The 288358-nt window shown below is 45.3% G+C and overlaps 1 protein-coding gene and 1 long non-coding RNA gene across 2 annotated transcripts; both read right to left on the reverse strand.

Annotated features, from left to right (window-relative positions):
* Positions 1-5659: 5659 nt before the first annotated feature.
* On the reverse strand, positions 5660-42733 carry SLC30A5 (solute carrier family 30 member 5). Its single transcript, XM_073680198.1, has 16 exons — positions 42417-42733; positions 39106-39228; positions 34991-35057; positions 27931-28016; positions 27373-27460; positions 26044-26131; positions 23047-23123; positions 19892-20062; positions 17869-18157; positions 15317-15525; positions 14099-14256; positions 13693-13822; positions 9858-10101; positions 9541-9767; positions 7572-7700; positions 5660-6575 (listed from the first exon to the last, which is right to left on the reverse strand). Exons 1-16 carry the CDS (start codon positions 42485-42487, stop codon positions 6405-6407), a joined length of 2328 nt encoding a protein of 775 aa, XP_073536299.1. The 5' UTR covers positions 42488-42733; the 3' UTR covers positions 5660-6404.
* A 2654-nt stretch (positions 42734-45387) lies between these two features.
* LOC141168365 (uncharacterized) lies at positions 45388-217971 on the reverse strand. Its single transcript, XR_012252107.1, has 3 exons — positions 217831-217971; positions 112922-113036; positions 45388-45471 (listed from the first exon to the last, which is right to left on the reverse strand). It is a non-coding gene; the product is annotated as an uncharacterized lncRNA (long non-coding RNA).
* Between the last annotated feature and the right edge of the window lie 70387 nt (positions 217972-288358).

Genomic DNA, 288358 nt, shown 5'->3' on the forward strand with positions numbered 1-288358 from the left:
TAGGGGCTGGGACTGGCAGTAGGATGCCTTGCGGTGGACAGCCGAGCTCGATCCTTATAAAAGCTTTTTAACTGCAGCAGCTTTAGTGGACGCTACTGGAGCTGGAATTACGCGGCTGCTGGCATGAGACTTGCCCTCCAATAGATCCTTGTAAATGGATTTAAAGTGTATTCATTCAAATTAGAGAGACAATTTAAATTAAAAAGCTTAGAGCTGCCTCCACCACAGGGGGGCTCGCTCGACCCACCAGCGGACAGGCACCAGTATTGGGAGAGGGGGGCTGGCCGTCAGGGTTCACCGCGGCTCTGGCACAAACCCGGCGACACGGAGGTGGCACGGGCAGGAGCGGACTGAACGTGTCGGCTTCTCACTTTTTGGATTTTAGAAGGGCATGACATGCCTATATTTGTGTCTCCCCCTCCTTTTACTCCTCCACCTCTTTTCTTTTCGCATGACTATATGTACTTGTCACTTTTCCATGTGTTAGTTGTGTCTTCTGAGCAGTTTGTCAGCTTTTGGACACCTTTGAAGGTGTTTTCTATGTGTTTCTATGTGTTTTTGTTTGCCTGCCATTGGTTTTAACGGTGTTCGAAGGTGTTCGACGAACCGAACCGAACTCGAACACTACGGGGGTGGCTCAACACTACTCATCAGGTGAGCCTCGCTGCACTTTTAATAATCTCATCTCAGTTGGATAAGACCCTATTACGAAGGGTAAAACAATCACTGTCCAATTGGTAAGAGCTGATTATTGGTAACTATGCTGAGAATTTGCTGTAGTGATCGACATGAGCACAATAGATACAGTGGGTACGGAAAGTATTCAGACTTCTTAAAATTTTTCACTCTTTGTTTCATTGCAGCCATTTGGTAAATTCTAAAAAGTTCATTTTTTTTCTCATTAAAGTACACTCTGCACCCCATCTTGACTGAAAAAAAACAGAAATGTAGAAATTTTTGCAAATTTATTAAAAAAGAAAAACTGAAATATCACATGGTCATAAGTATTCAGACCCTTTGCTCAGTATTGAGTAGAAGCACCCTTTTGAGCTAGTACAGCCATGAGTCTTCTTGGGAATGATGCAACAAGTTTTTCACACATGGATTTGGGGATCCCCTGCCGTTCTTCCTTGCAGATCCTCTCCAGTTCCGTCAGGTTGGATGGCGAACGTTGGTGGACAGTCATTTTCAGGTCTCTCCAGAGATGCTCAATTGGGTTTAGGTCAGGGCTCTGGCTGGGCCAGTCAAGAATGGTCACAGAGTTGTTCTGAAGCCTCTCCTTTGTTATTTTATCTGTGTGCTTAGAGTCATTGTCTTGTTGGAAAGTGAACCTTCGGCCAAGTCTGAGGTCCAGAGCACTTTGGAAGAGGTTTTCATCCAGGATCTCTCTGTACTTGGCCGCATTCAGGTTTCCTTCAATTGCAACCAGTCGTCAGGTCCCTGCAGCTGAAAAACACTGCCCATAGCATGATGCTGCCACCACGTTTCACTGTTGGGATTGAATTGGGCAGGTGATGACCAGTGCCTGGTTTTCGTCACACATACCGCTTAGAATTATCACCAAAAGGTCTATCTTCGTCTCATCAGACCAGAGAATCTTATTTCTCATAGTCTGGGAGTCCTTCATGTGTTTTTGAGCAAACTCTATGCGGGCTTTCATATGTCTTGCACTGAGGAGAGGCTTCTGTCGGGCCACTCTGCCATAAAGGCCTGACTGATGGAGGGCGGAAGTGATAGTTGACTTTGTGGAACTTTCTTCCATCTCCCTACTGCATCTCTGGAGCTCAGCCACAGTGATCTTGGCGTTCTTTACCTCTCTCACCAAGGCTCTTCTCCCACGATTGCTCAGTTTGGCTGGACGGCCAGGTCTAGGAAGACTTCTGGTGGTCCCAAACTTCTTCCATTTAAGGATTATGGAGGCTACTGTGCTTTTAGGAACCTTGAGTAATGCAGAAATTATTTTGTAACTTTGGCCAGATCTGAGCCTTGCCACAATTCTGTCTCTGAGCTCCTTGGGCAGTTCCTTTGAGCTCATGATTCTCATTTGGTCTGACATGCACTGTGAGCTGTGAGGTCTTATACAGCCAGGTGTGTGCCTTTCCAAATCAAGTCCTATCAGTTTAATTAAACACAGCTGGACTCCAATGAAGGAGTAAAACCATCTCAAGGAGGATCACAAGAAAATGGACAGCATGTGACTTAAATATGAGTGTCTGAGCAAAGGGTCTGAATTCTTATGACCATGTGATAATTTAGTTTTTCTTTTTTAATAAATTTGCAAAAATTTCTACATTTCTGGTTTTTTTAGTGAAGATGGGGTGCAGAGTGTACTTTAATGAGAAAAAAATTAACTTTTTAGAATTTACCAAATGGCGGCAATGAAACAAAGAGTGAAAAATGTAAAGGGGTCTGAATACTTTCCGTACCCACTGTAAGTATTTTACACAATGTCAAGGCGGTGTTACCACAGCATTACAAGTGTAGGATAGAAAAGGTTAATATTAGTCTGGTTTAAATATTAGATATAACCGATTTAACATCAGATAGGTGCGGTCTGACACCCAGCACCTCCACAGACCAGCTGCCGGATGTAAAACAGTGAGCTGAACCGCAAAGCGCAGCTTCATTCAATCAGCGGCGGCCGCTGCCGGGTTCTGCATGGTGGAAATTTCTTTGAAGAAGAGCTGTTGTGCAGGACCTGGTAGCTGCCGCCACACTATGAATGGCGTGGCGCTTTAAACGTCTGTTCAAAGTGTTTACATACGGCAGCTTCCAGAGGAAATAACAGGTGATCGGTGGTGGCACCGCGATTGTCGCCACCAATCCTATGAATAGGTCATCAATGTCGTAATTGGACAACCCCTTTAAATATTTTATAAATGTTCAACTCAATGCAATGGGTTACCACGGCAGCTGGAGGCCTGCTGAAGGGTTCCCATTGCTACGATCTGCGTATTTCCGTGAACCTCAGCTACTGGCTGATCTTTATAGGAGACCGAAATTTTCTATATACACAGCAATATTGTGGTTTAAGTCCCTTAAGTCACATATGTACAACTCTGGCCCGCTAGTCAAATCTGGCCCACAGGGTGAGTATATTTTGCCCGTGACAACAGGCAGGTCCTCAGCCCCCACGCCCGGCATTGCACGTTCAACTGTATTGTTATCTTGGAAGCAGTTTAATACATTTGAAGTCTTACTACTTTTTCAAGTTGAACACCACGATTTTCAATAGCTGCAGCGTATTGTTCTCATTGTGTCTCATTAGGAGGTTTTCTAGTAGTGCTGGATTTCCCCCTTTTTTATATACTGTATGGAGCACTATGTGGGGCCATCATACTGTATGGAGGACTATGTGGGGCCATTATTCTGTATGGAGGACTATGCGGGGCCCATTATTCTGTATGGAGGACTATGTGGGGCCCATTATTCTGTATGGAGGACTATGTGGGGCCATTATTCTGTATGGAGCACTATGTGGGGCCATTATTCTGAATGGAGGACTATGTGGGGCCATTATTCTGTATGGAGGACTATGTGGGGCCATTATTCTGTATGGAGGACTATGTGGGGCCATCATACTGTATGGAGGACTATGCGGGGCCCATTATTCTGTATGGAGGACTATGCGGGGCCCATTATTCTGTATGGAGGACTATGCGGGGCCCATTATTCTGTATGGAGGACTATGTGGGGCCATTATTCTGTATGGAGCACTATGTGGGGCCATTATTCTGAATGGAGGACTATGTGGGGCCCATTATTCTGTATGGAGGACTATGTGGGGCCATTATTCTATATGGAGCACTATGTGGGGCCATTATTCTGTATGGAGCACTATGTGGGGCCCATTACACTGTATGGAGCACTATGTGGGGCCCATTACACTGTATGAAGGACTATGTGGGGCCATTATTCTGTATGGAGCACTATGTGGGGCCATTATTCTGTATGGAGGACTATGTGGGGCCATTATTCTGTATGGAGGACTATGTGGGGCCATTATTCTGTATGGAGGACTATGTGGGGCCATTATTCTGTATGGAGGACTATGTGGGGCCATTATTCTGTATGGAGGACTATGTGGGGCCATTATTCTGTATGGAGGACTATGTGGGGCCATTATTCTGTATGGAGGACTATGTGGGGCCCATTATTCTGTTTGGAGGACTATGTGGGCCCATACTGTTTGGAGCACTATGCGGGGCCATTATACTGTATGGAGCACTATCTGGGGCCATTATACTGTATGGGGCCCTATGTGGGGTCCATTATTCTGTATGGGACCATATGTGGGGTCCATTGTTCTGTATGGGACCATATGTGGGTCCCATTATTCTGTATGGAACACTATGCGGGTCCATTATTCTGTATGTAGGACTATGTGGGGCCCATTATATTGCATGGAGGACTATGTGGTGCCCATAATACCATATTAAGCACTATGAGGGGCCCATAATACCCGCGAGCATGACAGCTTCATATATTTCTATGAGGCTATCATGCGCAGGTGACGCAAGGCCAGTCCGCGCGTTGTGATCAGAGATCAGACCGATGATCACGGATTTCTGAGAGCCCTTAAGGACATCAATGTGGCTGCCAGGATAAATCTGAATAAGGCCCCATTCAGACATCAATTTTTCACATCCAAATTTTATCGCTTTAGAAGTATAAATTTTACTTATTATAGTTTATGGGGCTGTTCATGTATCCACATATTTTTTGTGGACTGATTGGTCTGCACCAAAACATGGAGACATGTCTGATTTTGAGAAGAGTCACAGATGAAATTAGTCTGTGAGTCCTTGAAAATATCGGACATCACTCAGATGGCGTCCAGGTGTTGTCCGACTTATTGTTTTATTAGAAAAGCTTGAAAAAAAACAAAACACTTCTTATTGGACACAAAAATAACTGATACAACTGATGGCAAAAATGATGCAAAGACCAGAACACTGATAAAAATCTGATGCAAAATATTGAAGAAAAAAAAAAAAATACGTATGAGAAAAAGAAATCACTGTCGTTTTTTTTTTTTTTTTTTCTTTTACAGAAAATCAGATCGATGTTCATCCATCTTTGGTCCGTGTGTCCATGAGTGTGACGGTTTTTTTTTTGTGCATATAAGAAAAAGTTTCCAAACTTCTCCTACCCATTACATAATAATACTAATAAAAAAAATATATGGCCAGGATTTGGATGACATCTATGTGCTGTCCTTTGATTTCATGATCCCATTGACTTGACAGGGTCATTTTGAACTGCACAAATTGGAACAAAATCAGAAGTGTCTGGTTGTTTTTTTTTGTTTTTAAAGGACAATTGGTCCGCAGAGAAAAATCATCTTGGGTGTAGCATGAAATGTAAAACTAACAGGCTGAAGGACTGGTTGCTTTGTGTAAACCGTGTACATGCTTACAGTATAAGGCTCAATCAGACAGCTGGAACTGGCCGCAATTCACAAGACCTGCTGTGAGTTCGGGTCCTAGGTGAGGCCAGGACCTGCGGCCGTGATAAACCATATAAAATAAGGCAGCGACAGGAGTCCTGATCACAAATTGCGGACAAAACTTTTTTCCTTTTTAAGAGAAAACCCTTAAATACAGATATCAAATTGGCATCTTCAGTATAGAAGAATGAGGTTTCCTGGGAGAACGTCTTATAGTCTGGAGGTTTTATTGAACAATTATAGAAAAATAAAGCCTAATTATAAATATTCATCTCTTAAAGTCTCACATGCCTGTATAAAAGGAGCACTTTAGAATGAAGACATTGGTCCTTCCAACCTCCGGGAACATGAGCGCCGTGCATGGCTACATTGCTGACTGTCTGCAGACACCGACCACGTCATCCTGATTATTCTTGTCAATCTATATCCCCCTCCAAGTTCATTCAGGTGGAAACCTGGCCCAGACCTCGTACGCTGATAAAGTTATCTGGGCAGGCCACAAAATGTACATTTTACTGAAAAGGCACAATACAAAGGAAGGGAAAAAAGGGCAAAAGTAAAATATATTATATCCCATATGATAAACACGTAAACGTTCCATTTTTGTAGTTCTGTGCAATACAGAGGTAAATCCATTGTCTGGGTGGATGAATAAAAGTAAAAAAAAAGGAATGGTATATTGGTGGTCGCTTTTCCGCGGTGACGTCTTTCTGGTTTGACAGGTGCACAATCCACTCCAGGGTAAAGCCCCTCTTGTCCGAGATTAAGTAGTACATGGTAAATTCAGCTTTATATCATTGTATAAAAACATCCCGATTTACTCTACACAAAGACAAGAAAAAACTGATGTATAAAATCCGGGTCTATACAAGATATGATTCCTGTACACTTGGGCTCAAGACTGTGGTTCCCTTGTGGTACCAGGTAGAATACTGAGTGGGGGGCTGCCGAGCTGTCACATAATGTAGGTCCCATCCTTGTAATACTTGATGGTGTCCATCTGCTGGGTCATGACCAGGACTTCTTGAAAGCCGGTGCTGAGGCCAGACATGTGCTGGAAATAGGCCTCCTTCTCCACCTGGATCGTGAGGTTATTGACGCCAACGTCTTTCAGAACTGAAGTTACCTATAGGAATAGAAAGGTACGGGGATCATTTAAAATGCGTGAACAGATTGAAAAAAGACACAGGTCTATCGAGAGCAGCATCTCTCCATCACTTCTACATTGTCTATCACTAGATTATTGATAACCCACAATACCAATTGTGAGAAAAGCATCCATCACTTTCCTAAATGCTGTAATAGGATCTGCCATTACTACCTCTTGTGGTAGGACATTTCACAGTCTGACTGCTCTAACTGTAAAGAACCCTTTCCTATTTAGCCTTTCTTCCACGAGTAATGTCTCCTGTAGGGAAGGCGATTATAGCAGCTAAATTGGAAAGGTTTCTTTACAGAGTAGTCTCAGACTGTGGAACGCTTGACCGCAAGAGGTGATAATGGCAGATACTATGTCAGCATTTATGGCCATCCTTACAATCACGGACAGGTCAGATCCACCAGAGTGACAGTCGCTGTTTGTAGTATCTCTTTGCTGTAGCAAGCAAGGCATAAAATAAAAGCTGTAAATCCTCTACCATTGCCCATATGAGAATCTGACCTCTAGCTCCTGAGATTAGTTCAGAGAAGAGCTATCAGGATGGTGAGCAGACTGCAAACTATGTCCTACGAGGAACGGTTAAAGGATCTGGAAATGTTTAGCTTGCAAAATAGAAGGCTAAGAGGAGACTTAATAGCTGTCTACAAATATCTGAAGGGCTGTCACAGCATAGAGGAATCATCCTTATTCTCCTTTGCACATGGAAACACGAGAAGCAATGGAATCAAACTGAAAGGGAGAAGATACAGATTAGATATTAGAAAAAACTCTTTGACAGTGAGGGTGATCAATGAGTGGAACAGGCTACCACGAGAGGTGGTGAGTTCTCCTTCAATGAAAGTCTTCAAACATCTGTCTTGAGATGGTTTTGTGAATCCTGCATTGAGCAGGGGGTTGGACACGATGGCCCCAGAGGTCCCTTCCAACTTTAACATTCTACGATTCTATTAATCTGTATTATACCTGTTGAATGATCCGCTGTTCCACCACATCTGACATCACTTGCACGTGTATAGTCCCTGCAACGATAGAGGCAGAGTGGCGCCAAAAATGTGGATCCCGATAAGAGATCAGACCATCGATGTTTGAGATCTGTAGGAAGAACATGCTATTTCACTGGCAGCTCATGAATCTAGTATAGAATCATGAAGTTATGAATCGGGTCCATAAAACGTAAGGCGCAGACAAAATACTGTACTGAATATATGTAGCCAAGGAGGAGTAGATCATAGCAGTGCTTCAGTTTATTAATGCATCAGTGTATGTGATATTCAGAACTTTCTATTTATGCTGGGAAGCATTGCCATAACTTATACTAAGGCCTCCATGAATGAATGGCAGATCATACAGTACCTCCCTGAATAATAGATATAGCACACCCACACTGAATGATTATCTGGGGGTAAGGCTACATTCACACATCCTTTTTCCACGTTTCGAGCACAGACCGCGATGCACGGAGCAGCTGTGGGACTCCAGAGCTGAACTCACTGTCACTCTGCGCATCACAGTCCGTGCTTGAATCGTGGCACAAGGATGTGTGAATCTAGCCTTACCCCTAGATAATCATTTTATGTGGGCTGCCTATGGCAGAGCTGACTGACTCACATGACTGAGATAATCAAGAAAAAAATGTAATGTGATATCTGCAATTTAGGGTAATAGGAATAAGAAATATTCTACAATTTCTACCATTGTTTCTTCAATACAAGATTGCAGTAAGAATAATCAAACTTTCATTGATTTGAACTGTACACTACAAACAAAATTCAACCTATTCAAAGTGGATATGTCACCAGAGGAAGTTGGTGTACTTACTTCAAAAATATATCCCAAAATGACTGTAAAAATATTTTTTTAAAGGTTTTCCCCCCATATGATATTTAAATGAGAATCTCTCAGTCTCTAGCTGGACTCAAAACAGGCTCAATTTAATATTAGGAAAGAGAACTTTGGAAAAAATATAAATAAAAACCAGTCTGATAGATTTTGAAAGTAAGTACACCATTAGGTCTATTAGGTTTATTAGAACGAAAGGAGTTTTCTCAGCTTTTTAGGCATAATCGCACCATTCTCCTGCCTCCCTGCTTGCCAAGCTTGTGCTTGATTGACCGTTCGGACCAGAGGCATCATATGTGCTCTTTGATGCTTGGAGCAGAGGGAGGCATTGGAAATATGCAGGGGCGCTGAAGCTGACCAGCTGAAGAGCAGAATTAACAAGCTCTAGTGTAAGGTGATTTTAAGAGCTGTGCTCCTTGCTTCGAGATCGACTACCGTTAATCTACTGCAGAGGTGGTCGGTAACCTAGCCAACAAGTGGTAAACAATAAAATTAAAACTCCCTTTGGTCTTGGGAATGGAGAGGGATTTTATTAAGAAGCAAAATGATAAGTTGCTTGCTCTTATAAGCACTTTACAATTTTAATAATTTCCGAAGAGGAGCATAAATCTTTAATAAATTTATGCATTTTGCATTGTGAAATCCGGTGTCAGATCTGAATTAACACCCATTAGGCCTCGTCTGTGTGTAGACGTATATGAAAAAATAGCAGCGGTGTCATTGGTGTTTGGCTCGTGTGTCTGTTTTTACCATCAGTATTTTTTTTTTTCACAGATGGATTAATAAATTCCAAACTTTGCAATGTTAAATACAGACACACTGATGGATCCAAGCATTGTACGTGTTTTTCACAGACCCATAGACTTGTATTGGCCATAAACGGACATAAACATAACCGGTCTAACATAAACAGTCTGTGAGTGTTGCACAGACACACGAAAAAAACATGGACATGTGAATAGCACCATAGGTATAATAGGTACGTGTTGTATCCGTGAAAAGAACTGATAGACCACGGACGTCAGAATGAGGACTTGCATGTAGTAAATGAATAGCACAGAAAACCTGATAAGAAACAAATAAGTGAATTCACCTTCTCAAGCGCCACATTTATTCCCTTCTCAATTTCAGGAGGAATTCTCAGGAGGATCACTTGGCAAGCATCTTTCAGGAGAGGGAGGACGCTCCCAAATATCAGGACAGAAATGAACAGTGAGCACAGAGGATCTGCTATCAGCCAGCCAAACTGCCGAATCAATATGGTGGATACTATGACGCCCACGCTGCCAAGAGTGTCAGCCAGCACGTGTAGAAACACACCTGTAGAGAGAGAAGAGGTGTCACAGCAAACTACAACCCAACCTCTGACGCCACATCGTTTCAGAAATACGCCATGAAAGCTGTACTCACCACGCATGTTTGCATTCATTCCTCCTCCAGCTGATCCATGAGAATGACCATGGTTGTGCGCATGTCCGTGATCACTATGTGAATGACCATGACCGTGTCCGTGACTGTGTCCATGTCCATGGTGCGAGTGGCCATGATCGTGGGAAGAACACCCTCCTCCTCCGCGGGAGCCACCGTGGGAATGGGCATGACTAAAGGCACAAATACCAACGAGGTTGACAAGAAGGCCCCCGACTGACACTGGCTGTTGTGAGACAGAAGAGACAGTTTAGTATTTCGACTTATATTATCTGCAGACCCATTCACTTGCACAGGAGCCCAGAAGTTAAGGAAGTAGCCATTACTAAGCAGCCACCAGCTTTCTAGTATCCTACTTGATGGCATGTAATCTTCAGACTAGTGACTACTAGAAACCTCTGGCTGCCGCTTATCTCCTTGGAACAGAAGAATCAGGTATTTTGAAATTTAGCAGCCCCATACGTCTCTCCCCATCTGCCATTGTGAAGAGTCCGGTGACCCAGCACATTTAAAGGTTGACACGGATGAGCGAATAAATTTGTAGGACCTTGGTCCAGTAGCCACATCAGTATTCCATTGCCACCGTAAGGGTAGCTGTCTGAAATGCCTCCAAACTGCTTGAATACCCTGTGCCGCTTTGGATTCGTAAGCTCGGAGCAATGTCATTGTTGCATTGTGATACACAGATGACATCACATCAGCCTTGATAATCAGAAAAGGTAATATTGACTTTTAGGATTGCTACCTCCAATAAGTGGTGCTAGAGTTCCTGTCCTCTTCCTCTCTGAAGAGGCTATTTGCATATTTGAAGGAGCTGTCCACTACTCAGACAACCCCTTCTGAATCATGGTGTTTGCCTCCAATAAAATAATAACACCTATACTCACCTCTGGTGCCAGCACTGTTCCAGCAGTGTCAGCACTGACTCTCCCAGGGACTGCGTGACACTGTTATATCACGCAATCCCTGCGACCAATTAGCGCTGGCTTCACTACTACAGATGTAATTGACATCTGGAGGAAGTGGGAGCCGTGGCTGCTCTCTCGCTTCCTCATTTTTTTCCGGAGAAGGATACATTAAGTGAATACAGCTCTGATTGGCCGCAGTACTTGTGTGTCACGTGATCTCCGGGAGCGTCAGCACTGGCAACAGAGCCGAGTATAAGCGCTGTTATTTTACTGGGGGGAAACCTAGTGATTCAAAAGGGTAGTGGACAACCCATTTAAACTGCCAGCGGAGCATTGCATGGCCTAGGAGTCTATTTACGTCGACATGGAGCTCTCCACAAGGAGAAACATTCTTCCTTATATACACATCCTACATGATTCTGCAATGCATACATATTGAGGCATAGGTAATAACCTACATATGTGACACAGGAACTAGGATAATATAAAATATAACATTTATTGATGGATGAAGATAAAAAACATATATATACTAATAGGTGTACAGGAAAGAGTAACACAACAGAAAGGTCACAGGAGGGTAGTAGCTATTACATTATTTTCATACAGAAATCAATTAATCATAAGCCAGAACAGGACATAAATGTGCAACAGGGTCCCTAAATAAATTACAGAATAAAGTGCATAGTGCTGATTGTAAAGTCTATAGAGATAAAGACATAGTTACACAGTCATTGAAGAGGTGATTATAGCAAATAAATGTATGAAGCGAGTAATAAGATAGCCTATACTGACCCAGGTGACCAAATCCAACGCACGTTTCACCAGAGGCTTTGACGAGGATATGATGTCAGAGAGTGAACAAAGGATATTTAACAAGAATCAGGCCAATCACGGATGTGTATAATAAATACCTGATGGATCTCATGTGTTTGAGCATGGCGCCATGTCAAATGAGCCGAACGCTGCCGCCTCCCCATGGTGAGCTGCGGCTCCAGAGAGCGCAGGACATCCGGAGAGGGCAGGTGTTGGCGTGCGTGTCACCGTGGAACGCTGGAAGTGGAAATGATGCGGGTAGCGTCATTGAAGTGGATGGAGTTAGTATGTGCTCCACAGTTGGAACTCATATAGATAGAGAGAAAGAAAAGACGGTGTAGTGTGAATCAGTGAGTGTAAATGAAGGTAGAGGAGATGGTGAGAGATGACTAACAAAGGAATGGATGAAAATAGAAAGAAATATGTGAACAATAGTACATTCTTAAAGTGATAATGTGCAATTTGTATAACAAAAAGAAAATAGATCAACGAGAATGGTATGTTCAGTCATTTGTGCCAAAAGTATACATACATGTCAATAATGAATATAATGCCATAACTTCTGGTCTTCAGTTCTTTCGCCTGACGATTTATTCTTTGTCCATCCATCCTAGGAGTAGGCCATCCTCTTTCATGTGTTTCGTCATGTAATCTTGTCATATGTCTATTTATTGTTCCTATTTTTCACATATTCCATATATCCATTTTATATCCATTTTAAAATGGATATATGGAATATCTGAAAAATAGGAAAAATTTAGGAAAAATTATTGAGGCGCCTGCGAAGAAAAGTGCAGATAACTATACTCCCGCCATAAAGTGACAGGTGCTGTGAATGAAAGTGCATGGCGCTGTATTTGAGGTAAAAATAACATATAGACCTTAGTCTTGGTAGTGTCTGTGTAATGAGATCAAAATGATAATAATGATGCAGAAACAATAAATAGACATATGACAAGATTACATGATGAAACACATGAAAGAGGATGGCCTACTCCTAGGATGGATGGACAAAGAATAAATCGTCAGGCGAAAGAACTGAAGACCAGAAGTTATGGCACTATATTCCTTATTGACATATATGTATACTTTTGGCACAAATGACTGAACATACCATTCTCGTTGATCTATTTTCTTTTTGTTATACAAATTGCACATTATCACTTTAAGAATGTACTATTGTTCACATATTTCTTTCTATTTTCATCCATTCCTTTGTTAGTCATCTCTCACCATCTCCTCTACCTTCATTTACACTCACTGATTCACACTACACCGTCTTTTCTTTCTCTCTATCTATATGAATTCCAACTGTGGAGCACATACTAACTCCATCCACTTCAATGACGCTACCCGCATCATTTCCACTTCCAGCGTTCCACGGTGACACGCACGCCGACACCTGCCCTCTCCGGATGTCCTGCGCTCTCTGGAGCCGCAGCTCACCATGGGGAGGCGGCAGCGTTCGGCTCATTTGACATGGCGCCATGCTCAAACACATGAGATCCATCAGGTATTTATTATACACATCCGTGATTGGCCTGATTCTTGTTAAATATCCTTTGTTCACTCTCTGACATCATATCCTCGTCAAAGCCTCTGGTGAAACGTGCGTTGGATTTGGTCACCTGGGTCAGTATAGGCTATCTTATTACTCGCTTCATACATTTATTTGCTATAATCACCTCTTCAATGACTGTGTAACTATGTCTTTATCTCTATAGACTTTACAATCAGCACTATGCACTCTATTGTGTAATTTATTTAGGGACCCTGTTGCACATTTATGTCCTGTTCTGGCTTATGATTAATTGATTTCGGTATGAAAATAATGTAATAGCTACTACCCTCCTGTGACCTGTTGTGTTACTCTTTCCCGTACACATTTTAGTATATATATGTTTTTTATCTTCATCCATCAATAAATGTTATATTTTATATTATCCAAGTTCCTGTGTCACATATGTAGGTTATTATAGTTGCAGACACATGAACGTCTGATTATAGCCCTATATAGATTTTGAGTAATTATATTGAGACATAGGGTTAGCCCAATATATCTGGAGAAGACCTCTAATGATAAATGCACTTACTGTTAACATATCGGTATTGATGTCAGGTGGATCAAAGATCCGGCCCACAGCCTCAATAAACACAAAGAAGGAGATCACCACCAGGAAGAGGCCATTAATAAACCCGGACAGTATTTCCACTCGGCCGTACCTGAAATAATCACCAACAAATATGTAATATATAATGTTAGATATCCTATATAAAAGTAACATGGATATACAGTGCATTGTGAAAGTATTTGGCCCCCTTGAACTTTTCTACCTTTTGCTGCATTTCTGGCTTCAAACATAAAGATATAAAATTCTGATTTTTTTGGGAAGAATCAACAACAAGTGGGACACAATCGTGAAGTGGAACGAAATTTACTGGATATTTTAAACTTATAGTACGGGGACACGTCACCATACGACATCTATAGGTTCTTACCCATAAGAGAATATCCGTGTTGCTTTCCATCGGGTCATTAGTGCAGCGATAAGTCCCATGACGAGAGCAGAGCAGTCAAACAACATGTGGAAACCATCAGATAGCAATCCAAGACTATTGGTCCACACTCCATAGAAAATCTCCACAAAGGTGAACGCCTAAAATCAGATTAGCATGATGAATCCAACAGCAGAGGACAGAATATGGACCATGGCATTGGCTGTGCTCCCAAAAAACACACAGCCTGTTAAGACACACCTTACTCAATACTTAGATATTCCGCAATTAAAATTGCAAAACTAGAAGAAAAAGGTGTGGAGTTATGGAAATCACAGGATGTTACTGGTATGCAAAATGATGAAAAAATGGAAGCGTTTTCAAAAACATCTAGATTTATTCAGTATTGAGTATGAATGCCAAGTGCAGAAATCCCCGCACTTACACACCTTGGCTGGTTGTCTGAGAAATGTTCTGCCACGCAAATCATCAAGATCCGCTACTGGCAATTCCCTTTGTAATTGCCGACCAATGACATCCCAAATGTGCTCAATGGAAGACAACTTCAGAGATGCTTCAGGTCATAGTAGCACATTTAGACCTTACAGTAGCATGAGCAACATGTAACTTGGAGTTGTCATGCTGAAAAATGGCTCTTGGGACACTTTGGAGAAATGGCCGTACCACTGGCCCCTCATCCAATCAATGTACCGCCGAACTGTTAGCCTATTTGGCATTAAGACTTGAGGGGTGCATGGCCTAAATATGCTACCATGGCCTGCATTGTCTCCAGACATGACCCCCATCGAGCACATCTGGAATATCATTGGTCAGCGATTGCAAAGGGAGCTGCCAGCCCCGGATCTTGATGATTTGTCAAAGTGTATTCAGCATGGCAGAACATTCCTCAGCCATTAATGACCTCATTGACAGCAGCCAAGCAAGTAAGTGTAGGTACTCCTGTGTGTGCCACTAATACGTATTACTGATATGCAAATGATGAAAAAAAACGGAAACAAAATTTTCTAAATATTTTGATTTATTCAGTAACATTAACCCTGCGAGTTCCATAATGTTATAACTTTTCCTTCTTAGTGTTGCAATGTTGGGGAGTATATACACACTAAGCTGGGAAAGTCTTGATCTTTTAGCACAAAGGTCCACAGAGGTTGCTGTGTCTCAGTGACTGACATAAGGTTGCCCATCAGAAGCAGTACCCACCAGATTTAGACACAGGAAATAGAAGATCTGTCTGGAGTCATACTCTTCCAGAATCTGTTTTAGTGAATCCTTTATAAACCTCGGCATGGACGGGGATGTGCTGTGCAGGGCATCTCCCATGAAGGTATAGAGGGGTGTTCCCTCAGGCGAGTAGCCTACAAGGGTGCCTTTCTGCCCCTTCCTGGAGGCCGATGCCAGGATGTTTGCAGCTGTAGGATAAAATTACAACAAAACATTAAGTACATTGATATCCCGTATGTGTAGCAGAAAAACAAAAAGCACAAATAAAACAGCTGGTTATTCCCTGGATAGCAATGTGGTATATATCATGACTCTAGGTCGCATTGCACACAGCACGTCCTATAGTGTGAACTCCTACAGTCTCATTGTGCTTCTGTACAATATGTACCCCGGGTGCCATATATACAAAGCTTTTGGCATGGAACAAGCCATGTTTTTTTTCTCCTCTTAAGACTCTGTATAAACCTTCAAATAAAGTCAGAGGCGAGGTAAGAATTCATAAGTGTATAACCACTTCAATCTAAGTTTAGTGTAGTATGTAGTGAACAGTGGCAATACCCCTGGCAAAGCAAGACCAAGATCAGGAGACATTTTACCCCTGTAACCAGGGCTTTCATGGATGTTCTAGTTACAGTAGAAAATGATAAAATAAAAAAATAAATCGAAAGAGGCAGAGGGTATGAACAGATTGTGTTAACATAAATGAATTGGAATTCAGGCAGCAGTCACATTGTAGAACCCGTCGGGGGCTTCAGTTTGCATAGAGAGGTCAAATGGAGTCAAAAGATTAATAGCATATACACGGTTTGCCAAAAATTAAAAATGTAGCAGGCAACTCCTGTATATATTATTTAGAATAACTCTAAAAGATAATAGATATAGGGTTAATCTGTAGGTTAACAGCGTATGAAAGTGAGGCACCTGGGAGAAAATGAACTTTATTTCTCCAGGGAGCCACCAGCTTTCAGTCATAGAGGTGTGTCGGTGCGGTAACCATGTCACGACACGTGGACTGACAGCTCACTCTGCACAGATACACTCCAGCGACAGTTGGCAGATAAAGTGCACTCTCGGCCAGGGTCTGGGCAGGCAGTAGTGGCTGAGCTCCATGGAAACCAGCTGTACTCTGTAAAAGTTCCTACAGCAGGAGAATGACAGCAGATAGAAAGAACAACTCAATTGCAAACTTGCTTACTTTCATGCTGACTATATAACGAAAGCAAAATTAAAAAACATAACAATACCCCTTGAAAGGGACTGTCAGCACAGAATGACTGTTCAAACCAAGCGCAGGCGCTCAGTGCTTCACGACGGGGCCAATCATTTGAATACACTTTCCCACCTGCTAGTTTTCAATTTATCTGTGCCCTTCTCTGGCTCAATGAAGCCAGAGCTGTCAATCAAATACGGGGCCAGGGTGGAGATAGAGGGAAAAAAAAGCAGATGGGAAGGTGTACTGAAATGGTTGGCCCTGCAGTAAAACACCGAGCGGCGGGACATAATTTGAACAGTCATTCTGTGGTGACAGAGTTCCTTTAACTGGGTTGTCTGACACTTGAATAGATTTTTTTTCTAGGCATGGATGGTTTTAAAATACCACGCATGATTTAAAACAATAAACTAAGGATTACTCTCCTTCAACAACCCCCATGGATCCAGCACAGGCCGCTCTAGAGGTTTGCACTAGATCCTAAAGCAAAGTCTGCTCCATTCAAAAGTCATGAAGACTGCAGTCTATGATTGGCTGCAGTGGACAGGTGACTAGAAAAGCACGTCATTGAAGGTTTCTTTTTAGCTCCTTTCCAGTTACCGGACCGCTGCAGGTAATCACAGTTGCAGTGGTCCTGATGACTTCTCAATAAAGCAGACATCACTTCCAGAGCTGGTGCAGACCTCCTTTCGGAGAGGGGTTTACATCGGGGCTGAAAGGAGAGTATGCCACCATTCATGCCTAAAAAAAAAAATAAAAATGATTTCAGATGTTGGACAACTCCTTTGAATAGATACTCTTGACAAAGAAGTTAGTTTTCCATGAAAAATGTATTGTGACAACTATTATATCTGATACAGAATTATGCTGATACCAGAATGCAATCAACAGCTAGCTTGTCTATGGGCTGAAACATGTCATAGCGCCACTTAGTGGTCCGACGTTAGAACTGCAAACATTTTCAAGTTAGAGCTTATTCAGATGAAAATAAAGTAAGTTTGTATGCGGTCCATCTATGCCACAGACCACGCATGGCAGATTTGGACTGATGGTTTGTGTGGAAAAAAATAACAGCATGCACTACTTTGGCAAGTTTTACAGACCATAATAATGGATGGCCTTAGCAGTAAAGTTTACATACCACCATGTACATATAAATCCATTGCAATCAGATAGCAATTACCACTCATTATTGCAGAACACACACAAGGTAAAACCTGCACATATTCTGCAAGCCTCAGTATTACACATTACTGGAGAGCATGGGCTTGGATCACTACAGAAGAGAAGATGTGGACCCGTCCTTACCACTACTACTTACATAACAAGAAGAACATGGCGCTGACGACCACCCCTCCGGACAGCACGTGTTCAGTACTCGGCTGGTGCGCTGGTTTATTCATCGCTCGCAGCTGGTCAGTTATAGGATGAGTCCAGAAATTCCCCAGCAGCAACGCGCTCAGAGCAATGACGAAGAACCCGTAACGGGCACATTTTGATATTTCCATTTTAACAGCGCAAACAGACTCCACGTAGAAATCCAGAATCATGACTGAGAAAATGACGGTGACGAATGGCATTACTAGGGACCACCAAGACTCCACTTTGCTCTGAAATGAGGGAAAACACAACATTAGGACTTAGGAGCAGCAGATATATAGTTTATAAACTACCAGATAAAGACCTGAAAGTGTCCTGTTTACAAGGAACCTGTCATGTCCCTGAAGGCTACTAAGCTGCAGATATACGGGGTGATCTGCAGATTAACAGCGTTTTAAAGCTGCCCGGCCGCCGCACTGAAGACCGGCTACTGGGAGGAAATTAACTTTATTCCATCCGGAGCAGACAACTTTCAGTCATAGAGGCGCAGCCGGCGAGGATTACAGTCACCACTCAGTAGATAGTAAGTGGCGGTGGTAACCATGCCCTGGCCCTTGATTACCAGCTTGCTCTGCACCATGAAGTGCTTACAGTCGCCACTCACTATGTACTGAGCGGTGGACTTTACAACGGTGTTAACATGCAGATTAACCCAATATATTCATATAGCATTTGGGGATATGTCAGTTTCCCTTTAAGAGAACCTTTTACTACATTTTTCATGTTGAAGTGGGCATACGATGCAATAGTGACTACAGAGCAGAATAAAAACTTTTTTTTTTTTTAATTTTTATTTCACCTCTTTGTTGTGGAGATATTAGCAATGAAATTATTTGTCCCTTAACCCCTAATGAGTTAACTCTCCGCAACAGGGACTGCTCTGCAGCCACTATTGCATCATGTACTCAGTTCAACATGAAAACTTTGGTGAAAGGTCCTCTTTAGAAAAAGAAGTGTAAATTAAAAAATAACCAAAAGGTATCCTTTGTCATGTGATAAGTAATGTATGAACAACGACAATTAAGCGCTTCCATTGCCCTTGTTACAAGGGACTGTCCCTAACTGATCAAAGTGCTCCTCATTCACGATAATATCCAGGTATCATTTAGTTCATATATTTCCTGGAGGAACAACTGAGGCACAACAGAGTTTAATAAATGATGCAGGTATTCTAAATAGAAATGGAAGTATATACTAAAAGGGATCAGTCAAGAGGGTCGACACGTCCTCTGTAATGTTTATTATGGCAATGACAGGCGTACACCGTAGTGTTAGACTTTATGACTGGCTAAGTATTTGGACACTTTTTTCTTTTTTACTTAATGAACGTATTTTGGATTAAACACAGTTTTTGCAACTGGGTTTCATTAACACTTTAGCATCATTTTCCCTGTATAGACTCTGATTTGGACTGTCTATTGCTGGCTGCCGTATGAGCGAACAGAATCTGTCAGCGAGCTTGCTATGATGGGGAGTTTGTAACTCTTGTTTTTTTCTGAGCCTGTGTCAGCTGATTTATGACAAAATTAAATTTGAGCTACCTTTGTGACTATAAATCTGCTGAGAAGCTCAGAAAAACAGATAAAGGAGCTACATATTCTCCAGTCAGAACAAGCTCACTAATGGATCCTGAGTTAACTCATTCTGCAACCAACAACATGCAAGAAAAAAAAAGAAAAAAAGCCTGCACATGCAAATGGTGCAAATGTTTTAATGAAACCAGTTGCTGAAATTATGTTTAGTCCAAAAGTACATGCCTTTAAATAAGAAACTAGTCCCCAAAGATGTGGAGATCGTTTTAGTCATTTATTCCAAGCCATAAGGACAAATCAGTCTGAGAGTGAACTCACTGACATCTGGTTTCTCTCTTCTTTTATCTAAATGTAATATGTAAAAAGCAGATGTCGTCTGGACAGTCGTATAACACATGAAGTAAGGAGTCTACAGATGGGCATGGCGATTACCTCGGTAGTTGCAGTGAGTACGATGACCCATGGGCACAGCAATATGACCGAGACAAGGTGAGACAATGCCTGCAGACGCTTGGCTCCACCAATATCTAGAGAAAGCTTTCTGGAGGCAGCGTGGAAACCAACATTGAAACATAAAGCCAACACAAGCAACAGCACTCCGCCCTGAAAACAACAAGAAAACAGAGGCACGGCCATTAATACATCATTGTAATACAGAAGAGAGTCATAAAGAGACTGTACAGATCCAGACAAAGTGGAGAAGTAATGGAAGAAATGTGAGAAATGATCACATGCAACACAGCTTCATTAAGGAGGTATATCTGCACACGAGAGTAAGCAAAATCATCTGTTTTTGTCCAGAAAAAAATAAAAATTACCTTTTTGCTCTGTATTGGGTACTGCATTTCCGTTTTTAATATCCATACTGCATCTGGGTGTCCGTTTTATACATCCGTATGGCATATAGTTTTTACATGAACAATAAATAGAGGTCAAATGCACTTTCCTTAATCTTAATAATTGTGATAGATGTAGAAAAACATGACGTACAGATGGTAACTAGGGTTGAGCGAGTATGTTCTGTCCAAGTATGCTCGGGCCGAGCTCCGAGTATTTACAGCTGCTCGGTGATATGGTTGAATCGCTCCCGTGTGCATGATTTGCGACTGTTAGACATTCCTCACATGTATTAAAACTGTCAAACAGTCGCAAATCATGCACACGGGAGCGATTCAACCATATCACCGAGAAGCTATAAATACTCGGAGCTCGGCCCGAGCATACTCGGCGTAAGGGTTAATGGAACATACTCGCTCAACACTAATGGTAACCCATATTTTTCTGCACCCACTGACTTATGATGGGTGAGTCTGATCCGGAACACGGATGATTAATTTATTGCTTGGTGCGATTTCTTTTTACATTGAGAGCATTGGTCCATGTGTAAAAATATTTATGTGAGATACCACATTAGCATTGCATTGTGCTGTCTGCATACAGAATTACACGGACCGACTATACTAGGTCTGAAAGAGCCCTAAATGTGTAATAAATGCAGGTCTCATCTCTATGATCTGCATCTATCAACCTTGTCCAGCCTGATGGCCGCAGAAAGTTATTGGACAGGCGATGGGAGTATGGAGTCAGCCCAGCTCACTGTGCTACTCTGCTTCTATAACCCCCATACATGCGATTAAGACTTACTGAACTGGTTTAACCAAAGGAGATTCACAGTGGACAGGTCATGAGTGGCAAATACAGGAATACCCTTTAATGTTATGTGCCCATGTTGCGGAAATGAAGCAGAAAATTTCTGCTTCATTTCCGCATGTCCTCTCCCGGAAAAACGCATGCGGAATTGCCTTGCGTTTTTTATTGCATTGTATAAGGCAATTCCGCTTGCGGAAACGCAAAATTAATGAACATGCTGCGGATTTTTGAACGCAGCATAAACGCTGCGGAAAAATCCACAGCATGGGCATAGAACTTGCGGATTCTCATTGGGGACCATGGGATGCGGATTAACAAGCGTTTTACAAGCGTTTCTGCTGCGGAAAATCCGCAGCAAAAACGCTTGTAATCCGCAACGTGGGCACGCAGCCTTAAGGTGAACAGAGTGGAGTTGCAATTCTCAGCACAGCAAGTGACCTGGAGTGACTCTGCACAGGAAAAAGGCCAAAAGGACATTAATATAATTATTACCAAAAATGAAGGAGGATTAAAGTCCCAAACTATCATCTCATATATCGTATAGCACCATTGATGGCACAATCCAAGCAGAGAAAAGGAACTATAAAACTTGATAACTGCTTGAAAAACTACAGTGAAATCATTAGTGGACAATAATAAATTGTATTCCTTAATCAAGACACCAAGTCAGCTCAGCTGAGCGGTGTACTGCAGACCGAAACTGGAGCAGAGAGAGGCACAGAGCCGGGGCAATGGGAGCAAGGTGGGCATCTGGTGTTGTTTTTTTTTTGTTTGTTTTTTATGGCCATGGGGGTCTCCGGCTGGACATGGGGAGGTTGTGTGGAGGCTCTTAAGGTATGTATGGGGCAGTGTGTCTGCGCTCAAACGGTATATAGGGAGAAGTCTGCATACTTAATATTGAGCAGAATTAAGTGATACAATTAATATTAATATAAAGTAATTATAGTTAAAATTAATATTAATATTGAGCGGAGTTAATTTCAGCCTATTGGTTCGGCCCTCCACAACAGTCACGGTCTCTCATGTGGCCCCTCAGGAAAATTAATTGTCCACCCCTGGTATATAGCATACCTAAATTCATGCTGCGGGCACCATGTGCAGAAGTAACCCACACTCCAACGTGCGTTTCACACGTTCGCTTCCTCAGGGAGTGAACGCGTGAAAAGCGCGTTGGAGTGTGAAACAGAATGCCCTTTTCATGGTTTAGTTACCTTATGAATTCAATCTTATTTGACACCTCAATATTTATTACCTAGTTGCAAGGCACTTTATATTTGCCATGCTGCGTACACCGTGTTGCTTATTATTTTAAATTCTCCTTGTTCTTTTTTTTGCATATTATTTATTCTATCTTTGGTGTCTTGATTAATGAATACAATTTATTATTGTTCACTAATGATTTGACTGTAGTTTTTCGAGCAATTTTTAGGTTCAAAAGGACATTAATCCCTTTATTTCTGCAGATGGTAGTGGTTAGATCCCCACATCCATGTTACATCTATCCAGGCAGCCAAACTCAGGAACATCAAGTACACCATGACTCCGTCCCTACATAAGCAGGCTGATTCAAGAGCATGGCTATCTGTGGTAGCAACAAAGGCAGCCATATTGGTTGTCATCCAGCTTTCTCAGACACATATAAACATAATTCGTCTCGGACTACCCTAACTTAGGAAGACAGACTTGTCCCTTTGCTTTGGGAGTGCTGATGACGTCTGTGTCCATTTGAGAATACGGAGAGTGTTCCCAAAAAACACACAGGACAGTGCGAGACTTTTACAATCATTTCATACATCATTTTGTTCCATATGAGCAAAGATGGCAGCAAAAACCGGACAAACTGTGACTACAGGATACAGACAGATGGCAGCAGAAAGACATATTTACTGTAGGTTCAGAGTCATAGAGGATGGGAAATAGCAGCAGACTCTTCTTACCTTGTGGTCAGCAACTCCTAAGAGGGAGAAGGCAGTGTACAAGAAGTGTGTAAGTGCACTGTCATGATGTCCTTCAGCTGCATGAGTAACGTTAAGGGTTAAATGATCGGCTCTTAAGAAAGTGGTCATCAACTGGGCATGCTCTGGCCATAGAGGTCACTGCAGATTGCATGTACTGCTGATGCCAGCCTGACCATCCTGTCTATACCCACAGAGGAGCAGCAGCCTCCTCATGCCAAGCCGTTGTGTCTCCTAAATTATTTCCAAGGTGGCACCTTCATCCGGAAGGCGGCATACACAAATATATGTTTCTGATGTAAACACATTGCATGAACTCTTCTGCCTATCCAGTGCCCCACAATATTATAACAGTAAAGTTCTCGCTTTTTATTTAAAGGAACGAGTCTCCAACCAAACGACAGGACTTTCAGATTAAAGCACCACTACAGTGTTTTTTGAGTGCCGCTTCTATTCTAAAGGTCCCTGCCCATAGTTCACGCATTACTAAAAAATGTCGCATGCACATTCACTTAGAAAGAGGGAGGGGGACTGTACATTTCCAGTGTAGAGAGAAAGAAAGCAATCTAAAAACAACAGAAAAGAAAGAAAGCACATGAAGTGGAAATAAATATACAATCGGAACAGTGCTGATACATAAACCAGTGAAGACAGCAGCGCCCTGTATACACAAAGAACTACATCCAGCCTGTATTACTGACAAGGAAATTCCCACAACAGAAAAATTTAAAATGTTGTTTAAGCTGCAAATTGCATATTTGGGGACCTGAACATGGCTGAATGAAGGAATAAAGATTGTAAACTGAACCTCAGAGCATTTTTTTTTTAAAGGCAACCATTAACATATGTTAGGTCAAATATGCTTTAAACAGGCAAGGAAGTGTTTTACTTCACAGAAAGCAGCAGCTGCAATCCCGTGCTGTCCTGTCTGTTTACTTTTTTTTTTTTCCTCCCCTGCCCAGGAGATGTGGTTTGATCAGACCATGTTCCTGCACGGTCAGACACAGCCATTACACAGTACACAGCAGGGACACATTTATAAGATTATCTCAGCACAGGAACATTTGTTTTAACACATCTAATTGTCTAAATTATTTTTAAATCAAAGGAATAAAATCAATCTTGGAATAAAGTGTACTGTGCTCATGGGTCAGCCCCTTGAATAGTTATAGATTTAGGTTAATTCTCTTTAGACGATAAATACAGTTATATGAAAAAGTTTGGGCACCCCTATTAATCTTAAGCTTAATGTTTTATAAAAATTGGTGTTTTTGCAACAGCTATTTCAGTTTGATATATGTAATAACTGTTGGACACAGTAATGTTTCTGCCTTGAAATGAGGTTTATTGTACTAACAGAAAATGTGCAATCTGCATTCAAACAAAATTTGACAGGTGCATAAGTATGGGCACCTCACCAGAAAAGTGACATTAATATTTAGTAGATCCTCCTTTTGCAAAAATAACAGCCTCTAGTCGCTTCCTGTAGCTTTTAATGAGTTCCTGGATCCTGGATGAAGGTATTTTTGACCATTCCTCTTTACAAAACAATTCCAGTTCAGTAAAGTTTGATGGTCGCCGAGCATGGACAGCCCTCTTCAAATGATCCCACAGATGTTCAATGATATTCAGGTCTGGGGACTGGGATGGCCATTCCAGAACATTGTAATTGTTCCTCTGCATGAATGCCTGAGTAGATTTGGAGCGGTGTTTTGGATCATTGTCTTGCTGAAAGATCCATCCCCTGCGTAACTTCAACTTTGTCACTGATTCTTGAACATTATTGTCAAGAATCTGCTGATACTGAGTGGAATCCATGTGTCCCTCAACTTTAGCACACAGCCCCAAAGCATGATGGAACCTCCACCAAATTTTACTATGGGTAGCAAGTGTTTTTCTTGGAACGCTGTGTTTTTTTGCCGCCATGCATAACGCCTTTTAGTATGACCAAACAACTCAATCTTGGTTTCATCAGTCCACAGGACCTTCTTCCAAAAAGATATTGGCTTCTCCAAATGTGCTTTTGCATACCTCAGCCAACTGTTTGTGGCGTGCTTGCAGAACCGGCTTCTTTCGCATCACTCTCCCATACAGCTTCTCCTTGTGCAAAGTGCGTTGTATAGTTGACCGATGCACAGTGACACCATCTGCAGCAAGTTGATGCTGCAGCTCTCTGGAGGTGGTCTGAGGATTGTCCTTGACTGATCTCACCATTCTTCTTCTCTGCCTTTCTGATGTTTTTCTTGGCCTGCCACTTCTGGTCTTAACAAGAACTGTCCCTGTGTTCTTCCATTTCCTTACTATGTTCCTCACAGTGGAAACTGACAGGTTAAATCTCTGAGACAGCTTTTTGTATCCTTCCCCTGAACAACTATGTTGAATAATCTTAGTTTTCAGATCATTTGACAGTTGTTTTGAGGAGCCCATGATCCAACTCTTCAGAGGAGATTCAAACAGGAGAAAAACTTGCAAGTGGCCACTTTAAGTAGCTTTTCTCATGATTGCATACACCTGGCTATGAAATTCAAAGCTCAATGAGGTTACAAAACCAAAAAAAGTGCTTTAGTAAGTCAGTAAAAAGTAGGTAGGAGTATTTAAAACAAGAAAATGATAAGGGTGCCCATACTTATGCACCTGTCAAATGTTGTTTGAATGCAGATTGCAAATTTTCTGTTAGTACAATAAACCTCATTTCAAGGCAGAAACATTACTGTGTCCAACAGTTATTACATATATCAAACTGAAATAGCTGTTGCAAAAACGCCAATTTTTTAAAAATATTAAGCTTAAGATTAATAGGGGTGCCCAAACTTTTTCATATAACTGTATAGTTATCACAATGCACCTACTGACTACGCCTCAAGTATACTAATAAACTGTCCTCAAGAGGTGAAGGCGCTAATGACGAGCTCACACAGATCACACTGCTACATGGGTACCATTAGATTCCAGAAATCTGGAGGCATCACAAAAGGATACGGTGCTCTGCAATTTTAGCCATCAGATCATCATTGTCGAAGAGTAATAAACATATAACAGCAATGATGAAAAACGCAGCACCCCGAGTCTGAGGAAATAGAAACACAAGTCAATAAATGCTAATATCACCAGCAGAAGACGCGGCAAACTATAGTCAGTCCAGATAAAAGTGCTGTAAACAAAGCTTATAGTGCTACATACAGCGGGAAATTCATGTCAATAGCACCTTTAGAAATACATTTACTGAGAAAATTGGTGAGGTGTTCAATACTCATTTCACCCGCTGTACCTACCATTTAGATTTTACATTTTTTTTCTTCTTCTACACAGAAGTAGCCATAACGTTTTTTTTACTAACATGGTTGTATGAGGCTTTTTTTTTATGCGGGAGAAATTTTTAACTTTATTCATGCCATTTTTTATATAATAGCATGAATAAAGTATAAAATGTCGAAGAGGAGAGGCGAGCGAGTCAGGAGGCAGACGAAGAGGAGAGGCGAGCGAGTCAGGAGGCAGACGAAGAGGAGAGGCGAGCGAGTCAGGAGGCAGACGAAGAGGAGAGGCGAGCGAGTCAGGAGGCAGACGAAGAGGAGAGGCGAGCGAGTCAGGAGGCAGACGAAGAGGAGAGGCGAGCGAGTCAGGAGGCAGACGAAGAGGAGAGGCGAGCGAGTCAGGAGGCAGACGAAGAGGAGAGGCGAGCGAGTCAGGAGGCAGACGAAGAGGAGAGGCGAGCGAGTCAGGAGGCAGACGAAGAGGAGAGGCGAGCGAGTCAGGAGGCAGACGAAGAGGAGAGACGAGCGAGTCAGGAGGCAGACGAAGAGGAGGAGAGGCGAGCGAGTCAGGAGGCAGACGAAGAGGAGGAGAGGCGAGCGAGTCAGGAGGCAGACGAAGAGGAGGAGAGGCGAGCGAGTCAGGAGGCAGACGAAGAGGAGGAGAGGCGAGGGAGTCAGGAGGCAGACGAAGAGGAGGAGAGGCGAGGGAGTCAGGAGGCAGACGAAGAGGAGGAGAGGCGAGGGAGTCAGGAGGCAGACGAAGAGGAGGAGAGGCGAGGGAGTCAGGAGGCAGACGAAGAGGAGGAGAGGCGAGGGAGTCAGGAGGCAGACGAAGAGGAGGAGAGGCGAGGGAGTCAGGAGGCAGACGAAGAGGAGAGGCGAGCGAGTCATGAGGCAGATGAAGAGGAGAGGCGAGGGAGTCAGGCAGACAAAGAGGAGAGGCGAGGGAGAGAACTAGACTAGACAATTTCAGGAGACAAGTAGTCAATAATCCACATTTACTCTGTAATATATAAAACACTATGGAAAGGAGACAAAAGGATGTCAAACACAATACCTTGGACGGTACTCCGCTGGAACCAGTGAAGAGCACGGTCAGCAACGTTACAACTACAATATCACTATGTTCAAAGAGCAGCAAAGTCCTAGAAAATAAAGACTATACATCATAAAAGAGTAACTAACACTTATGCACATCACCAAATAAGATACAAGAATATAAAAGATATATAAACGCCATCACTTTGCTGAGAAACGCAACTTGAAAACTACCTTGTTGGAGTTTTACAGTGATGACGGTACATGGACAATTCGCGATAACGAGGCGGCAGCAGAGGTTTTGAGTTTCCCCCCTCAATGTTCTGCGGCTGTTTGGCAGCAGCTCTAGATGACTGACGTCACTATTGACGGCCCAGTTACCAGTTTTATATGTAAACCAATTGCAAAATGCTTATTTTATCATGTGAATGTCACATTTACCAGCATGAGGCCTCAGAGCAGTTCATTGCTGTCTTTATGATACAATTCCTCTAATTCTAGTGATTCTGAAGACTTCACATCAATGGAAGACACCCCAGTGAGGAAGAAAGTTTTTTTTTTCCAGAAAACAAAGTACCTTAAAGGCCCACAAAGTGTAAGGCCAAAGAACCACAGGAGTGAGATAATGCAGCCAACGAAAGCATGTTTCACAATACTGATCCACTAGAGAAAGGAGACAATAAGCAAGGGTTAATACAGTCATGCACAAATCCCCTACAGCTACTTATACTGTAATGTCGTGTACCACTATGATCCTATATAGTGAAAGCTTTAACAGCTGCAAGGGTTTGGGCACCTACCACCTTTTTCATGAAGTAAAAGAACACCAAAATATAGAACTTCTATCAAATTTACATACTCAGGGAAACAAATTACTTTTAGTGATAAAAGCTCGGGCCCCTTAAAGGGCACCTGTCACCACATTTGAGCCATTAATATGGGAAAACAGATTATCGTAACTGAAACTAGTCATTCCTGTATGCCTCATGGATGATGCCTTGTTCCGTAAAAATCATCTTTATCCCTTTATGTAAATGACCTCTTTCCAGGCTATGGGGCGTACGCTGCCCGGAACATCACGCTGCCCTCTCACTTCATTTTCTTAAAAAGTTCCTATATTTCTCCTCCCCTCCCTTCACTGTGCCCCTGTGACATCTAGTGCACAGACCTATAAAAATTGTTCTTTTTATTTGCAGCTTGCTTAGTTGTGCATAAAAACAACTTTATTTATATATGCTAATGAGTGGATGTGGTACACCCTTGGCATGCTGGCGCTGCTCAGCTGTGGCACCCGAATTTGCATCTGTGAATTAAGTTAAAGTGTTGGCCACAATCTTTAAATTACAGAAGTGTTGATGACATATACTTTTGTGTACACTTATTATATGAGTATTACAGTCTTCTCCTGTACTTGCTAGTGCAGTTTTCCCCAGATCCTGCCCAGCTCTCCTGTCCATACAATGGCTGCTGGTGGAGGATCCTGTGATCAGACCTGTCCATCAGCCTTATCCAACTGAAAAACACCTCACATGGGAAAAACAGCTTTTCAATTGGAGAAGGCGAATGGACCAACAGTCACATTATGAACAGGATAGCTGTGCAGTCGGTGAGGAAAACTGCACTAGTAAGTGTTGGAGAAGAACATGTCATACTTATATACTACTAACTGTACAAAAAAAAAATCATGTTCCCACAACATCTGTTAAAATAAAGATAAAGCAGTCAACCCATTTAACATAGTTTTTAAGGTCAATTGAGCAAGCTGCAAGTAAACTAAAGAAATGGGTTTTAAATACCCCGACAAAGTACATTGCACGAAACGCGCGTCGGGTGGAGAGGACATCTACGTCTCTTTGTTTCCAACCTATTGGTATATATTTTGCCTTTGATCACTCCGATGGCCTATTTGTGTGGTTCAATGGTTATATTTATATTACTTGTATTTATTTACTGGGTGCTTCAGTTCTTTTGATTATATAATTGTACTTTGGATTGATTCATTTCCACAATCAAGCCTACCAGGACTGTATACTCCTGGGCTATGTTCACGTTGTGGTTTAGTGTACTTTCAGTGGCTCCATTGGAAAATGGGATTCGGACATTTGCACTGATGGGGCCAGTGACTTTAACCCCTTTCCAACCCATGACGTCTTAGTACGCACATTTGCGTACCCCCCGTTCAGTGAGGGCTGCTGCGCTGAGCCCTCACTGAACCGAGCACATGTCAGCTGATTCTTACAGCTGACATGTGCCCGCAACAGCCGTGGGTAGAATCGAGATCCACCCGCGGCTGTTAACATGTTAAATGCCGCTGTCAATCTCCGACAGCGGCATTTAACGCGCGCTTTCGGGTTGCGCATCATAAGCCCCGCCCATCGGCGACCCCGTCACGTGATCGCGGGTCACCGATGGGTGGGCATGACAACCCAGGGTCTGCAGCAGACGCCTGTGGTTGTCATGATCTGGTCGCTATGAGCGCCACCTAGTGGTCGGCGCTCATAGCACAAGACCAATTCTGCTATATGCAGGGGATCTGCTGATCACCTGTATGTAGCAGAGCCGATCAGACAACTGCTGCTTCTAGTCTCCTATGGAGACTATTGAAGCATGCAGTAAGTGGAAAAAAGAGTAGTTACTTACCGGTAACGAAATTTCTCGGAACCCATGACGGCACCACGGAGAGAGGGGATCCGCCCTTCAAGGACAGGAAACCTACAGATAAAAAGGGAGGCACCTCTCTCCCGCATCAGTTGGTTTACAGAGCACCGAGAGGACCGCCAGGTTAGTAACACCAAATATGGCATTTTTATTATATATACTATATATGTATATATTTTTTTTTTTTTTTTTTAGACACACCCTGTGACTAAACAACAGGTAGTAACGATTGTGCACACCCATGTGTAAGAAAAAAGGGGAGGGAATGTATGGGTGCCGTCATGGGTTCCGAGAAATTTCGTTACCGGTAAGTAACTACTCTTTCTCTTTCCCCATGACGGCACCACGGAGAGATTGCAGAGCAGTGAAGATTAGGGAGGGACCACCGCTTCCAGAACCCTTCTGCCAAAGGTAAGATCTGAAGATGATGTTAGATCCAGCCGGTAGTGTTTAAAGAACGTGGAGGGAGAAGACCAGGTCGCCGCTGTACATATCTGTTCGATTGAAGCTCCGGCCTTCTCCGCCCAGGAGGCTGCCACTGCCCTTGTCGGGTGCGCCCTTAAGCCCACCGGCGCTGTTTCCCCGCTTGAGGAATAAGCCAGGGAAATGGCTTCCCTTATCCACCTTGCCAGGGTTCCTTTGGAAGCTTTCTGTCCCTTCCGAGATCCCTGGAAGCACACAAAAAGAGCCCTGTCCTTCCTACACTCCCGTGTGGCCTCTAAATATTGCATAATGCACCTCCTGACGTCCAAGGTGTGAAGGGCCTCTTCCCCCTTGTTTTTTGGGGCTGCGCAGAAGGAAGGGAGGGTAACCTCCTGTGACCTGTGAAAAAGGGATCCCACCTTAGGAAGGTACGCAGGGTCACTCCTAAGCGTCACTCTGTCGTCTAGTATTTGTGTAAAAGGGGGTCCTGCGGATAGTGCTTGGATATCACTAATGCGGCAAGCCGAGGTGAGGGCTACCAGAAGGGACGTCTTAAGGGACAAGATTTTAAGGGACGCTTCCCCTAGAGGTTCAAAGGGGCCTCTGGTCAGGGCTGAAAGAACAAGATTTAAATCCCACGGAGGAGCCTTCCGGGAGGGGATGGGCCTTGATCTATGAGATGCTCTGATGAACCTGGAGACCCATCTATCCCTTGCCAGGTTGCAGTTATTACAGGGCTCCCAGAGCTGCCACCTGAACCTTCAGCGTGCTCGTGGCCAACCCCAGTTCCAACCCCTTCTGAAGGAACTCCAGGATGGTAACCACGGGGGCCTCCCCTACTATATCCGTACCTGCAAAGGAAAGGAATTTCTTCCAAGTTTTCCCGTAGAGCCTAGTAGTTACAGGTTTCCTACTCTGCAGCAAGGTAGAGATTAGATTGGGGGAAAACCCTTTATCCCTCAAGAGTGACCTCTCAAATTCCAAGCGGTCAAGTGCAGGTTTGTTACCTGCGGGTGTAGTACTGGACCCTGAGACAGCAGGTCCGGAACTTCCGGAAGGACCCAGGGGTCGGAGACGGACATGATCCTCAGCCAGGAAAACCAAGGCCTTCTTGGCCAGAAAGGGGCGATCAGGATCGCATTCGCCTCGTCTTCCCTGATCTTCCTCAGAACTGCCGGAATGAGAGCAATCGGAGGAAAGGCATATACTAGCTGGTGGCCCCATGGAATCAAAAAAGCGTCTAGTGCTACTGGGTTCCCCCTGGGGTCGATCGAGCAAAACGTGTCCACCTTTTTGTTTTTCCAGTGGGCGAATAGGTCTATACATGGGATTCCCCAAGCCCTCGTGATTTTTTTGAACACTAGCTGGTTCAACTCCCATTCGCCCTGTCTCAACTGGGTACGGCTTAGGAAGTCCGCCGTGACGTTCATTGACCCTTTTATGTGCAGAGCTGATAAGGACTCTAGATTCCTCTCTGCTACGTGGAGGATGGAGCTTGACGCCTGAAGAAGGGAGATGGACCGGGTACCCCCCTGGTGATTTAGATATGCGACCACTACTCGGTTGTCCGAGAACACTCTCACGTGGTAACCCTTTAACACGTTTAGAAATTCCAAGAGGCCATACTTCACCGCCAGAAGTTCTTTCATGTTGGAGGAAGAACCTTCCACCCCCTTTCCCCAGACTCCCTGAGCCACTCGGTCGTCTAGATGAGCCCCCCACCCCCTGGGGCTTGCATCTGTCGTCAGAATCTGGGGTGACTGTATTGTCCATGGGACGCCCCTGCCTAGATTTTCTTTCTTTGTCCACCATGTTAGGGAAAGTAAAGTTTTTGAGGATAAGGTCAGTCGCCCCTCTAAGAGCCCTCTTAGAGATTTTTCCGCCCTCAAAATCTCCCACGTTTCATTGGGCGGGCTTCTTGCTGTCACTAAGGGGCCTGTTGAACATAAACCCCTTGGCTTTCTTCTGTCTCCTATCTTCCCACCTGTCCTGATCTTTGGGGGGCCTCTTTCGCATGAATTTTTTGCTCCGAAAACCCTTCCTGAATGATGAACCGGAGAGGACCGGGAATCGTTTTTTGTCATCCCCGGCTTTATCCAGGATGTCATCCAGGGTAGGTCCGAACAAAAATTCCCCTTCACACGGGATGGAGCACAGTTTGGATTTCGTTTGGAGGTCGCCTGGCCAGCATTTGAGCCATAGGGCCCGTCTAGCTGCATTTGAAAAACTCCCTGCTCTGGCTGCCAGTCTGACGGAGTCGGCTGAGGCGTATGCCAGAAAAGCCGCTGCGCCTTTCATCACAGGGATGGTCCCTATAATATCCTCCCTTGAAGCCTTGTCTTTTAGCTGAGATTCCAGCTGGTCCAGCCAAACTATCAAGGATCTGGCTGTGCAAGTGGCTGCCACTGCCGGTTTTAACCCCCCCTGGTCACTCATACTGCTGATTTTCACGTATGCCAGGAAGCATTTTCCCTTTGCTTCCCTGGCAATTTAAGCTATGCAGGTGACCGCCCCCTCCCCCTCCAACACCGCTGTGGGGAGCGCCCCCCTCTGGCCAGGACACCGCTGTGTCCTCCATGTTAGGCCTTTCCCGTGCGCGCGTTTGAATTCGCCGCTCCTGCGGCCGCGTCACTTCCGGCGCACGCGCGAGGGGGAGCGTCGGTGAGCGCGCGCACCCGCCCAAACGCCGAATCGCTATCCGGCAAGCATGCGGGGCGCGCGCTGCACAAGGCCCAGACCCTGACCCAGGGCTCAGGCCAACCCGAGCCCTGAGCCTTCTATACTTACCGCCTGGGCCCGACGCCACAGGAGACCGCGGCTTGCTTCGCGTCTCCCTGCCACCCTAGAGGCCCGCTGACCCCAGCTGTGGCGCTTCAGGACACCGCACCAGCCGAGGCAGGGAACCCCCGCTGCCTGAGCCGGACTGGTCGGGCCTGGTAAGTAAAATCTTCTTTCTTCAGGATTTCATCCGTAGGTCCCTGTCAAGGACAGGAAACCAACTGATGCGGGAGAGAGGTGCCGCCCTTTTTATCTGTAGGTTTCCTGTCCTTGAAGGGCGGATCCCCTCTCTCCGTGGTGCCGTCATGGGGAAAGAGAAAAAAAGTTTTTAAAAATATAGAAAAAATAAAAAAAAATATAAAAGTTTAAATCACCCCCCCTTTCGCCCCATTCAAAATAAAATATAAAAAAAAAAACCCTACATAGACATATTTGGTATCGCCGCGTTCAGAATCGCCCCACCTATCAATATAAAAAAATAATTAATCCGATCGGTAAATGGTGTAACGAGAAAAAAATTCTCAACGCCAGAATTACGTTTTTTGGTTGCCGCAAAATTGCAATAACGGGCGATCAAAACATCGGATCTACCCCAAAATGTTATCAATAAAAACGTCAGCCCAGCGCTCAAAAAATAAGCCCTCACCCAGCCCCAGATCACGAAAAATGGAGACGCTACAGGTCTCGGAAAATGGCGCTTTTTTTTTTTTTACTAAATTTTGGAATTTTTTTTCCACAACTTAAATATAAAATAACCTATACATGTTTGGTGTCTACGAACTCGTAATGACATGAAGAATAAGAATGGCAGGTCAGTTTTAGCATTCAGTGAATGTGGTAAAAAAAAAAAAAAAAAAAAAAAACACACAACTGTGGTATTGCACTTTTTTTGCAATTTTACCGCACTTGGAATTTTTTTCCCCGTTTTCCCGTACACGATATGGTAAAACTAGTAATGGAATTGAAAAGTACAACTTGTACCGCAAAAAATAAGCCCCCACACGGCCATATTGTCCAAAAAAATAAAAACGCTATGGCTCTGGGAACAAGGGGAGCAAAAAACGAAAAAGCAAAAACGACAAAACCCAAGGTTGCGAAAGGGTTAATGATGTAGAAGTAGTCACATTGTGGCATCTGTCAGCAGCATGCACCTGTTTTAAGAGTGCAAAAAAAGTGCAGCCGACCACGTGCAACACTTCTAATAGGTGGACACTGCTGAAAATATCTGACAGAGCACAATGTGACTTTCTGCATCGTTTGCCCCATCAGCATAAATGTGATTTTACGCTGCACTTTTCCTGCCAAGAGACACGTTTTTGGTGAAGAAATATCTGCAGCAAGTACTTAAACATATACACATACCCAAAGAGCATACAGTCCTGGCAGGCTTGATTGTGGAAAGGTATCAACTGTGTAGTGGCCGCGGTTGGGTACTGCAGATCCAGTGCCAATCATTCAGATAGCAGTACCTGGCTGTGGCCACTACACAGATGACAGCGCTGTACTGTTCAGCTCTGCAACTGCTAACACCCGGCCGGCGGCACCAGCACAGCTGATCAGAGGGGGTATCCTGTGTACAGGTGACAAATTGTTTCCTTTGGCTACGTCATCAGTATAAAAGGAGGAATCCTTTAATAAAATGTAGTTTGTGTTTTGAAATCTGTTGACTATTCACATTATGTGGAAATCATGGTCTTTCTTCCTTAGTGAAGCCATGTTGGTCGCTGTCACTTTTCTGAACTGTTACAAATTCTACTGGGTTAACATGGATAACTCACTTGGCGTCTTGTAACCGTCTTCCCAGAAGAAAATGGTTTTTGAAACAAAACCATAAAAATTGCACACCTGCAGAGAGTAAAGACCAAAATGAGAGCAAAATACTAAAGTATATGGCTATAGGATAGAACAAGAAAACTACTCAGTCCAACAGTAAGAGCAGATACATTTTATATTAGATATTTCTTTTCCCAGAGAAGATTATCCAAAAAACAAACAACCTCAGCCATGAGATCACCCTGGAATCAGATCAGGCAAAACAGGTTATTCAGTGACTGCATACCTTACCCATTACATGAAAGTGTTAAACCCTTGAAAGGGAATCTGTCAGTAGGATTAACCCTCCGAAGCCGTCTATATGGGAATGTAGGTCATTGGAAGCGGAATACAATGATACCTTGATATCTGCGATCCGATGTCTTATTCCAGCTCTGCAAAGAGAGCAGACTGTCAGTCATTACATGTCTCACACTCGTAACTTCACCTTTCATTTAAAATAATCTCTGGAGACAGATTCTCAGGGAGATCTATGTCCGGCCCATAGATCTTAACAGCTCATTTACATATTAAGAAAAACATGGATTTCTTTGGAATAAAACATCAGATTGCAGATATCAAGTTATCATTTTTATTCAGCTTCCTATGACCTACATGCCCATACAGACGGCTTAGGAGGGTTGATCTTACGGTCAGACTCCCTTTTAAGGACCCAGGGATTTTTTTTTTATTTATTTTGTGCATTTGTTCCTTCCCGTTCTCAGGTACTACAGCTCAAATCACATTCACTTCAATGAAACGTGAGCTGCAGTACCCCAAAGCAGGACTTGGCTGATCCAGTTTCTTACACTGTGTACTTCCATCTGTCACAAGTCCTGGTAACATCTGATGGGCGCTGGACGTTCACCAATCTGATATTGATAATCCATCCTACGGAGTCTAAGTTCTTGACAACCATTTTAACTGTAGTATAAAAATGGCAGCAAACGGTATTTGCGTTGAGGTTGAGTTCACATGACTGTATGAAAAGTGCGAATTTCATCCAGAAAACTGACTTTTTTCTCACTTGTCATCCATGTGCAATCGGTTTTTATAAAGCAGCAGTTATTTAAAAATTACAAGATGAAGTACAGTTTTCTATGTTAAAGAATTTGAGTGTGTCCATAAAACTCGGATGCTAAACTGGGCTTCATATGGAACGATTTTTTTTTTTTACATGCATTGTAGCAGAGCCAGGTAGGACAGGGTTAAGTCCTAGCTCTGCAGGATTTTATTAGATGCACCTGCCTAGTTGTTTTTTTTTTTTTTTAACTAAGAATCAGGACCAGTGTTCACTATGTGTGTGAGTCTGCTGAATGAAGCAGAGTGGAGTGTGCTGAAGCAGGCGAGTGTCCAGCCAAAATGTGAGCTGTAGCTGAGAGACATGCCGGGGTCTCTCTCTGAATGAATGGAGACTGCATGGGTCAGCTAGGAAAGCAGAGCAGTCTGTAAGTTGGAGTTGCAGAGAACAGTGTGGAAGCTGCAGCCTGTTCAGTGTGAACTGTGCCTGGAGTTGAATACTTCTGTTTGGCACTGGAAGCTGTTGGAGCTTGGGTGAAAGGTGATATAGAGACTGGTGGGATTGGGCCTCTTTTATGTATGACGTTTGCTCCGGGAGAAAGGACTATAATCTGTTCAGGTGAGCCCGCACTGACATATGTGTCCTGCTAAATGGCCTGTTTATTTGCTGTGATACCTTTGTGTCTTGAAGAGCCTGTTTTTTTAGTTTTGAATCCCTTGGGAGTTTTATGAAAGCAATAAAACTGCACCTGTTTGGACCAAACGGCACTGCCTGTGTGAACGCTACCTAATGCCTACTTGAGAGAAATGGTTCCCTATAGCATCCATAGACTTGAATGGCTGAATCTCATCCGACACATGGAAGAAACTAGTATATTCTACAATTTTTTTTTCACGTGTAGATCATTATCAGTACTGCCCCACTGAACAACATTGGTACGAGAGCTGTCGGTTTTTTCATGGAACAGCACTTGGACCAAAATACGGTCGTGTGAACGTGGCCTTAGAAAAAAAAAACAAAAAAACCTGCTGAATATAAGACTGAAGTTACATAAAGAGTTTTACTTTGGATTCCTCCTACTAGACCTGAGAGGCTGCACACTGACAACGACAAGTATCACTCAAGCATGTATCCTGCTGCACAAGTAAATCTAGGAGCAGGACACTGACGGCTACGCACTGGCATGCAAAAATCAGAGTTAAACAGTAACTAAACTGATCTTTTTTTCCCCATAAATCTAAAGTACAAGAAACTGTGTACTATATTTTATCCGAAAAATATTCTTCTTTCCTCACTTGTCAGTCCCTTATTCTATCCTGTACTAATCAATTGCCCTCAAAAGCGGAGAGATAAACTTTTATAGGCAGCCGGTATAATTTTATGGAGAAGGGAGGGGAAGGAAACCGAAGCAAAAGACAAAAACGCTAGTGTAGCCATTTGTGACTAAAGCCAGCAAAGGAGAAAGTGGAGTGTTAGGCCTCATTCAGATGTACTTTTTTTCTCATGTATGAGAAAAACGGACCGATGAGTGTGGTCGTACGTGGAGAAAAAAAGCAAGTTTATCCACATTCTCCTATGAGACAGGCTGTGAGAATCGGACCACACTGAAATGGCATCCGAGTGCGGTGCAATATTTTCACTGAAGCTTTGACTTGCATTGCTGATTTTGATCAAACGCTGGGATCAATATAAGACATTACTCCAAGATTTTCTGCGGACTACAAAAAAAAAAATCTCGGACATGTGAATGGCCCCATTAGCACAGGTACAAGTGCCATACATGAAAACCACAGATAGCACTCTACATGAAAAACGAATGAGGCCTAACGCCTCATGTACACGCAATAACTTAGGCTACGGCATCACTATCAGTATTCATTCAGTATTTTTTCTCAGCAGTGAGAGCCAAAACCAGGTGAGGAACAATCAGAGAAAAGGTATAATAGAAAGAAATCACCGATTCTGCATTCGTCAGCCACTCCTGGTTTTGGCTCTCACTCCTGAGAAAAAATACTGACCAAATACAGATAGTGGGGCTGTGGCCTTACTCCGAAAAGTCACCTGAAAGGACAGGAACAAAGACCCTGGTGCCTTCAGTGTGTGATATCCCCAGTGTGCACTCCCCTTCTCCTCCGCACTGACGACGAGCTCACACAGGAGGATACGCTGCAGGGGTTCAGTCTAGATTTACACTCCTACCATGTTTCATATGCACATTGAAAAATGATAATCAGAAGCGAAAGTGTCCCCGCAGTTTAGATTTTAAATCTGCAGCATGCAAATTACAGTCAAGCACAGTGCGCCTGTCACTCCATCCAAATCATCCTCATACTGACATGCCAGACCTGGCATGTCACTCTCCATAAGGTGAAAACGCTTACTCCTTAGATCTCAGTCTAAGGCTGTGTGCCCACGTAGCGTTTTTCAAGCGTTTTTGATGCGGAATTTCCGCAGCGGAAACGCTTGGTAATCCGCACCCCATGGTCCCCAATGGGATTCCGCAAGTTCTATGCACATGCTGCGGATTTTTCCGCAGCGTTTATGCTGCGTTCAAAAATCCGCAGCATGTCATTTAATTTTGCGTTTCCGCAAGCAGAATTGCCTTTGTCCAATGCTTAAAAAACGCAAGGCAATTCCGCATGTGGAAAACGTGTGATAAACGCGCGAAAAATGCGCGATAAACGCGTGCGGAATTCCGCATGCGTTTTTCCGGGAGAGGACTTGCAGAAATGAAGCAGAAATTTTCTGCTTCATAAATGCAACGTGGGCACATAGCCTTAGCCTCTCACCTAGCCAAAACAGACGAAGGGCAATACCATGAAACACCGTGTCTGCAAATTGAGATTCTGATTAGGCTTTTATCCTAAGTCATATTGCAAGGCTCGTTACAGGGTCGATATTGACTTGTAGGATTGCAGCTTCCAATAGGTGGCGCTAGAGTTTAAGTTCTCTTCCTCTCTGAAGACACAATTTCTATCCAAATAGGAGACACAAGACCACCTTCATAGTTACACTATAGGGTAGGAGGAGGCATGAATACATAGCAATACGGCTACTTACCCCAATTTTAATATAAAGATAAACTGTACAATATGGACTACTTTTAGTAGATCGTAGGACTCAAAAATACCAAGAGCCTTCAGGAACTTTATAAAGCAGAGAAGGACGATGTATCTGGTCAGTCTGCAAAACAGAAATACGTCATGTAAGAAGATGATCAAGTGATAACCAGACATATAATGGCACCTGACCAAGTGTTACAGTGATATGAGGCTGTGACCACACAACATTCTTATCTCACACATGTCGTCTATCTATTAGGCACTTATACCTACCTGGAGCCCTCACCTAGCAGAAACTGAGGCCTTTACGGGTATTAAAGGCCTGAAGACAAAGCTGTGTGGTTGGGATGTCCGTGTCAATAGCAGAGGGACTGGGTTATACATCAATATTTATACCCAATTTACTTAAATTATTAAACGAATATTCCCATCTCCAAGATCCTATCCTAATATGTAGTAGGTGTAATAGGAGGTATTTGTTAATATTATAACCATTAGAAATGTAGCATAGTTCTTCTGATAAGCTATGGCACTTACCTGCCATGTGCAGGGCATTGCAGTAGCTTAGGTATCCATGGTTATGACCACTAACAAATAACTCACTATATGAGTGGTTGAAACCATGGATAGCCAAGCTACTGCAATGTCCTGCACACGGGGTAAGCGCCATAGCTTATCAGAAGGACTATACTACATTTTTAATTGGAGGTATTTGCTAATATTATTACTATTATACCTAATACATATTGGGATAGGATCTCGGAGATGGGGAATACCCCTTTAAGTGTCCCGATTTTGAAGTATCAGGGCGGTTCTGCAGCTCCACACCCCATGTGAGTGACGGGGAGAGGCTGACGGGCTAATTTCAATAACCAAGTCAGAGAAGGGCGTCTGCTTTAGCTTATGAAATGAGCCAGTTCCCTTCACACACACATTGGAGGGAACCTGGGACTGTACTGGAGATTGGGGGCAGCTTTGATAATTAATATGAGTATAATTGTCAGTTTTGTATATATATTTGGTGTCTGTATAGATAGGAGTCCAGTGGGTGGTCCTAATAGTGATTGACAGTTATCTCTGCATGCACTCAAACAGGGAAGACTGTCAATTACTAAATAGGACCATCTAATGAATAAAATTAACGATTTACAATTTTTTTTTTTTTTTTTTACAAAAAAGTATATTAATCTGATCAGCTCCTCCTGCAGATATGATATGATGCCCCAAAGAAGACGATCCTTGCTAATGTCATGTACATTACTCACATGATCGTTACTGCCAATAACTGGACTCAGTTATGTGCCATACAAACAAGCAACACTGCTCTCGCCAGTGAATGGCTGTACTGATCATGGGGGCTACAGTGTTAGAACGGCAGGAGATTTAAAGGGACTCAGCACAAAATGACAAAAAAAAAAAAAAAGTACCGTCGCTCCGTGCATCATCTCGTGGCTAAACAATTAAATACACCTTCCCACCTGCTTGTTGTCCATCCATCTTTACCCCCTCCTCTTCTTTGATTGACAGCTTTGGCTTCATAGAGCCAGAGAAGGGCATATAGATGGAAAAGTGGCAGGTGGGAAGGTGTATTTAAATGATTGGCCCCACCATGATGAACCGAGCGCCTGCACTTGGTTTGAACAGTCATTCTGTGCTGACAGACTCCCTTTAAAAGGAAACCGGTCACCTCCAGAAAAGCTGTTTACTTACAGATATAATGGTAAGCCGCAGGTAAACAGCTTTACATCATGCCTGGTTGGCTACAGGGAGGAAAGCAACTTATAATCATCCTACAGAAGGGAGGGGTCAGTCATCGTTCACTATACAGTGAGTGCAGTTATCACTCTCTGACACTTTGATTGACATCCTGCCCTGCACGCACAAGAGTGGAGTGAGTACACCGCGTCACTGTGCAGTGAGTGGTGACTGTAAAGTGACGCACACACATTAGATTAATGCTGTCTGCACTTGCCAATATAAACGAGTTCAGATGAACATCAAATGTGTCAGGGACCCCCAACAGACACCTGTTGTGATAGTTAAGGATCTGGTATGTCTGATTGCAGACTGTTGATCCTTTTGCTCCCTAGAAGTAAGCCAACCCCAGGAGCTCTCTAATAGAGCACATAAGGACAGCCCTGCTGTGCATGGTGGAGCCAGGCGAGATAGCTGCTGGTCTAATGAATTACCTAAACATTATTTGTCTGACAGCAGATTACCATTATGGCAGCAGGCAGCGCTTCTGGAGAGGACATGTTCCCTTTAATGGTAATTAAAAGTTATTTCTTACTCTTTGGCCACTTGCTTAAAACACCAGAAAATCCAATTAAAGGGGTATTCCAGGACAGAATATTTGATATATTTTAGATGGTTGGGGTCCGACCCCCATTGATCACTAGAACAGGGCACTTTTATCCCCGGGAGAATGGAGCAGCAGTACACATCCCCAACCCGTGCTCTGCTACATTTATTCTCTATGGGGACTTCCAAGAGCTGCATTCAGTTTTTTCTGGCAACCCCATAGAGAATGAGTGGAGCAGCGGTCAGGCGTGTGCACTGCTACTCTATTCTAAAAGATAAAGTCCTAACTGTTGGTGCAGTACCTGCTGTCGGACCACTATAAAGTCTATAAGTTATCACCTGTCCTGTGGATGGCTGGTAACCTCTACCTACCAGATTACCACTGACAGTGCTGGTCCTCAATGACCGAATGCTGCAGGTGGAGGCTGTCAGGAGGGTCAGTTTGAAGCATTTCTCCACACAAAACAACCCGGCTGCACCTGCCCCTATGTGACATATACAGGATCAATGGAGGATTACCACTCCTGCTCCTATTGGGGCCTTGGTAGTGTGGCCTCCCCTATCGCACAGGCAGTGCAATTCCAAAGTAATGGTGGCACAATAAGTCCCAGCATGCTGACAGCTCCTGCTGGGGGAGACACTAGAAGTCCCAGCATGCTGACAGCTCCTGCTGGGGGAGACACTAGAAGTCCCAGCATGCTGACAGCTCCTGCTGGGGGAGACACTAGAAGTCCCAGCATGCTGACAGCTCCTGCTGGGGGAGACACTAGAAGTCCCAGCATGCTGACAGCTCCTGCTGGGGGAGACACTAGAAGTCCCAGCATGCTGACAGCTCCTGCTGGGGGAGACACTAGAAGTCCCAGCATGCTGACAGCTCCTGCTGGGGGAGACACTAGAAGTCCCAGCATGCTGACAGCTCCTGCTGGGGGAGACACTAGAAGTCCCAGCATGCTGACAGCTCCTGCTGGAGGAGAGCACACACACGCACTGCTCTGGACACCTCCTCACCTGGACTCCGGGGCATCCACAGGCCCCAGCCTGCCGCTGCTCATCACATTGCTGCTGTACTTCTCGTCCATGCCGGCGGCTCCCTATAACCTCATGTAGCTGCTGCTGGAATCAGCCCTCTCCCGTCTACAGACCGGGACACCCGCGGAGGGCCCTGCGGGACGGCGAGTACATGAAAGGAACCGAGTGACAGCCGCAGCCCGGACACATATTCCGGATACACAGCCTCCAGCACTGCCAGCTCGCCGGCCTGCGCTGCTGATGGACAGGGAGCGTCACCGGTCACATGATAGCTACAGTACGGAAGGCGACTGGGAAAATCTTCCTCCCATACGTGTAAGAAGCGTTTTCCTGGGAAGTACAGGGAAACGGTGGGGACAAACTTCATGGCACTCTGTTTTCTGGTCTTTGAAACAGAAAGAGGTTCCAATAATCGCATCTCACGTGATACGTCATCCACGTTGAAGACTCTTCGGTGAACATTACCTCTGAGCCAAACTTCTCCCAGTGTAATGCTACAAGCACACAATGCTCCATTCACCTGATATTCAGCTGTACACTGTGTGTGAGCACAAAATATACAGTTATAATAATAATAATGTATATGGTCTTTAACCCCTTCACCACCTTGGGATTCTCACCATGTGCCGGAAAAGATGCGGGCTGAGCGCCGAAGCCCACATCAAAGGGAAGGAGGCGACCTATGACATAGGTACGTCCTAGGTCGTAAAGGGGTTAATCCCTTAGAGGGTTATTCCCATCTTCATAAATGGGTAGTGTCTGATAGAATTTGTAAAAACAATCTTGCAATTTACTAATTATTAAAATGTTAAGCCATTCTTGAAATAACACTTTTGTTTACAGTTTGTTGCCTTGGAGACCGACTACCAATTCTAGACAGCATGACATGCACAGTGCTTACAAGATCTTTTCTGTTGAGCTTGTATGTTTTGAAGCTTACAGGATCGCTGGAGCTCGCTGTTAGGGTCCGTGCCCATGATGCGTTTTTCAAGCGTTTTTGCTGCGGAATTTTTGCAGCGTAAACGCTTGGGAAACGCTTGGTAATCTGTCTCCCATGGTCCCCAATGTAAATCCGCAATTTCAATGCCCATGCTGCGGAATTTTTGCAGCGGAAATTTTCTGCTTCATTTCTGCATCGTGTGCACATAGCCTTACTTCCTAATCCCAGCTAGTTTTAGAGCAGCGTTTACAAGCTACAAACCAGCAGGAGGCGATCACCTACGTAACGAGCAGCCAAAAGAAAGGAGAACTGTTAATATTTCAGGAACAGCTACAATTTCTAATAAGTAGTAAATTGCAAAGGTTCTTGTCTTTACATTTCTCCCCTTACAGTGTCCGACTGCAGAACACAGGGCCCATTGGAGAACATCATTCTTGGGGCCCATCATCCATGTACTATAGAAATAAGAAAGGCCAAAGTCTTCAACAAAAAGTAGGACATCGCTTGTGTACATCAAGATGAATCTAAACGTCAGAGATTTCTTTCTTTTTTTTTATCACTATATGGACTAGATTGGATTTGATGGACTACGTTGGACCAACATGGGATCAAATGGGATGGTGTAGGGCAGTGGTTTTTTTTTGTTTTTTTTAATAAAGTATTTTTGTTTATTGTAATACTTTCTTATAAGCTAGACAGATTGCATCCAGAATAGCAGAACCCAAACACCCAGAGAAAGGTGTGACTCCAGCGACTCGGCAGAAAGAGAAACCGACCACAGAACACAAGCTCAAGAGATCGAATACAGGGGCATGACACTGGGTAGGTTTTCAGAAACCGCTGAACCACTAAGTTGAGCACATGGGCCAGTCAGGGTTAGACTGGGGTGTCTGGGGTCCACAGGAGGAATTGACCCTAGGGGCCCACTCTACAGCTATATACAAATATCTATCAGCCTTTATCCCTGTTACAGTGGAGCTTTGACTGTAAAACACAGAAGGCTCCTTCACATCTACTGTGCCCTTACTATAACTTTGATGTACAATTACGATAGTTTACATTAAAGGTGTTCTTTGGTGGAAACAAGTTATCACAGGTTAGGTAGATGATAACTTATTAATCGTGGAATCCGACCATTGGAAACCGCACTGATCGGAAGAACTGGGAACTTTTATTCCTGACAGGCCACTTTTATCCCCATTTTAAAATGCAGCGGCAGGTAAGATGTCTGACCCAGCTCCATTCATCCTATTTGGGACTTCCAGAGAAAACTAAGCGCAGCGTATGCAGCAACTGAGGGAATGAATAGATCAGTGGTCGAGTCGTACATGTCGCTCCATTCTAATAGAGATAAAAGTTCCGCATTCAATACCACATACAATAGAGAAATACCGCCACACCATGACCAGACCTCATATTACTACCACATAGTGACCAAATAATACCACATATTAGGGACAAATACGGCCACACCATGACTAGACCACATATTACCACAACATGGTAACTAAATAATACCACATACAAGGAGAAATACCACCACAGCATGACCAGATTACATATTACCACCACATAGTGACTGAATGATACTACAATAATGATCATGAATAAAAACCACAATGCTAATAACACCAACCACTGGTGCCATTATACACAGGAGCTCTCTATATAGTATTAGTGTACAGGTGATACAGTGATCATCGGTGATATGCACAGGAGCTCTGTATCTATTGTCAGTGTACAGGTAATACAGGGCTCACTAGTGACATTATACATGTGAGCTCTGTATATAGAATAGAGTGTACATGTAAATACAGTGATCACCGGTAACATACACATGAGCTTTGTATATAGTGTACAGGTCATACAAGGATCATCAGTGACATACACATGAGTTCTGTATATAATGTCAATGTACAGGTAATAGAGGGATCACCAGTGACATCTTATACAGAATCTCTATATAGTGTGAGTGTATAGTGTGCATGTACATCTAATACACAGACTCACCAGTGATATCTCTAGTTGTAGTCCTTAATCTTCACTTTTCTTCTTCATCTGGCGCAGATTACTTCTTCCAGCCGGGATTCATCTCTGCAGAAAATAACACACAGTTATCTATAACTAATTGCTTCTAGAGCACATTCCTCACTTTTTCTCCGATTTCTGCTCTACATCAGATGAAGAAAAAAGCGACATAGTGCTGCCCTTTACGGTAACAGGACCTCCCTTGTGTTCCCCCATGGAAGACAGCATCCTGAAAAGTAAATTATATTACAGCAGTGATGTCCCCTAATACACTCCCTGACAGAAGTTATGTCGCTTATCCATGTTATGTAAATAAAAGCTTATAACCTGACGTTAAATTCATCCATTGGTTTTATAAATTACTCTTTTGAAAGCTGAAACCCTCCCAAATTTGGTTTATGTTAAGAATATAAATTGGCATCAATGCTGAAATATTGATCATTTAATGAACACAGAATGGTCAGATTTTGGCAAGACAAAAGTTTTGTCGCCTGGTGATATAATGCACCCAATTCCTTGTTTACATTCTCACCAGTGCTCAGTAAATGATCGGTTAATTAGTGGGTGTGTATAAAAAGAAACCCAGCACCCCAGACCTTCACTTTAACTGCAACTTGAGCTCTGACAACATGCCAAAAATCCACATTGTGACCAAAGCCTTGATTATCAAGAGGCTGAAGACCAGATCCACTGCAGAGGTGGCTGGCACCTTTAATGTTTCTTAGCTTCAAGTACAAAGAATTAAAAAAAGATTTGAAGAGACTGGAGATGTGTTTGACAAGCCCAGGTCCAGCAGACCCGGCAAGACAACTGCTCAGGAGGAACATTTGTTGGTTAGAAAATCCAAAGCAAGCCCCTCTTCTACTGCAGCAGAGCTCCAACAGGCCTGATCACCTCAAGTCCCTGTGTCAACTAGAACAGTTTGTAGGATTCTGTCTCGAAATGGCCTCCATGGTCGAATCAGTGCCCAGAAGCCAACACTAAACAAAAGGCAAATAAAAAGCATTTGCAAAGTCCCACAGCCTGCTAAACAGATGGACGCTGGAAAAGTGGCAGAAGGTGGATTTCTCTGATGAATCTTCAGTAGAATTACACCACAGCCGCTGCAAATACTGCAGGAGACCTACTGGAGCCCGTATGGATCCAAAATACACCCAGAAAACAGTTACATTTGGTGGTGGAAAGATCATGGTCTGGTGTTACATTCAGTATGAGGGTTGCAAAACATTTGCAAGGTGGAAGGCAATATCAATAGCCTAAAATATCAAGAAGTATTAGCTACCTCTTACATTCTAAATCATAAAAGGGGTCAAATTTTGCAGCAGGATGGTGCTCCAGCTCATACATCCATCTCTTCAACAAAGTTCCTCCAGGCAAAAAAGATCAAGGTGCTCAAGGACTGGCCAGCCCAGTCACCAGAAGTGAACATCATTGAGCATGTTTGGGGTAGGATGAAAGAGGAAGCTTGGAAGACAAAACCAAAGAATCTAGATGGGAGGCATGTAAGACTGCATTTTTTGCTATTCCTGATGACTTCATTAATAAATTGTATGAATCATTGTTGAACCGCATGGATGCAGTCCTTCAAGCTCATGGAAGTCACACAAAATATTAAATATGACTCTAATAACAGCACAACTTCATTCACCAATGTTATGCAACATATATTTGTATTTTAAGATAATTATTTGTTTGAATATCACATTACTTTCTGTGGGCGACAAAACTTTTGTCTTGCCAAAATCTGACCATTCCGTGTTCATGAAATGATCAATATTTCAGCATTGATGCCAATTTATTTTCTTAACCCAAACCAAATTTGGGAGGGTTTCAGCTTTCAAAAGAGTCATTTATAAAACCAATGGATAAATTTAACATCAGGTTATAAGCTTTTATTTACATAACATGGATAAGCGACATAACTTCTGTCAGGGACTGTAGGCCCCTACAGTAATTATGTCCCACTTGCCACTATAAACTAATTATGTACATTCCTCACTCTGGCCCCCATACAATAATTGTCACCCATCCTGGGCCCCTTTATTTAATAATGTGTCTTATCCTAGGCCCCTATGTCGCCCCATCCTGGGCCCCTATGTATATCCATCATCCTGGGCCCCCATGGCCCCCATGTATCTCCCCCCATCATGGGCCCTTATGTATCTTCTCCCCATCCTGGGCCTCTATGTATCTACTCCATCCTGGGCCCTTATGTACCCCTCCATCCTGGGCCCCAATGTATCCACCCCTTCCTGGGCCCCTATGTATCCCCCCAATCATGGGCCCCTATATACCCACTACCCTGCCCATTCAGAGGAAAAAACAATCTCCCCTTCCTGTGGCTTCATATCCAGCATGGTCATTAACATGGCCGTCGACCTATCAGAGCAGTGACATTTAAAGGCTCATGGCCATTTACCATCCCTGCTATGCAGCGCACTGACGTCAGCACCCAGCGCATAGCAGTGACGTTCAATCATAGTCACTGATAGCCTCTGATATGCCCATGGTCGCTCCCACTATATCTGTCACGGGGCCCACTGGAGGATCGTCCGGTGTACCGGCGGGCCAGTCTGCTGCTGGCGCCAGACATGATACATGTGCAAGATTGCCATGTATTGGAGCAGTGGGGCCATCATTCTATATATATGGAACATTGGGGCCATTATACTATATATGTGAAGCAGTGGGGCCATCAAACTATATATAGGGGGTTGGGGCCATAGTACTATACAGTCATGGCCGAAAGTGATGGCATCCTTGAAATTATTCCAGAAAATAAAGTATTTCTCACAGAAAATTATTGCAATTACATGTTTTGTTATACACATGTTTATTTCCTTTGTGTGTATTGGAGCAACACAAAAAAAACATAGAAAAAAAAGGCCAATTTGACATAATTTCACACAAAACCCCAAAAATGGACTGGACAAAATTGTTGGCACATTTCCAAAATTGTGGGTAAACAACTTTGTTTCAAGCATGTGATGCTCGTTCAAACTCATTGAAGGCAAGTAACAGGTGTGGGCAATATAAACATCACACCTGAAACTCAATCTTTGCATTGTGTGTCTGTGTGTGCCACACTAAGCGTGGAGAAGAGAAAGAGGAGAAGAGTTGAGAACCAAAATTGTTGAACAATATCAACAATCTCAAGGTTAAAGTCCATCTTCAGAGATCTTGATGTTCCTTTGTCAAAGGTGAGCAACATAATCAAGGGGTTTACAACCCATGGCACTGTAGCTAATCTCTCTGGACGTGGAGGGAAGAGAACAATTGAGGAAAGGTTGCAATGCAGGATAGTCTGGATGGTGGATAAGCAGCCCCAATTAAGTTCTAAAGAAATTCAAGCTGTCCTGCAGGTTCAGGGTGCATCAGTGTCAGCTCAAACTATCCGTCAACATTTGAATTAAATGAAATGCTAAGTCAGGAGACCCAGGAGGACTCCATTGCTGACACAGAGACATAAAAAAGCTAGACTGCAGTTTGCCAAAATGTACCTGGGTAACCCAAAATCCTTCTGGGAAAGCGTCTTGTGGACAGTCGAGACCAAGATAGAGCTTTTTGGTAAAGCGCATCATTCTACTGTTTACTGAGAACATGATGAGTGAGCACTAAAATGCTCGAGTGCTTGGTACTCAAATCTAGCAGGTCGGACGCTCGGACACGCTGGACTTGAGTAACGAGTATAATGGAAGTCAATGGGAAACTCAAGCATATTTCTGGGAGACCCTAACAGGAGGGCTGGGGGGGCGGGGGCAGGAAAATCACTGAAATGGATAGAAACAGCGTTCAAATGGAATAGGAAAAGCATGGGGAAGACGTCTGGACGCATCTCTGACACCCAGGTCGTTGCTGGGAACGAAATAAATAATTTTAAAAATGATGTGGGGTCTACCTATTTTTGATAATGAGCCAAAGGTAAAGCAGAAAGCTGGGGGCTGATATTATCAGGCTGGGAAGGTCCATGGCTATTTTTCCCTTCCCAGCCTAAAAATACTAGCTCACAACCGCCCCAGAATTGGTGCATCACATTAGGGTTTGCCCGGCTCTTCCTGATTGACTGATAATGGAGAGGTGTCTATCAGACATGTCCATTACTAACCCGGTAATAAAAAATTAAAAAAACACACACAGAAAAAAATACTTTATTTCAATAAAGACTCCGTCACACTATCCCTTGTTCACCATTTTATTATCAAAAATGCCCCCATAAAGCTCCTCCAATGTAGTCCATGTTCCCTGAGTAAACTACTGCCATTCACCAATGCCAGGTGCTGAAAACAACTATCATCAGAGCTGCAGGCTCTCGCTTACTGCAGCGTTGAGCCAGCGGCTCTGATGAGAGTTGTTGTCACTACATGGCGCCTATACTTTACTGCTATTCACAGACACCAGAGCCGGATGTGAAGATGCACCAATTGTGGGGTGGCTGTGGGCTGGTATAGCCATGGACCTTCTCAGCCTGATATCAGCCCCTGGTTGTCTGCTTTATCTTGGCTGGTTATCAAAAGTAAGAAGACCCCACAACATTTTAAAAAAAAAAAAATTATTTATTTAATAGCTTTAAAAAAGGTTAAAAACACCCTTTAGTGCCACATGAAAGGCACTAAAGAGTGCAACTTTATAATATTTTTGGGGGGGAGGTACATTAATTTAAGCTCTCACTCCTATAACAACTCTCCCTGAACTGCTTCCAGCAAGGAAAGAAACAGAGGTGCTCCTATGTGTGAATCAGCCCAGACTGGCTCAGTACTGAAAAGGCTCATCTTGAATCGTACAATCTCAGGCACAACTCTGATGTTAGCAGACTGCGACCCTCATCATCAGCCCCCAGCAGACGGTGAAGATACAGCGAACTGCTTTCTTCATCAGGTACAAATAAAAACATCCATTCAAATTAACCAACATTCTTATATAACCCCTTAACCAGCTGTGGGTATTCAAATTCTTGAATCATTTAACCCCATCACCACTGTTCTATAGCTCCCCAGCAAACTTGCCACATTGTCAATGTGTCATGTTAACCTGTAATCTGCCAGTGTGTATTAGCCTGTCTGCTCTATGCATTCATTTAGTCCTTCCAGGGCTAACGTAGATAATTTAAAAATCCAATAACTTTATCAGCCTTTGATATCTATCCATGAAACTGACCGATATTTGTTCTATATTGGTAAGCTCTAACTTAGTAGGATTTTTTTCATGTACATGGAAAAAATGCCTTGACAGGCTATGATCCATAACTCCATTTTTAATTTTAGACCTGTGCTTATTCATCCTAAGATGTATTGGCATAGTGGTCCGTCCCTGCGATTTGCACTGACATTGTAGGACATAAATCACATGAACTTTGACAGTTTAAAAAACTTTTTATCAGAAAACCCTCCCCTGTGACTGTGGATGTAAATTGTTTTTTGCCTGACTGTATCCATTTGCAACTCTTACATTTTTGATTGCCACATTTGAAAGTTCTATATTAGTCAATAAATTGCCTCCATTGCTACAATCCCCTCCCCGTTAATTAATTTTCTTCCTAATCTGACTAGGCGCCATCATATTTTTCAGATTCCCACACCTGGTTAAGGGGTTTTAGAAGAATGTTTTTATTTGTACCTGATGAAGAAAGTAGTTCGCTCTAGCAACGCATTGTTATAATAAAAACATTGATTTTTTAAATATAGATTGGAGTGACATTGGATCGTCATTATTTTAAATATTTTTTATTTTGGATCTGAGCTGCTTCCAGAGGACAGTGTGGTGAGCATTGCATCACCGGGTCTTCTATAAACTCGATGATACGATGCGACTGGCCAATCACAATAATGCCAATAGCCGACATGGGTATGGCATTACCGTGTATGGTAGGCAATCCCCGCATGTTTATTGGCTAACAGCATAACGAGAGTGCCTGAGCACTCTAATGCTCTATCGAGTATTGAGCAGTGGCGAGCACACTCGCTCATCACTACTGAAAATGGAATGAAGCCTACAAAGTATAGAGCACAGTACCTACAGTCAAATATGGTGGAGGTTCAAAGATGTTTTGGGGTTGTTTTGCTGCCTCTGGTACTGGGTGTCTTGACTGTGTGCAAGGCATTATGAAATCTGAAGATTACCAAAGGATTTTGGGTCGCAATGTAGTTCCCAGTTTCAGAAAGCTGGGTTTGTGTCCTAGGTCATGGGTTTTCCAGCAGGACAATGAGCTCAAACATACTTTAAGAAGCACCCAGAAATGGTTGGAAAGAAAGCGCTGGAGCGTTCTGAAGTGGCCAGCAATGAATCTGGATCTAAATCCCATTGAACACCTGTGGAGAGATCGTAAAATTGCTATTGGGAGAAAGCGCCTTCAAATATGAAAGATCCGGAGAAGTTTACACAACAAGAGTGGTCCAAAATTCCAGGTGAGAGGTGTAAGAAACTTGTTGATGGTTATAAGAAGCGATTGATTGCAGTTATTTATTCTAAAGGGTGAGCAACCAAATATTAAGCTGAGGGTGCCAACAATTTTGTGTAAAATTACTGTATGTCCAATTTGCCTTTTTTCTCTGTTTTTTTTGTTGTTCTAATGCACACAAAGGAAATAAATATGTGTATAAAAAATGTGTAATTGCAATAATTTTCTGGGAGAAATACTTCATTTTTGGAACAATATCAAGGGTGCCAATGCTTTGTGCCATGACTATATGTAGCTTTTCTTTTTTACAATATAAGCACACATGCGTTATAGCTGTGGAAACCTCCAAATGGTACATATTTCGCCACAAAAATGCTGAATTGCAAAATGTGAACATTGCTGCATTATAGGGTTATTCCTATCTTTATAAATGGGTATTGTCAGGTAGTGCTAGAAAAAAAGCAAAATAAATATTGTAGCAGTTTTTGAGATATTAACACTTTTTTTTTGTTTACCGCTTATTGCCTTGGAGACCGGCCACCACTGCTAGACAGAAGAACATGCTTAGTGTGTATGAGATCTTTTTTATTTATGCAATCTTTGGAGTACACTGTTACCTCCTAATCCCAGCCATTTTTAGTGTAGTGTTTATGAGCTAGACGGCAGCAGTGGTCAGTCTCATAAGCAACAAGCTCTAAACATAAGGAAAGTGTTAATATCTCAAGATTGGCTGCAAATTTTAAGAAGCTATAAATTGCAAAAATGTTTGTTTGTACCATCATACGATCCCACAATATGATCCATCTATGAAGATAGGAATAAACTTTTAATTGAAAATTGGCCAATGTCAAATGCACAGCGCTGCTCAATTTCTGTTTGCGGATTTTTCGCTGAAGTGTGTGTCAAGTTTTGTAAACTCTCATCCACAATGCTGGTCCTGTAAATTCGCTACACATAAAGGGTTAAAAACAGCTGCATTCAACAACCCATCAAGCAAAACCCTCACCTTAGTAGAGTGCAGATGTGCTGCATGCTGCTTCTATAGTCTTTTCGGATAGGATGTGTGAACAACTCTCTAGGATAAGATCTGTGAGCTCACAACCTATTCAGAGGACTCATGTACTTGTCAGAAGAACGCTGAGCGCCATATAACACCCCGCTATACTGTGAATGCGCCGATTCAATACACAGTTTTCAGAATGTTTATGAAGACTGGTGTGCAAAACGTCAATCTTGACTAATTGTAGACTGAATTTCTACTGTAAAAGGTATTTTACTGATGTCCAAATCTAATTATTTGATGAGACAGCAGCACTTACAGAGACCCTTCTTGGCTCTGACCTAATTTTCCAGACAATCAATGTCAGAAGGTCGTTAACCCTAAAGACTAGCAGATGCTCTGCAGTGAAAGGACAGCAAACTATACTATTAACCTGTCATTAGAAAAAGCAACACAGTGTCTAGCACAAATGCATGTAGTTCATAGTGGTGTAGTCTTAGTTTAGTCGAGTGGTTGAGTTTTAGCTTAGTACATAGACATGGTACCAGAACCAAGATTAGGTCATCGGTCTGGAGACAGATTTAAGCTAAGGGCAAAGAAATGCACATACATAAAACCTACTACATGATTAAAGAGGACCTATCACCATAAAAATGCTGTTGAAGTTACCCACAGCACATTTCTAGAGCAAGAGGAGCTCCGCACATTGATATATAGTTCTATGGGAATTTATTTAATACAAATGTCATGTCTGACATTTATGTCTAAATACGGATCACAATGACTGGCCACGGGTCTCCTGACCCAAACTTAACATGCCGATAAGCATATATGAGGTTGTTGAGTTCGGAGACACTTGGCCCATTCAAACATTGTGGTTGACTGTAAATGTGAAACTGGCCTAACTTGCAACTTATTGATTGATATATCTGTTCTGTTTGGGCTAGGGAATCAAGTAGGCAGTTACACTCAAGGATCGTCAGCCTTTTAATTAATTTTTTTGTACTTTTAAAACCTTGTTTTATTTCTAAGTTTATTTTTTAGTTCCCTTGGGGGACTTGAACCTGCAATCCTCTGAACGTTAATACTATATATGACAATTCCACATTATAATTATTGCAGAATTAATGACTAGAGATGAGCGAACCCGAATTTAAAAGTTTGACATTCATACCAGACAGTTAGTGCCTGATGCCGAACGCCCAACACGGACTTCTCCCGGAAGTCCATTGCAATGTTCGGAGTTCCGGTGGAATTGGGAGAGAGAGAGAACTTTCCTGCTTGAAAGTCCAGGTCCCCATTGTTTTCAATGGGGTTCTGGTTCAAGTTCATGTACAGTTCTGGTACCCGAACCGAACTTTGGAATAAAGTTCTGGTCGGGTACAGAACCCGAACTTCCATGGGTCTGTTCATAAATTACAAATCACAGTCTCCTATTAAGAGCAGCCTGTGGTTGAGGAGAGGTAAAATGTCAGTTTACTCCTCCCAACATACATACAGATGTAATAATCTTTAACTTGTCAGATGGCTCAGTACTTTATTAACATAGCCATGTAGCACATCCATCATTATGGATTGGTAGATTTGTTTAGGATCAGAACCAATAACAGTACAGAGTTACAAAACCAGAACCAACATCAGTACATAAATATAGAACCAGAGCCAACATCAATACATGAATACATCACAAAAACCATCATCATTACTGAAATACTACACTAGAACTATCATCAGTACTGGAATACAGCACCGGAATCTCCATCAGTATATTAATAAAGCACCAGAACCACAATCAGTACATGAATACAGCACCAAAGCCATTAGAGCAATTATCAGAACATTTTACAGTACCAAAACCATCATTAGTACATGAATGCATTATCAGAATCACCATCAGTACATGAATACATCAGTAGAGCCCCAATCAGTACAATAATACTGCACCAGAATCATCATCAGTACATGTATGCATCATCAAGCTTAGTACAGCGATCAAATACAATGTTAGTTCATCCTCCACCATATACACTTTATCGCATGAACCTACAGCTCCTAATATGTTCTTAACAATAGTAAGGAAATACTAGGAGTTGTTATCAGCCATTATCAGACCAAACAGGAACCACAGTACTGATTAGATGAAGTCAGCATCACAAATAAACATTTATACCCAGGTACCCTTGCAGGTGAGGTTTTCTCTGTTTGGAGTCATTCTTGTCCCTTTTGTCTGCACCTGATCCAGATGCTATAATGACTCCTTTACATTCACATCACATCCTGTCAAGGTGCATTTAAAAATAATCTAATTAAAATACCCTTTTCTAAAAATATCTGCCTAACCTGCCACACCACCCCTCCTTATGAAACTGCCACACCACCCGTCCTTATGAACTACAACCACCACACTGTCTGCCTGTATGAGTTATAACCACCAAACTGCCGGTCCGTATGAGTATAACCACCACACTATCCTCCCTTGCAAACTATGAACTGCCACAGAGTCCCCCCTTATGAACTATGGTCTCCACACCATCCCCATGGCCCCTCTTCTATAGTTTCCCCTCATGTTGTCCCCATCTCCACATTGCCCCCTTACACTGTATCCTCTCTCTTCACACTGTACTCTCACAATCTATCCCCCCATGCAGCCACCTCTTCATATTATCTCCCCAAACTGTACTCAATCCAAATTGCCCCCCTCTTCACACTGTCCAACCTCATGCTGTTCCTTTCTCCACAAAGTTCCCCCTACATTACCCACTTTCCATACCCTTTCCATACTGTGCCCTTACACTGTCTCGCTCTCACTTTCCCCCCTCTGCATACTGTCCCCCCATACTGTGCCATTGCACTGCCCCCTCTCACACTGTCCAACCTCATGCTGTTCCTTTCTCCACAAAGTTCCCCCTAAATAACCCACTTTCCATACCCTTTCCATACTGTGCCCTTACACTGTCTAGCTCTCACTTTCCACCCTCTGTATACTGTCTCCCCATACTGTGCCATCGCACTGCCCCCTCTCACACTGTCCAACCTCATGCTGTTCCTTTCTCCACAAAGTTCCCCCTACATAACCCACTTTCCATACCCTTTCCATACTGTGCCCTTATACTTTCTCACTCTCACTTTCCACCCTCTGTATACTGTCCCCCTATACTGTGCCATTGCACTGCCCCCTCTCACACTGTCCAACCTCATGCTTTTCCTTTCTCCACAAAGTTCCCCCTACATAACCCACTTTCCATACCCTTTCCATACTGTGCCCTTACACTGTCTCGCTCTCACTTTCCACCCTCTGTATACTGTCCCCCCATACTGTGCCATTGCACTGCCCCCTCTCACACTGTCCAACCTCATGCTGTTCCTTTCTCCACAAAGTTCCCCCTACATAACCCACTTTCCATACCCTTTCCATACTGTGCCCTTACACTGTCTCGCTCTCACTTTCCACCCTCTGTATACTGTCCCCCCATACTGTGCCATCGCACTGCCCCTTCTCACACTGTCCCTATTTCCCCACTGCCCCATCTTCAGTGTCCCCTCTTGTGACCCACTATACTGTGACCCTCTCACACTCTTCCTCTCTCTGTATATTGTCCTCATGCTGTGCTCTCACATTAACCCAACCCTTTTACATCAACTACAAAAAAAGCCTTCTGCATCTTTGGCTCCATGGATCACTTACTTTCCTGTTTTCATCAGCTTCTCTGTTGTGAAGCACTGATGCCAGCAGGCTGATGAGATAATGTCATCACACCACTGCATTTCACCTCTGCACCCCTACAGCTCTGGTGCTCATTTTTTGAATTGTATTATAAATACAAGGGAATGCAGACATCGGGGAACCTGTCTATTCCCACTCGCAGGGGGCAGCAAAGTGCTGCCACCTATGAGACACTTCAGACAGCCGCCGGGGGCGAGATGCTCATCTTGCCTCACGGCATAAGTGGCCCTGCACACTGAGTTATGCCACTATACTCAATCGGAGGAATAATCTCAGGGCACACCAAGTATTCATGTGCAGTGCAGTCAATGATTGCTGTGTTCTGCATGTTAATCTATGTAGGTAGGCTGCAGGGCATGAGGACTGAGATGATAAGAAATGTGGGTAGGGAGGTGTTTTGGGTTGGAAGCCAACATTCTGTTTGTCTATTGCATTTAGAAGAACAGATTAATGGAATTCATGTGCAAAATAATCAGCTGAACTAAAGTTGCGATTGAAAGCAGAGGAGCCCCAAATTGTTATGGGTCCATCTAGATTCCATTTGGTGTCAGTTTTTAAAACAGGATAAAAAAGTTCTACATTCAGTCACAAACAAAACCCAGAAGGGCCCATGATATGAAAAATGCTACCCCCTCCCCCCATTTACGCTTATGTTCCATAATTTTTTCCCTCTGCTTGGTCTGAAGAAAAATGCCCTTACTGAGTACCACATTTTTTATCTTGATTTCTTTTAGTGTTCCTTAAAGCCCTAAAGTTGCCATTTGAAATGACTTTAGTTTTGTGCCATGTCTGTGATCTGCTTTTTTTTCAACAACATTAAACAACTGAATGAACATCCTCCGAGCCCAGTGATTCCATCATTTTTGCCAGGGGTTGTATGTGAAGAACCAAAGTCCAACTAACCAGTGATTCGTGAATCCAGTCCTGTCCGGAGCACTGATAGTGTTACTGCCAAAACACTCAAAACTGGAAGCAAAGAGGAGCGATCCACCTCCACAGACATAAAAATCTTCTTTATTAGTACAAGTCAAATAACGTCCGTATCTGCTTAGAACAATGAAATTGCTCTAAGCTGTTATGGATCCTATTTGGAATTTTAACATGTACCAATAAATAAGATTTTTAGGTCCGTGGAGCTGGATCTCTCCTCTTTGCTTCCAGTACACATCTATGTATGGAGATGTATGGAAATACCATATCAGTGGTATTTAACTCTTTATCATTTATGTATGAAACTACTTTATTATATGACTTATTGGCAGTATTTAACTCTTTACCACCCGGCTGTTGTTATCTTTGCACATCTGCATATAAACATCCAGCATAATGTAATGTCAGTGGTAATTAACTCTTCATCATCCAGCTGCTGTCACCCATATACTCCTAGGCATGAAGATGCAGTAACGTTATAACATGCCATCGTTATTTATAGGCCATGTTTCCGTGTATACATGTCATCTCTCCTATTTTATATCAATATTATTGCTTCTTATAATTTGCGTATCCATTTGGGCAAATATTTTTATTTGATAACACAATGTAGCAATTATTTTCTGGCTGCTGTTTCGATGACAGTCAGGATGATGGCGGTGACAGGTTTCCTTATTGCGATGATTTGTTATATTTTGAAGGACGTTTTTTCCTAATCCTGGTCATGGCAGTGAAAGATACCTGGTAACTGGTGATAAGAGCGAGAGCAGAATGAGCAGCAGCCAATAGTAAAAGTGGCATATGACATCATGATGTGGCCTTCCCATTGGCTCACGGTGTTAACACTGAGCTTCATTCAGCCAGCAACAGTCTTATGAATTCACCACGCAACATCTGAGCCTGGCGAGATCTGTCCCAGGGTGGCATTGCTAGAGGTGACTGTTCTGCTTCTTGGAGGCTAGCAACAGAGGGATAAAAAGACCTGCATGCATTGGAAATCACGTGCTCCCTGTATCCACTTATTGGGCTTTCTGATCACTATGCAGATTCTTGTATATGGAGCTATGCATTTTATTAATCTATATTTCTTATCTAGTCTTTTCTTATAATCAGCTTAGGACAGTTTAGGAAAACTCTGATTAAATGATGGTTAACGTTGCATATGGCTTAGCTTGTAACTTCATTTTTTTCGTTCCCGCTGCCAAATTTTATATATCTTTAAAGAGATATTCAAAAGATAGCAAGTTATCCCCTATATATATATAGAGTAAGGGATAACTTACTGATCGCTGGGGGTCCGACCTCTATGACAATCGAGAACACGGCTCTGGAATCCAGGAAAGCCGAGCACAGCGTTCCGCTATTTCTGGCAGTCCCATGTCAATGAATGGAGAAGAAGTCAAGCATGTGCACCTCCACTTCATTCAAGACAGGGCTCTGCAGAGGTCAGTTCTGAGTCCCAGAAGTCAGCGCTTCCTATAGAGAATTTACTATCTTGGGAATAAACCTTTACTTCTGATATAAATCTGTTGCATTTGTCAAATAATATTTGAGCATTTTATCCACAATGAACCAGACATTTTATCTTTTGGCCAAAGTAGAAATTAAATGGTCATAATCTAAATCTGCATTTTTCACAGGGGTGGTATAATTCTTATATAGAATAAATAGCTGATTGTTTGTCCTCTCTTAAGTCCGAGTTCAGACTGCTGCACAAAAAATTGGAATAGTTACGTCCACAAATGGCGCGTGTGATTTATTCTGTGCGCTCGTAAGCCTGTGGACAGGTGCAGGTGCTGACTCTTATTGCTTGCTGTGATTTTTTTTTCTCACATGGACCATAGATTCATATGGAAAATCATTTGTCATTTAAACAATTATTCGTCACTGTGCTGTCCGTCTGAATGAAGCCCAAGATATTGCAGTCTAAAAGAGGCTTCATGGAAATCTTTTTGTCTGTTCTTATTCTGTATGTTGCAATCATAGATAATTTTACGTATAGAAGAACAAAGGGTCTCACTTTCCAATGTGTCTTTTGTTCTGTCATTTACTCAGTTTCAGTCCCCTGTTCTACCACTAGATGGCAGTGCTTCCCATCAGAAGAACACTTTTCTACAAGTGTGGTATATACGTATATATGTTGAGTATTGAGGAGCAATATATCTTCCTTTGTGTGTAACATTGTATTACTGAAAAGGGTTGCCTCCTTTGTCATATAAAACTCTAATGACCTCTATATGTGCAATCACGATATATGTGCTAAAAATGAAATCACTAAATACTGCACAGGTGATAGCTGTGTTTACTATAGGATAAGAGTACGGGCCTCTGTATGTGCTTCTGAGACTGAACCGAGTACATTTACATTCATAGGTTTAGTGTGTAAGGTGACTGCATTCACAGGAGTTTATTTCCAGTGCTTATATGATATTTATATATTTTACTTAATAATTTACACAGCGCTTTACAGACATCATCATCGCTGTCCCCATTGGGGCTCACAATCTAGATTCCGTATCAGTATGTCTTTGGAGTGTGGGACAAAATCGGAGAACCCAGAGGAAACCCACACCAACACGGAGAGAACATACAAACTCCTTGCAGATGTCCTTGGTGGGATCTGAACCATATCTTTATATAATGTATCTAGATGTTTAGTTTATCTGCATAGCATGAGGTTGTGTGATAAGGTATACTCAAACCCACTTGAGTATTTAAAAGGTTATTAGGGGCAGGGAATAAAACTAATCATACACCTAAAATTGCTACCATCTCTGTGATGTAGATGTGGATATGACCTGGTTGCAAGATTGGACTGGCACACCAGAGAACCTGAGAATCCTTGGGTGGGATTTGGCCTCTCCTTCAGGGGCATCCATAGCGTAAGACCTCGTGGCCACTATGGGGTCCCGAAATAACAGACAACCCGGTGCTGAATATCGACCCGGTGCAGCAGATTTCCAGAGGATGCAGATACTGTTGAACACAATGAAGGTGGAGAGATCCAATGGCTCCCTTCTCTGCAATTCAGCCTGTGTGTTTGAGACTGGATGCAGCAGCCATGATAATGTCACTAGATCGCGCCTGCCACATTAAACCACAGACCACAAGCAGGGTGAAAGCCTGGAAGGTAATTATTTGTTTTCTATTATTTCATCAGTCACTACTTGTTGGAACTTTATATTCTATATAGGGCAGCTGTGGGGCCCCATACTGTATATAAGGAAGCTACAGGGGACATCATACTGTGCATAGGGGCTGTGAGGCCACCATACTGTATATAGGGGAGCTATGCAGCACCTATACTGCCTAGCGGGGAACTGTGGGGAACATCATACTGTATATACAGTGGTGGCCAAAAGTATTGGCACCCCTGCAATTCTGTCTGATAATACTCAGTTTCTTCCTGAAAATGATTGCAATCACAAATTCTTTGGTCTTATTATCTTCATTTAATTTTCTTGCAAGGAAAAAACACAAAAGAGAATGAAGCAAAAATCAACTCATTGATCATTTCACACAAAACTCCAAAAATGGGCCAGACAAAAGTATTGGCACCCTCAGCCTAATACTTGGTTGCACAACCTTTAGCCAAAATAACTGCGAACAACCGCTTCCGGTAACCATCAATGAGTTTCTTACAATGCTCTGCTGGAATTGTAGACCATTCTTCTTTGGCAAACTGCTCCAGGTCCCTGATATTTGAAGGGTGCCTTCTCCAAACTGCCATTTTGAGATCTCTCCACAGGTGTTCTATGGGATTCAGGTCTGGACTCATTGCTGGCCACCTTAGAAGTCTCCAGTGCTTTCTCTCAAACCATTTTATAGTGCTTTTGGAAGTGTGTTTTGGGTCATTGTCCTGCTGGAAGACCCATGACCTCTGAGGGAGACCCAGCTTTCTCACACTGGGCCCTACATTATGCTGCAAAATTTGTTGGTAGTCTTCAGACTTCATAATGCCATGCACACGGTCAAGCAGTCCAGTGCCAGAGGCAGCAAAGCAACCCCAAAACATCAGGGAACCTCCGCCATGTTTGACTGTAGGGACCGTGTTCTTTTCTTTGAATGCCTCTTTTTTTTTCCTGTACACTCTATGTTGATGCTTTTTCCCAAAAAGCTCTACTTTTGTCTCATCTGACCAGAGAACATTCTTCCAAAACGTTTTAGGCTTTCTCAGGTAAGTTTTGGCAAACTCCAGCCTGGCTTTTTTATGTCTCGGGGTAAGAAGTGGGGTCTTCCTGGGTATCCTACCATACAGTCCCTTTTCATTCAGACGCCGACGGATAGTACGGGTTGACACTGTTGCACCCTCGGACTGCAGGGCAGCTTAAACTTGTTTGGATGTTAGTCGAGGTTCTCTATCCACTATCCGCACAATCTTGCGTTGAAATCTCTCATCAATTTTTCTTTTCCGTCCACATCTAGGGAGGTTAGCCACAGTGCCATGGGCTTTAAACTTCTTGATGACACTGCGCACGGAAGACACAGGAACATTCAGGTCTTTGGAGATGGACTTGTAGCCTTGAGATTGCTCATGCTTCCTCATAATTTGGTTTCTCAAGTCCTCAGACAGTTCTTTGGTCTTCTTTCTTTTCTCCATGCTCAATGTGGTACACACAAGGACACAGGACAGAAGTTGAGTCAACTTTAATCCATGTTAACTGGCTGCAAGTGTGATTTAGTTATTGCCAACACCTGTTAGGTGCCACAGGTAAGTTACAGGTGCTGTTAATTACACGAATTAGAGAAGCATCACATGATTTTTAAAACAGTGCCAATACTTTTGTCCACCCCCTTTTTTAGGTTTGGTGTGGAATTGTATCCAATTTGGCTTTAGGACAATTCTTTTTGTGTTTTTTCATTGAAGACAAATTAAATGAAGATAATAATACTAAAGAATTTGTGATTGCAATCATTTTCAGGAAGAAACTGAGTATTATCTGACAGAATTGCAGGGGTGCCAATACTTTTGGCCACCACTGTAGAGGGCTGTGGGGCCCTCATATTGTATATAAGAAATACAGTACAGTATATAGATGTTATAGATGAAAGGTGGGCTCTCAGAATCAAGTCTTCTGGTGAGCCCAATGTTCCACAGTCCGACACTGCCTGTGTGAGCTGTATACTTGTCTAAAGACATGTTCACATTATGTTTTCTAATGTCTGCCTGGCATGTACAGAGAAAAAACTCCTGACATGTAACAAATAAGCTACATTAGCCAAACGGAGCCCCCCCCTAATTTTTTTTTGACCCCCATCATGCCAAGTATCTGCAAAAGATAAAGTACTGAATGGCGCCATAGAAGATGCCGGTAGCTATAGAGAACTAGGATTAGTGGGAATGTACGGCATTGGGTGCACAGAATCTGCTGAAGATTCTGATCCTTATTCTTGAGAAGGGAGGGCAATCATAGGGTCAGGAATGTTTCTGTCAAGGCTATTTCATGTGCACCAGACATCCACTGTGCATTCTTATACAGTCTGCTGTCACAACCCTTGCGGCCTTGTTTCTCAGCTAAGAAATAGCAGACAGCAGATGTCCAGGGCTTGTGTGTTTGCTATGTCAGACTCTCCATGAAGATCAGATCCCTCTTTAGTAGAAATGTTCTGGGCCTCAAAGTTACATAGCTGCATCATTCCAAGGCCTGCCTTAGTCAGGTTTGGATGTTTAATGCAGTGGAAGACAACATTCACCAGTCAGCTAGAGCTAATTTGGCCATGTGGGAAAAAAATGCTCCCGGCCCCACACAGCAGTGTGAAAGTTTCCCAGGATCAATTGGCCATGTTTTATAGCTGCACCAATCAGGGATGGCATCATCAGCTTGCAATGCCTGGATCTACTGCTGCTCTTTCCTGTGCATTTTCTGTCCCGCATAGCTTCGCCACTACTAATGACACTACTGTGCTCTTATGTCCTGTTTTGTAGCTGTTGGGGGAGCAGACCTCCCAGTGTTCAGGAGAAATCTCTACGTATTAATTTATTACTAAGAATTGATTTGCTTGTGAGACTCAAACAGAGGACCTGCTGTTGGGGGGCAGAACCACTAATAGTGATCCATTGGCTGCACAGCTGGGCTAGAAGAAGCCGGGGTCACACAATCGTAGATTCTCTCATGCGAGAGAATCGGATCGATTATGCTAATCACACCCGGCTCAAACTCTGATTACTGTGATCCGATTCTCTCACATGCGAGTATTGGAGCACAGGTGTGGAGAAGATGGAGAACTTCATTTTTCCATCTTCTCCATTGCCTGAGTCCACAGAAGTCGGACTGCACTTGGAAGACATCCTGGTGCAGTCCTATGTTTTCCAAGCACACATAGACTTGAATGAGTGCACGTGATTGGATTTGCAGAACCACTCACAATCTGCCCCATAGAGTATAATTGGTCCTAGTGCTATTCAATAAAACATCACTGGTACCACTTATCTAATATATATGCTCGTGTGAGCGAACCCTTACTCAAATCCTCAATTACTTATGACCATGCATGCCATTACTATAGAATGAAATGTTTTACTGCAGTAGTGAGATTGGACAGAGGCTAAAATGGGAAAGGCTTTCCTTCTTCGCTCTGAATGGATCTGAAACAGTTTTTTGGACAAAAAATGCAGCCTTCACACAGTCATTTGGCTATTGTAGCAAATATGGCAACCTACTCTTACAGGTGAATCCAGAAGTTTACATACACTATATAAAAAGACACATATGTATGTTTTTCTCAATATCTGACATGAAATCAGAATTAACCTTTCCCGTTTTAGGTCCATTAGGATTACCATAATTACTGACCAAGGGCGTAAGCCAGAAATGCATTGAGATTGCATCTCCACTATCATGGACTTTTATGTATTTTAATATTTTGCACAAATAAAGTGAGAATTATTTTTTATTGGAGACTTTTCCCACTTTCTCTTTATGTAGGATTGCCATAATTTGTAATATTTGCCAAATGCCAGAATAATGAGAGAGAGAGAGAATGTTTTAAGGCATTTTTATTACTTACTGCAAAGTCAAAAGTTTACATACATTTCATTAGTATTTGGTACCATTGCCCTTACACTGAATGACTTGGTCAAACATTTGGGATATCCCTCCACAAGCTTCTCACAATAGTTGGTAGGAATTTGGGCCCATTCCTCCTGACAAAACTGGTGTAACTGATCCAGGTTTGTAGGTCGCCTTGGTGGCACCTGCCTTTTCAGCTTTGCCCATACATTTTCAATAGGATTGAGATCAGGGCTTTGTTATGGCCACTCCAAAACATTGACTTTGTTATCCTTAAGCCACTTTGTTACCATTTTGGCAGTATGCTTCGGGTCATTGTCCATTTGGAAGACCCATATCCGCCCAAGCTTTAACTTCCTGGCTGATATCTTGAGATGTTGCTTCAGTATTGCCACATAATCTTCTTTTCTTATGATGCCATCTATTTTGTGAAGTGCACCAGTCCCTCCTGCAGCAAAACAACCCCACAACATGATGCTGCCACCCCTGTCAGATATTGAGAAAAACATGCATACGTGTCTTTTCATATAGTGTATGTAAACTTCTGGTTTCAACTATATATATATATATATATATATATATATATATATATATATATAATGTATGTGTGTGTATATATATATATATATATATATATATATATATATATACAGTGCTGGCCAAAAGTATTGGCACCCCTGCAATTCTGTCAGATAATACTCAGTTTCTTCCTGAAAATGATGGCAGTCACAAATTCTTTGGTATTATTCTCTTCATTTAATTTGTCTTCAATGAAAAAAACACAAAAAGAATTGTCCTAAAGCCAAATTGGATATAATTCCACACCAAACCTAAAAAAGGGGGTGGACAAAAGTATTGGCACCCTTTGAAAAATCATGTGATGCTTCTCTAATTCGTGTAATTAACAGCACCTGCAACTTACTTGTGGCACCTAACAGGTGTTGGCAATAACTAAATCACACTTGCAGCCAGTTAACATGGATTAAAGTTGACTCAACCTCTGTCCTGTGTCCTTGTGTGTACCACATTGAGCATGGAGAAAAGAAAGAAGACCAAAGAACTGTCTGAGGACTTGAGAAACCAAATTGTGAGGAAGCATGAGCAATCTCAAGGCTACAAGTCCATCTCCAAAGACTTGAATGTTCCTGTGTCTTCCGTGCGCAGTGTCATCAAGAAGTTTAAAGCCCATGGCACTGTGGCTAACCTCCCTAGATGTGGACGGAAAAGAAAAATTGATGAGAGATTTCAACGCAAGATTGTGCGGATGGTGGATAAAGAACCTCGACTAACATCCAAACAAGTTCAAGCTGCCCTGCAGTCCGAGGGTACAACAGTGTCAACCCATACTATCCGTCGGCGTCTGAATGAAAAGGGACTGTATGGTAGGATACCCAGGAAGACCCCACTTCTTACCCCGAGACATAAAAAAGCCAGGCTGTAGTTTGCCAAAACTTACCTGAGAAAGCCTAAAACGTTTTGGAAGAATTTTTCTGGTCACATGAGACAAAAGTAGAGCTTTTTGGGAAAAAGCATCAACATAGAGTGTACAGGAAAAAAAAAGAGGCATTCAAAGAAAAGAACACGGTCCCTACAGTCAAACATGGCGGAGGATCCCTGATGTTTTGGGGTTGCTTTGCTGCCTCTGGCACTGGACTGCTTGACCGTGTGCATGGCATTATGAAGTCTGAAGACTACCAACAAATTTTGCAGCATAATGTAGGGCCCAGTGTGAGAAAGCTGGGTCTCCCTCAGAGGTCATGGGTCTTCCAGCAGGACAATGACCCAAAACACACTTCCAAAAGCACTATAAAATGGTTTTAGAGAAAGCACTGGAGGCTTCTAGGGTGGCCAGCAATGAGTCCAGACCTGAATCCCATAGAACACCTGTGGAGAGATCTCAAAATGGCAGTTTGGAGAAGGCACCCTACAAATATCAGGGACCTGGAGCAGTTTGCCAAAGAAGAATGGTCTACAATTCCAGCAGAGCATTGTAAGAAACTCATTGATGGTTACCGGAAGCGGTTGTTAGCAGTTATTTTGGCTAAAGGTTGTGCAACCAAGTATTAGGCTGAGGGTGCCAATACTTTTGTCCGGCCCTTTTTTGGAGTTTTGTGTGAAATGATCAATGATTTGATTTTTGCTTCATTCTCTTTTGTGGTTTTTCCTTGCAAGCAAATTAAATGAAGAGAATAATACCAAAGAATTTGTGATTGCAATCATTTTCAGGAAGAAACTGAGTATTATCTGACAGAATTGCAGGGGTGCCAATACTTTTGGCCAGCACTGTATATATATACGTGATATAGGTAAATATCCCCTCTATAGAGCAAAGTGAGCTGAACACACCAATTTTGACAGGACTGGCTGATTATATTATGTGCATACAGTACAGACCAAAAGTTTGGACACACCTTCTCATTTAAAGATTTTTCTGTATTTTCTTGACTATGAAAATTGTACATTCACACTGAAGGCATCAAAACTATGAATTAACACATGTGGAATTATATACTTAACAAAAAAGTGTGAAACAACTGAAAATATGTCTTATATTCTAGGTTCTTCAAAGTAGCCACCTTTTGCATATTTTCAGTTGTTTCACACTTTTTTGTTAAGTATATTATTCCACATGTATTAATTCATAGTTCTGATGTCTTCAGTGTGAATGTACAATTTTCATAGTCATGAAAATACAGAAAAATCTTGGGAATTTGGGAGGAATAGCAGTCAGCCAAGTGTTCTTGCTCTTTATGTTGGTAATTTTAACATGATTTGTTCCAAATGCTTTTACAATGTAGATAGAAACAGAATGAGTCAAATAAACCTCATGACATAATGCTAATATGTGAATAAATCAGCTCATTGCACTATAAAAGGCCGTAATGAGTTAGTGAGTGGGCGCAACACAACAAAACCAAAAAAACAGGGGGCGTAACACAACAAAATAAAAAAACAAAAAATCTCACACATGGTAATGGCCAGTCCTTACAGCAAGAACTGCTCAGTGCATTTTCTCACCTAAAAGGGCTCTGGAATTAAACAGTATAGTACTATGGACCGGACAGGTGATAAATGTATGATAACTAGTGTTGAGCATTCCGATACTGTAATATCGGGTATCGGCCGATATTCGCGGTATCGGAATTCCGATACTTAATTCCGATACTTTTACAATATCGAATACCGGAATCGGAAATTCCCATAATGCCTGCGCTCTGCAGTGTCTGTGAAGGATGACAAGTTGGATGGCAGCGCGATCCAGCCTGTTATCAGAATGCCATCCCAGCATGGGAGAATTCTCCTGATTGTTTAAAAGCCGGCGCGCGGTAAAAAGCCGCCGGCTTTTAAACAATCACACAGCCCCATACTGCTTCCCCGCAGCCTCCCACCCCGATCCTCCGCTCCCCTCGCCACCTCCCATCCCGATCGTAAGTTAGGACCGGGCGGGGAGTGCAGCACCAAGGAGCGAAGGACCCGGGCGGGGAAGCCGGCAGTGAAAAGACTTCACCGCCGGCTTTCCCGTTCTGTGCTGCGCTTTCTCGCCGGTTATTTCAAATGAACAGCTGAGGTATCAGGTGATGCCGATCAGCTGTTCATTTGAAGTAGCCGCGGTGCCCTCAGAGGGTTCATGTGAGTTCATGCTTGACTGCATGAACTCACATGAACTTTCCCACGGCCGCACAGGTCAGCCTCACCTCCCAGACCATCAGACCCGTCATGATTAGTGTGTGTGCGGGGTGTGTGCGCGGGGTGTCTGTGCGATGTTTGTGCGGGTGTGCGCGGTGTCTGTGCGTGCAGGCAGACATAGGCCGATGTGACACTACTACTCCCATCGGCCTATGTCTGTCCCCCGTCCACTCGTGCCAGCAGGATCAGCTCGATGGGAGCAGTAGTTCCCATCAGCCTGATCCTGCTATTTAAATTGCCCTACTGTGCCCCAATAAATTTTAAATACATGTCATTGGTGGCCAGTGGTTACCTACAATAAATTAGTTCATACATTACCTGTCCCCGCCGATCGCCACCTAAAATAAAGTAAAAAATAAAAAACTACACCTATACTCACCTAGACACCTAATTCCCCGAAGCCATCGATCTCCTGTAATAAAATATAAAATAATAAATCACAACCTTATCCTTACCCCTCTGTAGTAGTCCACGAGTGTCCCACGAAGATCTCCAGTTCAGAGCAGCCACATAGAATGTGACCGCTCTGAACCGCTGCCGCCGCTAGAATGACGGGGCCGTAAGGGTTCACCGGAGTTCAGGCAGCGCTGCTCCGGTTAGCTCCTTTACGGCCCTGCTGTATCGTGAGAAATTCCCACGGTACAGCAGTGCCGTAAAGGAGGTCTCCGGAGCTGCGCTGCCTGAATGCACTCCGGTGACCTCAGTCAGTGGCTCCTGCTGCCGGGAGCGGACGTGTTCCCGGCAGTGTGAGCTTACAGCAGCCATGACAGCTGTCACCATCTCCAGATGTGACAGCTGTGCATGGGAGATCAGCGCAGGAACGTGGACAGGTAACTATTATTTTTAGTAAACTAAGAATTAAATAAAATGGTGTGTTTTATTTCAAATAAATTATTTTTTTCTGGGTGTAGTGTGTTTTTTCTTTTTAAAACTTTGTAGGTTAGTAATGGGGGTGTCTTATAGACGCCCATCATTACTAACCTGGGCTTCATGGCAGCTGGCGCTGACATGAACCCCACCACTATTACCCCCTGCCACCGCACCAGGGCAGCGTGGAAGAGCGAGGCTAAGTGCCAGAATTGGCGCATCCTATGGATGCGCCATTTCTGGGGCGGCTGACGGCTGGTGTTTCTAGCCTGGGAGGGGGCCATTATTCATGGCACCCTTCCTGGGCTATTAATATCAGCCCCCAGCTGTCTGCCTAGCCTTTGCTAGCTATTAAAATAGGGGGGACCCCACGTCATTTTTTTGGGGGGGTCCCCCATTTTAATAGCTAGTAAAGGCTAGGTATTCAGCTGGGGGCTGATATTAGTAGCCTGGGAAGCTCCGTGGGTTTTACCCCCTTCCCAGGCTTCAAACATCTGCCCCAGCCGTCTGCTTAACCTCCGCTAGAGACTAAAATTATGGGGGATCCCACGCCATTTTTTTTTTAAATAAATCCTTTATTTTAACACTAAATGACATTTGAGGAGTTAATAAAGATGCAGTCCCTAAATTATTATTTATTTTTTAATTAATTTTTCCCAAAACTTTTGACGTGGGCTTCGCCATATTTTTGTATGCCAGCCAGGTACAGCATCCAGCTTCTATGAACGCGCCATTTTCCGGGGCGGCTGCGGACTGCAATTTTCAGCGGGGGGCAGAAAGCTTGGGCCTCCCTGCGCTGCAGATTCCATCCCCCAGCTGCCTAGTTGTACCTGGCTGGACACAAAAATAGGGAGAAGCTCCACGTTTTTTTTTTTTTTAATTATTTCATGAAATTCATGGAATAATTAAGAAAAAAAGGGCTTTTTTTCTTCAAGGCAGCTGGGGGCTGGAATCCGCAGCGCAGTGAGGCCCAAGCTTTCTGGGCCCCACTCGCTGCAAATTGCAGTCCGCAGCCGCCCCGGAAAATGGCGCGTTCATAGAAGCGCCATCTTCTGGCGCTGTACCCAACTCATCCAGGGCCCTGGTGCGGTGGCTCACTGGGTAATAAAGGGGTTAAGGCCAGCTTGGCATTATCAGCTGGCCCTAAGCCCGAAATTCATGGGGTCACGCCAATATTAGACATGACCGCCATGAATTTCTAGTAAAGTATTTAAAAAAAACACAAACACCCAGAAAAAAGTCCTTTAATTGAAATAAAGACACAATTCTTTATTGTTCTAAATTAAACCATACTTACAGTCACGCCCATTCCAGCTGAAGCCAACGATCTCCTTCAATAAAAGAAAAATAATAAAGCAACCTCATCCTTACCTTTCCATGGTTCCCACGACAGCTTCAGCTCTGCTACATCGAGATGACAGGCTGGACCGCAGCAGAACGCTGCCATCCAGCCTGTCATCCCGCAGACACTGAGAAGCGCAGGCATGCTTGCGCTCCTCAGTGTCTGGCTGTGACGGCATCCAGATGAGCCGAGGTCATGTCCAATGAACTCAGCTCACCTCATGCACGTCACTGAAAGCGTGGGAAAATTCTCCTGCACTCAGCGCTTCAGCGTGAGACTTCTCCCACGCTGTCAGTGACATACATGAGGTGAGGTCATGTCCAATGAACTCAGCTCACCTCATGCACGTCACTGACAGCGTGGGAAAATTCTCCTGCACTCAGCGCTTCAGCGTGAGAATTTTCCCACGCTGTCAGTGACGTGCATGAGGTGCGCCGAGTTCATTGGACATGACCTCGGCTCATCTGGATGCCGTCACAGCCAGACACTGAGGAGCGCAAGCATGCCTGCGCTTCTCAGTGTCTGCGGGATGATAGGCTGGATGGCAGCGTTCTGCTGCGGTCCAGCCTGTCATCTCGATGTAGCAGAGCTGAAGCTGTCGTGGGAGCCATCGAAAGGTAAGGATGATGTTGCTTTATTATTTTACTTTTATTGCAGGAGATCGTTGGCTTCAGCTGGAATGGGCGTGACTGTAAGTATGGTTTAATTTAGAACAATAAAGAATTGTGTGTTTATTTCAATTAAAGGACTTTTTTCTGGGTGTTTGTGTTTTTCTTTAACTTTGACTATGGGGTTAATAATGGGGGTGTCTAAGTGCCAGAATTGGCGCATCCTATGGATGCGCCATTTCTGGGGCGGCTGACGGCTGGTGTTTCTAGCCTGGGAGGGGGCCAATATTCATGGCACCCTTCCTGGGCTATTAATGTCAGCCCCCAGCTGTCTGCCTAGCCTTTGCTAGCTATTAAATTAGGGGGGACCCCACGTTATTTTTTTGGGGGGGTTCCCCCATTTTAATAGCTAGTAAAGGCTAGGTATTCAGCTGGGGGCTGATATTAGTTGCCTGGGAAGCTCCGTGGGTATTACCCCCTTCCCAGGCTTCAAACATTTGCCCCAGCTGTCTGCTTAACCTCCGCTAGAGCCTAAAATTAAGGGGAACCCCACGCCAATTTTTTTTTAAATAAATCCTTTACACTAAATGACAAGTACAGTAATCAACACTGTCACTGTACTTCATATATATGTGACTGACATGTTTCTATCTATCTAATCTATGTGTGATTCTCTATTCTTTCTATTCTAAATTGTCGGTACAGATGCTGAATTGCCGGCCGGCTTTCTTAAAGAGACGGTGCATGAAAACACTAATATTTTTTTAAATAAATCCTTTACACTAAATGACAGGTACAGTAAGCAACACTGTCACTGTACTTCATAGATATGTGACTGACATGTTTCTATCTATCTAATCTATGTGTGAAGCTCTATTCTGTCTGTTATAAATTGTCGGGTACCGCTGCTGAATTGCCGGCCGGCTTTCTTAAAGAGACGGTGCACGAAAACACTAATATTTTTTTTAATAAATCCTTTACACTAAATGACAAGTACAGTAAGCAACACTGTCACTGTACTTCATATATATGTGACTGACATGTTTCTATCTATCTAATCTATGTGTGAAGCTCTATTCTTTCTGTTGTAAATTGTCGGGTACCGGTGTATGCGCTGCTGAATTGCCGGCTTTTCATGTCATTCTACATTATTCTTAGTTGTTTTACTTCATGTAGAATTAACCTACAAGGAAAGAAAGGGTTTATTTTCATTCCGATATTTGTGTCCCATTGACTTGCATTGGTTTCCGGTATCGGAATCGGCGATATCCGATACTTTTTGGGTATCGGCCCGATCCAATCCGATACGATATTTCCTGATATCGGAAGGTATCGCTCAACACTAATGATAACTGGGGGTCTGACCGGAGGGTCCCTCACCATCCCGAGATTAGGGGGTCCCCTGTGTGAATGAAGAACTCACTATGGGGCTGGCACTTTGTGGATAAGTGCTATATGTATTTGGTCAGAAACGCCTTTCAATGTTCTCCATCTATCTAACTATCTATCTATCTATCTATCTATCTATCTATCCATCCATCCATCCATCCATCCATCCATCCATCCATCCATCCATCCATCTATTTATCTAAACCAGTTTTGAGAAAGGTTTTGTTATGGAACTGAAACGCTTCTACATGGGCTAATAAACTTTCTATTATTAAAACTTTTCCCCTTTTTTAACATTATTAGGCGTGCTGTTTATTTTTCTACTTATATTATATTGAACTAAAAGGGTATATGACCAAAAAGCTTTTCACCCGTATTATAGTAATTTCGGCTCTGCTTCTCTACATTTTTTCTATCCATTGTTACGGGTCCGGGTGGTGGAACCTCTGTGCCGCGGTGCAAGGAGGGACCCAGAGGGGCGTAACTAAGTATCAACCCGAACCGACCCTGGTCGGACGGCGGCTAACGACCCCAGAGGGACCAGGTGCTACTCTGGGGACGACGTTGTAAGAGAGCAGGTGGCTCCCACGGGTCAGATGGCTGGGACTGACCGGTATGACAGATGGACACAGCAAGCAAGCAGAAGTCTCTGGTATAGCTGACAGGTGGTCATGGTACGTGACAGCAGAGCAGATAGTAGTCTCTAGGTTTACCAGGCGGGTGGTCACGGCAAGTGACGGCAGGAGCCTCCAGGTAGGCTATCAGGTGGTCACGGAAAGTGACGGCCAAGCAGGGAAAAGTCTCTAGGCTAGCAGGCAGGTGGTCACGGCAAGTGACAGCAGAGCCTCCAGGTAGGCTAGCAGGTAACAGACGGGTAACAGGCGAGCGCTCACAGGCGAGCGCTCCCAGGTGAGCGGGTTAGCAAGCACGGCAGGTAGCAGGCAGGTGACAGGCAGGTGCTTCCTGGTAAGCAGGTGGACTTGCCCATAGACAGACTGGCGGATGACCGGAGACAGACTGTCGGGCTGGAGAGTAGACAAGCTGGCAGACAGGACTGGTAGTCAGGCTGGCAACGGGACCTGAGGGCTGAAGCAGAGGTAAGTATACTTGTGCAACAACTTTTGCTCGGGCACCTCCATTTTGGAGGAGGTGCCTTATATATGGGAGGGGACTTCTTAGGACGGCGCGCGCGGCCCCTTTAAGAGAGAGGGAGCGCGCGCGCGCCCTAAGCACAGTGCCCGGGAAGGAGCGCGCGCTGGCCGCAGCAGGAAGAGGAGCGCTGGAGGACGCCGCGCGGGGAGCGGGGAGGTGAGAGGGACGGCGTCTCTGCCTGGCAGGAGGCAGAGACGCCGATGCTACATCCATCCATTCATCTATCTTTCTAAATCGTATCTTTCTTTCAAAAATAGGTCAAACAAAATTGTTGGCACCTTTACAAAATTGTGGGTAAACAACTTTGTTTCAACATGTGACGCTTGTTCAAACTCACCTGTAGCAAGTAACAGGTGTGGGCAATATGAAAATTACACCTGAAACCAAATAAAAAGGGGAGAAGTTGACTCAATCTTTGCATTTTGTGTCTCTTAGTGATGAGCGAGTACCGTAATATTTGTAATCGCTATACTCGTAACGAGTACTTTGTAATAATCACGCATTCGTTCAGAGTATAATGTAAGTCAATGGGAAATGCAAGTAATTTTCTGTTGGACTCTACAAAGGGTCTGGGGGCCTGAGGAAAAGGCTGAAATGGATGGGAAAGTGATGAAACAGAATGGGAAGAGCCTGGAGAATGTGCCTGCATGCATTTCTTACTCACATATGATTTCTGGGAATAAGTTTGTCGCAGTATTACGCCACTTTTACAGACACACAAGAACAACTACCAAACCTAACCTAAATTGCATTTAACAGGCCAAAAAGATTAAGAAACAGTTTTTCCTGCATAATCAATTGTATATAAGGCTAAATAAACTAGAGAAACCAAAAAAATACTGCGGCCCTAAATTCAAATGTTCAGAGGGCCTGCAGTAGGCTGGAAAGCTGAGATTTGTGAGAGCCCTCGTGTGTCCCTGTAACATACATTTTGAAGTGCCCTTCTCTAGAAATTTTGGAGGTGCCTCTTATGTACATTTGAGAGTGCCCTCACTTATTCATATTGTAGGGCCCTCACTCTATTATTTAACTCATTTAAGGGCAGAGACTACAGAGAAAAAGGCCAAGAGACATGGAGTACTAGAAGGTAGCAGTGAGTGTGGCCTGCGATCCTCAGGTTTGGCTTAACTCTGTGAACTGGAAAAATAAAACTTCACTAGTCAATTTGATGACAAGCTCAAATATATCACTTGTGCAAGTCAATGGACCAAAAGTATATGGTGCCCCCTCCAGGATGGGTTGGAGAAGCTTCTCCAAATGGCTCAGAGATTTTGATTGTCAATATTCCCCAGATTATATAGGAAGAAAAGACTTCTTGATACTGTACTAGTTGGTCCAGTGCAGAATGTGCATCGTATTTCCAAAAATTACTCCTGGAGGCTGTCATAGGTGCAGGAAGATTCCATGACAAGGGCCCCTCTTGACAAACATTATCTATGATGGAGTACTGTAGTAGTTGTGGCCCTCAATTCAAGTTGTCAGAGGGTCATCAATCGGTCATCAACAGTCAGTGTAAATTTCTAATGAATATGTATCCCCTATCTCAGTCACAATGTGGCACAACCTGTGACAAGGGCCTCCATTGACAAATATTAGTTTGGTAGGACCACTGTACATTCCTGGTTTGTCCACTACACAATGTACATCGGGTTTGTAAAAATTAGCCCTATGGGCTGAGTCATGGTTGACGAAGGAAGGAAACAGGTTTTTATGGGAAGGTGGTGACGTTAACAGCAGTTGCATGAATCTGAATTTTTGGTGAATTTAGGTTGGCTTGCTGTCATCTGGGGGGATTACAAACTGTGGAGATATCCAGTCCTTGTTGAATTTAATCAGAGTAAGTCTGTCTGCATTTTCCATGGAGAGGCGTGTGCGCTTATCAGTGATGATTGCCCCAGCGGAACTGAAAACACACTCTGACACCACACTAGCAGCCGGGCAGGCCAGCACCTCCAAGGCATATAAGGAGAGGTTGGGCCAAGTGTTCAGCTTAGACACCCAATAATTAAAGGAAACTGAAGTGTCAGAAAGAACGCACGTATGGTCACTTAAGTACCCCTTGACCATGTTCTGCAACTTATCCTTCCTTGGCATTGTTACAAGCATAGATAGCCCTTGCTGTTGTGCTAGTTTATTGGAAATTGCTCAATTTGTGCACATCCCCCCCCACCTCTGTTGGAGATGGTGTTCGTGTCTCTCCCCATTATCCCTTGGTGTTGAAAAGAGCCGTTACCTCTACCACCAGGATTGTCTGAGGGTGATGTTTTCAGCAACTGATCTAAAATGGCCCTCTTGAACAATTCCATTGTAAAACTCTTTGGTGACTCCAAAAGGAGAGAAGGAAATTTCTCCTTATACCGTGGATTGAGAAAGGTGGCCAACCAGTATAGGTTGTTGGATAAAATGTGTATCACGCGAGGGTCTTGCCACAGACACTTACACATGAACTGTGCCATGTGGGCCAAGCTGCAAAAAGGCAAATGTTCTGTGTCCCCAACAGTAGAAACAGTGCCCATCCTCTCTTCACGCTGACTCACCTCCTACTCTTCTCCAGCCCATCCAGGCTGGACAGACATGAAGCTTGGGTTGGGTGTCCCCTCTGTAGCATTACGAGTCCCCTCGGTAGCACAGAAAAACAAGTCCACTCCCTCCTCATCTTCCTCCTCATCACCTATTATGACAAATGTCAGCGATCCACACCCACTCGACAGTTGTTATGTGTGGTGGCTGACTCTCAGTCTAACTGACATGTTGAAGCTGATATTCAGCTACTGCACTGTTCACTAATCCTCGCCAACATATGATAGGTTGAGTTCCACCGCGTGGGCAAGTCGCAAATGAATCGGTGACTTGGCAAAATTAAGCGCTTTTGCAGCGCTGTAAGAGCAGCAAAAACGGTAGAGGAATGGCGGAAATGGGCGCTAATAAGGCGCACCTTCTCAAGTAGGTACGGCAAGTCACGGTAAGTTTTCAGAAATTTCTGAACAACTAGGTTCAACACGTGAGCCATGCATGGCACGTGTACCAGCTTGCCGACCTTTAAGGCCGCCACCAGGTTACACCCATTATTGCAGATGATTGCAGGTAGGATGTGTGATGTTCCAGTTTACACCTTTGTCCCACCCTCCACCAGGTTCACCCAGTGTGCCATGACAGAAATGTATTGTCCACCGGGCAAAATAGTGGCGGCTGGGAACACTGTATCGTGGGGCAGCCACAGCCAAGAGATCACGGAAACACTGTGTTCCCACAAGCCTAAACGGCATCATCTCCACAGCTATCAATTTGGCAATGTGTGAGTTTAATATTTGTGCCTGTGGGTGCATGGCTGGGTATTTACGCTTTCTTTCCAAGCTCTCAGGCACGGACAATTGGACGCTTCGTTGGGACAAGGAAGTGGATATGGTTTATGTTTCTTATGTGTGAGCAGCCGCAGCTTGTGGGCAGGAGGTATGAGCGCCTGGTTCCTGAACAGGAGATTCTGAAGGACATAGCCCAAGTGACATGGCATTGGTTTGACCTGCAGATGCAGATTTGGTACCCTGGTGTTTCGCCCACCTACTGGGGTGCTTGGTTGACATGTGGTTTCGCATACTGGTGGTGCTCAGTTTGCCTTTGCCCTGGTCTCTGCTCAACTTGGTATGGCAGATGCTACAGACTACAATGTTTTTCTCTGAAGGACTTTCAGAAAAAAAATTCCACACAGCAGCTGAACGCCCCCTAGCCCTGACTTGGTGCACAGCGGGGGTGCTCTTGGGAACAGTTGACCCAGTTCTCACTCTGGGCAAATCACGACCCCTTGGTGCCTGTGTTGGTGCTACATATCCATCTTCCTCTGTGTTGCTGTCATGGCTATGCATGCCAACGGCCCAGGTTGGATCAGTGGACTCATCATTGACCACCTCATCTTCCACCTCATCCTCCTTCCCAGTTGACATTGTAGGCTGACCTGATGGCAACTGTGTCTCATCATCATCAGCCTCCACCTCTGGAGACAATAAATGACATTCCCCCAAGTAGCTTTCTTCTGGCTGTAGGTCCTCAAATACTTGAGCATCAATGCACGCCACCTCCTCTTGTCCCTCTTCAATGCTGCGCAGTGATAGGCCAGAGCCAACCAAAGGATACGTACCAAACAGATCCTCGGAGTGGCCAAGCTTGGGGTCATATGTCTCCTGTGACTGATAATGGCGGGAGGAAGGGGAACCAGCTTCAGGATTGGATGTGCCAGCCTTCTATGTATTGACAGTAGACTGTGTGGTCGTGGAAGATTTGTTGCTGCTTGGCAAATGCGTAGAGGCCTTGTCTGCTATCCAAGACAGAATCTGCTCTCGCTCTTCTGGCTTCCACACACGTTTACATTCCTGACCGGGAAATTTTTCCAGGAACATAGTGGATGCATCAAGCTTCTTCTGACCTGACACAGACTGAGTGTCTCCTCGCGCACCACTGAGAACACCACGTCCACGTCCATTAACAACAGGCTTTTTTGGCATTTTGGGTTTTGTTGACTGATTTTCAGATGTTGATGACACAAGCCAAGCTAGCTGTCACAGCCAAAATAGTGGGTAAAATGGCCTGGTGGGTGCTTTATAGCAGGCAGTAGGAAATGTTTGGACTACTGCTTTGCGATGAGCACTAACCGCCTTTTTAAGTGGACTAGTGTGGACAGCAGAAGCCAGGCTCTGACTCCTAAAACAGCGGGGAAAATAGACCGGTGCTTTTAAAAAAAAAAGGTAGCATAAAATGTTACTACTCTGTGTGCTGGAAAAATATTGCTTTGCCTCTGACAAGAGCTGTTTTAAAATGGACACTGGAAGAACACTTTAACCTCTCCCTACCTAATACACAATCGCTCCTCCCCTGTACTCTGACTTTGTTGTGTGTCTTCAGCTCTGAAAAGAGCTATTTTTTGGTAGTATTATGGAACTAGTGAGTGGCTCCTTTAAACTGTCCCTGCTCGAGTATCTCTCCCTCCCTACTTTACACTGAACTAGTATACACTGCAGGTAGGGCTTTTGTTTTATCAAGAGACCTTAACACTCTCCCTAGCAGCTCAGCGATCTCTCCCTATGCTTGTAGAATGCAGGCTCCGGACGCAATGTGCACAAAATGGCGGTGGCAGGGCTTAGATAGACCCTATGACGCTGGGCGGGCAGCCAATCACAGTAATGCCACAACCAGGATGTCTGTGATTGGTTAAGAAGCCCAGCATGTTTAGTGGCTGCAAAGGAGGCGCCAAAACTGCAGGGCGGGACATCCGAATATAGCAAGATGAGTACACAAAAACTTGCAATATAACGAGTAGCCCGAATACCGTACTATCCGTGTGAATAGGGAGTAGTAACGAATACACTTGCTCATCACTAGTGTCTCTGTGTGCCACAGTAAGCCTGGAGAACAGAAGGAGGAGAAGAGAACTGTCTGAAGACTTGAGAACCAAAATTGTTGAACAATATCAACAATCTCAAGGTTACAAGTCCATCTCCAGAGATCTTGATGTTCCTTTGTCCACCATGCGGAATCAAGAAGTTTACAACCCATGGCACTGTAGCTAATCTCCCTGAAAGTGGACAGCAGAGAACCATTGAGGAAAGGTTGCAAGGCAGGATAGTGTAGATGGTGGATAAGCAGCCCCAGTCAAGATATTCAAGCTGTCCTGCAGGCTCAGGATGCATCAGTGTCAGCGCAAACTATCCACCGACATTTGAATGGAATTAAACGCTATGGCAGGAGACCCAGTAGGACCCCACTGTTTACACAGAGACATAAAAAAGCAAAACTGCAGTTTGCCAAAATGTACGTGAGTAAGCCAAAATCCTTTTGGGAAAGCGTCTTGTGGACAGATGAGACCAATATAGAGCTTTTTGGTTAAACAGATCATTCTACTGCTTACCGAAAACAGAATGAGACCTACAAAGAAAAGAACACACTACCTACAGTCAAATATAGTGGAGATTCAAAGATGTTTTAGATGGGGTTTTTTTGGTGTCTATCTATCATCTATGTATGTATCTTGTATCTTTATATCTGTCTCCTATCTACACATATATCTTTTGATGTCTTACATCTATATTTGTATGTCTTCTATTTACCTACCACTCTATTATTGTTTTTATCTATCTATCTATCTAGATATTGTAAGAAAGCAGGAGGTAAGGTCCTGGATGGCAGATATGTGTCACAATGGTATTTGGCCTGGGTAATGTAAAATATGTATGTTACGCTCGCACCCAGACTGACTGGCGTGAGCTTGATTAGTGATCCCCCTGTACCATGAACCGAGGAGTGCCTGGAGGGGCGTAACTAAGTATCAACTCGGTCCGACCAAGGTCGCACGGCGGCTCAGTCAACTCCGGGAACCAGGGAGGAACCGAGCAGAGGGACCAGGTGCTACTCCAGGTCAGACCCCGGTCACAGCTGTTGACCCACACCGGGAAATGCAGGAACAGGCAGGTTAGACTGGCATATTGATAGGTGGGCACTGGTAGGCACGGCTGGTATGCAGACAGATGGATATTGACAGGCACAGCTGGTATGCAGGCAGGCGGGTACTGGCAGGTAGGAACGCAGGTAGGATAGGGACCAGCACAGACTGGGACACAGGAACGGAGCCACAGGTGCGGTGGACAGCAGAGCAGAGCGAAACCGCAGATGCGGTGAACAAGCAGAGCAGAACCGCCGGAGCGTTGAGCAAACAGAGCGGAGCAAAACCGCAGGTGCGGTGAGCAAGCAGAGCGGAGCAAAACCGCAGATGCGGTGAACAAACAGAGCGGAATAAAACCGCAGGTGCGGCGAACAAGCAGAGCGGAGCAAAACCGCCGGAGCGGTGAACAAGCAGAGCGGAGTGACACTGCAGATGCGGTGAACAAGCAGAGCAGAACCGCTGGAGCGGTGAGCAAACAGAGCAGGGCGAAACTGCAAATGCGGTGAACAAGCAGAGCGGAGCAAAACCGCAGGTGCGGTGAGCAAGCAGAGCGGAGCAAAACCGCAGGTGCGGTGAACAAGCAGAGCGAAGCAAAACCGCAGGTGCGGTGAACAAGCAGAGCAGAGCAAAACCGCAGGTGCGGCGAACAAGCAGAGCAGAGCAGAAGGTGCAGGCAGACAGGACAGGGCTCTGTTCACATGGAACAGACTGGAAAATACAGGAAGATGGTTAGAACACAGGAGGTAGATACGGAGGAAGGGAAATGGGACAAGCAGAACCAGATACACACAAGGTACTTACAATGAAGTAGCGAGTGGACACAAGACTCACAAACAGAAGTACAGAGACAACGAGTTGGAGTTAGGTGCAGGTTCAGACACTGCAGGAAAAGGGAAGATTCGGACATAGAGACAAATGGGTAATGGGCTAGGACACTGTTCAGACAGGAACTGAACCGGGAACAAGATACAGGAACGAGCCTGGGAACTCAGCCCCAAGGGTGGCGGAAACAGACTAGCAGTAACAGGTACAGGTAGAGGCCAGGACAGGACCTGGCAACTAACAGTTGCACAGAACACAGACTGTAAGAAAGTGTTGCTCAGGCACCTCCCACTGTGTGGAGGGGGTTTAAGTATCCAGTGACTCACAGCAATAGGCTGGGGACGCATTAGGACTGCGCACATTGTAGCTTTAAGAATCAGAAAGCAACAGCGCCGACGCCCTAAGCCAGCAGACAAGAGACATAAAAACAGCAGATACTGGAGCAAAAGTGTGCAGCCTAGCCTGAAAGGTAAGATTGTGGTCTTGCATGGTGGGAGATGGTAAGCCATGCAAGCACGCCGCCAGGGATGTTACAGTACTCCCCCCTTTATGCCCCCTCTTCTTCAAGCCAGCAAGGATTTCCTGCAGAGAATTTGTAGGCCGATCCTTCTCTTCAAGAAGATTACCTCTTCTATCCACTAGAGGGAACAAAACTGGTCTCACCATCTTGGTGACTAGGATGCTTCCTCCCATCGAGCCATCCTCAGCAACAGAGGAAGTGGGTGAAGTACCAGGAACAGGACACGGAAAGTCTCTCTCCACTTGTTAATATCGGGTAGTACCCCAAAGGATTCACGGGACAACCAGAGGTCCTCCACCAGGCTGGAGGGGTGCAGAGACTCTGGGTTAACCGCCGCTTTGACGTACACTTTGCCAAGCTTACTGGATGAAGTGGGCGAAGTACCAGGTACAGGGTGCAGGAAAGTCTCTCTCCATTTGTTATCAGGTAGCACCGCGGGGGATTCAAGAGACAACTGGAAGTCGTCCGACTGGTTGGAGGGGTGCTGAGACTTGGGGGTAACCACCGCCTTGACGTACACTTTGCCAAGCTTACTGGATGAAGTGGACAAAGTACCAGGTACAGGGTGCAAAAAAGTCTCTCTCCATTTGTTATCAGTTAGCACCCCGGGGGATTCAGGAGACAACTGGAAGTCCTCCGCCTGGTTGGAGGGGTGCAGAGACTCGGGGGTAACCACCGCCTTGACGTACACTTTGCCAAGCTTACTGGATGAAGTGGGCGGAGTACCAGGTACAGGGTGCAGAAAAGTCTCTCTCCATTTGTTATCAGATAGCACCCTGGAGGATTCAGGAAGCAACTGGAGGTCCTCCGTCTGGTTGGAGGGGTGCAGAGACTTAGAGGTAGCCACCGCCTTGACGGACTTATTGCCAGATTTGTTAGAGATGGAGGATCCTTGCTTAGGGATCAACTTCAGTCTGGTTTCAGAGATGACACGTCTGCGAGGCGGGGTGGTGCCTAAAGCCAGATCATTGATACAATCGTCGAGACTGTGTGGGAACAATGCCTCCGCTTCCCTTCCTTCGGAGACTTCAGTGCACAGCGAGTCAGCGACTAGCAGATCTGGTGAAGAAGAAGAAGAAACTGCTGACTGTCCTGAAGATATGGGGACTGGACACCCCTTGCACCTCAGCAGTCCCCCAGGAAAAACCATGCAGGATCTCCAGACCTGAGCGGGCACTAGATCTCTCTGCTCTGGACGACCTGTGGGTAAACCAGACAGCACCTGGAATGTGAACTTCTTCATGTGTAATGCTCCAATCTGGAGCTTAATTTGTACAGACATATTTTGACTGTTTCTGAGTAGGGCTCGTCCTTCCACAGACAATGCCCAAACCGGTTTCTGGAGTTGTCGGACGGGAATCAGACACCGACTTTTCAAGGCTTTAAGCCCGAAACTTCCGGTTAATCCGAGGCCTTCACTTGCCACGTAGACAGTCATGGTCATCTGTGGAGAGGAAACACTAATGCCAAGGGCAGCCTCTCCTACAGACCTAATGTCTTGGGATTCTCCAACCTTCGCTGGACAAAGACCGTCAGGGGATCCCAAACAACCGCAGCGGGACCGCAATCCGATTTTGTGACTGAGTTCTGGCCTCTGCTTTGCCTGACGAACATGGTCATCCTTTATGGATTCTGTGCGGACAGCTGCCTCTACAGGCCGGGGAACAGAAGGTCTTTGGGAGGACAGAACCTGGCGTGACGGTTTACCTCTATGCCTTGCACATCTGGACTGCCTCTTGAGGTTGGGAAGGGAAGTATTCTGTAGAGCATTGTCATCCTGTGTGGATTCTGTGTGGGCAGCAGTCTCTTCAGGCTGGAGAACTGGTAGGCTACCTACACACATCACCCATCGGGGCTGCTCCAGGATATTGGGAAGGGAAGCTTTAGCAGAAGCTTCAGGATTAGGGTCATCGAAGACCATTAGAAAGGCCACCAGGAAGGCCTGAAGGTCAGAGACGATAGGATCCCATGCTTCCCATAGGGGGGTGATCCATTTTAAGGCATCACCCGCTAGGTAGGACATCATGAATGCTACTTTAACCCGATTGGTAGGAAAGTAGTGAGGATAGAACTTGAAATGCAGCATGCATTGCTCCACAAATGCACGGCTTCATTTTGGATCCCCATAGTACCGTGGTGGATCCGCAGGAACGAGTGCTGATAGATCCATTTGGGCTGGTGCGTAAATCGCCTGAGCCTCAGCTTGCAAAATAATTTTTCCTTAGTGTACGTATTCGCCAGACAAGGATTCAAATGTCTCTGAGAGCGAAGGGCCGTGGGGCTCAACGGGAACCATGGCCTGAGCAAACTGTTACGCTCGCGCCCGGACTGACTGGCGTGAGCTTGATTAGTGATCCCCCTGTACCATGAACCGAGGAGTGCCTGGAGGGGCGTAACTAAGTATCAACTCGGTCCGACCAAGGTCGCACCTCGGCTCAGTCGACTCCGTGAACCAGGGAGGAACCGAGCAGAGGGACCAGGTGCTACTCCAGGTCAGACCCCGGTCACAGCTGTTGACCCACACCGGGAAATGCAGGAACAGGAAGGTTAGACTGGCATATTGACAGGTGGGCACTGGTAGACACGGCTGGTATGCAGACAGATGGATATTGACAGGCACAGTTGGTATGCAGGCAGGCGGGTACTGGCAGGTAGGAACGCAGGCAGGATAGGGACCAGTACAGACTGGGACACAGGAACGGAGCCGCAGGTGCGGTAGAGAGCAGAGCGAAACCCCAGATGCGGTGAACAAGCAGAGCAGAACCGCCAGAGCGGTGAGCAAACAGAGCAGGGTGAAATAGCAGATGCGGTGAACAAGCAGAGTGGAGCAAAACTGCAGGTGCAGTGAGCAAGCAGAGCGAAGCAAAACCTTAGGTGCGGTGAGCAAACAGAGCAGGGTGAAATAGCAGATGCGGTGAACAAGCAGAGTGGAGCAAAACTGCAGGTGCAGTGAGCAAGCAGAGCGTAGCAAAACCTCAGGTGCGGTGAACCAACAGAGCGGAATAAAACCGCAGGTGCGGCAAACATGCAGAGCGGAGCAAAACCGCAGGTGTGGTGAACAAGCAGAGTGGAGCAAAACCGCCGGAGCGGTGAACAAGCAGAGCGGAGCGGAACCGCAGATGCGGTGAACAAGCAGAGCAGAACCGCCGGAGCGGTGAGCAAACAGAGCAGGGCGAAACCGCAGATGCGGTGAACAAGCAGAGCGGAGCAAAACCGCAGGTGTGGTGAGCAAGCAGAGCGGAGCAAAATCGCAGGTGCGGTGAACAAGCAGAGCGAAGCAAAACCGCAGGTGCGGTGAACAAGCAGAGCGGAGCAAAACCGCAGGTGCGGCAAACAAGCAGAGCAGAGCAGAGCAGAAGGTGCAGGCAGACAGGACAGGGCTCTGTTCACATGGATGGAACAGACTGGAAAATACAGGAAGATGGTTAGAACACAGGAGGTACATAAAAACTATAAATCCCCTTTTTTACTGACCGCCCTGGGTCACGGACCGGGTCACCTCCACTGTGACATCTCCCCTAGCAACGACCGGCCCGGCACCGAGTACCCCACGGCCCAGGGGGCGCGTCAACTTGGCGTCACGAACAGGATTCAAGAAGCCCGGTATAAGCCGGGTCCTGTGTGCCATAGACTTTTCTAAACTGTGTTATCACGTGGTTTGCCGCCCGCTGAGGAAAAGCAAGAGGCCCGATCAGGAACCGCCGTGTAAGAGATCCCTCCGCCTGCAAAGCAGCATACTGGTACGTCAGCAGACGCCCAGGACCTGGCTGAGGTTCACTAGGGGGGAGGAAGATGCCCAACTGGGGGGAGGATTCAGCCGCAGGCGCGGCCGCCGCCACTGTAATGCCGTTATCAATGCCGTACATACCGGGGGCGGCGTGGTTGCCCCAGTACTCAGGGGAGTCGGACACCCTGAATGACTTTGAGGAGAGACTGCGCAGTTTGTTTAAAGTGTACCCCCTGTCTGAGGAGCAAAAAGTCAGCATCCTCATAGGCCAGCTAATCGGTGCAGCCCAGAGAGAGGTGAAGTCCTGGCTGGGAAGAGACAAAGGCACTGTAAAAGAAATACTGGTCCGATTGAAGTATACCTTTGACACCCGCACCGCAGCAGAAATTAAGATTAAGTTCTACGGATGCAAACAAAGGATGCAGGACAGTGTACGGGATTATGCTCTAAACCTGAAGGAGGCGCTGTGGACCATCAAACAGGTAGACCCCGACAGTGTGCATGATGAGGACAGATTGCTAACTGAGCAGTTTATTGAGGGGTTCCTGTCCAGCACTCACAGGACACAGCTGCGCATTATGGCTCTGCAAAACCCTGATCTGGACTTTGCGAAATTTAAAGACAGAGCCATCCGGGTGCTGCGAGAATCAACCCCAGACAGCACTGCATCCCTCCAGCGCCCCGCTATCACATACCACCAGGAGGTGGCATCCTTTTCCCCAGCACCTGTGGAGGCTGACGCGCAGACCCTAGATAATGATCCATCTGCAGACCTGCGCCTTCAGGTCCAGGAGCTGACCAAAAGTGTGGCTACACTAACCAAAACCATGCAGGCCATGCAAGTGTCTCCCAAGGAAAAGATCCAGCTGGCTTCCAGTCCAGATGATGTCCCGTGGCGACGACAGAGAAGAATTCCACCGACCAGAGGGAGGAACAGTGATCGCTACGACCAGGACGGACAACCCATCTGCCGCCGCCGTCAAAAGGCGGGGCACTACGCAAGATTCTGTAATTTAAACGAGCAACCCCTGGGGCAGAGGGCCAACCCCCAGGAGTAAGACGACCGGGCCCACAAAGCTGGCGAGACAAGTACGTGGGAGGACGACCGGTCCTACCTGTCGTGCTTGATGGCATCCCTATGAACTCGTTGCTGGACACTGGGTCCCAGGTGACCACGATGCCATATATCCTTTATAAACAATACTGGACTGATTCAGACATTACCCGCCGTCCAGATGAACATCTTAGTATCTATGCCAGCTATGGTCAGCCCTTGCCTCAGGTGGGGTATAAAGAGGTGACCATCAAAGTTGGCAAAGTTGAATTGCCATCACAAGGAATGATTATTGTTGATATTGATCGCCGGGAAAGTCACCTATGGTAACCTTAGGCACCAATGTGATAGAAAATTGTCTTGGAGAAATTATTCTTATGTTGCAACAGGTCGCTGAGACTGCCAGTTCCAGTCAGCAGCGAGTTCTGCAGAAGGAAATCAGAGCCCTGATGAAAAGACAACAGGTATAGCTGTCTTGTGGAGAAGTTGGCAGTGTCAGGATGAGTGATCCATTCCCCATTGCAATGCCCCCTAGGAGTGAAATGATAATATGGTGTCGGGCAGCAATAGGTCTCAGGGGTCAAGATTATCAGGCCCTGGTAGAACCCGTGTACTCTGACAGTAGGCCCACCATCTTGACAGCCAGGGGGGTAGTCGATGTCCGGAAAGGGAGAGTACCGATACGCATCCTGAACTGTGGGGAGAAAGAAGTCCATTTACCCCGGTATGCTACCCTTGCTAAGCTGTTCACTGTCAGTAACAATGCAATAAAGGCAGTGGAACCCTTGCCTCCATCCAAACCAGTGGAGGATAACGGCTCCAAGGGGCAGATGGAGGATTGGTGTCAGAAGCTACAAGTAGGCACTGACTCCACCCCTTTGCACCAAAAGCATGGAGTATACCGGGTGGTCCAAGAATATGAGCGAGTCTTCAGCAAACACCCAGTAGACTTTGGGCAGGTAAAAGGGGTCCAACATCATATCCCCACGGGAGATCATCCGCCCATTAAAGAGAGGTACCAGCCTGTACCCCCAGCTCACTATCAATGTGCCAAAGGAATGCTATGGGAGATGAAGGAGGCTGGGGTGATCAGAGATAGTTGTAGCCCCTGGGCAGCTCCATTAGTTCTCATTAGAAAGAAGGATTGTACAATGAGGATGTGTGTTGATTACAGGCAGATTAACCGCATTACACATAAGGACGCCTACCCATTACCCAGAATTGAGGAATCCTTAGCAGCATTGAGATCAGCTAACTATTTCTCCACTTTGGATCTCACCAGTGGGTACTGGCAGGTTCCTGTGGCTGAGGCGGACAGAGAAAAGACCGCGTTTACAACACCAATGGGCCTCAGCGAGTTCAACTGCATGCCATTCTTGCTCTGCAACGCCCCAGGAACCTTCCAGCGGTTAATGGAGTGTTGCCTAGGACACAAAAACTTCTAAACTGTCCTGCTGTACCTAGATGATGTAATTGTTTATTCAAAGACATATGAAGACCACCTGGAGCACCTGGCCGAGGTGTTCGAAGCCCTATCGGGTTATGGCCTGAAGGTAAAGCCGTCCAAGTGCCACCTGTTGAAGCCCAAGGTGCAGTACCTAGGTCATGTGGTAAGCGCCGAAGGTGTAGCACCAGACCCTGAAAAAGTCACCGTGATCAAGGACTGGCCAAGACCCTCCACTATCCAGGAAGTGCAGCAGTTCTTCGGGCTGGTAGGCTACTACAGGAGACTCATCAAGGGTTTCACCAAGATAGCGGCACCCATGCAGGACCTCTTAGTGGGCCAGTCCAAGAAGGCCAAGAACCCGAAACCTCCGTTCAAATGGGGTAAACCAGAAGACGAATCTTTCATTCGACTGAAAATGGCTCTTACTGGAGATGAAGTCCTGGCCTACCCTGATTATGTCCAACCCTTTATACTTCATACGGATGCCAGCAACGTGAGATTGGGAGCGGTGCTGTCCCAGGTACAGCAGGGCAGAGAGAGAGTGATTGCCTATGCCAGCAGGAAGCTCCGGCCCACGGAGAGGAACCCCAACAACTATAGTTCCTTTAAGTTGGAGTTTTTAGCCACAATCTGGGCTGTAACAGAGCGCTTCAAACACTACCTCGCCTCCTCCAGATTTACAGTCTTCACAGACAACAACCCGCTGACGCACCTGGAGACTGCGAAGCTTGGTGCCCTAGAGCAACGATGGATGGTCCGACTGTCTAACTACCAGTTTACCATCAAGTATCGGGCGGGGCATAAAAACACAAATGCTGATGCGCTGTCCAGGATGCCCAACTTGTCAGATGGGGGAGAAGACCCGGAAGATCTGGAGGAGATAGAGCTACCCGCTTTCCATCGCCACAGGGTGACCCAGTGCTCCCACTGTGTGAGGGACAAGCGCTCCGCCAGCAGAGAGGCCACGTTCAACCCATTGCCCCATCATGGATGGGCAGAGACGCAGGATAGCGACCCAGCCGTCCGCCTGGTAAAGGAGTTGCTGACACAAGCTGACTCACACCCTGATCCAGATGCTCCACAGGAGACCCAACAGTTGTGGAGGGAGAAGGGCAAGCTGTTCATCTACGAGGGAAAGCTGTGTCGAAGAAGCATCAACTCCCGGACACACAAATTGGTCTGGCAGGTGGTAGTCCCAAGGCAGGATGCACCAATGGTCTTAGAAGCATACCACGATGGAGCAGGACACTTTGGGTGGAAGAAGTTGGAAGTCCTGCTAAGTGAGCGATTCTACTGGGTTGGCATGAGGAAAACAATCACCGCAGGGCCCAGCACCGCCATGTGGGAAAGACGCATCAGCAAGGCCCGAGCTGCCTGCCATACGGGTGAGCATAAAGACGTTGCACTCAGGGACGAGGGCCACCGCACAGCTACAAGCAGCAGCGCCAAAGAGATTAGTGGAAAGGGAAGGCCTCCAACTTCACCTGGTGAGGTGGATTCCTTACCTGCTTCCAGGCTGCCCGGACTTCCACTTCTAGCCAGTACCCTAGTCCCGGTTTGCCTAATCACCGCCAGTAAAGATAAGAGGAAACCGCCATTAAGTTGTGGACTGATTATTGCTGCGCCATCAACCCTTGCACTACAACGCCCAGCATCACCTATAACATCTACACTGCCCTGGAGCTAAGCTCTACCTGTGGAGAGCCACACCAGCTTTGCTGCACTAACATCAGCTCCAGAGGAACTGCTCCGCAGCGGCGGCTCTCTTTAGCCGCATACCACAGGTGGCGTCACGAACTTTGTACATAAAAACTATAAAATCCCCTTTTTTACTGACCACCCTGGGTCATGGACCGGGTCACCGCCACTGTGACATCTCCCCTAGGAATGACCGGCCCGGCACCGAGCATCCCACGGCCCAGGGGGCGCGTCAATTGCATTTAAACTGCTTGAGCTGCTGCGACTTGAAATACCGAGATTGGTGAGGCTGCTATAGTTACCTTGTTTCATTGCGTCTGAGGAAAGGACTATTTGCGTTGTTCATTTGTACTGGAGAAAAGCTGTTTTAATTTTTGGAGTTGTAAAGTTTATGATGGACAATAAACTTTATGCTTTTTGATGTAAAAACCCTGTGCTAGTGCATATCCACGCAGTTATTAGAAAGCTTAAACCCCTGCAATAATAAAAAAAAATAGTATATACTGTGGCAAGACGACTCGCTCGGCTCTCCCGGAGGCAGACTCAGGACACACGTTCTCAGGTTACCTTCCTGCTAGTTTATTATATGGCATAAACTCATGCAGGGTTCCACAGGAAAAATAAACAAGACCCTTCTGGGTTAAATAGGAAAACAAAACAAAATATAGCTCAGCCCATAGGTGAGCGGGTTCCACCCGCTCTCAGTAGCACAAACTGCACAGGCAAAGTCCTTGTAAAAAGCTCTGTAGCTTCCACAACACTGTCTGGAGACTTCACTCTCTAGACCACACTCCAGAGAAAAAAAAACGGACTGAGCTTTTACACATTGCTCAGCCACACCCTGAGGGAAGGTAGGAGAATGGCGTCCGGTCCTCTTTGCCATTCCCATAAAACTGCACACCCTTTAACAGATTAAACCCACCAGGATATAACATGCTGGCAGAAATAAAGTAGGTCTTAGTTCACAGAGGAGAACATCCTGAGTGACACATACCTCCCCTCACTTATAAAACCAGTGACACTGTCACATTTCCCCCCCCCTCTGCTCAAAGCCAGGGCTTTGGGCACCTTCTGACACCAGGCAGGGAATCCTAGAGGGGGCATCTGCATTCCCAAGTAACTTCCCGGACCTATGCTCCACATGAAAGTTAAAATCTTGGAGCCCTAGGAGCCCTAGGGCATGATCTGATATGTATGTAATTTAAACTTCTGGCCTAGTAGGTAATATTTCAGTGTATCCACAGCCCATTTTATGGCTAAACTTTCTCTACAATGGCATAGTTCTTCTCGCAGGAGGACAGCTTTCGGCTCAGATAGAGAATGGGATGTTCTTCCCCATTTTTCTCTTGAGTGAGTACAGCCCCTAGACCAACCTCTGAAGCATCCATCTAGACAGCAAATTCTTTCTCAAAGTCTGGCGCGACCAGGACCGGCTGTTTGCACAGTATTAGCTTCAACTGTTGAAAGGCGGACTCTGCTTCTTCTGTCCATTTCACCATGGTTGATTTGGTGACTTTTAGAAGATCTGTTAGTGGCGCAGCCATCATGGCGAAATTTGGGATAAACCACCGGTAATATCCCACCATTCCCAGGAACGCTCTCACATGCTTCTTGGAGAGCGGTTGCGGCCAGGTTTGAATTGTCTCCACTTTCTTGATTTGCGGCTTTATTTCGCCCCTCTCATCCACATAGCCCAAGTACTTGGCCTCCTCTTTTCCGGATTTATGGTAAATCCCACCTTCCTTAGAGCCTCCAGAACGGCTTGTAGCTTAGGTAGGTGACTAGCCCAGTCTGGGCTAAAGACCACAATGTCAAGGTAGGCTGGGGCATACTTCTTATGTAGGGCTAGGATCCGATCCATATCGCTCTGGAAAGTGTCTGGGGCCCCCTGTAGTCCGAACGGCATCCGCGTGTATTGAAAACACCCATCAAGTGTTGAGAAAGCCATCTTCTCCTTGGCCGTCTGGGACATGGGGATCTGCCAGCAGCCCTTCGTCAGGTCAAGAGTGGTGATGTACCTCACCGGTCCAAGCTTCACGATGAGTTCGTCGAAGCGGGGCATTGGTTATGTGTGACACTTGGATACCTCATTCAGCTGGCAGTAGTCATTACAAAACCTCCATTCTCCATTGGGTTTCGGCAAGAGGACAATTGGGCTCGACCACCCACTCTTTGACTCCTCTATTACCGTGAGGTCTAACATCCTCTTCACCTCAGCCGAGATCACCTCCCGGCATGCTTCCGGAATCCGGTACGGCTTCAGATTCACTCGTACGTGCGGCATTGTTAGCACGTCATGCTCTAACACATGAGTATACCCCGGCAACTCTGAGAACAGCTCCCGATTTCCGCTGAAGTAATTCTCAACACTGTTGCTTCTGTGCCAGTGATAGAGTCTCTGCAATAGTGACCTCCTCCACCTTGCCTTCTGGTGCGGCTCCCAGGCAAAGAGTTTCCACAGGTTCCCGGTCCCGCCGCGGCTTGAGCAAATTCACATGATATATTTGATGCGGCCAGGCTGGTGGACTTTATAATTAACCTCACTGACTTTCTCCACCACGTCGTACGGACCTTGTCATTTGGCGAGGAACTTGCTCTCAACGGTAGGGATTAGCACCAAAACACGGTCCCTGGGCTGGAACTGCCTTAGTCTCGCCGACTGGTTACATACCCTGGCCTGGGCTTCCTGTGCCTGGAGGGAATGTTCCTTCACGATGGGCATCACCTTTGACATTCTCTCCTGTAACAGGGCAACATGTTCGATGATACTCCGGTGTGGCGTGACTTCGGCCTCCCAAGTTTCCTTGGCGATGTCTAGGAGACCTCTTGGATGCCGCCCATATAGGAGCTCAAGTGGAGAGAAGCCAGTGGAGGCTTAAGGGACTTCTCTGACCGAGAAAATCAGAAATGGGAGCAGGTAGTTGCTAGAACCCTCCTGTTTGTTTTTTCCATCTGGTGTTTTGCGGTCACGTGACCATCTGCCTTTATATTCCAGCTCCGCCCTTATGGCTGTGCTGGACTTCAGTGTTTGACTGTTTCTCTAGCCTGGTGCTTTGGTGCCTTTCTCTGTCAAGTTTGCTTGGTCCTTCTGGGACCTGTAGTACATTTTTGTCAGTTTGTCTTTTTGTGTTCTGCAACAACTTCTCTGTTTAGGAGGTGTCCCATTTTTGTCCCAGTCCTTAGTTCTTTTAGGGACCCCTCCCTTAATGCTATAGGTCTTCGTTCAGACTAGCTGAGGACTAAGGCGGGTCTGTTCGCTAGGAACAGGCTGCCCGCTACATCGTAGGGATTCAGCTTAGTATTACTGTAGGGATTGCTTTCCCCTATCTTTCCTTAGTACATGTTGCAGATCATAACAGTAGCCCCAGTCTCGCCCATCCTTTTCAACGACCTTCCTGAGCATTGCCTTTAAGGTCTTGTTGAAGCTTTCCACTAAGCCGTCCATCTGTGGATGATAAACCAAGGTCCGAATCTGAGTTATCTGAAGGACTCTACAAAGCTCCTTCATCACCTTGCTCATGCAGGGGGTTCTTTGATCTGTCAGAATCTCTTTTGGCAGATCTGTTCAAGCAAAAATATGGACCAGCTCTCTGGCTATACTTTTACTGGACGAGTTCCTTAGGGGAACCGCTTCGGGGTACTGGGTCACATAGTCCATGACGACCAGGATATATTGGTGGCCCTGAGCTGATTTAACTAAGGGGCCCACGAGGTCCATGGCAATCCTCTCAAAGGGAACCTCTATCACAGGTAGTAGGACTAAGGGGCTACGGAAGTGGGAAGAGGGAGCGGGTATTTGGCAGGTGGGGCAGGACCTACAATAGTTTTGAACTTCTCTGTAACACCCGGGCCAATAAAACCTTCTCAGTATCCTCTCCTGAGTTTTCTCGACCCCCTAGGTGTCCCCCCAGAACATGTGAATGGGCCATATCTAGTACCCTCCGTCTGTATGGCCCCGGCACTAACAGCTGTTCCACTATCTCACCGCCCCTTAGTTTGGCCACCCAATATAGCAATTCCCCCTGCACTGCAAAGTGGGGGAATCTGGTGTCGGCCCCCGGCTCTTGGGCAATCCCATTACATACAGTAACCTGGTCGATTGCCCCCTTTAAGGTCAGGTCTCGAACTTGAGCAGTCCCACAGTTCTCTCTGGACATATCTAACTCAGGGAGGTCGGCCTCCTCGGTCACCGTCTCACCCTCGTCACTGACAAGGATGCACAGTGGGAACTCCTCCACCTGAGACTTCGTCGGGGGTTCTTCTCCAAGGACCTGGCTTTTCCCCACGCTACTTAGTCCAGTTCCCTTCCCCCACAAGTCCCAAAATAAATAAAAATCACGGACCAATATGACGAGATGTATCAGGTCCTTCACTACCTGACTTCATAGGACTGGGCACCACAGTCTGTCCCCACTGTCACTGTGGCCACGGGATAGTCCTTGGCGTCACCATGGATGCACCGAACGCCCACAATTTTGGAAGGGATCAACTGGTGGGGAAGGGTAGCTTTGATCAAGGTCACCAGACTCCCAGAATCCAACAGCCCAAGCACTTTTACTCCATTAATGGACACTGCACGTGCCTGCGGTCCCTCGCCGGGTTGACAGTCCACGCTACAGGCTGGAAAGGCATAATAGGAAACCTGTCTGCCTAGGCTGCAGTCCGTGGGCTCAGGGGATATTTGACACCTGGCGGCTACGTGTCCAGGGTTGTGACACTGCCAACAGACTATATCTTTACCAACAGTCCTAACGGCACCTTCAGTGGGAGTGGGACGTCCCCCAATGGTGGCTCTAGGCCCCTTCCGTGCTGAACCCGCCCCCTTTTGGGTATCCCAATACGGAGAAATGACTGCATTCGGTTTCCCAAGGGATCTGTCAACTACCTGGTACCTCTCTACCAGGCCGATGCAGTAAGCTGCGTTATGGGGATCACCCTGGGCAACCCAGGTCTGTACTGGCTTGGGAAGGGAATGCATGAATCTGTCAATCACCACCCGCTCTACCATGTGGGCCGGAGTGGAAGACTCCGGTTGTAGCCACTTCTGAATGAGATGTAGTAGGTCAAACATCTGAGAGTGAGGGGGTTTGTCGCTAGCATACGCCCAGTGATGAACTCGTTGGGCACTCACTGCCACATTTACTCCCAGGCATGCTAAGATCTCTGTCTTTAGCTTGGGATACTCCTTAGCATCTTGCAGCGCCAAGTCGAAATATGCCTTTTGGGGTTCACCCGATAAATATGGCACCAGAACCTCTGCCCACTGTCCTGCTGGAAGTCTCTCCCGATCAGCCACCCTCTCAAAAATAGTCAGAAATTATTCTACATCATCCCCAGGGGTCATCTTCTGCATGGCCCGCCTTACCACCTTCCTGACGTGAGAATCATCAGTCGACCCTGGAGTTGGGGCGACCGCCCTGCTCAGGATGGTGTCTGCCAGAAGCTGTATCTGCTGTTGCGCCTCCTGCTGGTGCTGCTGCTGCGACTTTTGCTGCAACTGGATTTGCTGAAGCAACATATTGGTCATCTCCTGGTGCTGCTGCTGCATGCACTGCTGGACCTGCTGCATGCTCTGCTGGGCCTGCTGCATGCTTTGCTGACTCTGCAGGTGTTGCTGCTGCATGCTCTGTTGGCTCTGGACCAGGTGCTTAATGGGCTCCTCCATGCTGCCGGACTTCTCTGGCTGGCTGCCGGCCTTCACCCAGGACATCCACCGGTCTTTGTGGCAGGTACACGTGTTCCTGGAATCCTGCATGCACTCTCACACCAACTGTGGCAAGACGACTCGCTCGGCTCTCCCGGAGGCAGACTCAGGACACACGTTCTCAGGTTACCTTCCTGCTGGTTTATTAAATGGCATAAACTCATGCAGGGCTCCACCGGAAAAATAAACAAGACCCTTCTGGGTTAAACGGGAAAACAAAACAAAATATAGCTCAGTCCATAGGTGAGCAGGTTCCGCCCGCTCTTGGTAGCACAAACTGCACAGGCAAATTACTTGTAAAAAGCTCTGCAGCTTCCACAACACTGTCTGGAGACTTCACTCTCTAGACCACACTCCAGAGAAAAAAAAAGGGACTGAGCTTTTACACATTGCTCAGCCACACCCTGAGGGGAGGTAGGGGGAATGGCGTCCCGCCCTCTTTGCCATTCCCATAAAACTGCACACCCTTTAACAGAGTAAACCCTCCAGCATATAACATGCTGGTAGATATAAAGTAGGTCTTAGTTCACGCAGTAGAACATCCTGAGTGACACATACCTCCCTTCACAATACACATATACTGTACATATATATATATATATATATATGTATATATATATATATATATATATATAGTGTGTGTGTGTATATATATATATGTATATATATATATACAGTACAGATCGAAAGACCTTATATTCTAGGTTCTTCAAAGTAGCCACCTTTTGCTTTGATGACTGCTTTGCACACTCTTGGCATTCTCTTGATGAGCTTCAAGAGGTAGTCACCGGAAATGGTTTTCACTTCACAGGTGTGCCCTGTCAGGTTTAAAAAGTGGGATTTCTTGCCTTATAAATGGGGTTGGGACCTTCAGTTGTGTTGTGCAGAAGTCTGGTGGATACACAGCTGATAGTCCTACTGAATAGACTGTTAGAATTTGTATTATGGCAAGAAAAAAGCTGCTAAGTAAAGAAAAACGAGTGGCCATCATTACTTTAAGAAATGAAGGTCAGTCAGTGCGAAAAATTGGGAAATCTTTGAAAGTGTCCCCAAGTGCAGTTGCAAAAACCATCAAGCACTACAAAGAAACTGGCTCACATGAGGACCGCCCCAGGAAAGGAAGACCAAGAGTCACCTCTGCTTCTGAGGATAAGTTTATCCGAATCACCAGCCTCAGAAATCGCAGGTTAACAGCAGCTCAGATTAGAGACCAGGTCAATGCCACACAGAGTTCTAGCAGAAGACACATCTCTTCAACAACTGTTAAGAGGAGACTTTGTGCTGCAGGCTTTCATGGTAAAATAGCTGCCAGGAAACCACTGCTAAGGACAGGCAACAAGCAGAAGAGACTTGTTTGGGCTAAAGAACACAAGGAATGGACATTAGACCAGTGGAAATCTGTGCTTTGGTCTGATGAGTCCAAATTTGAGATCTTTGGTCCCAACCACCGTGCCTTTGTGCGACGCAGAAAAGGTGAACGGATGGACTCTTCATGCCTGGTTCCCACCGTGAAGCATGGAGGAGGAGGTGTGAAGGTGTGGGGGTGCTTTGCTGGTGACACTGTTGGGGATTTATTCAAAATTGAAGGCATACTGAACCAGCATGGCTACCACAGCATCTTGCAGCGGCATGCTATTCCATCCAGTTTGCATTTAGTTGGACCATCATTTATTTTTCAACAGGACAATGACCCCAAACACACCTCCAGGCTGTGTAAGGGCTATTTGACCAAGAAGGAGAGTGATTGGGTGCTACGCCAGATGACCTGGCCTCCACAGTCACCAGAGCTGAACCCAATCGAGATGGTTTGGGGTGAGCTGGACCGCAGAGTGAAGGCAAAAGGGCCAACAAGTGCTAAGCATCTCTGGGAACTCCTTCAAGATTGTTGGAAGACCATTTCCGGTGACTACCTCTTGAAGCTCATCAAGAGAATGCCAAGAGTGTGCAAAGCAGTCATCAAAGCAAAAGCTGGCTACTTTGAAGAACCTAGAATAATAGACATATTTTCAGTTGTTTCACACTTTTTGGTTAAGTATATAATTCCACATGTGTTAATTCATAGTTTTGATGCCTTCAGTGTGAATGTACAATTTTCATAGTCATGAAAATACAGAAAAATCTTTAAATGAGAAGGTGTGTCCAAACTTTTGGTCTGTACTGTATATTTAGTTAAAAAAATATATATATCATCTATCTTTTGTATCTGTCTTCTAGCTTTGAATCTAATCTGACATTGTTTTATCTGCTGTCTATCTTTCTATCTATCTATCTATCTATATATCTATCTGTGATGGAGTAGTACTACCTTTTTTTCTTGGATTATACTATAATTCTCAGGACATCTGGTTAACTGTCCTCCACCCACCTCTATTTTTTAGCAATGGTTCTTTAATTCTATCCATCCACATATCCATCCATCTTCTCTTTCAGTTTACTACTTCTCAAACTATTTCCTTTGCTCCATGGCAATGACCTATTTTTCATTTCAGAAGACCCAGATACATTTGTATTTATACTTTTTGTTTTGCTACTTACAATCAAGTAGTCTTAGGGATATTTTTTCAATTTATTGAGGCAAGGTATCACATTGCAAATGGGATATAAACATTTCAAGGCCATTTTAAGCGCATCTCAAAGGGAAAAAAAACCCATAAATCCAGCTTTTTACCTCGTTATGGTGAATCTCTGATCTTTTCCATAACCCTACTAATTTGGGAATGCAGACATTTTTAGAGGTTCTTTTAGCTCTGTAACATTACAGCGTTATTACCTCTCTATAAATAATGGCGCCCCTTGCTGGATATCACAGATGGTGTAATTTTTCATATCTATGGTTCCTATGTTTCGATTGCACCATCCATGGTTTGTCTTTTATGTAAGAAAAACACTAAATACTTCTAGTAAACTTGATGCTGAACACACGGAAGATTCCAGTCCTTGGAGCTGATCTCATACTCATCCCAGTAAACTGGTCCGATCAGTCATTTCTTGCTTCTTTATTTTTTTTTTTCTTCTTCCAAAAACACACATTGTTTAATTCAATTACACAGCTTGGGGCATCTTAGGACACGGAAATATACTGATCACCCTCTATTACCACCATGGTGATTCACACTTATTTATATCTGAGATTCCACCATGACTCCACTCGGGGTTCAGACCAGTTTACAAGGCTACAAACATGTTCTGAAGGACAAGGCAACTACAGGTCATATAAAGCACGCTATAAAAGCTTAAGAGAAAACAAAGGGTGGAAAAGCAAAAATAAAGGGCTGTAGAGTCATGACTGTCGTCCGGAAGAACTTTTATTTATACAGCAATATAACAATAGTTAATGAGCGAAACAACATGTTTATATAGATTAGGTTACATTCCCATAAAACTTTTTTTCTATCTTTTTTTTTCTCTTGGTCATGAATGAATCCTGGTTGTTTTTAGGCACTATTAGTTGTCTTCTAGCATAGGCTCCCCCTTGCTGAACCAATGCTTGTACAAATGAAAATTGCATTATAGGTAATTCACTAATATCCAGTTATTCCCTCAATAGCTGTCTATTCAACTCCTGTCAGCGCAATGTGACGACCTCTCTGTTCTCTTCAAAGGAATCTGAATTCCCCATTGCTGCTTCTCTATTACCCAAATTGCTCCCATCTGAAGGCTAATATTACAATTTAACATGACAATAGTTATAAGAATGCCGTTAAGGACGTTTTCTAGTTCAGCAAATGAAGTTATTCTAGGTATAATGAAAAGTTATGTAATTTTCTAATATACTTTCTGTATCAATTCCTTATGGTTTATAAGATTTCTGCTTTCTTTAACCCCTTACTGACATTTGTTGTATATGTACAGCAAAAGTTGGAAGGAGCTGTATGAGGTGGCTCAGGAGCTTAAAAGGTTTTTCCAAAAATAAGTTATTCCCTATCTATAGGAAAAGGGATAACTTGTTGATCGCTGGGAGTCCGGCTGTAGTGATCCTTAGAATGAAGCAGATGTGTAAATGCTTAACATTTGCTCCATTCACTGTCTATGGGACAGTCAGAGATAGCGGAAAACAGTACTTGGCTTTCTCCAGCAATCCCACAGAGAATGAATGGAGTAAAGGCTGAGCATGTGCACCTCAGCTACATTTAGGATAGGGCTGAGGAGCTTTGTTTTCCAGATCCCTGGAGGTCCCAGAGGTCAGACCCCCAGTGATCAGAAAGTTAACTTGTTAATTTGGGAATAATCCTTTAATACACTCCTCAACATTGAAATTGCAACACCAATAAGAAAACGTCATGGAATTATGCACGCCATGGTAGAACATTTAGGGTACGCAAGCGGCTCACAGTAGCTTGAACAACATGTGGCCTGGCATTGTATGTTGCAAAATGGCTCCCAGGGCAATTTCACATTCCCTCACGAAGGCCTCTTCATGGTATTGCCCACCTGATCTGTAGACTAATATCCGGCCATTATTTGGTCTAAGACAAAAGCAGGACTTATCGCTGAAGAGGATAGCCCTCCATTCCATCCTCCATTTCCATCTTGCTCTGCACCATGACAACCTTTGAGAACAGAGGTGTGGGGTTAATGGGAAACCTGTAGCTGGATGCTTGGTTCAGAGCCCAATGTTGTGCAAACACTTTCTCATAGTTTGCGTAGACACTGTTTTACACCTTAGGCATGGTTTGTGACATCCAATTTCACTTGCAATACAGAATGAATCACTATGTGCCATTCTTCAAATTTAATGAGACCTCGTAGGTAACACAATGAAGAGGCCTTCACATGGGAACGTTACACCGGTAATGCTACCAGAATTATGGTGTGGGGTACAATAGCCAGACCCCTATAGTCTTTATTCTAGGTACACTAACAGCTCGGCGTTGTATTAATTTGGTTGTGGTACTAATGGTACAGCCAATTCCCCAATTTGTCCCAGGAGCTGTCTTCTAATATGACAATATCAGGCTGTGTGTTGCTCGTGCTATTGTGACCAGCCTGTGTGGCCTATATGTGCTACTATGGGCTACAGCGTCTCCAGACTTGTCTCCCATCAATGACAACTGGGACATCATTGGTCGGCAATTACAATGGGAGCTGCCAGCAGCAGGTCTTGATTATTTGCCCAAGTGCATTCAGCGTGGCAGAACATCCCTCAGACAATCAGTAATAACCTTACTAATAGCAGCCAAGACATGTAAGTGTGGGGATTTCTGCATGTGGAGCTCATATTTGATGCTGAATAAATTGAGCTGTTTTGATAATTATGTTTCTATTTTTTCATTGTTTGCATATAATTAACATGTCCAACCTGTAATTTCCATAATTCCACAATTTTTCTATCTTGGTGTTGTAATCTCAATGTCATGATTCTGTCAAATTACCTGGGGCCAGGGGATCCTTCCCTGTCCCCAATGCTAGGGGCGCCCTAGCTATCCCTGCTCCCCAGATTACTTCTGATGGTGAAGATTCTAGGGCCACGTACCGTGCTGAACTTCTGAATCAGCCCTATATCTGTCCCCTCCCCCACCCAGGGAAGTGGGGAGGAATAGTGTATGTATATACACAAACCAGACAAACAAGGAAGGACGTACAGGGATAAATGAAAATACCAAACACACATATATGCACTCGGTGACAACAGAGAGGAACACCGGGGAAGGGAAACTAAGTAGGTGATGATGAGGATTTGCACACAGCCGAAACAACTAGTAACAGTCAAAGATAAACACTCCAAACGCCTCTACCAACAATTGTCTCCTCCACTCCACACCAGGCAGTACAAGACATAACACTGGCAATCCAGATTGCCAGAGGAGAGTATATATAGGAGAGGGCAGTGGTCAATACTGAACAGCTGAGATCATCCAAGCTGAGAAGCTTCAGAGACTCCAAGCTGAACAGATTAACCCCTGTACTTCTAACAGAAATCTGCACCGTTTAATATGAAGGAGAAGTGCTTTTGATCAGTACAGGAGTACATGAAATCAGTCAGTCTTCTGGCCCCTCTCTGTCACAGTAAACCCGTGACACTCTGTGTTGAGAAGTGTGTTTTGCAAGGGCCTTCTCAGGTTCCATATAAAAGAAGGATTCAAACTAAATTGTATCCCCTAAATATTGTACCTAAAGACTGGATACTTTTGCTTATAGTTTATTAACATTGCATAGTGTATATATACACTTCTCAAAAAAATAAAGGGAACACTCAAATAACACATCCTAGATCTGAATGAATGAAATATTCTCATTGAATACTTTGCTCTGTATAAAGTTGAATGTGCTGACAACAAAATCACACAAAAATCATTAATGGAAATCAAATTTATTAACCAATGGAGGCCTGGATTTATAGTCACCCCCAAAATTAAAGTGGAAAAACACACTACAGGCTGATCCAATTTTGATGTAATGTCCTTAAAACAAGTCAAAATGAGGCTCAGTATTGTGTGTGGCCTCCACGTGCCTGTATGACCTCCCTACAATGCCTGGGCATGCTCCTGATGAGGTTGCGGATGGTCTCCTGTGGGATCTCCTCCCAGACCTGGACTAAAGCATCCGCCAACTACTGGACAGTCTGTGGTGCAACGTGACATTGGTGGATGGAGCGAGACATGATGTCCCAGATGTGCTCAATCGGATTCAGGTCTGGGGAACAGGCGGGCCAGTCCATAGCTTCAATGCCTTCATCTTGCAGGAACTGCTGACACACTCCAGCCGCATGAGGTCTGGCATTGTCCTGCATTAGGTTGTGAGACCAACCGCACCAGCATATGGTCTCACAAGGGGTCTGAGGATCTCATCTCGGTACCTAATGGCAGTCAGGCTACCTCTGGCGAGCATATGGAGGGCTGTGCGGCCCTCCAAAAAATGCCACCCCACACCATTACTGACCCACTGCCAAACCGGTCATGCTGAAGGATGTTGCAGGCAGCAGATCGCTCTCCACGGCATCTCCAGACTCTGTCACGTCTGTCACATGTGCTCAGTGTGAACCTGCTTTCATCTGTGAAGAGCACAGGGCGCCAGTGGCGACTTTGCCAATCCTGGTGTTCTGTGGCAAATGCTAAGCGTCCTGCACGGTGTTGGGCTGTTAGCACAACCACCATCTGTGGATGTCAGGCCCTCATACCACCCTCATGGAGTCGGTTTCTAACCGTTTGTGCAGACACATGCACATTTGTGGCCTGCTGGAGGTCATTTTGCAGGGCTCTGGCAGTGTTCCTCCTTGCACAAAGGCAGAGGTAGCGGTCCTGCTTCTGGGTTGTTGCCCCCCTACGGCCTCCTCCACGTCTTCTGGTGTACTGGCCTGTCTCCTGGTAGCGCCTGCAGCCTCTGGACACTACGCTGACAGACACAGCAAACCTTCTTGCCACAGCTCGAATTGATGTGCCATCCTGGAACAGCTGCACTACCTGAGCAACTTCTGTGGATTGTAGAGTCCGTCTCATGCTACCACGAGTGTGAAAGCACAACCAACATTCAAAAGTGACCAAAACATCAGCCAGAAAGCATTGGTACTGAGATGTGGTCTGTGGCCCCCACTCCTTTATTGAGGGTGTCTTGATAATTGCCAATAATTTCTATCTATTTTCTATTCCATTTGCACAACAGCATGTGAAATTGATTGTCAATCAGTGTAGCTTCCTAAGTGGACAGTTTGATTTCACAGAAGTTTGATTTACTTGGAGTTATATTCTGTGGTTTAAATGTTCCCATTATTTTTTTGAGCAGTGTATGTGTGTGTATACATATTACGAAATCGAAAAAAATTTATTTAACATTTTGTCAGTTTGTCTTCTGCAGCTTGCATGTATTCCTGTAAGGCACTAATTATTGCAGGAACTTTAGGAAAGAGATTTGGAACAAAGATCGAAGCGACACAGATAAGTTCAACTAAAGGAAATAAGCTTTGTGGCTACGAGGGAAAATAACACTGGAGCCTCAACTGAAAGCAACAAAGACTTAAAGGGATTGTCTACTACTGGACAACCCTTAATTAATCACTTCAGTACCTCACAGAAAATAAAAATAATCAATACTCATATAACATGGCTGTGCAGTTTGAGTGATTTCAGCTCTGCTATTTCCATAGGGTCACATGACATTTTTGTGTTGCATGACCTCTACAGTCAGTAGTTTTCCAAATAAACAGTGACCCCCAAGCATGTTTCCAAATTTGTTCATGTGAGAAGGAGCTGATCTGCAACACCTGGGAAAGACCACTAAAAATTGTGACGGAGCGGTGGTAATACATTTTTTTACATCCAGCCACCACCAGACCTCTGTAACAGCGGCTAGCTAGGGGTGCTGGCTGTTGTCCTCCCAACAATCTTATATTGATGACCTTTTCTTAGGATAGGTCATCAATATTGTAGCACTGGAAAACTCCTTTAATAATGAATAAGATGGAACTGAAACTGCCTTTGCTGGTATTGCAAAAAAAAAAATTTTCCATTCAGTTTAGCTCTTGGTGTAGATAATGGTATCAGTATAACTAATAAATATGTTCCATGTCCAATTTTGTAAATACATTATTGATGGCCCAAAAAAGAGTCCAGTAGAAGAAAATTTTGGCCAAGGTTAAGAAATACAGTTGGATACAACAGGGTGGTGAGGAATTGCTTCGAGTGTACTTATGATTAGCATTTATGATGTACAAGTCATAATTTACTGGAAAATATTTCAATTAAATGTTCCTGGGAGATATGAGTGCAGATTGTATGCGTCTTTTATGTCTCTAGATGACAATTTACAGCCCCTAATGAAAATGGATGATCTAGTGATAAACACTAATGCCTGGTGAAAGAGTTATTTGCCTAGTGTGATCCAGAAGCCTCTTGGTGAGTTTCCAGCCTGACCGGGTGATAGTGAATATACTCTTACATTTTAGTCAATTAAATGGATTGTTAAAGATTAGAAAAAAAGTATAATCAAGTATGCAAGTCAAAACGTATACATTCATTTGTGATATTCCACAAATCATAAAAATGTTGATACGTTTCAAATGGATGCACAGTAGTGATGAGCGAGCACAAAAATGCTCGGATATTCGTTACTCGGGTCGAGTAAATCATAATGCTCAGGTGCGCAACCTGAGTAATGTGTACAATGTAAGTCAATGGGAAACTCGAGCATTTTTCCAGTTTCCCCCCTGGAGGCCTAAAAATTGGTCAAATTGATGGAAACAGTACTGAAATAACATGGGATCAGCATGGGGAAGACCCCTGGAAGCATCTCTGAATCCCAGGTCACTGCTGTGAACAATGTTGTCAGAGTATTACACCACTTTTACGGACTCACAATAAAACATACAAAAACAAAGCTAAAATGGATTATCGTGGAAAAAATGTTAAGCAACATACTTTCCAGAGTAATGACTTGAATATAAGGCAAAATAAAGAACAAAAAACAAAAATGCTCCTCCACACCTTGGGCTATGTTCACACGTAGTGTTTTTGCTGCATTTTTGCACTTTCGTATTGCTTTCAACAGTGAAAACTACATTCACCAGTAAATGTAATTTTAACATTTTACTACCTTATCTGGCCATGTGGTGTGTGAGACATGATCAGACACATCCTGCTTCATTTATGAAGGAGGGACTCTGAAAGTCACAAAGCCTATTTTTACAGGGCCATCAGACGGCCCTTACTATTGTTGGAGGGCCAGCAGTTGGCCCTCACTATTGTAAGAAGGCCATCAGCCAGCTATGCTTTGCATAACCGTACATTGCTACTGCAATATGCAATCCATCTGATGTGGTAAAATTTTCTTTTTCATATATATTCTGTAAAATTTGAAATTTGGATGTCCAGCAGGCGGCCCTCACGATTTATAGAATGCCAACAGGCGGCCTCCACTATGTTTAAAGGGCCAGCAGGCATCTTGGGGACAGATGAGACCAAGATAGAGCTTTTTGGTAAAGCATATCATTTAACTGTTTACTGTAAATGGAATGAGGCCTACAAATAAAAGAACACAGTACTTACAGTCAAATATGGTGGAGGTTCAAAGATATTTAGGGGTTGTCTGGCTGCCTCTGGCACAGGGTGCCTTGACTTTGTGCAAGGCATCATGAAATGTGAAGATTCCCAAAGGATTTTGGGTAGCACTGTACTGCCCAGTGTCAGAAAGCTGCATTTGCATCCTAGGTTCTGAGTCTTCCAGCAGGACAATGACCCCAACCTACTTCAAGAAGCAATCAGAAATGGATGAAAACAATGTACCAGAAAGTTCTGAAGTGGTAATTTCAGCTTCAGTAGCATCAAGTCTCCCACCACTACCTCTTATATATGAAAGCTAAAGAGAAACTGCAAATGAACCCATTAAATCAGTAAATTTTGTTAATTTTGATTAATTTCTGTCAAATTTGGAAAACTTCTGCCAACTTCGATGAATTTCTGTCAACTATGATAAATTTCTGTCAAGTTTGATTCATTTCTGAGTACAGAGCACCATAAAAATTATGAACCGGTCAATGAGTGTATGGAAAATATCAATCTAGTTATGGACTGTGGATGAGATGTATATGACCAGAATGAACACTCATTTCCAGAAGATGTTACCACCAAGCACCTGTTGCTACTGTAAATGAAGCAAACAGCGGTATGAATAGGGAATAGAATAGATTTTTTTGCAGCATAAATCAATAATCCCTGGCTGAATCCGTGTAATACGCTATCCATAGTGTGATAGCTCACCTGTACATGAATTGCAGATAAGAGAGGTAATATTGTAGAATATAAAATAGATTTTAACAGGACCTGAAGGTTTTTTTTTGGTATGTGACAGCACCAAACTGGGAACGAATGCAAGCAACCCTGCCTGCTTTGATGAATTTCTAATTATAGATCACCGTTAAAAATTATGGATCAGTCAATGAGTGCTTGGAAAAAATCAATCAAGTTATGCACTAAGGAAGATATATATGTGACCAGAATTAACACTCATTTCCAACTGAAGATACTCAGCACATGTCCTTATTGTAAAAGCAGCTAACAGCGGTATCTGTAGGGAATAGAATCGATTTTTTTTGCAGCAGCAGCACGCAGGATAAGGCAATAATCCCTGGCTGGATCCGTGTAATGCGCTATTGTAGAGTCGGCATCCCTGCCTCCTGCTAGGCAGGGACGCTGTTCCCCTCACCTCTCTGCTCCGTGCCCGGCGGCTTCCTCCCGCTCTGCTTGCAGCGCGCGCTCTCCCCCGGTCACTGTGCTTAGGGCGCGCGCGCTCCCCCTCTCTTAAAGGGGCCGTGCGCGCCGCCCTAAGGAGTCCCCGGCCAATGGCCGGAGGATCCCTCCATATATAAGGCACCTCCTCCAAAATGGAGGTGCCCGAGCAATGTTGTTGCACTGTTCACTACTCTGCTTCAGCCCTCAGGTCCCGTTTCCAGTTACCTGCCAGTTACCTGCCAGTTTCCTGCTAGTTTGCTGTCTGATTCCTGCCTGTTATCCGCTTACCTGCTTGCTAGCCTGAGGTCCGACGGTCTGCCTTCCAACACCAGTCAGTCTGTCTATGGACCAGCTTGCCCGCTCACCTGGGAGCGCTCATCTGCTACCTGCCTGTTAGCCTACCTGGAGGCTCCGTTGTCACGTGCTGTGACCACCTGCCAGTCCAGAGACTCTTGCCCGCTCACCTGGGAGCGCTCATCTACTAGCCTACCTGGAGGCTCCGCCGTCACATGCTGTGACCACCTGCCTGTCCAGAGACTCTCGCCTGCTCACCTGGGAGCACACATCTGCTACTCGCCTGCTAGCCTACCTGGAGGCTCCGCCGTCACGTGCTGTGACCACCTGCCTGTCCAGAGACTCTCGCCTGCTCACCTGGGAGCACACATCTGCTACTCTCCTGCTAGCCTACCTGGAGGCTCCGCCGTCACGTGCTGTGACCACCTGCCTGTCCAGAGACTGTCGCCTGCTCACCTGGGAGCACACATCTGCTACTCGCCTGCTAGCCTACCTGGAGGACCAGCCGTCACAGGTCGTACCTGCCCTTTACCCAGAGACTGCCCCGGTCACTTGCCGTGACCACCTGCCCGTTACCCAGAGACTGTCCCGGTCACTTGCCGTGACCACCTGCCCGTTATCCAGAGACTTTCCCGGTCACTTGCCGTGACCTCCTGCCCGTTTACCCAGAGACTGTCCCGGTCACTTGCCGTGACCACCTGCCCGTTACCCAGAGACTGTCCCGGTCACTTGCCGTGACCTCCTGCCCGTTTACCCAGAGACTGCCCCGGTCACTTGCTGTGACTACCTGCCCATCTTCCCTGGGCGCCACCCGCTTCCTTACAAGGACCGCCCCCTTGTATAGTTGCTCAGAGGTTCCGCCTCCCAGACCCGTTACAGTTTGCTCGGGCCATGGAACCCGGTGGCACCCAAGCTCCCTCGCTCTCGGACCTTTGTCATGAACTGTCCCGACAGAGGTCCCAACAGGAGTCCATCCTGGGTCACCTGCGGAATGTCAATTCTCGCCTGGACACTTTGACTGCTCCGCCAGCAACCACCGCTAGTGTCATGACTCGCAGCCCGGCTGCTCCCCTGTCCACCAATACCATGGTATCCTGCTCCGGAACCCGGCTTTCTGCACCTCCTCGCTTCGGAGGTGACTCCGCTCAAGCTCGGGGCTTCATAAACCAGTGCACCCTGCACTTTGAACTCCTGTCCCACCAATTTAATTCCGACCGGGCCAAGGTAGCCTTCATCATGTCCCATCTCACGGGGGAGGCACTGGCTTGGCTAAATCCTCTATGGGAGAGAGGAGATCCCCTGGTGTCCGACCTGCCAGCCTTTCTCACGGCTTTCCGGAAGGTCTTCGACGAACCCGGACGGAAGACCTCATCCGCCTCACCGTGGGCCAATATGCCATACGGTTCCGTACCCTTGCTTCGGAGCTGGCCTGGGATAACGACGCCCTGGTGTCCGTCTTCTGGGAGGGTCTGTCCGGCCGTATTAAAGATGAACTCGCCGGTCGGGACATTCCTACCACTCTCGACGACTTAATTACACTTGCCACCCAGATTGACATCCGGTTCCAGGAGCGCGCCAAGGAGGTCACCCGTGAGAGGAGGTTTCCACGTCTAGCCCCTACCTTCCGGAGACCCGTCACTCCCTCTGTTACTCCCCAGGCACACTCACCTGAGCCTATGCAGGTCGACCAGACCAAGATGGTCAAGACCCGTCAAGACTTACGCCGTGCCGAGGGGAGCTGTTTCTACTGTGGCAGTAAGGAGCACCGGATCCGTTCCTGCCCAGAGAGGTCGGGAAACGCCTGTGTCTAGGATCGCTCAGAGAGGTCGCCCTAGACAAAAGTAAACCCTCTCCATCCCTGATGCTGTCTGTCTCTATCTTCTGCGGAGAGAACCGCTATTTTGAACTGGCTCAACTTGACTCAGGAGCTGCTGGAAATCTTATCTCTCAATCCCTGGTAGAAAAATACCGCATTCCCACCAAACCTCTGGCCGTACCTTTATCTGTCGCCGCCGTGGATGGGGGCCTCTTACCACATCCCATCCAACTCATCACCGAATCTCTGATTCTACAGGTGGGAATGCTGCATTCTGAGAGCATCTCCTTTCATGTTCTGCCTGGACTCTCTCACGCACTATTGCTTGGCCTGCCTTGGCTCCAGAAACATGCACCCGTGCTTGACTGGCAGACCAGAGAAGTCCTTCGCTGGGGACAGGACTGCCATAAGACTTGTCTAGTTCCCATTCGTCCTGCCCGTCCTTCTCCTACCCCAGCCAATCTGCCCGGTCTTCCGGTTCCCTATTGGTCTTATGCGGATGTCTTCAATAAAAAGAGGCAGAGACTTTACCTCCTCATAGACCATACGACTGCCCAATCGAGCTGATGCCCGGCTCTACTCCTCCCCGTGGGCGAATCTACCCTTTGTCCGCTGCAGAGACCCGGTCCATGTCTGAATATATTGAGGAGAACCTGGCCCGGGGATTTATCCGGAAATCTACCTCCCCGGCGGGAGCAGGCTTCTTCTTTGTCAAAAAGAAGGACGGCTCACTCCGTCCATGTATAGACTATAGAGGCCTAAACCAGATTACTGTGAAGAATAAATACCCCCTTCCGCTCATTCCTGAATTATTTGACCGTCTGAGGGGGGCTAGAATCTTCACCAAACTGGATCTCCGTGGGGCGTATAACCTGGTCCGTATCCGTCAGGGGGATGAGTGGAAGACGGCATTCAACACCCGGGACGGCCACTATGAGTACCTTGTGATGCCCTTCGGTCTCTGTAACACTCCTGCCGTCTTTCAAGAGTTGGTCAATGACATCTTCCGTGATCTTCTCTACTCCTGCGTGGTGGTGTACCTGGACGACATCTTGGTCTTCTCTCCGGATCTTCCTACTCACCGGACGGACGTTCGTCAGGTCCTGCTCAGGCTCAGGCAGAACCACCTCTTCGCTAAATATGAGAAATGCATCTTTGAGCAGACCTCTCTTCCATTTCTGGGCTACATAATCTCTCAGACAGGTCTACAAATGGATCCTGAGAAACTGTCTGCCATCCAGAAGTGGCCCCGACCAGAGGGGTTGAAGGCTATTCAGCGGTTCCTGGGCTTCGCCAACTATTACCGCCTGTTCATACCGCACTTCTCTTCCCGGACCGCCCCTATCTCTGCGCTCACCCGTAAAGGTACGAACCCCAGAGAATGGCCGCCCGAAGCAGAGGAGGCCTTTCTTTCCTTAAAACAGGCCTTCTCCTCCGCCTCGGTGCTGCATCGTCCAGACGGCAACAAACAATTCTTCCTAGAAGTTGATGCCTCCTCCTCCGGAGCTGGGGCGGTACTTACCCAAAAGTCATCTTCTGGAAGAAAGGTAACCTGCGGCTTTTTCTCCAAACTTTTCTCCTCTTCTGAGCGCAACTATTCTATAGGAGACCGAGAATTGTTGGCCATTAAGATGGCACTGGAGGAGTGGCGATACCTGCTCGAGGGGGCTCTTCACCCGGTAATAATTTACACTGACCACAAGAACTTGGCATATCTCCAGAGCGCCCAGAGACTTAACCCGCGCCAAGCTCGGTGGTCCTTGTTTTTTGCCCGCTTTGATTTCATTCTTCATTTTCGCCCGGCTGACAAAAACATCAAAGCTGACGCCCTGTCCCGATCCTTTCTGGTGTCTGATCTTGAGGAGGAGCCTAAACACATCATCGATCCCGCCAGAGTAATGCAGGTAGCCCCCGTGAGTCTAAATCGTCTCCCTCCCGGTAAGACGTTCGTAACGGTGTCCGATCGGGAGAAGATTCTACACTGGGGTCACTCGTCTAAGCTAGCTGGGCACGCCGGTCAGAAAAAGACCCTCCAGCTTATTACCCGGCACTACTGGTGGCCTACCCTGCACAAGGACGTAATAGACTTTGTTTCTGCCTGTGTGTCCTGCGCCCGCAACAAAGTTCCGAGACACCTGCCTGCCGGCCGCCTTCTCCCTCTGCCAGTACCTGCTGCCCCGTGGCAGCATATAGCTATGGACTTCATAACAGATCTCCCCGTCTCTGCCGGTTGTACAGTCATTTGGGTGGTCGCTGACCGCTTTTCCAAAATGGCTCATTTCATTCCCCTGCCAGGCCTCCCGTCTGCACCTGAGCTAGCTAAAGACTTTATCTGCCACATCTTCCGTCTCCATGGTCTGCCTCTCCACATCGTGTCGGATCGTGGGGTTCAGTTCACCTCACGCTTCTGGAGAGCCACATGTAAACTGCTCGACGTCACCCTGGACTTCTCCTCCGCTTACCACCCACAGTCCAATGGTCAATTGGAGCGGATCAATCAGAATCTGACCAGTTACCTCCGGCACTTCGTTAATACCCACCATTCTGACTGGGTGGATCTCCTACCATGGGCCGAGTTCTCTTACAACAATCACGAGAGCGAATCTTCCTCTAAATCCCCGTTTTTTGTAGTCTTCGGTCAGCATCCTCGGATCCCTTTTCCTGTCTCCACCTCTGTGGACAACCCGGCTGCGAAATCTCTTGTTAGCAAATTTTCCTCCATTTGGGAGAGTACCCGATCCGCACTCCTTCAGTCGTCCGAGCGGATGAAGAGACACGCTGACAAAAAACGCCTGGATTCCCCACAATTTCGTCCCGGAGATAAAGTCTGGCTCTCATCCAAATATGTCCGGCTCAAGATTCCTTCCTATAAGTTAGGGCCTCGGTTCATCGGCCCACTGGAGGTTATCAAACAGATCAACTCGGTGGACTATAAATTGAAACTCCCGGCCAACTTACGGATCCCTAACTCCTTCCATGTATCTCTTCTCAAACCCGTGGTACTTAACTCCTTTTCCAAGTCTACAGGTACGCCCCCTGCTCCGGTTTCTGCTGAAGACGAGTTTGAGGTAGAGAACATTCTGGCCACCAAAAGGGTAAGAGGAAAGACCTTTTTTCTAGTGGATTGGAAGGGGTTTGGTCCTGAGGAGAGAACATGGGAGCCCCGGGAGAACATCCATGCCCCTCTCATCCTTGGTAAATTTCTGTCTGGCCTAAAAAAGGGGGGGCCTAAAGGGGGGTACTGTAGCGTCGGCCTCCCTGCCTCCTGCTAGGCAGGGACGCTGTTCCCCTCACCTCTCTGCTCCGTGCCCGGCGGCTTCCTCCCGCTCTGCTTGCAGCGCGCGCTCTCCCCCGGTCACTGTGCTTAGGGCGCGCGCGCTCCCCCTCTCTTAAAGGGGCCGCGCACGCCGCCCTAAGGAGTCCCCGGCCAATGGCCGGAGGATCCCTCCATATATAAGGCACCTCCTCCAAAATGGAGGTGCCCGAGCAATGTTGTTGCACTGTTCACTACTCTGCTTCAGCCCTCAGGTCCCGTTTCCAGTTACCTGCCAGTTACCTGCCAGTTTCCTGCCAGTTTGCTGTCTGATTCCTGCCTGTTATCCGCTTACCTGCTTGCTAGCCTGAGGTCCGACGGTCTGCCTTCCGACACCAGTCAGTCTATCTATGGACCAGCTTGCCCGCTCACCTGGGAGCACTCATCTGCTACCTGCCTGTTAGCCTACCTGGAGGCTCCGTCGTCACGTGCTGTGACCACCTGCCAGTCCAGAGACTCTTGCCCGCTCACCTGGGAGCGCTCATCTACTAGCCTACCTGGAGGCTCCGCCGTCACGTGCTGTGACCACCTGCCTGTCCAGAGACTCTCGCCTGCTCACCTGGGAGCACACATCTGCTACTCGCCTGCTGGCCTACCTGGAGGCTCCGCCGTCACGTGCTGTGACCACCTGCCTGTCCAGAGACTCTCGCCTGCTCACCTGGGAGCACACATCTGCTACTCGCCTGCTAGCCTACCTGGAGGCTCAGCCGTCACAGGTCGTACCTGCCCTTTACCCAGAGACTGCCCCGGTCACTTGCCGTGACCACCTGCCCGTTACCCAGAGACTGTCCCGGTCACTTGCCGTGACCACCTGCCCGTTATCCAGAGACTGTCCCGGTCACTTGCCGTGACCACCTGCCCGTTATCCAGAGACTGTCCCGGTCACTTGCCGTGACCTCCTGCCCGTTTACCCAGAGACTGTCCCGGTCACTTGCCGTGACCACCTGCCCGTTACCCAGAGACTGTCCCGGTCACTTGCCGTGACCTCCTGCCCGTTTACCCAGAGACTGCCCCGGTCACTTGCTGTGACTACCTGCCCATCTTCCCTGGGCGCCACCCGCTTCCTTACAAGGACCGCCCCCTTGTATAGTTGCTCAGAGGTTCCGCCTCCCAGACCCGTTACAGCTATCCATACTGTGATAGCTCTCTCGTACACGAATTTCAGATAAGAGAGGTAATATTGTAGAATAAAAAATAGATTTTAACCGGCCCAGAAGAATTTTTTTAGTATGTTGCAGCACTAAACTGTGGAGGAACGCAAGCAACCCTGCGAGCTTTGAAGAATTTCTAATTACAAATCACCATTAAAAATTACACTGGTCTGCGACTAAAAAGCTGTTTGATTGTTTTCATATAATTTCCATGTATTTTGGTGTTTTGATAACGAAAAAAATATTGAAAAAAATCCTAAATGTCAGGACTTGCCACAAACCTATAGATTCTTCTACAAACTCTGGTGTGAATCATCGGCAGGCAGCTTATTTTCTTTCCCCATTAACATCAATAGGAACTGCGTGATTGACTGGTGCCAGTCAGGTGGTTAGTAACTGCAATAAAACAAAGAGAAAAGCCATGCTATAAATAGGGATCACCAAATAAATATGCAAAAATATATAATTTTATTGACAAAGACTGTAAGAACAATTTAAAAACACTTAAAACAGTCATACAAGACTGGAAGTACATGAAACCCACAATAGGGTAAGGAGTGGCCCTATTGTTATTGCTCAATAACAATATGTAAATGGTCATTAGTTAGTGACATAATGAAAGGTCGTTATGCTTTCAAGAAACTTGCATTGGAATTTCATTCATCAACCGTGTTTCCCCAAATTAGCGTTATGGCTTTGTGGTAGTGTATTAATTCGCCTGACCGTTTCTGTTTAATTTGTGGCGAATATACAGTGTTGAATCAACAACTGAATATTACAGACTTTGTGAAAAAAAGTATACTTCGCACACTTCGTACTAAAACTTGGAGATCAAAATAAAGTTTGGACACCTCATAAAAGGTGCAAACGGTGTGTTGAGGACCTCCGAAATTGGTTCAAGGGTAAGAGAAAAGTTTTCAGTTATGGGATTCCTACGGTATGGCGAAAGCAAAAGAACCATAGTGACGACTGTTACTTTTGTTCTTGCAATCTGAATTCACAATTATGAATCGGTCAGTGAATGCATGGGAGAAATCAATCAAGTTATGCACTGTGGAAGATTATATGTGATACGTGTGACGGAAAACCACAGGTTTACATAGCTGGCCTGTAGGTTACTATTTTTCACAGCAACCTGGTGTCAATAACTTCACTAACAAAATTTAAATGGAGGCCAATATTTTCCACGTTCATTACAAATTCCTGGATTTTTTTCTGCAGTGGCAACAAGCAAAAGTTCTCTGAATTGCTTTTTCAGCAAATAATCAGGATTAAGATAAAAAAAATTATCTCTGGCCCTGATACCTGGGGCTATTTCTAGAAATATCTGTAACAGCAGATAAATCTCCCCCTTCATAACCTTATTACACTTTCTGTCCACCTACTTTTGGACCACCCTGTATATATATATATATATATATATATATATATACACACAACCCCTGACAAAAATGATGGAATCACCAGGCTCGGAGGACGTTCATTCAGTTGTTTAATGTTGTTGAAAACAAAGCAGATTCCAGACATGGCACAAAACTAAAGTAATTTCAAATGGCAACTTTAGGGCTTTAAGAAACACTAAAAGAAATCAAGATAAAAAATGTAGTACTCAGTAAGCGTAATTTTTTTCAGACCAAGCAGAGGGAAAAAATTATGGAATCACTCAAGTCTGAGGAAAAAATTATGGAATCATGAAAAACAAACACACAAAACAACACTCCAATACATCACTAGTATTTTGTTGCACCACCTCTGGCTTTAATAACAGCTTGCAGTCTCTGAGGCATGGACTTAATGAGTGACAAACAGTACTCTTCATCAATCTGGCTGCAACTTTCTCTGATTGCTGTTGCCAGATCAGCTTTGCAGGTTGGAGCCTTGTCATGGACCATTTTCTTCAACTTCCACCAAAGATTTTCAATTGGATTGAGATCCGGACTATTTGCAGGCCATGACATTGACCTTATGTGTCTTCTTGCAAGGAATGTTTTCACAGTTTTTGCTCTATGGCAGGATGCATTATCATCTTGAAACATGATGTCATCATCCCCAAACATCCTTTCAATTGATGGGATAAGAAAACTGTCCAAAATATCAATGTAAACTTGGGCATTTATTGAAGATATAATGACAGCCATCTCCCCAGTGCCTTTACCTGACATGCAGCCCCATATCATTAATGTCTGTGGAAATTTGCATGTTCTCTTCATGGAGTCATCTTTATAAATCTCATTGGAACGGCACCAAACAAAAATTCCAGCATCATCACCTAGCCCAATGCAGATTCGCGATTCATCACTGAATATGACTTTCATCCAGTCATCCACAGTCCACGATTGCTTTTCCTTAGCCCATTGTAACCTTGTTTTTTTCTGTTTAGGTGTTAATGATGGCTTTTGTTTAGCTTTTCTGTATGTAAATCACATTTCCTTTAGGCGGTTTCTTACAGTTCGGTCACAGACATTGACTCCAGTTTCCTCCCATTCGTTCCTCATTTGTTTTGTTGTGCATTTCCCGTTTTGGAGACATATTGCTTTAAGTTTCAGGTCTTGACACTTTGATGTGTTCCTTAGTCTACCAGTTTGTTTGCCTTTAACAACCTTCCCATGTTGTTTGTATTTGGTCCAGATTTTAGACACAGCTGACTGTGAACAACCATCATCTTTTGCAACATTGCGTGATGATTTACCTTCTTTTAAGAGTTTGATAATCCTCTCGTTTGTTTCAATTGACATCTCTCGTGTTGGAGCCAGTCATGTCTGTCCACTTGGTGCAACAGCTCTCTAAGGAGTGATAACTCCTTTTTAGTTGCAGACTAGCGAGCAGATCTAATTTGATGCAGGTGTTAGTTTTGGAAATGAAAATTTACAGGGTGATTCCATAATTTTTTCCTCAGAATTGAGTGATTCCATAATTTTTTCCCTCTGCTTGGTCTGAAAAAAATTACCCTTACTGAGTACCACATTTTTATCTTGATTTCTTGTAGTGTTTCTTAAAGCCATAAAGTTGCCATTTGAAATGACTTTAGTTTTGTGCCATGTCTGTGATCTGCTTTTTTTCAACAACATTAAACAAGTGAATGAACATCCTCCGAGCCCGGTGATTCCATAATTTTTGCCAGAGGTTGTATATATACATATATATATATATATATATATATATATATATATATATATATATATATATATGTATGTTGTGGAATACCTAGACTTACAGGATGTTCAATGGACCCTCTTGCTATATGCACTGCAGTCTGCCACATACACTGCCTGCTTGCCTAACTCCTGCTGTCACCACTGAATAGATGCAGCTGGATTAGTCCTCAGAAGGACTGTTAGTTCAGTTGGATATATATAGATGTTGTGGTATACCTACACTAAATAATAAACAAGCAAATCTCTCCCTAGCTCAGCAGCATCTCTCCCTACACTGCCTGTTTCCGGGGTAGACTGTGACAAGCATGGCGGCGCCAGGTCTTATATAGACCTGATGACGCTGTGCGGCCAGCCAATCACTGTAATGCCACAACCAACATGGCTACGGCATTACAGTGTGTGGCATGCAATCCCTGCATGTTCATTGGCTCTCTAAAGAGCACCAAACATGCAGGGAGGGGACCTGAGCTCCCGCTCGAGCAACCAGGAAATACTCGCAGAGCGCCGAGCATCTCGAGCGAGTACCGAGCAGTGGCAAGCATGTTCGCTCATCGCTAATAAAGATGTCAGAAGAACAGATTTCTAAAGCACGCAACCGCAGACAACTTTTAGCTGCCATTAATGCAAAAATGGATGAGCTAAGGGAGAAAGAAGCTGAAGACGTCATGGGTATGTTCCTCCAGGAGCTAACACAGTATCTAACTGGGTTGAAGTTGGAGGATGGAGGGGCGGCACCAATTACCAAAAGCAGAAATCTCCGTCCGCAGATAGAACTACAGGAATTGAAAGAACAATTCAAAGCCTTAACAACAGCCCAGCAGGAATCGACCAAAACCTCTGAACGGGTGACAGACTCTGACAGAACCTTTAATCTGCTTGGGTTAGATAAATCAGGAAGACAGTCCTCTCTAGCACCACAAATCACCATAAGGAAAGAATTCAAGATCCTGGGACAGATTGGAGAATGTTAGCAGAAAGAGAAACTGTCTTATATGAACTTATTGCACCAGATCGATGCAGGATTACAGAAAGGCTACCAGCCAGATGAAATCATTGAGGGGGTGGTGAAAGCGATCAGCCCAGGATTGAACCTCCATAGTATGCTAGAAATGAAAAGTCAATTGAACCTACCACAGCTGAAGATGATTTTAAAAGGGCACTATAAAGAAGAGAGTACTTCAGAATTGTTCCACCGACTCATTAACATCTCACAGAACAATAATGAATCACCGCAAAATTTCTTGTTCAGAGCGATTGAACTTAAGGATAGACTGTTGTTTGCATCTAGAGATGTAGAATAGAAGCGGAGGAGAAGTTTGATGCTGTATATAACTTGATTGCTTTTTTCCAAAAATTATTGACAGATTCATGCTTTTCAATATAGTCTGCACTCAGAAATTCATCAAAGCAGGCAGGGTTGCTTGCATTCCTCCATAGATTGGTGCTGCTGCGTACCCAAAAAAAAAACCCTTCGGGGCCGGTTAAAATCTATTTTTTATTCTACAATATTACCTCTTTTATCTGCAATTCGTGTACGGGTGAGCTATCGCACTATGGATATAGTATTACACGGATCCAGCCAGGGATTATTGCCTTATATTACGTGCTGCTGCAAAAAATTGATTCTATTCCTTATAGATACCGCTATTAGCTGCTTTTACAATAGGGACAGGTGCTAGGTATCATCAGCTGTAAATGAGTGTTCATTCTGGTCACATACAGTACTTGTGCAAGTGTTTTCTAGGGTTTTCTAAACAACCATTAGCCTTCTTACACAGTTAGCAAACACAATGTACCATTAAAACACTGGAATGGTGGTTGTTAGAAATGGGCCGCTATACACCTATGTAGATATTGCAATAAAAACAAGATATTTGCAGCTAGAATAGTTATTTACCACATTAACAATGTATAGAGTGTACTTCTTTCAAAAATAATGAAATTTCTAAATGACCCCAAACTTTTGAATGGTAGTATAAGTTCGCTCCAAATTCAGCCATTTCTGGCCTCCATTTAAATTTTGTTGCAGTGTGTTAGTGAAGTTATTGAAACCAGGTCGCTGTGAAAATAGTAACTTACAGGCCAGCTATTTAAAACTGTGTTTTTCCGTTACACGTATCACATATAAGTTTGTTCCAAATTCAGCCATTTCTGGCCTTCATTTAAATTTTGTTGCAGTGTGTTAGTGAAGTTATTGACACCAGGTCACTGTGAAGAATAGTAATCTACAGGCCAGCTATTTAAAACTGTGGTTTTCCGTCACACGTATCACATATCACTGCGATTCAAATCCAGCCATTTGTAGTTAACGTGGAAATTATTGTCCTCCATTTAAAATGAGCAAGGCACATGGCAAGGGATGGGGAAGGAGACGTGATGGTGATGATGGTGCATGTAGAGGACGAGGCCGAGGCCGTGGGCAAGCTGAAATTGTGCCACAACAAACACCCACATCTTCTCGCTCTACCTTCATGTCCTGTAAGAGGGGACCGCAGAACACCAATATTGAACACAGAGCAGTGTGAAAAGGTTATTGGTTGGATAGCAGATAATGCTTCCAGTCACTTAGCCACCACCACCACCACCCTGTCTTCCACACAGTCAAGTCTCAGTAGCCGTGAGTCTGGACTGCATATTCCTCACCCTGATCCTCCTTCCTCCCACCATGCCGAGTGCCCAGAGACAACTGATGCCACAATTGGACACTCCGAAGAGCTGTTCACTTTTCAATTTATATATTCGGGCCTCTCGCCCGGTCCACTTGAAGCGGGGCAAGAGGAGATCGCATGTAGCGATGCCCAAATATTTGAGCAGCCACGGTCACATGAAGGCGATGGTGGGAAACTGTCACAAGAGGTGGATGATGATGAGACACAATTGCCAGAAAGTCAGGAGGAGGACCAGAGTGCGGAAGTGGAAGATGAGGTGGTGGACGATGAAGTCACTGACCCAACCTAGCAAGGTGACATGCAGAGCGAGGACAGCAGCACACAGTGGGAGGGAGGCATAGCACCACAACAGGCAAGAACACGCAGTGTGGTGGCTGCAGACAGAAGACGGGCAACCGTTCCCCGTAACATCAACACGACGGAAGTTGCCAGTACAACTGTTAGGTCTTCCCGAGTCTGGTTGTTTTTTAAAGACTCTGCCGATAACCCTAAAAAGGCCATTTGCACCACCTGCCAGGCCAGCATCAGCAGGGGTAGCAAAACTACCAGCCTGACCACCACCAGCATGATCAGGCACATGGCAGCAATGCACCCGACTTTGTGGGCTGAACCCCAGGGTCCAGCAACAGTGTCTGCGGGTGACACCACTGCTTGTTCCGCTGTTGTGCATGCACGCCAATCCCCTGTCCATGGCACATGCCAAGATGCCTCCCGCCCTACACCTGTCGTTGAACACTCTCAACTAGCACCATCAGCAAGCACGTCCACGTCCTTGTCCCAGTGCAGCGATCAGCTGTCTCTACCCCTGTCCTTGGAACGCAAGCGCAAATATGCAGCTAACGCCCCACAGGCCACACTACTAAATTCACACATTTTGCGATTGCTTGCGCTCGAAATGTTGCCTTTTAAGCTCATGAGGATGGAAGCTTTCCGCAACTTGATGGCAGCGGCCGTCCCTTGGTACTCGGTCCCCAGACGCCACTATTTCTCCCGGTGTGCCGTCCCCGCATTAGACAAGCACGTGTCCCACAACATTAGCCATGCCCTCAACAATGCAGTTACTGGGAAGTCCACCTAACCACGGACACGTGGACAAGTGCTTGTGGGCAGGGACGGTACATCTCGCTGACGGCACACTGGGTTAACAAAGTGGAAGCCGGGACCCAGTCGGACCTTGGGACGGAACACGTCCTCTCGACGCCGAGAAATGCGAGCCCTGGGTCAATCAGGGTTGCCCCCACATTCTACAGCTCCTGCAACTCCTACTCCTCCTCTTCACCATCCATCCCTGAAATGACCAGAGCTGGAAGCACTGCAGCACTGTCTTGTCCAAGCGGCAACAGGCTGTGCTGAAGATAATATGCTTAGGTGACAAACCACACAATGCTGAAGAGTTGTGGACAGCTCTGAAAGAGCAGGCAGATCTGTTTCTGACACCGCTGACCCTACAGCCAGGCTTGGTCGTGTGTGACAGTGGCCGGAATCTGGTGGCGGCTCTGAGGCGAGGCGAGCTCACACACCTGCCATGCCTGGCCCATGTGCTTAATCTCGTGGTTTAGCGGTTTCTCAAAACCTACCCGGATCTGCTTGTCAAAATACTCTGCCTACGTGTGCCTATTTTAGAAAGTCAGCTACAGCTTCTGCCGCCCTTGCCGTGCTTCAGCAGCATTTGCAGCTTCCGGCTCACCGACTGGTGTGTGATGTCCCCACACGGTGGAACTCTACATTGTAGATGTTGGGAAGGATTTGTGAGCAGAAGAGGGCAGTTGTTTACTACCTGCATCAACAAGGCCATCGGTATTCAGGTGAGACTCCACACATAAAACCTCCAGAGTGGACATGGATGTCAGACATCTGTACCATCCTCTAAAACTTTGAGGACTCCACCAAGATGGTGAGTGGCGATGACGCCATAATTAGCGTCACCATCCCGCTTCTCTGTCTTCTGAAACGCTCTCCGCTCTCAATTAAAGAGGATGCATTGTAGGTGGAGCACGATGAGATGGAGCAAGGTACCATACGGGGTGATTACACACAGCCCAGCCTCATCTCATCCCAACGTGGATTGGGTGACAATGAGGAAGAGGAGGAGGAGGAAGAACAGGAGTTAGTTTCCGGCGCTATAGACGGTACTACCTGCACAACTGTCATACAGTCTTTTCAGCTTGGATGGCCTGAGGACAGGGAGAAGGAGGAAGAGGAGGAGGATGAGGAGGAGAGCATGGTCAGTCGTCCTCTTGGTGAGGACACGGAAGTCTTGCCTCTTTGCAGTCTGGCACACATGGCTGAGTTTATGTTAAGCTGCCTTTCCCGTGACCCTTGCGTTGTCCAAATTTTGGGTGACAGGCATTACTGGTTGGTGACGCTTGTAGACCCACTCTACAGGGAGAACTTTCTGTCTCTTATTCCCTTGCAGGACAGGCCTAATGAAATGGTGCAGTACGAGAAGGCCCTTGTTGCGGAATTATTAAAAAAATTCCCATCTGAAAACGCTGGCGTCAGAGGTCACAGTTCAGTGGACAACCAAGGAGTACAGGCGAGAGAGCCACAAATGCAATCCAGCAGAGACAGGGGAACACTGTCAAAGTTCTGGGACAGTTTTCTCAGGCCCTCCCATCGTACAGGCCCTGAGTCGCAGGGTACTCTCACATGGAGTGCAAAGTTTCGGAAGAAGGTGAGGGAGTACCTTGCCGACCCTACCAACGTCCTCCGTGATTCCTCTGTGCCTTATAATTATTGGGTATCCAAGCTGGACACGTGGCTTGAACTGGCTCTCTACGCCTTGAAGGTCCTGGCCTGCCCTGCCGCTAGCGTTTTGTCAGAGCGGGTTTTTAGTGCCGCCGGTGGAATTATAACCGATAGGCGCATCCGCCTGTCAACTGAAAATGCTGACAGGCTGGCTCTTATAAAAATGAACAAGGGCTGGATTGGGCCAGACTTCTCAACACCACACCACCGAATAATAGCAGCGTAGGATAAACTCAAATACAGTGTCTGTTTTTGGGGAGGTCTAACTCTATTCCCATGCACCTCTGTCTTCACACCCAGACATGGGTATACGCTTCCTGATTTTGTCTATTTGCTCTTGTCCTCCTCCTTCTCCGCATCCTCATCCTCCACCACCATATCACCACCATATGTACCATATCAACATGTCTACGTCTCTTGCAAGGGGCATTGGAGTTCCTCCAAATTTTTGGCAGCTGTTGCTTCACTGCATAGGCAAACACTATGGAAGACCCACTTCCTAATAATGGGAACATTGTTTTTAGAAGGCTCTCTGACCTCTACGTTTCTTGCAAGGAGCATTGGGGTGCCTCCAAATTTTTGGCAGCCATTGCTTCACTGCATATGCAAACACTATGGAAGACCCACTTCCTAATAATGGGAACATTGTTTTTAGGAGACTCTCTGACTTTTACGTCTCTTGCAACGGGCATTGGAATTCCTCCAAATTTTTGGCAGCCGTTGCTTCACTGCATAGGATAACACTATGGGAGACCCACCTCCTAATAATTGGAACATTGTTTTTAGGAGGCTCTCTGACCTCTACGTCTTTTGCAAGGGGCATGGGAGTTCCTCCAAATTTTTGGCAGCCCTTGCAGTCACTGCATATGCAACAGTATAGGAGACCCACTCGTTAATAATGGGAACAGCAAAGCATAGCCTGCTGATGTCTCTATAACAATAGCGAGAGCCGAAAGTCTGACTTTCAGAGTCCGTCCATCATAAATGGAACAGGATGTGTCTGATGATGTGTCACACACTACATGGAAAGATAAGGTTGTAAAATGTTAAAATGACATTTCAGGGTGAATGCATTTGTCATGAAAAATAACGTAAAAAAAAAAAACACAGTAGGATCTATCTTTAGTATAAAAACCAGAGTCGCCAATGTAACCTCAATGTAATCACATTGTTCAGCTCCTGCACCTCCTCCTCCAGTTCGGCCTCGATCTCCGAAATGACCACATTAGTCACAAGCTGAAAGCACTGCAGCACTGCCTTGGCCAATCGACAACAGGCTGTGCTGAAGATAACATGCTTAATGCTTAGGTGACAAACCGCCCACCACTGCAGAGTTGTTGAAAGCTTTAACACAGCAGCCTGATCTGTGGCTCTCACCACTGAATATACAGCCAGGCATGGTATTGTTTGACAATGGGCAGAACCTGGTGATGGAGAAATGACAGCCAGAGTAGATACGGTTTCCCAAAAGTCAGTCCTTTCACCGAGCTAAAAAATATGGCTGTGGTGAAATACAACTCACCGGCAAGCTGTGGACTGGCTCCTTACCGTCACTGGCCACATTCACTTGACCACGTGTTTGTGATTAGGCGGTCCTTCCCAGTAACTCCACTGTGAAGGGCACGGGTAATATGGGACCTGTGCTTGTGGAAGGCAGAGACGACACCGGGAGAATTAGTGGCGGCTGGGGACCGAGTATGGACACCCGGCTGCCGACGGCATAAGGTTGTGAAAAGCTTCTGCCTTCACGAGCCTAAAAGAAAACATTTCAAGTGCAAGCAGCTTTAGAGGACTTCCTGGGATAAATAACAGCTGGAGTAGATACGGTTTCCCAAAAGTCAGTCCTTTCACCGAGCTAAAAAATATGGCTGTGGTGAAATACAACTCACCGGCAAACTGTGGACTGGCTCCGTACCATCCCTGGCCACATTTATTTGTCCACGTGTTTGTGATTAGGCGGTCCTTCCCAGTAAGTGCACTGGGGAGGGCACGGGTAATGTTTTAGGACCCGTGCTTGTGGAAGGCGGAGACGACACCGGGAGAAATAATGGCGGCTGGGGACCAAGTATGGACACCCGGCCGCCACCGGCATGAGGTTGTGAAAAGCTTCTGCCTTCATGAGCCTAAAAGGAAACATTTCAAGTGCAAGCAACGTTAGAGGACTTCCTGGGAGAAATGACAGCTGGAGTAGATACGGTTTCCCAAGTCCTTTCACCAAGCTAAAGAATATGGCTGTGGTGAAATACAACTCTCAGCAAAAAAAGCTGTGAACTGGCTCCGTACCATCCCTGGCCACAATCACTTGTCCACGTGTTTGTGGTTAGGCGGTCCTTCACAGTAAGTGCACTGGGGAGGGCACGAGTAATGTTGTAGGACCCATGCTTGTGGAAGGTGGAGATGACACCGGGACAAATAATGGTGGCTGGGGACCGAGTATAGACACCCGGCCGCCATAACATTATGGACAGCTTCCACCTCCACGAGCCTAAAAGGCCACATTTCAAGTGCAAGCAGCTGTCAAAAATTTGTCAGTGTAGTATTGCAGCCTGTGGGTGGGTGGCTGGCTGCATAATTGCACTTGCATTCCAAGGAATGGGGTAGGGACAACTGAACGCTGCGTTGGGACAAAGACATGGATGACAGATGCATGGCGGGATGCATCTTTGCATGCACCAAGGATCACTTATGATGGACACACTTTTAGGCAGTGACCTAGGAGTCAGAGATGCTTCCAGAGGTCTTCCCCATGCTGTTCCCATGTCTTTTCTGCACTGTATGCATGTGTCTGATGACGTGTCACACACCACATGGCCAGATAAAGTTGTAAAATGTTAAAATGACATTTCCCAGTGAATGCATTTGTCTTGATTGAAAGCAATGCAAAAGTGGAAAAATGCATCAAAAACCCTACGTGTGAACATAGCCCAAGGTGTGGAGGAGCATTTTTGTTCTTGGTTATTTATTTTGCCTTATATACAAGTCATTATCCTGGAAAGGATGTTCCTTAACATATTTCCCAGGAAAATCCATTTTGGTTTCGTTTTTGTATGTTTTATTGTGAGTCCGTAAAAGTGGTGTAATGGCTCTGACAACATTGTTGACAGCAGTGACCTGGGAGTCAGAAATGCTTCCAGGGGTCTTCCCCATGCTGTTCCCATGTCATTTGAGCACTGTTCCCATCAATTTGGGCAATTTTTAGCCCCTATGCAGACCGCTGGGGGAAGCAGCCGGAAAAATGCTCGAGTTTCCCATAGACTTATATTGGGCTCGTTACACGGTCCGAACACTCGAGCATTCCAATTTGCTCAACTCGAACAACAAGTACCCGAGCATTTTAGTGCTCGCTCATCACTAATCTTTATATGTTCCTCTACTGTTCTCAAGTCTTCACAGGTTAACTGAAGAAGCAGCTCACTAATTCTGTCCATTTGTATTTCCACACCCCTTGCTGCTAGTGAGTTTTCTTTAAGGCTAGTCCCCTTTAACTGGTGTAGCAGAGTTGAATTGAGGTGCTGTGCTGCTGTGTTTTTCCAGACACTGTTCCTCTTCTCCCTCTACACGCTAATTCTCGGTCAGGATTCCCCATACGGGCTGCCAATGTTACACGCATGCCGCTAGGTTCAGATAGGGTCGAGACAGGTTACATGAATTCTTTGGAATCCTGGGGGGACCGTTACTCAGGGCGACTATAGACCATGTGCTGCAGCTTCTCTCAGGCACACAGGGGTATGAACCCTCAGGCACAGACAAATAGGTTGTTTCACTTACTGACCAGACATACTTGACAAGAGTCCTCATAAGCGGTAGAACAGTAGCATTTAATAAGAAGCCGCACGGCCAGTGCAATTTAAGTCTCTTGAGTAACAGGCTCCAGTAACAAATAGTACAGTTTCTTCTTAAAGCACAAGAATAAACAATCTTTACAGTAGCACAGTACAGAACAGATCAAGTCTCTTTAGCAGCACACTTCTATGCACCCACAACCACAGGCTTTTCCTTCACAAAGGCACAGTAGTACACATCATTGTTTATTCAGCATTGAGATGGAGGGGAGGAGGGTTTGATGAGGGAGATGATCCCTGTGACACAATTCCTTCCAGTCCTTATCTTTCTGCCTGATAATACTCTACACTGTTAGTTCAGGAAGTCTATCTGACCTGTGTTTAGCTTCACTCCTGACCTGAATCCTGTTCACTTCCTGGGTGCTTCTGTGAGATACAGTTCAGACACACGCCACCTTTCCCTTTAGCTCCAGTCAGACTAATAAACAAGTTCCCGCAATCCCCCTGGGGCTCTGCTGACCACTCCCTGTCTCCTGTGACTGTGCTAACCCCTCTAGTTGCTGGATGCTTCTGAAGCACAACACTTCCTGTCTCCTGTGATTGTGTTAACTCTAATAGTTGCTGGATGCTTTTGAAGCAACAGCACTACTTCTGCATGTCTCAACTGTGTCAGATTTATGAATACTGTCTTTTTCACAAAATGGACCCCAAATGCTTGCAAGCATATAAAATACAAAAACCAGATGGTACTCACTCTGCCCTACTCCAGCGATGGTTCTCAATGCTCAGGTCTCTTTGTTTTGACTGCAGTGATGTTGTCACTATTGACACGATGTCACCGCTGCAGCCAAAAGATAAAGACAGGAGCAGCAGAGAGGCAGCGTAGCAGTGATGGAGGATGAGTACCATCTGGGTTTGTTATTTTATATGCTTGCAAGCATTTGCGGTCTACTTTGCTGAAAGTGGAAATCCCCTTTAACTGTAGATAAATTTGCCACATTTAGTCTAATCTATCACAATATTTAAAATGTATTGCATTCTTAGACATTTTTGTGTAACCTTACACTACGTCCTGGTTAGCTTATTTTAGATCAGATTTTTGCAAAAACATTTTACCACAATGTGGTACATCTTAACCCATGCCTCTTTCCTGTCATGTCTACATGCTGAAATGCTGTAGTACCTGATATTTAGTTTTTATTATTTTGTTTCTCCTCCTCTTGTTTCTGAGATATCGACCCCTCTTTCTCTATGCTCCTTCTACTTAAAGGGGTATTCCCATCTCCAGGATCCTATCCCAATATGTAGTAGGTGTAATAATAATAATATTAGCAAATATCTTCAATTATAAATGTAGTATAGTATTTTTGATTTGCTGTGCCACTTGCCTCATGTGCAGGCATTGCAGGACCTTAGGTATCCATGGTTATAACCACTAGCAGCTAGCTAACTAACTCACTTTATCAGTGGACGTAACCATGGATACCTAAGGTCCTGCAACTGCAAAGCCTGCACTTGAGGAAAGAGATATAGCAAATAAAAAATACTATACTACATTTCTAATTGGAGGCATTTGCTAATTTTATTATTATTACACCTACTACATATTTGGATAGAATCTTGGAGATGGGAATACCCCTTTAAATCTAACCTTGTAAACCAAGTGGCTGTGATCCTCATGAAGGCACTTACAGAGAGTTTAGGATCTCACCCATATGGCTAACAAGACTACATTTACATAAAACGAAGTGGGGAGCATATTTCAGGTGCAAGAACAAAAATAATAAAACCAGACTCAGAACAGCAGCATTTAGACCAGATACACAATTTGTTTTTAATAGCAAGAGATAGGTTCTTCTTAAAGTAACCAAGTTTTTGACACCTAATCTGAGAGCAACATAATGTAGGGGCAGGGACTCTGATTCCAGCGATGTTTCAATTACTGGGCTGCTTGCTGTAGCTTTGATAAAATCATCATTGGAGGACTATCACTGGAGGACTAGTAAACCTGCTGCCATATACTCCTTCATATTCATGAGCTCTGCATAAACCCGCCCCACCTCTGGTTGGTAGCTTTCTGCGTATGCACAGTGTACACAGAAACCGGCCAATCAGTGGTGTGGGTGGGGTTATACAGAGCTCAGCATTCAGAGAACTGCTAGGTCTGCGGAGAAAAAACTGCAGCAAGCAGCTCCATGATACATCACTGGAAAAAGGGTCTCTGTTCCTACTTGTTGATACACTTAGATGGAGTAGGAAAACCTGGTGACAGATTCCCTTTTAGCTGGCTATAATTTTATGACCTATTGATATTAGTGAATGTGCGGACGCTGTTTATGGATTTAACCATAATGAGCTGGATAGAGATTATCCATCAGAAAGCAATTTTTTTTCTGACCTGGAATTTAGAAACTCTATAAAAATATTCCTGCTACCAAAAAAAATTACAGCTTTTCTGACATCCTGAAGGGGTTTATTGACCTGCTATTTTTGCTTTTTTGTGTGGCTGTTTAACTGTTTCTCAACTTTGTTTGAAAAAGCTTTGTCTGTATTGTACAGACCATATAGGTATGCCTTTGTAATAGCAGAAATTAAAAGAAAAAAAAACATAGTCCAGGAGTTCAAACAATGGATATTATCCAAAAACAAAATGTGTCATTGTTGAAATCACATTTATTTACAGTAAACATTGCACGTTTTTTACTTAATACGATGGTAGATTGGGACCTTGACAAAGCCAGCATTTTAACACAGACATAAAGAATGCTGGCTATGTAGCCACATGTCTAGATTAAGAGGTGAAATAAGTTTGTAGATGTAAAAGAAGAAGAATTTCCTGTAGGGGAAGTCTTACACATTTGCAGGGTACTTGGTAATTTTCCACTAAGCTTGTGTTTAGTATACGACAAGTCTGTGGAGACTTGAATAACTTCCTAATATTCAAAGCTTTTTACTTCCCTGTAGTAAACACAAACTTCTTCAAACGCAAGACAAATTTGGGTATTTATTCATGATGACTGCAGTAACCAAGAGAGGCTTCAATTATATATATTTCTGGTGTATCACTCTACTACAGTTGCAAGCAAAAATATTCAGTCCCCATTACTAGAGAAAATTACAAAATTTCTACTGTTTGCAAATTGTCTCTTCAGAGAGGAAGTGGACTAGAACTCTAGTGCCACCTATAGGAAGTAGGATTCCTAAAATTCAATATCGGCTCTCTAACGAGTCTTGTCACATGACTTAGGATAAAAACCAGAACCAGAATCTCATCTTGCAGACACTGTGTTTTGGGGTACTGCCCCTCATCAGTGCAAAGTGTGAGATCTGGTTTGGCTGGTTGAGAGGCGTCTGACTGGGATCCAATAAACCAATGTGTGACGATACAGCTTAAAATCTTTTTCAGCCAGACGTTTAGATTTGTTAATCCAAGAGATATACACTATTGTGTTTCTGTTGATTTATAATTGTATGTGTATTTCTGTGGCTGGTCAAGAATGTCATGCTATTTGTATAAAACTGAATGTGGACTTATCTTTGTTTAAAAACAATGATGTCGATTTAAAGAGTCCACAGTATGCCAACTATATAAATTGATTACCTCAAACAATGAGATCTGAGTGCTGCCCTTTCCCCCAACCCGTGACTGATGACCTTACAGGGATGTAAATATAAACAGGGATGTCTGTAGTGCTGGAAGAAGAATCAAGGAGCATCAAAAAGACTTTACAAGGAGAATGAGAAACATCTTTCAGAAAAGTAGATGGATAGCATGGCGGCTCCATCCAAAGAGACAAAGATTTGGATTCTACATGATTCCGGTCTAAGAGTGACTGTAAATATATGGATCTGCTCCTTAACCATCAGAGAGCCCATGGATACATTTGGGGAGACCAGGTTAGGACGATGAAGTCACCTGTCCCCATGGATATGTTGTTTGGGGTTGCCAGTAGTGTTGAGCCACCCCCGTAGTGTTCGAGTTCGGTTCGGATCGTCGAACACCCGTATGTTCGCCGAACTGTTCGTCGAACTGTTCGTCGAACACCTTCGAACACCGTTAAAACCGATGGCAGGCAAACAAAAACACATAGAAATAAATAGAAAACACCTTCAAAGGTGTCCAAAAGCTGACAAACTGCTCAGAAGACACAACTAACACATGGAAAAGTGACAAGTACATATAGTCATGCGAAAAGAAAAGAGGTGGAGGAGTAAAAGGAGGGGGAGACACAGATATAGGCATGTCATGCCCTTCTAAAACCAAAAAAGTGCGAAGCCGACACGGCCAGGCCGTTCCTGCCCGTGCGGCCTCCGTGTCGCCGGGTTTGTGCCAGAGCTGCGGTGAACCCTGACGGCCAGCCCCCCTCTCCCAATACTGGTGCCTGTCCGCTGGTGGGTCGAGCGAGCCCCCCTGTGGTGGAGGCAGGTCTAAGCTTTTTAATTTAAATTGTCTCTCTAATTTGAATGAATACACTTTAAATCCTTTTACAAGGATCTATTGGAGAGCAAGTCTCATGCCAGCAGCTGCGTAATTCCAGCTCCAGTAGCGTCCACTAAAGCTGCTGCAGTTAAAAAGCTTTTATAAGGATCGAGCTCGGCGGTCCACCGCAAGGCGTCCTACCGCCAGTCCCAGCCCCTATGCCTTGGGGTGTCTCCCCGATGCTCTTCACTGAGTGTCCCGGGGGCCCAAACCATTTCCTTTGAAAAAATTAAGTGTCCAAACTACAGGTGGTGACGCTTGCTTAACAGCTGGGATAATCCGCTGACTAGCAGACACTGCTACTAGGCACAAAGTATTTCCTGGGCTAGATGCAGTTAAAAATTAGTAATTAGATACTCTCGTTGGATGCTGAGAAAGCACTCCATGGAGTCTCCTGGCACGCCATATATTATTCCCTTAAAAAGCTTGGGGTAGGGGTCTAGGGGACCCTTTTATAGGCCAAATCACGGCCCTGTAACGCCATACGTCACCTAGGCTGAAGATAAATGGAACATTTTCATCACCTTCCATAATCACCAATGGAACCAGGCAGGGATGTCCTCTGTCCCCTCTCTTATACATCCTAGTGACGGAGCACCTGCTCTCATCAATTCGCCATAACCCCAATATTAGGTGGATTGAGGTGGCAGGCACCGTGTACAAGTGCTCTGCATTTGCTGATGATGTCCTAGTATATATCACTCAATCACATATATCCATCCCTGCTGTTATGGCTGAAATAGATCACTTTGTTACATGGTCAAATTTTAAAATCAATGCAGCGAAGTCTGAGACCCTCGATGTCTCCCTCCCCAAATCCATACAGGACTCCATCCAGTCCAACTTTCCCTTTGCCTGGCCCCCACAGGTTATCAAATACTTAGGAATTAGTATTCATAGAGACCTCTCCCGTCTATGTTATCTTAATTTTGGGCCCTTTATTGAACAACTCCATACAGACCACGGTTGGCAAGTTAGAACTGTAAGATTCACTACGTGAACCACTGGTGTTTTGTGGAAAAGCACATGTACACTGTGTTCCAAATTATTATACAAAAAGTGTTTAGGAGTGATAAGGGAAGAATTTGTTTGTTTGTCAGTTAAACTCATTGATGGTGATGTGTGTCAGGGCTCTTTATATCACTGTAAGCAATTGCAGACACCTGTGCTAATTAGTTTGGCAGGTGTGTCCAATGAAAGGCAAGACTACTTAAGAAGGCTGTCCCACATTATTAAGCAGCCTACATTTGCTGCCAAAATGGGAAAGAAAAAGGATGTGTCGGCTGCTGAGAAGCAACAAATTGTGGAGTGTTTAGGTCAAGGCATGACTACAATCAACATTGCCAAGACACTTCATCCTGATCATCGCACAATCAAGAAGTATGTAGCTGATTCACAGTACACACGTGTGCGTGCTGATAAGGGAAAATTGAGGACTCTTTCCTCCAGGCAATTACGTCAGGTTAAAAGAGCAGCGGCAAAAAAGCCTTGTCATAGCAGCAGACAAGTTTTTGAAGCTGCTGGTGCCTCCAACGTCCCCCGAACAACAAGATGCAGAGTCCTTCAGAGGTTTGCAGCTGTGCGTAAGCCATCCTGTCGACCTCCTCTATCCACTGCACACAAGCAGAAGCGGCTCCAGTGGGCCAAACAATACATGAAGACTGACTTCAAAACTGTTTTGTTCACCGATGAGTGCCGTGCAACGCTCGATGGTCCAGATGGATGGAGTGGAGGATGGCTGGTTGATGGACACCCCACGCAAACACGGCTACAGCGCCAACAAGGAGGAGGTGGAGTAATGTTTTGGGCTGGAATCATGGGGAGAGAGATTGTCGGCCCCTTTAGGATCCCTGAAGGGATAAAGATGAACTCCATAATGTATGTGGAGTTTCTCAAACAGCACTTCCTGTCATGGTTCAAGAAGAAGAACCGTGTATTCCGCAGCAAGATCATTTTCATGCATGATAATACACCGTCTCATGCTGCACATAACACATCTGCATCTCTGGCTGATATGGGCATAAAAGGGGACAAACTTATGGTGTGACCCCCATGCTCCCCTGAACTCAACCCCATTCAGAACCTCTGGAGCATCATCAAAAGGAGTGTCTATGATGGCGGGAGGCAGTTCACATCTAAGCAACAGCTCTGGGAGGGTATTCTGTCCTCATACAAAACAATTGAAGCAGAAACCATCCAAAACCTGACAAATTCAATGGACGAGAGAGTTCAGAAGCTCCTTTCGAACAAGGGGTCCTATGTGCAAATGTAACATCACCTAGAATAAAGTTTTGAGTTGAAAACTGTTTGATTTCAGTTTCTAATAACCTGCTAATGCTTATAATTTCAAAAATTACCATTTTTTTGTTCTTTATTAAAATGAAAAGGTTGATCGAAGAGTGTGGGGGATCTAAGAGTGTGGCAACCCAGTAGTCAGGATTACTTCGAATTCTGACAATCTGAGAGTCATGTTGCAGGTAGTGCAGCAAGAAGGCACTCATGTGTCTTGCACATCTAGGAGACCCAAAATTATTTTCCGGGCTAGATGCAGCTAAAAATTATTATTAATTTGAAAGCTGGTGGAGCTTAGTATAGATGGCCTAATATAATCAGTACTGCAAACTGCTACAAAGCCCAAATTATTTTCCAGCCAAGATACAGATAAACATGATTAGTAATTTTAAATCTGTTGGAGCTTAGTATAGATGGCCTAATAGAATCAGTACTGAAAACTGCTACAAAGCCCAAATTATTTTCCAGCCAAGATACAGATAAACATGATTAGTAATTTTAAATCTGGTGGAGCTTAGTATAGATGGCCTAATAGAATCAGTACTGCAAACTGCTACAAAGCCCAAATTATTTTCCAGCCAAGATACAGATAAACATGATTAGTAATTTTAAATCTGGTGGAGTTTAGTTTAGATGCCCTAATAGAATCAGTACTGCACACTGCTACAAGGCCCAAATTATTTTCCAGCCAAGATACAGATAAACATGATTAGTAATTTTAAATCTGGTGGAGCTTAGTATAGATGGCCTAATAGAATCAGTACTGCACACTGCTACAAGGCCCAAATTATTTTCCAGCCAAGATACAGATAAACATGATTAGTAATTTTAAAGCTTAAAACGGATGGTGAGGTGATTTTAACAAATCATCAAGCTTTTACTCTCCCCAGGATGACACAGGGGTAGAAAAGTCGTTTCGGATCCATGATTTGTTCATCTTTATGAACGTGAGTCTGTCTACATTATCAGTGGAGAGCCGCATGCGCTTATCTGACAGCACACCACCAGCAGTGCTGAACACATGTTCAGACAGAACGCTGGCTGCAGGGCATGACAAGATCTCCAAGGCGTAAGTGGCGAGCTCCAGCAATTTATCCAGATTGGAAGCCCAAAAAGAGCAAGGGTCCAGTGACACAGTCATGGCTTCAATGTTTACTTGGAGATACTCCTATACCATCGTCTCTAGGCGTTGACTATGTGTCAGACTTCTTGTCTCCTGTGGCCTTGCAAAGGATGGGCTAAAAATGTGGTGAAATGATTCCGCAAAATTGATGTTACCAGCAGATACTGTGTTTCTGTTAAGGTTTGAGTGCTGAACACTCGACGGTCCCACGGTTGGCAAGTTGGAACTGTGAGATTCACTACGTGCACCACTGGTGTTTTGTGGAAAAGCACATGTAAGATTCTGCAACAGTCTCTGCTGATACTCCTGCATGCGTGCATCCCTTTCTATGGCAAGAATAATTTCTGCAAATTTACTTTTGTACCGGGGATCTAACAGTGTGGCAACCCAGTAGTCAGGATTATTTCTAATTCTCACAATTCGAGGGTCATGTTGCAGGTAGTGCAGCAAGAAGGCACTCATGTGTCTTGCGCATCCAGGAGCACCAAGTCCCTGTTGTGTTGGTGGCGAGGTAACAATCATGCTTCCTTCCTCTGTCCTCTCCCCCCAACCTCGCACAACAGAAATGTGATCAAGGTCTCCCTCATCTGATGAGTCTTCCATCAGTTCGTCCTCCACTTCTTCCTGGGCTCCTGCACCTTCCTCACTAGTTTGGCTGCTACCATGCGCCCTGGTAAAACCATCTCCCCCACCCTCACATGCCTGCCGCCTTGGTGCTGCCGACCGTCTGGACCTTGCAGATGTTAGCCCTTCCGCATACAACTCCTCCTCCTCTACTTCCTCCACCTCCTCTTGTGCCACCACCTGACTCCGAATTCTGTTTAACATGTGCTCCAGCATGTAAATCACCAGAATAGTCATGCTGATAATGGCATCGTCAGCACTAAACATCTTCGTCGCCATTTCAAAACTGTGCAGAAGGGTGCATAGGTCCCTGATCTGAGACCACTCCTCCAGCGTGATTTGCCCCACCTCTGGATCTCGTTGGCCCAGGCTATACGTCAGAACGTATTGCACCAGGGCTTGTCGGTGCTGCCACAGTCGCTGCAACATGTGCAGAGTTGAATTCCACCGGGTAGGCACATCGCATATTAGCAGGTGAAGTGGCAGGCCCAACGACTTCTGTAGAGATGTAAGTCGCTGAGCTGCGGGATGCGAATGGCGGAAGTGAGCACACAGCGACCGTGCCCTCTGCAGAAGGCCATCTAGTCCGGGATAGAGGGATAAAAATTTCTGAACAACCAGGTTCAACACGTGAGCCATACAAGGCACGTGTGTGACATTGCCCCGGCAAAGGGCCGCACCCAGATTTGCAGCATTGTCGCACACGACCTTCCCTGGTTTCAGGCCCAGTGGAGACAACCATTCATGAAACTGGTTCTCCAGAGCTGACCACAACTCCTCAGCTGTGTGACTCACATTTCCCAGACATTTCAAATTAAAAACTGCCTGATGACGTTGAGCCCTGCTGCCAGCATAGTAAGGAGGTGTGCAGGATCCCTTCTGCGCAGTTAGAAAGCTTGTGGCATGACCAGACAGGCTTTGGGTGCAGGTGGAGGACCGAGAGGAGGTTGAGGAGGCAGAAGCAGTGGAGGAACTTTGAGATAAAGAGGATTGATGCACAACTCGTGGGGACGGCAAGACTTGGACAGCAGCCTCTTGACCTGCTGTCACCATAGTTACCCAGTGCCCAGTCAGCGACATGTAATGCCCCTGTCCATGCCTACTCGTCCAAGTGTCTGTGGTGAAATGCACCCTGTCACACACAGAGTTTCTCAAAGAAGCGGTGATGTTGTGTGCGACATGCTGGTGGAGCGCAGGCACACCTTTCTTTGAGAAGTAGTGCCGACTGGGCATCTGGTACTGGGGCACTGCGACGGACATAAGGTCTCGAAAATCCTCTGTGTCCACCAGGCGGAAAGGAAGCATTTCTGTAGCCAAGAGCTTGCAGATGGTGAAATTCAACCTCTTAGCTTTCTCATGGCTAGGAAGAAATGGTCCTTTACTTGTCCACATCTGAGGGACCGAGGGCTGGCTGTTGTGCTTAGACGGGGTTGAGAAGGGTGTCCCCGGCAAACTGCCGGTCTGTGAGGAAGATGCAGGCGGACATGTTAGGTTGCCTTGATCCAAAGGTGGTGCTATCGATGTCGGACAGCGCTGAACACCAGCTGGTGTTTCTACCTCCAAAGAAAATGATGACCTGCCAATCACGCTGGCTGTTGCGGGTAAAGAGGTGGCAGGTCTGCTTCCCAAAACAGGTGTGACTGCTGTCCCCCCAGTCACAGAGGATGAAGAGGCCGCGGATGCACAAGATGTGGCAGACGGTGGTTGGCCCGGCCGGCTAGGCCGCATTGTAGCACAGTGAGCTTCCCACTGCAACTTATGCTTCATGTCCATGTGCCGGTTCATGCATGAAGTACTCAAACTATGTATTTTTTGGCCTCTACTTAGCTTTTGCTGACAAATGTTACAGATAACACGAGTTGGGTCATCTTTATCGATCTGAAAAAATGCCCAGGCTATGCAAGGCTTAGCACCCATGCGACCTGAAGAGCCACCACGACTTGTGGTGAGAGGCAGAGTTGTGTTTGAGGATGCAGTTGTTGACGTGCTTCCAGTACTACGTCTCTGTCCAGGAAGGCGTAACCTGACCTCGTCGTCACTAGCATCCTCCTCCACCTCCTCTGCTGACCTCATCTCTTGGCTGACTGTGGGTTGACAGTAAGTGGGATCTCCAACCTCATCATCATCACCCTGTGTGTTATTACACCCGTCGTCCTCAGAGCCAACCTGTTCCTGCCCTGACAAAAAACTAAAGTTGTCACTCCAATCAGGTATTTGAGTCTCATCATCGTCTTCCTCATTGTCTCCACCAACAGGAGTTACAGTTTGGGAACGTGGGTCTACATTATGGTCAGAACCTTCTGCGTCTGGTCCTGGATCCGACTCATAAAGATTCTGGGCATCAGTGCAGATCATTTCCACGTCTGGATTCACAGAAGCTCTGGAGCCGACCTCTGATTCCCAGGCTATAGTATGAGTAAATAACTCTGCAGACTCAACCATCTGTTCTACCCCATACTCAGACGGGCAGCTGGAGACTTGGGAGCTGTGAGGGAGCAAGTGCGATTCGGGTGACACCTCTGAGGACTGGAGTATTTGTGATGTTGAAGTTGAGGTGGAGGAGAGCCCACTTAAAGGAGCACTTGATATCCGTTGAAGCACCTGCTGTTTTTGTGCCTCATCTGGAATTTGTAGTGATTGGCGTGGCCGTAAGAAAGGGATCTTATCACATTGTCCGCTAAAAGAAGTAGACATCTTAGTTTGGCTGGAAGATGGTCTTTCTTCTGCAGATGTTACTGTTGCTTTAACACCTACCCCATGGACACAAACTTTTTTTCCCTTCCAACACGCCTATTCCCCTTTCCACCAGAAGCAGGCCTTTTTCCACTCATTTTGGTGGTTATATTGCATTTGCAACCTGGTGGAGGTTAGTATAGAGGGACTAATAGAACAAGTCCCACACACTGCTAGAAGCTGAAATATTTTTTCAGAGCTAGATGCAGAAAAAAATTATATTGAATTTACAACCTGATGGAGGTCAGTATAGATGGACTAATAGAACAAGTCCCACACACTGCTAGAAGCCGAAATATTTTTTCAGAGCTAGATGCAGAAAAAAATTATATTGAATTTGCAACCTGATGGAGGTCAGTACAGATGGACTAATAGAACAAGTCCCACACACTGCTACAAGCTGAAATATTTTTCAGAGCTAGATGCAGAAAAAAATTATATTGAATTTGCAACCTGGTGGAGGTTAGTATAGATGGACTAATAGAACAAGTCCCACACACTGCTAGAGGCTGAAATATTTTTTCAGAGCTAGATGTAGAAAAAAATTATATTGAATTTGCAACCTGATGGATGTCAGTATAGATGGACGAATAGAACAAGTCCCACACACTGCTAGAAGCTGAAATATTTTTTCAGAGCTAGATGCAGAAAAAAATTATATTGAATTTGCAACTTGATGGAGGTCAGTATAGATGGACTAATAGAACAAGTCCCACACACTGCTACAAGCTGAAATTCTTTCTTCAGAGCTAGATGCAGAAAAAAATTATATTGAATTTGCAACCTGGTGGAGGTTAATATAGATGGACTAATAGAACAAGTCCCACACACTGCTAGAAGCCGAAATATTTTTCAGAGCTAGATGCAGAAAAAAATTATATTGAATTTGTAACCTGATGGAGGTCAGTATAGATGGACTAATAGAACAAGTCCCACACACTGCTAGAAGCCGAAATATTTTTTCAGAGCTAGATGCAGAAAAAAATTATATTGAATTTGCAACCTGATGGAGGTCAGTATAGATGGACTAATAGAACAAGTCTCACACACTGCTACAAGCTGAAATGTTTTTTCAGAGCTAGATGCAGAAAAAAATTATATTGAATTAGCAACCTGATGGAGGTCAGTATAGATAGACTAATAGAACAAGTCCCACACACTGCTACAAGCTGAAATATTTTTTCAGAGCTAGATGCAGAAAAAAATTATATTGAATTTGCAACCTGACGGAGGTCAGTATAGATGGACTAATAGAACAAGTCCCACACACTGATAGAAGCAGAAAAAAATTTTCAGAGCTAGATGCAGAAAAAAATTATATTGAATTTGCAACCTGATGGAGGTCAGTATAGATGGACTAATAGAACAAGTCCCACACACTGCTAGAAGCCGAAATATTTTTTCAGAGCTAGATGCAGAAAAAAAATATATTGAATTTGCAACCTGATGGAGGTCAGTATAGATGGACTAATAGAACAAGTCCCACACACTGCTACAAGCTGAAATATTTTTTCAGAGCTAGATGCAGAAAAAAATTATATTGAATTTGCAACCTGATGGAGGTCAGTATAGATGAACTAATAGAACAAGTCCCACACACTGCTAGAAGCCAAAATATTTTTTCAGAGCTAGATGCAGAAAAAAATTATATTGAATTTGCAACCTGATGGAGGTCAGTATAGATGGACTAATAGAACAAGTCCCACACACTGCTAGAAGCCGAAATATTTTTTCAGAGCTAGATGCAGAAAAAAATTATATTGAATTTGCAACCTGGTGGAGTTACATAGTTACATAGTTACATAGTTTATAATGCCGAAAAAAGACAAGCGTCCATCCAGTTCAGCCTATTTCTTGTGCACTGCAGCTATTCCGCAGCGTTGATCCAGGGGAAGGCAAAAAAAAAACATGCGGTATAGGCCAATTTACATCATTGAGGAAACATTCACTTCCCGACTCCAATCTGGATTAATTAACTATCACTAAGCATAAGATGTAATTTTATTGTTCTCAAAAAAGGCGTCCAGGCCTCTCTTGAATTCATTAAGTGAGTTGGACATCACCACTTCCTCTCCCAGAGAGTTCCAGAGTCTCACGGCTAGATGCAGAAAAAAATTATATTGAATTTACAACCTGATGGAGGTCAGTATAGATGGACTAATAGAACAAGTCCCACACACTGCTAGAAGCCGAAATATTTTTTCAGAGCTAGATGCAGAAAAAAATTATATTGAATTTGCAACCTGATGGAGGTCAGTACAGATGGACTAATAGATCAAGTCCCACACACTGCTACAAGCTGAAATATTTTTCAGAGCTAGATGCAGAAAAAAATTATATTGAATTTGCAACCTGGTGGAGGTTAGTATAGATGGACTAATAGAACAAGTCCCACACACTGCTAGAGGCTGAAATATTTTTTCAGAGCTAGATGTAGAAAAAAATTATATTGAATTTGCAACCTGATGGAGGTCAGTATAGATGGACGAATAGAACAAGTCCCACACACTGCTAGAAGCCGAAATATTTTTTCAGAGCTAGATGCAGAAAAAAATTATATTGAATTTGCAACCTGACGGAGGTCAGTATAGATGGACTAATAGAACAAGTCCCACACACTGATAGAAGCAGAAAAAAATTTTCAGAGCTAGATGCAGAAAAAAATTATATTGAATTTGCAACCTGATGGAGGTCAGTATAGATGGACTAATAGAACAAGTCCCACACACTGCTAGAAGCCGAAATATTTTTTCAGAGCTAGATGCAGAAAAAAAATATATTGAATTTGCAACCTGATGGAGGTCAGTATAGATGGACTAATAGAACAAGTCCCACACACTGCTACAAGCTGAAATATTTTTTCAGAGCTAGATGCAGAAAAAAATTATATTGAATTTGCAACCTGATGGAGGTCAGTATAGATGAACTAATAGAACAAGTCCCACACACTGCTAGAAGCCAAAATATTTTTTCAGAGCTAGATGCAGAAAAAAATTATATTGAATTTGCAACCTGATGGAGGTCAGTATAGATGGACTAATAGAACAAGTCCCACACACTGCTAGAAGCCGAAATATTTTTTCAGAGCTAGATGCAGAAAAAAATTATATTGAATTTGCAACCTGGTGGAGTTACATAGTTACATAGTTACATAGTTTATAATGCCGAAAAAAGACAAGCGTCCATCCAGTTCAGCCTATTTCTTGTGCACTGCAGCTATTCCGCAGCGTTGATCCAGGGGAAGGCAAAAAAAAAACATGCGGTTTAGGCCAATTTACATCATTGAGGAAAAATTCACTTCCCGACTCCAATCTGGATTAATTAACTATCACTAAGCATAAGATGTAATTTTATTGTTCTCAAAAAAGGCGTCCAGGCCTCTCTTGAATTCATTAAGTGAGTTGGACATCACCACTTCCTCTCCCAGAGAGTTCCAGAGTCTCACGGCTCTGACCGTAAAGAATCCCCTTCTATGCTGGTGCAGGAACCTCCTTTCCTCCAGATGCATAGTGTGCCCCCTCGTCTTTGTCACCATCCTTAGTATAAACAGGTCATGGGAGAGATCTCTGTACTGCCCCCTGATGTATTTATACATGTTTATGAGGTCCCCCTTAAGCCTTCTCTTTTTCCAAGGTAAATAGGCCTAATTTTGAAAACCTCTCTGGGTATTCTAGTCCCTCCATTTCCTTTATTACCTTAGTCGCCCTCCTTTGTACCCTCTCTCGCTCCAATATGTCTTTAATGAGCACCGGAGCCCAGAACTGTGCACAATATTCTAAGTGCGGCCTTACCAGCGCTTTATACAGAGGAAGAACAATGTTCTCATCATATGCCCCTATTCCTCTTCTGATGCATGCCATGACTCTATTTGCCTTCGCAGCTGCTACCTGACACTGGGCACTCCAATTTAATTTGCTGTTAACCAAGACGCCCAGGTCCTTCTCCATGTCAGATTTCCCCAACGGTTTCCCATTTAATATGTATGGGTGACTGCTGTTTTTCTTTCCCATGTGCATGACCTTACATTTATCGGCATTGAACCCCATTTGCCATTTTTTGGCCCAACTCCCCAATTTATCTAAATCCTCCTGTAGCTGTGCCCTATCCTCATCTGTATTAACTACTTTACAAAGTTTAGTATCATCTGCAAATATTGCTATTTTACTATGCAACCCTTCCACTAGATCATTAATAAATATATTAAATAATATAGGGCCCAATATAGGAGGTTAGTATAGATGGACTAATAGAATGATGCTATGCCCAAAAGGTTTTACTTCACTAGGTGCAGTAAAAAAAATTGCATTCTATACACAGGTGGTGTAGCTTGCAACACAGATAGGCTTCTCCACTGACTAACACACTCTGCAATAGGCCAAAAAGGATTTGCTTTGCTAGATTTAGCCAAATGCTGTGAAAAAAACTTGCACAGCACTGGCACAGACCTGCCTGGCAAAAAGTGATAGGAACTGATGTAACCCAGCCCTGAAAAGGACTGCAATTACAATTAGTCTTTACTCCCAACCTATCTATTTAAGAGCACAGACCTGCCTGATAAAAGTGATAGGAACTGATGTAACCTAGCCCTGAAAAGGACTGCAATTACAATTAGTCTTTACTCCCAACCTATCTATTTAAGAGCACAGACCTGCCTGATAAAAGTGATAGGAACTGATGTAACCTAGCCCTGAAAAGGACTGCAATTACAATTAGTCTTTACTCCCAACCTATCTATTTAAGAGCACAGACCTGCCTGATAAAAGTCGTAGGAAATTATGTAACCTAGTCCTTAAAAGGACTGCAGTCTCAACTCTTCCCTACTCCCAAGCTATCTGTAGATTTGTGCGAAAATTGGCTTGAAATTAACAAAGTATAGCGCACACAGCAACAGCGGTGCGGTCTAACACGCAGCTGCAGCAGTGAGAAAATGGTGGCGATGGGGAAAATGGCTGGGTCTTATAGGGCAAGGACATGTGACATACACTGCCAATGACACATGCCCTTGCTTGTGTGAAAAAAAGCAGTTCGCTCCGTGTGTGCGCTGCTGATAGGCTGACAGATTGCACCTCCCCACTGTAAATGCGGGAAAGAGAAAAAAAAATGGAGATCTTCAGTATTTCTGCAGAGATCCATCCCCTGCCCCTCCCCCCGCCCCGCTGTACACTCAAACTGCGTATTAACATTAATTTTCAGCATTACTGAGAAAAAATCCAGTTATGATTTTGGTGCACGAACAGTTATTGAACATAACCTTGAACAGCCGAATTTTTTTCAAATCGTTCATGTTCGCCGAACGGCTCGAACACCACCCAAAACAGCTCGAATTTGAGATTGGCGAACAGTTCGAGTCGAACACCGCTCATCTCTAGTTGCCAGGAGAGACCAACGGTTGCCTGGAACATGGAGACATTAAGAGAAGCCACATTGGGACCTGCCGGTCATCTGGCCCCATGGAAACTCTTGGAGAGGCCAGGGTGGGACCACAGGGTCTCCTGGCCTTGTACCTCGATGGACTGCTAGCTTCCCAAGCTTGCCGCTACCTTCTCTCTGTGGGAGCCCGCCAGAAGTGGGGGGCCACTGGTTGAGGTAGTTGGCCCTGGAAGTCCCAAAGTCTCAGCTGTTCTATCCCAGGCAGGCGGAGCAGAAGGGTGATGTTGTACCATCTTGGGTATTTGCTGGGACTGTTCTATGTGTTTATTGTTCGCTTTGTGGTTCAATAAAGTATTGGCACGCTGTTTTATCCTAACCTCTGTGTTGTCTGGGTAACAATATGCGCAAGGAAGACCAGGGGTCTACACACAATGAAACGAGAACAATGTAAAGAGCTGAACACAACTAATATGACAAATATGATTATACCATGATAATACTATGATTAAGGCTGAAACGTGTCAGTTTCTATATTTTTTTCTTGGATGTCTCATGATAACCAGTATGCTTATATTTTAACTTTGCTACAGTAAAATTGATTTTTTATCTCTGTATCTTGAATTTGCCATCGCTGGAGGATTTTTTCCCTTTTTTATCTGCATTGATATTTCCATGTCCCAGACTAGGACGGCTCCGTGCGAGGCTCTTCAGGTGGAACTGGTGATCTTTGATGTGGTGAGCTGACATTTCCTTTCCCTATCCCCTTTGTTTTCAATATAACAAATAGTTTCTCCAAATTCATCACCCAATACCACATTTTCTGATTACTACAGTATCAGAATTATTCACCCTTTCATGACAAGAGTCTATACTTCTTAGCAGAGCACCTTTAGCGGTTATGACCTGCTGCAAATGTGGTGCATAGTCGGACACCAACTTCTATCTGTGTTCCGGAGGGATTTTAGCCCATTCCTTATGACCAATGGTTTCTCGTTCGCTAATATTCTTGGGTTTTCAGGCTGCAACCGCCTTCTTCAAATTCCCCCAAAGATTTTCTATATCATTCAAGTCAGACAACTGTGAGAGAGACAGTGAGAGAAGACAGTGAGAGAGACAGAGAGATATAGACAGAGAAAGAGACAGAGAGAGAGACAGAGTGACAGAGAGAGAGAGACAGTGAGAGAGAGACAGAGAGAGATAGACAGAGAAAGAGACAGAGAGAGAGACAGAGTGACAGAGAGAGAGAGACAGTGAGAGAGACAGTAAGAGAGAGATACAGAGAGATAGACAGAAAAAGAAATAGAGACAGAGAGAGGGACAGTGAGAGAGACAGAGTTGCCCTGCTTCCAAGGAAAGACATACGCCAACAGGTAACCCAGCAAATCAACACAGAGCTGGCCGCCAGCATTACCTCAACACCAAGACACCCGGAAATAACGCTCCGTCATCTGTATGATGACAAACATCTCAATAAACTAGGAGTCAGACAACTAGCAAAAGAGCTAAAGGACATGGTTCTAAACAGACCTCCGAGACCACAAGCAAGACACCTTCCAAACAGATGGCAACCCACAGCGATCACTGTGACTTCCCGGCGCCTGCGCAATAGAGCACCGTGGCACTGTGCTCCCTGTGAGCCGCGCTTTGAACATTCTCTGGGAGGTGAGGGAAAAAAGCGCACGTCACAGGGCCCTGAGACGTGCGGGGAGGGGAGGAAACGTGGACATAGGCGGGGATTTAGTGGAATAATAAGCAAATGGGCAGGGATAGCTTGGCGTCCGGCGGATGCCAAGCCTGTGGAAGACCAAGAAGATAAAACTACATTTCTCTGCATTCTAATATGGGCCATACAGGTATTATTATTATTTATTATTATAGCGCCATTAATTCCATGGCGCTTTACATGTGATAGGGATATACAGTACAGACCAAAAGTTTGGACACACCTTCTCATTTAAAGATTTTTCTGTATTTTCATGACTATGAAAATTGTGCATTCACACTAAAGGCATCAAAACAATGAATTAACACATGTAGAATTATATACTTAACAAAAAAGTGTGAAACAATTGAACATATATCTTATATTCTAGGTTCTTCAAAGTAGCCACCTTTTGCTTTGATGACTGCTTTGCACACTCTTGGCATTCTCTTGATGAGCTTCAAGAGGTAGTCACCGGAAATGGTTTTCACTTCACTCGTGTGCCTTGTCAGGTTTAATAAGTGGGATTTCTTGCCTTATAAATGGGGTTGGGACCATCAGTTGTGTTGTGCAGAAGTCAGGTGGATACACAGCTGATAGTCCTACTGAATAGACTGTTAGAATTTGTATTATGGCAAGAAAAAAGCAGCTAAGTAAAGAAAAACGAGTGGCCATCATTACTTTAAGAAATGAAGGTCAGTCAGTCCGAAAAATTGGGCAAACTTTGAAAGTATCCCCAAGTGCAGTTGCAAAAACCATCAAGTGCTACAATAAACTGGCTCACATGAGGACCGCCCCAGGAAAGGAAGACCAAGAGTCACCTCTGCTTCTGAGGATAAGTTTATTCGAGTCACCAGCCTCAGAAATCGCAGGTTAACAGCAGCTCAGATTAGAGACCAGGTCAATGCCACACAGAGTTCTAGCAGCAGACACATCTCTTCAACAACTGTTTTAAGGAGACTTTGTGCAGCAGGCCTTCATGGTAAAATAGCAGCTAGGAAACCACTGCTAAGGACAGGCAGCAAGCAGAAGAGACTTGTTTGGACTAAAGAACACAAGGAGTGGACATTAGACCAGTGGAAATCTGTGCTTTGGTCTGATGAGTCCAAATTTGAGATCTTTGGTTCCAACCACCGTGTCTTTGTGCGACTCAGAAAATGTGAAAGGATGGACACTACATGCCCGGTTCGCACTGTGAAGCATGGAGGAGGAGGTGTGATGATGTGGGGGTGCTTTGCTGGCGACACTGTTGGGGATTTATTCAAAATTGAAGGCATACTGAACCAGCATGGCTACCACATCATCTTGCAGCGGCATGCTATTCCATCCGGTTTGCGTTTAGTTGGACCATCATTTATTTTTCAACAGGACAATGACCCCAAACACACCTCCAGGCTGTGTAAGGGCTATTTGACCAAGGAGGAGAGTGATGGGGTGCTACGCCAGATGTCCTGGCCTCCACAGTCACCAGACCTGAACCCAATCGAGATGGTTTGGGGTGAGCTGGACCGCAGAGTGAAGGCAAAAGGGGCAACAAGTGCTAAGCATCTCTGGGAACTCCTTCAAGATTGTTGGAAGACCATTTCCAGTGACTTCCTCTTGAAGCTCATCAAGAGAATGCCAAGAGTGTGCAAAGCAGTCATCAAAGCAAAAGGTGGCTACTTTGAAGAACCTAGAATATAAGACATATTTTCAGTTGTTTAACACTTTTTTGTTAAGTATATAATTCCACAGATGTTAATTCATAGTTTTGATGCCTTCAGTGTGAATGTACAATTTTCATAGTCATGAAAATACAGAAAAATCTTTAAATGAGAAGGTGTGTCCAAACTTTTGGTCTGTACTGTACATAACAAAAGCATTTACATAATCTTAACAAAACAAGTCAGCGACTGGTACAGGAGGAGCGAGGACCCTGCCCGCGAGGGCTCACATTCTAGAAGGGATGGGTGAGGATACATTAGGTGAGGGTAGAGCTGGTCGTGCAGCGGTGGTTACTGCAGGTTGTAGGCTTGCCGGAAGAGGTAGGTCTTCAGGTTTCTTTTGAAGGTTTCCACGGTCGGTGAGAGTCTGATGTGTTGGGGTAGAGAGTTCCAGAGTAGGGGGGATGCATGGGAGAAATCTTGTATACGATTGTGGGAGGATGAGATAAGAGGGGAGTAGAGGAGGAGATCTTGTGAGGATCGGAGGTTGCGTGCAGGTAAGTACCGGGAGATTAGGTCACAGATGTATGAGGGAGACAGGTTGTGGATGGCTTTGTATGCCATGGTTAGAGTTTTGAACTGAATTCTCTGGGCAATGGGGAGCCAGTGAAGAGATTGACAGAGAGGAGAGGCCGGGGAATAGCGGGGGGACAGGTGGATTAGTCGAGCAGCAGAGTTTAGGATAGATTGGAGAGGCGCAAGAGTGTTGGAAGGGAGGCCACGGAGCAGGAGGTTGCAGTAGTCGAGGCGGGATATGATGAGGGCATGCACTAGTGTTTTTGCAGAGTCTTTGCTGAGGAATGCACTGATCCGGGAGATGTTTTTGAGTTGGAGTCGGCAGGAAGTGGAAAGGGCTTGGATATGTGGCTTGAAGGAGAGATCAAAGTCAAGGGTTACTCCAAGGCAGCGAGCTTGTGGGACTGGGGAGAGTGAACAGCCATTGACGTTGATGGCTAGGTCAGATGGGGGATGTGAATGAGAGGGTGGAAAGATGATGAACTCTGTTTTATCCATGTTGAGTTTTAGAAATCTGTCAGAGAAGAAGGATGAGATGGTGGTCAGACATTGTGGGATTTTGGTTAGTAGGGGGAAGATATCGGGTCCAGAGAGGTAGATCTGTGTGTCGTCAGCATAGAGGTGATACTGAAAACCGTGAGACTCTATGAGCTGTCCCAGGCCAAAGGTGTAGATGGAGAAGAGCAGAGGTCCTAGAACTGAACCTTGGGGGACACCGACAGATAGGGGGCGAGATGAGGAGGTGATGCGTGAGTGGGAGACGCTGAATGTCCTGTCTGTTAAGTATGAGGAGAAGTATGTATAGATTTACTTTTCTATACCGTGTATGCCCATATTAGAGGTCTGATAACTCCAAAGTGGTAACAGATTCCCTTTAAAGAGCTAACTAAGCTAACCTTGAAAAGCAACAAGAGTATGATTATTCGTCTAGACTTGGAACAAAGGATTGCCCTATACATACACTTTTCTTTAGGAGTGATGAAGGCTATGTGCCTATAATGATCCCATCTATATTCTGTGCTAGAAGTCATTAAAGGCATGGCTTTTCTATAACACTCTTAATTATTTGAGGATTACAGTGACGGGTGATTTTATTCCCATCATTACAATTTACTGTATTTTTCCCTTATTAATGTTGAGCATCTCGAGTTGTACCCTTTTTGAATGTCTAATTAGGATGACCCGCGCCTGCATATGAAAATCAATACTAAACTCATTTACATTCCAATACAGAAGACTATAATAAGTCAGTCTTTCATTCATTGACTTTATTAAAACGAGTCCTAGTGTGACATATGTAGGAGTGAACCGTGCTCTTCGATATTTCACCAAACTTATGACTTAGCATTGATTTCATTCTGTAATCATAAATGTTGAGATGATGGAAGATTGCAGTCACCAGCCCAATCCTATTACTTTTATAGGTAGGCAAAAAAAATCACATTTAAAGCTTATGTTGTCTGAAACTTTCATCTCATTTGCTGACTTAAGTGTTGATTCAGCAAAATCCCTAGATCCGCACAACTTCTTTACTTCTAGCAGATAAAAGCTGCAACATGTACTTTCCTATTAGATGAGTTTAGTAATGGAAACTGTGCAGGCTTGAGCCATACAGAACAATTTTAAAGGGAACCTGTCAGGACTACTTTGTTGTTGAAACTAGAGATGTGGCTGTATAAGGCTTAGAACAACAATAGAAAATTAGACTTGTTTTATAGTAATTCAACATACTAGCACTAATAAATAAAGCTTTGATGACACATGTTCGATTCTGTTAGAGCCCATGCACTTAAAAGATAAACATATGGCTTCTTAGTATGGAGCGGTAAAACTTCCATGTACTGCTGCACCAATGGATGCCTTATGTACACGGGTAAGTACTAATCAGTTCTGCTGGGAAGAATACCTCCCTACATATGACATATGATGGAACATGCCACAAGACTTTTCTGTTGGAGCCTGACAGAAAAAAAACCTCTGTATGGAAAAAGAGGTAAATAGCGTCCAGTCAAATACTTGAGACCCCCATACACATTAGATAAATTTCGTTTTTTATTATTTGTCTGGTGACATGTATCCACCTGGACAATAGTCTATGCTTGATGGAGGAGGAGACTCTGTAAGCCACGGAGCCAGATGAGCATATTAAGCATTAAACAGAAGATCTGAACAAGGATGTAGATGCAGGTTGATGAAACTACAGGGGTTAAAGATAATTACAGCAAAATGTGAGCATTCTTCAACAGTTTGCCATGCTTACAGCAGATAATGGGTTAAGCAGAAGGTCTGAGTAACAATAGTTGCAAGTTGTACAACCCCTGGCAAAAATTATGGAATCACCGGGCTCGGAGGATGTTCATTCAGTTGTTTAATGTTGTTGAAAAAAAGCAGATCACAGACATGGCACAAAACTAAAGTCATTTCAAATGGCGACTTATTGGCTTTAAGAAACACTGAAAGAAATCAAGAAAAAAAATGTGGTACTCAGTAAGGGTATTTTTTTTCAGACCAAGCAGAGGGAAAAAATTATGGAATCACTCAATTCTGAGGAAAAAATTATGGAATCAGGAAAAACAAACACACAAAAGAACACTCCAATACATCACTAGTATTTTGTTGTACCACCTCTGGCTTTAATAACAGCTTGCAGTCTCTGAGGCATGGACTTAATGAGTGACAAACAGTACTCTTCATCAATCTGGCTCCAACTTTCTCTGATTGCTGTTGCCAGATTAGCTTTGCAGGTTGGAGCCTTGTCATGGACCATTTTCTTCAACTTCCACCAAAGATTTTCAATTGGATTGAGATCCGGACTATTTGCAGGCCATGACATTGACCTTATGTGTCTTCTTTCAAGGAATGTTTTCAAGGTTTTTGCTCTATGGTAGGATGCATTATCATCTTGAAAAATGTCATCATCCCCAAACATCCTTTCAATTGATGGGATAAGAAAACTGTTCAAAATATCAATGCAAACTTGGGCATTTATTGAAGATTTAATGACAGCCATCTCCTCAGTGCCTTTACCTGACATGCAGCCCCATATCATCAATGACTGTGGAAATTTGCATGTTCTCTTCATGCAGTCATTTTTATAAATCTCATTGGAACGGCACCAAACAAAAGTTCCAGCATCATCACCTTGCCCAATGCAGATTCGCGATTCATCACTGAATAGGACTTTCATCCAGTCATCCACAGTCCACGATTGCTTTTCCTTAGCCCATTGTAACCTTGTTTTTTTCTGTTTAGGTGTTAATGATGGCTTATGTTTAGTTTTTCTGTATGTAAATCACATTTCCTTTAGGCGGTTTCTTACAGTTCAGTCACAGACATTGACTCCAGTTTCCTCCCATTCATTTCTCATTTGTATTGTTGTGCATTTCCTGTTTTGGAGACATATTGCTTTAAGTTTCAGGTCTTGACGCTTTGATGTCTTCCTTGGACTACCAGTATGTTTGCCTTTAACAACCTTCCCATGTTGTTTGTATTTGGTCCAGATTTTAGACACAGCTGACTGTGAACAACCATCATCTTTTGCAACATTTCGTGATGATTTACCTTCTTTTGAAAGTTTGATAATCCTCTCCTTTGTTTCAATTGACATCTCTCGTGTTGGAGCCATGATTCATGTCAGTCCACTTGGTGCAACAGCTCTCCAAGGTGTGATCACTCCTTTTTAGATGCAGACTAACAAGCATATCTAATTTGATGCAGGTGTTAGTTTTGGAAATGAAAATTTACAGGGTGATTCCATATTTTTTTCCTCAGAATTGAGTAATTCCATAATTTTTTCCCTGTGCTTGGTTTGAAAAAAATTACCCTTACTGAGTACCACATTTTTTTTCTTGATTTCTTTTAGTGTTTCTTAAAGCCCTAAAGTTGCCATTTGAAATGACTTTAGTTTTGTGCCATGTCTGTGATCTGCTTTTTTTCAACAAAATTAAACAGCTGAATGAACATCTTCCGAGCCCCGTGATTCCATAATTTTTGCCAGGGGTTGTAGAAACCACACAGGGGAGGTAGAAACCACACAGGAGTTGGCAGAGATGATTGCAGCTGAAGGAACTAGATAATGGTAAACACAAAGACAAATGGCCACTGAACACAACACTGACTGAATATTCAGACACACGTGTCTCTAAGTTGAAAAGCCGTCGACTGTGATGTTAGTGAGATATGTAGGAATTATACTGAAACCTGATGTGGAGTACAGCAAAGGGCGCCGGTCATAGGGAAGGGTTTGACCGAGAACTATCTCTCCTGACTTTCCCATACACAGGAATGCTCAGTTTAGCCAAGCTCTTTTGAGTTTTGAAGATGCTGTTGTCAGAGTCCCTGGGCAGCGGCTTATATCCAAGAAGGACAAAAGGATTGGCTTCTAAAATTCAGCAGGCTGGATCCTTCTCTCCACCAATAAAATCAGCTGGGGGAGAGTTGGGAAACCCCGAGATACATTGGTTAGGAACCTTTTCAAAACAGTTATTTCAAAGCTACCTTGCCCTTTTATCAGTAGAAACCATTAAGCTACTACAAACAGAGACAGAATTTCATAATCAACCATTATACAGGTAATGAAAATCTGTAGGGTGCATGGACTTCTTTAAACCCAATTCATATGCATGGGAAAGTTTCAGAAATTTTTATCAAATCTATTGTGTATGAACATACTCGTCTAGTGGTGAGCTATGCTTAGGCACCATATAGTCATGTCAACTTGTCAACTTTGAGGTCTGAATGTATAAAGTTTCTGGCCACAGACAAGAATATACTCATTCACTTACAGCAAGCATAGATCAGAGTGTAACAAATGGATACATTTAGAGCACAAAAACTTTCCTACGAATAGCAAAAATCTATTTTTCTGTCTGTACTGTGTATATGAAACCTCATAGCAGCTAGTCTCCATCCACCAGCCATCCACTAGCTCAGAGAAAATTGAAAATTCATAATAGAACCTGCTGAGGGAAACCAGTGTCATTCCTCATTTACACATGTTTGTAAAAGTTGCCTGAAATGACACTAATGTTAATAGTATAAAAATGAAACTCTGTTTTTTATGTTGTATATTTCAATTTTTCTTTTTTTCTTACTTTTTCAATGTCAGATAATCTGTACATTGTAATGCTAATATATTTATTTCTATTGCATTCGAAAGCTTTTTACATTTTCTTCCATATCTTCTTTACTAAGCGTTATAGGAGATGGGGTCCAAGAGATTCATGATAAAGCATATCCATTGTTGTCATTGCAGCAAGGCCACCAGTCGCATGAGCTTCTTCTGAGAACAAGGGCCATACTTTTCTACTTCAGACTATATTACCTTATGTCCTTGATCTAACATTGCTTCCACATTGTCTGATTCCTTGCACTGGTGTTTTATAACCTTTGCTATGATATTAGGCGGCAGCCTCGCTCGTATTTTATATTTGATAGCCGTTTTGTGCTTCGCAGGAAGATATTTATTTCAAGTAGCTGATGCAATTTCCCTAGTTTCCCTATACCAATCTTCCTATAAACTATAATATGAGCTCCATTTCTGCACCTGAGGGATTGATTTTTTCTAAATTGAAATCTAAAATCTTGATGTCTTGTATCAACAAATGTAATTTACTTGAACAAACAGGCAAGCTATTTGATTTAGCCCATAGCACTAGAGAAAATACATTAACAAATCAAGGAGGACGTAAGATTAAATATAGCCCTGTATAGATTACCATGGCTTTATGAAGGCCATATATGACAACAAATTAATGATTCTAAATTAGAAGATTTTTTTTCTCCTTTTTTAATTTGCCTCTCCATAGAATATTGTAAAATACATAGTCTATAAAATATATCATCAACATATGGTTATAGTTTAATTGGATCTATATATGGTGCTTAGGGCAATAAAATTTGTAAATACTGACTTGGAGTCGATCCTAAAGAAAGAAGTGCAATACTTAATTTCTATAGAAGTATGAGTATTGTAAATTACATACTTAAAGTGGACCTTTCACCAAATTTTTCATGTTGAACTGAACACATGATTTAACCTCTTAAGGACCTTGGGTTTTTCCGTTTTTGCATTTTCGTTTTTTGCTCCCCTTCTTCCCAGAGTCATAGCCTTTTTATTTTTTGGTCAATATGGCCATGTGAGGGCTTATTTTTTGCGGGACTAGTTGTACTTTTGAACAACATTACTAGTTTTACCATATCGTGTACTGGAAAATGGGAAAAAAAATCCAAGTGTGGTGAAATTGCAAAAAAAAATGCAATTCCACAGTTGTTTTTTGTTTTTTTTTACTAAGTTCACTGAATGCTAAAACTGACCTGCCATTGTTATTGTCCAGGTCATTACGAGTTCGTAGACACCAAACATGTATAGGTTATTTTTTTATTTAAGTGGTGAAAAAAAAAATCAAAGTTTGTTAAAAAAAAATGTAAAAAAATTGCGCCATTTTCCGAAACCCGTAGCGTCTCCATTTTTCGTGATCTGGGGCCGGGTGGGAGCTTATTTTTTACGTGACAGCTGACGTTTTTATTGATACCATTTTGGGATAAATCCAATGTTTTGATCACCCACTATTGCATTTTATTGCAATGTTGCGACGACCAAAAAAACATAATTATGGTGTTTAGAATTTTTTTATCGTTACGCCGTTTACCAATCGGATTAATTCTTTTTTTATATTGATAGATCGGGCGATTCTGAACGCGGCAATACCAAATATGTGTATGTGGGAATTTTTTTTATTATTTTATTTTGAATGGGGCAAAAGGGGGGTGATTTAAAACTTTATATTTTTTTTATTATTTTTATATTTTTAAAACCATTTTTTTACATTTTCTGCTTGCTTCAATAGTCTCCATAGGAGACTAGAAGCTGCAGTTTCCTGATCGTTTTTACTGCATACAGGCAAGGAGCAGATCGCCTGTATGCAGGAGAAATGCTCCTGTGCTATGAGCGCCGACCACTAGGTGGCGCTCATAGCTAGCGAGACATGACAACCACAGGGGTCTGCTGCAGACCCCGGGTTGCCATTCCCACCCATCAGTGACCCGCGATCAAGTGACAGGGTCATTGATGGGCGGGGCTAAGGCCGCACTTCTGGGGCGGCGCTGTTGAATGCCGCTGTCAGAGATTGACAGCGGCGTCTAACTGGTTAACAGCCACGGATGGATCGCGATTCCACGCGTGGCTGTTGCGGGCACATGTCAGCTGTAAGAATCAGCTGACATGTGCCCGGTACAGTGCGGGCTCAGCGCCGGAGCCCTCACTGAATCGGGGATGATGGCCTGGGGTGTACTAATATGCCCCAGGCTTTAAAGGGGATAATAGTGGCTGCAGAGCAGAATAAATTTTTTTTTTTTTAATTTCACTTTTCTGTTTTGGAGAACTTAGCAATCAAAGTGTTTGGCACATAATGAGTTAATCCAAATGATTGTTATCAGAGAGTTTTCACTGTGGGCGTGTAATTCTTCCCCCTGTGACATCCACTAATCATAAGCAGACAGCAACACACAAGAGAAAAAAAACACACCCCACAATGGCTTACAGCAAGTGTCTTACTGTGAGTTATGTAATGACCATAGGTGGATTATAATGAGGGCAATCCGGGCTACAGCCCAGGGCCTCGGGCCTCCAGGGGGCCCGGGGCTCCGGGGTGTCTATGGCCAGATTGCCCTCATTATATGTGCGGTGCCGCGGCACATACTGGCAGACAGTGGCAGGGGGCCCTGGACCGCTCCCCCAGCAGTGGCGCACGGATGCTGCTTCATCTCCGGCCGGGCCAGCACTGCAACAGTTAACTTCCCTGTGCTGGCCCGGCCGCGTCACTGCTAGGAGACACAGCCCTGTGGGCGGCCGTGTCTACTAGTTGTGACATCACGCAGTGCGCGCCCGGCCTGCAGTGCTACACCGGAGAGGAGCAGCAGGAGGACTGGAGCGGAGACGGGGGATGGTGAGTCTGTGTGTGTGTGTGTGTGTCTGTGTGAGAGAATGTGTGTGTGAGAAAGTGTGTGTATGAGAGAGTGTGTGTGTGAGAGAGTGTGTATGTGTGAGAGTGAGTGTGTGTATGTGTGATTGAGTGAGTGTGTGTGCAGGCAGATATCATTGTGTGATGTCTGTTTATATGTATTTTTGTGTTTCAAATGTGTTTATGCGTGTATGTATATGTCTGTATATGTTTGTGTGTGTGTGACTGCATGCGGCCTCCCGCCTTCTCTGGGGGGGGCGCCGTGCGTCCTCCCGCTGTGTATAGATGGCGCTGTGCGGCCTCCTGCTGTGTATAGATGGCGCTGTGTGGCCTCCTGCTGTGTATAGATGGCTACGTGCGGCCTCCTGCTGTGTATAGATGGCACTGTGCGGCCTCCTGCTGTGTATAGATGGCTACGTGCCGCCTCCCGCTGTGTATAGATGGCTATGTGCGGCCTCCTGCTGTGTATAGATGGCTATGTGCGGCCTCCCGCTGTGTATAGATGTCGCCGTGCGGCCTCCCACTGTGTATAGATGGCGCCGTGCGGCCTCCTGCTGTGTATAGATGGCTATGTGCGGTCTCCTGCTGTGTATAGATGGCTACGTGCCGCCTCCCGCTGTGTATAGATGGCTATGTGCGGCCTCCTGCTGTGCATAGATGGCTACGTGTGGTCTCCCGCTGTGTATAGATGGCGCCGTGCGGCCTCCAGCTGTGTATAGATGGCGCCGTGTGGCCTCCTGCTGTGTATAGATGGCTATGTGTGGTCTCCTGCTGTGTATAGATGGCTGCGTGCGGCCTCCTGCTGTGTATAGATGGCTATGTGCGGCCTCCTGCTGTGTATAGATGGCTACGTGCAGCCTCCCGCTGTGAATAGATGGCACCGTGTGGCCTCCCGCTGTGTATAGATGGCTACGTGCGGCCTCCCGCTGTGTATAGATGGCGCCGTGCGGCCTCCTGCTGTGTATAGATGGCTACGTGCGGCCTCCTGCTGTGTATAGATGGCTACGTGCGGCCTCCTGCTGTGTATAGATAGCTACATGCGGCCTCCTGCTGTGTATAGATGGCTACTTCCGGCTCCTGCTGTGTATAGATGGCTACGTGCGGCCTCCTGCTGTGTATAGATGGCTACGTGCAGCCTCCCGCAGTGTATAGATGGCGCCGTGCGGCCTCCCGCTGTGTATAGATGGCGCCGTGTGGCCTCCTGCTGTGTATAGATGGCTACGTGCAGCCTCCCGCTGTATATAGATGGCGCCGTGCGGCCTCCTGCTGTGTATAGATGGCTACGTGCGGCCTCCTGCTGTGTATAGATGGCTACATGCGGCCCCCCGCTGTGTATAGATGGCGCTGTGTGGCCTCCTGCTGTGTATAGATGGCGCTGTGCGGCCTCCTGCTGTGTATAGATGGCGCTGTGCGACCTCCTGCTGTGTATAGATGGCTACGTGCGGCCTCCCGCTGTGTATAGATGGCTACATGTGGCCTCCCGCTGTATATACTGTAGATGGCTACATGTGGCCTCCTGCTGTGTGTAGATGGCGCCGTGCGGCCTCCTGCTGTGTATAGATGGTGCCGTGTGGCCTCCCGCTGTGTATAGATGGCACCGTGCAGCCTCCCGCCGTGTGTAGATGGCTACGTGTGCTCAATATTGAGTCATACAATTAATGTAAGGCTATGTGCCCACGATGCAGAAATGCTCCAGATTTTTTTTGAGCGTTTCTGCATCTCCCTGGCAGAAAAAACGCATGCAGATTTTACATGCATTTTTCCTGCCAGGGACATGCGGAAGTGAAGCGTTCTTCACATGCATTTCTGCATGCGGGTTATCAAGCGCTTTTCCAAGCGATTTTAGCATCACTTGGAAAGTGCTTGACAACTTGGTCACACTATATAAATCCATGCAACCGGCATGGATTTATATAGTGTGACCGTAAAAGAATGGTAAAAAATAAAAAATAAATATATAATTACCTTCTGATGGCCTGCCAACGTCAGCGGTCGCGTGACCCATCACATGACTAAATGACATCACGGCAGGTCCTTTTTAGACCATCGTGAGCTGCCGGCAAGCCAGGACGCATCGGATAAAGACACTGGGGGCCATCAGAAGGTAAGTATGATATTTATTTTTTATTTTATTTTATTTTTTTTTACAGGTACTATGGTAACTGGGTCTGGAGGAGAGTCTCCTCTTCTCCAAACCCGGGTACCATCCGCACATTGAAACACATGGAATCCGCATGTACAGATGCAGTGATGCGGATTACATGCGTTCCAATGCAAGTCAATGCCGGCGAAAACGCCGAGCTTCCGCAAAATAATTGGTAATGCTGCGGATTTTTCCACAATGATAATCCGCAGCGGAAATTTCCGCAGCATGTGCACAGCACATGCGGATTATCATTGGGGAACATGGCAGACCTTCTACCAAGCGTTTTTTAAGCATTTCTGCAGCGGAATTGCTTAAAAAACGCAGTGGGCACACAGCCTAATAAAAATTATTATAATTAATATTGTGCCAAATTAATTTCATGTGAACTATCACATGATCTATCACAGGGGATCATGTGACATGTGATACATCAGGTGTGTGTGTGTGGGGGGGGTGGGCCGCGCCTTCTAAACTGCCTGGGGCCCTTGCTACTCTTAATCCACCCCTGGTAATGACACACAGTCTGATTTCACTGCAGAGCGATTAGAAGTTGCTGTGAGCACAGCAGACATAAGTGTGATTCCTGATCCCTTTGGAGCTCTCATCTCCTGGCAGTTAGTGTAAGGGAGAGGCAATAGAGCTGAGCAGGCTACACTATGAGAGGAGAGCTGATAGAAGAGCTTGCAATGTTTCACAGCTAAACTCAGCTGTACTGCCCATCTGCCCACAAGACTGAAAGCTCACAGGTGTCAGTAAGGACACTCAGGTCTTCTGCGTTCACAGCAACTTTTAATTGCACTGCAATGAAATTAGGCTGCCTGTTATTATATGCCTCACACATGAGAAAGCCTGTTCTAGGTTATGATGGGGTGGGTCCTTGTTTCTCCTGTGTGTTTCTGCCTTCTTATGATTGGTCAATGTCATACAGGGGGAAGAAGTCCATGCCTCCAGTGAAAACTGGCTGATAATGCCCACTTGGACTTAACAAAAATTAACTTATTAAGTGTGAAATACATAGAGTGCTAAAATCTCTGCAACAGAGGCACAAAATTAAAAAAAAAGTTTTATTCTGCTCTTTTATTACATCATGTGTCCAGTTCAACATGAAATATTTGGTGAATGGTCCTCTTTAACTCCGCTGTTCCTGTTAAATACCCTTGGAAGTGGGCAGAACACAAGTCTCTATTGAACAGGTGACCACTGACCCAAATATACTATCGATCCCAATCTTGGTGTATAAGCATATTCTTGGCTGTGCTTGTGGCTAATGAAAGTAGAGGATAGAGGGAAAGCGCGCCGGATACTGGGCTGTGATGTGTGGTGAAATTCTTCCAACAGCCCAGTCAATCAGAGGAATGCGTGTGACTGGGTCATTCCTGGGATAATCCAGGAAATCGGGAAGTTGCCGTGACATCAGCGGATGGCAGAAGCTACTGCAGCCGGGGTCACGTGATGCAGACTGAACAAGCAGCGATAGCGCCACTCACAGGCACATATGGCAGCAGAATGTATTTACAAAAATACTTACTTAAAAGGTGTAAATCGATGGCCGCATTATACAATGTAGTGGACCACCTCTTTAACCACATGACAGAAACATTCAATTTGCCACACCAGAGGAGTCTGTAAGGTGATGCCTGATTGTGAAGAATTTCCCTGCTAGAAACAATTAGTAGAATGCCTGTGTGTAGGCAACTATGATGCAGTAACTGCCGTTCCCCTGACAGCCGCGGTCCCGGTCCGGCGTCCTCCAGCTCCCCTGCTGCTGCTGTGGCACGTACCACATGAAGCTTGCCTGGCACCGCGTTTAGGGTGCACGCGCGATGCGCTCCCTCCCTCTTAAAGGGGCCGCGCGCGCCGTCCTAAAGAGTCCTAAAGCGTCCCCGGCCAATGGCCAGAGGACCACTCCTATTTAAAGCACCTCCTCCAAAATGGAGGTGCCTGTGCAAGGTTGTTGTTTGTGTGCTAACATTCTCCTCAGCCCTCAGGTTCCAGTGACCGCCAGTCTGTCTATCAGCAGTGCCTGTCTACCTGTCTATCAGCCGTGCCTGTCTACCTGTCTATCAGCTGTGGCCGCCTGCCTGTCTATCAGCCGTGCCCTCCAGCCTGTCTATCAGCCGTGTCTGCCTGCCTATCAGCCGTGCCCACCTGCCTGTCTACTAGCTGTGCCCGCCAGCCTGTCTACCTGCCGTGCCCGCCGGCTTGCCTACCCGGATCACCTGTCAGGTTACCTGCTGTGCCCGCCAGCTTGCCTACCTGGATCACCTGTCTGGCTACCTGCTTGCATCTCAGCACAGAGGTTCCACCACCCAGATCCGTAACAGTTTGCACAGGCCATGGAACCCGGTGGCTCCCAGGCTCCTTCGCTCTCAGACCTGTACCAAGAGGTCTCTCGCCAGAGATCCCAACAGGATACCATCCTGTCCTATCTGCGGACAGTCAACTCCCGCTTGGATGCGCTGTCCATCCTGACTGTGTCCGCCTCTAACCAAGTGGCACCCGCTCTGGCGGCACCTCAACCCAGTGGTGCTGTGGCACCCAGCTTTGGACCCCGGCTTTCTGCGCCTCCACGTTTTGGTGGTGACCTTGTCCTATGTCAAGGCTTCATAAATCAGTGCACGCTGCACTTTGAACTCTTGGCACACCAGTTCACCTCCGACCGGGCCAAGGTGGCATTCATCATGTCTCACCTCACCGGAGAGGCGTTGGCGTGGCTTAACCCTCTATGGGAGAGAGGGGATCCCCTGGTGTCAAATCTCCAGGCTTTCCTCGCGGCTTTCTGGAAGATGTTTGATGAGCCCCGACGAAATCTTCTACTGCCTCCTCACTTCTCCGACTCCACCAAGGGAGTCTCTCTGAGGGCCAGTATGCCGTGCGTTTCCGAACCCTCGCATCTGAACTTGCCTGAAACAATCAGGCCCTGGTGTCCACCTTTTGGGAGGGCCTTTCCGGACGGATCAAGGATGAGCTAGCCGGTCGTGATATACCTCCCTCCCTGGACGACATGGTGATTGTCATCCATTTTCTGGAACGCGCTAAGGAGATGACCCGTGAGAGCAAACCTCTGCGCCTCGCTCCCGTCCTCCAAAGTCCAGTCTCGCAACCTGCACTCCCTCTGGTGTCTTCTCCAGAGCCTATGCAAATTGATCAAGTTAAGATGGTCAAGTCTCGCCAGGAGACCTGTCGTGCCAAGGGGAGTTGCTTCTATTGTGGCAATATAGAACATCAGATCCGCTCTTGCTCGGTGAGACAGGAAAACTCCAGTGTCTAGGACCGCTTGGAGAGGTCGTCCTAGGCAAGAGTTCTTCCTCTCCGCCCTTGACTCTGTCCGTTTCCGTTACCAGTGGTGAGACCCGCTTCTTCGAGACTGCCCATCTGGATTCCGGAGTCGCTGGGAATCTCATCCAACAGGCCGTTGTGGTGCGTTTTCAGATTCCTACCATACGTCTGGTGGATCCTTTAGCGGTTTCCTCTGTGGATGGAAAGCTTCTCCCTGAAACCATCTTGTTGGTCACTGAGCCGGTAACTCTTCAGGTGGGAATGCTGCACTCGGAGAAGATCTCCTTTTACGTACTGTCCGGTCTCTCTCATCCCCTCTTGCTTGGCCTGCCTTGGTTACAGAGACATGAGCCCATCCTGAATTGGAGCTTGGGTGAGGTGCTCCATTGGGGTCAGGAATGCCATAAGACCTGTCTGGTTCCGGTTCGTCCTGCTCGACCCCCGTCTACTCCGGCTAACCTACCTGGCCTGCCAGCACCCTACTGGTCCTATGGGGACGTCTTTGATAAAAAGAAGGCAGAGACACTACCACCTCATAGGCTGTATGATTGCCCCATCAACCTAATGCAGTACCTGGTGCTTCACCTTCTCGCGGGTGAATCTACCCCTTGTCGCTTGCCGAGACCTGTGCCATGTCTGAATACGTTGAAGAAAATCTTGCTAGGGGATTTATCTAGAAATCCACCTCTCTGGCTGGAGCAGGATTCTTCTTTGTCAAAAAGGAAGACGGCTCTCTTCGTCCTTGTATCGACTATAGGGGCCTAAACCAGAATAAGTACCCCCTGCCTCTCATCTCGGAGCTGTTTGACCGCCTAAAAGGCGCAAAGATTTTCACTAAGCTCGACCTGCGTGGGGCGTACAATCTGCTCCGGACTTGTCAGGGAGACGAGTGGAAGACGGCATTCAACACTCGGGATGGTCACTATGAGTACCACGTGATGCCCTTCGGTCTCTGTAATGCTCCAGCTGTCTTCCAGGAGTTAGTAAACAATATCTTTCGAGATCTCCTGTATTCCTGTGTGGTGGTGTACCTGGACGATATCTTGGTGTTCTCCCCTGATCTGCCCTCTCACTGGAGGGATGTTCGTCAGGTCCTGCTGAGGCTACGGAAGAATCGCCTATATGCTAAGTTTGATAAATGCCTCTTTGAGCAGACCTCTCTGCCGTTTCTGGGGTATATCATCTCTGAGACCGGACTGCGGATGGATCCCGAGAAGGTGTCTGCCGTCTTAAAGTGGCCCAGACCGGAGGGCTTGAAGGCTATTCAGCGGTTTCTGGGATTCGCTAACTATTACCGCCTCTTCATTCCTCATTTCTCCTCCCGGACAGCTCCCACCTCTGCTCTTACCCGTAAGGGAGCAAATCCCAGGGAGTGGTCTTCCGAGGCAGAGAATGCCTTTATCTCTCTTAAACAAGCCTTCTCCTCCGATCCTGTGCTACACCATCCGGATTGCAATAAACAGTTCTTCCTGGAGGTTGGTGCCTCTTCCTCCGGAGCCGGAGCAGTGCTTACCCAGAAATCCTCGTCCGGGCGAATGGTGACCTGCGGCTTCTTTTCCAAACTCTTCTCTCCGTCTGAGCGCAATTACTCCATAGGCGATCGAGAACTGCTGGCCATCAAATTAGCGCTGGAGGAGTGGCGCAACTAGCTTGAGGGGGCTCTGCACCCGGTGGTCATCTACACTGACCATAAAAACGCTCACTTATTTGCAGACCGCCCAAAGACTAAACCCGCGTCAGGCCAGATGGTCTTTGTTCTTTGCTCGATTCTACTTCACTCTCCATTACCGCCCGGCAGACAAGAACATTAAAGCCGACGCTCTTTCCCGCTCTTTTCTGTCTTCTGACCTAGAGGAGGAGCCTCTACACATCATTGACCCCTCCAGAATTATGACTGTTGCTCCATTTGACCTGTTTCATCTACCTCCTGGCAAGACCTTTGTAGCGGCTCAGGATCGGAAGAGGGTCTTGGTCTGGGGCCATTTGTCCAAACTGGCAGGCCATGCGGGCCAGAGGAAGACACTTCTGCTCATTGCCCGGCATTATTGGTGGCCCACTCTGCGCAAGGATGTTGCGGATTTTGTCGTGGCTTGTTCCTCTTATGCCCGTAACAAAATACCTAGGCACCTTCCAGTTGGTCATCTCCTTCCTCTTCCCGTGCCTTCCGCTCCGTGGCAACATATTGCAATGTATTTCATCACGGATCTTCCTGTATCGGCTGGTTGTACTGTCATTTGGGTGGTCGCCGACCGCTTCTCCAAGATGGCCCACTTCATCCCTCTGCCTGGTCTTCCGTCTGCACCTGTCCTGCCTAAGGACTTCATCCGTCACATCTTCCGTCTCCACGGCTTACCTCTCCACATTGTCTCGGACCGAGGAGTTTAGTTCACTTCTCGCTTTTGGAGAGCCACATGCAAGCTGCTAGATGTCTCTTTGGATTTTTCTTCGGCCTATCATCCTCAATCCAATGGTCAAGTGGAACGTATCAATCAGATCCTTACCAGTTTTCTTCGGCACTTTGTCAACGCTCACCATAGCGATTGGGTTGAGCTCCTGCCCTATAACAACCATGTGAGTGAGTCTTCTGCTAAATCTTTATTTTTTGTGGTCTACGGTCGACACCCCTAGATTCCGTTTCCTGTCTCCTCTTCGGTGGACAATCCTGACAAGGAGTCTCTCGTCAGTGAATTTTCTGCGATTTGGGAAGACACTGTAGCATTGGCTTCTCTGCCTCCTGCCGGGTAGAGACGCCATTCCCCACACCGCCGCGATTCAGGTCCGGCATCTTCCCGCTCCCATGCTGCTGTGGCACACACCGCGCGCTGCTTCCCGGGCACCATGCTTAGGGCGCGCGCGCTCCCTCCCTCCCTTCGCTCCTGTGCTACACCGTCTGGATTGCAACAAGCAGTTCTTCCTTGAGGTTGATGCATCCTCCTCCGGAGCCAGAGTGGTGCTCACCTAGAAATCCTCATCCGGGAGAATGGTAAACTCCGGCTTCTTCTCCAAGCTCTTCTCCTCGTCCTAGGGCAACTACTCCATAGGAGATCGTGAGTTGCTGGCAATCAAATTAGCGCTGGAGGAGTGGCGCTACTTGCTGGAGGGGGCTCTGCACCCGGTGGTCACCTACACTGACCACAAAAACCTCGCTTATTTGCAGAACGCCCAAAGATTAAATCCGCGTCAGGCCAGGTGGTCTCTATTCTTTGCTCGATTCTGCTTCACTCTGCATTACTGCCCAGCGGACAAGAACATTAAAGCTAACGCTCTATCCCTCTCATTCCTGTCTTCCGACGAAGAGGAGGAGACTCTACATATCATTGACCCCTCCAAGGTAATGACTGTGGCTCCGTTTGACCTGTCTCATCTTCCACCTGGTAAGACCTTGGTAGCGGTTTCGGATCGTAAGAAGGTTCTACTCTGGGGCCATTCATCCAAACTAGCCGGTCATGCTGGCCAGAGGAAGACCTTTCTGCTCATCACCCGACATTACTGGTGGCCTTCCCTGCGCAAGGATGTTGCAGACTTCATCGCGACTTGTTCCTCCTGTGCCCGTAACAAGGTTCCCAGGCACCTTCCATCCGGTCGTCTCCTTCCTCTCCCCGTGCCTTCCGATCCGTGGCAACACATTGCAATGGACTTCATTACAGATCTCCCTGTTTCTGCCGGTTGTACTGTCATTTGGGTGGTCACTGACCGCTTTTCTACAATGGCCCACTTCATCGCTCTGCCTGGTCTTCCGTCTGCATCTGTGCTGGCTAAGGACTTCATCCATCACATCTTTCGTCTTCACAGCCTACCCCTCCACATTGTGTCTGATCGCGGGGTTCAGTTCACTTCACGCTTCTGGAGAGCTACGTGTAAGCTGCTGGATGTCTGCTTGGATTTCTACTCTGCTTATCATGCTTAATCCAATGGTCAAGTGGAACGTATCAACCAGGTCCTTACCAACTTTCTTCGGCATAACGATTGGGTTGAGCTCCTGCCCTGGGCTGAGTTCTCCTATAACAACTATCTTCTTCTAAATCCTCGTTCTTTGTGGTCTACGGTCAACACCTACGCTTTCCGTTTCCCGTCTCCTCTACAGTGGACAATCCTGCCGCGGAGTCTCTGGTCAGCGAATTTTCGGCTATTAGGGAAGACACTAGATCTGCGCTTCTTCAGTCCTCCGAGCGGATGAAGAAGCATGCTGATAAGAGACATCTGGATCCGCCTCAATTCCGTCCGGGAGACAAGGTCTGACTTTCCTCCAAATATGTTCGTCTCAAGATACCTACCTATAAGTTGGGTCTGCGGTTCATCGGTCTGTTCGAGGTTCTGAACCAAATCAATCCCGTGGCTTACAAGCTGAAACTCCCGGTCACCTTATGGATTCCCAACTCCTTTCATGTATCCCTCCTCAAATCTGTTGTCCTTAATTCTTTCTCTGATGATCCAGGTACCGCTCCAGCTCCAGTCTCTGCTGAGGACGTCTTTGAGGTAGAAAACATTTTGGCAACCAAGAGGGTAAGAGGAAAGACTTTCTTTCTTGTGGATTGGAAGGGGTTTGGCCCTGAGGAGAGGTCTTGGGAACCCAGGGAGAACATTCATGCCCCTCATCTTCTTAAAAAATTTCTTGCGGGCCTAAAGAAGAGGGGGCGTAAAGGGGGGTACTGTAGCATTGGCGTCTCTGCCTCCTGCCGGGCAGAGACGGCGTTCCCCTCAGCGCTGCGGTCCAGGTCCGGCGTCTTCTCACATCCTGCTGCTGCGGCGCGCACCGCATGCAGCTTCCCGGGCAATGTGCTTAGGGTGCGTGCACGCGCTCCCTCCCTCTTAAAGGGGCCGCGCGCGCTATCCTATAGGGTCCCCGGCCAATGGCTGGAGGGCTTCCCCTATATAAGACACCTCCTCCAAAATGAAGGTGCCTGTGCAAGGTTGTTGTTCCGTGTGCTAAACACTTGCTCCAGCCCTCAGGTCCCGCTGCCTGTCAGTCCAGCCTGCCAGTCTGTCTGTCAGTCCAGCCCACCAGCCTGTCTAACAGTTCTGTCCTCCAGTCTGTCTACAGTTGTGCCCGCCTGCCTGCTTACCTGGAGAACCTGTCGGTAACCTGCTGTGCTCGCCAGTCTGCCTACCTGGAGCACCTGCCTGTTACCTGTCGTGCCCGCCAGCCAGTCTGCCCGGAGCACCTGCCAATTACCTGCCGTGCCCGCCTGCTCGCCTACCCGGAGCACCCGTCTGGCTATCTGCCGAACCAGCCTGCTTATCTACCTGGTCCACCCGTTAGCCTTCCTGCCGTGCTCATCCGCTGTACTGGTCAGTTCCTGCCATCTGACCCGTGGGAGTCACCTGCTCTCACACAAGGTCGTTCCCAGAAGGCACCTGGTCCACCTGCCCGGTTCCTCCCTGGTTCACGGAGTCGACTAAGCCGCCATGTGACCTTGGTCGGGCCGAGTAGGCACTTAGTCACACCCCTCTGGTCCCTCCTTGCACCGAAGCATAGAGGTTCCACCACTCAGACTCGTAACAGACACTAGATCTGCGCTTCTTCAGTCCTCCAAGTGGATGAAGAAGCATGCTGATAAGAGACGGCTGGATCCGCCTCAATTCCGTCCTGGAGACAAGGTCTGGCTTTCCTCCAAATATGTCCGTCTCAAGATACCATCATACAAGTTGGGTCTGCGGTTCATCGGTCCGTTCGAGATTCTGAACCAAATAAATCAAGTGGCTTACAAGCTGAAACTCCTGGCCTCCTTACGGATCCCCAACTTCTTTCACTTGTCTCTCCTCCAACCGGTTGTCCTTAATTCTTTCTCTGACGATCCAGGTACCACTCCAGCTCCAGTCTCCGCTGAGGACATCTTTGAGGTAGAAAACATTTTTACCATCAAGAGGGTAAGAGGAAAGACTTTCTTTCTTGTGGATTGGAAAGGATTTGGTCCTGAGGAGAGGTCTTGGGAGCCCAGGGAAAACATTCATGCCCCTCGTCTTCTAGAAAAATTTCTTGTGGGCCTAAAGAAGAGGGGGCGTAAAGGGGGGGGTACTGTAGCGTCGGCGTCTCTGCCTCATGCCGAGCAGAGACGCCGTTCCCCTCACCGCCGTGGTCCTGGTCCGGCGTCCCCCAGCTCACCTGCTGCTGCTGTGGCGCGCACCGCGCGCAGCTTCCTGGGCACTGTGCTTAGGGTGTGCGCGCTCTCCCTCCCTCTTAAAGTGGCCGCGCGCGCCGTCCTAAAGAGTCCCCGGCCAATGGCTGGAGGACCACTCCTATTTAAAGCACATCCTCCAAAATGGAGGTGCCTGTGCAAGATTGTTGTTGTTTGTGTGCTAACACTCTCCTCAGCCCTCAGGTTAAAGTCTGTCTATCAGCCGTGCCCGCCTGCCTATCAGCCGTGCCCGCCAGCCTGTCTATCAGCCGTGCCCGCCAGCCTGTCTATCAGCCGTGCCCGCCAGCCTGTCTACCTGCCATGCCCGCCGGCTTGCCTACGCGGATCACCTGTCTGGCTACCTGTAGTGCCTGCCTGCTTGCCTACCCAAATCACCCGTCAGGCTACCTGCCGTGCTCATCCGCTGTACCTGTTGGCCTCAGCCACCTGACCCGTGGAAGTTGCCTGCTCTCACACAAGGTCGGTCCCAGAGTGGCACCTAGTTCTCCTGCCTGGTCCCTCCTTGGTTCACGGAGTCGACTAAGCCGCCGTGTGGGCAGGGTCGGTCCGAGTTGGCACTTAGTTACGCCCCTCTGGTCCCTCCTTGCATCTCAGCACAGAGGTTCCACCACCCGGATCCGTAACAAAAAGATGAACCACAATTTGTTTGGTTATAGGTTGAACACGGTGGGCTTGTGTCTTCTTTAAACTTTAAAACCATGACACTGTGAAACAACTCTGCAAAGGACATTGCTGGTGTAAAGAGGTCACTGTGAGAGTAGCTGTGAGTAGCACAGTGTGTGCTATGAGTGTGTGCTGCTGAGGAAGTGACACAGAAACTCTGGCAGAGTGAAGAAGGTGCTACTGTGGATATTGCCTGCAAACCACCGCAAATTTTAGCAGAAGTGTCAATCAAGAGACTCAAGTGTAAAACAATTGTTGCAACTGTCAACTATCCACCACCACTCAAGTCAATCTCCCTCTTGTAAACCTGTGTAACCATCAAGCTCATTGCCTTCCTGTGATTGTAGAAAGTTCACTACATCTGTGTACACCTGCAATCCCTCTACAAACAAGGGCCACTAGATGCTGTATTATTTTTAAGAATCATTATCCCTTACAACTAGCCAGCTCCCTTACACTTGTGACTTAGCCGGCAGGATCCAGTAAGGCAATTCCAAGAGGCTGTCCAGTTGGGATAATGGCCAACTGCAGGGAGAGATTCTGCCACATCAACGGCAAACCCAGAGACTGCTCTGCTTCCTTGAAAAACAAGAGGAGAAGTGCTACTAGAGGATAGTTTGGGCCTGCCAAGGAAAAGTAGAAGTCACCTATTTGCAGCACACAAGTTTGGAGATGACTACAGAAGAACTTTCTTCTGTTTTGATGCCCTGGAGAACCCTTGCCTTGACTGCACCCAACAACCACTTTGATAACTTGGAGTTAACGCTGCAGAGGAAACAGCCAACAAGTATCACAAATGTCAACTATCTCTCTCTGTTCAAATCAACCTATTGTGGATATTCAATAGATTAAAGGATAGACGTTTGAAGATGACACTGGCATTCTATTATACTCACCTCCTCCTTTTTTGAATGAGACAGAATATACCAATATCATTAATTATATTATATTAGTTTGAATAGCTCCCTTTTCCTTACACTTTGACTGGATTTTTTTTCTCTTATGCATTATTAGAACATTATTATCAAACACATTGATCATCTTTTATTCTTTATACATTTTTTTCCCATATCACACCCTATTCACACCCAGAGAGGCATTACCTGACTCACTGGTGCATTTTTAAATTTATTTATTTAAACCCCCATCCCTCTATACCAGCCCTTATCTGTAGTTTGATTTGAAAAAGGGCTCATTTCGAAAAACGCGTAATAAACGCATAATAGTAATAATAATAATAATAATAATAATAATAATAAACGCGTAATAAACACCAAAAACGCATAATAAAACTACTTAAATCTACCTGGAGTGTGGAACCTTTTATCCTTTATAGCAGCATGGTCATCTTCAAACGCCTATCCTCTAATCTATATCGACAAGTCTGCAGAAGGGATACTTCTATCTGCTGGCGGACTGCAGCGACTGATTTTAACACAGGCTTCTGTTGTAGTTGTGATATTTACAACTCCATCAGGTGAGCAACATCTCACCACCTACACTTATTCTACCACACAGTGTCACCCTATGGGTGCTTGTCTTTTTTCTCCCTTTTTTTAAGTCAACCTATTGGCTATTGTAATAATGTAACCAACAAGCATGTTGCCTCCCTGTGAGTAAAGTTATTAAATCAACATCTGTGTATATGCATACTTCTGCAAGCCCTGAGTGAGGAACAACTTTACCACTCTGCCACTATATTCTATAATAATATTGTGGAAAAAATGAAATTGCGGCACTCGATCGTGCTTAAAAAATTCAGAAGACTTTTTTCCAAGTAGCTAAAAATTACAGAATGGTAGTGCATGGCATACTTCTATATAAGGACAACAGAAGTTTTGCGTCGATCAGACGATTCTTACTCCCAGGGACCAGGAAGAAATGTCTACTTGGCGCTAAACGGCTGTTGTCTGTGTATAGATGTTTTCCATAGACTACCATGCTGTCATTTTTATTTACTAGGAATAAAGTCTTCTAAATGTATTGTGCACAGGTGAGTGCTGCAATTTTATTCCTTCTACAATATTATTTGACTGTCTACATTATTTCTGCTGAGTACTATCCCAGTAATATGTTTGTGTGGAGTACTGATATTTTCTCTTTCTATTGGACTATATTCTATAATATTTATAGCCTATTACCATTCTACTTCTCTTTTTTACATTTGTTTTGTAACCAATATATGGGGTTTAACTCATTTTTATTCCTGGATTTGTTATAAAGATAAAAATGATTATACGACCTATGTTCTCAACCTGTAATACATGTCACCCCATGTTTGTGGGGAGTACTTTTATGCTATAGTGAAATAGTCAGTGTATGATCATAGCTTTGTGGAAACAGGTGTCATTCTTTTTTAAATAAGGGATATGTGGCTTAATAAATGATTATAAACACTATCACATCTGTATTTATTTTTCACATCCAGCCATACTCCTATGCAGCAATTTACTGCTCAGGGTGGTTGACGCGCCCCCTGGGCCTGTGTTGTGCAGGGGAACCCGGAACCGGGCCTGTTGTAGAATGCTGGGGGGTTGTAGTCTCCGTGTGGCGGTGACCCGGTCCGTGCCCAGGGTGGTCAAACCAGTGGCAGTCTTAATGTATAGCAAATGTCCGACTACGCCACCCGAGGATTGCGGTCAGTGGGGACCGCCGCTGCGCTGCCGACCGCTGAGGCTGATGTTGTTTGCGCAGCCGAGTATGGGATAACTCCCCACGGGAGAAGTATTGCCTCAGGGCAGCTAATGTGAGAGATGATGGGAGTGATGGTGTGAGGGTCCCAGTGCTAATGGTGCTGGTGCGGCAAGGAATCACAGAGACGTGAGGTGCAGTTCAGGGTCTTTACTGATGGTACAAGGCAGACCCTCCCGGGAGTACTGGCTAGTATAAGGGGCCTGGTCAGTCTGCGAGCAAGCAGGAGTTCCCCTGGCCAGGTGGAGTTGTAGGCCTCCCCGTTTATCTGCACTCTTCCTGGCTACCTTGCTGTCAGCGGTTACCAGTAGCCCACGTCCCTGAGTATACCGTGTGGTGCTCACCCGTATGGCTGGTGACTTGGGGCCTTCTGTTAGCCTCCGCTCCTGGATGGCGGCGCTGGTCCCTTCTTTGTGACTGAGCCTCCGGGCTTCTATGGCCAGAGGACCTGGAATCCCCTGCCGGCTGGTTTCTGCTGCTGGGTATATATCAGTCCCCACAGCCTCGGACTCCTGTGTCCGGTTTTAGTAACTTCAGCCAGGGCTAGCTATATCTCTGCTCACAGCCCCTGGCCTTCTGCCTCTGCTCCTACAGAGCTCCTGATGTATCTTTTCCTGTGTCTGGAACTTTACTCCAGGCTCTGACTGCTCTGCTTGTTCTGCAGGCTCTGTCTAACCTAATCCCACCCCAGACCCAGTTTATAAGGGCAGATTCCTCCCCTCCCAGGTCTGGGTGGGCAATGTTGCATGCTTAGGGCTCCTGACCAGAGAAACCTCCCACTTGCTCTCAGACATAATATCTCTATTACTGTGGCAACCAGACCCCTGGGGTGTCACATGGTAGTTACTGTATTTCTAGACTATGGTGGTGATGGTGGTCTGCCGTCACGTATAATTTGAAACAAGGTATTGTAAAAACTTTGTAAAGATAATAATTTCCATGTTGACCTGAGAAGAATTTCTTCATGAGTTTTTTTTTCCAGTTTTTTTCCATTGCAGCAGAAATCTGTTTCCCCACAACAACACACCTCCTTGTGCCGTTTGGAGCATGTTCAGATGACAGACTGTACACAAATCGGCCACATGACACATATTACACCTTAGCTACACTATCCATAAACCTCCTATGTCGTGTATTATCTTTGTTTATACTTCGTTTGAAACATAGTTTTCCCCAAGTATAAACATTGTGTGCCGATACATTCAAATTCAGGAACTCACATGACAAACAAAAAAATATTGAAGTAAATGTCCATAACAGGCGGACACCTCGAGAGCAGAAGTATTTGTTTTGTATTCTTCACATGCGTCAAAATAGTTGTTTCTGTCTGATGTCTTCAGCCTTCCCCAAACAACTCATAAAACCATTTTTTGTCAAGAAGCATGCAAGGAAAAGTATTTTTCAAGAACTTCTCGATTAGAATAGTTGACAGAGTTATTTGACAAAATAAGGTACTATCAATCTAGTGCAAGAAAAAAATTGGAAGAGTTGTCTATAGCAATCTACTCCTCACTTTTCTCTCAAATACGTTTAGTTTTCCAGTATTTTTAGATATAACATTTCTACCTGATCTTAAATTTAGCTAAATCACACTTCAAGCTCCAGTATTCTGTATTTGTCTATGGAAGAAATATTTTAGTGTTAGACCTAAATAGACAAATATGTCCTATAGTATATTGTACCTTTAAAAGGATTGCTGCGGCGTCTAATATTGATCACCTTTTATTAGGAATAGGAGAGAATATGAGCTGAACTGGTAATCAATGATTATCAAGCATCCCCCTCTCTAATCTATTTGGCTTCATAATGTTCCCAAGGTAATGTCACCATAAGGCTTTTTCAAATCCTACAGTGGGTACGGAAAGTATTCAGACCCCTTCAAATTTTTCACTCTTTGTTTCATTGCAGCCATTTGGTAAATTCTAAAAAGTTCATTTTTTTTCTCATCAAAGTACACTCTGCACCCCATCTTGACTGAAAAAAAAAACAGAAATGTAAAAACTCTGTGACCATTCTTGACTGGCCCAGCCAGAGCCCTGACCTAAACCCAATTGAGCATCTCTGGAGAGACCTGAAAATGGCTGCCCACCAACGTTCATCATCCAACCTGACGGAACTGGAGAGCATCTGCAAGGAAGAATGGCAGAGGATCCCCAAATCCAGGTGTGAAAAACTTGTTGCATCATTCCCAAGAAGACTCATGGCTGTACTAGCTCAAAAGGGTGCTTCTACTCAATACTGAGCAAACGGTCTGAATACTTATGACCATGTGATATTTCAGTTTTTCTTTTTTAATAAATTTGTAAAAATTTCTACATTTCTGTTTTTTTTTCAGTCAAGATGGGGTGCAGAGTGTACTTTAATGAGAAAAAAAAATTAACTTTTTAGAATTTACCAAATGGCTACAATGAAACAAAGAGTGAAAAATATGCTTTCGTTTTTTGTCATCAAAGGTCCTTAAGCAGTCTTAACCTTGGAATTGAAACACTGTGGGCCCCTAAGAGAGTGGGGACCCTGGGCAATTTACCATTTTGACCCCTTAACACCGACCCTGACTGTAAGTGGGGCTTATTTTTGGAGTAGGGCTTATATTTTAAGCATACTCTAAAAATCCTGTAAAATTATGCTAGGGGCTTTTTGCGGGTTAGGTCATATTTTTGGAGAAACACGGTAGCTTTCCACGGGTAGGTGTCTGAACAGTTGAGTCTGTGTCCTGTTTTGTTCCCTTCTAATTTGAGGTCTGTTGACACATAGTGAGGAGAATTATAAGAGTTAGGGACCATGCTGATTGGGTACACCTTGTTGCGGTGGGATGGCTTTTATGCTTTTTTGATAAAAATTGTGTAAACTAAGTACCCTATGTTATTTATATGTATTATTACTATTTACCATATTTTGCAGGTTATAAGACGCACTGAATTATGAGACGCATCCCAAATTTTGTGGTGCAAAATAGGAAAAATTTATTTATTTTTTTTAAATAAAATGGCTCGTGTTCCGGCGGACATTTTGCCGAAGCACAGCGCAGGGCTATGTACGGGAAATGGAACCTCGTTTCCGCTCACCGCCAACTTCTGAGGATGGGGCCACAGAATCGCCCGCTACCGCCGCCACCACCACCACCTTGAATCAGTGACACTTCTTCTGAGGACGGGGCTACCACCGCAGCCGCCATCAACCTCCTGTATCTGGGACCCCGATCCGACGCCGTCCCCCAAGATAAAATAACGTAAGTTTGCATTATAAGATGCACCCCATTTTTCCTCCCAAATTTGGGAGGCAAAAGTGTGTCTTGTAATCCGCAAAATATGGTATTTATTTACTTACTGCAGGGTATTTGCTCATTTTGTTTTTATCTTAAGTTTTGTCTGTTAAGTAGCCACATTGTGAATTTGCATCTACACATTGAATTTCATATCAACATACAGGTGCATCTCACTAAATTAGAATATCATCAAAAAGTTAATTTATTTCAGTTCTTCAATACAAAAAGTGAAACTCATATATTATATAGAGTCATTGCAGAGTGATCTATTTCAAGTGTTTATTTCTGTTAATGTTGATGATTATGGCTTTCAGCCAATGAAAACACAAGAGTCATTATATCAGTAAATTAGAATACTTTATAACAACAGCTTGAAAAATGTTTTTAAAATCCAAAATATTGGCCTATTGAAATTCATGTTCAGTAAATGCACTCAATACTTGGTCAGGGCTCCTTTTGCATTAATTACTGCATCAATGCGGCGTGGCATGGAGGTGATCAGCCTGTGGCACTGCTGAGGTGTTATGGAAGCCCAGGTTGCTTTGATAGCAGCCTTCAGCTCGTCTGCATTGTTGGGTCTGGTGTCTCTCATCTTCCTCTTGACAATACCCCATAGATTCTCTATGGGGTGAAGGTCAGGTGAGTTTGCTGGCCAATCAAGCACAGTGATACTGTTGTTTTTAATCCAGGTATTGGTACTTTTCGCAGTGTGGACAGGTGCCAAGTCCAGCTGGAGAATGAAATTTCCATCTTCAAAAAGCTTGTCGGCAGAGGGAAGCATGAAGTGCTCTAAAATTTCCTGGTAGATGGCTGCGCTGACTTTGGTCTTGATAAAACACATTGGACCTACACCAGCAGATGACATGACTCCCCAAACCATCACTGATTGGGGAAACTTCACACTAGACCTCAAGCAGCTTGAATTGTGGCCTCTCCACTTTTCTTCCAGACTCTGGGACCTTGATTTCCAAATGAAATGAAAAATTTACTTTGCATTTACTTAGTGTCAATGACTGCTTTCTGGACATCTGTTAAGTCAGCAGTCTTCCCCATGATTGTGGAGCCTACTGAAACAGACTAAGGGACCTTTTTAAAAGCTTAGGAAGCCTTTGCAGGTTTTTTTTGTTAATTATTCCAATTTACTGAGTTAATGACTTTTGTGTTTTCATTGTCTATAAGTCATAATCATCAACATTAACAGAAATAAACACTTGAAATAGATCACTCTGTTTGTAATGACTCTAAATAATATATGAGTTCCACTTTTTGTATTGAAGAACTGAAATAAATTAACTTTTTGATGATATTCTAATTTAGTGAGATGCACCTGTATGTTCTGGCTCATTTCTTCGGTTTAGCTTTTTTAAATCCTGCACATGTGTTGTTGGTATCTGGTTGTAGTTTTCTTAACTGTGCTGCTTCCTGGCTACTTCATTAAGGGATTGTTCACTACTGGAAAAGCCTTTCTTAAGAGGAGCTATAATAAAATAAAAAAAATCTATACAGTGCTCAGCACAAATATGTACATCCCAACAGATATTCCAGAAAACTTTTAGTTTCCTTTCTGAATAAAGATTTTCTCTGCGATAACATACTACAAAATACTCCCACAAATGTGGGACAATGATGGCAAACAAGATTTGTTATTTTGCACACCCCAAAAAATAAGTTTCCTAACAAATTAATTCAAGACCGTGTTGCAAAATTGAGTACACCCCAGTGAAAGTCTTAGAAGCAAAGCTTCTTAGAGGTTAGGTTAGGCTACAGGTAAAGGTTAAAGGTAAAGAGGTAAAAGTCTTAGAGGTGAAGGTTAGGCTACAAAATTCTAATTAACAAAATTTCAATCACAGATACTGTAAGTCTAATTATTAATTAAATCAGGGGTCTCAAACTCGGCTGGGTATATGGGCCGCACATGGAAAAAATTTGAATTTGGGGGGCCGCATTCTTTGTTCAATGTGACATTTTTAGTGATACCATTTTTTTTGTATACACCTTTTGAACATTTTTGCCGTGTTTATTTTTTTATGGCTTGGGTCGTTATGGATGTGGCGATAATAAACGTGCACTTTTTTGTGTTTACTTTAGTTTACATATAAAACAGCATTTTTAGTGCCCAATATTTTTTCAGGCTTTATTTTATTTTTTATTTTTTTTACAATTTTATTTCCCCCAATTGGCCACATACAGTAATATTGTCTTACAATTAGCATCATATAGTAATAATGGAAAACATCTTGTAGTAATGTTCCCCATCCAAGTCCCCATCTTGTACTAATGTGCCCCATCCAGGTCCCCATCCTGTGGCTATGTGCCCCATCCAGGTCCCCATCCTGTAGCAACGTTCCCCATCCTGGCGCCCATCTTGTACTAATGTGCCTCATCCAGGTCCCCATCTTGGGGCTATGTGCCCCATCCAGGTCCCCATCCTGTGGCAATGTTCCCCATCCAGGTCCCCATCTTGTGGCTCTGGTCCCCATCTTGTGGCTCTGTGCCCCATCCAGGTCCCCATCTTGTGGCTCTGTGCCCCATCCAGGTCCCCATCTTGTGGCTCTGTGCCCCATCCAGGTCCCCATCTTGTGGCTCTGTGCCCCATCCAGGTCCCCATCTTGTGGCTATGTGCCCCATCCAGGTCCCCATCTTGTGGCTATGTGCCCCATCCAGGTCCCCTCTTGTGGCTATGTGCCCCATCCAGGTCCCCATCCTGTGGCTATGTGCCCCATCCAGGTCCCCATCTTGTGGCTATGTGCCCCATCCAGGTCCCCATCTTGTGGCTATGTGCCCCATCCAGGTCCCCATCTTGTGGCTATGTGCCCCATCCAGGTCCCCTCTTGTGGCTATGTGCCCCATCCAGGTCCCCATCCTGTGGCTATGTGCCCCATCCAGGTCCCCTCTTGTGGCTATGTGCCCCCTGTGTTGTTCTTCACACACATAAAATAGAAGAAAAAAAAGATGATTCTCACCTGTCCTCCGTTCCCTCGGCGGCCTTCCTGCAGATGTGGCCCGCAGGCACCACAGAGTCCGACCGCTTGACGATCCCGACCTGGTCCAGGAGGAGCCGCCGACAGCAGCGCTGCATTGCCACACAGAGACTGTCTCCCAGCACTGCATTTCCAATGCCAGCCGCTGGCCAATCAGAGGCCAGCAGCTGACATCTGCATATGGCAATGACGTCATACTCGCTGTGCCGACACGCAGATATCAGCTGCTGGCCTCTGATTGGCCAGCGGCTGGCATTGGAAATGCAGTGCAGGGAAACAGTCTCTGTGTGGCAATGCAGCGCTGCTGTCGGCGGCTCCTCCTGGACCAGGTCGGGATCGTCAAGGGGTCTGTGCCTGTGGGCCGCATAAAGCAGCCTCAGGGGCCGCATGCGGCCCGCGGGCCGCGTGTTTGAGACCCCTGAATTAAATAGAGGGTGTCCAGCAGACAGTTGACTATAAAAGGGTGTTAATTAACAAAGAAAATCTCTTCCCATTTCATGCTGCCAGAAATGGCACCACATGGAAAAGAAATGTCACAAGACCCGACAAAGAAAATAATTTCAATACACAAGTGTTATGCGCAGGAATAACTACTCTGTATCGACTCGCATCGGACCAGCAAAAACACAGTCACAGATGCACTTTGCGCAAGCCACCGCTCCTAGGCAAGTCCTTAAGAGCCAGGATATTCTTCACCCACTCCCGAAGTGGAGGGGGGCTTTACAGAGCCCTTCCCAGACTGCTGTCGCAGTATAGCTGGCGTCTAGTGACGCAGACGATGTAGAGTCAGGTACAAGAGTAATTCCAAAGCTAGCAGCATAAAACTCAAATGAAAACCAAAGGGAAACCCCGGGACAATAGCTAATCTAGTTGAAAAAATAACGATCATTAGCAATTACTGAGAAGCAACCAGAACCCAGCCAGGATGCACTCGCCATACACTACGCAAAAGCACTGAATAAACAGCACTGAATTGGATTAGAACCAGGCCTTAAATAGCCAGCCCAAATCTAAGGATAACAATCAGGTGATGCATTCCTCACAGCCATGTCCAGAGAGCCACTCCCTGCTCACCTGTACAGCAGGGTGCACACTTTCCCACTATTGGCTAACACCAGGCAAGGCAGCTTCCTGCATTTTCGGCAACCAGGAGACACAGCATCCCATTTCTCCTGGGCCGCGAAACAAGTGAGACGCACGGCGTCCTGTGTTCCCACATTCCTCACCACTTCCACACACAAGGCACCACTGAGTGTAGTTGCACCACCCAAGTGCGTGATAGCTCTACCCCCAGCACAGACAAACCGGCGGAGCAGTCTGGAAACCAGAGAAGGACTATTGCGTACACTTAAGGTATTCCTAACAGTACCCCCCTGTCTAAGAGAGACCTCCGGACTCTCACTATCCACCTTATTCGTAAACCTCTTATGGAATTCAGTGATAAGGCGATCGGAATGAATTCTGTTTCCTGGGACCTAGGACCTCTCCTTTGGACCATATTGGACAGAGCTCTCAATCTTCCGAGAGTCCTCAATTCTCTCTATCTCATACTCTTTGGCATTGTCTACCACAATAGGAGGAGAAGGGTTCTGGGTCACAAACGGAAATACTATCTTCTTAAGCAACCCCTTATGAAACACATTGGGAATACACATGGAGGTAGGAAGATTGATCCTAAAGGCCACGTTATTGATTCTTTCGCTAATGGGGAAAGGTTCAATAAAACTGGGTGCCAGCTTGTGGGAAGGCACCTTAATCTTAAGGTTCTTGATCAACACCCAGACCCTATCCCCAACCCAGAGCTTGAGCCCTTGTTGATGACGCTTATCTGCTGCCTCCCCTGCTTTCCTAAGACACCTGCCTCTCCATGCTCTCGCCTGCTTTCCTAAGGACCCGTCCGAGTCTGCCCCAAGACCTTCCTGACATGGTGGACTGTATCAGAGACTGCCGGAAATGTCCACACCTCACCTCAAAGCATGGGGACCTAGGATGGAAACCTAGATTACAGAAGAAAAGGGATGTACCAAGAGCCTCATGGTGCCTATTGTTTAAAGCAAATTCAGCCAAAGCCAGGTAAGCCCCCCATTCTCCCTGGTTATGGGAGAAAAAACACCTTAAATATGACTGCAAACACTAGTTGGTTCGCCCAGTCTGACTTTTAGGCCATGGCCCCACTATCAGTATTTGGTCAGTATTTTTTCTCAGGAGTGGGAGCCAAAACCCGGAGTGGGTGATAAATGCAGAATTGGTGACTTGTTTCTATTCTACCTTTTCTCTGATTGTTCCTCAACTGGTTTTGGCTTCCACACCTGAGAAAAATACTGACTGAATACTGACCAAATACTGATAGTGGGACCATGGCCTTATAGTTTTCCTCTGATTGTTCCACTCCTTATTTTGGCTTACAAATACTGAGGTAAAATACTGACCAAATACTGAACGTGTGCACGTGGCCTAAGAGTGGAGATTTTGCTGCTGAAAAAACAGAGATACAAAGCGAAAAGACCAGCACCAAATATAGAACATTGGATTCTAGCCCTTGGCCACTACCCCACTATCAGTATTTGGTCAGTATTCGGTCAGTATATTTCTCAGGAGTGGAAGCCAAAATTAGGAGTGAGTGATAAATGCAGAATTGGTGACTTGTTTCTATTATACCTTTTCTCTGATTGTTCCTCACCTGGTTTTGGCTTCCACACCTGAGAAAAATACTGACTGAATACTGAATAAATACTGATAGCGGGGCTGTGGCCTAAGTCTGAGGGTGGAATGTGGATGAAAATGACAGCTACGTCCCAAGGTAAGAAGTAGAAAAATTAAATCTGGTAAAGAACAAGGCCCCTTCGTGCCTGCCTTAATTTAATCTCTTGATGTTTTCTAAATAAATTAGGTTCTAATGGTCCATAAGTACAATAAACATATGTTTAGCCCCCTCAAAGGAATGTCTCCACTCCTCCAGAGCTAACTTAATGGCGAGGAGTTCTCGGTTGCTGACGTCATAGTTCAGCTTTGGGGGAGAAAATTTACGATAGAAAAAGGCGCATGGCCTCAAATTAGTTAGTGTAGTAGTTAGTGTAGGGGATCCCCGGGAGAGCACCATCCCCACCCCTACCTAGGAGGCGTCCACGTCCACCACAACAGGCCTATTAACATCTGGCTGAGCCAGAACAGGAGCGGAAGAAAGGGCCTTCTTGAGAATGTTAACCGCCTTGATAACAGCAGGATCCCAGTTAGAGACATCTGCTCCTTTATGAGTAAGATCAGTTAAGAGTTTCACCACCTGGGAAAACCCCCTGATAAACCTTCTGTAATAATTAGCAAACCCCAAGAAATGCTATAAAGCTTTAAGATTGCATGGTTGGGACCAATCGAGCACCACCTTTCCCTTCGTGGGGTCCATCCGAAACCCACCAGAGAGGATAAAGCCAACTCTTGCATAGAAGTGACGATCTCAGGTCTCTCAGGTCCTGACAAATTAAAAATTCTACCGTTAGGCAATTACGCCCCCTTATTAAATTGGATGGAGTAATCATAAGTTCTATATGGCAGCAGCTTCCATGCGGCCTCCTCGGAAAACACATGTGGAAACTCTGCCAAATCATTTCAGAAAGGCGCACACATTGGCCCTATGTGTCACAAGGTCCTTGGAAAAGATCAGGATATCATCAATATAAACGTTGACACAGATACCCAGGAGGTCCCGAAAACATAATTGACCAGCGCCTGAAATACAACTGGGGCATTACAAAGCCCAAAGGGCATGACACAATATTCATAATGGTATTGAAGGCCTTTTCTACTCATCTTCCCTTTTGATGTGGACAAGGTTCTAGGCACCCCTTAGATCTAGCTTGGTGAACCAATTAGCCCCAATAAGTTGGTTAAAGAGATCAGAAATGAGTCGATGGGGATACTAATTACTTACAGTTATACGATCAAGCTCCTGATCAATACAAGGAAGGACGCAAACTCACATTTAAACTCACATCCTTTTTAAAAATGAAAAAAAATCCCACTCAAACAGGGGATTTGGAGGGGCGAATAAACACATTAGCCAAATTCTCCTTAATATACTCTCTCATGGCAAGTCTCTCAGGTCCTGACAAATTAAAAATTCTACCCTTAGGCAATTACGCCCCCTTATTAAATTGGATGGAGTAATCATAAGTTCTATATGGCAGCAGCTTCCATGCGACCTCCTCAGAAAACACATGTGGAAACTCTGCCAAATTCCAAGGGACATGCGAGGCAGAGCTCACCACCTGGAACAGCCTGGGCATACAGTGAGACCTACACCTGGAGGACCACCTGACAATATTCCCTCCCTCCCAGTCAATAATGGGATTGTAAGCACACAGCCATGGAAGACCCAAAACCACTGCAGCAGGGAGGTCCCTTAGGATGAAAAAGGATACTTCCTCCCTGTGAAAACAGCCAGTTGTGCGGGACACAGGCTCTGCAGTAAGGAACCCAACAATCTGATTAAGAGGAGAATTATCCAATGAGGATTGCTTTATAGAAGCATCTAAGGAGAGTAGTGGAACCTCCAGTTTCTTAGCTACTGCGACATCCAAAAACTTATCTCAGCCCCACAATCCACAAAAGCATAATCCTAGAGATGTTTATCAGAAAAAGAAGCAACAATTGGAAAAACTAATTTTTTCATATCTAAGTGTACCTGAGCGCCTAGCCGGGTATCTTCTGTCAGACTAGGCGCGGTTGTTTCCAGCCGGCTCCAAGGTATGGACACTCATGGACCAGGTCACATGGGGAGCCACAGAGAAGACATTGTCGCTGACGCCATCTTTGTTGCTTCAACTTTCGAGAGGTACCCACTCTGCTAATTTGCATAGGTTTACCGATGACCTCCAGGATTTCAGAGGGAGAGGGTAGATCCCGTCCAGAGGATAATTTTTCCCAAAGACATTTTCTTCTTCTCCTGTCCAGATGGACCGCTAAAGTCATGGCGGCATCAAGAGACTCTGGAGGAGAGTGATGGACCAGCATATCTTTAAAAGGAACCTGTCACCCCGTTTTTAGCTATTAAATTGGCCACAGTGTGCTGTTAGTGATGCAATGTGCATCACTAACAAGTTTTTGCCCAAAAAAAGCTTCCAGTATTAGGTTCCTCATTATTAGGGGTTCCTCTCACATACCTTTTCTGTTAGTCATAGAAGTGGCGACTTTATCTTTTCAGTCATGGACTTTTGAAATTAGGCATGCCCACAGCATTGCATTTCATTGCTGTAACTAGCCCGACGTCACGGCAACCAATTAGTATATCCCGCGTTTGCGCACTGCCCATCCGCTCCCCGGGCATGCGCATTAACTCTGGGTGTACAGCCCTTGTCTGGCCACATCGGCACATAACTAATTGCATACATTACGCATGCGTCGAACACTTCGGGCTAGCTATACCGGCGCACCACGTATCTGACTGGGACATCACATGATATCCTTCGTGATATCATAGGCACGACCCATCCGCCTATTGGAATGCACATTTCCGGTGGCTGACCCGCAGACTTCCGGCTATGTGCCAGTCATGAGGCGGTGTGATGCCTGACCCCCCCTTTTTTGTTTCATTGGCCACATGACCCTTTTTATACCGCTCGTGCTATATGGATCCCCTTCCTGACGAAGGACTGTTGTCCAAAACGTGCGTCGGGGTGTGAGTCGCGCAGCTGCCCATCACACAGGTAATTATATCTACATGTACTATCTGAGGTTACCCCCCTCAGTACAGTTTATAATAGTAGCTGTATTAACTGATACCTATGCTATACATACCTTGAACACCAATACATATCTGGCATAAGGTTGGATCATTTGTTGACATATGATTTACCAACATAGTTGTCTTTTGTATATCTGACTTCACTGTATATTGGATGTGTACACTATGCTGCAGGCAATTGGAACATGCCAGCTGGTCACTTCTTTATTTATTGATTTTTCCAGCTACATTGTAGGATTGTAGGATTACACCAATTGTGGGTGGATCTCTGTATTACTGACGTTTTGTCCACTTTAGGTAGACCTATACATTATGTGAGGTTGGGGGCATTTGCCACATGTAATATAAAGATTTATTTCATGTCACTTTACCTGTCTCAATTTGATTTCAACATGTTTGTAATTGTGTATTTCATTTAATTGTGCTTTTGTCATCTGTGCATGCTTTTCCTTCTTTTTCTGTAGCCCCACTTTAAACCCTTTATCTAATAAAGGTATTTTATTTATTACCAATACTGATAGTTTTATTTTATGTACCATTTGGGACTCTTAGTTCGGTTTGTCCTGTTCTTTTTCTTTTTAAATACTAGATGTAGTAGTTTTCGATATGGGTTGTATTCATTTTTGCATCAACTAAATTTGAGTAAAACTTGAGATTTTGTAATGAAAGTTATATTATTAACCTTACTTTCAATTCATGAGTTAAAAAAATGTTCTATGAAACTCAATCTTGACAAAATTTTGCAAATTGTTCTTGTGTTCAGTGAGATATTGATTAAAATCTTACTTTTCAAAGGGGTTGTACTCATTTATGCTGAGCACTGTATATACTTATCTCTGAAAATGACCAATCAATGTTCCTCTGAGGTTGGCACTGATTCTCCCGGTGATCACATTGTTACTGATAGAATTGTGAAGGCTGTACCCAATTAACAACTGTATCGGTCATTTGACATGTTGTCACTTGATTGCCAGGCAAGACAGCGCTGACATCTTAGTAGTGGCACCGTTCTAGGGGGTAATTATGTGTTTTTTAGTTTGTTATGGCCTCTTTAGTTATTAAAAAGGGGTTATCAAGTAGAGGAACGCGGTGTCACCAAATAGAAAAAGTAGGAGTAGGAAGCACTAGCAGCAGGAAGGTACTAAACAAGGTGCAGCTGCACTATGCACTTCACTTGATCCCTGCATAAAGCTTTTTCTTTGACCCGCTTCTTATATGGCAGTAGCAAAGGAGCTGGAATCATTCTGAAAACAAAGGCCATGCAATGAGTTGCGCTCCACAGTTTGAGAAGTACAGATCTGTACAACACTTGGCTTCACTATATCTGGGGATTATAAAATTCTCCTAGATATATTTCATGTTTTCACTGTTAAATTACTTGTCAACAAACTGCAATAAAAACAAAGAAATTGTAAAATCCCATCATATTTACTGACTGTGCACCCCTTAACTTGGCTTCCATTGAAAATGTTTATTTAGAAAGCTACAGATTTCTTTACTTTCTGGAGTCCATTACAATTTTTCTTTCCCAAAAAAACTTTTTCATTGGTTACTGTTACGTGCACGCCGCTAGGTTCAGATAGGTGCGAGACAGGTTTAATGAATTCTCTAGACTCCTGGGGGAATCGTTACTCAGGGCAACCATGGTCTGCAGCTCTCTCAGGCACAGGATGGATTAAATTGCTGACCAGACACACTTGACAGAGTCCTCATCACAGTTGAACAGTAGAGTTTAATGCAACAGCACGGACAGTCCAAAACATTAGTCTCATAAAGCAACAGGCTTCAATAACAGTAATAGCTTCTTCTTGCAAAGGGACATTAATAAGCAGTCTTTCTTGGCAGTACAGTACAGCACAGATCAAGTCTCTTAGCAGCACACTTCTATGCACCCAAAACAATAGGCTTTTCCTTCACAAAGGCACAGTAGTACACAGCATTCTTTATCCTGAAATTGAGATGGAGGGGGGAGGGTTTGATGAGGGAGAAGATCCCTGTGACACAATTCCTTCCAGTCCTTATCTTCCTGCCTGACAATAGACTTCCTGAACTAACAGTGCAGGGTATCTGACCTGTGTTGAGCTTCACCCTGGACTTGAATCCTGTTATCTTTTCGGCACTTCTGTTGGATACAGATTACACAAACCACTTCTCCCTTTGGCTGCAGCCAGAATAGTAAACAAGTTCCCCACAATCCCCTGGGGCTCTACTAACCACTCCCTGTCTCCTGTGACTGTGTTAACCCCTCTAGTTGCTGGATGCTTCTGAAGCACAATACTTCCTGTCTCCTGTGACTGTATTAACTCTTATAGTTGCTGGATGCTTTTGAAGCAACAGCACTACTTCTGCATGTCACAGTGTTCCCTCCTTTTTGAATGTCGTCCTCGATATTCACCTTAATTGGTCAATCTGACCAATTCTGAGACAGTGGTGAAAGCTTAGTAACTATATATATATATATATATATATATATATATATAAATTTATCATTGTCAAATTGGTATAACATTTATAAACATTGATAACTACAACCTATTTTTGCAACCTTTTTCTTGTAGGACTCCTGTAAGAAATAAACAATTAACACAATTAAAACAATCAGCATCTCTTCAGCTGGAGCTTTTCATATGTCTTCAACCAGCTCTCTCTCTCACTAGGCCAAAACAAGTCATTCCACCAGGTAACATTGTCCATACTGTCTCTTGGTGGTGAATACCTGGTTACCTGGTCCGTAGGCAGAGATACCTGTTTCCAATCGACAGTCCTTGGCACTTGGCTTGGTTCACTACGTGTCTCATACGTCAGCATCATAGGCCTCCTCAATTCTCGAGTCGACATCCTCCTGGTGGGTTGTTCCTCAGATACCACGGGTTCCTCGGTTGCAGGAGTTTCTTCTGCTGCACTCATTTCTCGTACTTCCTCAGATGATCTTGGAACTGCCTCTGTAAGTTCCTGTGCTTCTCTTGAATCATCCATTTCCACCTGGTCTGGCAATTCTGCTACTCCTAAGTGTCGATCGGTCTCTTCAATGATCGGTGTTCGATCGTCAGAACTGGATTGGACTTCATCTGTATTTCTTGGTACAAACTCTGGTGCTGCGGGACTTAATTCACTCTCCTGAGGATGGTACATCCCTCTCTTTGCCAGTCCGAGAAATAGAACAGCGTGCTTTTTTCAGCCGAGCTCTCAAGGTCACTATCCACCTCCAGAGCTTCAGTGGGTGGTAGTCCCTTAGTCGATCCTGGTTAATGGCGATCTGCTCCTGGGAAGTCTTGTGGTGGTGGGAGATAATCACAGGATTGTAGTAAATTCTGATGGATTACTCTGGTTTTCTTGTCCCCCGTTTCCAATCAGATTTCATACACTGGACTATCATCGGCTTTCCTCTTCACGACCACATACACCTTATCTTCCCAGTATGAACGAAGTTTTCCTGGACCAACTTTTTCATGTACGTTCTTAACTAGCACCCGATTTCATGGGGTCAATTCTGCTCCATAACATTTTCGATCATAGTACTCCTTACTCTTGCTCTGCCCTTGCGTAACCACTTTGGACGCTATGTTGTATGACTCTGCCATCCGTTGCTTCCATTTCTGAACGTACTCTGGTTACGTTTTGTAAGTCTCTGACACCGGAGTATCGAGCATGATGTTGATTGACAATCTTGGCGATCGTCCATACAATAGGAAGAAAGGTGAGTAACCCCTTGCCTCGCTCTTTGAACAGTTATAGGCATGTACCACTTTTGACAGAGAGCTCTTCCAGTCTTTCTTCTCGTCAGCTGTTAAAGTGCGCAACATCGACAATAATGTCCGGTTAAAACGTTCCACTTGTCCATTACCCTCTGGGTGATAGGGTGTTGTGTGGGATCTCTGAATTCTACAGTACTTTCCTAACTTGGTAAAGAGCTGGTTCTCAAATTCTATTCCTTGGTTATGATGTATCCTCGTAGGGAACCCAAACTTCAAAGCAAAATCATTGAAGATCTTCTCTGCCACTGTTCGACCAATTTATTGGTGGTCGCAAGTGTTGAGCATTCTGATACTGAAATATCGGGTATCGGCAGATATTCGCGGTATCGGAATTCCAATACTTAATTCAGATACTTTTGCAATATCGTATACCGGAATCGGAAGTTCCCATAATGCAATGAGTCAGTTTCATTTTATTCAGCCAATGAGGATCCTAAGAAGTGTGGGCACATCCTGTTAGGCATGTAGGCATCTTAACTAATGGCATGGCTGTGATTGGCTGCTGAAATGATGTCATGATGCACTATAAAAGCCGCCGCCGCCATTTTCAGCTCACTCTGCTGTGAATTCAGTTAGGGATAGGACGCTGTTGTTCTGAGGGACAGTTTTAGCTACCTATTTGGTCTATTCTGCTTTACCCAAGCTACTTTATAAATCGCTGTACCTTGCAGCGCTAGTGCACAGTTCTCTGTGCTGTTCACCGCTTTCTGCAAGGTCTGTGTGTGTGAGTGCAGCTCACCCTGTAGTGTGTGCTTCAACCACGTCTGGTTGTAGTGCACTCAGTGTGTGTCACTGCCTCATACATTGTCCTTATTTGCCAATTCAGAATTTTTCCTGATATCTCCTATTAGTGTGTTGGTTCCATCCGTATTCAGCTAAATTGGTTCCAAACACACTATATAGGAGTAGATAGAGAATTTTTTTTTGTCTTGCAGCGCTAGTGCACAGTGCTCTGCATCTGCACTGTTCACCGCTGTCTGCAAGGTCTGTGTGTGTGAGTGCAGCTCACCCTGTAGTGTGTGCTTCAGCCATGTCTGGTTGTAGTGCACTCAGTGTGTGTCACTGCCTCATACATTGTCCTTTTTTGCCAATTCATAATTTATCCTGATTTCTCCTATTAGTGTGGTGGTTCCATCCGTATTCAGCTACATTGGTTTCAATCACACTATATAGGAGTAGTTAGAGGAGCCTTTCTGCAGCATTGTGCCCTGCAGCCCCAGCCAGGTTAGTATTAGTCTATTTTTTGTAGCCTCATCTATTGCATTGTAGGTTACCTTCCTACATTGTAATAGCTTCAAAAAGTTTGTGATACTATCGGTATTACATCTTTGGGCACATCCAGTGTGACAAAAAAAAACTAAATAAAGTTCACCAAACACTCCACTTTACAGTTGTGTAGGCCACATTAGCTCATATTAAAGTCTAGTCCACACTTTATAAAATTAGTGTTTCTTTTACCTGTTAGCAGCTGTTCAGGAATAAGCACACTAAGCCCTTTGTACTTTTCTGCCTATCTTTATCAGTCTACCAAGATGAAGAAGGCAGGGAGTAAGGCATGTGGTCGTGGTCGTGGGCATGGAGTTTCTGTAGGGAGAGGACGTGAGGATTCTGTGCCTGCAGGGAGAGGATGTGGGGATTCTGTGCCTGCTGTGGGCACCAGTGACTCAGGATCCCCCAGTTTTACCAGGGAACAGTCCTTTATGTGCAGCTTTGTAGGAGCTAGCCGTACCCCACTGCTGCAGGAGGACCAAATTGAAGCCGTTGTCGGATGGATGGCAGCTAACGCATTGACTTCAATTAGTTCCAGATCCTCTCAGGTCCTGAGCACTGAAGAGCACCCATCTGTCTCTTCACCACCTGCCAAATTGCCCAGGCAGTCAGAGAGCCCTGGACAGGAGCCATCTCTACTTCTGTTCTCTGAATCTCTTGGCTTGGAAAGAGGGGGCCAGCCAAGCAGAATTCAAGAATTTGAAGAAGAGGTAGTATGCAGTGATGCGCAACCGTTTTGTCTCTCTGAATCTGAAGAGGCGGGTGGGCCAGTGCCTATGGTCAGCAGCACACCTCAGTACGCATCTGATGATGAGACTCAGGTGCCACTTTCTGGTGCGTACTGTGCTGTCGAGACTACCCAGGAGAAGCAGTTGTTTGAAGAGGGTGGTGTAGATGATGAGGTCCTTGACCCATCATGGTGTGAGGGACAGGAAGGTGGTGGGAGCAGCTCTGAGGAAGAGATTCCCCGAACAGCCCAAAAAGGAGGGAGAGGGAGGGGGCAGACTTGGTTGCCTGTAGCCTCCACTTCGGCACCCATTAGGAGCATGGCTCTTCCAAAATCCAAAGCGGGCGCTCCCAAGACTTGCAGTGCCTGGTCCTTTTTTGACACAGTTGCAGATGACATTTGCTTTGTCAAATGCAAGCTGTGTAATCAGAAGGTGAAAAGAGGGAAAAGTGTCAGCAACCTCAATACCACAAATATGTGGAAACATGTGCGGACCAAGCACGTGGTGGAGTTACAAAAACACACTGAAGACCTAGGCCAACCTACAGCGCCACCTACCACCTCTTCAGCTCATGTTGTAGCCTCTTCCTCCAGCTCACACACAGCTGGTTCGGCTTCCTCACAGGATCGCCATGGAAGAATCTTTGGCACTGTTGTACAGAGACACAGTGTAATTCCACCCACAGTACCACTTTCCCAGTCATCCTCACACTCCCAGGCCAGTCTACAGCCATCGTTAGCACAGGCATGGGAGAAAAGGCGCCCATACTCGGCAAACCACCCCCAAGCATAGGCTCTGAATGCTGGCATTGCTAAACTACTGGCCCTTGAAATGCTATCATTCAGGCTGGTGGAGACTGACACCTTCCGTAACTTTATGGCATTGGCAGTCCCACAATACAACGTGCCCTGCCGCTTTTATTTCAGCAGGCAAGCCGTCCCTGCCCTGCAACAGCATGTGGAGGGAAAAATTAAACATGCGCTACAAAACGCCGTCAGTAGCAAGGTCCACCTGACCACCAATGTGTGGACCAGTAAGCATGGACAGGGACGATACCTTTCCCTCACTGCCCATTGGGTAAATGTTGTGGAGCCGGGTACAGATCTTGAGAGTGGCGCTGTACCTGTTCTGCCAACTCCAAGGATTGCAGGAATCCAGTCTATACACATTAACTCCTCCTCATACTCCAGTTCCTCTGAATCAGCGCTGCAGGAGCCGTCACGGTCTACCTCCACATCGACCCGTGAACGGTTACCTGTTATGATGACCGATATGTGCACAGCCGTGGCCAAAAGTCAACAGGCCGTATTAAAATTAATTTTTTGGGGGAATCGAAGCCACACAGCGCAGGAGCTCTGGAATGCCATCAAGCAGCAGAGCGACGTGTGGTTTGTGCCAGCGAATCTCCAGCCAGGCATGATAGTGTGTGACAATGGCCGAAATCTGGTGGCAGCTCTGGGCCTAGGCAACCTCACTCACATCCCATGTCTGGCACATGTGCTCAACTTGGTCGTGCAGAGTTTTTTGAGGGACTATCCGGATCTTGATGCACTGCTTCACAAGGTCCGCATAGAGTGCGCTCACTTGCGGCGTTCCAGCATTGCAAGATCACGCATTGCAGCTCTGCAGCGCCGATTACATCTTCCGGAACATTGCATCATATGTGACCTACCCACCAGGTGGAATTCAACGTTACATATGTTGGAGAGGTTGTGTGAGCTGCAGGCAGCAGTAATGGAGTACCAGCTGCAGCAGGCGCAAACAAGTCGCAGTGCGCGCCGTTCACACTTCACCACCACTGGGCCTCTATGAAGGACATTTGCCACGTTTTGCGTGCCTTTGATTATTCCACGCGGATGGCGAGTGCAGATGATGCACTAGTCAGCATGACTATCCCCCTTATCTGCCTGCTTGAAAAAACACTGCAAGCACTAAGGGACGAGGTTTTGGAAGAGGTGGAGGATGAGGAGTCACAAATGCCATCTGCTTCTCTACAGTCTGCGCAACGTGGTTCCTCACAAAGGCCTAGGCAGGGGACTCTTTGTGAGGAGGATGAGGAGGAGTCAATGGATGAGGAAGACATCTGTCCAGAGGAGGGAGGTACACAATGCTCTAGTAGTCAGTATCTAGAGCGGGGGTGGGGTGATGCAGAGCATGCAGAGATCACGCCTCAAGCAGGGGACAGCGTTTCTTGGCCAGTTGGCAGTCTGCAGCACATGGTTGATTTCATGCTGCAATGCCTGAGAAATGACCGCCGCATCGCCCACATTCTCAACATGGCTGATTATTGGGTGTCCACCCTCCTAGATCCTCGCTACCGGGACAACTTACAAAGCCTCATAACACCGTTGAACCGGGAGCGTAAAATGCGGGAGTACCAAGACGCACTGGTGCATTCCATCATGTTCTCCATTCCAACCGAGAGCAGTGCTGCTAGTGCTTTACAAAGCAGCTCAGTGCATCGAGGCAGTGGAGGAAGCTCTGCACAAAGAGGGAGCAGAAGTAGCGCCTCAGCACAAGGCAAGACCAGTATGGCCGAAATGTGGCAAAGTTTTGTGTCCCCGCCGCCACAAATGTCTACACCATCACAGACGGCTCCAGTCAGCAGGAGGCAACGTTTCCGTCAGATGGTGACAGACTACATGTCTTGCCCTCTTAGTGTACTCCCAGATGGCTCTTCTCCCTTCAAGTTTTGGGTCTGTAAGCTGGATACATGACCAGAGCTTAGTCAGTATGCATTGGAGGTGCTAGCTTGCCCTGCAGCTAGTGTATTATTGGAACGCGTCTTTAGTGCCGCAGGTGGTGTACTAACAGACCGTCACATGCGACTATCCTCCGATAACGTTGACCGGCTTACTTTTCTCAAAATGAACAAGGCCTGGATCTCTCATGAATTTGCCAGTCCTCTTCCAGAATAAATAATTGGTTGGCAACAGTATCCACCTGAACTGTAATCCCTGAGCTCCAACACCGCCAGTTGGCGCTCGGATGTGCCGTCTGCACAGTCAACACTTGCTGCCGTGTTATTGGGGTTCAGTAACGTCAGCTGTTCCCCTGCTGTGCGGACGGCAATTTCTCCTGCTCTGTCCACATTCTCACCACTACAGATTTTAAAGTTGCTCCAATTACACCTCTGGCTCCTCTGTTTTCAGTATTATCCCTGAGCTCCAACACCGCCAGTTGGCGCTCGGAAGTGCCGTCTGCACAGTCAACACTTGCTGCCGTGCTATTGGGGTTCAGTAACGTCAGCTGTTCCCCTGCTGTGCGGACGGCAATTTCTCCTGCTCTGTCCACATTCTCACCACTACAGATTTTAAAGTTGCTCCAATTACACCTCTGGCACCTCTGTTTTTAGTATTTACCCAGGGCTCCAATACCGCTAGTTGCTGCTCAGAAGCGCCGTCTGCACAGTCAACGCTTGCTCCAGTGTTATTGGGGTTCAGTAACGTCAGCTGTTCCCCAGCTGTGTGTCCGGCAAATTCTCCAGCTTTGTCCACATCCACTGTACTACTGATTTAAAACTTGCTCCAATTACACCTCTGGCTCCTCTGTTTTTAGTATTTACCCTGGGTTCCAGCACCGCCAGCTGTATCCTAGCAGTGTCTTTGGCATGGGTACTCCCTCCTGCCCAGCCTGGTTCCAGCACGCCAGCTGTTTCCGGGTAGTGTCAACGTCACTTTGCCTCCAATGCGTTGTCCTGTCGTGTTGCGATCGGGTTAGCCGACTGTATGGTGCCTGCAGTTTAGGTGACTCCTATGTGGGCTGCGGGATCTGGCAATGAAGGCTGGTTCCATAGTGCCAATAGGACAAGCACCCCCTGTAGGACTGTGGGTTTTGGTAACTGCGGCCGGCTCACGGCCTTGAAACTTTTTTTTACATGGGTACCTTCTGCTACCCATCCGGGTTCCAGTACCGTCAGCTGGTTCTCGGCAGTGCCTTTGGATTAGGTGCCTCCTTCTCGGTATCCAAGTTCCACCAACGTCTGCTGGTCCTTGGTAGTGCTTCCAGACACAGGTACCTCCTGCTTAGTAACCGAGTTCCAGTACCGTCAGCTGGTCTTCGGTAGTTCCATTGGCTCTTGTACCTTCTGCTACCCATCCGGGTTCCAGTACCGTCAGCTGGTTCTCGGTAGTTCCATTTGCTCTTGTACCTTCTACTACCCATCCGGGTTCCAGTACCGTCAGCTGGTTCTCGGCAGTGCCTTTGGATTAGGTGCCTAATTCTCGGTATCCAAGTTCCACCAACGTCTGCTGGTCCTTGTAGTGCTTTCTGGCACAGGTACCTCCTGCTTAGTAACCGAGTTCCAGTACCGTCAGCTGGTCTTCGGTAGTTCCATTGGCTCTTGTACCTTCTGCTACCCATCCGGGTTCCAGTACCGTCAGCTGGTTCTCGGCAGTGTCTTTGGCACGGGTACTCCCTCCTGCCCAGCCTGGTTCCAGCACGCCAGCTGATTCCAGGTAGTGTCAACGTCACTTTGCCTCCAATGCGTTGTCCTGTCGTGTTGCGGTCGGGTTAGCCGACTCTATGGTGCCTGCAGTTTAGGTGACTCCTATGTGGGCTGCGGGATCTGGCAATGAAGGCTGGTTCCATAGTGCCAATAGGACAAGCACCCCCTGTAGGACTGTGGGTTTGGTAACTGCGGCCGGCTCGTGGCCTTGAAACTTTTTTTTACATGGGTACCTTCTGCTACCCATCCGGATTCCAGTACCGTCAGCTGGTTCTCGGTAGTTCCATTTGCTCTTGTACCTTCTACTACCCATCCGGGTTCCAGTACCGTCAGCTGGTTCTCGGCAGTGCCTTTGGATTAGGTGCCTCCTTCTCGGTATCCAAGTTCCACCAATGTCTGCTGGTCCTTGGTAGTGCTTTCTGGCACAGGTACCTCCTGCTTAGTAACCGAGTTCCAGAACCGTCAGCTGGTCTTCGGTAGTTCCATTGGCTCTTGTACCTTCTGCTACCCATCCGGGTTCCAGTACCGTCAGCTGGTTCTCGGCAGTGTCTTTGGCACGGGTACTCCCTCCTGCCCAGCCTGGTTCCAGCACGCCAGCTGTTTCCAGGTAGTGTCAACGTCACTTTGCCTCCAATGCGTGTCCTGTCGTGTTGCGGTCGGGTTAGCCGACTCTATGGTGCCTGCAGTTTAGGTGACTCTTATGTGGGCTGCAGGATCTGGCAATGAAGGCTGGTTCCATAGTGCCAATAGGACAAGCACCCCCTGTAGGACTGTGGGTTTTGGTAACTGCGGCCGGCTCGCGGCCTTGAAACTTTTTTTTACAAGGGTACCTTCTGCTACCCATCTGGGTTCCAGTACCGTCAGCTGGTTCTCGGCAGTGCCTTTGGATTAGGTGCCTCCTTCTCGGTATCCAAGTTCCACCAACGTCTGCTGGTCCTTGGTAGTGCTTTCTGGCACAGGTACCTCCTGTTTAGTAACCGAGTTCCAGTACCGTCAGCTGGTCTTCGGTAGTTCCATTGGCTCTTGTACCTTCTGCTACCCATCCGGGTTCCAGTACCGTCAGCTGGTTCTCGGTAGTTCCATTTGCTCTTGTACCTTCTACTACCCATCCGGGTTCCAGTACCGTCAGCTGGTTCTCGGCAGTGCCTTTGGATTAGGTGCCTCCTTCTCGGTATCCAAGTTCCACCAACGTCTGCTGGTCCTTGGTAGTGCTTTCTGGCACAGGTACCTCCTGCTTAGTAACCGAGTTCCAGTACCGTCAGCTGGTCTTCGGTAGTTCCATTGGCTCTTGTACCTTCTGCTACCCATCCGGGTTCCAGTACCGTCAGCTGGTTCTCAGTACTTCCTCAGCCTTCTTGTACCTTCTGCTACATTTCCAAGTTCAAGCTTTTGGAAATGGTTCTTGGTAATCACTCTGGATCTCCCTGACGAGGACACTGAAGACGAGGACCCTGAAGACCAACCCGAAGAAGACGAGGACCCCGAAGACGACGACCCTGAAGACGAGGACCCTGAAGACCACCCCGAAGAAGACGAGGACCCTGAAGACCACCCCGAAGAAGACAAGGACCCCGAAGACGACGACCCCGAAGACGACGACCCTGAAGACGAGGACCCCGAAGACGACGACCCTGAAGACCACCCCGAAGAAGACCAAGAAGATGACCCTGAAGAAGTTGACCAAGAGGACAAAGAAGAGAAGACAACCACCAAGATACAGAAGAACAAGAGACAGAAAACCAAGAAGCAGAAGTACAAGAAGCTGCAGAACAAAAAGTGGAAGAACATTAAGCATAAGACTAAAAATCAGAGCAAAAGATAATATCTAAATTATAAGCAGAAGATGACTAAGCAGTGTATGGGGGTGAGTCCGTTCCTCCTCGTGGTGCCTCTGGAAAAGACCTGCTGCTGCAGGCCAAACTGAACGCGGACAAATCCTGTTGTAAATCTTTTGTGACGGGCAGAACGAAAGGTGTAATGTTCAAACTTTTATAGATAGCAACTACAGAAATGCCTGTCACAAATAAGAATATGATGAAGAAGAAGAATATGAAGAAGATGAAGAAGTAGAATATGAAGAAGAATAATAGTTGAATAAGAAGAATATGAAGAATGTAAAAAAAAAGAATAATATGAAGAAGGTGAAAAAGAAGAAGATGAAGAAGGTGAAGAAGAAGTTGATGAAAAAGATGCTGATGCTGAGGATGATGAAGGAGAAAGTATGGGAGAAGTAAAAAAGAAGGTGAAGAGCATGGAAGTAGTGAAACATAAATATCTGACAAAATATAAAAATACTTAACATAGTCAATATTTCCGTAACTCAGAACGTCTTAAAAAAAATATTAATTCCTGCTATTCCATTTGATTGAGCTAAACCTCTATGCCTTTATTGTCTCCCCCACCTCCCCCAATACATTCTACATTATTCTTAGTTGTTTTCCTTCATGTAGAATTAACCTACAAGGAAAGAAAGGGTTTATTTTCATTCCAATATTTCTGTCCCATTGACTTGCATTGATTTCCGGTATCGGAATCGGCGATATCCGATACTTTTTGGGTATCGGTCCGATCCAATCCGATCCGATATTTCCCGATATCGGAAGGTATCGCTCAACACTAGTGGCATACGCTTGCGCAAATCGAGTAAAACGGTCCATCACCCCCAAGATGTATTCGTAACTGCCCTAGCATGTCTCGAGATGTAGAAAGTCTATTGAGACCATCTCAAATGGGTACACAGTTTGGATGTTGCCCATAGGTGCCTGGGTTGATGTGTTGGGATGTTTATTTTTCAGGCACCCACACTCCCTGGTCACATATCTCCCTGCATGAATGACCAGATGAGGCGCTCACAGATCAAGTTTGTTGTCCTTTCCACTCCCAGGTGTCCCATGTTTTCATGGCGTTCTTTGAAGACCAACCTACGGAATGCTCTGGGTAGTACCAACTGCTGGTTTTGTCCTCCTTTACGATACAGGATACCATCTTCACTGAGGTAGAGCTTCGCCCATTCTCTAACTAAAACAGGTACTGCTGGTGACTCATTATCTCTCTCCCATTTACTTGGAAACCGATTTTGGTCCACATATGGTAGTATTGGCCAATTATCGGATCTTCCCGTTGTGCTCTACTGATTGTTCCTTTTGGTAGTTGTTGAATGGACAGGGAGTGATCTTGTTCTTTCGCTTTTACAGTGGATTCCACCGTCAATGGACACCACAATGGTGTGTCTTCCTCTTGATGAGCTTTTACTGCTTGGGTAGTGCTCTCAATAGCTTTCAGACTGACTTCCTCTGAGCATTCTTGCATGAACTCCTCAGGCTCTAGTGGCATTCTCGACAATCCGTTATCATCCGCATTGCATTTTCCTGGCCTGTACTTGATACTGAAATTGAAGTCAGCTAGTTTAGCTACCCATCTCTGACCTATCGCATTCAGTTTGGCTGTAGTGAGGACATAGGTCAAAGGGTTGCTGTCAGTGTATACCTCAAACTCTTTGCTGTAATAGAGATAATCTCTAAATCTTTCACAGATAGCCCATTTCAATGCCAGGAACTCCAATTTTCCCGAATGTAGATGGTAATTCTTCTCAGCGTCTGTCAACGTTCTGAAACCGTAACCAATGACTCTCAATTTCCCATCTTGATGCTGATACAGGGCAGCTCCCAGTCCAACTTGAGAAGCATCACAATGAAGAACAAATGGTAAGTTGAAATCAGGATATCCCAAGATGGGTGGTTTTACCAGGTAATCCACTAGTTCTTCCAATACCTCCTGGTGATCTGCTGTCCAGAGAATGGGCTGCTGGGACGAAACAGCTTTGTTTCTTTTAAGCCCGGTCCTGCTCGCGTTCTACTTTTTCTCCATGGGTGTTGTTGACTCTGTCACCCTCCCCAAGAGGAGGTATAGTGGGGCGGCAATCCTGGAGAAGTTCTGTACTTAAGTATGATAGTAGGAGAGGAATCCTGAGATCTGCTTCAACTCCCCAACGGTAGAGGGACGTTTGTCTTTTAAGGCCAGTACCGGAGTGATTTCTGCTGGGTCCATTGAATATCCTTCTATGGACACAATTTTCCATAGAGATCGGACTTGCGTTTTGAACAGTTCACACTTCTTTGGGGTCAACATAACTCCGTGTTGTTGATACCGCTGGAGTACAGTCCTCTCGTGTTCAACATGCTCCCAGAAGGTTTTGCTGTGTACCACATTATCATCCAAGTACGGCTGGCAGATTTCGTCCTTCAATCCTTCTAAACATGTCTCCATACTCCTCTGGAATTCTGCTGGAGCTGAACTGAGCCCAAACGGTATGCGGATCAACCCATATAATCCCCACAGTGTGATGAACTCTGTCAAAGGTCTACTGGACTCTTCGACAAACCCTTGGTGGTATGCTTTACCCTGATCGAGGACAGAGAACCAGGTACTTCCTGATGGGCTATCCAGCATATCTTGGATCTTTGGTATCGTGTGTCGATCAGGTACTGACTTTTGGTTTAGTTCCCGGTAATCACAACAGAGTCTCAAAGTACCGTCCTTCTTCCTAACAGAGACAATAAGAGAGGAATAAGACGACTTCGACTTTTGGACCCAACCTCTGTTGATTAGATCTTAAAAATACTCTTTTGCTTCATGGTGGAATGGTTTCGGCACAGACATGTAACTTCTGTTTACTGGGGTCGTGTTTTTCAAATTGATTTTCAAATGCAATGACTAATACAGCCTATATCAGAGTCAACTTTGGAGAATGCATGGCACTCTTCTCTCAGCATCTGTTTTGCTACCGCTAGATCTTCAGCACGCAAGTGTTCCAGGGGTACTGGGGGATCCCACGATCCCGAGGTGGGTCGCGCGATTTCCTCCCCTGGGCAACTCGTGTTCCTTGGTGGGAAGACTGAATTCATGGTATACCCCTGTGCCGGTCTCACATTGGCTGGATATACCTCTTGAATGGTTTCGATGTCACCTAACACAGTCTTTAGATGCAGTCTAATTTTGTGTTCATCACCGGTACTGTCACTCGAGGTAAACCACCAGTAGGAATCATAAGCACAGTCTCACCTTGAATTAGGCCTTCCGGAAGTTCTGAAGAGTCTTTTAGCACGAACAGTCTCTTCTGTAATTTTCTTCCCAGTTCTACCCAGACTCCACACCTCACCCCCACCATTTGATTTGCAGGATGATGGTTGGGCACAGGCCTACCTTGACTTCTTTCGGGTCCATTGTATTCTGTGCTTTCTTTACTCTATGAATTATGTTTTCCGCCACAGCGTTGAGTATGGCGAGTGATGTGGTGATTGCATCCACCACCATCGTCCCTGACTTGTGTTTCGTGATGACGTCACTGATTACATTATAACCCAGGATAGACTCCTCTGCCAAATTCTGATCACTGGTCACGAGAAAAGGTACCAAAAGCTTGATGGTGTTGCTGTTCTTCATAGCACTGAGTTGCAAAGTCACTTCCACCCAGCCTATGAAAAAGGAATTTCGGTCTGGTTGCCATGAAGTTCCACTGGTCCTAAGAGTTCTTTTTAGTGACCGAAGGCAGGTATGTGGCAGGTAGCACTTTCTCCAGTCTTCATTTAAAAGGCTCGCTTGGACTCCTGTGTCCCACAGTGCTTTTACCAGGAGTCCATCTAGCTGGCACTGTATAAAACACCTTTCACCGATTAGGTTGATGAGGCTATCTTTACTGACCGAGGAATCCTCCTCCCAGGAGTACATTGTTTGACCTCTGCACTGGGCATTAAGTAACTGATGCCCCTGTCTCTATTGCAGCTCTTTTAGATGGGAACACACTTGGGGATAGTGCTGATGCAGCTGTTTTACCTCATGCGCCGTTCTGGGGGTTGGTGGGATTTGGATTTGCTTCTGGGGCCTCCTCCGTGTCGCGGTGACCAGTCACCCCGCACTGGCAACATCCTGACATTTAACCTAAATGACCGTGACCATTGTCATTCCTTGGCATAATGTCCTTCTTAGACAGTGGACACATACCGCGCTCTGATTTGATGAACGGCACGCCTCACAAGCTGGGTATCTTCTGTTTTGGAACCCACACCTGGATCTGAGAGATACAGATTCTGGTCTAGAACGAATCAACTTTTTCACCTCAATCAGCTCAGCTCACAGTTCTCCTATTACTTCTTCCCAGTCAGCACTGGCCGTCTTCTCTTTTGTTGGTGGTTTAAGGTTCCCTCTCGGTGGTACTGGAGGATCTCCATGATGATCTTCAGACTGGCCACCAGGGGCCTCCAACTTCAGCTGACTCATTTTGGTGATTTTAGGAGCAGAGCCTTTCTTTAACTTCTGTTCGTTCTCTGACTCCAAACTAGCTGCCTCATTCGTTTTTTCAATTAGGACTTCGTCTGGAATGCCAAGATCTTCTTGGTACTGTTCCAGCTGTAACTTAATATCTTTGGTGATTAACCCCGTTCCCAATGATCTCAAGAAGTTCTTCTGGACTAACCCAGCATCAAACTTCTCCTCCACCCCTGCATCTCTGGATGCAAACAACAGTCTATCCTTAAGTTCAATCGCTCTAAACAAGAAACTTTAGGATGATTCATTATTGTTCTATGAGATGTTAATGAGTCGGTGGAACAATTCTGAAGTACTCTCTTCTTTGTAGTGCCCTTTTAAAATCATCTTCAGCTGTGGTAGGGTCAATTGACTTTTCATTTCTAGCATACTATGGAGGTTCAGTCCTGGGCTGATCGCTTTCACCATCCCCTCAATGATCTCATCTGGCTGGTAGCCTTTCTGTAATCCTGCATCGATCTGGTGCAACAAGTTCATATAAGACAGTTTCTCTTTCTGCTCACATTCTCCATTCTGTCCCAGGATCTTGAATTCATTCCTTATGGTGATTTGTGGTGTTAGAGAGGACTGTCTTCCTGATTTATCTAACCTGAGTGGGTTAAAGGTTCTGTCAGAGTCTGTCACACGTTCAGAGGTTTTGGTAAATTTCTGCAGGGCTGTTGTTAAGGCTTTGAATTGTTCTTCAATTCCTGTAGTTCAGTCTGCGGAGGGAGATTCCCGCTCTTGTTAATTGGCGCTGCCCCTCCATCTTCCAACTTCAACCCAGTTAGAAACTGTGTTAGCTTCTGGAGAAACGTTCCCATGATGTCTTCAGCTCCTTTCTCCCCCAGCTCATCCATCTGTGTATTAATAGCAGCTAAAAGTTGTCTGCGTATGAGTGCTTTAGAGTTCTGTTCTTCTGACATCCTTATATGTTCTGCTGCAGCTCTCAATTCTTGACAGTTTAACTGAAGAAGCAGCTCACTGATTCTGTCCATTTGTATTTCCACATCCGTTGCTGCTAGTGCGTTTTCTTTAAGGCTGGTCCCCTTTAACTGGTGCAGCAAAGTTGATTTGAGGTGCTGTGCTGCTGTATTTTTCAGTCACTTTGCCCCTTCTCCCAATACATGCTAATTTCCACTCAGTATCCCCGTAGGGGCCACCAATGTTACGTGCACGCCGCTAGGTTCAGATAGGGGCGAGACAGGTTTCATGAATTCTTTGGAATCCTGGGGGAACACTTACTCAGGGCGACCATATACAGCAGCTCTGTCAGGCACAGGATGGATTAAATTGCTGATCAGACACACTTGACAGAGTCCTCATCACAGTTGAACAGTAGAGCTTAATACAACAGCACGGACAGTCCAAAACATTAGTCTCATAAAGCAAGAGGCTTCACTAACAGTAATAGCTTGCAAAGGGACATTAATAAACAGTCTTTCTTGGTAGCACAGTACAGCACAGATCAAGTCTCTTAGCAGCACCCTTCTATGCAACCACAACAACAGGCTTTTCCTTCATAAAGACACAATAGTACACAGCATTCTTTATCCTGCATTGAGATGGAGGAGGGGGAGGGTTTGATGAGGGAGATGATCCCTGTGACACAATTCCTTCCAGTCCTTATCTTCCTGCCCATTGATAGACTTCCTGAACTAACAGTGCAGGGTATCTGACCTGTGTTGAGCTTCACCCTGGATTTGAATCCTGTTCTCTTTCCTGCACTTTTGTGAGATACAGATCACACACACCACTTCTCCCTTTAGCTGCAGCCAGAATAGTAAACAAGTTCCCCACAATCCCCCTGGGGCTCTGCTAACCACTCCCTGTCTCCTGTGACTGTGTTAACCCCTCTAGTTGCTGGATGCTTCTTAAGCACAACACTTCCTGTCTCCTGTGACTGTGTTAACTCTTATAACAGCTGGATGCTTTTGAAGCAACAGCACTACTTCTGCATGTCACATTACCTCAATGTAGATTGTCTGTTTTCGGCTAGGCAGTCCCTTACTGCAAAATGGCTTCAGTCTCTACATAATCTCCCGTTGTATCTTCTAGGGCAATGCTATTCTTCTAAAATCCATACCCGGACCACCATGAAGTCATTGGATATTTCTATGATACTCCATTTTACAACTTCTATTTTACCTGCTAGGTTAATGGCCACAAATCGGGTTTCTGTCTGACGACTGACTTTACATTTACCTAGTCTACTTACCTCTGATCAGATCCTCAGTGGTCACATTTAACATTTAAGATTGACCTACGGTCACATGTTAATATTTTTTATTTCCATTTGCAATTTTATGTTTGTTTTGTTTGGTCGTCATTAAGTACATTTTTTTTTGTTATAAAGGATTAAACCATGATAGATCACATGGATGACCCAAGACATTGACAAAATACAGTATGAACTGATTTGTTGTGAATAATAGAGATTAATAATGGAACATAAAGGATCTGTTATAATCCACATGAAAGGACCAATGTTTGCCCTTCCAATGTTTTGTTTGTTGTCTACCTGTTAACAATGGATACACACCCAGATAATACTAGTCTCACGTGTTTAGGCACCTGCTGGGAATGTGCTTGAACACAAGAAGTAACTCATTTGAATATTGGGAAAACATGAAAGGAATCAATCCAACAGGGAGAAACAGAGGAAATTACTGTACTCATTTGTCTTGTGTAATTAAAGGAGTGATTAATCCCCTTAATCTGTGTTTTTGTCTCACCTCAATAATATTCATGTACACATTGTTTCTCATTGTTCCCATGTCAAGTCACCCCATACTCCAAAAATACACAAACTCACAAGGGTATGATCGTACCTTATGGTTCATACTAAAAGCACTGTATGAGAAAAGTGTGAGTACAGGACTTCTCAAACTTTTTCTACCAAGCCTTCACCAGAGTGAAGAAGGTGATGCCTGGATCTCACTAGACAAATCAAAATGACTCCTGTGCCTCAACATCTGTGGTGGAAATCCATGCATAAATACAAAATATTAGTTTATTAAGCTTTCATTTATCTCATTAATTTTGTATAAACTTAAAAAACAAGCACAAATTTACCTATGTTAGTAAATAAAAAAGTGTGACATGCAGAAGTAGTGCTGTTGCAGAGTGTGACATGCATAAATAGTGCTGTTGCTTTAAAACCATTCAGCAACTATTAGAAGTAACACAAGCACAGCAGACAGGAAGTGTTGTGCTCCAAAAGCATCCAGCAACTAGAGGGGTTAACATAGTCACAGGAGAAGGGGAGTGTTTTAGCAGAGCCCCAGGGGGATTGTGGGGAAGTTGTTTACTGTCTGGCTGGAACCAAAGAGAAAGGTGGCTTATGATTTGAATCGCACAGAAGGCAAGGGAACAGAATTCAGGTCAGGAGGGAAGCTAATCAAAGGTCAGTTAGACTCCCTGAGCTAACAGTGTGGAGTATTATCGGCCAGGAAGATAAGGACTGGAAGGAAGCCTGTCATAGAGATTAGGCATGAGCGAACATTTCAATGTTCGGTTCGGAAAAGTTCGCCGAACAAATTGATATTCGCCGAATTTATTCGCCGAATGTTCGTCGAACATTTCCAAATCCCATAGGAGTCAATGGGGGGACCAAAAAAATGCATATACAACACCTAGAAACAGGACAAAAAGCTGCCAAAACACATCAAATTAGATGTAGACACCAGGGAGGTGCCATCAATTGACCCAGAGTACAAGTACTTTAATTATTATTACTGTGACAGCGACATTTATTCAGTTGCGCTTTACATGTCAAAAGGGGTCACCGACTGGTACAACAGGAGAGAGGACCCTGCCTGTGAGGGCGCACTGTCACGGACGTGGTTTGTGGAACCACTGTGCCATGGACCCCGGAGAGCCTGGAGGGGCGTGACTAAGCGAGCACCGGACTGTTCACTAGAGCCTCTGATGGTGAGGTTAGACATCAGGTGCCACTCCAGGACAGACCAACGGACGCGCAGCAGCTGGACCCAGTAGGACAGACTAGATGGTGCAGCATGCAGAGTCATAATCAGGAGTGCAGCAGGTAGAGTCTGTATCAGAGTGCAGCAGGCAAAGTCTGTATCAGGAGTGCAGCAGGCAGAGTCTGTATCAGAGTGTTCCCGTTCCCCAGACCTGAATCCGATTGAGCACATCTGGGACATCATGTCTCGCTCCATCCACCAATGTCACGTTGCACCACAGACTATCTAGGAGTTGGCGGATGCTTTAGTCTAGGTCTTGGAGGAGATCCACACACAGGAGACCATCCGCAACCTCATCAGGAGCATGCCCAGACGTTGTAGGGAGGTCATACAGGCCCGTGGAGGCCACACACAATACTGAGCCTCATTTTGACTTGTTTTAAGGACATTACATCAAAGTTGGATCAGCCTGTAGTGTGTCTTTCCACTTTAATTTTGGTGGTGGCTCCAAATCCAGGCCTCCATTGGTTAATAAATTTGATTTCCATTGATGATTTTTGTGTGATTTTGTTGTCAGCACATCCAACTTTGTACAGAACAAAGTATTCAATGAGAATATTTCATTTATTCAGATCTAGGATGTGTTATTTGAGTGTTCCCTTTATTTTTTTGAGCAGTGTATATAGGTTTGACTGTGCGTACAAACTGAATTTGACCACCACTGACGTAGTAGCTGGCTTATAGCACTGTATGACTTTTGACACAGGAAAAAATATTTTTTAGACTGGGTCTAGTAAGAGAAGTTTTTTTTTTACTGTGAAACCAGAACAAGTTCACCGGCACTAGAATAGTATCTGACACTAAAAAAAACTTTAGTGCACACAGCTTTCAATATCAGAATAGCAACAGAAAAAAAATAGATTTTGTGCTCTGCAATAAGAAGCTCTGCAGACTGTGCAGAGCACAATTTCAACCCCACTAAATGAAAAGGTGCAATGCGCTTGCTTGATCACATTAGCAAGTGCAAAAAAAGATTCAAGGTATACTGAGACAAGGAGCTCTATACCAGCGGTACACAGCACTATTGTATGGCATGGGCCCTCTGTATCTGTCAGAATCTCAGTACTTGCACAAGAACACCAAACATGTGCTGCACCAGTGGTTGCAGAGGTACACAGGCCAGGAATTATCTCCACTATCTGACTACCACACAAGCGCCCATCTATCTAGCTAAAATCTCTCATTACACAGGAAAACACTGAGCTGCGTCTGTCTCCAGCAGTGACATGGATATAATGGCGCTGAGGGAACATGGCCTCTTTTTATATTGAGAGGACATGTGATTTCTGCAGCCAATTGCAGAAGCCTTTATGTCTGGACAGTGTAAATGCTTCATGCGCTATGATTGGCTGGCCGCGCTTTCCTCAGTTAAAGTTACCGCCCACAGGAATAAAATACAAAACAAAAAATAGTGCTCCGCTGATCTCCCTCATCATACCCTTCCCCCCTCCATCTCCATGCTGGATAAAGAATGCTGCGTACTATTGAGTCCTTGTGAAGGAAAAGCCTGTGGTTGTGTATGCATTAAAACTGTGCTGTACTGTGCTACCGGATAATAGACTGTGTACTGCTGTGCTGCAAAGGAGACTGTGCTGCTTAAAGAGACATTTGCATTGCACTGGCCGAGCCTCATTTAATGTTACTGTTCTACCATTTAGGAAGACTCTTGTCAGATGTGTCTGGTCAGCAACTGAATGTATAGTGTGCCTGAGAGAAGCTGCAGCCTATGGTTGCCCTGAGTAATGGTTCCCCCAGGATTCCAACGAATTCATGTAACCGGTCTCACCCCTATCTGAACTTAGGCGGCATGCGTGTAACAAAAGGATTGCAGCTAGAGAAGGAACTGTGAAGCTTATAATCACTTCTGGAACAACCACTTCTAAAGCTGCAACTATGGGGTTGCCTCACAGGGGACCACCTACTCAGGGAATAGGAGATAAACAGGAGCTCTTGGTAGTGGCCACTGAGCAATATACAGGACTGATGTGTTCTTGTACACTGCTTATTTCAGGTTGCTACTAGTGCAAATTACAGTTGATTTATGCCTGATGTTGGATTCCCAGCGATCATTAGTCCTGGAAAACCTCTTTAAGGTCATTTAAGGTTGATAGTCAGCTTAACCCACTTTTATAAGAACGCTCATTCCTCCATCATTGGACCATATATCAGTGATCAGGTGATAAATTAGCAAATCTTTCGTCAGATGATCACATCAGTTACTAGGCCTAAAAATCATTTCCTTGTGTAAACAGTCCTCAAACGACAGCCCTCAAACGGTTGTCCCCTTATAACTTGCATTGGGCTATGGAAAGGTTCTTTAAATGAGAACTGATCGACACTTGTTATGAGCCAAAAATGTGTCCGTGTAAACCAGGTGGAGTTCCAGAAAATAGTGATCAGAGTGGTTACCACTTAGTATTTAGCCTACTAGGTTTAAGAGCTACAAATAATAAAAATGTCATAAAAATAAAGGAAAGAAATGCTAAGTTGGTCAAGGGCCTAACTGACTGACAACATCTACTGGGAATGACATCCGTTTACTTATTCCAAGCTTCTTACACTTCAATGAAGAGTTGGCCAGTCTTGTGCATTAAACGTTCATCATTCACAAGCAATATTATGCTGCCTCATTGGACCTATCTTTTCTGTGCAGTTGGTATAATTAAAAGTCAATGTCAGGAGGTAGATCTTCAAAGACATTTTTTGCAATGCATCTGAAATTTAAAAACAAACGTAAAATTGCAAATATTCTTAAAAAAGAATGCACAATCTCTTTGTGTTTAAATTTGACTTAAAACGACTTAAGATTTTCCCACAAAATATTCAACGTCTTTTTTTTATTGAAGAAAGTGATCCAATATCAAATGTCTGTGAGTGCTAAAAGTTTGTGAACCTTTTAGGATTTGCAGATAATTTGAATGTGAAATTAGAGTCTGGTGTTTTTAATCCATAGGATGACAATCAAGTGTGAGTGGGCGACCTGTTTTATTTAAAGAACAGAGATCTATCAAAGTGTGATCTTCACAACACATGTTTGTGGAAGTGTATTATGCCATGAACAAAGGAGATTTCTGATGAACTCAGAAGAATGGTTGTTGATATTAATTTAGTTGGAAAAGTTGACAAAGCCAACTCTAAAGAGTTTGGACTCCATCAATCCACAGTTAGGCTGATTGTGTACGAATGGAATTTAAGACCATTATTACCCTCTCCATGAGTGGTCGACCAACAAAGATCACTCCAAGAGTATAATAATCTGCAAGGTCATAAGGTACCTTCTAAGCAATTAAAGGCCTGTCTTACATTAACTAATGTTAATGTTCACGAGTCCACCATCAGCAGGACACCAAATAGCAATGGAGTACATGTCAGAATTGCAAGGAAAAAGCCATTACTCTCCAAAAAAAACATTGCTACCTGTCCGGAGTTTGCAAAAGATCACCTGGTCAAGCCAAAAGTCTATTGGAACAATGTTTTGTGGAACGGATGAGACCAAAATAGAGCCAGGTGTAAGCTCTAATAAGTATCATATTGTTTGTTAACATCTTGAGGTTAATGCAAGGCTTTACATTTACATGGGACTTTCTGACTTTCTTTTCCTAAAAAAACCCTTAAAGATATTCTATCACTAGCTAGCTGTAAATATCTATTTTTTGTAAAAGCTGCTGTTCACCTAAATCTGGAATAATGTAAAAGTGTATTGCCTTAGGAAATTGGCAGCTTTTAATAGGGCTTCCAAGGACTGTCTTTGCACAAGCCACTCTATTTAGTAGGTCCCTGGGGAACCCTGGCCCTCACCTTTTAATACCTGTACAGGGATCTACACAGGGACATCTCTGTTACATATATAAAGGGGACTGATGGCTGGAAGAGCAAGCTGGCAGAAAGAATAGTCGTCAAGCTGAGTCGTATGCAGGAGGTAAAAGTCAAGTACAAAATCAAGAAAAAGTTGGGTAGTCAAATACAAGTCAAGGTCAGGGATGGAAATTAAAGAAGCAGAATCAAAGCTGAGTGCAGGGTAAGTACTGTATAACTTATAACTGACCTGCAGGGACTGATTGCTGGAGGTTTAAATTGCAGAGTCCAGGAAAAAACTAACTACATCTGAATGATAAGATTACTGGAGAAACACAGATAAACTGTCTGGGGGGGACACAAGTCCCATCAATAATAGAGTTTAACATAAATATGGATGCATTGCCAAGCTGTAGCTGTGGGTTTAGTGTGTTCAGACACAGAAGTTACACATTATTTTTCATTTTTTTTGCGCCTCTCCATTCATGACAGTTCAAAATTATGCAATCCCGTGCACCACTCTGTGTCCATGCAGTCTTCGTCAGTCATACCCCACAATGTTGCCAAATCGCTAAAATTCCTAATATCCAAGACACCCAACATTCTACTCCAGGAATATCTTTATTGGTCAAAGCATACACAGGATAAAGAACAATTGCAACTTTTCAGCCACATAGTGCCTTTTTCAAGTCATATATAAATGGAACATTCCTGAGATATGGACTTCTCTTCCCTATATATAAATCTAGACTTTTTTGACTCTCATATAGAGTATATAGAAAGGAGAACAACCCGAACATGCGGTCCATAGGACAGTATATAGCGACAAAAAGTAACTGAAAATGATAGTAGTTAAAATACCTTTAATAAACATTAGGTAAAAATGGTACTACATACACAAGAGGAAAAGTACGTGCGCAGCATGAGACATGTACTCAATACTAAACGTATTATTGTTGTATAATGTGATTACACAGGAGGACAAACTAGAACATGAAAGTCTGCCCTGTCATGCAATGTCCTACAACCCATCCACTAGTCAATCGATACGTGGGTAGAATATATGGTAGATATTAGTAAAAGTTGATGTTACTACATTTGACCAGCTTAGACCCCGTATGTCATATCTCAAGGAAAAAAGGACTTATGTTAGCGCTCAGCACATTGTTGGGGGATGGGTAGCGTATACCCCGATGCTGATGAAGGACGGTGGTCCGAAACGCGTATCGGGGTGTGCGCTGATTAGTGGGTGATTATTACACAGGTATGTTATTGTACATCTAGAGACATGATCTGGCAGCGTTTGCTCCCCCTTTTCCCTCCCCCATCCCAGGCATGCCTGTCTCAGCACAGACGGACTCAGTATCACATGATTCATGCACTTACTAGTGAGTCACTATTGACAACGCAGATACATATATCTACAGGAAACTGGTACAGCGATGGGAAGTAAAATGGCTCCACAGTGCGCAAATCTTTTCATGACCAAGCTTGAAAGTGACTTTTTGTCCTCATGTCCCATCAGGCCTCTGGCCTACTATCGTTTCATTGACGATATTTTAATCATCTGGACGGGGTCTGAGCAGCAGCTGAAGACGTTCCATGAACACTTTAATCAATTTCATCCAGGGTCGGACTGGGGTGTCTGGGGCCCACAGGGAGAACTGACTCTAGGGGCCCACCTGCAGCCATATGCAAATATCTGTTATCCGCTATCCCTGTTATAGTGGAGCATTGACTGGCGGCTCCTGCACATCTACTGTGCATCACTATAACTGGGATGTACAATTACGGTAGTTTGCATTAAAGGGCTTCTTTGGTTAAAACAAGTTATCACCGATCCATGGGATCCACAGGATCGGTGATCACTTATTGATCGTTTGGGTCCGAACATTGGAAAACGCGCCTATCAGAAGAATGGGGAAGTTTCATCCCTGACAGGACACTTATCCCCATTTTAAAATGCAGCTTCCAAAAAAGAGCAGCGCTCACAGTCACTGAGGGAATGACTGGATGAGTGGTCGCATCTCACATGCCGCTCCAGTCTAATGGGGAGAAAAGCTCCACATTCTGCCGATTGTGTCCCAGCAGTCAGACCCCCACCAATCAATATCATCACTGATCCTGTGGAGAGGTGATTACTTGTTTTCACCAGAGAACCCCTGTAAGTGCATCTCTGCCGCTCTGGTCCAAGTATTTAATCTCTAAGGCTGCGGCCCCACTATCAGTATTTGGTCAGTATTTTTTCTCAGGAGTGGGAGCCAAAACCAGGTGAGGAACAATCAGAGAAAAGGTATAATAGAAACAAGTCACCAATTCTGTATTTATCACCCACTCCTGGTTTTGGCAGCTACTCCTGAGAAAAAATACTGACCGAATACTGATGGTGGGGCTGTGGCCTAATGGAAAAAAATCTTTTCCTAGTTAATATCAGCAAGAACAAAATGACTGCCATACACAACACAGTCCACTATATCAACACCAATAATACCACATACAAAAGCGACAAATATCGCCACACCATGACTAGATCACATATTACCACCACATAGTGACCGAATAATACTACATACAAGGAACAAATACGGCCACACCATGACCAGACCACATATTACCACCCCAAAGTGACCAAATACTACAATACTGATCATGAATACAAACCACAATACTAACAACACTGTTATTACCACCAGTGACATTATACACAGGAGCTCTGTATATAGTGTCAGTGTACAGGTAATACAGCGATCACCAGTGACATTATACACAGGAGCTCTGTATATAGTGTCAGTGTACAGGTAATACAGGGATCACCAGTGACATTATACACAGGAGCTCTGTATATAGTGTACAGTGTACAGGTAATACAGTGACCACCAGTGACATTATACACTGGAGCTCAGTATATAGTGTCAGTGTACAGGTAATACAGGGTTCACCAGTGACATTATACACAGGAGCTCTGTATAGAGTGTCAGTGTACAGGTAATACAGTGATCACCAGTGACATTATACACTGGAGCTCTGTATTTAGTGTACAGGTATTACAGTGGTCACCAGTGACATTATACACAGGAGTTCTGTATATAGTGTACAGGTAATACAGTGGTCACCAGTGACATTATACACAGGAGCTCTGTACATAGTGTATAGTGCACAGGTAATACAGTGGTCACCAGTGACATTATACACAGGAGCTCTGTATATAGTGTACAGATAATACAGTGGTCACCAGTGACATTATACACAGGAGCTCTGTATATAGTGTACAGGTAATACAGTGGTCACCAGTGACATTATACACAGGAGCTCTGTATATATTGCACAGGTAATACAGTGGTCACCAGTGACATTATACACAGGAGCTCTGTATATAGTGTACAGATAATACAGTGGTCACCAGTGACATTATACACAGGAGCTCTGTATATAGTGTACAGGTAATACAGTGGTCACCAGTGACATTATACACAGGAGCTCTGTATATAGTGTATAGTGTACAGGTAATACAGGGATCACCAGTGACATTATACACAGGAGCTCTGTATATAGTGTCAGTGTACAGGTAATACAGTGATCACCAGTGACATTATACACTGGAGCTCTGTATATAGTGCACAGGTAATACAGTGGTTACAAGTGACATTATACACAGAAGCTCTGTATATAGTGTATACATAATATAGTGATCACCAGTGACATACACAGGAGTTCTGTATATACTATATACACACGTGGTCAGAATTGTTGGTACCCCTCGTTTAATGAAAGAAAAACCCACAATGGTCACAGAAATAACTTGAATCTGACAAAATAATAAATTAAAAATCTATGAAAATGAACAAATGAAAGTCAGACATTGCTTTTCTGCTTCCACTGAATTAAAAAAAAAAATTAAACTCATGAAATCGGCCTGGACAGAAATGATGGTACCCCTGAAAATAATGTGACAAAAGGGACATGTTAAATAAAGTTGTGTCCACTAATTAGCATCACAGGTGTCTACAATCTTGTAATCAGTCAGTGGACCTGTATATAGGGCTACAGATACTCACTGTGCTATATATAGGGCTGCAGATACTCACTGTGCCTGTATGTAGGGCTACAGATACTCACTGTGCCTGTATATAGGGTTACAGATACTCACTGTGCCTGTATATAGAGTTACAGATACTCACTGTGCCTGTATATAGGGTTACAGATACTCACTGTGCTTGTATATAGGGCTACAGATACTCACTGTGCTTGTATATAGGGCTACAGATACTCACTGTGTTGTTTGGTGACATGGTGTGTACCACACTCAACATGGACCAGAAGAAGCAAAGGAAAGAGCTGTCTCAGGAGATTAGAAAGAAAATTATAGAAAAGCATGTTAAAAGGTAAAGGTTATAAGACCATCTCCAAGCAGCTTGATGTTTCTGTGACTACAGGTGCACATATTATTCAGAAATTTAAGATCCATGGGACTGTAGCCAACCTCCCTGGACGTGGGTGCAGGAGGAAAATTGATGACAAATCAAAGAGACGGATAATATGAATGGTAACAAAAGAGCCCAGAATAACTTCTAAAGAGATTAAAGGTGAACTTCAAGCTCAAGGAACATCAGTGTCAGATCGTACTATCCACCGTTGTTTGATCCAAAGTGAACTTCATGTAAGACGACCAAGGAGAACACCATTGTTGAAAAAAAAAATAGTAAAAAAGCCAGACTGGAATTTGCCAAACTACATGTTGACAAGCCACAAAGCTTCTGGGAGAATGTACTATGGACAGATGAGACAAAAATTGAAGTTTTTGGCAAGGCACATCAGCTCTATGTTCACAGATGGAAAAATGGAGCATATCAAGAAAAGAACACTGTCCCTACTGTGAAACATGGTGGAGGCTCTGTTATGTTCTGGGGCTGCTTTGCTGCACCTGGCACAGGGTGTCTTGAATCTGTGCAGGGTACAATGAAATCTCAAGACTATCAAGGGATTCTAGAGAGAATTGTGCTGCCCAGTGTCAGAAAGCTTGGTCTCAGTCGCAGGTCTAGCAACAGGATAATGACCCAAAACACACAGCTAAAAACACCCAAGAATGGCTAAGAGGAAAACATTGGACTATTCTGAAGTGGCTTCTATGAGCCCTGACCTAAATCCTATGGATCATCTTTGGAAAGAGCTGAAACATTCTGGAAAAGGCAACCTTCAAACACAAGACAACTGGAGCAGTTTGCTCATGAGGAGTTGGCCAAAATACCTGTCGAGAGGCGCAGAAGTCTCATTGACAGTTACAGGAATCGTTTGATTGCAGTGATTGCCTCAAAAGGTTCAACAAAATATTAAGTTAAGAAGAAGAACCATCATTTCTGTCCAGGCCGATTTCATGAGGTTAATTTTTTTTTAAATTCTGTGGAAGCAGAAAATCAATGTCTGACCTTCATCTCTTCATTTTCAAAAATTTGTAATTTATTAGATTGAAGTTATTTCTGTGACCATTGTGGGTTTTTCTTTCATTAAACGAGGAGTACCAACAATTTTGACCACGTGTGTAGTGTAAGTGTACATGTAATACACTGACTCACCAGTGATGTCTCTAGGTGAAGTCCTTCATCTTCGCTTTTCTTCTCCATCTGGCACAGACAGCCATCACTTCTTCCAGCCAGGAATCATCTCTGCAGAAAATAACACACAGTTATTAATAACTGATCTCTTCTAGAGAATATTCCCACTTTCCCCCCCCGACCTCTACACTACACCAGTTGAAGAAAAAAAGCAACATAGTGCCGTCCTGCACAGTAACAGGACCTCTCTTTTGTCCCATCCCATGGAAAACAATTTCCTAAAAAGTAAATTATATTACAGAAGTAATAATGTAATAATAATTGGAATCTAAAGTAATAATGTTCCCCACTGGTCACCATAAACTAATAAAGTATGTTCCTCAATCTGGCTCCCAAACAGTAATTAAGTCCCTTGTCTAGCCAGGCACCCCCATATGTCCCTTCTGGCCACCATTTGTCTAGTGTGACCCCTCCATATATTTATCCTAGCACATGTGTATCGAGCCTGCCCCCTCCCATATACCCATCCTAGCCCCCCATGTGCCAGTCTGCCCCCCCACATATCCATCCTTGCCTCCATGTTTCCAGCCTGCGCCCCCATATGTCCCCCCCATATATCCTCCATGTGTCCAGCCTGCCCTCTACATATTCATCCTGGCCTCCATGTGTCCAGCCTCTCCCCTCATATATCCATACTGCCCTTACCCCCTGCATATATCCATCCTGACACCCCCCATATATCCAGCGTGCCCCTCCATATATTTATGCTAGCCCATGTGTATCGAGCCCGCCCCCCCCCACATATTCATCCTAGCCCCCCCCATATATCCATCCTGGCCTCCATGTGTTCAGCCTGCCCCCCCCCCATATATCCATCCTGGCCTCCATAAGTCCAGCTTGCCCCCCCCATATATCCATCCTGGCCTCCATATATCCATCTTGCCCCCCCATATATCCATCCTGCCCCCCCCATATATCCATCCTGCCCCCCATATATCCATCCTGGCCTCCATGTGTCCAGCCTGCCCCCCATATACCCATCCTGCCCACCCCCCTTTGCCTGGGTCCACCTTGGTTCCCCCTTGTGTGTCCTGCCAGGGCTCCCCCTTGTGTGTCCAGCCAGGGCTCCCCTCCCTTGCGTGTCCAGCCAGGGCTCCCCCCTTGCGTGTCCAGCCAAGGCTCCCCCCTTGCGTGTCCAGCCAGGGCCCCCCCCTTGCGTGTCCAGCCAGGGTTCCCCCCTCGTGTGTCCAGCTTGGCCCCCCCTCGTGTGTCCAGCTTGGCCCCCCTCGTGTGTCCAGCTTGGCCCCCCCTCGTGTGTCCAGCTGGGCCCCCCCTCGTGTGTCCAGCTGGGCCCCTCCTCGTGTGTCCGTCCAGCTGGGCCCCCCCTCGTGTGTCCGTCCAGCTGGGCCCCCCCTCGTGTGTCCGTCCAGCTGGGCCCCCCCTCGTGTGTCCGTCCAGCTGGGCCCCCCCTCGTGTGTTCGTCCAGCTGGGCCCCCCCTCGTGTGTCCGTCCAGCTGGGCCCCCCCTCGTGTGTCCGTCCAGCTGGGCCCCCCCTCGTGTGTCCGTCCAGCTGGGCCCCCCCTCGTGTGTCCGTCCAGCTGGGCCCCCCTTGTGTGTCCATCCAGCTGGGCCCCCCTTGTGTGTCCATCCAGCTGGGCCCCCCTTGTGTGTCTGTCCAGCTGGGCCCCCCCTTGTGTGTCTGTCCAGCTGGGCTCCCACTTGTGTGTCTGTCCAGCTGGGCCCCCCCTTGTGTGTCTGTCCAGCTGGGCCCCCCCCTTGTGTGTCTGTCCAGCTTGGCCCCCCCTTGTGTGTCTGTCCAGCTGGGCCCCCCCTTGTGTGTCTGTCCAGCTGGGCCCCCCCTTGTGTGTCTGTCCAGCTGGGCCCCCCCTTGTGTGTCTGTCCAGCTGGGCCCCCCCCTTGTGTGTCTGTCCAACTTGGCCCCCCCTTGTGTGTCTGTCCAGCTGGGCCCCCCCTTGTGTGTCTGTCCAGCTGGGCCCCCCCCTTGTGGGTCTGTCCAGCTGGGCCCCCCCTTGTGTGTCCTGCTGGCCCCCGCCTTGTGTGTCCAGACCATTACACACACACACACACACACCTCTTACCTTCCTGCGATCCCGTGCGGTGTCCTCCTTCTCCTGAGTTGCGCGCCTCCTTCACAGCAGGCGCATGACGATGACGTCATACGCCGGCCGGCGAAGGGAGACACGCAGCTTCAGCTGCTTCACTGGGACGTGCGCCGCGGTGGTTCAGGTAATGAACGCTGCGTGCGCGCGTCCCTGCATACACTGTGCCTGCGCTTTTAAAGGGCCCGTGCCCCTTAAAACCGCAGGATTTTTTTTTGTTCTCTTCTCCCCCCTCTACTCTGCAGCAGGGGCGGGGCCCACCGGGAAATTTCCCGGTATCCCGCCAGCCCAGACCGACCCTGATTTCATCCCACCATCAACCTAGCACTCAACTACTCCTATACTGAAATTAACTTTTTGGACACCATCATCAAGCTACAGAACAATGAAATAGAGACATCCTTGTACCGGAAACTTATCGACCGTCCTACATACCTTAAATGGGACAGTTTCCATCCAAAACACATAAAAAACTCTATTGTTTACAGCCAAGCCATCAGATACAATCGGCTATGTTCCAACCAGATGGATAGAGACAAACACCTTGATGGCCTCAGAAAGACCTTTTTGAAACAGGGCTATCATCCAAGAACAATTGAGAACCAGATTACAAGAGCCACCAGAATATCGAGGAATCATCTCCCACATTACAAAACTAAACAAGAAAGCAACCGGGTGCCTCTAGTAGCCACCTACAATCCAAATCTGGAGGCGCTAAGGAGAGCTGCACGGAAACTACAACCCTTACTACAAAAAGATGCCCGATTACAATCCATATTTCCAGACCCCCCACTTCTGTGTTTCAGGCAGCCCCTAAATCTAAGAAGCATCATTGTCAGAAGCTCCCTGTCATCTCCACCAGCTACAGGAACCTTTCCTTGCAACCAGAAAAAATGTAAAACCTGTCCATGTATAACGACCACAGACAAGATAAAGATCCCCAATTCACATCAGGACTATAAGATCCCAGGTACGTTCAGCTGTATCACATCTAATGTAGTGTACTTAATTATATGCACCAAATGTCCAGCTGGGGGTCTTTATGTAGGGGAGACAGGGCAAAAACTTAGAACAAGGATGAATCATCATCGCCACACAATAAAAGAAAAAAGAATAGATCTGCCTGTAGCCAAGCATTTTTGTTCCCCTGATCACAGCATAAAAGATATGAAATTACTAGTATTAAAAGGTAACTTCAAATCTCAAAGAGAAAGAAGATTCTCAGAATATAAACTGATGATGACCTTTAACACTTTCAGAGCAGGAATGAATGTGTCGCATGGATTTATGTCATTCTACATCAACTAAGGAATGTGCTCCTCAGACTCTCAGACCTGTGAAGTCATCACAACACTGGACACAGGACAATAAAACCTTCACACTCCTTATCTATTAACTGCTAAAATATTTATAGCCAGAACTGTTTATTTCTTCCATAATAACTCTGCTTTTCATCACCTGTCTTGCCTATTGCATTTTTTTTCTCTTGTGTGTCTTATTGTGTATAAATATGTGACTTCAGATTTTGTGTGAGGCTGTGTTCACACGATGCGTATTTCATGCGTTTCCGCGGCGTTTTTGCAGTTGCGTAAACGCCGCGGAAACGCATGAAAAACGCATGGTAGAAGGGAAGCAATGTTCCCCAATGGAAATCCGCATGTGCTGTGCCCATGATGCGGATTTTTCCGCAGCGTTAACGCTGCGGTCAAAAATCCGCAGCATGTCAATTAATTTTGCGGAAACGCGGCGATTTCGCCGCCATTGACTTGCATTAGAACGCGCCAATTCCGCAAGACTGCATCTGTACTTGCGTAATTGGTGCGTTCTAATGTGCGGATGGTACCCGGGTGTGGAGGAGAGGAGAGTCTCATCCACACCCAGGTACCATTAAAAAAGCTGTAAAAGAAGAATAAAATAAAAAATAAATGTATTCTTACCATCTGTCGGCCCGCGCAGCGCTCCCGCTTGGTTCCCGGCACTTACAGTGAGTTGTAGGACCTGCGGTGACGTCAGTCATGTGACGGGTCACGTGACGCTGACGTCGGCAGGTCTTTCAATTCAAAGTTGCCGGCAGCCGGGAGAACAGATTGAGCAGGACAGCGCGGGCCATCGGAGGTAAGTATATACACTCTCTCGGGTCACACTATATAAATCCATGCTGTTTGCATGGATTTATATAGTGTGACCTAGTTGTCAAGCACTTTCCAAGTGATGCTAAAATCGCCTGGAAAGCGCTTGTCAATCTGCATGCGGAAACGCATGTGAATCTGCATGTGGATCCGCATGTATTCTGCAGGAAAAACGCATGCACAATCTGCATGCGTTTTTTCTGCCAGGGAGATGCAGAAATGATGCAGAAATTTTCTGCTTCATTTCTGCATCGTGTGCACATACCCTTATACTAACCTGATGAAGAGACCTGAGTAGTCTCGAAAGCTTGCAATTTGTTACCATCTTTTCAGTTAGCCATTAAAAGGTATCAACCACTGAGGACTCTCAAATCTAAATATATTTTTTATATATATATATATATATATATATATATATATATATATATATATATATATATATACATAAGACTACCAAGCTAGACACTCTTGTTAAGGGGTTATACCCATCCCCCAACAATGTGCTGAGCGCTAACATAAGTCCTTTTTTCCGTGAGATATGACATACGGGGTCCAAGCTGGTCAAATGTAGTAACATCAACTTTTACTAATATCTACCATATATTCTACCCACGTATCTATGGACTAGTGGATGGATGGTAGGACATTTCATGACAGGGCAGACTTTCATGTTCTTGTAGTTTGTCCTCCTGTGTAATTGTCGCGCCCAGGGGATGGGGACGACTCGGTACCCGGGCCTTTGCCTGGTTTGGGGGTGTCGCGGTGGTTGGCTCCCGGGCCCGTACCCTGGGGTCACTCTTGAAAAAGGGGATTGGAACTTGGATAAAATAAATAAACAGTTCGTGATGCCACCTGTGGTACCTGGTAATGATTACCAGCGCTGCTTCAGACTTCCGGGGGTGTTGGGATGGCAGCTGAGGTGTTTCTGCTCCCCACAGGCAGAGCAGGCCCCCAGGGCAGTGTGTAGTTTGGTGGTGGGACGTGCTGGGACTTGTAGTGCAGGCGGGGTGGCGCAGCAGGAGTAACTGACAGAGACAGGGGATTCGCTTCAATACCTTTACTGGTGAGGATGTCAGGTACGGTCCAGGGTACTCAGTAGGATGGGTGCACTTCAGGACTTCTCCCCAGTGAGCGGGTATAAGGCCTCCTGGTCCGTGTCTGCCTCTCTGTATGCTCCTGGCCAGCCTGCAACTGGGCCTAGCTTATGTGTCGTGCTGTTCCTTCACCTGTCGCTCGGTAGTAGGACCTTCTGCTGGCAACCACTATCCCTGGGCGCCGGGGCCTTTGTGGTTCCTGGTCCTGTGATGTGTCTAGCTTCAGGTAGGTCAGGGACTTGTAGTCCTCCTGGAATGCCGGTGATCCCTACTGGGTATAACGGGACCCTGTAGGCGCGGACCCGGTGTCCGGTTTGTATATCGGGGTGAGCCTATGATGCTCCTCTGCCCCCTCAACTCCTCTCTCCTTTCTCCTCTTGCCTTCGGCCACACTCGGGGCCCTCAGAACTAAGCAGCAGATGTGCTGCGTCTTCGGTGCTCTCAGTGTCAGCACGCTCTCAGACTCTCTGACTCTGTCTGAACTACTAACTCAACTCACTGAGCTGCCTGGCTCCACCCTTCATATATATATCCCTAACGGGCTCCCTCTGGTGGTGTGAGGTGGAAGGGTGGAGGTGCTTGTATGTAATGAGGGCTTCTTGTGGAGAAGTCCGTTCATGCATCCTTGGTCCTGTGGTACCTGTGAACAGCAGGGTGCCACATAATCACATTATACAACAATAATAAGTTTAGTATTGAGTACATGTCTCGTGCTGCGCATGTACTTTTCCTCTTGTGTATGTAGTACCATTTTACCTAATGTTTAATAAAGGTATTTTAACTACTATCATTTTCAGTTACTTTTTGTCGCTATATACTGTCCTATGGACCGCATGTTCGGGTTGTTATCCTTTTTCTTGTATGCATCTTTACCCAATGGTCAGCCATTCTATGGTCCTTGTGCTGACTTCCACATATTGGATTTCATGCCAGAGACTGGATTCCAATACATCTCACTATTTGTATAGTTTTCCAGTGGTCTCACTTTCTCACATAGAGTAGTAGAGTACCATGTCCACTATGCTAAAAGCACAAGATTTCTATACAGTGAAGAGAGGGCCATATTTTGGGAATGGAGAGGCATTAACAAATGAAAAACAATACCCGATTCAGGAAAACAGCGGCATTTACTCCACATATAAAAATTACATGTGTATGGCAAGAGATAGGTTCTTTTAAAAGGAGTTCTGCTGGATGTTAACATTAATCAATTTTCCTGCAGGGGAAGATAGCCATAGATTCTCTCGTCTGAGAGAATCAGCCGATTATGCAAATAACACTCTGATCAAACTCTGACCAGAGTGTGAGCATAGTTCGATCCAATTATCTCGGATGAGGAGATGGAGAATAAAAACTTCTCAATCTTCTCTATTGTGTTAGTGTGCGGAAAATGGACTGCACTCAAATGCCACCTGAGTGCAGTTCGATGTTTTCCTTGCATGGTTCAGTGCGATCAGAATACTGGATCAAAATTGGGTGCGCAGCAATTTTTTCCTTGGACAGTCTCTATCCGAGGAAAATATTGAATATGTGCACGGCTCCATACACTAACATTGGTCCGAGTCCGATCCGATGTTATGTCGGATTGCACTCGGAGCGGAAATACATTAATTTGCACCTGCCCTTAAGATACATCATCAACTGTTTGATTATTCAAGTTCCAACCACTTCATTGTTTACATAAGCGCAGTGGCATGACTGTCGCAGTAGTTATGCCAAGTACTGCAGCTTCTCCTAAAAGCCACCCTCCACTTTTGATAGCTGTCAGTCAAATGAAGGTATAGCTGATCGTTCGACCAGCAGCTATCTTTCCTGACTTTCCCATACCTCGGCTGTGTGCTCATGTGTTCTCTATGAGAGACACGATGCCTGACTCCTCTGGAGGGCGCTCATCTCTTAGACAACAAATAGATCGGAAATCCAAAATTGGACAGTCGGATCTTTAACCCCCCTGACAATAATCTGTCGGGGAGGCCAAATACACATTAGACTGTCTGTCGAACCCTTTGATGTCGGATTGAGTATGGAGGGCCATTAATAGACCTCTTTTCTACAATATATAGCAAATGACCAATACATCTCTCCATATTCATATCTGGTTGGGGGACCTGGGCTATGCCAGGTACACACATGGCTACATTTCTGTAAATGCATGATTGTGATTGACAAATATTGTAATAATCTTAGTTGGATATTTCACGCTGTTGACATGCATAAACATTCGGTTAATTATAGGTATAATATTACACATCACTTACGGGCAGACACGCACAGAGCAAGACCTTTCCTCGGCTTTTGAAAGACGCACCATAAATGCTGTAATTAATTTCACACAATGGCGAATGGAAACCTTCATATGATATCTTGAATAATAGTCCGGGAATAGTGTGTTGTGTGGGTGGTAAGAACAATAAACCAATGGAGATCTCTGTTTAATATGATTTTATCTTTTTTTCCCTCTTTCAGCTGTTGGATTGCGATTTGCACCATGTAAATGTTTGAATGTTGCTATTGACAGAATAAACTAAACACTGATAGATAGACCCATGAATACTGCGTGATCAAATAAACGTGTCCTTGCGGTGGCAATGTCACACCGGACTCTAATATATGATATAGGCCTGCACTTATATTCACTTTGCAACACATTTCATAAATGTTTTTGCTTCTGACCATTTGTGGTCTGCAGATAAATGTAGGATACAGCGCGTCTTCTGCAGAGTTTTAAAGGGTTTTATGAGTAAATAAAGGTTATAGAAACAGCAGAGGCCATTTATCAGCTGTCCCCTTTATCTGTTATGGGAGACTGAATTAGTAATCAATTGATAATATAACGTATGAACACATAGTCCATGTTTCTACTCACTTTTTTATAACGGCTTGTCATAAAAAGTGGGTAGAAAATTGGTCAGTTTGTCCTGGTTATGGTGCTGTGCTGGATAGCTCCGGATTTATATTCATCCTTTGACGACTGATTTGCAGTAGGCTGCCGGTTAGCTTTTTCTTCTAAGGCTATCACTAAACTATAGTAGTTAGATGTTACAGTAAATCATAGGGTCAACGTGTCCCTGGATGAATAGCACAATACGGTGGCTAAACAGTGGAACACAAATAAGTTGTGCCCTACAGCTTCCTGATATATATATAAAGTGATACAGTAATCGGATATTCTGGATGTGTTTACAGCACTCGAAAAAATAATGCCAAGAGTTCTAAAGTATTCAACAGCCAAACAAAAAGTGCCTTACAGCATTGAAACTGATCATGCAGGACTCAGATAAATGGCGTCTAAGGGATAAAGTATGTCCTTGCGGAGAGCACCAAGTTGGCATAAGGCGACTTATAGATCCCACAATGCTTCCCTGGGAATTTAAGTATATAAATAACCTTTTCAGAGAGAAAGAGGTCAGAAACTCTTACCACATGACTTAGTATAACAAGCCAAACCAGAAACACATGTTTCTGGGTGTTTGCCCCTCATCAGTGCAAATCAGCAGAACTGGTTTAGTTGGTTGAGAAGCCTCTGACAGGGAGTCTAAAGGGTAAAATTTCTACTCGTGGAGAGCAGTTTCTGGTTTGGCTTCATATCATAAGTCATGTGGTAGGGCCCTTCAAAAGGTCAATATTGACTTGTAGTATTCCTATGGTATACTACTTCCCATCTACTTCACTTCGGAGGCACTAGATTTTCTGACCTTTTCCTCACTGAAGAGGGTAATTGAACAGAAAACTGGTTATAAAATACTTGTATACAAAGGACTTGTGTGACCAGATACATAAATAGTGTACACAGTGGTAAAATAAATACATAGTGCATACCGCTTCCAGATAAAAACTGCTGGACTGCTGTTAAACAATATTTCAGTATATCGATGTGTCATACAGTGTACCAATAAAGCCGCATGGCTCTGGAATATGATTATAAATGTCATTATGTCAAACAGCAGCCAGAGAAATAAATAGAGCTTGTAGGGTAAAAAAATGGCGCATACATATTAAACCCCTTCCCGACATATGATGTACAGGTAAGTCATATGTCGGGTCCCATTCTTGGATGCGGGTTCAAGTACTGAGCCCGCATCTTTGCCAGCACACCTATGATTGATGGGGATGATGTCTTCTACTTCATCCAAACAACCGTCAAAGCCTCACCACGGTACAGGCGTAGGGGGTGTGGATGACATTATTCATGTCTATCATGGAGGGGCGGTTGTACAATGCAGAGAAGGAGCACGGTTTGGAGATGCCCATTGGAACGCTCATGCTTATTAGAATGCAGAGGCAACTTGAAAACTTTTTTTGTTAGGTATCCGGGTCTGCCACAGTTATATAGAGGGCTTGTTAGGTATTGATTAAAAGGCTGCACAACAGTGTGGGAACAACTTTTATAAGGAAAACCTAATAGCATGTTCCCTTTAGCTTCCCAGATTCGGTTCTCACATCATACCTGGGTTTCTAACCTAACAAGCCTAGGGTCTATAAGTACAGCTATTGAAATTTAGTTCTGAATCTTCTATGTTCAGCAACTGTTACAGAGACAAAAAACACTTGCCTCTAAAAGCAAATAATCTTTCAACAGGATGGCACTAGATGAAAAAAAAACAAAAAAAAAAGTGGTGGGGTGAAAACTAATATGGTATACGCCAAACCTCCCTTCAAAGTGCAGCCATTACAACTGTTTGAAACTGGAACTGGGGCTGATCAGTGCCAGGGGTCATTCAGGCATCAGTGATTGTTTTTGAATGACAAAAATAGAACGTGTTTTGGATCAGATTTTCATCATGCTTTGGATCATGTCCATCGGACAGTACTCAGATGTCACAAGGATGGCATCTGGGTGCTCACTGATTTTCATCATGGACCCATAGACTTGCATTGGTGAGATTGATCATAATCAGACACGTTTCCGTGTTTTGGTTTAGATCACTCAGTCGTCAAATAAACATGGACTCGTGAACAGTCCCATGCATTATAATAGGCACAAGTTCGATCTGTGAAAAACATGGAAGGACTGATGTCTGACTGTATGGGTTAATAAACAAGAAGAGTTGTAATATCCAACCCATTCATACTGTTTCAAGATGAACAACAGAGAAAAACTTCAATGCTTTGTACTTATGTAACAGGAATGTCTAGAGAGCTCACAGTTTCCATACCATCTGTAGACTTTAAACATCCGGAGTACCCATAGAGAAGGCTGTGATGGTTTATTACTGTCGTTGCCTTCTCCATCACTAGCATGTGCACTAATAAGAAGTGCTGATGGTGCTTGCTCCTTCATACACAGCGGTCACATGATCTCTGGGCGTAGAGAGGGAGCAGGAGTTACTGGGTCATAGGAGACCCAGACAGCTTTGCTATGCAGTCAGTAGGCAGCATTTCCCTTGCAACTGAGGTTAACATACCAGCCCAGTTACAAGGGAAATAAGATAAAGATAAAAATATTTAAATATAAAATGCCCCTCAACCAAAGGTCTTCTATGACTTATGGGGGTGCACAATGAGTAAAATAAATGAAAAAATAAAAGAAAATAAACTTAAAATAGCAGGTAAAAAGTGAATGAAACAAAAAAGAATGCCACTGTCAATCCAAATTGCTGTTACTAGTCCCTCCCCTTAAAAAAACCAAAAAAACAAATTAAAACGTGTCAGATATTTAAAAGTATTTGGAACAGAATGGGAAACAAATTTTTAAATGTATTTTAGTAGTCCCATGTGGTCATAAAAAAAACAGGAAAAACAGATACTGGTTTTCTTTATTTTCCCAATGATATTGCCCAATAGCAGCAAAAAACCCCTCAGAGAATATGACAGTGACATAAAATTAAGCCCCATGTATCATGAAAATAAGATGATTTTTTAAACTGCATATATGGAAAAACCCAAAAGTGTGCCCGGTTAAGAACGAAGGTAAATGGCCCAGTTTTGAACTGGTTAACTAGGTATAACACCATAATCTAGGAATAGAATATGAATCCCAGAAGGAGAAGAAGTGAATACAAAAATTCCAGAAAAATATCAATAAATTTATTGGATAAGTAGTGGACATGCCCCCAGAAGAAGCAAGGCAAAACGCGCGTCGGGGTGGAGGGACACGGTACTTATAGTATTGCTGCAGATGGTACAAATTCTGCTTGCAAGGTAATTTTTCCTTTTAAGTTTATAGTATTAAGTGTGGCTGCATGTATACCCCACTCATCATATATGGTTAATGAGAAATTGATTGGCTGATGGGTACCTTTTCTATTTATTGCACTCCATTTTGATGTGGGCCTATAACATTGATTTTTAGGCATCTGCCGCGTTTCCTTGTTTGTGAGGCACCTTTGTTTGTTTTAAAATGTTATCTCTTATTTATGTGTTCAATATTCATCCAATAGATGTATTGATATTTATATGGGATTTTTGTATTCACTTCTCTTTCCTGGGATTCATTTTCTGTTCCCAGGTTATGGTGCTGCATCTAGTTTTGGAAATGCTATCCTTTAATACTTTTTTTTTTACCTTTAAAGTGACATTTCTTTTACTGTATGTACTGATTAAATAGATTATCTAGTTTGGAAATCTCATATTTCAAATAACAAATTTTGGAACTTTGAGTTTTAAAATGAAGGCCTCCTGTTTAAGACTCATGTATTAGTCATTGTATCTAGAAAAGTTTCTCTCACCCTTAAGAACCAGTATGTCCATGAGTTACATACACAAACAATTGATCTTAATGGTAAACGTGCAATTACATATTTGCCCTTTGGGGGCACTGCAGGGAAATCAGTTACCAGATTTCTATACAGATTACAAATTATCGCCTGGCATTGCAGCAGGAGGAAAGCCTGTAGTCAATTTTTTTTTTTTCATCAGAAGACACTTCTACTAAATACCAAATCAGACAATAACCTCAGCTCCCAGTATATACTGTCTGGTTAGTAGCAGATCGCGATAGAAAATTTACTCCAACTGGCTCGTATATTAACTATTTGTATCGTTTCTTAAGAAAGCAAACCATAACAAGAATAAGGCATAGGATTGAAGCGGAATAAGCCGTTTATGTTATATAGTCTATTTATAGTTGTTATTAATTTCCGCAATAATCTGGAAGTAAGCTGAAAAGTGCCTAAGCTTCAGGTATGCAGCTTATGTTCTCAAATGCGTTCTAAAAGACATTAAGCACATTAAATCTAAACATTAGCATAAATCTCCAAAGAGATTGCGTCAAAGGTAAAGAAAATAAGATGTTTTCCTCTATACGAAACATATTTTGAGTGACCGCAGTTATGTAAATGAGAACTATCGTGTTAACGAGAAAATGACCATGCATAACCCCTGTACATTATCTCTATAAAACCAGCCGGATCCTGTTTTCATTTTCCCAGTATAGACCATTTGTACACTTTACTGGTCATTGGAGGGGCAGGGGTGAGGGTTACGGTAGCCTTTCTAGGTATTCGTAACATTTCTATAATGTATGAACCAGCTTATCACGCTTATCTTTCACAGTGTTTGCTGAAACAAACATTTCAGTTTGTACAAACTATCCTTGCTCTGAAGGAAGGGAAATACTGGAATATGCACTTTTCATTTATTTATTTTTGGAATTCACATAAGTCTCATGATGTTTGTACTGGTTACTAAAAAAAATAATGATTGTATTGTGTGATAATGTTTAAATGAGGGTTTAAAGGGGTTGTCCACTAATTTTATACTGATGACTTATCCTCTGGGCAACACCCAGCACCCCCATCAATCAGCTGTTTCTGGGGCTGGTGCCAGCCAGATGTGATCAGTTGCAGAGCGGAATAGCACAGCTCCGTCAATTGTATAGTGGTGACAGTAGGGTACTGCAGATCCACTCCCAATCGTTCGAATAGGGGCAGATATGCAGTACCCAGCTGTGGTGACTATACAGTTGATGGAGCTGTGCAATTCAGCAATTGATCACATCTGGCCGCCGCTATCACCAGTAACAACTGATCTGTGTGGGTGTAATTCTATGGATAGGCCATCAAGATGAAAGCAGTGGATCCCTTTAAGGGTTTTTAGAAAAAGGTAATTATTAATTACTATCTGCTACTATAATTATTATCTGCTACTTTGGATCTAATCCTAATAAACAGGGAGGAAATGATTGAGGAGGTAAAAGTGGCAAGGACCCTAGGAGGCAGCGATCATGCTATTATAGAATTTTGGATAACTAGAGGAGGAAGACATGTGAAGACTCAAACTTCAAGGTTAGATTTTAGAAAGGCAGATTTTAAGCGACTCAGAAAGAGAATAGGAGGGATCTAATGGCTGGATGTGCTTAAAGACAAAAATGTCCAGGAAGGATGGGAAATTTTTAAAAATGAGATTCTCAAAGCACAATCGTTAATAATCCCGAAAAGTAGGAAGAATGGGAAGAATTTAAGGAAACCAGGATGGATGAACACAGAACTTAAACACATGCTAAAAAGAAAGAAATGTTTATCAAATGGAAAGAGGGAGGCATATCTAAAGAAGATTATAATGCAGTCTGCAGAACCTGTAGGGCACGTATCAGGTTAGCTAAAGCTGACAATGAATTAAGGCTTGCAAGAGATGTCAAAAGCAGTAAAAAAGGATTTTGGGGGTATGTCAAAAGTAAAAAAAAAGTCAAAGATGCTATAGGATTTTTACAGGATGAATATGGTTAAAGGGTAAGAAAGAATGTTGAGAAGGCCAAACTTTTTAATTCCTATTTTGCATCTGTTTTCTCTCAGAAAGAAAATGTAACATCAACTGATCTTCTCTGTCCTATTAAAGGAATAGAAGAATCCAGGTTATCTGTAAACAGAAAGATTGTGAGGGAATATTTAGCTAACATAAATGAGTTCAAGTCTCCAGGTCCAGATGAATTACACCCCAGAGTACTGAAGGAGATCGTAGAAGAAATTTTAGAACCACTCTCAATAATCTTTGAAAATTCTTGGAGAACAGGAGAAGTCCCAGAAGACTGGAGAAGAGAAAATGTTGTTCCTATCTTCAAAAAGGGGAAGAAGGTGGACCCAGGGAACTATAGGCCGGTGAGTCTGACTTCTATAGCAGGAAAGATCTTTGAACAAATTATTAAACAACATGTATGTAAGTACCTGGGTAAGAATGAAGTGATTAACCAGAGTCAGCATGGGTTTGTAACTAACAAGTCATGTCAGACTAACTTAATTTCCTTCTATGACAGAATCACTGACTGGGTGGATCAGGGAAATGCTGTAGATATAGTATATCTTGACTTCAGCAAAGCATTTGACAAACTATCTCACACCATCCTTATTGAAAAAATGACCAAGTATGGAATGGACAAGGCAACTGTTAGGTGGATTCCTAACTGGTTTAGTGATCAGACTCAAAGAGTGGTCGTAAATGGCTTCACATCCAGTTGGATGAATGTCTCAAGTGGGGTACCACAGGGCTCTGTCCTGAGTCCTGTATTGTTCAACATCTTTATCAATGATTTGGATGAAGGAATTGAGGGTAGACTGATTACATTTGCTGATGACACAAAGCTAGGAGGTATAGCTAATACTAGAGAAGAGAGAGAGAGGATTCAAAAAGACCTAAATAAATTGGAGCATTGGGCAGCAACTAACAGAATGTTTTTTTTTTTTTTTTTTATTATTATTATTAATTTATATAGCGCCATTGATTCCTTGGCGCTGTACATAAGGAGGGGTTACATACCAAATACAGATATCACTTACAGTAAACAAACTAACAATGATAGAACGGTACGGAAAGAAGAGGACCCTGCCCTTGCGGGCTTACATTCTACAGGAACGGGACAGAGACAGTAGGTTGAGGGTTTGCAGTAGCTCCGGTGTTGTTGGCTGAGGTGGCAGCAAGCAAGGTCATGGCAGGCTGTACAGGGAAAAATGCAAAGTACTACATCTGGGAAATAAAAATGAAAAAAGGATATACAGAATGGGAGGAATAGAGCTAAGCAACAGTACATGTGAAAAAGACTTAGGTATACTAATAGATCATAGACTGAACATGAGTCAACAGTGTGATGCAGCAGCAAAAAAGGCAAATACAATTCTGGGATGTATTAACAGAAGCATACAGTCTAGATCACGTGAAGTCATTATCGCACTTTACTCCTCTTTGGCCAGACCTCATCTGGAATACTGTGTCCAATTTTGGGCACCACATTTTAAAAAAGACATCGACAAGCTGGAGCAAGTTCAGAGAAGAGCGACCAGAATGGTGACCGTTCTGCAAACCATGTCCTATGAGGAATGGTTACAGGATTTGGGAATGTCTAGCTTGCAAAAAAGAAGACTGAGAGGAGACTTAATAGCTGTCTACAAATATCTCAAGGGCTGTCACATTGTAGAAGGATCATCTTTATTCTCATTTGCACAAGGAAAGACTAGAAGCAATGGGATGAAACTGAATGGGAGGAGACACAGATTAGATATTAGAAAAAACTTTTTGACAATTAGGGTGATCAATGAGTGGAACAGGCTGCCACGAGAGGTGGTGAGTTTCCCTTCAATGGACGTCTTCAAACAGAGACTGGACAGATATCTGTCTGGGATGATTTAGTGAATCCTGCTTTGAGCAGGGGTTGGACCAGATGACCCAGGAGGTCCCTTCCAACTCTACCATTCTATGATTCTATGAAAAAATAGCAAATCAATTCGATGCAAATCAAACTTTTGTTGAATTTTATGAAATTTGCAGGTTCCTGGAAACTTGAACAACTTACAATTTGCAATGCCCAGCACGATTCTACATATTGTAGAAGATTGCAACAGCTACAGAATGCTCACATGTTCATAAGGGCAACTGCATGGACTTCACCATAAGCCTTGCAGCTATCACATCACATGGTATACCAAGGCTAAGACTTAGGGAGCCGCTAACAGCAGCACAAGCACTACCAACTCTGGCTGGCACCAGCTGTCCTGGCAGAAGTACTATCAAACACAGGCCACAATCGACCTTCTGTGCAAGCATGTTAGTGAGGAAGAAGTGGAGGGTATTTTGAAATATATGGTACATTACTCATTTCAGTCACAGCAGAATGATGTTACCTCTGACAGTGACATAGTCAGGGTGAGTCAGCAATCTGCACAGAATGGACTGCGAAACCACAAATTGCTAAGAGGGATAATTTTTGTACCATTTTTAATTTGAAAAAATCTGAAAAGTCTGTCAGTGCGCTGTTATTAAATTGGATGTTTGGTATTACTGGGCTTACCTCCTGTTTCTGACCTCAGGGTGTTATACGCATTTTTCAACGTAATTGCAGGCTTTGCAGTATTGTGATTCACAGCAAATTGATTCTCTGCAAGTCACATTTTTGGAAAAAATGTATCAAAACCGGCAAATTCGAATTTGAAAAGATTTGATCATCTTTAGTAGTTATTTTAAAGTTAATGAGTACATATCCTATGCGATACAGTAAGGCTTGACTGGGTGCAAGAAGCCTGTGTAAAGACAGCCATGGCTAGACAAGATAGCAAATATAAATGAGGTTAGGGCAGAAAAGAGTTAACCCTGTTTGGGGTCAAATTAGAAGATTAGAAGAGGAACTGATGCTAAAAAAAGAAAAAGCAGGCTAACTGCCCAACTTAGGCTATGTGCGCACGTTCAGGATTTGAAGCAGAAATTTCTGCAGAGTTTCTGCATCTCCTTGGCACGAAAAACGCTGCAGAAAAACCGCCAGGTTTTGACTCGTTTTTGACACGTTTTTTGAAGCAGTTTTGTACATCAATGAATGCTTTTTGGAGCTAAATAAAGTTATTTGGTGGGACATTGCTTTTTGGATTACCGTCAAAAGTGGGGTGAGTATATTGGTTAATTTAAATTATTAAAAAATGTGTCTGTTGTATTTCTAATAAAGTGTTTACTCTGTGTCTGTGTGTTTATTTAACTCTTTACTTTACTTTAATTAGATTTGGTGATGAAAGGGTCTGATTGATACCTTGTCATTACCAAACAAAAGAGCTAGGTGTCAGCTAATCCCATTCACCCAATCTCATTAGCATTTCCATTCATGTAATTTCTGGGGCACCTGTGACTTGCTAATTTTAGCCTAGGAAGGTGCCATTAGGCAAACATAGTCCCTGGCTATTATTAACAGCTCATAGCGGTTTCGTTAGCTGCTACATCCCCCGATCAGCACTCAGCAGCGCTTTGGACGCAGCGTATTTTTGCTTCGTCCAAAACGCGGTGTTCTAATGCCGCACTTTTGTTGTCGGTACAAGTAAATCCACCGCATATAATCACACTTCAATTGGTGAAAATCTGCAGCAGAGACTAGTGTGTCCGCTACAGAAATTGACATGCAGCGGGTGAGTTTGGGTATGTGGCCACGATCAGGAGCTGCTGCAAGTTTGATGCTGTTTATACAGCATCAAACCTGCAGCGTCCAGATGTTACAGCATAGTGGATGGAATTTCTAGAAACCCCATGTCCACTATGTGTGCTTCTGAGGCTGCGAATCACCCATGGACACTGACATGCTGCACGTCTTTCAGGACCGCAGTATGCCAAATTCTCTTGGAGAGTCGCTAGTCTCAGCAACAGAAATTTGACCACTAGAATGTATTGAATGCAATAAATACGCATGGTTCATTTGGATTTACTTGCGTTCAATAGAATGCAACGTTTTGGACGCAGCAAAAAATATGCGTCCAAAGCGCTGCTACGTCTGGATCATGGGCACAGAGCCTAAAATATTTAAAAAAAATGGCGTGAGCTCCTGCATCGTTTTTATAACCAGCAGAGGGAAAGCTGACCGCTGGGGGCTGATATTAGTAGCCGGGGAAGGGGCCATTAGCCAACAATGTTCCCTGGCTATTAATATCAGCCCACAGCTGTTTGTTTAGCCTTTACTGGCTAGATTACAGGAGGACCCCAGAAAAAATTGATGTGGGGTCCCCCTATAAAATCTAACCAGATAAGGCTAAACTGACAGCTGCGAGCTGATATTAATAGCCAGGGAAGGCGCCATGAATACTAGCCCCCTCCATGGCTATTAATATCATCCCTCAGCAGTCCCAGAAATGGCGCATTCATAAGATGTGCCAAATCTGGTGCTTAGCCTCTGCTCTTCCCACTGCCCAGTAGCGGTGGTGAGTGGGGTAATGGGGTTGGGGTTCACGTCAGCCTTGTATTGAAGTCCAGGTTAGTAATGGAGGGCGTCTATAAGAATGTAAAAATAAAAACCAACCATATCACTCACCTGTCCGCCGTCACGACGTAGTCCACGATTACCACCAATCACTGATGTCACTGCTGTAGAAGACAGCAATGTATCCGGACAGGAGTTTAAAATCACTCAGTATACATTTCTGCTGCAGGAGTGAGGTCACTGAGGTTCATCAGCTGATCAGCCCCGGTGAGCTCATCACCAGTACTGGTGGGAACATTCTTCAGAATGTTCCCACGGTGAGGTCACGTGAGCTATCAGCTGATCTTCAGCTGACAACTCATGTGACCGTCATGTGACTGCAGGTCCTGGCAGCGCAGTACACTGCTGGGAGCAAGCGAGCTCCCGGCAGTGTACCGCCGGCCACCGGGCTGAACGCATTAGGAGGACACCGGGGGCCGCCGGACAGGTGAGTATAATGTTTTTTTTTTCATCTTTACTTTTTTTTTTTACATCCTCAGCCGCGCCGCTCTCGCTGTTATCAGCGGGAGCGGCGGTCGGATGAGAGGAGTAGTAGTCCTTCTCTGCCGACCTGGGTACCACCCGCAGCCCGTTTCCACCATAAATTCGCACCCATTGGCTTTAATTGAAATGCAACAAATGCACAAATATACATATTATACTTGCGGATTTGCTGCGATTCAATAGACCTCAATGCGCGCAAATTCGCGGTGGAAGCGCGTGCACAATGGACATGCTGCATTTTTTGGGGGGTGAAAAAACGATGCAAAAACGCTGAAAAACCGCTGAAAGAAGTGACATACTCTATTTTCTAAAAGCACAAACAAGGCAGAAAATACGCAGCAAACAAAAAGCAACATGTGTGAACAGAGAATTCTAGTTTCTCATAGACTTTGCTGGTACTTCCAGACGCAGCTGAAAATTTGCATAAAAATCTGCTGCAAAATACGCAGCAAAACACAACGTGTGTGAACATAGCCTTACATTGAGAAGTCAGTGAAACTCCCAAACACTCTTGTGGGGAAAAGGAATATAGGAGGGAAGGTGATTATTTTTTTATGGTTGGTCGAGAAGGTAAGAGGTGGGTGTGAGTGGATTGATTGGCTGAATAGGACGCAGTGATTTTTTTTCTTATTTTTATCTTTTCATGTCACCATAGATGTGCAATGTGGGGAAATCATTGGAGTTCAAAATAATTAAGAAATAGGTGTTTACCAGAAGGGAGCTAAGGCTCCGGACTTTCAAATTGTGGAATGTGGTGGAGGTTTTGGCGTTATTCTGCAGGAAAATATCTGGCTACATCCTAGGATTTGTTTGTCTGCTTCTGAGATGGCAGGAATTGGCCAGAAATGTAAGTGGGTGAACAGATTCCAACAGATTTCATGGCTTCATGGATCCTTTTCCTAATGGTGTTACACTCAGTTACTATGTTTGTTATTGCAAAGAGTGGAATTTTTGGAGGCTTCATTTTTGTACCAGCCCTATTTGTTTGTAATTTCATATGTTGCTAGCTTAAATAAAATGGCTGCTGTAGCCAATTACGTCCAATTACCAGTGTTGTGCTATTATTGGGAAAGGGAAACATAATAGAGAGAAGTACATTTGATTGGGGAAGGAGCAAGCTGACATTGTCCTAGTCATGTCTTGTGTGCTAAACTTATAGCTAAGACTCGGCTGGCTATATACTTTTTTTGTTCAGCTGAAAACTATTTGTTCTGACCATGTGACCATGTAGAGAAGTGTTTCCGAAACCCCATCCTCACGGCCCCCCACAGGTCATGTTTTCAGGATCTCCTTAGTATTACACAGGTGATTGAAGTATCATCAAGGCATCAGGAATTCTCTCACCTGTGCAATACTAAGGAGATCCTGAAAACATGACCTGTGGGGGGCCGTGAGGATGGAGTTTGGGAAACTGATGTAGAGCTTGGGTTTATTAAAATTTACATTACAGGGGATGCTCAGGACTAAAATATTGATCACCTAGCCTTAGAATAAATCATCAATATTGACTGGGGTATGTACAGTTTAGTGACTGTTCATAGGCGCTGCAGCTGAGATCACATACACTTCAGTAGGAACTTAACTGCAGTACCCAAGAATGCCCACTACACAGTGTAAAGAGCTGTGCTGTTCCAGCTCCTTACACTGTGAACTTCCTGCAGCTGCGATTCCAGGAATGAACGTGAACAGTTGCGATACTCTGTGTTGAATCCCCGCCGATCTCATAAGGATAAGTCTCCCTAAAAAATAAGTCATCAATATCTTAGTCCCTTTAATGTTTCAGCAACCAGAACCACATAATCCAAGAAATCTCAGTAATGTGGCACCATGCAGAAGAAATTTCCAATTACTTCAAATGATATGCTACAGAAATCCTGATCACCATGGGTAAGATTATGGATTTTTTTTGGCAATGGGTGGATATAATTTGGTAAATTCTTGTCCAATTTGTCGTTACTGTGAAATGTTGAAGAATTTTTACATTCAAGACCAGAAGGAAAATTTTTCTCGATGTGTGATCACTGTCTATTTATTCATACATACACACTAATATAAATCCAAGTGTTTAGCATAGACACAGCAACTTAAAGGGAACCAGTCACTACATTCGTAGTTTGGACAGCATGAATGAGACCCCGGTTGAGTTATTGAAGCCAGGTATGTTTTACTCTGAAAGGTTGCAACCTTTCTGAGAAGACCTACTTTGAAGAGGCGTGTGAGAGGGAAATATGTGGATATTGCTGCGGTAAAAGCCTCCGGCCACAAAAGGTCTCTGTTGCCTCTGAAAAGGGACTCTATGGTGAACTTAATGGTGTTTGTGTGAGACAAGAGGAAGAAGGAAGAAGAAGAGGCAGATCGTGCTGCTGCATAGAAAGCTCGGTGTGTGCAGAGTGCTGGAAGCTAAACAGGGCTTTAAGTAAAGGTGAAACTATGCCTGTGACTCCTGATAGAGAGGGAGAATCACTTTGGGGGGGGGACTATGGTTGGATGCAGAGTTCGATTCCCCCCAAGGTATCTGTGTGACGTGAAGGACCATCTGCCAGCATGACAGACTGAAAGTGTGCTTCTGTGACATCTCCAGGACCCTCCTCAGTCTCCCAGCTCAGTGACCGGTCAGACAATCAAACAACTTCTCCAGAGATCATTTAAAGGCCAGTAAGTCCTGAGCTCAGGCCCCACCACAGGGATCCCGGTGGATGTGTGCATACAAATAGCAGGAAGAGTTTGGCGCCAAACACAGGTTTTCAGAGACATTGTTTGCTAGCAGTTCTGGGTGAACCTTAGCTAGAGACTCCCCACTGTGATGAGGCAGTATATAGATAGAATAATAGTATTGCAAATGTAAAGTGTTGTTAAGTTTGCGAACTTTTGCGCTGCAACCACTGCAGGGGCTGCCTAGTGCACCCATCTGATTACATAATTTCTCTGGGTAACACTCGGTTACCGCACTAGGGGGAACCACTGGTTAGCCAATTATAGTTGATCTTTTAGTACATCCTGGTCCTGTCAATTGTACAGTGCAGGGGTCCCAGCTGTCAGAGCTGGGTGTATGTGAAGTTTGTGTTCTTTTCTTGCATTGCTGGGGCAACCCAGTTTGTGTTCTTAGTAAAAAAGTGGTTCCCTAACAAAGCGTCTGCTGGTATCCTTTGTCCTTGGCCCGCTGTATTCTGAGAGAGACCTCCCCAGTAAATGGTTTATAACTTGGCATAGTCGACAGGATACAGCAATTGCCTTGGACGGGGACATGGAGGGAGACAACCCCTCATTAGCGGATACCTTCCGGCTGGGGCGCTATTACAGCATTTGCTAAAATATGATGGTAAAAACATGTTTCTGCAAGATTGGATAGAAAGGGTGCAGAGTATGATTAAAATGTGCAATCTGATTCCGGTGTTCTGGGCAGAGATAGCATTGAATGCCAGGCGGACAGTAATGGTATGGCCCGAGTCCGAAAGGGACGCCTTAGACAAAATACTAGCGCTGCTTGAAGGAACCCACGGGGGGTGTGCCAAAGTGACTCAACTGCGAAGTTTCTTTTTCAACATGCCGCAGCGGGAAGGCGAGATTGTAATGCAATACTCCAATGCCTTGCAAGAAATGTTGAATGAAGTACAGCGGCGGAACCCCAAGGCTATGGGAGCTTTCCAGGAGGTGGATAGGCTGTTGCGGGATCAGTTCATTGCTGGAGTAGCGAACAAATTCCTGCGGGACAAATTGCAAGAGATGACCCGGATGACGGCTAATCTGATGTTTTGCAATGTTTACCTTGCTGCATTAGAGAGGGAAGAGCAGTCCATGCCTGTGGTCGAGAAAGCAGTGAGTAGCACTCAAGTGATGGACATCCGGACAAGGTCTGAAGATGCGGAGCCTCTGAAGAGTGTGGCCCAGGCTCTGCGGGCAGAAATAAAAGATCTACGACTCGAAGTGTCCCAGATGCAAATGAGGTCGGTGCAACCTCTGAAGACAGCTCCAGCTCCCCGAGATCCTCCATCTGTCCTGACTCGGGTGCAGAGGCCAAATGGAGGAAACACATCTGGTGCACAGAGACTCAGGAGGCTTTTCTGCAGAAATTGTCATCGTTTTGGCCACCTTACCATGAATTGTGATGACGGTACTGACCTAAAGATGATGGCACTAGCTTTAAACTACCAACCGCTGCAGTAGCTGGGCGCCCTGCAGCGGTCCCAGTTTTGTAAAACCCACAATGTGGAGAACACGATTTTTATTCATGCAGTCCGATGCTAAAGGCTGATTTTGAAGGACAGAAGGTGACGTGTTTGGTGGATACCGGGTCTGAATGCACCATTATGCCCCCAAAGATCTTCAAGAGCTTCTTTGGCCATATGATGGAACCAAAAGACGGGAGCGTTATTTGTCTTACAGCAGCAAACAATGGCCAGCTGCTCGTGAAGGGAATCATGTGGATGAGAGTTAACATATGTGGTCAAGACATCTGTATGAAAGTAGTGGTCCTGGTGCATCATCCCCTTAAGAGAGACAGAACTTAACCCCGCAAAATACAGTTCTTTCAGGCTTGAGCTGCTGGCCTTGGTTTGGGCGATGATCGAACAATTTGCGGAGTACTTAACAGGGGCTGAAGTGGTAGTCATGATGGATAACAATCCACTAGCTCACCTGGAGAACGCCAAACTGGGAGCGCTGGAGCAAAGGTGGCTGGCACGGCTGACTAAGTTCAACTACCATATCAAGTTCCGATCAGGAAGGGAGAATTGAAATGCAGACACATTATCTTGAGTTACGATGGGGCCACTGGCGAGGAGTATCGATGATGAACTGGAGGACACTATGATGCCTGACCTGGGCAGACTACCTGTCTTCCGGAGTGTGGTACATTCAAGTGGGGTGGCCTCTGAAATGCCTACAGTGCTCGGAAAAACTACTGCAGATTGGTGGGCTGTACCCGCTCCCTTGTAGATAGGAGCCCCTTCTGTTGTGATAATGCCCCCCAGAGAGACAGTTTCACAACCTGTGGTTCCCTCCAGAGACAACATGCAGGAAGAAATGACTGCCCCAGCTCAACCTGTGGCCGCCCCCAGCATTAATGTATCAGGGGAGTCGACAGCTCCAGTCCTGCGAAGGACCACTCGGACTACCGCTGGCATACCTCCACAACATTATGCGCAGGACGACTTCACCTGGGAAGGTGTGTCGAGGACGCCAACCTCTAGTGGAGTGGCATGTGAGAGGGAGATATGTGGACATTGCTGCGGTAACAGCCTCCGGCCACAAGAGGTCTCTTTTGCCTCTGAAAAGGGACTCTATGGTGAACTTGATGGTGTTTGTGTGAGACAAGAGGAAGAAGGAAGAAGAGGAGGCAGATCGTGCTGCTGCATAGAAAGCTCGGTCTCGGCAGCTTGCTGGGAGCTGAACAGGGCTTTGAGTAAAGGTGAAACTATGCCTATGACTCCTGATAGAGAGGGAGAATCACTTTGGGGGGACAACTACGGTTGGATGCAGAGTTGGATTGCCCCCAAGGTATCTGTGTGACGTGACGGACCACCTGGCAGCCTGACAGACTGAAAGTGTGCTTCCTTGACATCTCCAGGATCCTCCTTGGTATCCCATCTAAGTGACTGGTTGGACGATCAAACAACTTCTCCAGAGATTATTTAATGGTCGGTAAGTCCTGAGCTCAGGCCCTACCACAGGGATCCCGGTGGATGCGTGCACGCAAATAGCAGGAAGAGTTTGGTGCCAAACATAGGTTTTCAGAGACATTGTTTGCTAGCAGTTCTGGGTGAACCTTAGCTAGAGACTCCCCCCTGTGTTGAGCTTGTGTACAGATAGAATAATAGTATTGTAAACGTACAGTGTTGTTAAGTTTGTGAACTTTTGCACTGCAACCACTGAAGGAGCCGCCTAGTGCACCCATCTGATTGCATAATTTCTCTGGTTAACACTCGGTTACCGCACTAGGCGGAACCACTGGTTAGGCAATTATAGTTCATCTTTTAGTACATCCTGGTCCTGTCAGTTGTGCAGCACAGGGGTCCCAGCTGTCAGAGCTGGGTGTGTGTGAAGTTTGTGTTCTTTTCTTGCGTTGTCGGGGCAACCTAGTTTTTGTTCTTAGTAAAAAATGGTCCCCTAACAAAGTGTCTGCTACTATCCTTTGTCCTCGGCCCACTGTATTCTGAGAGAGTCCTCCCCGGTACATGGTTTACAGGCGGCCGGGGACTATGAGTCTCGGATATCTAGTTTGAAGCAGGTCCCTAGCGGCTTCTCCCAGCCCCGCTCCCCATGACTGACAGGTCTCTCTATATACACAAATATATAGAGACCTGCAATTCATTGGGAGAAGCTGCCAGGGATCTTCCTTGGATTAGTCATGTGAGACGCATAGTCCTTGGCTCTTCAGAATACAGTATGCTTTCTGTGAAATGTTGCAGTATTTCAGACTAAACCATGCACAGCTGTAGTTACGCAGCCAGGATCTGATGCTTGCTGCCCGTAGTCCAGGCAGAATTAATCTCCTGTCAGGTTTCCTTAAAGCACCACTCCAGCTTTTATGTTTTTCAGTGCTGGAGTGGTGCTTCTAATGTAAGGTCCCTGACCCGGGTCTTATACTCACCCTCAGGTGTCTTCACCTTTTTCCCTTGCTGCTCCAAACCTGCGATCCCATCTTGTGACCACAGCATCTGACTGACCGGAAGTCAGAAGTTACATCTCAAGCTCTCAGTGCAAGTCTATGAAGAGGCAGAATGAGGCTCTCATAGACTTGCATTGAAGAGTGACCTCTGGCTCACTCCATGAAACACTGGAGTGATCCGGCAGGTCACAAACTGCCAGAGACCAACCGGAGCAGCAGTGATAAAAGGTTAAAATAGCGACAGGTGAGTATAAGAGTAGGATCAGGGACTTTAGATTAGAAGCACCAATCCAGCGGTAAAATTAAAAAAAAACACTGGAGGGGTGCTTTAAAATACATAACATAGCATGTTTTACAAAAACCACGGGGAGGCAGCCTTCTACAGACTCATAGCTATTTCATAGTATTCTCTGTAGACTGTAGAGAATGTGACCCCTGGATTACTACACGGCTGCTACAACTTGTGAAAACCTTCTGTAAATTACTGGTGACTATATTTTTAGGAACAGGGTTCTAATTTAAGTCGTCTGGAGATGGCTCGGCTCACTTTAACATCAGGTTTACACTTTGTTGAGTGTCTGTCATTTATTTTCAACCTCCGTTCCTTACGTTGATCTTTTAAACCCTTAGAGTATGTGCACATGACGTCTAAAAGACACTTGCAAACCCAGCAAATTTTTCAGGAGGAAGACACTTCTAGACATGCCTTTAATCTTTTTTTTGGGGTCTTTGTCTCTTTTTCCAACGTCTTTTTTCTTGACTTGCATGGAATATTGCAGCCACCTAAAGAACGGTCAGGTCACATATTTTAACCATGTCGCATCTTTGGAATCTTAAAGCGGTTAAAAGAAGCTCAGAAGGCAGAACAGCATTTTGACACAGAAATGCATATGTTCATTCTTTTTAGTGTTTTTGGTTTTGGATGGCACCTGCCTGAAAAAAAGACATTTTGTGCACCAACTCTTAATAAAAGAATTAGTAATTGTTTGTTTACACGCACCGATCGGTGGCATTAAATGACTGCAAATTGATAACTATATTTACTGCTTGGCTATCGTTTAATATCCTGTTTGCACAAGCAGACTGCACTTAATGATGCTCACTGAACAATCTATAATAAATTGTTCTATTGTGGCGCCCCTGAGGGTTCAGTCGCCACAGAGGTACTGCACCTCACCCAGAGGTGTGGTGTCTCTCTTCGCTCAGGTAAGGAGGGAGTGCTGCTCGGAACCCGCAAACACCTGCATCCGACACTACACTACTCCAGGCCGGCTGGAAGGGCAAGACGCAATGTATGTTTTCTGCTGAGCCCTGACCCTGCCTGGAGTGGGGGGAACCCAAAGGTAGTGGGAACCAGTAGTGGGTGTGGGTGGAGGAAGTAGTTAGAGGGAGCACTTTGGTAGGAGTATATATAGGGAAGCCATCTTAGATAGTGAGGAGTAGAAGGAGAGCAGTTCAGAAGAACAGCTCAGGACAGTTCAGAAGAACAGTCTGGGAGCAGAGTCTCATTAGGAGCTCTGCTCCACAAGTAGGGCCAGGTCTGGAGGCCCAGGAGGGGAGCAGGGAGTAGGCTCCATTCTAAGAGTGGGTCCTAGGGGGTACGGCGAGGGCAGGATGGCACCCATACGCCCCGAATCTGTCAGAAGACAGAGGGATCGTAAGCCGCATTCTAATCCCCAGGAGGGTCAAGTAGGTCCGGGATCCGACGCACAGGAGGAACTTCAGAGCACCCGAGCGGGATTGAGAGTGGGCAGCGCAGAGCAGGAGGGAGAAAGACCCAGTGTGAAGTCGGTCTAGAGAGGAACACAGGAAAGTGGGGTTCTGCCAGGCATTCCCAAATCCCCTGAGGAAGAACTGAACCCCTGCCTGGTGAATGCAACGCGACGCGGGAGGCTGTAAGCTGACAGTGCACCCTGAGGAACTAAAGAACTGTGAGTAAAGACAAGGATGACTGCACCGCACAGCCTCTGTCCAATTATTTCGTCTGCGCCAACATTCCCTCCCTGCACCACAGCGCCCAGCACTACCACCATCTACCTTACACTGCCCTGGAGCTAGCTCTACCTGTGGAGAGCCACACCATCCCTGCTTCCGTAACACCAGCTCCAGAGGACTGCTCGGCAGCGGCGGCTCCCTTTGGCCGCAATCCACAGGTTTCATCACGACAAATCCCCTATAAAAATATCCCCTTTTTGCACTGACCGCCCTGGGTCACGGACCGGGCCAGCCACCGTGATATTCCCCTATACCGGCATCCATAGGCCTGGCTGCCGAGTACCCCACGGCCCTGGGGGTGCGTCACTATTTATACTGCATAATGAGCTGCCGAGAATGGTGATCTCTTGTGCAGCACAACAGATCATTTCACCTGATGAATGAGAACTTTGATGTAGCTGGTTTAGGGCTCATGCACATGGCCGTATTTTCGGTCTGAGTGCGATCCAACAAAACATTGGAGAGCACTCGGGCCAATGTTATTCTATGGGGCCGTGCACATGGCCGATTTTTTCGTCTGACCAAGCTGGTCGAAAGAAAAAAAAAATTGCAGCATGCCCGAGTTTGGTCTGATATTCAGATCACACTTGGCCATCCAAGTCAATGCGTGCGTTTAAAGCATCGAACTGCACTTGGATGACATCTGAGTGGGGTGCGATTTACACAGACTTACAAAATGGAGAAGAAAGATAATTTTTTTCCAGAAAATCGGAACACACTGTGATCACATTCTGATCAGAGTATGATCACAGTGTGATTGGTATAATCGGCATGATTCTCTTGGATGAGAAAATATATGCTTGTCTGCACCTGCCCTTAGATTGCAAGATTTTCGTGAAACAAGCGGCCTGCATTACCTTCAAGATATCAGGTACTGGTATAGAAAAGACAAGAAAAGTAATACTTTATTTCTGACCAATGCAGCAAATAAATTCTGTACATTTTCTAAAAAAAAAAAAAGTAAGTTCTGTTTCCCCAAAAAATCAATACACCATTTGGAAACAGAGAGTGGATTATTTGAAAAACTAAACTAGTGGTTATTTGAGAATGTTTTGCCATTTTGCTGTTTGCTTTGCTAAGTAAGCACAGAAGATAGTGTTTTAGGATACAATTATTACACAACCATTGTTGTCGCATTGCTAGGGAAACATTCCACTTCTGCTTACCATTTTGAAATCTGGTTTTTACCCATAGACAAGTCATAGACGGAAATCAGATGTTTGTCCACTGCTCCGCTAACTATTTAAAATCTTTTAAATTCTCATTATTTTTAATTTTTTCCCCAAACTTTAGGCGCATGTACAGATTACCTGCCGTCATCCAGTTTCATAACATATGCTGTTGTTTAATTAGAAGGGCACTGTTATGTAACGTACATCTGTGTCTGTGACTAGCAGGAAATGTCCCTGGAAAGTTTTGTTCCTAGTGATGTTCTATGTTAGAGCACCAGCCAACTACAGAACGAATGCAGCTCTCACAATGAATCACGCTCTATTATGCGTAAATAGCTGATTGTGAGTTGATAAAGAGGATTAGTTCAATTGTAGGATTTTGTTATTATTACCTATAGGCCGGGTTCATACAAGGACATGCAAAGTGTTTTATAACTGCCCAGTCATCATGTCCCCAAAAAACCCCATTAGTGGTGTAACATCTACTGTAGTTTCTGCAAGAACAAATTTTGTGTTTTATTCTTATTGAAGACAATTTTAAAAAAAAGCGTTACAAAAATATTAGTAATTTGGTGTATGCGGTAAACACAGATGTTCATGCACACATACACTAGTAAAGGGGTTTTCCCTGAAAAGTTCACAAAGTATGGAGTTAGAACACCACAGCGCAGTAGACTATGTAGTGGCCGTTCTCGGATACTGCGACTTAAAGGGGTTGTCCACCTTTGGGGACAATATTTTTTTCTTACACTTAAATGCATGCAATTGGGGCAAAAAATCATTTTTGCAATTGGGTTTCTTTAAAAATGTTGTACTGACTTGGATCCTGTGATGGTCCACCCATGGATCTCTGCGGGCCTTTTTAGATTCACAGCTATATAGCAGTGCTCCCTCTTATGGGGACTTGTTGGGTAGAGTCTCTGATATTAGGAGAATGGAGTACATGCCGGCTATACTAAATGATAAAGTTGATCTATTTGACACAATATGGGCCCCTGGGGACTATTTTTGGGCACAAAATAATAGCTGAGACTGTTATTTCCCCTTCCCCTCCCCTTTTCCCTTTGCCTTGTGGTTGTCTATTCATCAATTTGTCTAGAAGATATACAATATTAAAGGGTTGGATGGTGAGCACAAAACTATAACGACTGCAGGGGAGATTCAGCGGGAAGAGGGGCGGGCATCTTCCCAGGCGTGGTCTTTTCCATTTATGTATATTTTTGTGGCCAGGGCCGCCATCAAGGCATTACTGTCTTTACTGCGGTATGGGGCCCGGTGAGCAGAGGGGCCCGAATTGGGCCCCCCCTGGTTCTGCTTCTGCTCACCGGGCCCCAGTGAACTGAAGTTGCGTTTTTTTTTTAAGTCGGTATCTGCGCTGCGAGCTGTCTCTCAGGGGCGGCACAATCCTCCTACAGCAGGAGCATTGTGCCACCCCCTCAGTGATAGCACTCAGCGCTGCAGGGCAGGCTGCTCTGGAGCAGACCTGACATAGGATATGACCACTCACTCCAGCCTGCAGTCAGCAGCGGAGCCAGGAGCCGAGCAGCCGATCCCTCCCTTCCAACAGCATCACAGTGTGGCTCCCCTGAGGGTTCAGTTGCCACAGAGGTACTGCACCTCACCCAGAGGTGTGGTGTCTCCTTCTCTCAGGTAAGGAGGGAGTGCTGCCCGGAACCCCAACACCCACATTCAACACTACACTACTCCAGGCCGGCTGGAAGGGCAAGATGCACTGTGTCTCCTGCTGAGCCCTGTCCCTAGCTGGAGTGGGGAAAACCAAAGAAGGGGGAACCAGTAGTGGGTGTGGGTGGAGGATGCAGTACAGGGGAGCACCATAATAGGAGGTATATAAAGGGAAGCCATCTTAGGGTGGCAGGCAAGACAGAGAAGTGAGTGAGCAGTAAGAAGGGGAGCAGAGTCTCGTTAGGAGCTCTGCTCCACAAGTGGGTCCTAGTGATAGAGGCCCAGCAGGGGAGCAGAGGAGAAAGGCTCCGTTTTATAGAAGGGATCCCAGGGGGTACGGTGAGTGCAGGACGGCACACGTACGCCCCGAATCTGCCAGGTGTCAGAGGGATCAGGCCGCAAGAAGGGACCGGTCCCTGGCCCAGCCGTGTTACTCCAGGTCTCGGCTGGAAAAACCAGAGGCTTCTGGACTTCCATGGTGCAGTCGCCACAGTCTCACCCTAGTCACCGTGAGGGTCAAGTAGGTCCGGGAACTCCAGGTTGCCCAGAGGGACTTCAGAGCACCCGATCGGGACTGTATGTGGGAAGCGCAGGGCAGGAGGGAGAAGACGCAGCGCGCGAAGTCGGTCTAGTAAGGAACATAAAGAAAGCGGGGTTCCGTCAAGCACTCCTGATATATCTGAGGAAGTGCTGAACCCCTGGTCTGGTAGACGCAGTGAGACGCGGAGGCGGACACCCGTACAGTGTACCTGAGAACCTTGAACGAGAACTGTGAGTAAAACTCGGATGACTGCACTCCACTGCCTCCGTCAGTTATTTCAGCTGCGCCATCTCTCCTGCACCACAAGTCCCAGCATCACCACCCACCATCAAACTCTACACTGCCCTGAGGCCCGCTCCACCTGTGGGGAGCTGTTCCATCCTAGATGCCCTATCAACTGCCTCAGAGGTCTGCAGCAGCGCTAGTACAAATTACTAGAAACCACAGGTGGCGTCACGATCAAACTACAAATCCCATATAAACTTTCCCCTTTTTGTTGACCGCCCTGGGCCACGGACCGGGCCAGCCACTGTGACATATCCCCCCCTCAGCATCCATAGGCCCGGACACCGAGTACCCCACTGCCCTGGGAGTGCGTCAACAGCTGTGGAGCGACATGAAGGAGCGGGGCTAAATGGAGGTGGTGGAGCCACAGACGACCAGGGAGAAGGAGACAGAAGGAAAGAAAGAAAAGAGCGGGAGATAGAAAAGATGGAAGAAGTGACAAGAGAGAGGCATGAGATAAAAGAGAGGCATGAGACACAAAAGAAAGGCATAAGACACAGGAGAGAGGCATGAGACACAGGAGAGACAGGTGAGGGGTCTGTATATAAGACACTGGCTGTCTCTTACTTAACTTGCCCCCTTTTTTCCTGCACTGTCCTCCCTCTTGTCTGGCTGCAGTATATTGGCAATGCATGCCAGTACTGCTTGTCATTTATGATAAATTGAATGTATTATTGTGTGTCCTTTTCTATTGGCTGCAGCCTATAATGTTATAGGCTGTCTGAAAAGGACGTAACCAGGGGTGGGATTCAGCTGGGTCTGTCCAGTTCAGGTGGAACCGATTGTTCAAATTGCAGCACGTTCCCCAAACCGGCAAGAGGCAGCGCCCCGATCTGGTTCTGTGTGCCGCCTATTTCAACTAGATGTGCGTCCTCAGATGCACGTTCAGTTGAAATGTATTGCGGTACAGAAAGACACTGGCTTCCTGCACGGCCATAGTTAACAGCCAACAGCCAATCAGAGGCCGGCAGCTGACAATAAGAGAGGAGTGGAGTAAGATTCCTGAGGAGAGGGGATAAACCTTCGAGCACTCTCCCCTGTATGGCTGCTATTCACACACAGGAGCCCCCTCCCTCCTGTATGCTCCCAGCAGCTCAGCATTCGGGATGGGGGAGGTGCTCAGGGCTGACAGGAGGGTTCCCTCCGCTGCTGATTCCTAATTACATGGCCCCCCTTTTACTGTCCTTAATGATGAATAAAACAGTGATTATATATAAGTATATCACCTGTGTATAGTGTCTAAAGGGGGCCGGAAAATTTTGTCAGTATGGGGCCCTGAAATTCCTGGTGGAGCCCTATGTGTGCCCAAAGGTAATGGAAACCTCTTGCTTTTGTATGTACTTTATACCATCTAACTCAAGGTTTTGCTATGTTTCTTGTTGACTGAACAATTTTTAAATTTCAATAAAAATCAGTTTAAAAAAAAAAAAAAAATGTTGCACTGTTTGTCTCCCATAGCCGTGGTATTACACGGTCTATTGCTGGCTGCAGAATGAGATAACGTGGTCGGCCACATTATCTTTATTTTATTAGATGTTTTGAGGACATGATTTGTGTCACTTACTATTAGGGCTCTTTCACACGTCAGTATCTCCGGAACGAGTGGTGACAGTTTCCACACGTACTGGAGACACTGACACACGTAGACCCATTAAAATCTATGGGTCTGCACACATATCAGTGTGATTACAAGGGCCGTGTGTCCATGTGCTCCACACGCTGACATGTCCATTTTTTTGCGGATTCATGGTCAGCAAAAGTGCCTCACGCTGAACACACACGGATGACATCCGTGTGTCATCAGTGTGATACGGACCGGAACCTGGGAATCGGCGCTACAGTTAGCGCTGTTCCCAAGCGCTGGGTGCTGAACGCTGCCCTCATCATGGTTCTCTGCCAGCGCTGTGATCAGCACCAGCAGGGATAATGATGAGGGTAGTGGTAGTCTGCTCCCACAGTGTCCACCTGTAAAAATAAGAATAAAATATTAAAATCCATATACTCACCTCTCCTAGGTGTCCCCTGCTGTAAGAGAATGAGAATGAGAATGAGCTACTCCGGACTCCTGTCACTCACTGAGCGCAGCTCCGGAGCAGCTCATTCTCCCCGACTCCTCGGCAACAGCGGTCACATGGATTACAGCAGGGGACACCTAGGAGAGGTGAGTATATGGATTTTATTATTTTATTCTTATTTTTACAGGTGGGGATGACTCGCCCAGGGGGATATGGGGGAAATTCGGTACCCGGGCCTTCACCTTCTTGGAATGTCACTGCGGTCGGCTCCCGGGCCCGTACCCTGGGGTCACTCTTTAAAACGGGTTTGTTACTTGAAGGGATGAATAACAGTTTTGTCTCGTGACGCCACTTGTGGCTCCTGGTAATGAGTACCAGCGCTGCTGCAGACCTCTGGAGCAGATGTTGGGGCAGCTGGGTTAGTGCGGCTCTCCACTGGCAGAGCACAGCTCCAGGGCAGTGTAGGTGCAGATGGTGATGCTGGGCGTTGTAGTGCAGGAGCGATAGCATGGTAGAAATAACTGACAGAAACAGTGGGGTGCAGTCATCCGAGTTTACTCACAGTTATTTAGGTTCCTCAGGTGGCACTTTACAGGTGACCGTCTCCCACGTCGCACTGCGTTTACCAAGCAGGGGTTCAGCACTCTCCCAAGTATTTCAAGAGCACTTAACGGGACCCCTTTCTGTATGTTCCTTTCTTAGCCGACTTCCCGCGCTGGGTCTCTCCCTCCTGCACTGCGCCCCACCACACAAAGTCCCGATCAGGTACCTTGAGATCCCTCTGGGCAACTTGAAGTTCCCAGACCTTGCTTGGTTTCCTTTTCGGCGGCTTAGGTGCGAATGTGGCAACTACACCCTGAAAGTGCAGAAGCCTCCGGTTTTCCAGCCGAGACTTGAAGTAACTCGGCTAGTCCAGGGACCGGTTCCCTTCTTGCGGCCTGATCCCTCTGACGCCTGGCAGATTCGGGCGTACGGGTGCCGTCCTGCACTCACCGTACCCCCTGGGATCCCTTCTGTTCCTGGAGCCTTCCTCCCTAGCTCCCACTCCTCTCTCAGCCTTGGGCATGACAGGCCGAGCCTGCCTCCTGCAGAGCCCCTGCTCCTCTCATTTCTCCTCCTCTGACTCATTACTGACTGACTACCTCACTAAGATGGCTCCCCTTTATATACAAATCCTATTCAAGTGCTCCACTGGCCTGTGTCCTCCACCCACACCCACTACTAGTTCCCCCTCACTTTTGGTTCACCCCACTCCAGCCAGGGACGGGACAGCAGAAGAAGTGCATAATGCCCTTCCAGACGGCCTGGAGTAGTGTAGTGTTGAGTGCAGGTGTTAGGGTCCTGGGCAGTACTCCATCCTTACCTGAGAGAAGGAGATGCCACACCTCTGGGTGAGGAGCAGTACCTCTGTGGCAACTGAACCCTCAGGGGCGCCTCAGGGACACTGGGGAAGCAGACTACCACGACCCTTATCATTATCCCTGCTGGTGCTGATCACAGCGCCGGCAGAGAACCATGATAAGGGCAGCGTTCAGTGCCCGGCGCTTGGGAACAGTGCTAACTGTAGCGCTGATTCCCAGGCGCTGTGATCCTGATGCGGCACATGGACGGCCCAGAGTTGACACACGTGTGACACACTCGGACACACGGACACGGATATGTCCGATACTGGAAAAAAACTGAAAAATATCCGGACGTGTGAAACCGGCCTTAGGCCATGTGCACACATTGAGTATTTGGTCAGTGTTTTACATCATTATTTGTAAGCCGAAACCAGGAGTGCACTATAAATACAGAAGTGTTGACGTGTTTCTATTATACTTTTCCTCTGGTTGTTCCACTCCTGGTTTTGGCTTGCAAACACTGAGGTAAAAACTCACCAAATACTGAACGTGTGAATGTGGCCATATATAGGTATTACAGGTTCTCCTCCTGTTTTTTTTAGTGCAGCTTTCCTCACAGACTGCACAGCTCTCCAGTCCATACAATGGCAGCTGACGGAGGAGCCATGCAGAAGTGTAAAAAGCTGAATATCAGTTCTATTCATCCGAATGGCAATTAGCACATTTTTGAAGTCCTATTAAGATTAATTGGACAATCAAAAATTTTGGCATCAAATTTGGAAAAAGGATATCCTTCTACAGTCCACATTTGTGTTTATATCCTGTCCCCAAGCAAGACACTCTTATCTCATCCAAACCTGAAGAAAACTCTGTATAGTAACTCACTCAGAAGCTATCCCATCATCTATAGCCCTTTATTAAATATTTGTTTGTCCCATTAAGTTTTTTAACCCAAGGATATAGATCTAAAAACCTAAGAATATCACTCCAAGGGCTTTTGCAGATGACTGTATTTTCAGTCCGAATGTGATCCGACAAAGCATCAGATCACACACAGATCAATGTTATTCTATGGGGCTGCGCAGTGTGTGCACATGACAGAGTCTATCCACAGAAAATTTGCAGCATGCTCGATTTGCATGTATAAATCTGATTGCACTCAGCTATGCAAGTCAATGGGTGAGTCACAAAAATGGGACTGCACTTGGATGACATCCGAGTGCGGTCTGATTTTTATGGACTGACACAATGGAGAAGATGGAAAAAATTTTCTCCATCTTCTCAACATCCGAGAAAACTCTGATCAGAGTGTGATTAGCATAATCGGACCAGTTTTTTCGGATGAGAGAAAATTGGTCGTGTGACATTAGCTTAAGGGTAGGTTCCCACATTCACACAACTGATGTCTCTACATCCGAGAAAAACGGTCTGATTATTCTGAAAAGGATTTGATCAGAATGGAATATGTTTTCCTTGGATGTGGAGAGAAAAAAAAAGTTTCTCCACCTTCTCCTTTGTGTCAGTCAATGAAAATTGGAAAGCACTTGGTTGTCATTTAAGTGTGGTCCAATTTTCTTCATGGATCCATAGACTTGCATTGCCAATTTTGATCTGACACTTGGATCAAAATCGGATATGTCTCCGAATTTTTCCTTGGACCATTAGGCCTGAGGAAACAAACTTGACAAGTGCATAGCCTCATAGAATATCATAGGTACGAGGGCTATTCGTGAAATTCATGGATAGCACTTGTATGAGAAAATTGATTGTGTGCACAAGCCCTAAGGCCTCAAGAGACTCTATGGGAGGCACCTGGAGTTTCAGCTACATAAGGATTGTTCTAAAGTGAAGTTCAAATCACCCTCCAACTTTGATAGTGTGCGATAGTGACAGAACAAGAGGTCGGGGATTGCTATAACTTCATAACATTCCACCTATATGCATTCTAGGCTCCAATATATATATGCATATATATATATATATATTCAGTATATATATTTATATTCTAGTAACGCTACTCACTTGCCCTCTACTGAGGTAGACACAGGAACACTCATAAATCAGGAAAAACAAAATAGTAACACAAAACGGCCCTTTCTGGCATAACTGAAAATAAACAACAGATAGAAAGTCCTTTCCACTGCGGCTCCAGCCTTGTGGGAAACAACAAATTTCAGCTCACACTTGAGCTCCATACTGGAGACTTCTATGCCTCCAAACACACAGAACACTCAAATCAACTCAGTGGCCTGACATTTACCTGCTGGACCACACTCTTGGGGTGGAGATATGGTGAGTAGCTATCCCGCCCATTTCTTACAGCTACTCACAGACAAACCCTACCCTGTCATGACCGATTAACCCCTCAGAACATAACATGCTGGAAAAAAACTTCGGGATTTCACATCATGGAAGATAGTAACCTAGTGATACATACCTCCCCTCAAGTACATTTCCAGTGACCCTGTCACAATATATATATATATATATATATATATATATATATATATATACAGTACAGACCAAAAGTTTGGACGCACCTTCTCATTTAAAGATTTTTCTGTATTTTCATGACTTTGAAAATTGTACATTCACACCGAAGGCATCAAAACTATGACTTAACACATGTGGAATTATATACTTAACAAAAAAGTGTGAAACAACTGAAAATATGTCTTATATTCTAGGTTCTTCAAAGTAGCCACCTTTTGTTTTGAGGACTGCTTTGCACACTCTTGGCATTCTCTTGATGAGCTTCTGTGTTCTGCAGAAGTCAGGTGAATACACAGCCGATAGTCCTACTGAATAGACTGTTAGAATTTGTATTATGGCAAGAAAAAAGCAGCTAAGTAAAGAAAAACGAGTGGCCATCATTACTTTAAGAAATTAAGGTCAGTCAGTTTGAAAAATTAGGCAAACTTTGAAAGTGTCCCCAAATGCAGTTGCAAAAACCATCAAGCGCTGCAAAGAAACTGGCTCACATGAGGACCGCTCCAGGAAGGGAAGACCAAGAGTCACCTCTGCTTCTGAGGATAAGTTTATCTGAGTCACCAGCCTCAGAAATCAAAGGTTAACAGCAGCTCAGATTAGAGACCAGGTCAATGCCACACAGAGTTCTAGCAGCAGACACATCTCTGTTAAGAGGAGACTTTGTGCAGCAGGCCTTCATGGTAAAATAGCTGCTAGGAAACCACTGCTAAGGACAGGCAACAAGCAAAAGTCATGAAAATACAGAAAAATCTTTAAATGAGGTGTGTCCAAACTTTTGGTCTGTACTGTATATATATATCATCCAGGAAAAGCCAGGATGAGGAATCCTGGAAAGCTGAATATGTCCAGGAAAATATAGTTTGCACAGTGCTTTGGTAACTCCTGTTTTAGGTCTAGATTTTTCTTGAAATTATGGCAGTATTAGTATTTTGGGGACCGTCCTGCTCTTCCTGGTCTCTATGACCCTCCATCAGACCAGGTTTTGGGCTGATTCATTGCTGGGTTTAGAAAGAGTAGCAATGTGTGCACTGTAGAAGGAAGAAGACTGAAGGGACACAAGGTGTCAGTTCAAGAGACTCTTGTTGATGACTTTGAGTCTCCAGCTGGTGCTATTGGTGTGAGACAACACGTGTCCTTTGTATTTCTTTCTGGGATGGTTGATAATAATCCACCTGTTTAGTTGGGAAAGCTGATGTCTATTTAGTGCTCAGCCAAGCAGGGGTCAATTTGTACTTTGTGCCTGGATATATAGACTTTGCACTGATTTTGTACATTAACAATAGAGAACAGGAGAAGCCCTGATAGAACTGAACTTCTGTGCCGCTGTATCTGACTGCAATGATCTCATTTTGCCCACCGCTACGCAGCTAATCTCCCATAGTACAGACTGTATCTGGGGATTCTACCAATCTGATACGAGCTCTCTGTATACTCTATTATATATTTATGTGTATGAGGCGTATATATGATTATGAATATATACCAACAATAATTCAGCAGTCAGCTTTTATTTGCGTCCCATAAACCTTTCAGTCTAATATTGATAGACATAGAAAAGAGGTAAACAAATGCAGATTGAAACATCAACTATGTTAAGGAAAGCCATTGATCCTTTATGTCTGCGTCTCTAAGGCAGTGGAAAAAATAAACCTTTTTCCGTGAAACTGCCCGTCACTGAAGAATGAGCTGAGAAGGCTACACAGCTGATGCCTGTAATTCTTCCAGGAGTAAACTAATATCCAGCTACTGTCTGCCATTCCCTAGAACAGGTAACCAAATCTACACAGTTCCTGGTGACTGGGTATGCGGCAGCTGTCATTTATAGCCAGGGCATGGTCATGCCAGGTGCTGACTGGGTAATAAATAACTTTCCAGAATGCTCCTTGTCTTTAATTTGTGAGGTCGATTTTAGATATTGCACCAGGAGAATTCAACAAACTGACTTTCTATTTGGACCTTCACTATTACTCTGAAACTACAGATGTGGAGTGAAAAATGTTAAAATACACCTCATGTTTTTATGTCAAAATTCTTTACACAAAAATATTTAGAAAATGAACATTAAAATCTTGTATATCTAATATATAAACCAATGGGAGGGTAGTATTAAAGGGGAGACATCTGGTTTAGATAACATAGCAAAACTCTGATATCACAAAATGCATGGATAATGCACACAGTAATGCCACAATGCAGGGATAATGCATACAGTAATTTCACAGTGCAAGGATAATGCACATTTTAAAGTCACAGTGCAAATATAATGCACATAGTAATGTCAAAGTGCAGGGATAATGCACACAATAATGTCACAGTGCGGGGGTAATGCACACAGTAATGTCACATTGCAAGGATAATGCAAACAGTAATGTCACATTGCAAGGGGCCCAGGATGGGGGACACTATTAGTGGATGGGGTCCAAGAAAGATAAGATTATTAGAGGAAGGGACTCAGGACTGGGGTCATTATTATAGGAAGGGGCCAGAATGGTAAACATTATTACATTTATGGGATCTAGGACACTACAAGGGCCCATACATCAGTCCAACATAAACGTGGAGGTCCAGGTCGAAATTTTGCACCAGGGCCCAACCAGTTATGCCACTGCTTGTGTCCTTTTTTTAAAGCCTTCCACTTGCTGGAAAAGCAGACCCACAATTAACCAGGTTATTTATCCTAATATATTCAATTAGGTTACTTCTAAACTGGAGGGAGTTTGACATAGAAACTCCTTTGCTTGGACTTGAACCTTGGTCCCCTTTACTGCAAGACAGCAGCACTAATCAATGTCATTGACATCTCCACTGTTCAATGTCAGTGTCAACCCCATACTAAACCTATGTCGCATGTACAAACAATACATATGTTTACAGCTTTAATCCTGCTGTTGTAAAGCGGTTTTAGGGCAGACATTATTGCTTGACTTGTGATTTACAAACATCTGTACCTTTTACTTTTGCCTGAAGGACCTACTTCCCAGAAAGTGTATCTCTATGATGTGCCCTGACCTCTGAGAAATGCATACACCAATTTTACAGAATTATTTTCACTTTAGAAGTAACCAAGCTAATGTTTTTTATCTGTTAGTACTGGAAAATGATTTCATTATTCTCTGAACTCTTCCCGATACTCCAATCTTTAAGAATCCCTTAGATGATTCTAGATGTTGCAGTACACTTCTTAATTCACAGCATTAATGGGAAAAGTACTGGGGCACTGGGATTTTGGCAGCAGATGTTAGTCTAGCATTTCATTTTCAGAATTGATGGAAACTAGTCAATGAGCTTTAATGACTGACATCACTTTATAGAATAGAAATGATGTCAGGCACATCTCGAAATTGTCTTCCACTTATTGTTAAACTTGATTATTATTTTTACTTTTGATCTTTGTTTTAAGATGAAATTATTTTACTTAACAGCTTTAATCGTTCTAAAGCTATTCCTTCAAAAAATGGTGGCGGTGTGTGCCTTGACTATGACCTTGAAGTTATCAAAAGATTGGTTAATTTTTTTTTATAAAAATTATATTTGTGGTGAATCTTAATGAAAGAGAGAGGAATCGATATGATGTGTATAACAAACCTATTCCAGATTCGGCCTTTGCTCCCCTCACCCCAGTCCGCTGAACTATGTTGTGGTCCATGTCTGGCTTTGCAGGTGACCTGGCATGCTCTCACGTGATCTTCTGCCTGGGCTCATATAAGGCCTGTGTCTTGGTATTAAGCCTTTTAGTGTTCTTGAGTAGTGTTGAGCCACCCCCGTAGTGTTCGAGTTCGGTTCGGTTCGTCGAACACCCGTGTGTTCGCCGAACTGTTCGTCGAACTGTTCGTCGAACACCTTCGAACACCGTTAAAACCAATGGCAGGCAAACAAAAACACATAGAAACACATAGAAAACACCTTCAAAGGTGTCCAAAAGCTGACAAACTGCTCAGAAGACATAACTAACACATGGAAAAGTGACAAGTACATATAGTCATGTGAAAATAAAAGAGGTGGAGGAGTAAAAGGAGGGGGAGACACAGATATAGGCATGTCATGCCCTTCTAAAATCCAAAAATTGAGAAGCCGACACGGCCAGTCCGCTCCTGCCCGTGCCACCTCCGTGTCGCCGGGTTTGTGCCAGAGCCGCGGTGAACCCTGATGGCCAGCCCCCCTCTCCCAATACTGGTGCCTGTCCGCTGGTGGGTCGAGCGAGCCCCCCTGTGGTGGAGGCAGCTCTAAGCTTTTTAATTTAAATTGTCTCTCTAATTTGAATGAATACACTTTAAATCCATTTACAAGGATCTATTGGAGGGCAAGTCTCATGCCAGCAGCCGCGTAATTCCAGCTCCAGTAGCGTCCACTAAAGCTGCTGCAGTTAAAAAGCTTTTATAAGGATCGAGCTCGGCTGTCCACCGCAAGGCATCCTACTGCCAGTCCCAGCCCCTATGCCTTGGGGTGCCTCCTGATGCTCTTCACTGAGTATCCCGTGGTCCCGAAGCATTTCCTTTGAAAAAATGAAGTGTCCAAACTACAGGTGGTGTAGCTTGCTTAACAGCCGGGATAATCCGCTGACTAGCAGACCCTGCTACTAGGCACAAAGTATTTCCTGGGCTAGATGCAGTTAAAAATTTGTAATTAGATACTCTCGTTGGATGCTGAGAAAGCATTCCATAGAGTCTCCTGGCACGCCATATATGATTCTCTTAAAAAGCTTGGGGTAGGGGTCTAGGGGACCCTTTTATAGCCAAAATCACGGCCCTGTATCGCAATACGTCACCTAGGCTGAAGATAAATGGAACTGTAGCACCCTGAGGGCTCGGTTGCTACAGAGGTATTGCACCTCACCCAGAGGTGTGATATCTCACTCTCAGGTAAGGATGTAGTGTGGATCAGGACCCGACACCTGCATGCATTACACCACATTGCCGTGGGGCAGGGCGACCAATATGCCCCTGAGATGGGCACGACAGTCCCTGTCCCTGGCTGGAGTGGGGGGAGGGAACACTGAGGAAGGGGAACCCTGTAGTGCAGGAGCAGGGAGGAAGCAGTTCCTGGGTGCATTGAGAAGGGAGTATAAAAGGTGGGCACCATCTTAGTTCAGTGCAGAGAAGTCTGAGCAGAAGTGGCAGGGAGCAGGGGCTCTGCATGAGCTCTGCTCTGGAGGCGGGCCTAGTAACAGAGGCCCAGGCCTGGAAGAGGGAGAAGGAAGAGGAGCGGAGAAGGCTCCAGGAACGAGGAACGAAGGGATCTCAGGGGTGCGGACGGGCGAGTCGCCACCGCACGCCAGAATCCACCTGCGTGGAGGGGTCAGGCCAAAGGGGGAGACCGGTCCCCGAAACTAGTGGAGGCAGGAAACGACCCTTAGCTAGAAACAGGAGGCTGTGACATTTTATGTGGCGCAGCCCCTCGCTACACCCGCTAGGAAGGCACCACATAGGGTCAGGGAAACTGGCGCCAAGTTTACCAAGAGGAGGCCCGAGGCAGCCGGACAGAAGGGTTGGTAAGAAAGGCCAGACAAAGGACACACAAAGGGGGTCCTGTGAAGCGCTCCAAAGTTATCTGGGAGTTGTCTGAGCCCCTCACCTGGTGAGCACAGTACGACGTGGGCAGCCGTTACCTGCAGACGTGGTCTGGATAATAAGAACTGTGAGTAAAGGCCCTGGACTGCATCACTGACTCCGTGTCATTACTGCTGCTGCCCTGCACCATCACCCCCATCCTCCGCATACACTGCCCTGAGGCTATACTCCTCCCGTGGGGAGTTATGCTACGCTCTGCTGCACCCACAACACCAGCCTCAGCGGTCTGCCCTGGAGCGGCGGTTCACTCTGACCGCAATCCACGGGTGGCGTAGTCGGACATTTAAACATCAAAACCACATAAATAGTTCCGCCACTGGTTTGACCGCCCTGAGCCACGGAACCGGGTTGCCGCCACGGAGACTACAACCACCAGCATCCACCAAAAAGGGTCCGGCTCCGGGTGTCCCAAGGCCCAGGGGGCGCGTCAGAACATTTTCATCACCTTTCACAATCACCAATGGGACAAGGCAGGGATGTTCTCTGTCCCCTCTCTTATACATCCTAGTGACGGAGCACCTGCTCTCATCAATTCGCCATAACCCCAATATTAGGTGGATTGAGGTGGGAGGCACCGAGTACAAGTGCTCTCTATTTGCTGATGATGTCCTAGTATATATCACTCAATCACATATATCCATCCATGCTGTTATGGCTGAAATAGATCACTTTGTTACATGGTCAAATTTTAAAATCAATGCAGCGAAGTCTGAGGCCCTCGATGTCTCCCTCCCCAAATCCATATAGGATTCCATCCAGTCCAACTTTCCCTTTGCCTGGCCCTCACAGGGTATCAAATACTTAGGAATTCCTATTCATAGAGACCTCTCCCATCTATGTTATCTTAATTTTGGGCCCTTTATTGAACAACTCCATACAGACCACGGTTGGCAAGTTAGAACTGTAAGATTCACTACGTGAACCACTGGTGTTTTGTGGAAAAGCACATGTACACTGTGTTCCAAATTATTATGCAAAAAGTGTTTAGGAGTGATAAGGGAAGAATTTGTTTGTTTGTCAGTTAAACTCATTGATGGTGATGTGTGTCGGGGCTCTTTATATCACTGTAAGCAATTGCAGACACCAGTGCTAATTAGTTTGTCAGGTGTGTCCAATGAAAGGCAAGACTACTTAAGAAGGCTCTCTCACATTATTCAGCAGCCTACATTTTCTGCCAAAATGGGAAAGAAAAAGGATGTGTCGGCTGCTGAGAAGCAACAAATTGTGGAGTGTTTAGGTCAAGGCATGACTACAATCAACATTGTGCGATGATCAGGATGAAGTGTCTTGGCAATCAAGAAGTATGTAGCTGATTCACAGTACACACGTGTGCGTGCTGATAAGGGCAAATTGAGGACTCTTTCCTACAGGCAATTACGTCAGGTTGAAAGAGCAGCGGCAAAAAAGCCTTGTCATAGCAGCAGACAAGTTTTTGAAGCTGCTTGTGCCTCCAACGTCCCCCGAACAACAAGATGCAGGGTCCTTCAGAGGTTTGCAGCTGTGCATACGCCATCCTGTCGACCTCCTCTATCCACTTCACACAAGCAGAAACGGCTCCAGTGGGCCAAACATTACATGAAGACTGATTTCAAAACTGTTTTGTTCACGGATGAGTGCCGTGCAGCGCTCGATGGTCCAGATGGATGGAGTGGAGGATGGCTGGTTGATGGACACCCCACGCAAACACGGCTACAGCGCCAACAAGGAGGAGGTGGAGTAATGTTTTGGGCTGGAATCATGGGGAGAGAGATTGTCGGCCCCTTTAGGATCCCTGAAGGCGCTAAAGATGAACTCCATAATGTATGTGGATTTTCTCAAACAGCACTTCCTGCCATGGTTCAAGAAGAAGAACCGTGTATTTCACAGCAAGATCATTTTTCTGCATGATAATGCACCATCTCATGCTGCACATAAAACATCTGCATCTCTGGCTGATATGGGCATAAAAGGGGACAAACTTATGGTGTGACCCCCATGCTCCCCTGACCTCTACCCCATTCAGAACCTTTGGAGCATCATTAAAAGGAGTGTCTATGATGGCGGGAGGCAGTTCACATCTAAGCAACAGCTCTGGGAGGGTATTCTGTCCTCATGCAAAACAATTGAAGCAGAAACCATCCAAAACCTGACAAATTCAATGGACGAGAGAGTTCAGAAGCTCCTTTCGAACAAGGGGTCCTATGTGAAAATGTAACATCACCTAGAATAAAGTTTTGAGTTGAAAACTGTTTGATTTCAGTTTCTAACAACCTGCTAATGCTTAGAATTTCAAAAATGACCATTTTTTTGGTCTTTATTAAAATGAAAAGGTTGATCGAAAAGTTTGGGGGATCTAAGAGTGTGGCAACCCAGTAGTCATGATTACTTCGAATTCTGACAATATAAGGGTCATGCTGCAGGTAGTTCAGCAAGAAGGCACTTATGTGTCTTGCGCATCTCGGAGCCCCAAAATTATTTTCCGGGCTAGATGCAGCTAAAAATTATTTTTAATTTTAAATCTGGTGGAGCTTATTATAGATGGCCTAATAGGATCAGTGCTGCACACTGCTACAAAGCCCAAATTATTTTCCAGTCAAGATACAGATAAACATGATTAGTAATTTGAAAGCTTAAAATGGTTGGTAGGGTGATTTTAAACAATCATCAAGCTTTTACTCTCCCCAGGATGACACAGGGGTAGAAAAGTCGTTTCGGATCCATGATTTGTTCATCTTTATGAACGTGAGTCTGTCTACATTATCAGTGGAGAGCCGCGTGCGCTTATCTGTCAGCACACCACCAGCTGCGCTGAACACACGTTCAGACAGAACGCTGGCTGCGGGGCATGACAAGATCTCCAAGGCGTAAGTGGCTAGCTCCGGCCATTTATCCAGATTGGAAGCCCAAAAAGAGCAAGGGTCCAGTGACACAGTCGTGGCTTCAATGTTTACTTGGAGATACTCCTGTACCATCGTCTCTAGGCGTTGACTATGTGTCAGACTTTTTGTCTCCTGTGGCCTTGCAAAGGATGGGCTAAAAAAGTGGTGAAATGATTCCGCAAAATTGATGTTACCACCAGATACTGTGGTTCTGTTACGGTTTGAGTGCTGAACACTTGACGGTCCCACGGTTGGCAAGTTGGAACTGTGAGATTCACTACGTGCACCACTGGTATTTTGTGGAAAAGCACATGTAAGATTCTGCAACAGTCTCTGCTGATACTCCTGCATGCGTGCATCCCTTTCTATGGCAGGAATAATTTCTGCAAATTTACTTTTGTACCGGGGATCTAACAGTGTGGCAACCCAGTAGTCAGGATTATTTCTAATTCTCACAATTCGAGGGTCATGTTGCAGGTAGTGCAGCAAGAAGGCACTCATGTGTGTTGCGCATCCAGGAGCACCAAGTCCCTGTTGTGTTGGTGGCGAGGTAACAATCATGCTTCCTTCCTCTGTCCTCTCCCCCCAACCTCGCACAACAGAAATGTGATCAAGGTCTCCCTCATCTGATGAGTCTTCCATCAGTTCGTCCTCCACTTCTTCCTGGGCTCCTGCACCTTCCTCACTAGTTTGGCTGCTACCATGCGCCCTGGTAAAACCATCTCCCCCACCATCACATGCCTGCCGCCTTGGTGCTGCCGACCGTCTGGACCTTGCAGATGTTAGCCCTTCCGCATACAACTCCTCCTCCTCTACTTCCTCCACCTCCTCTTGTGCCACCACCTGACTCCGAATTCTGTTTAACATGTGCTCCAGCATGTAAATCACCGGAATAGTCATGCTGATAATGGCATCGTCAGCACTAAACATCTTCGTCGCCATTTCAAAACTGTGCAGAAGGGTGCATAGGTCCCTGATCTGAGACCACTCCTCCAGCGTGATTTGCCCCACCTCTGAATCTCGTTGGCCCAGGCTATACGTCAGAACGTATTGCACCAGGGCTTGTCGGTGCTGCCACAGTCGCTGCAACATGTGCAGAGTTGAATTCCACCGGGTAGGCACATCGCATTTTAGCCGGTGAAGTGGCAGGCCCAACGACTTCTGTAGAGATGTAAGTCGCTGAGCTGCGGGATGCGAACGGCGGAAGTGAGCACACAGCGACCGTGCCCTCTGCAGAAGGCCATCTAGTCTGGGATAGTGGGCTAAAAATTGCTGGGCAACCAGGTTCAACACGTGAGCCATACAAGGCACGTGTGTGACATTGCCCTGGCGAAGGGCCGCACCCAGGTTTGCAGCATTGTCGCACACGGCCTTCCCTGGTTTCAGGTCCAGTGGAGACAACCATTTATGAAATTGGTTCTCCAGAGCTGACCACAACTCCTCAGCTGTGTGACTCACATTTCCCAGACATTTCAATGTAAAAACCGCCTGATGACGTTGAGCCCTACTGCCAGCATAGTAAGGAGGTGTGCAGGATCCCTTCTGCGCAGTTAGAAAGCTTGTGGCATGACCAGACAGGCTTTGGGTGCAGGTGGAAGACCGAGAGGAGGTTGAGGAGGCAGAAGCAGTGGAGGAACTTTGACATAAAGAGGATTGACGCACAACTCGTGGGGACGGCAAGACTTGGACAGCAGCCCCTTGTCCTGCTGTCACCATAGTTACCCAGTGCCCAGTCAGCGACATGTAACGCCCCTGTCCATGCCTACTCGTCCAAGTGTCTGTGGTGAAATGCACCCTGTCACACACAGAGTTTCTCAAAGAAGCGGTGATGTTGTGTGCGACATGCTGGTGGAGCGCAGGCACACCTTTCTTTGAGAAGTAGTGCCGACTGGGCATCTGGTACTGGGGCACTGCGACGGACATAAGGTCTCGAAAATCCTCTGTGTCCACCAGGCGGAAAGGCAGCATTTCTGTAGCCAAGAGCTTGCAGATGGTGAAATTCAACCTCTTAGCTTTCTCATGGCTAGGAGGAAATGGTCTTTTACTTGTCCACATCTGAGGGACCGAGGGCTGGCTATTGTGCTTAGACGGGGTTGATAAGGGTGTCCCCGGCAAACTGCCGGTCTGTGAGGAAGATGCAGGCGGACATGTTAGGTTGCCTTGATCCAAAGGTGGTGCTATCGATGTCGGACAGCGCTCAACACCAGCTGCTGTTACCACCTCCAAAGAAAATGATGACCTGCCAATCACGCTGGCTGTTGCGGGTAAAGAGGTGGCAGGTCTGCGCCCCAAAACAGGTGTGACTGCTGTCCCCCCAGTCACAGAGGATGAAGAGGCCGCGGATGCACAAGATATGGCAGACGGTGGTTGGCCCGGCCGGCTAGGCCGCATTGTAGCACACTGAGCTTCCCACTGCAACTTATGCTTCATGTCCATGTGCCGGTTCATGCATGAAGTACTCAAACTATGTATTTTTTGGCCTCTACTTAGCTTTTGCTGACAAATGTTACAGATAACACGAGTTGGGTCATCTTTATCGATCTGAAAAAATGCCCAGGCTATGCAAGGCTTAGCACCCATGCGACCTGAAGAGCCACCACGACTTGTGGTGAGAGGCAGAGTTGTGTTTGAGGATGCAGTTGTTGACGTGCTTCCAGTACTACGTCTCTGTCCAGGAAGGCGCAACCTGACCTCGTCGTCACTAGCATCTTCCTCCACCTCCTCTGCTGACCTCATCTCTTGGCTGACTGTGGGTTGACAGTAAGTGGGATCTCCAACCTCATCATCATCACCCTGTGTGTTATCACACCCGTCGTCCTCAGAGCCAACCTGTTCCTGCCCTGACAAAAAACTAAAGTTGTCGCTCCAATCAGGTATTTGAGTCTTATCATCATCTTCCTCATTGTCTCCACCAACAGGAGTTACAGTTTGGGAATGAGGGTCTACATTATGGTCAGAACCTTCTGCGTCTGGTCCTGGATCCGACTCATAAAGATTCTGGGCATCAGTGCAGATCATTTCCTCGTCTGGATTCACAGAAGCGCTGGAGTCGACCTCTGATTCCCAGGCTATAGTATGAGTAAACAGCTCTGCAGACTCAACCATCTGTTCTACCTCATACTCAGACGGGCAGCTGGAGATTTGGGAGCTGTGAGGAAGCAAGTGCGATTTGGGTGACACCTTTGAGGACTGGAGTATTTGTGATGTTGAAGTTGATGTGGAGGAGAGCCCACTTAAAGGAGCACTTGATATCCGTTGAAGCACCTGCTGTTTTTGTGCCTCATCTGGAATTTGTAGCGATTGGCGTGGCCGTAAGAAAGGGATCTTATCACATTGTCCGCTAAAAGAAGTAGACATTTTAGTTTGGCTGGAAGATGGTCTTTCTTCTGCAGATGTTACTGTTGCTTTAACACCTACCCCACGGACACAACCTTTTTTCCCCTTCCCAACACGCCTATTCCCCTTTCCACCAGCAGCAGGCCTTTTTCCACTCATTTTGGTGGTTAACTAATTCACAACTCTGGAGTTGTTTGCACAAAAAAACAATGGATGGTAACCGAGCAGAGCTGAGTGGCCAAACTGTGGTATTAGGCCAAAACTATTGGCTGGGTTAGATGCCGAAAAAAATTATTTTTAATTTGCAACCTGATGGAGGTCAGTATAGATGGACTAATACAACAAGTCCCACACACAGCTAGAAGCCCAAATATTTTTTCAGAGGTACTGTAGATGCAGATAAAAATTATTTTTAATTTGCAACCTGATGGAGGTCAGTATAGATGGACTAATAGAGAAAGTCCGACACACTGCTAGAAGGCCAAATATTTTTTCAGAGCTAGATGCAGAAAAAAATTATATTCAGTTTGCAACCTGATGGAGGTCAGTATAGATGGATTAATAGAACAAGACCCACACACAGCTAGAAGCCCAATATTTTTTCAGAGGTAGATGCAGAAAAAAATATATTCAGTTTGCAACCTGATGGAGGTCAGTATAGATGGACTAATACAACAAGTCCCACACACAGCTAGAAGCCCAAATATTTTTTCAGAGGTACTGTAGATGCAGATACAAATTATTTTTAATTTGCAACCTGATGGAGGTCAGTATAGATGGACTAATACAACAAGTCCCACACACAGCTAGAAGCCCAAATATTTTTTCAGAGGTACTGTAGATGCAGATAAAAATTATTTTTAATTTGCAACCTGATGGAGGTCAGTATAGATGGACTAATAGAGAAAGTCCGACACACTGCTAGAAGGCCAAATATTTTTTCAGAGCTAGATGCAGAAAAAAATTATATTCAGTTTGCAACCTGATGGAGGTCAGTATAGATGGATTAATAGAACAAGACCCACACACAGCTAGAAGCCCAATATTTTTTCAGAGGTAGATGCAGAAAAAAATATATTCAGTTTGCAACCTGATGGAGGTCAGTATAGATGGACTAATACAACAAGTCCCACACACAGCTAGAAGCCCAAATATTTTTTCAGAGGTACTGTAGATGCAGATACAAATTATTTTTAATTTGCAACCTGATGGAGGTCAGTATAGATGGACTAATACAACAAGTCCCACACACAGCTAGAAGCCCAAATATTTTTTCAGAGGTACTGTAGATGCAGATACAAATTATTTTTAATTTGCAACCTGATGGAGGTCAGTATAGATGGACTAATACAACAAGTCCCACACACAGCTAGAAGCCCAAATATTTTTTCAGAGGTACTGTAGATGCAGATAAAAATTATTTTTAATTTGCAACCTGATGGAGGTCAGTATAGATGGACTAATAGAGAAAGTCCGACACACTGCTAGAAGGCCAAATATTTTTTCAGAGCTAGATGCAGAAAAAAAATAGTTTGCAACCTGATGGAGGTCAGTATAGATGGATTAATAGAACAAGACCTACACACAGCTAGAAGCCCAATATTTTTTCAGAGGTAGATGCAGAAAAAAATATATTCAGTTTGCAACCTGATGGAGGTCAGTATAGATGGACTAATACAACAAGTCCCACACACAGCTAGAAGCCCAAATATTTTTTCAGAGGTACTGTAGATGCAGATACAAATTATTTTTAATTTGCAACCTGATGGAGGTCAGTATAGATGGACTAATACAACAAGTCCCACACACAGCTAGAAGCCCAAATATTTTTTCAGAGGTACTGTAGATGCAGATACAAATTATTTTTAATTTGCAACCTGATGGAGGTCAGTATAGATGGACTAATACAACAAGTCCCACACACAGCTAGAAGGCCAAATATTTTTTCAGAGGTACTGTAGATGCAGATAAAAAATATTTTTAATTTGCAACCTGATGGAGGTCAGTATAGATGGACTAATAGAGAAAGTCCGACACACTGCTAGAAGGCCAAATATTTTTTCAGAGCTAGATGCAGAAAAAAATTATATTCAGTTTGCAACCTGATGGAGGTCAGTATAGATGGATTAATAGAACAAGACCCACACACAGCTAGAAGCCCAATATTTTTTCAGAGGTAGATGCAGAAAAAAATATATTCAGTTTGCAACCAGATGGAGGTCAGTATAGATGGACTAATACAACAAGTCCCACACACAGCTAGAAGCCCAAATATTTTTTCAGAGGTACTGTAGATGCAGATAAAAATTATTTTTAATTTGCAACCTGATGGAGGTCAGTATAGATGGACTAATACAACAAGTCCCACACACAGCTAGAAGCCCAAATATTTTTTCAGAGGTACTGTAGATGCAGATACAAATTATTTTTAATTTGCAACCTGATGGAGGTCAGTATAGATGGACTAATACAACAAGTCCCACACACAGCTAGAAGCCCAAATATTTTTTCAGAGGTAGATGCAGAAAAAAATATATTCAGTTTGCAACCTGATGGAGGTCAGTATAGATGGACTAATACAACAAGTCCCACACACAGCTAGAAGCCCAAATATTTTTTCAGAGGTACTGTAGATGCAGATACAAATTATTTTTAATTTGCAACCTGATGGAGGTCAGTATAGATGGACTAATACAACAAGTCCCACACACAGCTAGAAGCCCAAATATTTTTTCAGAGGTACTGTAGATGCAGATAAAAATTATTTTTAATTTGCAACCTGATGGAGGTCAGTATAGATGGACTAATAGAGAAAGTCCGACACACTGCTAGAAGGCCAAATATTTTTTCAGAGCTAGATGCAGAAAAAAATTATATTCAGTTTGCAACCTGATGGAGGTCAGTATAGATGGATTAATAGAACAAGACCCACACACAGCTAGAAGCCCAATATTTTTTCAGAGGTAGATGCAGAAAAAAATATATTCAGTTTGCAACCTGATGGAGGTCAGTATAGATGGACTAATACAACAAGTCCCACACACAGCTAGAAGCCCAAATATTTTTTCAGAGGTACTGTAGATGCAGATACAAATTATTTTTAATTTGCAACCTGATGGAGGTCAGTATAGATGGACTAATACAACAAGTCCCACACACAGCTAGAAGCCCAAATATTTTTTCAGAGGTACTGTAGATGCAGATACAAATTATTTTTAATTTGCAACCTGATGGAGGTCAGTATAGATGGACTAATACAACAAGTCCCACACACAGCTAGAAGCCCAAATATTTTTTCAGAGGTACTGTAGATGCAGATAAAAATTATTTTTAATTTGCAACCTGATGGAGGTCAGTATAGATGGACTAATAGAGAAAGTCCGACACACTGCTAGAAGGCCAAATATTTTTTCAGAGCTAGATGCAGAAAAAAATTATATTCAGTTTGCAACCTGATGGAGGTCAGTATAGATGGATTAATAGAACAAGACCCACACACAGCTAGAAGCCCAAATATTTTTTCAGAGGTAGATGCAGAAAAAAATATATTCAGTTTGCAACCTGATGGAGGTCAGTATAGATGGACTAATACAACAAGTCCCACACACAGCTAGAAGCCCAAATATTTTTTCAGAGGTACTGTAGATGCAGATAAAAATTAGTTTTAATTTGCAACCTGATGGAGGTCAGTATAGATGGACTAATAGAATGATGCTATGCCCAAAAGATTTTACTTCACTAGGTGCAGTAAAAAAATTGGTATTCTATACACAGGTGGTATATCTTGCAGCACAGATAGGCTACTCCACTGACTAACACACTCTGCAATAGGCCAAAAAGGATTAGCTTTGCTAGATTCAGCCAAATGCTGTGAAAAAAACTTGCACAGCACTGGCACAGACCTGCCTGGCAAAAACTGATAGGAACTGATGTAACCTAGTCCTGAAAAGGACTCCAATTACAATTAGTCTTTACTCCCACAACCTATCTATTTAAGAGCACAGACCTCCATGATAAAAGTCGTAGGAAATGCTGTAACCTAGTCCTTAAAAGGACTGCAATCACAACTATTCCCTACTACCAAGCTATCTGTATATTTGTGCGAAAATTGGCTTGAAATTAACAAGGTATAGCGCACACAGCAACAGCGGTGCCGTCTAACACGCAGCTGCAGCAGTGAGAAAATGGTGGCGACGGGGAAAATGGCTTGGTCTTATAGGGCAAGGACATGTGACATACACTGCCAATGACACATGCCCTTGCTTGTGTGAAAAAAAGCACTTCGCTCCGTGTGTGCGCTGCTGATAGGCTGACAGATTGCACCTCCCCACTGCAAATGCGGGAAAGAGAAAAAAAAAATGGAGATCTTCATTGTTCCTGCAGAGATTCATCCCCTGCCCCTCCCCCCACCCCGCTGTACACTCAAACTGCGTATTAACATTAATTTTCATCATTACTGAGAAAAAATCCAGTTATGATTTTGGTGCACGAACAGTTATCGAACATAACCTCGAACAGCCGAATTTTTCTCAAATTGTTCGTGTTCGCCGAACGGCTCGAACACCGCCCAAAACAGCTCGAATTTGAGATTGGCAAACAGTTCGAGTAGAACAACGCTCATCTCTATTCTTGAGTACTGACTGCCTGCAGCTTCCAGTACCTCTGCTATCTCCTTCCCAGTCTCTTGTCTGCCTGTGTCCTCCAGTGCTTCTACTACCTGCTTTCCAGTCTCCTGTATGCCTGTGGCCTTCAGTGCTTCTACTACTCCATTCCAACATGCCTCACCTGCCTGCTGCATTGACGCCCATGGCCCATGTGTCCACTCGGACCTTGGGCTTGGAGGATCCACCTCACCAGATGATCCAAAACAATATGTATGTTCCACTTGCCCAATGCAATTTGTAGATGGAAACCGACTCTGCTGTACAGACTGCCAGTCTCTTCTTGACTGTGTTTTACTGGGAATGGTGATCTCTGACTGAACACCTGTCACAGTTGCACTGTTTGTGGAAGCCTGGAAGCTGTTAACAGAACTTCCATGGACAGGCTTAGCACAAGCCACTTCACTTACCAGATAGTAGGGGTTACCATGGCCTTTTCCCTTTAACCCCTGCACTGAGATCTGGACTGGGCCACAGAGTCAACTGCTGACCAGTGTGGAGCAAGTTGAAGGCAACAAGAGTCACCACTCACTGTCAATGCCAAGAGGTTGCATCATAGACAAAATCAGAAACCAACTGAATGGTCAAAATACAAGCCGAGGCCAGAAAACAGGAGAAATCAGGAAGACAACATAAAACCAAGGACTAGAACTACAGGCCAGGTAAGCAAAACTTATTGACTGGCAGTGGAAGTCAGTCCTAGGGGATAAAATGGCAGGAAGCCCCGCCCAGTGCTCTAAAAAAGGAGAATAATCAAAACCAAACAATCCTATAGCTCCCTGATCTTGCATCACCAAAAGTGCCAGAAATAAAACAGGGCTATAGCAGTCATGCGACACCCTCAACAAAGACACGACACTGCCTAGCGGTCGAAGCAAACACTGAGGGGACAGGAATTGGCACAGTTGTTATACCACCAGTGTAGAAGGTCTGATAATCTGCAAAGATATCACAGCTGCAGGCAGGGTCGGACTGGGGTGCCTAGGGCCCACCAGGGGAACTGACTCTAGGGGCCCACACTACAGCCCACCATAAACGGTTTTATTACTTGTTATGCTTGTCTATAATGCACTATAGTTACATGATTGGCCGCGCTGTGGAGCACTGAGCGGCAGGACTTTGTTCGAACAGTCATTCCGTACTGCCAGAGTCCCTTTAATTGTAACTTGTCACCTTGAAAAACGCTATTTATCTGCAGATATAGGGGTAATCTGCAGGTAAATAGGGTTTAAAGCCTGGTTAGACGGCTTATTGGAAAAGCATTGGCTACACGGAGAAAATTACATTTTATTCTCCCTGCCGCCACTCGCTTCCTGTCATAGGATCGGTGCAAGGAGGGAGACATTACAGCAAGGAGGGAGACATTACAGTCACCGCGAACTACAAAGTGAGGGTGCTGCAATAACGTCCGGCACCTTGATTGTGACACTTCCATGGAGCCCAACCTCAGGCTGAGCTTCATTGAACGACTAACATGGCAGCAGCACCTGGTAACTAGTGCTGAGCGAGAATGGTCAGATAAGGTGTGATCCCAGCATGCTCAGGTGTTATCCAGGTATCTTGTAGTGCTCTGCTAATATGCTCGAGTCCCCAGGGTAGCATGTTTTGCGGCGGTAGACAGACGCAACACATGCAGGAATTGCCTGTTTGTTAGGTAATCCCTGCATATGTTGCTTCTGTCTACCGCCGCAAAACATGTTACCGCAGGGACTCGAGCATATTAGCAGAGCACTACAAGATACCTGGATAACACCCGAGCATGCTGGGATAACACCTTATCCGACCACGCTCACTCAGCACTACTGGCAACCCATCAGCAATCTGCAACTGCGTCACAGGGGGCAGAAGGGAGCAGGTGACTGCATGCACCGGCCATCGTGCTAGCTAAATGCTGCTGTCAGTGATTGACAAGGGCACTTAAATACTCAAAACAGCAGCAATCAAGGCGAGCTCTGATCACTGCTGTTACAGGCAGACGCCGGCTATGTAACACAGCCGACATCTGCCCGGTATGGAGCAGGCTTAGCTCCTGAACCCGCTCCATACAAGTACAACCCTATGGTTATGACAAGGTTAGCAAATTTCACTTGTCTGTTCCTAAATGTGGAAAGACAAATGGAATTCCCTAACACATGTGAGTGGGTCCTAATAGATTTAGTAAAGGTGCCTCACGCATATGAATGTTATTACACACCACAATGGACTCTTACATACACGCATCTTACAAAATACATATTATTCCAGATACGTAGACGCGCACAAACACGCAGAAGCGCACACACACGCAGACGCGCACAAACTCATCAGTACATGAATACATCATCTGAACCACCATCATTTGTAATGTCAGGTCAGCCCCATATATCTTTGTATCACATAAACCTACAACTCCCAGTATGTAACTAACAATAGAGATACTGGGAGTTATCAGTCATCATCAGACTGCGGACCATACAGGAACCACAGTACTGATGAGACGCAGGCAGGATCACAAATGAACATTTACATCCAGGTATCTTACCTGAGACGGCTTCTCTGATTAGAGTCGTTCTCTCTCTTTTCGTCTCCCTCTTGTCCAGTCTCCATGATGACTTTTCTCATCCACAGATCGTCTCTGCAGACTTCCATCTTCTCCGGTCTTCTGCAGATCATCCCCACACGATGCCCTTAAAGATAGCAGTGTCATTATAATGCTCCTGAATAAAAATATCTACACTGAGCCCCTGAATAAACCTAACTATTACAATGCTCCCTGCACAAAACATGACATACACTCTACCCCTCTTATGGTACCTGCTCTCCACACTGTCCTCTCCTTACCATACTGGGCCCCCTCTTCACATTGTTCTCTCACATTGTGTCCCCCCTATACTGCCCAGTCTCTATACTGTGCCCCTTCATCACACTCCCCATCCTCAGCATACTGTTCCCTCCTTTCTGTGCCCTCACACTGTTTCCCCCATACTGCCGCATCTCTATACCTTCCCCCACACTACCTAGTCTCTGTGCTGTGTCACCTCACACTTTTCTCCCCCCATACTGTCTCCTCACACTATTCCCCCGCTCTCCATACTGTCTTATACATCCCTTCCCCATTCTGTTCCCGCACCCATTCCCACCCCTCCCCTAGTTCACCATACTGTTTCTTCACACATCTCCCCATTCTGTCTCCTAAAATTTCTCTCCCATCTCTCTCCAAATATAATAAATCTTCGGAAGAGCACACAGACATGCAGAAGCACGCTTACACACACAAAAGCGCACACAGACACAGATTAAGGGCTCTTTCACACGTCAGTACATGCGGTGACCGTTTCCACACGTACCAGAGACACTGACACACGTAGACCCATTCACATGAATGCGTATGTGCACATGTCAGTGTGTTTCCACTTTCTACAGACCATGTGGTGTCCGTGGGCAAAACACGCTGGCATGTCTGTTTTTTACCTGCTGTCCAGACCGCAAAAAGTCCCGCACACTGATGACAGTTAGCACCCGGTGCTTGGGAAGAGCGCTGAGCACTGCCCTCATCATAGATCCCTGCAGGCGCTGCGATCAGTACCAGCAGGGTCAATGATGAGAGTAATAGTCTATACAAGCTGTGTCCAACTGTAAAAAGAATAAAATAAAAAAAACCTTATACTAACCTCTACTAAGTGTCACCCACTGTAATCCGTGCGAGCGCTCACGCCGAGGAGAATGTCTCCTGCAGCGAGTGGGCTCCGGAGCTGCGCTCAACAAGCGGTGCCCTGTCATTCACTAAGCGCAGCTCTGGAGCAAGCTCGCTGCAGAAGTCATTCTCCTCGGCGTGAGCGCTCGCACGGATTACAGCGGGGGACACTTAGGAGAGGTGAGTATAAGGATTTTTTTATTTTATTCTTATTTTTACAGTTGGACACGGACACGGTGGGAGTAGACTACTACTCTCATCATTGACCCCGCTGCTGCTGATCACAGCGCCTGCAGGGATCTATGATGAGGGCAGCGCTCAGCACCCGGCTCTTGGGAACAGCGCTAACTGTATACTGATTCCCAAGCGCCAGTATGTGTCACTAAGGATGACACACAGGTGGACACGGATATCTCCAGTCCCGTAAATATCAGGACATGTGAAAGAGCCCTAATATACACACGCAGATACACATACTCACAGAAATGGGGACAAGTACACACACAGGCAAGCACACACAGAAATGCACAGACACACTCAGACAATCACACACAAAAATGCAGACACGCAGGGAAGCACACACACACACGTATGTGTGAAGACACATAAACACACAGGCATACACAATGGACACACACAGGCATATACACACACCGGCATATACACACACAGGCATATACACACACACACATACAGGCATATATACACACACACACAGGCATATAAACACACTGTACACACACACAGGTACAGTACAGACCAAAAGTTTGGACACACCTTCTCATTGAAAGAATTTTTCTGTATTTTCATGACTATGAAAATTGTGCATTCACACTGAAGGCATCAAAACTATGAATTAACACATGTGGAATTATATACTTAACAAAAAAGTGTGAAACATCTTAAAATATGTCTTATATTCCTGGTTCTTCAAAGTAGCCACCTTTTGCTTTGATGACTGTTTTGCACACTCTTGGCATTCTCTTGACGAGCTTCAAGAGGTAGTCACCGGAAATGGTCTTCCAACAATCTTGAAGGAGTTCCCAGAGATGCTTAGCACTTGTTGGCCCTTTTGCCTTCTCTCTGCGGTCCAGCTCACCCCAAACCATCTCGATTGGGTTCAGGTCTGGTGACTGTGGAGGCCAGGTCATCTGGCGTAGCTCCCCATCACTCTCCATCTTGGTCAAATAGCCCTTACACAGCCTGGAGGTGTGTTTGGGGTCATTCTCCTGTTGAAAAATAAATGATGGTCCAACTAAACGCAAACCGGATGGAATAGCTTGCCGCTGCAAGATGCTGTGGTAGCCATGCTGGTTCAGTATGCCTTCAATTTTGAATAAATCTCCAACAGTGTCACCAGCAAAGCACCCCCACACCATCACACCTCCTCCTCCATGCTTCACGGTGGGAACCAGGCATGTAGAGGCCCTCTGTTCACCTTTTCTGCATCGCACAAAGACACGGTGGTTGGATCCAAAGATCTCAAATTTGGACTCATCAGACCAAAGCACAGATTTCCACTGGTCTAATGTCCATTCCTTGTGTTCTTTAGCCTAAACAAGTCTCTTCTGCTTGAAACTGTCCCTAGCAGTGGTTTCCTAGCAGCTATTTTACCATGAAGGCCTGCTGCACAAAGTCTCCTCTTAACAGTTATTGTAGAGATGTGTCTGCTGCTAGAACTCTGTGTGGCATTGACCTGGTCTCTAATCTGAGCTGCTGTTAACCTGCGATTTCTGAGGCTGGTGACTCGGATAAACTTATCCTCAGAAGCAGAGGTGACTCTTGGTCGTCCTTTCCTGGGGCGGTCCTCATGTGAGCCAGTTTCTTTGTAGCGCTTGATGATTTTTGCAACTGCACTTGGGGACACTTTCAAAGTTTGCTCAATTTTTCAGATTGACTGACCTTCATTTCTTAAAGTAATGATGGCCACTCGTTTTTCTTTACCTAGCTGCTTTTTTCTTGCCATAATACAAATTCTAACAGCCTATTCAGTAGGACTATCATCTGTATATCCACCAGACTTCTGCACCACACAACTGATGGTCCCAACCCCATTTATAAGGCAAAAAAACCCACTTATTAAACCTGACAGGGCACACCTGTGAAGTGAAAACCATTTCCGGTAACTACCTCTTGAAGCTCAGCAAGAGAATGCCAAGAGTGTGCAAAGCAGTCATCAAAGCAAAAGGTGGCTACTTTGAAGAACCTAGAATATAAGACATATTTTCAGTTGTTTCACACTTTTTTGTTAAGTATATAATTCCACATGTGTTAATTCATAGTTTTGATGCCTTCAGAGTGAAAGCACAATTTTCAAAGTCATGAAAATACAGAAAAATCTTTAAATGAGAAGGTGTGTCCAAACTTTTGGTCTGTACTGTATATACACACACACAGAGACATACACACACAGGCATATACACACACTGTACACACACAGGCATATACACACACTGTACACACACAGGCATATACACACACTGTACACACAGGCATATACACACACTGTACACACACAGGCATATACACACACTGTACACACACAGGCATATACACACACTGTACACACACACACACACACACTGTACACACACACAGGTATATACACACTGTACACACACACACAGGCATATACACACACTGTACACACACACACAGGCATATACACACACAGGCATATACACACAGGCATATACACACACACACACATACAGGCATATATATACACACACACAGGCATATAAACACACACACACAGGAATATAAACACACACAGGCATATAAACACACTGTACACACACAGGCATATACACACACTGTACACACACACAGGCATATACACACACTGTACACACACAGGCATATACACACACTGTACACACAGGCATATACACACACTGTACACACACAGGCATATACACACACTGTACACACACAGGCATATACACACACTGTACACACACAGGCATATACACACACTGTACACACACAGGCATATACACACACTGTACACACAGGCATATACACACACTGTACACACACACACACACACTGTACACACACACACACACACACACAGGTATATACACACTGTACACACACACACAGGCATATACACACACTGTACACACACACACAGGCATATACACACACAGGCATATACACACACACTGTACACACACAGGCATATACACACACACACACACATACAGGCATATATACACACACACACAGGCATATAAACACACACACACAGGAATATAAACACACACAGGCATATAAACACACTGTACACACACAGGCATATACACACACTGTACACACACACAGGCATATACACACACTGTACACACACAGGCATATACACACACTGTACACACAGGCATATACACACACTGTACACACACAGGCATATACACACACTGTACACACACAGGCATATACACACACTGTACACACACAGGCATATACACACACTGTACACACACACACATATACACACACTGTACACACACACACAGGTATATACACACTGTACACACACACACAGGCATATACACACACTGTACACACACACACAGGCATATACACACACTGTACACACACAGGCATATACACACACTGTACACACACAGGCATATACACACACTGTACACACAGGCATATACACACACTGTACACACACAGGCATATACACACACTGTACACACACAGGCATATACACACACTGTACACACACACACATATACACACACTGTACATACACACACACACACAGGTATATACACACTGTACACACACACACAGGCATATACACACACTGTACACACACACACAGGCATATACACACACTGTACACACACAGGCATATACACACACACTGTACACACACACAGGCATATACACACACACTGTACACACACAGGCATATACACACACACACTGTACACACACACACAGGCATATACACACACACAGGCATATACACACACACTGTACACACACACGCATATACACACACACTGTACACACACACAGGCATATACACACACTGTACACACACACATGCAGGCAGCATATACATAAAAATCCATACAAACACACAAATATTACAGTACCTTGGCTTGTCTCCAGCCCATACAGTGTACAGACACGCTCCTAATGTGGGAGACTGCAGTGCAGGGCGCGCTGTGACGTCACTTTTAGCAGACGTGCTTCCCTGTCTGCTGAGTGTGACGCTGCAGTGCAGCCCCTGCTCTCCTGCTCCCAGGCCCCTCCCGCTACTGTCCTGGGCATCGCGTCGGTGAAAGTGCGTGCGCGCGCCCTTAAAGGGCCCACGACCACTTTTTTTTTTTAAATTCTTCAGTTCCCTCTGCATGGGGCCCGGGGCCCACTGGGAAATTTCCCGGTGCCCCGCCAGGCCAGACCGAGCCTGGCTGCAGGGCAAGCCAGGGAAATCCAGTACGGCTATGCAAAATGACATTACCCCGCTCACTGATGCTTTGAAATGTGAAATTCAGGAAATTCTACTCAAACTTGATCATCGTTCGTGAATCGATCCCTTTTCTCTAATTGTGACCCTTTGAGCGAAAATTATTGCTTGTATACGGCAACAGAGAAGGTAAACTTGGTAATAATTCATGTTTCTCTTCTCTGTGGGGAGTCTGGCTGTGTCTGACAACAGGTTCCAACCTCTGCAGCTGCACGATCTCTTGCTAGCTACTCACCCTGCATTGCTGCTTTAGAACGTCTGTTCAGAGCATATTTTTGACTGCCTTGACATCTATAGTCTATGTGCACTTTAGAAATAGTTACGGTAAATTAAAAATAGGAAAAAAAATGTTTTATTTCAATTTTCTTTTAGCAACTGATCTATTAAATTGTTTCCAGATTTTAATCAAATATTGGGATATTTTTAAATAAAAAAATAATAGCAAAGCCAAAGTGCCATTGACTGTGAGGGAGAGTAAGTATTAGTCTACATGTTAGGGATTTTATGTAATAGAATGGAAGGTATCCAAAAAAATTCAATATAGCTATATCACTGTTTTCCTAACATTGATCTACCTCTAGAACATTTACATTTTTCATTAGATGGTTATGAGTCTATCACACTCTATAAGGTAAATATTAAGATTTGAGAGTCCTCAGTGGTTGATACCCTTTAATGGCTAGCTGAAAAAATGGTAGCTAATTGCAAGCTTTCAAGACTACTCAGGTCTCTTCATCAGGTATAGAATAACACAAAATCTGAAGAGTCACATATGTATATGTAGCGCCCCGAGGGTTCGGCCGCTACAGGGGTATTGCACCTCAGACCAGAGGTGTGATATTCCACTCCCAGGTAAGGATGGAGTATGGACCAGGGCTCAGTTAGCTGCATACAGCACACTCACCCCATTTCCGAGGGACAGCTCAACGGTGCTCCCACAGAAGTGCAGGCACGACCGACTATGTCCCTCCCTGGAGTGGGGAGGGGGGTGGAACACCCAGTGCTGTAGGGGCAGATAGGGGTTGGTTCCTGAGCGTAGGAAGGAGCCCATTGGTTGCTGGTCACCTGGGCTCATGGTCAGAAGGAGGTGTAAAAGGTGGGCACCATCTTAGATCCAGGTTCGTTCAGTCAGAGGAGAAGACAGGGAGTAGAGGCTCTGTAGGAGCTCTACTCCAGGAGGGCCTAGTGAGAGGCCGAGGAGGAGGTGAAGGGGAGCTGAGATTTTGGCTCATCTCAGCTCCAAGAGAACGGAACAGAAAGGAACAGGAAGGAACGGAAAGGGAGAAGAAGAGACAGAGAAACAGAAGGGCTCAGGAACAAGAAGGTGGAAGGGACCCTAAGAACCCACGAGAATCCAGGGTGAAGGGTCAGGCAGATTAAGGGTACCGGATCCCAAGTTGGTGGAGGAGAAACTACCCTCAGCCAAAGACCGGTCGTCGTGATCATCTATTGGTGCGACACCTCATCAAACCTGCTAGGAAGGCACCATATAGGACAGCGGAGGACGGGGCCCACGTTTAACCGCACAAGTCCGCAGCAGCTGTACAAAAGTGGGTCACTGGTGAGGCAGGCCAGAGAAAGGATTAAAGGGGGTACTGTGCCATGCTCCTGAACTGCCTGGGAGTTGACCGAGCCCCACACCTGGTGGACGCAGCACGGCTCGGGCGGTCACTGCTGACAGAAGTGACCCGGAACAAATGAACTGTGAGTAAAGACCCTGGACTGTAACTTGTTGTCTGTGTGCTCTTTCGCGCCTCCAGCACTACCGGTACTGGGACTCTCACCACCATCACATCCACTACACTGCCCTGGGGCCGCACTCTTCCCGTGGGGAGTCACATCATCCCAGCTGCATACATCATCAGCCTCAGCGGTCTGCCCTGCAGCGGCGGTTCCTAATAGCCGCAATCCACGGGTGGCGTAGTCGGACTTTATCATCAGTACGTAGCAGACTACCATTGGTCTGACCACCCTGAGCCGTGGGACCGGGCCGCCACTACTATCCCCATCGTTCCCCTATCGCCCGGATCCGCGTGCCCCATGGCCCAGGGGGCGAGTCATATACACAACAGGGCACAAGAATAATGCAATAGATGAGACAAGTGATGTGAAGCAGAACTATGAGTATGGGAGGGGGGAGAAAGAGTTGTGGCCTTAAATATTGGAGCAGTTCATATATATGAAGGTTAAAAGTTTTATTGTCCTGTGATTGAGGTCTGTTCCAGGGTTCTGATGCCCCCACAGGTCTGAAGAGCACATTCCTTAGTTGATGTAGAATGACATAAATCCATGCAACAAATTCATTCCTGCATTGAGTGTGTCAAAGCTTGAATGAATGACAACCTTTGACACACTAAAATATTCTATCCTTACAAGAGTTAGAAGTTGTTGTGAAGTTATATTTTAAAGCCTATGGGTACTTGAGACAACTATATAACATTACAACTTTGTTAGTGAGTGAATATGGGTTCTTCCAGTTCACTCCTTTACTCATCTCTCCACTGACCCAGTAGATATATAAAATGGCAAGGTCAGACTGGGTTAAGATCATATTGCTCCATTCATCAATAGATCACTATAAGTAAGAAGGAGTGTAACCTCTTTCATCAGGTGCCCATTAAATATATGCAATATTGTAGATTACACTTCTCTTGGGATACTCCATGGCTTCCCTACCTATTTCCCTTAGATGGTTTTGATCAATGGAAACAGAGAGACACAAGAAGAGTGGCACATTTTCTGATCGGTGACATGCTTAAGAGGAATATGAATAGTCTCAAACTAATTTTTACAAGTTCATGCAGCTACAATACCCTTATCCAGCACAGTTGCTGGAGGTGACTGGGTGATTGCCCCTTAGTAAAATAATGCACCGCATTGCCAATATGATCAATTCATCTCAATGCAATACCAGTCACTGTTAGTGTGACACCCCAGGGGTCTGGTTGCCACAGTAATAGAGATATTATGTCTGAGAGCAAGTGGGAGGTTTCTCTGGTCAGGAGCCCTAAGCATGCAACACTGCCCACCCAGACCTGGGAGGGGAGGAATCTGCCCTTATAAACTGGGTCTGGGGCGGGATTAGGTTAGACAGAGCCTGCAGAACAAGCAGAGCAGTCAGAGCCTGGAGAGGGAAAGTGAGAACAGGAACTCTGTAGGAGCAGCAGCTGAAGGCCAGGGGCTGTGAGCAGAGATATAGCTCGCCCTGGCTGAAGTTACTAAAACCGGACACAGGAGTCCGAGGCTGTGGGGACTGATATATACCCAGCAGCAGAAACCAGCCGGCAGGGGATTCCAGGTCCTCTGGCCATAGAAGCCCGGAGGCTCAGTCACAAAGAAGGGACCAGCGCCGCCATCCAGGAGCGGAGGCTAACAGAAGGCCCCAAGTCACCAGCCATACGGGTGAGCACCACACGGTATACTCAGGGACGTGGGCTACTTGTAACCGCTGACAGCAAGGTAGCCAGGAAGAGTGCAGATAAACGGGGAGGCCTACAACTCCACCTGGCCAGGGGAACTCCTGCTTGCTCGCAGATTGACCAGGCCCCTTATGCTAGCCAGTACTCCCGGGAGGGTCTGCCTTGTACCATCAGTAAAGACCCTGAACTGCACCTCACGTCTCTGTGATTCCTTGCCGCACCAGCACCATTAGCACTGGGACCCTCACACCATCACTCCCATCATCTCTCACATTAGCTGCCCTGAGGCAATACTTCTCCCGTGGGGAGTTATCCCATACTCGGCTGCGCAAACAACATCAGCCTCAGCGGTCGTCAGCGCAGCGGCGGTCCCCACTGACCGCAATCCACGGGTGGCGTAGTCGGACATTTGCTATACATTAAGACTGCCACTGGTTTGACCACCCTGGGCACGGACCGGGTCACCGCCACACGGAGACTACAACCCCCAGCATTCTACAACAGGCCCGGTTCCGGGTTCCCCTGCACAACACAGGCCCAGGGGGCGCGTCATTAGCGTTAGTGCTGTCAAAATACTCATTACAAAACAAGGAAAAATGGTAAGGGGACATAGAGCCCATTGAAGGTGTGACGCCCAGCTGCGCTTGGTATCACAGATCCTAGAAGAGTGCATTGATGGATTCCTCCACAAGAGGCCCCCATAACCATTCACACATCTTCATCTTCACCTCAGACCAGCAGAGGGAGCCCGTTAGGGATAGATAAATAGGGAAGGTGGAGCCAGGCAGCAATCAGTCAAGAGTCTAGTCTATTCTGGTTTAGCAGTGAGTCCAGTACAGTCTGAGAAGAGTTACCTCAGAGGACAAAAGCCTGTTCCAGCTCCTGCAATTGCTATCCTGCAGTGGAGCTTATCCAGACCAAGACTCAGTGTAGCTCAGAGAAGTGAGCTTTAGGTGTGCTGGCGCCATAAGATCGGTGAAGCGCGGCAAGCTGCCGTTAGTGTGAGTAGCCTAGTGAGGGCCCGAGTAGGCCGAAGGCGAGTGGAGAGTTAGTACATAGGGGGCAGAGGAGCTTAACTTGCTCACTCATTTACCGGACACCGGGTCCGAAGCTTACCGGGATCTCTATGACCCAGTAAGGCATAACCAGAATCCCTGGAGAACTACAAGTCCCAGGATCGCTAAAGTGCTGATGCGTAACAGAGCCGGGAGACACATAGGCCCCGTGAGCTGAGGAGCGTGTACTCCAAGAAAAGGCCCTACCACAAAGTCAGCCAACGCAGGACAGGGACAAAGTTAGGCCTAGCTCCAGGCAGCTCAGAAACTTACTACGCTGAGGCAAGTAACAGGAGGCCCTACACCTGCTCATTGGGGAGGATCCTGACATGCACCCTTCACCCTACAGTGCTCCGGGACATGCCTGAATTTCCACCAGTAAAAGGTACTGAAGTGACTATCGTGTCTGTCCCTGTTCTTGCTCTGACCCGGCTGGGTCTCGCCTGTCCTGCATTCCCCTTTTCCGTACGCTGCCCTGAGGCCTAGCTCCACCGGTGGGGAGCTATACCATCGAGCTGCCTTATCATCGGCCTCAGTGGACTGCGCAGCGCTGGTGATTCTCACCTGAAGCCACAGGTGGCGTCACGAACTTTTATAAAATTATCAACTATCAACGCTTTTTAAAGAGTGACCACAGGGTACGGGCCCGGGAGCCGACCACCGCGACATCCCCAAGGCCAGGCTAAAGGCCCGGGTAACAAGTAATCCCCATTCCCCTGGGCTAGTCATCTTCTTCTGGCGTCACGAACAGGATAACGTGCCCGCTGCAACGACGGAGTGTTATGCCCGTTGCCACCGGGTACTGTGCGCCTTTATTCTGAACTGTGTACGTAAAGTTGTGGTGAAGATAGCCGCCATTGTTGGGTGCCAAGCGAGAAGAAGGGCGTAACCGCGGGAAAATTAGGGGCGTACCTGCAAAAGAGCGCGATGCTCCGGACACGCCCCACGCCTCGACGTCAAACCAAGATGCGCCAGGTCCTGTAAGGAGCAAGCGACGCAAGGTCCTGAAGACGACCGTCGCCTGGGAAGCTGCGGCTTACCGAAAGAAAAACTAGAAAGTAGGCCACGGTTAACTAAGGGGGCACCAGAATGTCCGACGAACAGCAGAACGCCGACATGCCAGTCAACGTCCCTGAAGTGCAACCCGCACCCGATGATGAGCAGGCCGAGGCCGCCGCTCCACCAGCAGCGCCTGTAACACCTGTCATTCCTATGACTTTACCGTACATTCCTGGAGCAAAGTGGCTCCCCCAGTACAACGGCAAACCAGATACCCTGTCTGGATTCAAACGGAAGATATGTGGTATCTTGGATATGTACTCCATGACAGGCATGCAAAGAGCCGCTGTCGTATTAGGACAACTGACCGGTGCTGCGGAACGGGAAGTGGAAACATGGTCGGCCGCAGACCAAGAGTCAGTGTCCACAATATTTTAAAAACTACAGACTGTCTTTGAGGATCTTACTGAGGCGGACCTCCGGATGAGGTTCTACAGCTGTTCCCAACAGCCGGAGGATAATGTTCGGGACTACGCCTGGCGTCTACAGGGGGCCCTGCGGGCTCTGAAACAGGTTAGTCCAACCAGCATAGAAAATGAGAACAAAATGCTGAAAGACCAGTTTGTCCGGAGACTGAGGTCTCCAGAGGAGAGCAGGACTGTGCGTTGGTGGTCCCTGGATCATCCAGATGCCACCTTTTATAATCTCAAGGACATGGCTATAAAAGGACTGCAGCCCCTGGAAACAAATGCCATCCAATGTTACCAGGGTGGGGCTACCCCAGTGCCTGCTACACCCACCTTGTCCCCAGTGGCTGCTGAAGCTAAGGTTCCAGCAACGTCCCCTAGAGAGATGGACAGTCTGCGCTCTGAAGTGCGCCAGTTGAGCAAAACCCTGACCACTGTGCTGAGTGCTCTGCAGCTGCGGACGGAGCCCGAGGAAGGAGGGAAGATCCTGTTAGCCGATAGCCCTGAGGATATCCCCTGGATGCGAAGGAGGAGGAGGCCAACATCACCCTCTTCGAGGACCAGTGACCAGCGCCGTCCACCGAAGGATCCTACCTACTACCGCTGCCGCAAGACCGGACACATCGCCCAGAATTGTCCTTTAAACGAGAAAACTCTGGGTCCGAAGGCCGACACCCAGGAGTAAACTCACCAGGCCCATCAGACTGGTACAACAGGTTCGTCGGAGGAAGACCTTTCCTGTCCATTGTACTGGACGGGATCCCGAAGCATGCCCTGCTGGACACAGGATCTCAGGTAACCATCATGCCTGACGTCCTCTACAAGAGGTTCTGGTCCATGGACGACCTATGTCCGCTAGCTCCAAATCTTTCTGTTTATGCCTCAAACGGACTCCCCCTTAACCTACTCGGGGTTAAGAATGTGACTATAAAGGTGGGGAGAGTGGAGCTGAAGGACCAGGGGCTAATTGTAGTAGAGACTAATCCTGATGACACCAATCCGTATATGGTACTAGGCACTAACATTGTTGGTAACTGTTTGGGAGAAGTTGTGTTCTTGCTCCAACAGATAGCCGACACCGCCAGACCAAGACAGAGGAGGGCACTGCAGAGGGAAATCCGAGTCCTGATGTATCAACAGCAAGTAAGGTTAACAGACGGTGAAATCGGTATCGTGCCGGTGACGGACCCAATACCCATTGTCACTCCTCAAATGAGTGAAATGCTCATCTGGTGTAGAGCTGCTATAGGTCTTAGAAGACAGAGCTACCAGGCGGTAGTGGAACCCCTTTGCTCTGAGCATAGACCCACGCTCTTAACCGCCAGGGGAGTGGTAGATGTACGTAATGGGAGGGTGCCCGTCCGTCTTCTCAATTGTGGGGAAGATGAGGTCAGACTGCCACGTTATGCCACTGTTGCCAAATTACATGCTGTCAATAACAACTGCATTCACGAGGCAGAGTCCTTAACTTCACCAGACGAAGTGGAGGATAATGACCCTGCAACCCAGGTGGAGGATTGGTGTCAACAGCTCCATGTTGGGACAGACACCACTCCTACCCATCAACCCACCGGGTGGTTCAAGAATACTCGCAGGTGTTCAGTAAACATCCACTTGACTTCGGGAGGATTAAGGAGGTTCAACATCATATCCCCACAGGCGACCATCCCCCAATCAAAGAACATTACAGGCCTATACCACCAGCACACTACCAGAAGGCTAAGGAAATGTTGCAAGACATGAGGAAGGCGGGAGTAATAAGGGATAGTTGTAGTCCCTGGGCAGCTCCCCTAGTGCTAGTTAGGAAAAAGGACGGGAACATGAGAATGTGTGTAGATTACCGTCAAGTAAATCGCATTACACAATAAGGATGCATACCCTTTACCATGCATAGAGGAGTCCCTAGCTGCCTTAAAGTCTGCAAATTACTTTTCCACCCTTGACCTCACTAGTGGGTACTGGCAAGTAGCTGTGGCTGAGGAGGATTGGGAGAAGACGGCCTTCACCATCCCGATGGGACTCTGCGAGTTCAACAGTATGCCGTTTGGACTCTGCAATGCCCCCGGAACGTTCCAGAGATTGATAGAGTGCTGCCTGGGACACCGCAACTTCGAGACTGTGTTACTTTACCTGGACGACGTAATAGTGTACTGCAGAACGTACGAGGACCACTTGAAACACCTGGCAGAGGTATGTGATCACTGTCCCGGTACGGGATGAAGTTGAAGCCCTCAAAATGCCACCTGCTGAAGAAAAAGGTACAGTACCTGGGGCACATTGTCAGTCCAGAAGGGGTAGCACCAGACCCGGAGAAAGTCACTGCCATCCAGAAGTGGCCGGAGCCGAAAAACCTCAAGCAGGTGCGTCAGTTTTTGGGACTAGTAGGATACTACCGGAGGTTTGTAAAAGACTACACTAAGAAAGCAGCTCCTCTGCAAGACCTCCTGGTAGGGCAGTCCCCCAAAGGCAGAAATCCCCCATTCCATTGGGGTAAGGAGCAAGCCGAGTCGTTTCTGGAGATGAAGGAGATCCTGACAGGCGATGCGATCCTAGCCTACCCTGACTACAGCCAACTGTTCCTGCTGTATACAGATGCCAGCAACGAAGGGCTGGGTGCTGTCCTAAGTCAGAAGCAGAACGGCCAAGAGAAAGTGATCGCATACGCAAGCAGGAAGCTCCGTCCGACCGAGAGAAACCCAGAGAACTATAGCAGCTTTAAGTTGGAGTTCCTGGCCTTGGTCTGGGCCATCACTGAAAGGTTCAAGCACCACCTAGCCTCCAGTAAGTTCACTGCCTTTACTGATAACAACCCCTTGACCCATCTTGAAACAGCTAAGTTGGGGGCACTGGAACAACGATGGATGGCTCGGCTGTCAAACTACCAATTTACAATTAAATACCGGGCGGGCCGCAAGAACGCCAACGCCGATGCCCTGTCTAGGATGCCTCACCAGTCAGACACAAAAGAAGAAGTGGATGACCTGGAAGAGATAGAGCTACCTGCCTTTCACCGGAGTGGGATTATTCACGAGCAACGAGCCTCCAGGAAGCAGCGTGAAAAGTCGTTAAACCCCTTGCCTCACCACAGCTGGAAAGAGACCCAGGACAGTGACCCGGTTGTCAGCCGGATCAAGGAGCTGATAACCCAAGAAGGTGCCTCTCTGGAGAAGGAAGCGTCTCTGCAAGCAAAGCAGCTGTGGAATGAGAGAAGCCGGCTGTTTATCTATGTGAGAAGCTGTGCCGGAGGTACGTCAATCCAAAAACCCATGAGATGGTATGGCAGATAGTGGTCCCGAAGACAGACATCCAGATGGTATAAGAAGCTTACCGTGTTCAGGCGGGGCACTTTTGCTGGAAAAAGCTAGAGACCCTGCTGAAGTGTCGATTCTACTGGGTAGGAATGCGCAGCTCCATTGAGAGGTGGTGTAGAGACTGTGGACCCTGTGGCCTTAGAAGAAAAGACTTCAGCTGCCAGAAGGCACCCCTGCAACCCATCAAGACGACTCGACCCCTGGAGATCGTGGCCCTGGACCATGTCAAGCTGTCCCCCAGCAGGTCAGGGTACTCCTATGCTCTGACCATGGTGGATCACTACTCACTTTTCCTGGTGGTCGCCCCCGTCAAAGACCTGATGGCAGAGACAGAGAAAAAGACGTTCCAAGCGTATTTCTGTAGACCCCATGGTTACCCTGAGCAGGTGCTGACAAACCAAGGCCCAGCCTTTGAGGCTGAGTTGTTCAAGGAGTTCTGCCATTTGTACGGGTGTAAAAAGATCAGAACTACACCGTACCACCCACAAACCAACGGTCTCTGCGAAAAGATGAACAACATCATCATTGACCTGCTAAAGACCATACCACTTGAGGAGAGAAACCAGTGGCCAGACCTACTACCTGACCTAGTGGATCTGTACAATCATATACCAGTAAGTTCCACCAATTGCACTCCGGCATATCTCATGCGGGCAAGGCCAGGAAAGCTGCCCATGGATCTGGAGCTTGGTGTTGTTGAGCCTGAAGCTGATATGACCACTGAGGACTGGGACACGACCAGACAAGAGCAGTACAGGAGGGTATAAGCCTGTGTCGAGGACAGTCTCACTCGGGTGAGAGAAAAGCAGGAGAGTCAATACAACAAAAACGCACCCGCAGAACCCTTCACACCTGGTGAAACAGTATTGAAAAGGAAAAGACGTAACCACAAACTTGATGACCAGTGGGAAAAAGAACCCTACACTGTGTTACCGTCAAGATTTGACAATAAGAAGACATGCATAATCAGTCGAGATGGAGGAAGAACGTCTACAACAGTGTCCAGGGACCACCTAAAGTTGTGTCCAGATTTACTGAAACCCAAGAAGAAGTGCCCCTCACAATCCTGGAAGAGCCTAAAGAAGCAGTGATCCACACTGACCTAGGAGATTTCCCGGCAGATTGGCCTCAAATAGGAGGTGCAGTAATCATCCCAGTACTCCAATTCTATGAACAGCCAGGAAACCCTCCACAGCAAGTTGAACCTGTAAGTGCTGCAGAAGAGCCAGCTCAAGAAGTATCCCCGGATGAAGGATCCCCGGTAGGAGTAGAGCAAGAGGGCCCAGCCAATGGCAGACTTGCCAGTCCAAGAGAGAGGTTAAGGCAGTTTTACAACTTAGTCACACGTAGAACTGGTAGGGTAACTGACAATGCAGACTTTGATACCCCACAGACCACCGCACTACGCAGATCAACACGTAGCACGAGAGGTAAACCCCCTGTTAGGTACACTCAGTAAGTAGTCAAATTGCTGAAAATGTAGGTAGTTATCCTTGGGGTATTCAATTGGAATGTACTGTATTAATTGTGTACTTTATTATACGTATGTCTTTATTAATTTGTGCTCTACCTTACTAATTCATTTATTGCTTGCATAAAGAACTGCGTGGCTGAGGACTATGTGCAGCCCAGAAACTGCTTTTGTATATAATTGCACTCCCTGGAGTGCCCCTTTAGGTGACCTCAGAAGGAAAACCTGTCTGGAGTGGCTTTAATGGAGGTCCAACTCGGGATCTTCATGCCCTGCAGCCACCCCAGGGCCTACGTTGAGGGTTTGGGACTGGTCCCTCAAAATCACCAAGTACTCTACCCTGTGAGATGGACATCCTTCTTGGGAACCTCACCATAGGAGACTTGAATTCTGATGACACTCTGTATTTGTTTATATTGTTATGCAACGTTTAACATTGGTGCCTCCCATAAAGGGAAGATTGTTCATGTTTCCTATTGTTTTATAAAATGTACTTCAGCCCAGGAGTGCTGAGCTTTACTAGGGGGGAATGTGACGCCCAGCTGCGCATGGTATCACAGATCCTAGAAGAGTGCATTGATGGATTCCTTCACAAGAGGCCCCCATAACCATTCACACATCTTCACCTTCCACCTCAGACCAGCAGAGGGAGCCCATTAGGGATAGATAAATAGGGAAGGTGGAGCCAGGCAGCAGTCAGTCAAGAGTCTAGTCTATTCTGGTTTAGCAGTGAGTCCAGGACAGTCTGAGAAGAGTTACCTCAGAGGACAAAAGCCTGTTCCAGCTCCTGCAATTGCTATCCTGCAGTGGAGCTTATCCAGACCAAGACTCAGTGTAGCTCAGAGAAGTGAGCTTTAGGTGTGCTGGCGCCATAAGATCGGTGAAGCGCGGCAAGCTGCCGTTAGTGTGAGTAGCCTAGTGAGGGCCCGAGTAGGCCGAAGGCGAGTGGAGAGTTAGTACATAGGGGGCAGAGGAGCTTAACTTGCTCACTCATTTACCGGACACCGGGTCCGAAGCTTACCGGGATCTCTATGACCCAGTAAGGCATAACCGGAATCCCTGGAGAACTACAAGTCCCAGGATCACTAAAGTGCTGATACGTAACAGAGCCGGGAGACACATAGGCCCCACGAGCTGAGGAGCGTGTACTCCAAGAAAAGGCCCTACCACAAAGTCAGCCAGCGCAGGACAGAGACAAAGTTAGGCCTAGCTCCAGGCAGGTCAGAAACTTACTACGCTGAGGCAAGTAACAGGAGGCCCTACACCTGCTCATTGGGGAGGATCCTGACATGCACCCTTCACCCTACAGTGCTCCGGGACGTGCCTGAATCTCCACCAGTAAAAGGTACTGAAGTGACTATTGTGTCCACCTGTATGGAGCTATATCATCGAGCTGCCTTATCATCGGCCTCAGTGGACTGTGCTGCGCTGGTGATTCTCACCAGAAGCCACAGGTGGCGTCACGAACTTTTATAAAATGAACAACTATCAACGCTTTTTAAAGAGTGACCCCAGGGTACGGGCCCGGGAGCCGACCACCGCGACATCCCCAAGGCCAGGCTAAAGGCCCGGGTACCGAGTAATCCCCATCCCCCTGGGCTAGTCAAAGGCAACAGAGAGAAATTTTAGAGAGAGTCCCCTAACTTTCATTGAGCGAGGCACACAGATTGTCACATCTGTATCCATTGCATTATCTTCATTAAACTCCTCAATTTCTTTGATATAGGGCAAAGTGAATGACTCCCGGTGTCATAGATGTAAGTCACAATCCGTAGATCTGCTCCACATAATGTTGGCTTGTCCAGACCTAGGAAAGTTTTGGAAGGGTGTATCAGATATATTTTAAGGGGTTGTCCAGGACTTTGACATTGATGGTCTATCCTTAGGATAGGTCATTAATGTCTGATCGGTGGGGGTGTGAGACCCAGTAACTCCGCCGATCAGCTGTTCTCAGAGCCAGCGACAGCCGAAACTCCTCAACTGCGGAGCTGCACAGCACACCTCCATCAATTGTATAGTGGCCGCGGCCAGGTGCACATCCCAAATCAGGAGGTGGACATGCAGTACCTGGCCGTGGCCACTATTCCATCGACGGAGATGTGCAGTTCTGCTACTGAGCAGTTCCAGTTGGCGCCAACATCAGCTACAGCTGAACGACGGGAGTGCCATGTAACATGTGCATTGATGACCTATAGTAAGGATAGGCCATCAATGTTGAAATCACAGATAACTCCTTTAATGTTTATTCTGTAAATGTTTCTGTCTCACCGTTTGTGTATTCTGGGGTATGTGGAAGTCTTCGAGATTTATGAACCAGGAAAGATTGCAGTAACTGGAATGCTCTGTATGGCAAAGAAGCTGTGAGAACAACATTAAATAGATAAGACTGTGCAATAATTCATGGATAAGATAAATTAGGGAAAGGAGTAAATGCACAATGAGGACCCTTTGCAAAATTTCCAAATTTAACAAACTGTGGGTTCTGTGGATTGATACCTTAGGAATGACTTCCAGAGAATTAGCTAGATTTCCACTGGGGTTGCTGTAGCTAGTGGATAGTGGTAACTTGTGCATTACTATAGTTTGTGGGTTTCCTACTCATGGAAAGGAATATGTAATGCAGAATATGCACGCTTTCTGACCCCCTTGTGGTCCACTAAATGTCTTATGTACTTTGGAACAGAATGAGAGGTGGGGTCCTGCGGTAGATTTATCACTTGTCTACTTGAGCTTTTTACTGTCTGCATTATGTAATTCACTTTATATTTCAGACCATATTTCTCCTTTTGTAACAGTACTCAATAATGATTTTGTTCTGATTGTGGGGAATTTTCTTTGTAAGGGAGAAGGAGGGTCAGTGGGATTTTTTAATGTCTGCATTTTTGGAAAATGCTAACATATTTTAATCAAAAAGCACAATTTAAAAAAAAGGTGTACTGCATTGTACTAGATGGATGTTGATGGGCATAGTATTGGTATTAACGGTTCTCACTTTTTGCACATAGAAGTGTAACTACAGTGTATAGTAGGTGCAGTTGTTGCAGTTTTACCTGGGGTCCCGGAGCTTAGGGAGACCCCAAAGCTTCCTTTTGCCCATATAAGACCAATACTGTTAAAGGGAATTGATCGCCAGGTTTTGGCACCTAATCTGAAAGCAGCCTAATGTAGAGACAGAGACCCTGATTTCCACAATGGACAGGACTTTTTGCTGTAGTTTTGATAAAAAAATTGTTTTATCAGCAAGAGATTATCACTAGAGTACTGGTAAACTTGTTGCCAGGTAGTCTTCCACATCCATGAGCTTTGTATAACCCCACCCCCAGTACTCATTGGCAACTTTTGGCCAGTGTACACAGAAAGCTGCCAATCAATGGTATGGGTGGGTTATATAGATTTTATTCAGATTACAGCAAGAAGCTTAGTAAGTGACACATCGCTGGAATCAAACTCTCTGTCTCTACATCATGCTGCTTTCAGAGGAGATAGCAAAAACCTGGTGACTGATTCCCTTTAAAGACCCGTGATAATGGGGGGCAAGTTGCAGATTTTTGCATAGGGGAACATATGCTTCAAGTTATGTCACTGTTTGCATATATAGGACCAAATATTACTGCTGGTTACCTGTCTACAACTTAGGGACATGCGCAGTCCTCTGGCCTAGATTCCTTCGCCTTGTATTAGCCTCTGGCAAATCTAGATAGTACTAGAGAATTCAGTTCTGGACTAGTTATACAGAACTGAAGATATTACGAGCAGTCTATCATCCAAAACTTTTTACTGCATATTAAAACTATTCAATATCACTACAAAACCTACTGGAAATCTTTCTCAAGAGATACAATTAGTTGCCTCCGGCAAAATTCGCTGTATGCTTTGCATCATGTACAAGCCAGACATTTTCAACAGATTTCAGAAGATATAGAGATGAAATATTAAAATATTCATGCGTCCTCCTGCATGACCTGAAAATGTACAGAACAAGATGCAAAAAGGTCTTTGCAGGACAGTGGTAAACGCAGTATGGGAACACTAGTTAGCTGTGTTACCATTTAATATGCTTGTAGATGTGTCAGTGCATTATGGTTGTGTAATGCTCCACAGCACTGACCCAACATCAAACATTTACAAGGCTAGAGATACTCTGTAGTGCCTCTATTATCAGACGTGTTGGTGGACAAGCGACAAACAGACTGAGCTATCATTATTGTACTCTTCTAACTACAAGGAATGTGCACATGGCCATCTATAGTCTGATTTGAGAGACTAAAAATATGTAGAGGGAGCTGTATACTTTAATTTTACTTATTAAAGTTGCATATATAGAAGCCTCTCACGAATATATGGCCACAGTGTGAATGCACACCTATGCATTGTACTTATTCCAACATGTACTCCGGCTCAATTTTTTTTTGTTTTGGCTTAGCTTTTTGTTCTTTGTACAAATTGGGGCATGGCTTCCCTTTTTTTTGTGTTGTTCATTTTGTTTATGTATCTTTCAATGGGCGGGTGCCTGAACAGTCGGGACCCTGACAGTCCTATTCTGCCCTTAGAGTATACGTCTGCTGACACATAGTGAGGTTAACTACAAGAATTAGGGTCCATCTTAATTTTGTACACCTTGTCGTGGTGGGGAGACTTTTACATTTTTTTTTTATCAAAACAATGTTCTGGGGTATGTGTAGGACCTTGAGATTTCTGAGCCAGGAAAGATTGTAGTAGCAAGAATGCTCTATATGGCAAAGAAGCTGTTAGCACAACATTAAATAGATGAGACTGTACAAGAATTTGTGGATCAGATAAATTGGAGAAAGGAGTGTATGCAAAATAAGGAGTCTTTGCACAATTTCAAAATTTAAGAAACTGTGGGCTCTGTGGACCTTAGGAATTAAAGGGACTCTTTCAGCACAGAATGACTGTACAAACCAAGTACCAGCTCACGGTGCATGATGGCATGGCCAAGTATTAAAACTTCCAGGACTCCTTGTTTTTCTTTACGCTGAGGATAGTTCTTAATGACATCATCTGTATGTTTGGGATTGTTGTCCTGCTGCAAAATAAATTTGAAGCCAGTTATTCTGATGGTATTGCATGATGGATAAGTATTTGCCTGTATTTCTGAGCATTGAGGACACCATATATCTTGACCAAATCCCTAACTCCATTAGTTGAAATGCAGCACCAAACTTGCAAGAAAGCTCCACCATGTTTCACAATTCCATGCAGATATTCATTATTGTACCACTTATTTTATGTTCCTCAGCATTGCCCATTTCTTTCTGTCCTCAATGCTGAAAAATACATTCAGATACTTACCCATCATGCAATAACATTAGGCAGGCATCTGATTGGTTCCAAATGTATTCTGCAGCAGAATGACCCCAAACATACAGTTAATGTCATTAAGAACTATGTTCAGTATAAAGAAGAACAAGGATTCCTGGAAGTGATGATTTGGCCCCACGGAGCCCTGATCTAACACCATAAAGTCTGTCTGGGATTACATGAAGAAACAGTAGGATTTTCACAGTCTACATTCACAAAAGATCTGCGGTTAGTTCTCCAAGATGTTTAGAACAACCTGCTAAGTTCCTTCAAAAACTGGGTACAAGTGTACCTAAAAGAATTGCTGCTGTTTTGAAAGCCAGGGGCAGTCACACCAAATATTGATTTGATTTACATTTCTCTTTTATTCATTCACTTTGCATTTTAT

Source organism: Phyllobates terribilis, unplaced genomic scaffold (genome assembly GCF_046119375.1).
Source record: "Phyllobates terribilis strain yellow unplaced genomic scaffold, ASM4611937v1 Scaffold_1__5_contigs__length_1240528914, whole genome shotgun sequence".
NCBI lineage: Eukaryota > Metazoa > Chordata > Amphibia > Anura > Dendrobatidae > Phyllobates > Phyllobates terribilis.

What these genes read in the sequence shown, in the direction of transcription:
- SLC30A5 (XM_073680198.1), bottom strand. Translation starts at nt 42,487, where the DNA reads ATGGACGAGAAGTACAGCAGCAATGTGATGAGCAGCGGCAGGCTGGGG. An exon ending in TACTCACTGCAACTACCGAG is followed by an intron (nt 18,158 to 19,891) that starts GTAATCGCCATG and finishes CCCTCATTTCAG; the next exon opens with AGCAAAGTGGAGTCTTGGTG. An exon ending in TCAATACCGATATGTTAACA is followed by an intron (nt 10,102 to 13,692) that starts GTAAGTGCATTT and finishes GTCTCACAACAG; the next exon opens with CCAGTGTCAGTCGGGGGCCT.